Raw genomic sequence first — 235170 nt, forward strand, 5'->3', positions numbered from 1 at the left:
TTCCCTGGGGCAGAGGGCCCTGTGCACAGATGCCCCATTTCCCAAAGCTCTTTCTAACTGCAGAACTAAGACACAGGTGAGGACACACTCTTTATATTTGGGAAAAAACCCTCTACTTTGAAGGCAAGGAAGATGCAGAGTGGGACTTTGGAGACACAAGTCCTATCCTCATCTCTGTCCCTACTTCATTGCAGGGCTTCAGGAGCTGCTTCAGAACTGCCTCAGTTCCCCATCTGTGCAAGGAGTGTGAGCATGTTCTATCTCCATGGAACGCTAAGGAGATAAATACAGTGGTTGCCATCCCATGCCTGGGTGCTGGGATGATGGGGAGTCCAGACACTGCCTCAGATATGTTGACTCACATAATGATGCCACCCAGGTTTTCCAAGTCTGTGGATTGAAGGCACTCCTTCCTAGTTCCCAGATGCAAGAGTCTTTTACTGTCAGCTCTTCAAGGGAGTGTGGCAGGACTGAGACTCTGAGTTGTTTTGTTTATGAAATGTATTGCTGTGTGTATACAGTGTCCTTCCTGTGCTGGTGAAAATCTTGCCATCAGCCAGTGTAACACAGGGGAGAGTATGGAGGACTCTAGCCTTGGAAAGGATTCCTCTGCCCACACAGAGACAACTAAAAGCTAGACATGACCACCTGAGTCTCCTTGTGCAGGCTTTTAGGGTTGTATATTACCTCCTAAATTAGGGGATAAGGCAGAAAAACCACAGAATCATCAAATCAATAAGGTTGGAAAAGACCTCAGAGATCATCAAGTCCAACCTATCACCCAACACCTCAGGACTACTAAACCATGGCTTCAAGTGCCACATCCAATCCCCTCTTGAACACCTCCAGGGACAGGGACTCCACCACCTCCCTGGGCAGCACATTCCAATGGCTAACAACTCTTCTGGTGCTGGTTGCCTGGGAGAAGAGACCAACCTCCTCCTGGCTGCAGCCATCCTTCCATAAAAACACTTATTTCCTTCAGCTGTCTACTAGGAGAGGTTAAACCTGACTTTTTGGTGCCAATGCTTACATAAAGTGAATCCCACTCAGCGTGCTCATCTTCTTCTTGAGTGAACTCACCATCCCTGGAGCTGTTCAAGAGGGGATTGGCCGTGGCACTTGGTGCCATGGTCTAGTCATGAGGTCTGTGGTGACAGGTTGGACTCGATAATCCTCGAGGTCTCTTCCAACCTTTGTGATACTGTGATACTGTGAGTAGGGATATTTGAGTATCTGGTTGCAATTCATCCTAACAGGATGGTTTCAGTTGCACAGTTCCACCTGCAGACATAGCTGTGCAGGTAAAGAGCTCTGCCTGAGACAAGCTTTACAGAATGTTTCTAAAGTTATTGGCAAAGTAATCTGCTAGTGCATGGGAAAGACAAGAAGCACCACTGGGCTGAAAGTGCAGTATGTGTATTCCCCTCCCTGTTGAATTCTCGATTGAAAGGCTTGCTGGGATTGTCTGTATCTGTCAGGCAGGGCATGGGAATTTCTGAACATCTCACAGAACCACAGAATTGCCTAAATTGGAACAAAAACCTTTAAAATCATCCAGTTCAACCATTAGCCTCACACTGACAAGATCTTGACTAAACCATATCACTAAGCGTTAAACCGCATCACTAAGCATTACATGTCTACACAGCTCTTAAATACTTTCAGGGATGGGGACTCCACCACCTCCCTGGGCAAGCTGTTCCAGTGCCTGATAATGCTTTCAGTGAAGAAATGATTCCTAATATCCATCCTAAACTTTCTTTGGTGGAACTATTCTCTTGGTTAACCACTTGTAGTGATAGGACTAGGGGGAATGGAATGAAGCTGGAGGTGGGGAGATTCAGGCTGGAGGTGAGGAGGAAGTTCTTCCCCATGAGAGTGGTGAAGCCCTGGAATGGGTTGTGCAGGGAGGTGGTTGGGGCCCCGTCCCTGGAGGTGTTTAAGGCCAGGCTGGATGAGGCTCTGTCCAGGCTGACCTAGTGTGGGGTGTCCCTGCCCATAGTAGGAGGGTTGGGACTGGATGATCCTTGTGATCCCTTCCAGCCCTGACTGATACTATGATATATGGTACTTGTTACTTGGTTGAACAGACTGACCCCCACCTCACTAAAACCCACTTTCAGGTAGTTGTAGAGAGCAATGAGGTCTCCCCTCAGCCTCCTCTTCTCCAGACTAAACAATCCCAGTTTCTTCAGCCACTCCTCATAAGATTTGCTCTCTAGACCCTTCACCAGCTTCATTGCCCATTTCTGGACACACTTCAGCACCCCAATGTCCTTTTGTAGTGAGCCCTGCTTGAAATGCAGTATAGTTTGCAGAAAGTTTTGATCACACTATGAGATGCATAGAAAGAAAAAGGAGGAAAAACCTTTTCTGTTTAGCTTGGTTCAACATTCACAGCCATGTGTACAAATCACACATCCTCTCAACTCTACAGGCCTTGGGAATTACTGCTATCCATATTGCTGAAAACATTTCTGGCAAGGGACATTTAAACTAAGAGTGCCCCTTTAATTTCAGGATAGCAAAAACTTGTTGAAACAATCCAGGCATCTGGATTTGCTCCAGCAAGGCTGAGATGTTTGTAAGACACTGCATCTTCACCATGTGGATAAACGGCATAGCCATGGAGTGAAGTAATCCCCCAATAACACCTTAAAAAGAAAACATCCACTGCAACTGTGCTCCTGGAGATTCACTGAGGAATTCCCTGGAAAAAATAGGAGTCTCCAGTGGTATGCAAAAGTGGGTCACATTCATCACTGCTGTCTATCTGCTGGGTTTAGATTCAGCTGCAGCATTCGCTGCTGAGTCTGGCGGTGTCAGCCACGTACTCATCTAAGAATAGTGAGCTATAGCACTTTCGAAGCGCTGGATGTGCCTGGGAAGCTACTGTGCAGTTAGAAGGTCACTGGGGGTATTAATAGACTGCTTTTCAGCTCCTCTTGGAGATCATACTCCTCTCACATCCAGCTTGTTTAAAGAGAAGCCCATACAGCACAGTGGAAGGTTCTGCCTGCAGCGAGAGCCCACACTTGCGAAGCAGGTGAGCTGGGCACAGTGTTGGGTCAAACCTTTCACCATCTGCCTGTCAGCCTTTGCAGTGTTTCTTGGCTAATGCTGGGAAGGGCCTTTGCTAGTCCTGTTGTACAGCAGGAGCTGGTAGGGTTTCCAGTATGATGCCTGAGCTCAGACTGAGTTTGATGCTCGGTGATGTTGCACAGAGCATGAAGGCACCCTCGAGTTGGCTGTGTGCCTCATAAATGAGGGAGCACAGTGTATTTCAGACTGTGTTCTACCTATGGTCTGTCTGGCAGTGCAGACAGTCTATGCAGTTAAAAATTCCCTCAGGGAGAGGAAGGGTTGAAGCTGGTATTCTTGGAAAGGTCATCTTGCAATGGATGTAGGCCCTGTGGGGACACCTAAAGCACATGTATCTCTCTACCGTAGGGAGACAAATGAAAAGGAAATCCAGGTAGGGATCAGCTCTACTTCCATGTGCCTTCATTTCTCAGTCAAATAAGCCTTTCCTAGTACAATGTCTCTGAGTCCACAGTGAGCACCTGTGAATCAGTGCTCTTCAAGGGGATGAAGACTGGGGTCCAGGGCACACAGAAGGGGTGTTTGGCCATCACAGCCAGGGAAGGTCTGATAAGGGCTTCTGGTCTGAAACTTGAAGAGGAAGCATATTAGAACCGAAAGAGGTCAGTTATGATTAGCTTGGGAACAAGTAAACAAGAGTAACCTCAGCTAATTTTAGCCATGTAAAAACAACTCCAGTAGCCTGAGGAAGGCCATCTTTAAGTCAGAGGAGAGGAGTCATCTCCTGAGGGCAATCCATCTCACCCATGCTGCAGTTATTATGGAATTAACTGCAGTCTGGAATTATTTTCTCTTGGCCATCAGCAGGGGCAGCCTGGACAGCTCACGTGGAGGTGATTAAGTTATTATAACAAAACCCAACCACCAAACAAAACCAACAAAACAACTGAAACATGGTTAAAGAAAACCTGTACAGTTTATCACAGAATGATCCCAGCAGTCTGCACTTGCAGTGTAGTGCATATGGGGCCCTAAGGAGGAATTATTCCACGTGGCACTGAAGTCTATGGCAAGAGTATAACACAACGAGATAAGACAAGACGTATTTGGGTTAAATGTCACCAGAAAAATGTCTGACTGTGAGAACTGGTTGTGAAATAGTATCCCAAGGGTTTTCCTTCCCCTCTCCAAGGATATATAAACTGTGTGAGGCAAAGCGTTAAGAAAAGGAACAATCCAGAACACCGTGTAGCAGTTTGGGTAACGCAATAGGTCTTTCCCAGTGCTAATTACTGCAATCTGCATTTCAAAGCCTAGAAGATAAGAAAGCCACTTGATGACATGTTTTGCAGAGACACAGCCCATAAGGAATATTTATAGCAAGTCTGGGTTTCTTATAACTTACTTCTGATTCAGTGTGCCTTCAAGTGCGTTCCAAAACTCAAAGCTAAAGGTCCCAAAATAGTGCTGTGCTGCTCCATACTCTGTACCAGGCTCTCACTGGTGGGCTGTACCTATGGCCTCCCTCAAATGTACTCACTGGAAAAGTCTGTTTCTGAAATGTCTCACCTATTTAGAGAACCATAGAATAATGTAGGTGGCCTCTGACAGTAGAATAGAATAGAATAGAATAGAATAGAGTAGAGTAGAGTAGAGTAGAGTAGAATAGAATAGAATAGAATAGAATAGAATAGAATAGAATAGAATAGACCAGACCAGGTTGGAAGAGACCTTCAAGATCATCACGTTCAACCCATCAACCAATCCAACCCACCTAAACAGATAACCCATGGCACCAAGCACCCCATCAAGTCTCCTCCTGAACACCTCCAGTGATGGTGACTCCACCACCTCCTTGGGCAGCCCATTCCAATGGGCAATCACTCTCTCTGTGTAGAACTTCTTCCTAACATCCAACCTAAACCTCCCCTGGCACAGCCTGAGACTGTGTCCTCTTGTTCTGGTGGTCTTCTAGTCCAACCTCTTGCTCCAAGCAGGACCAAGTCCAAGCCTGAACCTTGGATTCACATCTTAAGTCAGACAAAGTCCTTCTCTTGCAGAACATCCATGAAGGATATTTTTCCTTCGAACAAGTTGCAAGCTCTCTACTGGGAGCAGATACAGACTTGCACACAACCTACCCCATACCCTCTGCTCTTTTCTAAACATCTTGTGTATGTGTGGTTGAAGAGAGCAGTGAAGAGCAGGTTTAGTGGTTATGTCCAAGATTGAAAACAAGTGATGCTTTTCCCTCATTTTCTTCCAATTATTGCCAAAAATATTTCCCTGCCCTTTTTCATATGTTGCTGACCAGTGTTTATGCATCCACTTACTGTGTTGAAGCTGGCTTGGCACACCTGTGGCAGATGGCAGGTTAATTTCCTGAGAACATAATCAAGTTCCTTACTTGATCTGAAGACATGGGCTGGATAAAGTGAAACAGGGCTTACAGGATACAGAGTACAGAATTAACAGGTTGGAAAAGACCTTTGAGATCATCGAGTCCAACCTATCACCCAGCACCATCTGATCAGCTAAACCATGGCACCAAGTGCCTCAGCCAGGCTCTTCCTAAACACCTCCAGTGATGGTGACTCCCCCACCTCCCTGGGCAGCACATTCCAATGGCCAATCTCTCTTTCTGGGAAGAACTTCTTCCTAACATCCAACCTAAACCTCCCCTGGCACAGCTTGAGACTGTGTCCTCTTGTTCTGTCACAGGTTGTCTAGGAGAAGATTCCAACCCCCACCTGGCTACAACCTCTCTTCAGGTAGTTGTAGATGGCAATAAGGTCTCGCTGAGCCTCCTCTTCTCCAGGCTAAGCAACCCCAGCTCCCCCAGCCTCTCCTCAGAGGGGTGAAACATGAGAGTTTGTGATATACAGGAGATAGAGAATACTGTGCATCTCTTACTGTATCAAAGTGGAGCAATGAAAGGTGTGTATTATAACACACATGGTGAACTGATACAGAAGGTGCATGACCCCAGGTATGCTAATTCTACTGATCTGGAGACCCACCACTCATGTCATTTAAAATAAATACTTCACAAGCACTTGTTAAGTATTTCCTGCATTGCCAGCATGAAGGAATAAGGACACAATTCCCTATTGTGCTGCACCAGGCACGATCAGACGTGGAAAGGCAGTTTTACAATAACAACTTCTCTGCTATGTTTCATTACAAGCCAGCTGTTTGCCACCAGCAGCGAACACAGAGGGCTCTGTGACAGCGCTGCTCCCAGTCATGCTTTGTCCACGCACACATTGCTGATGGTATTATGCCGATAGCTGCTGGCCTGTTGCGTTACATGACTTTCAAACAAACTCTCTTTTCCCCTTGCTGTAAAGCTAAGCACATATTTTCAGAGTTCTTAGTACATAATTGCCATATCTCCCCTCAAAAACAGAATGGAGCAGGAATTCCTCACCGAGCCTGCGGGGCTGGACAGAACGAGCACGAATGTTTAAATACTGGGTTGGAGAAAAGCCAAATGTGGAATGTCACAGAGAGTGGCCAGTGCCAGTTCTTCTACAGGACCTGAACGTTTGAGCTGCAGCTAATTGTTTACCCAGCCTGTCTGCCTGGGCAAACAAGCTCCTTGAAGCTCATTGCTGTGAGTCTGCCCGGATCCCTGCTCCTCGGCTTTTATGTACTTATTAGGCTTACAACAAATATGGCACCAAGGCAAGCACAGACATTAGCAAAGCCAGGGGAATGCCAAGCTTGGTCAGAATTAAATCAGTGTATTGTGAATGCTCCTGTTCTGAATGTGAATATGGACTTTCTGTTCTGAGGGTTAGCAAGTAGCAGGAGGCAAAAGGGATGGAGCCCCTGGACTGAACTCGGCAGAGAAAGCTGACAGCTGACAGAGCCCTAATTAGGACCTGACGACCTGATCCTGCAGGCAATACTCTCACTGAAATAAATGGGAGCTCTGTCTTATTAAGAACAGTATTGTATTATCTTGCTACAGTTAAGTTTCCTCAGAATCCACAAGTCTAACTCAGTGTGGAGCTGCTATACATTTGAAAAAGGAAAAACAAAAGACTTTGTCACCCTGTTTTGCAATCCAGATAGAAGAATCACTCTATCTGCCAGTGTTTGCATACTGGGTTACTGGCACAACCTGGAGTAAAGCCAACACCCCCTGAATCCCTGTCCAGGAGGCAAAGTTACTCTAATGTAATTAGGTTTCTCATCTATCCCATTCTCATCATCCCCAGCCTTAGTACTTCACTCACTTGCAACTTCATACTTTTAAATATTCCTTATTCCTAGCAGTAGTTTCAGGAGGGTGACAGAGATCATGTAATGCATTCAGTGACATCCCCTGAAGGCCAGAACTTCTAATATGCTTGAGGAGATAGAAATAAATGTGTGGAACTGATTTTCTTTCTTCAGGGAAATGCTTGGAGGACAGAAAGCAAAAGAAATGCAGATGTGAAACAGCAGCTTCTGCGGTTAGACTGATCTCTCTTAGACAGTTGCCTGAGGAGCTGTTTGTTTCCTGATGGTGGTTAACAAATTTCATAGCTTGACAGAGATCATCTGTTGTGGGAATTGAAAAGAGACTCTCAGGTTAAGTAACAAACTGTGATTCCTCTCTGGGCTCAGCAGTGTCCAGTAGCATCAGAGGATCCTCTTGTGCACCAGCAACCTGCTCCTTTAGCATGTCTGTGCTGAGGCAAGAGCACCCTCTGGTCTTCCTCATTTACCCCTTCTCTGGCCTTCCTCATTTACCCCTTCTCTGGCCTTTCTGCTGAGACAACTGATAAATACATCCAAAAGTGCTGCTGTTGGAAGGTTGGACTTAGATCACAAGTTCACATCTCCAAACTGCCAGTAACTCTGGTTGCTGCTGCCTTGGATGTGATTTGAATGCCTGACCAAAGGGAAAAGCTCCAAGTGTCATTGTCTAGCCCTGTCAAAACACTCCTCTGGCTCTTTTCTAACCTACTGGCAAAGATTTTTAAGCAGGTTCTTCTACGGATGGAGCCAAAATCACAGAGGAGACAGGGCACTGAGCAGGGCAGAGGACCTCCTGAGGAGGTCCTGTGCACCATCTGGGAAACAAATAGGAGAAGCTGGAGGTCTGTGCAGCTGCAGAGCTACACCAACAGTGCAGTGACAGAGATGTTGTGGGTTGCTTGCCTGGCTGGAGTGCACAGATGCAGCCGGGTGGGCTGTAATACATGCATGCTCATATTTTGGGAGATAGAAGATGGGAAGAAAACTGTACTAAGGGGAGAGGAGAGTTCCAAAGTTCAGGATGTCTGGATATCCCCAGAGGTCCTTTTAAAAGTAAATTTCTCCACAATACTGCATGAGAAAATTGCTGTGGAGGATTATTCTTCAGGCTCAGAGATCTCCCATCAGGAGACCTACACTGTCCATTTTCCCTTGTCAGAGTTCATTCCCTCTGCATTCTGCTACACTATCCTTTTTTCCCCCCTTCTAGTTATCGGCTAAAAGTAGTGATAAAGCTGGGATTAGAAAGGCTCTGCCAAGAAGACAAGTTCCTGACAGCCTCTGCTGAAAAACTGAGTCAGTACTTAGCTCTTGTTTTGAAAGACTCCCATGCAGTTGTACCTTGCAAGCATTGCATCTATAGCAGAAAACAGGGCAACCTGAGGAACTCTGATGGGTTCAATGATAGCAGCAGAAGCCAGGCAGCTTTTCTGCACTAGAAGTTGGCATTTTACTACTCTGAGGTATTGTAAGCCCAAAAGCCTGCTAAGGAGCAGCAAGAAAACTAAATTAAAGCTGCAGGTCTCATGAAGGGCTGGGCTGGAGGATCCTGAGGCAAGTCACTTTACCCTTCACTGGGCTTTCCCTGAGATGCCTGATGGCATTTCGTCTTCCCTGACCTTCCATCTCTCTCTCCCTCTGGTCTATCCTCTTGGAGCTATCAGAAGGAAGAAGTTTTGTCTGTGCTGCCCAGAAGCCCTTAATCATTTCCATGCCCAGGCAGTATCCTTCTCAAACTGTCACCTGGAATAAAAATGCCCTTTGAAAGCTGCTTTGCAAACCATTATTTGAAGGGATGCTGCTACCAGAGCCATAACAAAGAAATATTTAAGATGCTTCTTAAAACCTGTCAGAAATTCTTCTGATCAATCACTTTGCCTATTCAGTGATGCTGATTTACATCAAGTGAAAACTAATGAGCAGTGATAGAGCTGCAAATTGTTTTGCTAGACTGTGGTTTAGATGCATTGGATAGGAAGTATGTAGCACCATGCTTAACTGCTTTGTGCACTTCCTAGAGCCTCCTCATTATTTGGATGCTAGTCCTGACAGACCATGTCAGAAACAGCCTCCTGGAAGCTAAAGCACAAGTGGGTGTGGGAAGTATTGCCACCTTAATTCATGTTTTCGTGTCCTGCTTTCCAGTGATTTTCAAGGAAGAAGCATTTTGATGCTTGACTAGGATTGACTGCAGAGCAGCAAAGTCTTTCTCACCTGGAGATCCTTCAGTGGCCAAAAAGCTGAACGCAGCCAACTTCATACACTCAGGGGAATACTCAGACCTGCTCCTGTCTTCAGCAGCAGGTCAGCAGCAGCTGCCTCAGTAAGGTTTGTATAGGCAACTGTGCCGATACTTTATTTCTGCCATCTCTGTCTTCCCACTGTAGAATCCAGATCTTTATATGGGGAAAAGAAGCCACACAAAGCAAAAAGGATGCACAACACTGCCATAAGGGCACTAGGACCAAGTTACTTGCAGATAAGAGATGGAATTTGACAGCCTGTAGGAGCGTCCTGCAGCGCAGGGAGCACCTGGCACACAGGGAAGCAAAAAGGAGTTGCTGGGATACAGCAATCAAATCAAAACCACAGGTGAACTTGAACGTCTCAAGGACAAGGAGCCAGTGGCCAGGCTCACGCCAACTGCTCTAAAATGTCAGCTTCTTTTGCTTCATGTCTCAGAGAGATGCTATCTTCCTTGGGTCAGGCTGCCTGAAAATATCCCCTGGTGAGAACAGGTGATTCACGACCTGGCAGCTCAGCTGGTCCCGTGCCCTGTGTCTATACTCCTGTGAGCCCACAGGGCAAGGGTGGAAGCATCTGCAGTGCTAATAGCAAGTGCAAAAACGTAGACACAGCTTGTCTCAGGCAGAGATGAGGAGGAGCTGTGGGCAGTGCTAATGGAGAAAGCAGCTGCCTCTGCAGACACCCCTAGGTACACGCCAAAAGACAGCTTATTCCTCCACATTCTTCTCCTCAAAGCTGGAGACGCTCTGGAAGTCTTCTTGCACTGCTTCTGAAAGCATATCACTGTGAAAAGATTTGGACCACCTCTTTGCTGGACTACACCAAGTACACACATGAGTTAACCACCTGGCTCACTAGATGGTGTTGACTCTGTATAAGAGCAAACTAAAGGGCATTGGGACCTAGTATCTGGATTTTACCAGCAAAAAAGAACCATACATTTGTTTCACCTTTGTTTACCTGCACATTATTGCAGCTGTAATGAAAAGAGGTTCTCCTCCCCCTCTACTCTGCCCTGCTGAGGCTGCATCTGGAATGTTGTGCCCAGTTCTGGGCCCCTCAGTTCAAGAAGGACCTCAGGGAACTGCTTGAAAGAGTCCAGTGCAGAGCCATGAAAATGATGAAGGGAGTGAAACATCTTCCTTATGAGGAGAGACTGAGGGAGCTGAGGGCTCTTCAGCTTGGAGGAGACTGAGAGGTGACCTCATTAATGTCTACAAATATGTCAAGGGTGAGTGCCCAGAGGCTGGAGCCAGGCTCTGCTGGGGGATGCCCAATGCCAGCACAAGGGGCAGTGGTGGAAGCTGAGGCAGAGGAAGTGCCATGGAAACAGGAGGAAAAAACTTTTCCCTGTGAGGGTGACAGAGCCCTGGAGCAGGCTGCCCAGGGGGGTTGTGGAGTCTCCCTCTCTGGAGCTATTCAAAACCCACCTGGATGTGTTCCTGTGTGACCTGGGACAGGTGCTCCTGCTCTGGCAAGAGGGTTGGACTGGATGATCTCTTGAGGTCTCTTCCAGCCCCTAATATTCTGTGATTCTGTGATTTCATTGCAGCATGCAATGAAAACTGCCTGAAAATACTCTGCCTGCATATTTTGCCTGGTTCCTCTACGTCAAAAGCCTCCTCTGTAATGCTGCTGACTTTGATGATATTTTGGTCTGAGTGCTTTGACTGATTCTTCATTTCACAACAACTTCTTGTCTCCAGTCATATTTTGCTCTCTCTTACATTATATTAATACTCCCAAAAGCTAAAGCCAGAATAGCATTCTTTGTTCTTTCCATAACAGAACTGGAATTGAAGTGCTGGCATTTCTTGTGGGACGGAAACTTGAGGTTTCAGCTGGGTCTAATAGCCCTGGTTCCAAAGAAAGTGAGAAGTTCCCCCTGTAGCTATTCCCTGCATTGTTTTAATATAGACTAAAGCTTATAGAGCAGAGTCTCACACCTGTTTTGCAGACTCCAGCTGTACTCTCACAGCAGCAGGAGGACATAGCTGTGCCATAAATTGACCTTAGCTTCCGTGAAGAATGTGGTTGGAAATCAGAAAATATCCTTCCAGCCAAAATCAGTCAAAGGAGATTCTGTCCCTGTTGGCTGCTCCCATTAACTTCAACTTCCATGTCATGGGGAGGAAAATGGAATACATTATCACTGAGGAGCAAGGCTGGCAGGCTGGCTCAGATAGAGCCAGGAATGATATCTGCAGCTCCTCTTTCCACTCCCTTGCTTCACTTCATAATTCCTCCTCATTTTCTGAGGCAGAGTGTTGGAGCAATGATCCTTGCCCAGGCTTTTTTTTCATAGCCATGACAAAGCCAACGTTTTGGAGTTTGTGCATTTGGTAAAATACAAACCATGAGGAAGGCAGAACTACAGCCTTTTGGTAGATAACCACTTGCACAGCCTTGGCCACTTGTGAGCTGGAAAGAAGAGGCAGTTTCCCATGCCAAGGAAAGGTGAGGGAGGCCAGCAGTTCAGCTTGCATCACATATCTTTTCCACAGTCCCAAGCCAAACCACTGCTATAGATTTCCCCACTCCCACCCTCTGGACTTCCTAACATGAGAAATATCTTCCCATGGAAAGCAGTGGTTACAGTCACACGAGATCCTGCCTTACTCATACTGCTGGCTGCTGGCTCCCTTTTGTGAAACCAGGCAGAGATGCCAGAGTCACCCTCAGGCCATTCTCATGTAAGCAGCAGTCAGGAGTGAGTAGACAGGCTCCAAAAGGCTCTCCCCAGTCATCACAGAAAGTGACTTTGATTTGCCTGAGTGGAAGGAACAGGAAATTGTCCTGCTGCATTTCATGGCACACATATGCCAAAAGAGCAGGAGAGAGGAATCTGAAGAGCAATCCACCCATGCTCCCTGAGACAAAGCTCTTCATTTCTGAGTCACAGACAAATTCCCCTCTGAGTACAATGTCCTTATCCCCACTGCACTCACAGTAGCAGTTGGTACTGATCCATCCCTCTCTGACTGTAACAGCTCTACCAGTGCTGCTTGAGTGGCTGTTCTGCTTGGCACTGGGCACCAACCTGGATGAGAGCACGTCAGGGTGAAGCAGAGTGTCCTTTGACTTACACAGTGCCTTGAGAGTGTCACACTGTAAATTGCAAGCTTATTGAAAACCATGACCATATCCACCTAGAACCTGAATGGTGATAAAGAGGGCTCGGGGAGCCCAGAGAGCCCCAGCATCAAGCAGGCAACAAGCAGCGTGCTCACTGCTCTGGAGACTGCCAAGAGGGGAAGCAGAGCTCTGGGCCTTTTGTTCTCCAGTTCATCTAAACAAGGGAGACATGCACCTGCCCCAGAGGGTGGTCAGCAGCCTCTGGCTTTAAGAGCTTGATGTGCAGCATTTAACACTGCCATGGATGTGGATGGGCAGGTAGGGTGTGCTGTGCAGGGCTGAGTAGAGAGGTCTTGAGAGGCCATTCAATGCTAGGAAGGATGGCTGACATTCTACAAAGCTGTAGAGGGAGACAGAAAAGCAAGGTAATACTCTGAGGATAATGTGTGCATCTCTTCTCCACACTCCCAGGCTGCTTTGTCTTTCCCTCATTTCCTTCCAAATAGGTACCAGTGGAAACACAGAAGGAGAGTGAGCTGAAGCATTGCAAGTGAATGGCATCCTCACCTGCAGGAGCAGTGTTAGACAACCTAAAACGACTAGGCAGAAGGTGGCCATCATCATTAGATGTCATTAGTCCCAAATCAAGGATTGCTTGTTGATGAGTGTGCTGAAAATGGAGATTAAATAAACCATTCTTTCTCTAAAAGACTTTCCCATAGGCCAGTATGGCTGGAATGAGCTTTGTAGACAGTTGGAGACACCTTAGCTCCTTTTTCAACTGTCCTGCCATGGCTATGTAACTGCCTGTGGAGCAGGAGACAAGAAGACTATGCAGCTGGGCTACTAAGTGTGCAGGGTGCACAGTGCAAGTGCAAGTACAAGTCTGTACAGTGCTCACAGACACAAACTGGGATCAGAGAAACCATGCAAAGGTTGCATGGAAAACCATCACTCTGGATCAGTCAGAGGAATGGAGGGGCAGTCACATGTCTCTGTGGGTCCAAGCTCTGCTGCCACCAAGGCTGACAACAGTTTTAATCTACATCTGTTGCCTGATAGCTGCAGCTGTTTCTGTTCTCACTGATGACGAGTCCCTTCCAGTGTGAGATATTCTATCATTAGGGAGAGCCATCCAGGACCCTGACAAGATGCCTTGACAAAGTTACACTAGAAAAGGAAAGTGGCAGGCATATGTTGTTCAGGGTATTAGGACTTTAGAAGCCCCTCTTTGAGATCCTGAAGGCAACTCAGGGCAGGAGGAACAGCAGCAATTCTCACCAGCATGTTTCCTGGAAGGGCTGCACAAAGTAGATTCCAACAGAGAAAGTTATGTTACTCTTCATGGAGATAACTCTCCTGGAATCCCTAATGCAGATTTGTCTGTCCCATCCCTACTGGCATCCCTGATGCCCAGGTCATGACTGATGAATTTTAAAGGAGCATATTACAACAGACATTTTGCTTCCTCACAGAACCCCTACTTCCACCACCAAGTTCCCAGCCCCAAAACACTCTCCATCGAGACTTTTCAGTTATAATGTGAAATAAATGAGTTTCAGGCTTCTGTCCCCCCCGAGCCTTGGGTCATTTTGACTCACAAGAGCCCACAGTATTGCCTACAATACCACAGTGGGGCTTTTTTTTGTTTGCTTTCCACTGCATTAAAGCAGCAGTAATAACAGAGTGTCATGGGACCAGCACCGAGCAGAAGAAATCCTGCCAAGTGGAGCCGTGCTCGTGTACAGCCTGAAAGCAGCAAGGAGAGGAACTGTCCAGAGACTAAAACATTTCCATGATAGACTTATGATTTAATACTTGTTTAAATTAAACATTAATATGTGTAAAGCAACTTTCAAAACAGAGCCAGTGCAGAGTTGATCCAAAAGTCAACAGGACAAAAGAATCTGGAGCAAAAATCTGAGCCAAGCCGCTGAAGCTGATAATGTCTGGCAAGAAAATTCACCTCAGAGAAGAGCTGGAGGACAGCAGAACTTCACTGAAACACACAAATCAGACCTCGTCCTTTGCTGACTGTCTCTCTGCCTTTATTCTGACCAGATGTAGAAGATTCCTGGTCTTGGAGGCCTGAGAGATCTTTTGAAAGAAGACTCTGCAGCATCAGGGTTGATTCTGAACTTGGGGAATCAAATCCCAGATTGAGCTCCAGCTGACCCTGCCAAGTGAACACACAAGGACAGAAACCTTTAAGTGACTCCAGCCCAAATTGTATTTACTGACAGAGAGCTGGTCTTGAGCTTTCCAGCTATTAATTGTACTTTGACAAATTAGAAAGGCTTCCTGTCATCCATCAGGGCACCCACTTCCCATTATTCCAGGCTAACAGTCTGTAAAATGAAATGACAAACAGAACTTCATTAAAACAATGTGAAACACTTTCTTAGCTGGCAGATTTGGAAGAGTAGGAGCCCAGCCCCAGGGGCTGCACTTCCAGCATCATCTCTGACTGGCTATATAGAAAGCTAAAGGACAAAAAGTCCTTTCAGCTCTCTGTACCTCAGTTTACACACTCCTCAGGCAGGGACACTGCTGCTCAGAGTCCCCTTGAGGCCACTATGGAAATAGAGCACCGTTTATTAAATATTCTGTGACCCAGGCTGGGTGCAAAGTGTTCAATTCTTACTTAAAAACATCCAGATTAGCTGGCAAAACACTAAGTATTATCACTGCAGTGACTAGAGACCCAGGATGGGAGTATTAAAACCAGTATCAGGCATTTAATTAATGTATCATTATTTATCAAATTAATGAGTACAAGGGAAAATACCTTCCCATACACCTTGGCTACCTTCACTTGCCCAGGTCCAGCTGTCCTGACAGTGAGCCTGCAGCTGCAGCAGCTGCACAGAAAAGTAGTACCTGAGCCTCCCAGTGCACAGACAGACACCTCCAGGACTGATTCAGATCCCAGGTGGGCTGACTTAGATCCCAGGTGGGCTGACTCAGTCTCTGGAAGTGTCTTTATCCTTCTAGATCTCAGCCTTGGTCTGTATGAGTAAGTTTAATATGCCCGAACTCTAGCCCTGAGGCCAGGTGCCATCCAGGTGAGGAGATCTTCCTGCTCTCCTAATCAAGGTGTCCCTGTAGGGACCACCAGCTGGGAGCAGTCTCAGCCTAGTGGGTTCCCAGTTCATGACCAGGGCTGCTGGAACAAGGCACAAGGCACCCTCCACAGACTGATGTTAGCACAGCAGCAGTTCAAGTCCATGCCCTGTAATGTTCCCTGGCCTGTTGAATTTATTAGAGGATGAGTAGCCTGAGATGCATGAGATAAGTGTCTGAAATTAGCTGAGGTGTGCTAGGACAACACAGCTATGTGAAGGACAGGGTTAACTCCTTCCATCCTGCAGCCACGTGATGATCCTACCCATCAGAAAGGAAGGACAGGCCAGCATCTATGTTGACTAAGTCTGCGTGAGCTAAATACTTCAAGGGAACTTAGGAGACCTTCATTTTGGTGCTCAGTGCTCTTGGAAAGCAGCTGTTTGTTTATGGATTTAAGCTCAGTGATTAAGCCCATGCTGTACTTACAGCCCTGTACTTGAGTCCTTCCAGAGCCAAGCAAGGGATCATGTTCTCAGCTGTTACCGGTCACCAGGTCACTGGTCATCATATTCTCCCATCCAGTGTTGCCAGCTCTGATTGCTTCCACAGTATGCTTCCCAGTCACAATTCTGTAGGTCTGCTTAGTCAAATACTTCTCCCTCATCACCCATATGCCAGCAACTTTACATCTATACCCCTTCTCACTGAAGCATCTCCCAGCCTCTGTGTGCATCTGGAGAGCATTGTGTCTACCAAATGCACAGGTAAAAGGAGTCCATGCACCCAGCCCTTGTCCTTTATCTGGCCAGGAGCCAAGGTGAGAAACCTAGAATGCAGGTCAGGATGTCTGAGTTGCAGTGCCCTGCCTGAACCAGGAGACCACAGTGCCTCACAACTATAACCTGAGCTGTTCCAATCCCACTGCTGCAATCACCACCTGCAGAGTCCCAGGCACATCCACCCCCACAGGGAGTCAGGGACTGAGGCAGCGCTCTCTCCTTACTGCTACACAGAGTACTGCCTGAAATTTTTACCAAGCCACTGAACTACAACCTTTGGTTTATATTCCAGCACACAGTTCTTCCAGAGCTTGTTCAGCTGCTCTGTTTTCTGTGACAGCAGTTTTACAGCCCAAATCCACGAGCCTTTCACTATGCAGAAGCATCCTGAGAAGCATCTGACATCCTAGGAGCCCAAAAGCAGCTGCTAGTGGCAGCAGAATAGACACAAAGGGAAATCTGTGCACACAGTCCAAAGTGAGTGTACCTTCAGCATGGTATGTGGACAACTATTTGCATATATGAATATTCCTGTGATGAACCAAGCCTAATACAGCTACTGCAGCTTCTACAGATTAGGAGCTGTCTTCGAAGGCTTGTGATAACAGAGCTCAGGTAGGTCATACAAAGTGAGGCATGTGGGAGTATTGCACATCTGAGCCTACTGTGCTAATCCTCAGGATTCAAAATACTGCTTTTTGCTTGCCTTAATATAGTAACAAAAGGAACTACCACTTTACATGCCAGTTAAGAAAACCTGCTCTAGATTCATCTCTTTGGGTGCTTTGAATGTACCTGTTCGGATGGCATGGACAGCACATGCCTCAGTGTCGGCTGCGATTCCTTTTGGGCAGCCAGCATCTCCTCCATCTAAAGGATTAAAGCAAAACTAAATGAAGAGACATACTACAGAGAAGCCTGGCTGTGTGCTTTTCACTGTGGACAAAGCAATGCTTCTCCCCTCTGGTAAAAATTCACACCAGTGCAGAGCCCCAGCACAAAGCCTAGACACCACTTAACCATCCTGCTGAGGGGCTTAAGTGCTGGCTAGGCTTTGTGCTAAGCCTCAGCCATGGATTGAAGGGCACCCACAAGAAAGAACGGGGGGAAACTGCTTTTAGGAAGCTCAAGTGGAAGTTGTCAGAACTCTCCAACTCATTGCACCGCAGGCATGTTTGGAACAAGGCCCACAGTAGCATCGTAGGGGTAAGAGAAGGGACACAGGAGGCAAGCCAAGGTATGTGTGCATGGGAAAGACTAAATGTCGTTGTTTACGTAGATTTAAGTAAGAAAGCATAAGGAAAGGCTTTAGCTGAGGATCAGTTGAAGAATTCAGTTCAAAACTCAAGACAGGCACAACGTAGCAGTATACTGCCTTCAAGTATACTTCCCCAACCTACACTTTGGGACACCAGGCAGTCAAATTGTCTTACAACCTAAACCCACATTTGTGCCAAGAGATGAAACAGGACAGCTTCATTCAGCACTCAGACCTGCTAACCTGGTTGCAGCACTGGGCAAAAGCCAGCTGTCAGCCTCCAGCTCCAAGCTTCGTCCTGTTTTGGATCAGGGAGCATATCGAGAGGTGTTTTCAAGAGTCTTTCCATACCCTTTACCTAGAGTGTGACACTGCACGGCCCCAGCAGAGTGGGCACAGGGCCATCATGTCCAGCATCCTCTTGTGAAGAGCCTGCAGCAGCAGATGTTGCTCGGGAGGACACCAGAAACCCTGTTAGGAGCAGTTCTGTGTATTCTGCTGCCGGAGGAGCTTAGCACTTTGATCACTGCTGGAGCACCTGATCGGGTTTTTGCTTTCAAACTATTTCTCCTGTTCCTCTAGATACTCCTATTAGCCATGTAGATGCACTGGCCCTTTCAAGAATCCTGCTAAACTCTTGGTATTAATGGCTGTGTCTAGACTGACAGATTAGACTGGGCCACGACAGCAGCTCTAACGCTGCCACAGGCTCGTCGGTGTCTTTTCACGGCCCCTGGACACGGATTAGCATCAGCTAGCAGACAATACCTGAGCACAGCGTGGAGAACAGCACATTCTTGGGACTATTCCCAATAGGCAGCTGGGTGTGGCCACCCTGTTTTTAGGGGGAAAAGGATTTAGTCATGTGGATATGAATCATAACATGCCCTCTGGCTTCTTGCCAGGCCCCAGTCACTGGCCTGTTGTGTTTAGCAGCACAGATGTAGCCAGCGGAATTTTCAATAACAAGTTCCATGGGACAATTAAGCAAACTGTGAGAAGCATCACTGGGCACCTTCTGAAGAAAGGCCAGAATATGTAGACAGCAGCCTGATCCCCTTCAGGGCAGAACAAAGCATTTCCACAAAGGACTTGGTGCCCTGTCAAAGCACAAACTGTGGCATGAGGTTTTTGCCACACTTCCCAAAACTTATCAGCAACCCAGGATTAAACATGCACAAAGAAGGTTTAGCACTGTCCCTCCCAAATACCTTTCTATGCCTGTGGGCATGTTCAAGGCTTGTTCAAGACAGCTTGGCTTGAATTTGATTGGAGATCTTCAAGATAAACACAAATACCTTCTAATCTGAGGTGCTGTTACACGAGCAACCAAGTGGGAGGGTTTGGATTGCCTAGGCCAGCCACTACCCTAAACAGGTCCTCAACAGCTCTTTAGAGTGACAGTACACAGACATCTCCTCAGGGGCAAACACCACCTCTTTGGTCCTGTTTGCCACTAGTGTAGAGAATTTGGATGCTGGAAAGGATCAACTTGAGAACTCTGCTCCTTCCCAGCACTCTTTCTTCCCTCTTGTTTCAGCTGCTGAAGGTCACTGAGCCTGGAAATCTGTGGGCACAGACTGGCAGAAGATATCAAGGGGCCAATCAGTAAACGGTGAAAAGCCAAAGCAGAGTCACTCTGGTTTGTAAAATCAAATATTGACATAAACACATGCGTGGCTGAGTTTGGTAGAAATGGTTTGCTTAACACCACAGGAGGAAGTTCATAAACTTCTTAGAGACAATCCTGTAATATTTCTGGTTTGTTTCAGCTTTGCATGTTTGCCACATCAGTGTCAGTTCTAGATAAGGGAGAAGCAGAAATTACCCCTATTGCATTCCAGGAGGTGTGGGCATTGCCTTTCACCATGAGCAGTTCTGGTAATGCTAAATCATTCCGGGGAGATGAAGACTGGCAGAAAGCTGACTGAGCCATAAGTTCCTGCTCAATCCCAGCTCAGCTACAGCTGAATGGAGAGGGGAGAATCCTTGTAGGAAAAAAGGGAAAGTCTTTATTGTTCAGCTCCCCATACAGGGTAGTAGTGTCCAGTCTGCAGACATGAAAATCTATGTTCACAATGGACTTCAACCACCAAACTAATTATTTAGGTATGGAAGTCCAATATTGGAGTGCCACTGGAAGCTTTGGAGCCATGTCAGCTGCTGCATACCACCACTGGGAAAGTCCTCATTAATGGTTAAGGAGAAAGATTTTGGTGTGTGAATAGAATAGAATAGAATAGAATAGAATAGAATAGAATAGAATAGAATAGAATAGAATAGAATAGAATAGAATAGAATAGCATAGACCAGACCAGGTTGGAAGAGACCTTCAAGATCATCGTGTCCAACCCATCAACCAATCCAACCTGCCTAAACAACTAACCCATGGCACCAAGCACCCCATCAAGTCTCCTCCTGAACACCTCCAGTGATGGTGACTCCACCACCTCCCCAGGCAGCCCATTCCAAAGGGCAATCACTCTCTCTGTGTAGAACTTCTTCCTGACCTCCAGCCTAAAACTCCTCTGGTGCAGCCTGAGACTGTGTCCTCTTGTTCTGGTACTGGCTGCCTGGAAGAAGAGACCAACCTCTGCCTGTCTACAACCTCCCTTCAGGTAGCTGTAGAGAGCAAGAAGGTCTCCCCTGAGTCTCCTCTTCTCCAGGCTAAGCAACCCCAGCACCTCAGCCTCTCCTCATAGGGCTTGTGTTCCAAACCCCTCACCAATACAGCTTCCTCTATCCTGCCACCACCTCATTGCTAGGGGTCTTTATCAAAGATGAAGTCCTGGTAGGCCCCTGAGAATAGGCATTCCTCTCTTTCTTCTTCCCAGGCCTCAGAGTGTATTTACCTGCTTGGTGTGGTAGGATAAACAGCCAGGCCAGCACATCTGGGAAGTGCCTCTGTTTCAAGTGCTGCCCCTTACATTAACACCTTAGCATCACTCTCCTGGGGCAGGAGGGAAAGTCCAGTTTAAACTTGGTCTGAATCCACATTCCAGGTGTGTGGTATCCTCCCCAGGAGCTGCCTTCTGTCACTCCAGCCCTTGGTACCTGCTCCCACTTTGTACAACCTATTGTACTGAAAGATGGTTTAAACAATTCTGTCTGACCTTAACAACATTTATTTATTTAATGAAATGCAGGGGAAGTTGGGGAGCTGAAGAAAGACCAACTCCTTAATAACACAAAGGATGGCACTTGGAGCAGTCACCAAAGTTAACAGGAGCTGGAGAGCAACTCCCTGCTGTGAGAAGGCATCTGAGCAGAGACATCATGGGGGTCAAGGGTGTTCCCCCTAACCACAAATTACCCTTTCATCATAGTATCTTCTTCCTTTTCACAGCCTTAAAATGCTCCCTGTTCAGCAAATGGCCAGCCTAGGTAACCAGCCTGCTGCTACAAAGATGATGAGGGGCAGTTTCCTCAGTGCTGAGCCACAGCCATACATTATCTTCAGTGTGATCTCACTTGTCTTGTATTTCAAGCCCACAGAGTTCCTCTAGTTTCTCTGCCTTTCCTGTTGTTTCTCTTATGAAAAGACAAGAGGCTTCCATGTTGCTTAGCCTGGAGAGGAGGAGACTCAGGGGTCACCTTATTGTTCTCTACAACTACCTGAAGGGAAGTTGTAGACAGGTAGAGGTTGGTCTCTTCTCCCAGGCAGCCAGCACCAGAACAAGAGGACACAGTCTCAGGCTGCGCCAGGGGAGGTTTAGGTTGGATGTTAGGAAGAAGTTCTATGCAGAGAGAGTGATTGCCCATTGGAATGGGCTGCCTGGGGAGGTGGTGGAGTCACCATCACTGGAGGTGTTCAGGAGGAGACTTGCTGGGGTGCTTGGTGCCATGGGTTAGTTGATTAGGTGGTGTTGGATTGGTTGATGGGTTGGACACCATGATCTTGAAGCTCTCTTCCAACCTGGTTTATTATTATTATTGTTATCACTGGTCTTCACTTGCTGGCATTGAGTGAACATGCTTAGATGAGTGTAGGGAGGCCTAGGTCCTTTGTTCAGTAATTTCCTACTCACTCTGATTTATATAGATGAATGCTCCAGACTGGTCCTGCCATCCAGTCTGAACCCAGTTTGAAATGTCTGCATCCTAACCACTCCTGTGTGTACTTTTCTAAGAACAGGAAGAAATTGTCCACAAGGTCTCTGCTGGCCTCTGTAACACAAATATGAAAACACTTCCAGTCAAGTTAAGTAGCAGAAAATGTGTCCAGAACAGTATTGAGTAACCCTGCTTGAGGAGAGAAGTGTCTATAGAGTCAGTGGGAATTGATATTGATGTCTCAAAGGGCTTGGGAATACCAAGGGCAAGGCAAACCATAAAAGGCATAAGTAAATATTTAACAGAAAACTGCAAGAACTTTCCCATTGAGGTAAATCACTCAGCATATCTGAGTTCATCCCAAGGTGAAAAGGACAAAAGGCAACTAAGTGGGCATCAGCTGAGTAATTCTAGAAGCAAATAGTGTTGCTTTTGGGAAAATCATTAACAAAGAGTGAAAAATAAGCAGTCTGACAAATAATTGGATAGTTGATGAGAAGTGGATGTTCTTCTTTTAACCATGTCTGACTTGAAACAGTCTGCCCTCTGCAGAAGGTCCCTCTGCAAGCACTCTCATCAGAGAAGCAGAGAGAAGTACATCTGGAAAAAAGAGTCATGAGATCCATCCACATCATATTCCTAAGGAGGTCACAGTGGATTTTGCCTCCTGAAATCAGTGCGATTCCAAGCACACGCGTGTATTTCCATACATACATGAATTCCATCGTGTTCCTCTGCTGTATTCACATCCAGGCCCTGACAAAGTAACTGCATGTGCCTGGTAGAAGAAATATGAAGCCAGACAGTCTCACAGCATCACCAAGGTTGGGAGAGACCTCGAGGATCATCGAGTTCAACCTGTCACCACAGACCTCATGGTTAGACCATGGCACCAAGTGCCACATCCAATCCCCTCTTGAACACCTCCAGGGATGGTGACTCCACCACCTCCCTGGGCAGCACATTCCAATGATGAATAACTCTCTCAGTGAAGAACTTTCTCCTCACCTCCAGCCTAAACTTCCCCTGGCACAGCTTGAGACTGTGTCCCCTTGTTCTGGTGCTGGTTGCCTGGGAGAAGAGACCAACCCCTTCCTGGCTACAACCACCTTTCAGGTAGTTGTAGAGGGCAATGAGGTCACCCCCTGAGCTTCCTCTTCTCCAGGCTAAACAATCCCAGCTCACGTAGGTCTGTGTCTTGCTCTGATCCAGAGACATGATAGGCAGGTGGTCAATGTCTTCTGTGGCCCTCTGGAAACAAATCAGTTTTTAGTTCCATGAATTGATGAGGATGAGTTAGGGAAAACTCCCAGGGTGTTTTATTAACTTACCCTTGCAGGAGAGTTTGGTCAGTGTGTGGTAGGTACCTAGCTCTTTCCCAAAGAGCAGCTGGTGGGATGGTAATAATTCAAGTCTCCAGGAAGTCAAAAGGTGAAAAAGCTAAAAGCTGTATCTCTGTGTAAAATCAAAGCACCACTGAGATCAATTGAAAGATTAATGTTGCCTTTGATAGGAACTGGAGTTCACCTTCTAGAGACCTAGCTCCTTGTTAAGGCATTTCAGATGGCAGAAGTCTTAATTTATGGCTGCTGGTTTAAAGGCTTCACAAATAATTTTTTTAAGGACTTATTTCACTATAATGAAAAAATTCTTTCACTTCACTTTAATGTTAAGCATTGTGCAAACTCATTCTGGCTGCAAGGGTGGCCATTTTTCATGCTGGATAGCTCTTGTGACAAACAACTGAAATATGCATCTGGATCTCTTGGGCTTCTGGGACCTAAATAATTAAAATATTTGTACAGGGGAATGAAAATAAATAGGAGCACAAACAAAAAACCCAAACTCTACACTTCTGCTCCGAGGGAAAGTTCATTCAAGGGTACACAAAAACAGAACTGCAGCACAGAGATGCCTCAGATGCACTGTTTACATGTACATATGCCAAACATCTGGGTATGTGTTTGTGTGTGAAGTTTACATGTCTTCTGCTGGACTTAGCCACATTCCCTCTGGCATCCAACAAGACTGGGACCCACTGCTGTGTTTTGATTTGTTCTGTTTGTGTGTTTGCTTGTTTGTTTGTTGTAGGCAATAATCACCTTCTGGTGGCCTTCCAGTATCTGAAGGGGGCCTGCAAGAAGGCTGGGGAGGGACTTCTTAGGATATCAGGAAGTGAATGGAATGAAGCTGGAGGTGGGGAGATTCAGGCTGGACATAAGGAGGAAGTTCTTCCCCATGAGAGCGGTGAAGCCCTGGAATGGGTTGTCCAGGGAGGTGGTTGGGGCCCCATCCCTGGAGGTGTTTAAGCCCAGGCTGGATGAGGCTCTGGCCAGGCTGATCTAGTGTGGGGTGTCCCTGCCCCTGGCAGGGGGGTTGGAACTGGCTGATCCTTGTGGTCCCTTCCAACCCTGACTGATACTATGATTCTTACAAGCACAAAACAGAATGGTAGAGCCTTTTCCACACCAGATGATGCTGTGCAAACTCAAGGCTTGATTCAGCCATGAGAAGGATGAGTATGGACAGCTGGGTGTCCTGCACCTTTGGTGTTTCCCTAAGCCCATGGACAGTGCAAGGGTTATTTAAATTACCTCTTCATCATTATTTGAATTAACATGTTAAGAAAGGCCTGGTGACACTTGGCTGCCTGATGTGGAATAAGACTTGGTGTTGAAATGGTTTAATGAAAAAATGTGTGACCTCTGGATAATTTCAGTTGGTGTTGAAAACAGGCTCTATGATCCTCACATGCTAGAGCAACAGGGGAATCTAGCAGAACAATATCACAAGGAAGAGAAAGTAGTTTGCTTAAACCAGGCTGAGCCTCTGAGTCTAGCAGTTTTTCCAACAGAGTGTCGCAAAGGGCTTGAAAACTTCTATCCTCATGGTCAAAATCTCCCTTACTAGCTAAAAACCCTAAGGGATGTGTTTTGGATGGCCTCACAGAGCCACGTGAGATGTAAGCTCATAACGATGTTCCTGGCTCAGTAGGCTCTCCTACACTTTTACTAGTCCTCTCCTGACAGAGCGGGTGAATGATCTGGCAGCAAACCAGCAGTGTCAACGGCAGCTCACTTGGTTATGCAGGCACGGAGGGCATCACACAGGGTACAAGAATGTCTTCTGGGATGGCTTGGCTAAACCCAAAGATCTGCCTGGAGCACAAAAATGAAGAAAAAGAGGGGTGGGTGGAGAGGTTTCTAATCTACTTAGAGCACAAACCATAAAGGGAGAAGTTTTACAGTCCCCAACTCCTCCTCCGCTGGAGGGGTTTATGACTTGTTTGCATGGCATGTTTTACAATGCACGAGGGATACCTTGTGACCTGGGCTTGAACTAAACAAACAAGACTAAAAAAAGAGAGAAGTGTTCCTAAGGCAGTTTTATAATACTCATATTTCTTATCAATACAGGGTCCAAAGGAGGAGGAAGATAAAATGACTTCAGGGAGTTGCTCGGTGTGTGTCATAAGGAAAGCCCATGGAGTATTCAGGGAAATAATTGGCAACAGACTATCAGTGCCAAAACCAAACCTGTGGTGGTTTCCATGACTATCTGAGTTAAAGCAATATGGTTGCTGCCACCACCATCTGTCAGCTAAGCTGCACCTCAGGTCTGGTTTAAGCCGGTCTGAACTGCCTATCAACACTCGTTTGCTGACATGCCTCTCCTGGTGCCTTGGAAATGATCAGAGGAGTGAAGACCTGTCACGTGAGGAAAGGCTGAGAACTGGGTTTGTTCAGCCCTGAGAAGAGAAGGCTTAGGGGAGACCTTATTAATACATACCAGTAGATAAAAGGTGCCTGCCAGGAGGATGGGGACTCCAGTTTTACAAGGGGTCACACGGGAAAGACAAGGGGGAATGGGTACAAGATACTCCTGCAGGTGGAATCCAGAGGAAATGTTTCACAATGACAACAATTAGACATCAGAATAATCTCCCAAGGGATTCCTCTACACTGGACAGTTTTAAGACTCAGCCTGCAAGGTGCTGGGCCATCTCCTTTAAACTACACTATCACCTAGAAAGGTTGGACCAGATGTTCCTTGGGATCCCTTCTGACCTGGCATTCTGCGAGTCCGTGGATGTCCGGGTGCGTTCACACATTTTGTTCTGCAGATAGGACAGGAAGTTGTTTAATGTTGGCCTGTAAAGCAGCTCAGGAGATGGGCAGTGATGCATTCAGCTGGACTGACACAGCCCAGTAACATCCCTGTGCTCTCAGTCACGTGCCTGATACGGCAGCCACTGTTTGTCCCCAAACCCCGAAGCTCAGAGCCTCAGCTCTGTTCTACAACATGAAAGCACACACACTTTGTCCCTCTGCACAGGGATTCCCATATGACAGTGCCCTTAGCAATACCATTATCTTCATCTGTCCTGCCCTTTCTCTGCTCTTTCACTAATATTTGGATGAAGCTGCTAGATGTATCTCAGTTGATTTGTCTTTGCACACCCACTTACCCTGGCTCTCTCTATTAGCTCTTTCTTTCCATATATCCTCTTCTCTTCCAGATGTTTCTGTTGGATTAATCAGGGCAATGTATAGAAACTTACTTTCTATACCTTTACCCTTCTCCTTGCCCTCTCCTTGCCTTCTTCCTGCATCTGTCACCATCCCCTTGCTGCTGTACTCTTCCTCAACACTTTTCTCTGGGCAATAGGCTCAGAGGTAGTGTTTGTTGTTCCATGGTGTATTCAGCTACTTACACTGGTACAGGAAATGGTGGGAAGAAGCAAGTCCTGAAGAAAAGCAGAGGTGAGGAAAACTGGTGACTTCCAGTGCTTCTGTCAAAAGACAGGTCTGTGCTGAGCCAAGTTGGTTTCCTCTGTGAGTTTAAAGCTTGCAATGGACCTTGCTCCTTATAAGTAAGTGGCATACTAACCCAGGAAACCATCTGCTAACATGTGAGCTCAGTACCTCCTGGTTCTTTTATCCTGAAGTCTCTTAGAAGTTTACCTCTTAAACAGCTATTGCCTTCAAGCTATAGTTACTTAAAACTTCACTGCATGAATGAACATGTGGCTCAGAGCTCTGCAGAGCAGAAAAAGCAGACACTGAGCTGAAGGAGAGTCGCTGATAGCTGTTGGTGTGACACAGAGTTTGGGTTCCATCTGCTAGGAGCTGGTGGCCCAGTCCAATGTGTGTAGCTATATATCAAAACATTAATCACTGCTTTACAGTAAGCTCCAGTGTTTGGAAGCAGTGGAGCAATCACTGTTTCAATAAAGACTTTGTTGTTGTTGTTGTTCAGTGGGATTAAAAAAGAAGTCAATAATTTCTTGATTCATATCTAACATTAGGAAAATCTCTGAGGGAGTAAACAAGGAAGTCTTCTTCTTCTGACCAAGGATCTTGCCAAGTCAAACCCCAGCCTGTTGTGTGAATACTGCCATAGAATTTTCTATAGTCTGATGTTTATCTAGCAGTGGGAAAGGGATCCAGATGATATGATTCATTTGCCTCCTAGGAGTATTCCTGATGGATGTGTAGCAGTGCTCAGTCCACTCCAGCTGAAACTCTGACCAGAGATGGAGTTTCTTCTGCTCTACAGGTAACAGTTTCTCAGCCAAGTAATGCTTCCCTTCTGGGAGCCATCGGGTCTGTTTAGCATAGGTGCATTTAATTATTACTTACTTTGTATTATTCACCATTAATCTATTCATCTCTGAGCTGTCTTCCAGTAATACAGTATGCAATATATACAACATCTGGCATTTGGAACTTGCTCTCCCATCCCTTCCCTGTGGGTAAAGAGGAACACACTGCAGCACGCTCCAGAGGGAGCTGGCACTGAGTATGTTCATCTTTGGGGGTTGGTTTTATTTTCTTACAACTGTCCATAATCCTGTGGATTTGTATGAGAGACATTTGTGTTTCTTTTTGCTTCATTATGTGAGATAAAAGCAGTGTAGTGCCTCTGCCTTTCAGAGATTTGCTGCACCCAGGCTTTGTCTGGTAAATGAGAAAAGCCTACCTTCTGAAACCAGGAAACAAGGCTGGCTGGGGGTTGTATCATCTGAAACCAGAAAACAAGGCTGGCTGGGGGTTGTACCATCTGAAACCAGAAAACAAGGCTGGCTGGGGGTTGTACCATCTGAAACCAGAAAACAAGGCTGGCTGGGGGTTGTACCATCTGAAACCAGAAAACAAGGCTGGCTGGGGGTTGTATCATCTGAAACCAGAAAACAAGGCTGGCTGGGGGTTGTACCATCTGAAACCAGAAAACAAGGCTGGCTGGGGGTTGTACCATCTGAAACCAGAAAACAAGGCTGGCTGGGGGTTGTATCACCTACAATCAGAAAACAAGGTTGGCTGGGGGTTAGAGTGGTACTGGGGCTCCAGAGACCCACGTGCAAAGTTCAGCTCTGCTCCAGCTTCCTGGCATGGGTGAATCACTGTGTAACAGGAAGGGAAAGCATCCTTCTCCCACATGCCGTTGTCTCACTTTGTACTCCCCAACATTTCAGAGGAGTCTGCAGCATATTTACAGCATAAAGCTTAAGTGCCAGGTTTGTCTCAGGTATTTGAGCTATGTTATCTTCAAAACAGGACAGCAGCAAGACTTTTTGGTGGCTGAGGATCACTCTTTCAATCTACCTGGGTTCTTCCTCTGTTCTCCCATCATCAGGAGTGTTAGCATGTCCTTTAGCTACTGCTCCTGCACTTGTAAACCTTGCCAGCACTCCTCCCTGATCTGTGTAGAGACCCATTATGAGGATGTGGCTCTGCTTTAAAGAATTATTCCCATGTGAACTTTGTGTCAAAGAAAGCCTCCGGCTCTCCCAGGCGACAGGCACTCCTCCAGCACTCAGGAGCAAGGCAACTCAGTGCACACTGGGCTCACAGAGCCCAGGCCACACAGGTTTGTCTTCAGGTAGGTGAGATAAGAACCTGTTCCAGTGATTAACCCAGACAAAAGGTTGGAGAGGACAAGACAGTATGTACCTACTTCTCAAACAGCTTTGTGACTAAACATAAATACCTTCTCCCATCTTTGTTGTTTCTCACTGTTGGCCTTTTTACACCTATAAAAGGAGGGGTGATCTGTCTTGCTGTGTCTCTGCCAGGACTGCAGGCAACACACAGCCACCATCCAGCGTTGTTTTGCCAGATATAGACTGTCAAAATGGAAGGAATGAGTCAGTGGTGTGCAAGGGAAGAACAACACTATGAATACCTATTTCATGTGTGTTCCTGCCTCCTTGTCTTGCAGACGAGGGTTTGGAATCACGGAGGTTTTCAGCAGGAAGCCTCCCAGGTGTCCTACACACTGTTTTACCTGTGCATTGGTACTGATGGGCTCCATACATGCACATTCAGAGATGCAGCCTTGCCCTGTAGGATAGTTAGGAGTATTTTCCTTGTTGGAACTTCTTCAGAGGCTAGTTCCTAGCTCCAGCTTTGGGAAACTGCTAGAACTGAGCATGGGAGAGAGCCTGTCAGGCCTGCCTGCTGCAGCCTAAGCGTTGTTTCCAGAAGCTGAACGGTGGTGTCCTGCCAAGCTGGGTACCTGGAATGGGAACTGTGATTGTGCCCAGGGGGGTGCTTGTGCACTGCAAAGTGTGTCCTACAGGTGGAGTGATTTGTTTAATGCTTTGGGGTGGCTCTTGGCATTTGCAGGTTAATTGGTAGGTGCAGCATCACTCAGGGCAATCTGACAAACTCATTTCAAAGCAAGTGTTTGACACAGAACAATAAGGCAAAAAAATGTCTTCAGCATTCAGACAGCAGAGGGAAAATTTCCTGTTAAAGGAAGTTACAGAGACAGTGGAATAGCCACAAGACAAAGATTTAAAGCAACAATTAAGCTGGTTTTAATCACTCCTCCTCTCCCTTCAGTATTGCAGACGGGATGGGCAGACTCTCTGCTCACAGCTTTTTTTGCTATTTAAAGGGATAAAGAATTGCAGCACTTCAGGCTTTCTGCACTCCAAGGATTCTCTCTTCTCTTCCTTCACAGTTTGTCTCAAAACCCACTCACTGGCACAGTGAGTGCTCTCACTTTGTTAGCATCCAAAATTTTCCTTACTACAAAAGCAGGCTCTGGGCAGCCTGATCTAGTTGAGGATGCTCCTGCTTACTGCGGAGGGGGTTGGACTGGATGACCTTTGGAGGTCCCTCCCAACACAGACCATTCCATGATTCTCTCTCTGATGCGAAAGAGTTCCTGATACTGTACGTTGCAGCTGTAAATGCCTTGGGCTTAGGCCTGTGAACATGTAGTTGAGGGCTTAGTTGATTCACAGAGCAATGGTCACATCCTGGTGACTGCTGGAGCATACTCCATGGGAAACATGGCCTGATTGCAGGGAACTCATTCCCCGGTGGCTGGGGATGGAGCGTGCAAAGGGCCAGTACCACAAAATAGCTGAAGTGTTAGAAGTTCACTGCTGGTGAACCTCTCAGCCAGTTGTTGATGTGGCCGTATCCTGTTATTGTCTTCCCCAGCATGAATCTCAAATATTCAACTAGGACTTTCATCAGACAAACACAATAACCTTGAAGAATAGTTCAACCAACCCCAAGGCATCTAATCTTCTGGCATCAGCCTTAAAGAGGAATTGCTCGTCATGGACAGGGCTGTATTCTGAAATTAACTTTTGACACAGAGATAGGAGTCTGATGTAATTGTTCTGGGGTTGGATGTAAAATACCAGGCCTGGCTTTGATCCCTCAACCCACTGAGCGTCTACACAAAGCTCCCATGTAATGCCTTTTCTCAGCTCTGATTCATGGTGAGCTAAAAAAAGGTTCCTGGGCAGGTAATCACCAGAACTCTTGGCACGAGGACAGAGTAGGTGAAACGACTGCTAAACCAAACCATAATAAACTCTTCCTGCTGATCAAGGCTCATTAAATGTTTTATTAGTCTTGCCTGCAATTCTCTGTATGTAGGTTTTGCAGATGATCTTCAAGCTGAGCCAAAACACACATGGTGAATTATTCTGACCTTGCTCAGCACAGCTTTACACTGCTGCATGTGTGCCTGTGAGAAGCTTTCTCACGAGCCACATCTGAGGCCTGTCAGGTGCATTTGCCACACGGGAAAATGCAGCACGTCATTCAGCTCTGGGGATGAAAGGCAGCGCTGCTTAATGACAGGGACTGAACGTGCTGCCCTTGATCACAGTGGGCCATGCCCTAGGCAATCTGTTAAAAGGATTTTATACCACCAACAATGGCCCCAGATTAATCCAAACAAAACCAAAATAAAAGATGCACCATCACAAGACTGCACACAGCACAAAGTCTAAACTCTGCAGCGGGAACGTACCTTCCTGCTGCAATCCCTGCAGCAGTCCCTTTGCTGCTGCTGCTTTCTCTGCTGTACTGTTGTGATAGTTTAGAGTCACCTCCTGTGAGTTACTGTGTGCAGCTTCACACCCTCTGGAGCAGTGCCAGGAGGATTATTTCTATTCAAATCTGCTGCACTTGCAGTTCGAAGACTCGTGGCCCTGGGTGTTGTACCAGCTCAAAGGAAAAGATGATTACACCCAAAAACCTATGGAAAATCCAAGTGGGAATGATGGTCTTAGGGAAGGGGGCTTTACAGAAGGGTGTCTAGTGAGAGGACACGAGGATATGGTTTCAAGCTGAGGGAGAGTATGTTCAGACTGGATCTTAGGAAGAAGTTCTTCAGTGTGAGGGTGGTGAGACTCTGGAATAGGCTGCCCAGGGAGGCTCTGGATGCCTCCTCCCTGGGGCTGTTTAAGGCCAGGTTGGATAAGGCCATGAGCAGTGGAGTCCAGTTGAGAGGTGTCCTTGCCCATGTCAGGGGAGCTGGAGCAGATGTTCACTGAAGTCCCTTCCAGCCTAAGCCATTCTGCGAGTCTCATGGAGGAGATCAGCTCCAAATGGTGGGGTGAGAATCCCTAAATGCTGCAGCAAGTGCTGAAATGATGCTGGGGACAGGGAAGAGCACTTGGATGTTGTATATTCTACTGCTGGTTTTGCAGAACATCAGGAGGGGAATGCATCCAATCTGAACACATTCCAATGGAAGCACCTAAGCAGTACCCTGAACTGTACTAAGAATCTATCGTTTAAAGGTTGGAACCCACATGGTCCATGTGATCAAAGGGAAGAGGCAAGTGTCTTTGGAAACCTCCAGAGGCAGACTTCCAGTTGAGCTTCAATGGGCTTTCCCACTGGCAGCCTTCAAGAGCAGCCAGCTCTGCGGTACAGCAAGCCCAGCCTGCACAGGACACGCATCGTTATCCTTGGGCTTGGAAATTTAAGGCACAAATTACTTGCCTGAATTACCCTGATTAAACCCCACTCAGACTCAGGGCCAGTTCTGCCTTGGGTAAGTAGCATTTACAGTTCCTCCCCTCATCTGCATTGTGTCTGTTTTAACTCTGCTGCAGTGCAGATGTTCTGTGCTGTTAATATTTGATGCTCAACACCCGTAAGTTGGCTGCAGATCAGCAGTGGGGTGACTCCCAGCATTTCATTAATGAGGTCTGTTGCAACAATTCAGGATGATTATACACACCATAAGATCTTTATTATTAGCTAGTCTTCATTATTATCCTCTAGTCTTTGTTATTATTATCTCACATCACAGAGCTGCATCTAGCCACACAGATTTTTCTTTCTAGTTAAATAATTGTTTCACATTTCTGCAGGGTATGAAAAATAACCTCCCCAGCTTTAAGTAGGACATGGAAACAGTGATGGATTCGAGGGATTATCAGAACTAGTGGACACAAATCTGGGTTTCTGATGCTACATCATATCAATAGGCAAATTGTCACCAGGGTACTTGACTCTGAATGCCTCATTTTTCTCCTTGAGAACAAGAAAGTCTGTGTCTCTCAGGATGTTGTGAATCTTAATTGACTAATATTTTCAAAGTACTTTGTGCTGCTCAGATGAAAGCCTTTGCTAAATGCTAAGTATTATTACATGTTCAGCTCATGTCTGGAGCAATTTTTTAAAGCAAACCATATGAAAAGCAGAATTAAGAATGGAAATGCTGATCCAGCCATTAATTACTTCACATCAGAGAGCGGGCAGAGGGTCTCCTTTTATGTTGTTTATTTCAAACAAACAGCTCTGGGAATCTCCTGTGGAAGTGCAATGCAAAGCCCAAAGCCCTTTCATGGGTATTTTTGGTTTATCGCCACATGAGTCTCAAATTCATCATGTGGAGAGAATGTGGAGCGCATTTTTTTCTCCTGTACACACTCACTTTCCCACAACGAACAAAATCCATTTTCTTGCACAGTTTGTCTGCTTCTTCACCCAGGGGTAACAAAATAACCCAGAAAGCAGGAACACCCTGTCCCTGAACCCTGGTGGGAAGTAAATAAATAAATAACTAGCTACAAGAGGGCTGATTCGAAGGCTTCCCAGGCAGACCTGCATGGTGTGCAGTGACCACTGACACGCGGTGTCAGAGCTCCCAGAGCTCCTAATTCCTTAGCTATTGCTCAGCAGTGAGTAATAAAGCCTAGCTCAGTGACTCATGCAGGCTCTGAAATGCAGCTGAGTGTGTGTCAATAAGCATCCAGGTTTTAGAGAATGTGAGTGGGAAGAGGAAGATCTCTTGTAGCTGCCTGCACTGGAAGGAGGGAGAAGCCTGGCAGGCTGCGAGGGTGCTTGTGCACTTCAGTTCACAGCTGTTGTTACGCAGGCCGCCGTGCCACAGCTTCCCAGCACATTCAGTACTCAAAGGAATTCTGCTGCTGTATTTTGTCTTCGCTTCCACCCCTCCTTCCAGCACACACACGTAGACTTCACTCTTTTGCAGACTTAATCCCTCAGTTATCAAGATTTCACTGCTAGAGATAGCAACCTTGAGTTAGCTGTCAGCTGAAAGCCTTCTCTGGCTGCAAGAAAAGCTTATCTTTTCCCCAAGAGCAGGGCTGGTGTGAATACACAGTGAGTGAAGGGGGCAGCCAGCTCCAGCAAGAGGAAAACAATCTTTGCTGCATCTCAGTTTCCAAACTCCAGGCACGCACGCCAGGCTTGTCTCAAGTGTTTTCTAAGGATTAATCCTAATCAGTGTTGGCTGTTTAAGCATTAGATGGCAGGTCAGATACACCTCCAAGCTTCAGGACGACAGGTGGCAGGCACTTCCCAGCTGGTGATCAACCACCCTTTGAACTCTTGGCTTAGGATGGGAGAAAGTGCCCTCTGGAGACACCTTTGTTTGCTCAAGATTAGACTCTGTTCACCCAGTCTACACTAGCCATTCTGCTCTCAGTAGTTTAGCAGTACCTAATGTCTTAGGAGCACTTACATGGTTGTGGGCTTCACAAGGTCCTTCATTAATTTCCTTCTGTTACACAGAAGAAGTTTGGAGGATTTGTTCCACCAACACTCCGTTGCTCACTGCTCTGAACCCTTATAGATTCTGCTAATTGAATGTCAAAGGACAGCTGAGTACTCCGAGAGCTGTTCATGACTGTGTTGACATTCACAGCTCCATTTCAGAGAAATATCACAGAATCACTGGATGGCTTGGGTTGGAAGGGACTTTAAAGATCATCTAGTTCCACCTCTCCTGCTATGGGCAGGGATACCTTCCACTAGCCAAGGTTGCTCAAGGCCCCTTGTCCAACCTGGCCTTGAACCCCACCAGGAAGGGGGCATCCACAACATCCCTGAGCAACCTGTTCCAGTGTCTCACCAGCCTCACTGTAAAGAAATTCTTAATACCTGCTCTAAATCTGCTCTCCTCAAGCTTAAAGCTGCAGAGTATGAACAAATCCCCACACTGCTGCTAGCTCCATCATTCATCCTGTGGAAACCCTTTGATCTTAGCAGGTCTTCAGATTCTAGAGGTGATCTGTAATTTCTGTGTGCATTTCAAACTTGGCATAGCTCTCTACCTTCCTCCTCCACTATTCCTTCCACTGCTGTCCATACTGATGTTGGGATACAGACATACAGTTTTACATCAATTTTGACAGCAGTTTAGGACACAAAGTTATTTTTGTATCAAATTGCTTGTTAATATTCTGCAGGAGTGTCTCCACATTTAAGAACAGCTCACTGCAGTCTTTGCTGCTTGCAGACTTCTCTGTATTGGTGATGAACCACCTCCACTCAGCCCCCAAGAATAAACTTACTCATCAGCATTGCACATGCCAACAGGTGTTAAGTCCGAGCTCTCTAGGGATGAACAGCCTTGCTCCAGCCTTCTCTCCTATTCTAGGAGTAACACAAACCAGTTCACTGTTCAAGATTCATCATGGCACAAAGCAGCCATTTCACACACTTCACCATTACAATGTTTTATTTCCCAAGTAGCAGATAGCAATTCATAAAACTTTCACATTGGGAAGCCTCCTAGACATCTGCATGGACCCAGTAGCCTGTATGGATGTGCTGGTGGCCCAGTCCAATGTGCTTCACATCATGGCTACAAGTAGAGACTGTTCTTGTTTTGCATACTAACTCAGTCACTCCCTTTGCAATGTCAAAATCCCCCCCTGTGAGCTAAAGAATGTCTATTTACAAAAAACCCCAAACAACTCTGAAATAAACAAACCCCAGATTAATTTCTGTCTGGTAGTGATATGATTGCTGTCTTCTCTCCCTCCCTCAAAGAAATCTCTCTCTGACACATAGTCCTGGCAACTCATGCTGCAGGATTTTACAGCATCAGCAGGGCCAGCTGTCCACCTCCTTTGCCAGAAGTTAATTTCTCAGAGCAGAGTCAGCAGAAGCGAAGATCTGCCCAGAGCCCAGCAGTTCAGTGCAAAGTCTGGAGCTTCAGCTGGAGCTTGGCAGGCCACAATTTTTACTGATGGGCAGCAGTTCTGATTGGAAACTGAACACATTAGTGTCCCTTCCTGCAGTTGCCTCACACACACAGACTCCCTGACAGAAAGTGTATAACCTAACCTGTGTTGTATATTCACAGCAGAGCCTCTGAGAGAGATTTCTCAGCACACTATCACAAGTTATTAGCTTTCAGCAGTGCCAGCTTCCCTGCATTTCTGTTACATGGCCTGTTAAGGTGCTAATTTCCTATGTCCTTGTCTCTGGTAAGTGTGCATTTGTAATTATAAGCACTCCAGAAAAATGCAGTGTGTTTGGAATGAAGTTATCAAGTCTGCTGAACTTCTGCTCCTGTATAGAAGAGAAAAACTGAGGTCAAAAAAAGCGACAATGATTTATATCAGTCAAAAATCAAGGCCCACTGACTTAAAAATTGTTGCCCTGGCATTGTACTGCAATCACTGTCCCTGGAGGTGTTCAAAAAACATACAGACATGGCACTCTGGGACAGGGTTTAATGGCCAGGGTGGCGGTGGGTAAGGGTTGATGAGCTTAGAGGTCTTTTCCAACTGAAAGAATCTTATGATTCTATGATCTTAAAAGCCACAAGAGACTCAAAGTCTCCTACAATCAGACTCAAAGGCTTTTTGGAAGACTACCTTGGAGATTATAGACTTTATTGAAGACTTGATGGACAGACAAAACTTTTGTATTGCCAAAAAAGAGCACTTAATGCCAAGCCCAGCAAACCTTTCTGCTTTACTTATGTAAACACCATGCTTTTAAGCTGCATGATTTAAGAAGCCTGCCACATTTTTCCTTTCTTCTATCACTGCATAGGACTCTGCAAAACATTTATGCTGACTTCACACACAGTGTTTTCAAATGGCAGGTACGAGAGTGTGCCGGTGGCTGAGTACATCTGCACCTATTCAACAGTACTGCTGACCTCTCAAGCTACTTCTCACTTTCAGCTGTTTACTTTCCTTATCAGCCCACTACCTCATCAATATACCTCTGAAGAGCTCTGTCATGCATAGCTGGATGAACAGCAAAGTTCAGTAGGAGGCTGCTGCCCTCTGTGAACTGGTTGTCGCTTGGAAACTTCACGCTGGTGTTTTCCTTTTGCCAAACAGTTTAAAGAAAGCAGGCTTTTGGATACAGCACTGAGGGGATGATTTTACTAGGAGGCCATGACTGCAATTCACTTGGTAGCTGCTGATTGTTAATTGCAAAGCTAAGACAGTTAAACAGAGGCCAGATGGGTTAGAGTGGATTTCTAAAGGGGCGTTGAACCATACTGACATCAGTTTCCCCAAGGGCCTGCAAAGTCTTCAGCAGATGAATTCCTCCAGTTTTCATTCTTGCTACAGTTCCTGTTGGAGACTTGCCTGCAGAGGAAGATCTCCTTTGGGATAGGAGTCAGTATATAGAATAATCCATGAGTATAGCACTTGGAAAACACTCCACATAACATTAAAAAAGCTTGTCTTCTAGGAAGAGAGATTCAAAAGTTTAAAGGATGACAACTGCCTTGGACTTGATGCTCTCAGGTCTTCTTCAACCTGGTTGATTGTGTGTGTGTGTGTGTGTGTGATTTCTAAGGAAAGATGATCCACATGTTTGTTTTCTTCAAAACCTTGTCTTCAGGAACAGTATCATCATGCTGGCTGTGAAAAATGTACTCTTGCACAGTATAGAGAACCACTTTTTAATTCAAAGTATCATTAAACTTAATAGCTGAACTCTAGCAGTATGAAGTTCCCTTGTAGCCAGCTGTTAAACCTCTGCTGCCTTCTATGGGAGGAAGCTCAAAGCTCCTACCCATGAAAAAAAAATCAGCTGTAAAAATGATCACAGTTCTGTGCATGTGTTTCACTCTACACTGATGCTGTTTAGCAGAAATGAAGATGTCTTTGCTGTTCTGCCAGTTTCTTTTCAGGAATTTGGACACTGAGGTTCATTCATGGACGTGAACTATGGGGTTAATGTCCTGCTCAGGATATCTGCAGTCAGATGGCAGGAAAACAAACCAAAAAAGCCAACATTTATATTAGAGATCATGGAGATAAACAGACTTCAGTCAATAAATCACATAAGGTTATTGAGTGAAGTATGTTTATCTCCACACTCATTTTTTATTCTAAGAGGTGTAAGCATAAACCATGACCATTATTACTTAACACTAGCCAATGCCAGGAAAGAGGTCCAAAGGTCTGATTAAGACCTTACGAGCACAGCCGCAGATGGTTTGTGTCCGGCCGATAGCAAAGTCTCTCACTGCTGAGCAACAACCTCCTGAGAATATATTTCAAGGAAGCAAGCTGTGACAAAGAGAATCTAATGACAGATGACAAAATGAGCAAGAAACTGATAGGATGTATGGATCCTGTTCCCAGCATCATGTGTGTGTGAGTATGTGACCAGGAACAAGAACCCTCTGCACACCCCTCCATCTGTAATGTGTAAGAGACAGCAGAGAGCTAGCACAGTGGCATTGACCAGGCTCATATGTAAAACAAACAAACAATGACCCCAAACTGACTTCAAACTCTGCTGCATGAGAAAGGCTGCAACAACAAAAAATATTTTTAAGACCAAAGAGGATTGTTATCCCATTGCAGGGACTTGATGCCTTATGGTGGAATGCAATCATCTGTGGTGCTTTGTCTGTACCTTTAGGTCAGGTGTTTGTTAAGAGGAGAACAGAAGGGTTCTGGGGCTGCTGCATCTGTCGCAGGCTTTTGTGAATCATTGTGGATTAAATATCAAATATACAATTGCTTGCATTTGGGAAAGGCTGGCACGGTGATCCCTGTGGTGCCTTCAAATCTCATGGTCTGACCCAGTCTGATACCCTGTATATGTCATATACATGGAGTCTGTAACTTCTAACTGAGCTAAAGAGCACCTTTATCTATCACACAGATTTCACTACACGTACATTATTCCTTAAGATCATCAAATCCAACCATTATCTAACTCTCCCAAGTCTGGTGCTAAACTATCTCCCTTAGCACATATGTATATACATTCTATACCACAATATGACAAAGTAGCCTAAATGATACAGCAGATGGAAACGTATGTGGAGAGCTCACCATAGCTATCCATGATTCATCTATACCACTGACACTTCTTCTTGCCACTGTCTGTTGCATAGAGGCCTCCCAGCCAAAACTCAGAGCCCCTGTTGTGTTAGGTTTCTGGTGTCGTGATGAACTTCAACAGTCAGCATGAATGGATAGTATAAAGTCTCTGCAAAGTTTAGTAAGCCAGGAGACACAAGGCTGCACAATGCCAAGAATTCTCCAGGCATGTGGCTTGAAAACCAAACCAATTTAAGTTTATAACTTCAGATCAATTAATTTCCTGAGAGGAAAGATAATTCTATAGGAGAATAGACACCATAAGGTCCCTCCTTTATGTGTCAGAGCTTCATAGTCTTGTAAGTTTAAAGAGTACTTCATTGGCATTCTATTAGATACCAAACTGTTAAAAGCAAGGCCACAGCACAAAAATGTTTCTTAAATTACTAAAGGGATAAATTAGCTTTTATATTAGCTCTGTCCAGAGGTGGATGAGGGGTGAGTTGAGAGTCTGAGGTATGTGAATTAAGTGACAGGCTACAATGGGTGATAATGCTGTGGCTGTTTATAAAAGGACACCCAATCAGGATGACAAAGGTGATGAGGCCTTCTACAGGCAGCCGATAGCACCCTCACAATTATAGGCCCTGGCTCTAATGAGGGATTTTTAACTACCCAGATATTTGCTGGAAGGCCTAATCAGCCAGCCATCCACTTCACAGAAGGTTCCTCCAGTGCATCAATGATAACTTTTTGAGGCAAATGGTGGGCAAGTAAAGTAGAAGAGGAGCAGTGCTGGATCTTACACTCAAGAACAAGGAGGGTATGGTTGAAGTGGTGAGGGTTGAGGGCAGCCTTAGCTGCAGTGACCATGCAATAGCGGAGTTCAGGATCTTATACTGCAGGAAGAGCATAACAAGCAGGACCACAATCCTGAAATTCAGCAGGGACAAATTTGGCCTTTTAAAACAATTACTAACAAAAACCCATGGAACAAGGAACTAGAAAGGATTTCATGAAAGTTGGTTAGCATTCAACACACCACTTCATGCAACCTCAGGATAGAGCATACAAATGGGTAGGAAGAAAACAAGAGGAGCCAGGCAAATGAGGGGAAAATGAGGGAACTACTGGGCAAACACAAGTGGAAAAAAGGAGCTTCCAGATGACAAAAGGAGGGACTAGAAGCTTAGGAGGAGGAAAATACCATACTCAGACAACGGAGGGAGGCAGCTAGGAAAGTTAAGGCCACAGACACCCTAGAGGCACCAGAGAAAGTATGGAAAAAGCAGGAGTTCCTTAAGCTAGAACAGGACAGGGAAGAGAACTACTACAAAATATGAACATCCATAAATGTGGGGGTAGTAAAAAGATGGTATCACGGGTACAGAAGGACAGTATTAGTCATTGATAGACCACTCTAATAGGGAAGAGATGACATGACTGAGGATTACAGTAAACTAAAACTTGCTCCAATATTAAACACGAAACAGAGAAATGAAAGGGAATCATGACCCAACGAGGTCAGCCACCGTGTCCCACACAGCCATTGGCTCTGCAAAGCGAAGGAGAACCAGGGCACTGCCTGTGTGCACCAACTCGCAAGCCTCCACATCATGCCCCTTGTCACCACCATCCCCAGCCCCACACACGGAGACTACCCTCCCCCAGATGACCTCACGGTCTCACCCACCACCTCGCTCTGTAAGAGCTCTTGCTCCCCTCAATGTCCCAATCCCTTCTACCTTCAGTCACGAGCCATCATGAAGAGGGCCAGATGAAACACGGGCAACTGGACCAACGCTCTTGTCTCCAAAACGGATCCCTCCGGGAATGGTCTCAAAGGAGCCGAGGCTGGGAATCTGGATGCCCTAGAAAAGAAGGAGAAGAAGAGGAGGAAGGGGGAAGAAGAAGAAGTGCATCCACTTCTTCTTCTTCCCCCTCTTCCTCCTAAAGGACGTCCACTTCCTCGTCTTCCTCCTCTTCCTCCTCACGACCAACCCGGAGGAGAACGCACAAGAGGGCAAAAATGAGCACGCAACACAAGAAGGAAACAAAGGGGCAGAAGAAGAGGACAACCCATTAAGAGGACAACCACGACAATGCAAGAGAAGGAAAATAGAGACCGTGCTCTCCCCAAAGCCACCAGCTTGACCTCTCATCCAGCATGTCTTCCCTAACCCACCATGCCTTCCCAGGCCCCATCAACTTCTGCCTCAAAGAAGCAAAAGGGAAACAATCACAAGAAGGGAGCCACGCAAGACTCTGCCATGCAGAACAAGAAGGGTACGACGCAGAGGAAAACCCATTAAGAGGACAACAAGGACAATGCAAGAGAAGGAAAGGACAACCGTGGTCTCCCCAAAGCCACCACCTTGACCTCTCATGCAGCATGTTTTCCTCAAGGCACCACACCCTCCCTGACACCACCACCTTCTCCCTCAAAGAAGCAAAAGGGAAACAATCACAAAAGGCAGCCACGCAAGACAGTGCCATGCAGAATAAGAAGGGTACGACGCAGAAGAAGAAGAAGAAGAGGACAACAAGGACAATGCAAGAGAAGGAAAAGGGCAACCGTGGTCTCCCCAAAGCCACCAGCTTGACGTCTCCTCCAGCATGTCTTCCCTAAGCCACCACGCCCTCCCCAACCCGACCACCTTCTGCCTCAATGCAGCAAAAGGGAAACAATCACAAGAAGGGAGCCACGCAAGACTCTGCCATGCAGAATAAGAAGGGTACGACGCAAAGGAAAACCCATTAAGAGGACAACAAGGAAAATGCAAGAGAAGGAAAGGACAACAGTGGTCTCCCCAAAGCCACCAGCTTCACCTCTCATCCAGCATGTCTTCCCTAAGCAACCACGCCCTCCCCGACAGCACCACCTTCTCCCTCAAAGAAGCAAAAGGGAAACAATCACAAGAAGGGAGCCACGCAAGACTCTGCCATGCAGAATAAGAAGGGTACGACGCAGAGGAAAACCCATTAAGAGGACAAGGACAATGCAAGAGAAGGAAAGGACAACCATGGTCTCCCCAAAGCCACCAGCTTGACGTCTCATCCAGCATGTCTTCCCTAAGCAACCACGCCCTCCCCAACACCACCACCTTCTCCCTCAATGAAGCAAAAGGGAAACAATCACAAGAAGGGAGCCACGCAAGACTCTGCCATGCAGAATAAGAAGGGTACGATGCAGAGGAAAACCCATTAAGAGGACAACAAGGAAAATGCAAGAGAAGGAAAGGACAACAGTGGTCTCCCCAAAGCCACCAGCTTCACCTCTCATCCAGCATGTCTTCCCTAAGCAACCACGCCCTCCCCGACAGCACCACCTTCTCCCTCAAAGAAGCAAAAGGGAAACAATCACAAGAAGGGAGCCACGCAAGACTCTGCCATGCAGAATAAGAAGGGTACGACGCAGAGGAAAACCCATTAAGAGGACAACAACGATAATGCAAGAGAAGGAAAAGGGCAACCGTGGTCTCCCCAAAGCCACCAGCTTGAAGCCTCATCCAGCATGTCTTCCCTAAGCCACCACGCCCTCCCCAACCTCACCACCTTCTGCCTCAATGCAGCGAAAGGGAAAGCATCACAAGAAGGGCGCCACCCAAGGCAGCGCCACGCAGAATAGGAAGGCCACGACGCAGAAGAGGAAGAAGAGGACGACGCAGAAGCAGGGAATCCTTAAAATCATTCGGGTTGGAAAAGACCTTGAAGGTCATTGACTCCAACTGTAACCCAACCAACTCTAAAATAGATCCTGAAGCGCCACATCTACACGCTTCTGGAACACCTCCAGGGATGCTGACTCCACCGCCTCCCTGGGCAGCCTCTTCCCATGACTTCTGCTTCATCTCCCTCTTCCTCTTCTCTGCCGTTCCCATGTTTTCACCATCCCCACCCAAGCCCACCATGTGCGCTCTCCAACAGGACCAAGGAAAACAAGGGCACCAGGCAGCACACCTGATGGGAAAGGGGACAACACACAACAAGAGCAAGAGGATGATGACAAACGACAAGTAGAAAAGAAAGGCGATGTCGTCAGCTGTGCCCGTGACGACCACGATGATCATGATGACTGCTGCTGCTGCTGCTATTGCTGCTGCTGCTGCTGCTATTGCTGCTGCTGCTATTGCTGCTGCTGCTGCTACTGCTGCTACTGCTACTGCTGCTACTGCTACTGCTGCTACGTAGGGCGGAGAGTGTAGAACAAGATGAAGAAGAGAAAGAGAGGAGGAGGAAGAGGAAGAGAGGAAGAGGAACCTACCTTGCGCAGCAGAAGCTGTTGTCCAACGTGGTCAGCCACCGTGTCCCACACAGCCATTGGCTCTGCAAAGCGAAGGAGAACCAGGGCACTGCCTGTGTGCACCAACTCGCAAGCCTCCACATCATGCCCCTTGTCACCACCATCCCCAGCCCCACACACGGAGACTACCCTCCCCCAGATGACCTCACGGTCTCACCCACCACCTCGCTCTGCAAGAGCTCTTGCTCCCCTCAATGTCCCAATCCCTTCTACCTTCAGTCACGAGCCATCATGAAGAGGGCCAGATGAAACACGGGCAACTGGACCAACGCTCTTGTCTCCAAAACGGATCCCTCCGGGAATGGTCTCAAAGGAGCCGAGGCTGGGAATCTGGATGCCCTAGAAAAGAAGGAGAAGAAGAGGAGGAAGGGGGAAGAAGAAGAAGTGCATCCACTTCTTCTTCTTCCCCCTCTTCCTCCTAAAGGACGTCCACTTCCTCGTCTTCCTCCTCTTCCTCCTCACGACCAACCCGGAGGAGAACGCACAAGAGGGCAAAAATGAGCACGCAACACAAGAAGGAAACAAAGGGGCAGAAGAAGAGGACAACCCATTAAGAGGACAACCACGACAATGCAAGAGAAGGAAAATAGAGACCGTGCTCTCCCCAAAGCCACCAGCTTGACCTCTCATCCAGCATGTCTTCCCTAACCCACCATGCCTTCCCAGGCCCCATCAACTTCTGCCTCAAAGAAGCAAAAGGGAAACAATCACAAGAAGGGAGCCACGCAAGACTCTGCCATGCAGAACAAGAAGGGTACGACGCAGAGGAAAACCCATTAAGAGGACAACAAGGACAATGCAAGAGAAGGAAAGGACAACCGTGGTCTCCCCAAAGCCACTACCTTGACCTCTCATGCAGCATGTCTTCCCTAAGCGACCATGCCCTCCCCAACACCACTACCTTCTCCCTCAAAGAAGCAAAAGGGAAACAGTCACAAGAAGGGAGCCACGCAAGACTCTGCCATGCAGAATAAGAAGGGTATGACGCAGAGAAAACCCATTAAGAGGACAACAAGGATAACGCAAGAGAAGGAAAAGGACAACCGTGCTCTCCCCAAAGCCACCAGCTTGACCTCTCATCCAGCATGTCTTCCTCAAGGCACCACACCCTCCCTGACACCACCACCTTCTCCCTCAAAGAAGCAAAAGGGAAACAATCACAAAAGGCAGCCACGCAAGACAGTGCCATGCAGAATAAGAAGGGTACGACGCAGAAGAAGAAGAGGACAACAAGGACAATGCAAGAGAAGGAAAAGGGCAACCGTGGTCTCCCCAAAGCCACCAGCTTGACGTCTCATCCAGCATGTCTTCCCTAAGCCACCACGCCCTCCCCAACCCGACCACCTTCTGCCTCAATGCAGCAAAAGGGAAAGAATCACAAGAAGGGAGCCACGCAAGACTCTACCATGCAGAATAAGAAGGGTACGACGCAAAGGAAAACCCATTAAGAGGACAACAAGGAAAATGCAAGAGAAGGAAAGGACAACCGTGCTCTCCCCAAAGCCACCAGCTTGACCTCTCATCCAGCATGTCTTCCTCAAGGCACCACACCCTCCCTGACACCACCACCTTCTCCCTCAAAGAAGCAAAAGGGAAACAATCACAAAAGGCAGCCACGCAAGACAGTGCCATGCAGAATAAGAAGGGTACGACGCAGAAGAAGAAGAAGAAGAGGACAACAAGGACAATGCAAGAGAAGGAAAAGGGCAACCGTGGTCTCCCCAAAGCCACCAGCTTGACGTCTCCTCCAGCATGTCTTCCCTAAGCCACCACGCCCTCCCCAACCCGACCACCTTCTGCCTCAATGCAGCAAAAGGGAAACAATCACAAGAAGGGAGCCACGCAAGACTCTGCCATGCAGAATAAGAAGGGTACGACGCAAAGGAAAACCCATTAAGAGGACAACAAGGAAAATGCAAGAGAAGGAAAGGACAACAGTGGTCTCCCCAAAGCCACCAGCTTCACCTCTCATCCAGCATGTCTTCCCTAAGCAACCACGCCCTCCCCGACAGCACCACCTTCTCCCTCAAAGAAGCAAAAGGGAAACAATCACAAGAAGGGAGCCACGCAAGACTCTGCCATGCAGAATAAGAAGGGTACGACGCAGAGGAAAACCCATTAAGAGGACAACAACGATAATGCAAGAGAAGGAAAAGGGCAACCGTGGTCTCCCCAAAGCCACCAGCTTGAAGCCTCATCCAGCATGTATTCCCTAAGCCACCACGCCCTCCCCAACCTCACCACCTTCTGCCTCAATGCAGCGAAAGGGAAAGCATCACAAGAAGGGCGCCACCCAAGGCAGCGCCACGCAGAATAGGAAGGCCACGACGCAGAAGAGGAAGAAGAGGACGACGCAGAAGCAGGGAATCCTTAAAATCATTCGGGTTGGAAAAGACCTTGAAGGTCATTGACTCCAACTGTAACCCAACCAACTCTAAAATAGATCCTGAAGCGCCACATCTACACGCTTCTGGAACACCTCCAGGGATGCTGACTCCACCGCCTCCCTGGGCAGCCTCTTCCCATGACTTCTGCTTCATCTCCCTCTTCCTCTTCTCTGCCGTTCCCATGTTTTCACCATCCCCACCCAAGCCCACCATGTGCGCTCTCCAACAGGACCAAGGAAAACAAGGGCACCAGGCAGCACACCTGATGGGAAAGGGGACAACACACAACAAGAGCAAGAGGATGATGACAAACGACAAGTAGAAAAGAAAGGCGATGTCGTCAGCTGTGCCCGTGACGACCACGATGATCATGATGACTGCTGCTGCTGCTGCTATTGCTGCTGCTGCTGCTGCTATTGCTGCTGCTGCTATTGCTGCTGCTGCTGCTACTGCTGCTACTGCTACTGCTGCTACTGCTACTGCTGCTACGTAGGGCGGAGAGTGTAGAACAAGATGAAGAAGAGAAAGAGAGGAGGAGGAAGAGGAAGAGAGGAAGAGGAACCTACCTTGCGCAGCAGAAGCTGTTGTCCAACGTGGTCAGCCACCGTGTCCCACACAGCCATTGGCTCTGCAAAGCGAAGGAGAACCAGGGCACTGCCTGTGTGCACCAACTCGCAAGCCTCCACATCATGCCCCTTGTCACCACCATCCCCAGCCCCACACACGGAGACTACCCTCCCCCAGATGACCTCACGGTCTCACCCACCACCTCGCTCTGCAAGAGCTCTTGCTCCCCTCAATGTCCCAATCCCTTCTACCTTCAGTCACGAGCCATCATGAAGAGGGCCAGATGAAACACGGGCAACTGGACCAACGCTCTTGTCTCCAAAACGGATCCCTCCGGGAATGGTCTCAAAGGAGCCGAGGCTGGGAATCTGGATGCCCTAGAAAAGAAGGAGAAGAAGAGGAGGAAGAGGGGGAAGAAGAAGAAGTGCATCCACTTCTTCTTCTTCCCCCTCTTCCTCCTAAAGGACGTCCACTTCCTCGTCTTCCTCCTCTTCCTCCTCACGACCAACCCGGAGGAGAACGCACAAGAGGGCAAAAATGAGCACGCAACACAAGAAGGAAACAAAGGGGCAGAGGAAGAGGACAACCCATTAAGAGGACAACCACGACAATGCAAGAGAAGGAAAATAGAGACCGTGCTCTCCCCAAAGCCACCAGCTTGACCTCTCATCCAGCATGTCTTCCCTAACCCACCATGCCTTCCCAGGCCCCATCAACTTCTGCCTCAAAGAAGCAAAAGGGAAACAATCACAAGAAGGGAGCCACGCAAGACTCTGCCATGCAGAACAAGAAGGGTACGACGCAGAGGAAAACCCATTAAGAGGACAACAAGGACAATGCAAGAGAAGGAAAGGACAACCGTGGTCTCCCCAAAGCCACCACCTTGACCTCTCATGCAGCATTTCTTCCCTAAGGGACCATGCCCTCCCCGACACCACTACCTTCTCCCTCAAAGAAGCAAAAGGGAAACAGTCACAAGAAGGGAGCCACGCAAGACTCTGCCATGCAGAATAAGAAGGGTACGACGCAGAGAAAACCCATTAAGAGGACAACAAGGACAACGCAAGAGAAGGAAAAGGACAACCGTGCTCTCCCCAAAGCCACCAGCTTGACCTCTCATCCAGCATGTCTTCCTCAAGCCACCACACCCTCCCTGACACCACCACCTTCTCCCTCAAAGAAGCAAAAGGGAAACAATCACAAAAGGCAGCCACGCAAGACAGTGCCATGCAGAATAAGAAGGGTACGACGCAGAAGAAGAAGAAGAAGAGGACAACAAGGACAATGCAAGAGAAGGAAAAGGGCAACCGTGGTCTCCCCAAAGCCACCAGCTTGACGTCTCCTCCAGCATGTCTTCCCTAAGCCACCACGCCCTCCCCAACCCGACCACCTTCTGCCTCAATGCAGCAAAAGGGAAAGAATCACAAGAAGGGAGCCACGCAAGACTCTGCCATGCAGAATAAGAAGGGTACGACGCAAAGGAAAACCCATTAAGAGGACAACAAGGAAAATGCAAGAGAAGGAAAGGACAACAGTGGTCTCCCCAAAGCCACCAGCTTCACCTCTCATCCAGCATGTCTTCCCTAAGCAACCACGCCCTCCCCGACAGCACCACCTTCTCCCTCAAAGAAGCAAAAGGGAAACAATCACAAGAAGGGAGCCACGCAAGACTCTGCCATGCAGAATAAGAAGGGTACGACGCAGAGGAAAACCCATTAAGAGGACAACAACGATAATGCAAGAGAAGGAAAAGGGCAACCGTGGTCTCCCCAAAGCCACCAGCTTGAAGCCTCATCCAGCATGTCTTCCCTAAGCCACCACGCCCTCCCCAACCTCACCACCTTCTGCCTCAATGCAGCGAAAGGGAAAGCATCACAAGAAGGGCGCCACCCAAGGCAGCGCCACGCAGAATAGGAAGGCCACGACGCAGAAGAGGAAGAAGAGGACGACGCAGAAGCAGGGAATCCTTAAAATCATTCGGGTTGGAAAAGACCTTGAAGGTCATTGACTCCAACTGTAACCCAACCAACTCTAAAATAGATCCTGAAGCGCCACATCTACACGCTTCTGGAACACCTCCAGGGATGCTGACTCCACCGCCTCCCTGGGCAGCCTCTTCCCATGACTTCTGCTTCATCTCCCTCTTCCTCTTCTCTGCCGTTCCCATGTTTTCACCATCCCCACCCAAGCCCACCATGTGCGCTCTCCAACAGGACCAAGGAAAACAAGGGCACCAGGCAGCACACCAGATGGGAAAGGGGACAACACACAACAAGAGCAAGAGGATGATGACAAACGACAAGTAGAAAAGAAAGGCGATGTCGTCAGCTGTGCCCGTGACGACCACGATGATCATGATGACTGCTGCTGCTGCTGCTATTGCTGCTGCTGCTGCTGCTATTGCTGCTGCTGCTATTGCTGCTGCTGCTGCTACTGCTGCTACTGCTACTGCTGCTACTGCTACTGCTGCTACGTAGGGCGGAGAGTGTAGAACAAGATGAAGAAGAGAAAGAGAGGAGGAGGAAGAGGAAGAGAGGAAGAGGAACCTACCTTGCGCAGCAGAAGCTGCTGTCCAACGTGGTCAGCCACCGTGTCCCACACAGCCATTGGCTCTGCAAAGCGAAGGAGAACCAGGGCACTGCCTGTGTGCACCAACTCGCAAGCCTCCACATCATGCCCCTTGTCACCACCATCCCCAGCCCCACACACGGAGACTACCCTCCCCCAGATGACCTCACGGTCTCACCCACCACCTCGCTCTGCAAGAGCTCTTGCTCCCCTCAATGTCCCAATCCCTTCTACCTTCAGTCACGAGCCATCATGAAGAGGGCCAGATGAAACACGGGCAACTGGACCAACGCTCTTGTCTCCAAAACGGATCCCTCCGGGAATGGTCTCAAAGGAGCCGAGGCTGGGAATCTGGATGCCCTAGAAAAGAAGGAGAAGAAGAGGAGGAAGAGGGGGAAGAAGAAGAAGTGCATCCACTTCTTCTTCTTCCCCCTCTTCCTCCTAAAGGACGTCCACTTCCTCGTCTTCCTCCTCTTCCTCCTCACGACCAACCCGGAGGAGAACGCACAAGAGGGCAAAAATGAGCACGCAACACAAGAAGGAAACAAAGGGGCAGAAGAAGAGGACAACCCATTAAGAGGACAACCACGACAATGCAAGAGAAGGAAAATAGAGACCGTGCTCTCCCCAAAGCCACCAGCTTGACCTCTCATCCAGCATGTCTTCCCTAACCCACCATGCCTTCCCAGGCCCCATCAACTTCTGCCTCAAAGAAGCAAAAGGGAAACAATCACAAGAAGGGAGCCACGCAAGACTCTGCCATGCAGAACAAGAAGGGTACGACGCAGAGGAAAACCCATTAAGAGGACAACAAGGACAATGCAAGAGAAGGAAAGGACAACCGTGGTCTCCCCAAAGCCACCACCTTGACCTCTCATGCAGCATGTCTTCCCTAAGGGACCATGCCCTCCCCGACACCACTACCTTCTCCCTCAAAGAAGCAAATGGGAAACAGTCACAAGAAGGGAGCCACGCAAGACTCTGCCATGCAGAATAAGAAGGGTACGACGCAGAGAAAACCCATTAAGAGGACAACAAGGACAACGCAAGAGAAGGAAAAGGACAATCGTGCTCTCCCCAAAGCCACCAGCTTGACCTCTCATCCAGCATGTCTTCCTCAAGGCACCACACCCTCCCTGACACCACCACCTTCTCCCTCAAAGAAGCAAAAGGGAAACAATCACAAAAGGCAGCCACGCAAGACAGTGCCATGCAGAATAAGAAGGGTACGACGCAGAAGAAGAAGAGGACAACAAGGACAATGCAAGAGAAGGAAAAGGGCAACCGTGGTCTCCCCAAAGCCACCAGCTTGACGTCTCCTCCAGCATGTCTTCCCTAAGCCACCACGCCCTCCCCAACCCGACCACCTTCTGCCTCAATGCAGCAAAAGGGAAAGAATCACAAGAAGGGAGCCACGCAAGACTCTGCCATGCAGAATAAGAAGGGTACGACGCAAAGGAAAACCCATTAAGAGGACAACAAGGAAAATGCAAGAGAAGGAAAGGACAACAGTGGTCTCCCCAAAGCCACCAGCTTCACCTCTCATCCAGCATGTCTTCCCTAAGCAACCACGCCCTCCCCGACAGCACCACCTTCTCCCTCAAAGAAGCAAAAGGGAAACAATCACAAGAAGGGAGCCACGCAAGACTCTGCCATGCAGAATAAGAAGGGTACGACGCAGAGGAAAACCCATTAAGAGGACAACAACGATAATGCAAGAGAAGGAAAAGGGCAACCGTGGTCTCCCCAAAGCCACCAGCTTGAAGCCTCATCCAGCATGTCTTCCCTAAGCCACCACGCCCTCCCCAACCTCACCACCTTCTGCCTCAATGCAGCGAAAGGGAAAGCATCACAAGAAGGGCGCCACCCAAGGCAGCGCCACGCAGAATAGGAAGGCCACGACGCAGAAGAGGAAGAAGAGGACGACGCAGAAGCAGGGAATCCTTAAAATCATTCGGGTTGGAAAAGACCTTGAAGGTCATTGACTCCAACTGTAACCCAACCAACTCTAAAATAGATCCTGAAGCGCCACATCTACACGCTTCTGGAACACCTCCAGGGATGCTGACTCCACCGCCTCCCTGGGCAGCCTCTTCCCATGACTTCTGCTTCATCTCCCTCTTCCTCTTCTCTGCCGTTCCCATGTTTTCACCATCCCCACCCAAGCCCACCATGTGCGCTCTCCAACAGGACCAAGGAAAACAAGGGCACCAGGCAGCACACCTGATGGGAAAGGGGACAACACACAACAAGAGCAAGAGGATGATGACAAACGACAAGTAGAAAAGAAAGGCGATGTCGTCAGCTGTGCCCGTGACGACCACGATGATCATGATGACTGCTGCTGCTGCTGCTATTGCTGCTGCTGCTGCTGCTATTGCTGCTGCTGCTATTGCTGCTGCTGCTGCTACTGCTGCTACTGCTACTGCTGCTACTGCTACTGCTGCTACGTAGGGCGGAGAGTGTAGAACAAGATGAAGAAGAGAAAGAGAGGAGGAGGAAGAGGAAGAGAGGAAGAGGAACCTACCTTGCGCAGCAGAAGCTGTTGTCCAACGTGGTCAGCCACCGTGTCCCACACAGCCATTGGCTCTGCAAAGCGAAGGAGAACCAGGGCACTGCCTGTGTGCACCAACTCGCAAGCCTCCACATCATGCCCCTTGTCACCACCATCCCCAGCCCCACACACGGAGACTACCCTCCCCCAGATGACCTCACGGTCTCACCCACCACCTCGCTCTGCAAGAGCTCTTGCTCCCCTCAATGTCCCAATCCCTTCTACCTTCAGTCACGAGCCATCATGAAGAGGGCCAGATGAAACACGGGCAACTGGACCAACGCTCTTGTCTCCAAAACGGATCCCTCCGGGAATGGTCTCAAAGGAGCCGAGGCTGGGAATCTGGATGCCCTAGAAAAGAAGGAGAAGAAGAGGAGGAAGAGGGGGAAGAAGAAGAAGTGCATCCACTTCTTCTTCTTCCCCCTCTTCCTCCTAAAGGACGTCCACTTCCTCGTCTTCCTCCTCTTCCTCCTCACGACCAACCCGGAGGAGAACGCACAAGAGGGCAAAAATGAGCACGCAACACAAGAAGGAAACAAAGGGGCAGAAGAAGAGGACAACCCATTAAGAGGACAACCACGACAATGCAAGAGAAGGAAAATAGAGACCGTGCTCTCCCCAAAGCCACCAGCTTGACCTCTCATCCAGCATGTCTTCCCTAACCCACCATGCCTTCCCAGGCCCCATCAACTTCTGCCTCAAAGAAGCAAAAGGGAAACAATCACAAGAAGGGAGCCACGCAAGACTCTGCCATGCAGAACAAGAAGGGTACGACGCAGAGGAAAACCCATTAAGAGGACAACAAGGACAATGCAAGAGAAGGAAAGGACAACCGTGGTCTCCCCAAAGCCACCACCTTGACCTCTCATGCAGCATGTCTTCCCTAAGGGACCATGCCCTCCCCGACACCACTACCTTCTCCCTCAAAGAAGCAAATGGGAAACAGTCACAAGAAGGGAGCCACGCAAGACTCTGCCATGCAGAATAAGAAGGGTACGACGCAGAGAAAACCCATTAAGAGGACAACAAGGACAACGCAAGAGAAGGAAAAGGACAATCGTGCTCTCCCCAAAGCCACCAGCTTGACCTCTCATCCAGCATGTCTTCCTCAAGGCACCACACCCTCCCTGACACCACCACCTTCTCCCTCAAAGAAGCAAAAGGGAAACAATCACAAAAGGCAGCCACGCAAGACAGTGCCATGCAGAATAAGAAGGGTACGACGCAGAAGAAGAAGAGGACAACAAGGACAATGCAAGAGAAGGAAAAGGGCAACCGTGGTCTCCCCAAAGCCACCAGCTTGACGTCTCCTCCAGCATGTCTTCCCTAAGCCACCACGCCCTCCCCAACCCGACCACCTTCTGCCTCAATGCAGCAAAAGGGAAAGAATCACAAGAAGGGAGCCACGCAAGACTCTGCCATGCAGAATAAGAAGGGTACGACGCAAAGGAAAACCCATTAAGAGGACAACAAGGAAAATGCAAGAGAAGGAAAGGACAACAGTGGTCTCCCCAAAGCCACCAGCTTCACCTCTCATCCAGCATGTCTTCCCTAAGCAACCACGCCCTCCCCGACAGCACCACCTTCTCCCTCAAAGAAGCAAAAGGGAAACAATCACAAGAAGGGAGCCACGCAAGACTCTGCCATGCAGAATAAGAAGGGTACGACGCAGAGGAAAACCCATTAAGAGGACAACAACGATAATGCAAGAGAAGGAAAAGGGCAACCGTGGTCTCCCCAAAGCCACCAGCTTGAAGCCTCATCCAGCATGTCTTCCCTAAGCCACCACGCCCTCCCCAACCTCACCACCTTCTGCCTCAATGCAGCGAAAGGGAAAGCATCACAAGAAGGGCGCCACCCAAGGCAGCGCCACGCAGAATAGGAAGGCCACGACGCAGAAGAGGAAGAAGAGGACGACGCAGAAGCAGGGAATCCTTAAAATCATTCGGGTTGGGAAAGACCTTGAAGGTCATTGACTCCAACTGTAACCCAACCAACTCTAAAATAGATCCTGAAGCGCCACATCTACACGCTTCTGGAACACCTCCAGGGATGCTGACTCCACCGCCTCCCTGGGCAGCCTCTTCCCATGACTTCTGCTTCATCTCCCTCTTCCTCTTCTCTGCCGTTCCCATGTTTTCACCATCCCCACCCAAGCCCACCATGTGCGCTCTCCAACAGGACCAAGGAAAACAAGGGCACCAGGCAGCACACCTGATGGGAAAGGGGACAACACACAACAAGAGCAAGAGGATGATGACAAACGACAAGTAGAAAAGAAAGGCGATGTCGTCAGCTGTGCCCGTGACGACCACGATGATCATGATGACTGCTGCTGCTGCTGCTATTGCTGCTGCTGCTGCTGCTATTGCTGCTGCTGCTATTGCTGCTGCTGCTGCTACTGCTGCTGCTGCTACTCCTGCTGCTACTGCTGCTGCTGCTACTGCTGCTGCTGCTGCTGCTACTGCTGCTACTGCTACTGCTGCTACGTAGGGCGGAGAGTGTAGAACAAGATGAAGAAGAGAAAGAGAGGAGGAGGAAGAGGAAGAGAGGAAGAGGAACCTACCTTGCGCAGCAGAAGCTGCTGTCCAACGTGGTCAGCCACCGTGTCCCACACAGCCATTGGCTCTGCAAAGCGAAGGAGAACCAGGGCACTGCCTGTGTGCACCAACTCGCAAGCCTCCACATCATGCCCCTTGTCACCACCATCCCCAGCCCCACACACGGAGACTACCCTCCCCCAGATGACCTCACGGTCTCACCCACCACCTCGCTCTGCAAGAGCTCTTGCTCCCCTCAATGTCCCAATCCCTTCTACCTTCAGTCACGAGCCATCATGAAGAGGGCCAGATGAAACACGGGCAACTGGACCAACGCTCTTGTCTCCAAAACGGATCCCTCCGGGAATGGTCTCAAAGGAGCCGAGGCTGGGAATCTGGATGCCCTAGAAAAGAAGGAGAAGAAGAGGAGGAAGAGGGGGAAGAAGAAGAAGTGCATCCACTTCTTCTTCTTCCCCCTCTTCCTCCTAAAGGACGTCCACTTCCTCGTCTTCCTCCTCTTCCTCCTCACGACCAACCCGGAGGAGAACGCACAAGAGGGCAAAAATGAGCACGCAACACAAGAAGGAAACAAAGGGGCAGAAGAAGAGGACAACCCATTAAGAGGACAACCACGACAATGCAAGAGAAGGAAAATAGAGACCGTGCTCTCCCCAAAGCCACCAGCTTGACCTCTCATCCAGCATGTCTTCCCTAACCCACCATGCCTTCCCAGGCCCCATCAACTTCTGCCTCAAAGAAGCAAAAGGGAAACAATCACAAGAAGGGAGCCACGCAAGACTCTGCCATGCAGAACAAGAAGGGTACAACGCAGAGGAAAACCCATTAAGAGGACAACAAGGACAATGCAAGAGAAGGAAAGGACAACCGTGGTCTCCCCAAAGCCACCACCTTGACCTCTCATGCTGCATGTCTTCCCTAAGCGACCATGCCCTCCCCAACACCACTACCTTCTCCCTCAAAGAAGCAAAAGGGAAACAGTCACAAGAAGGGAGCCACGCAAGACTCTGCCATGCAGAATAAGAAGGGTACGACGCAGAGAAAACCCATTAAGAGGACAAGGACAACGCAAGAGAAGGAAAAGGACAACCGTGCTCTCCCCAAAGCCACCAGCTTGACCTCTCATCCAGCATGTCTTCCTCAAGGCACCACACCCTCCCTGACACCACCACCTTCTCCCTCAAAGAAGCAAAAGGGAAACAATCACAAAAGGCAGCCACGCAAGACAGTGCCATGCAGAATAAGAAGGGTACGACGCAGAAGAAGAAGAAGAAGAGGACAACCACGACAATGCAAGAGAAGGAAAATAGAGACCGTGCTCTCCCCAAAGCCACCAGCTTGACGTCTCATCCAGCATGTCTTCCCTAAGCCACCACGCCCTCCCCAACCCGACCACCTTCTGCCTCAATGCAGCAAAAGGGAAAGAATCACAAGAAGGGAGCCACGCAAGACTCTGCCATGCAGAATAAGAAGGGTACGACGCAAAGGAAAACCCATTAAGAGGACAACAAGGAAAATGCAAGAGAAGGAAAGGACAACAGTGGTCTCCCCAAAGCCACCAGCTTCACCTCTCATCCAGCATGTCTTCCCTAAGCAACCACGCCCTCCCCGACAGCACCACCTTCTCCCTCAAAGAAGCAAAAGGGAAACAATCACAAGAAGGGAGCCACGCAAGACTCTGCCATGCAGAATAAGAAGGGTACGACGCAGAGGAAAACCCATTAAGAGGACAACAACGATAATGCAAGAGAAGGAAAAGGGCAACCGTGGTCTCCCCAAAGCCACCAGCTTGAAGCCTCATCCAGCATGTCTTCCCTAAGCCACCACGCCCTCCCCAACCTCACCACCTTCTGCCTCAATGCAGCGAAAGGGAAAGCATCACAAGAAGGGCGCCACCCAAGGCAGCGCCACGCAGAATAGGAAGGCCACGACGCAGAAGAGGAAGAAGAGGACGACGCAGAAGCAGGGAATCCTTAAAATCATTCGGGTTGGGAAAGACCTTGAAGGTCATTGACTCCAACTGTAACCCAACCAACTCTAAAATAGATCCTGAAGCGCCACATCTACACGCTTCTGGAACACCTCCAGGGATGCTGACTCCACCGCCTCCCTGGGCAGCCTCTTCCCATGACTTCTGCTTCATCTCCCTCTTCCTCTTCTCTGCCGTTCCCATGTTTTCACCATCCCCACCCAAGCCCACCATGTGCGCTCTCCAACAGGACCAAGGAAAACAAGGGCACCAGGCAGCACACCTGATGGGAAAGGGGACAACACACAACAAGAGCAAGAGGATGATGACAAACGACAAGTAGAAAAGAAAGGCGATGTCGTCAGCTGTGCCCGTGACGACCACGATGATCATGATGACTGCTGCTGCTGCTGCTATTGCTGCTGCTGCTGCTGCTATTGCTGCTGCTGCTATTGCTGCTGCTGCTGCTACTGCTGCTACTGCTACTGCTGCTACTGCTGCTACTGCTACTGCTGCTACTGCTACTGCTGCTACGTAGGGCGGAGAGTGTAGAACAAGATGAAGAAGAGAAAGAGAGGAGGAGGAAGAGGAAGAGAGGAAGAGGAACCTACCTTGCGCAGCAGAAGCTGTTGTCCAACGTGGTCAGCCACCGTGTCCCACACAGCCATTGGCTCTGCAAAGCGAAGGAGAACCAGGGCACTGCCTGTGTGCACCAACTCGCAAGCCTCCACATCATGCCCCTTGTCACCACCATCCCCAGCCCCACACACGGAGACTACCCTCCCCCAGATGACCTCACGGTCTCACCCACCACCTCGCTCTGCAAGAGCTCTTGCTCCCCTCAATGTCCCAATCCCTTCTACCTTCAGTCACGAGCCATCATGAAGAGGGCCAGATGAAACACGGGCAACTGGACCAACGCTCTTGTCTCCAAAACGGATCCCTCCGGGAATGGTCTCAAAGGAGCCGAGGCTGGGAATCTGGATGCCCTAGAAAAGAAGGAGAAGAAGAGGAGGAAGAGGGGGAAGAAGAAGAAGTGCATCCACTTCTTCTTCTTCCCCCTCTTCCTCCTAAAGGACGTCCACTTCCTCGTCTTCCTCCTCTTCCTCCTCACGACCAACCCGGAGGAGAACGCACAAGAGGGCAAAAATGAGCACGCAACACAAGAAGGAAACAAAGGGGCAGAAGAAGAGGACAACCCATTAAGAGGACAACCACGACAATGCAAGAGAAGGAAAATAGAGACCGTGCTCTCCCCAAAGCCACCAGCTTGACCTCTCATCCAGCATGTCTTCCCTAACCCACCATGCCTTCCCAGGCCCCATCAACTTCTGCCTCAAAGAAGCAAAAGGGAAACAATCACAAGAAGGGAGCCACGCAAGACTCTGCCATGCAGAACAAGAAGGGTACGACGCAGAGGAAAACCCATTAAGAGGACAACAAGGACAATGCAAGAGAAGGAAAGGACAACCGTGGTCTCCCCAAAGCCACCACCTTGACCTCTCATGCAGCATTTCTTCCCTAAGGGACCATGCCCTCCCCGACACCACTACCTTCTCCCTCAAAGAAGCAAAAGGGAAACAGTCACAAGAAGGGAGCCACGCAAGACTCTGCCATGCAGAATAAGAAGGGTACGACGCAGAGAAAAACCATTAAGAGAACAACAAGGACAACGCAAGAGAAGGAAAAGGACAATCGTGCTCTCCCCAAAGCCACCAGCTTGACCTCTCATCCAGCATGTCTTCCTCAAGGCACCACACCCTCCCTGACACCACCACCTTCTCCCTCAAAGAAGCAAAAGGGAAACAATCACAAAAGGCAGCCACGCAAGACAGTGCCATGCAGAATAAGAAGGGTACGACGCAGAAGAAGAAGAAGAAGAGGACAACAAGGACAATGCAAGAGAAGGAAAAGGGCAACCGTGGTCTCCCCAAAGCCACCAGCTTGACGTCTCATCCAGCATGTCTTCCCTAAGCCACCACGCCCTCCCCAACCCGACCACCTTCTGCCTCAATGCAGCAAAAGGGAAAGAATCACAAGAAGGGAGCCACGCAAGACTCTGCCATGCAGAATAAGAAGGGTACGACGCAAAGGAAAACCCATTAAGAGGACAACAAGGAAAATGCAAGAGAAGGAAAGGACAACAGTGGTCTCCCCAAAGCCACCAGCTTCACCTCTCATCCAGCATGTCTTCCCTAAGCAACCACGCCCTCCCCGACAGCACCACCTTCTCCCTCAAAGAAGCAAAAGGGAAACAATCACAAGAAGGGAGCCACGCAAGACTCTGCCATGCAGAATAAGAAGGGTACGACGCAGAGGAAAACCCATTAAGAGGACAACAACGATAATGCAAGAGAAGGAAAAGGGCAACCGTGGTCTCCCCAAAGCCACCAGCTTGAAGCCTCATCCAGCATGTCTTCCCTAAGCCACCACGCCCTCCCCAACCTCACCACCTTCTGCCTCAATGCAGCGAAAGGGAAAGCATCACAAGAAGGGCGCCACCCAAGGCAGCGCCACGCAGAATAGGAAGGCCACGACGCAGAAGAGGAAGAAGAGGACGACGCAGAAGCAGGGAATCCTTAAAATCATTCGGGTTGGAAAAGACCTTGAAGGTCATTGACTCCAACTGTAACCCAACCAACTCTAAAATAGATCCTGAAGCGCCACATCTACACGCTTCTGGAACACCTCCAGGGATGCTGACTCCACCGCCTCCCTGGGCAGCCTCTTCCCATGACTTCTGCTTCATCTCCCTCTTCCTCTTCTCTGCCGTTCCCATGTTTTCACCATCCCCACCCAAGCCCACCATGTGCGCTCTCCAACAGGACCAAGGAAAACAAGGGCACCAGGCAGCACACCTGATGGGAAAGGGGACAACACACAACAAGAGCAAGAGGATGATGACAAACGACAAGTAGAAAAGAAAGGCGATGTCGTCAGCTGTGCCCGTGACGACCACGATGATCATGATGACTGCTGCTGCTGCTGCTATTGCTGCTGCTGCTGCTGCTATTGCTGCTGCTGCTATTGCTGCTGCTGCTGCTACTGCTGCTACTGCTACTGCTGCTACTGCTACTGCTGCTACGTAGGGCGGAGAGTGTAGAACAAGATGAAGAAGAGAAAGAGAGGAGGAGGAAGAGGAAGAGAGGAAGAGGAACCTACCTTGCGCAGCAGAAGCTGTTGTCCGACGTGGTCAGCCACCGTGTCCCACACAGCCATTGGCTCTGCAAAGCGAAGGAGAACCAGGGCACTGCCTGTGTGCACCAACTCGCAAGCCTCCACATCATGCCCCTTGTCACCACCATCCCCAGCCCCACACACGGAGACTACCCTCCCCCAGATGACCTCACGGTCTCACCCACCACCTCGCTCTGCAAGAGCTCTTGCTCCCCTCAATGTCCCAATCCCTTCTACCTTCAGTCACGAGCCATCATGAAGAGGGCCAGATGAAACACGGGCAACTGGACCAACGCTCTTGTCTCCAAAACGGATCCCTCCGGGAATGGTCTCAAAGGAGCCGAGGCTGGGAATCTGGATGCCCTAGAAAAGAAGGAGAAGAAGAGGAGGAAGAGGGGGAAGAAGAAGAAGTGCATCCACTTCTTCTTCTTCCCCCTCTTCCTCCTAAAGGACGTCCACTTCCTCGTCTTCCTCCTCTTCCTCCTCACGACCAACCCGGAGGAGAACGCACAAGAGGGCAAAAATGAGCACGCAACACAAGAAGGAAACAAAGGGGCAGAAGAAGAGGACAACCCATTAAGAGGACAACCACGACAATGCAAGAGAAGGAAAATAGAGACCGTGCTCTCCCCAAAGCCACCAGCTTGACCTCTCATCCAGCATGTCTTCCCTAACCCACCATGCCTTCCCAGGCCCCATCAACTTCTGCCTCAAAGAAGCAAAAGGGAAACAATCACAAGAAGGGAGCCACGCAAGACTCTGCCATGCAGAACAAGAAGGGTACAACGCAGAGGAAAACCCATTAAGAGGACAACAAGGACAATGCAAGAGAAGGAAAGGACAACCGTGGTCTCCCCAAAGCCACCACCTTGACCTCTCATGCAGCATGTCTTCCCTAAGCGACCATGCCCTCCCCAACACCACTACCTTCTCCCTCAAAGAAGCAAAAGAGAAACAGTCACAAGAAGGGAGCCACGCAAGACTCTGCCATGCAGAATAAGAAGGGTACGACGCAGAGAAAACCCATTAAGAGGACAACAAGGACAACGCAAGAGAAGGAAAAGGACAGCCGTGCTCTCCCCAAAGCCACCAGCTTGACCTCTCATCCAGCATGTCTTCCTCAAGGCACCACACCCTCCCTGACACCACCACCTTCTCCCTCAAAGAAGCAAAAGGGAAACAATCACAAAAGGCAGCCACGCAAGACAGTGCCATGCAGAATAAGAAGGGTACGACGCAGAAGAAGAAGAAGAAGAGGACAACAAGGACAATGCAAGAGAAGGAAAAGGGCAACCGTGGTCTCCCCAAAGCCACCAGCTTGACGTCTCCTCCAGCATGTCTTCCCTAAGCCACCACGCCCTCCCCAACCCGACCACCTTCTGCCTCAATGCAGCAAAAGGGAAAGAATCACAAGAAGGGAGCCACGCAAGACTCTGCCATGCAGAATAAGAAGGGTACGACGCAAAGGAAAACCCATTAAGAGGACAACAAGGAAAATGCAAGAGAAGGAAAGGACAACAGTGGTCTCCCCAAAGCCACCAGCTTCACCTCTCATCCAGCATGTCTTCCCTAAGCAACCACGCCCTCCCCGACAGCACCACCTTCTCCCTCAAAGAAGCAAAAGGGAAACAATCACAAGAAGGGAGCCACGCAAGACTCTGCCATGCAGAATAAGAAGGGTACGACGCAGAGGAAAACCCATTAAGAGGACAACAACGATAATGCAAGAGAAGGAAAAGGGCAACCGTGGTCTCCCCAAAGCCACCAGCTTGAAGCCTCATCCAGCATGTCTTCCCTAAGCCACCACGCCCTCCCCAACCTCACCACCTTCTGCCTCAATGCAGCGAAAGGGAAAGCATCACAAGAAGGGCGCCACCCAAGGCAGCGCCACGCAGAATAGGAAGGCCACGACGCAGAAGAGGAAGAAGAGGACGACGCAGAAGCAGGGAATCCTTAAAATCATTCGGGTTGGAAAAGACCTTGAAGGTCATTGACTCCAACTGTAACCCAACCAACTCTAAAATAGATCCTGAAGCGCCACATCTACACGCTTCTGGAACACCTCCAGGGATGCTGACTCCACTGCCTCCCTGGGCAGCCTCTTCCCATGACTTCTGCTTCATCTCCCTCTTCCTCTTCTCTGCCGTTCCCATGTTTTCACCATCCCCACCCAAGCCCACCATGTGCGCTCTCCAACAGGACCAAGGAAAACAAGGGCACCAGGCAGCACACCTGATGGGAAAGGGGACAACACACAACAAGAGCAAGAGGATGATGACAAACGACAAGTAGAAAAGAAAGGCGATGTCGTCAGCTGTGCCCGTGACGACCACGATGATCATGATGACTGCTGCTGCTGCTGCTATTGCTGCTGCTGCTGCTGCTATTGCTGCTGCTGCTATTGCTGCTGCTGCTGCTACTGCTGCTACTGCTACTGCTGCTACTGCTGCTACTGCTACTGCTGCTACTGCTACTGCTGCTACGTAGGGCGGAGAGTGTAGAACAAGATGAAGAAGAGAAAGAGAGGAGGAGGAAGAGGAAGAGAGGAAGAGGAACCTACCTTGCGCAGCAGAAGCTGTTGTCCAACGTGGTCAGCCACCGTGTCCCACACAGCCATTGGCTCTGCAAAGCGAAGGAGAACCAGGGCACTGCCTGTGTGCACCAACTCGCAAGCCTCCACATCATGCCCCTTGTCACCACCATCCCCAGCCCCACACACGGAGACTACCCTCCCCCAGATGACCTCACGGTCTCACCCACCACCTCGCTCTGCAAGAGCTCTTGCTCCCCTCAATGTCCCAATCCCTTCTACCTTCAGTCACGAGCCATCATGAAGAGGGCCAGATGAAACACGGGCAACTGGACCAACGCTCTTGTCTCCAAAACGGATCCCTCCGGGAATGGTCTCAAAGGAGCCGAGGCTGGGAATCTGGATGCCCTAGAAAAGAAGGAGAAGAAGAGGAGGAAGAGGGGGAAGAAGAAGAAGTGCATCCACTTCTTCTTCTTCCCCCTCTTCCTCCTAAAGGACGTCCACTTCCTCGTCTTCCTCCTCTTCCTCCTCACGACCAACCCGGAGGAGAACGCACAAGAGGGCAAAAATGAGCACGCAACACAAGAAGGAAACAAAGGGGCAGAAGAAGAGGACAACCCATTAAGAGGACAACCACGACAATGCAAGAGAAGGAAAATAGAGACCGTGCTCTCCCCAAAGCCACCAGCTTGACCTCTCATCCAGCATGTCTTCCCTAACCCACCATGCCTTCCCAGGCCCCATCAACTTCTGCCTCAAAGAAGCAAAAGGGAAACAATCACAAGAAGGGAGCCACGCAAGACTCTGCCATGCAGAACAAGAAGGGTACAACGCAGAGGAAAACCCATTAAGAGGACAACAAGGACAATGCAAGAGAAGGAAAGGACAACCGTGGTCTCCCCAAAGCCACCACCTTGACCTCTCATGCAGCATGTCTTCCCTAAGCGACCATGCCCTCCCCAACACCACTACCTTCTCCCTCAAAGAAGCAAAAGGGAAACAGTCACAAGAAGGGAGCCACGCAAGACTCTGCCATGCAGAATAAGAAGGGTACGACGCAGAGAAAACCCATTAAGAGGACAAGGACAACGCAAGAGAAGGAAAAGGACAACCGTGCTCTCCCCAAAGCCACCAGCTTGACCTCTCATCCAGCATGTCTTCCTCAAGGCACCACACCCTCCCTGACACCACCACCTTCTCCCTCAAAGAAGCAAAAGGGAAACAATCACAAAAGGCAGCCACGCAAGACAGTGCCATGCAGAATAAGAAGGGTACGACGCAGAAGAAGAAGAAGAAGAGGACAACAAGGACAATGCAAGAGAAGGAAAAGGGCAACCGTGGTCTCCCCAAAGCCACCAGCTTGACGTCTCCTCCAGCATGTCTTCCCTAAGCCACCACGCCCTCCCCAACCCGACCACCTTCTGCCTCAATGCAGCAAAAGGGAAAGAATCACAAGAAGGGAGCCACGCAAGACTCTGCCATGCAGAATAAGAAGGGTACGACGCAAAGGAAAACCCATTAAGAGGACAACAAGGAAAATGCAAGAGAAGGAAAGGACAACAGTGGTCTCCCCAAAGCCACCAGCTTCACCTCTCATCCAGCATGTCTTCCCTAAGCAACCACGCCCTCCCCGACAGCACCACCTTCTCCCTCAAAGAAGCAAAAGGGAAACAATCACAAGAAGGGAGCCACGCAAGACTCTGCCATGCAGAATAAGAAGGGTACGACGCAGAGGAAAACCCATTAAGAGGACAACAACGATAATGCAAGAGAAGGAAAAGGGCAACCGTGGTCTCCCCAAAGCCACCAGCTTGAAGCCTCATCCAGCATGTCTTCCCTAAGCCACCACGCCCTCCCCAACCTCACCACCTTCTGCCTCAATGCAGCGAAAGGGAAAGCATCACAAGAAGGGCGCCACCCAAGGCAGCGCCACGCAGAATAGGAAGGCCACGACGCAGAAGAGGAAGAAGAGGACGACGCAGAAGCAGGGAATCCTTAAAATCATTCGGGTTGGAAAAGACCTTGAAGGTCATTGACTCCAACTGTAACCCAACCAACTCTAAAATAGATCCTGAAGCGCCACATCTACACGCTTCTGGAACACCTCCAGGGATGCTGACTCCACCGCCTCCCTGGGCAGCCTCTTCCCATGACTTCTGCTTCATCTCCCTCTTCCTCTTCTCTGCCGTTCCCATGTTTTCACCATCCCCACCCAAGCCCACCATGTGCGCTCTCCAACAGGACCAAGGAAAACAAGGGCACCAGGCAGCACACCTGATGGGAAAGGGGACAACACACAACAAGAGCAAGAGGATGATGACAAACGACAAGTAGAAAAGAAAGGCGATGTCGTCAGCTGTGCCCGTGACGACCACGATGATCATGATGACTGCTGCTGCTGCTGCTATTGCTGCTGCTGCTGCTGCTATTGCTGCTGCTGCTATTGCTGCTGCTGCTGCTACTGCTGCTACTGCTACTGCTGCTACGTAGGGCGGAGAGTGTAGAACAAGATGAAGAAGAGAAAGAGAGGAGGAGGAAGAGGAAGAGAGGAAGAGGAACCTACCTTGCGCAGCAGAAGCTGTTGTCCAACGTGGTCAGCCACCGTGTCCCACACAGCCATTGGCTCTGCAAAGCGAAGGAGAACCAGGGCACTGCCTGTGTGCACCAACTCGCAAGCCTCCACATCATGCCCCTTGTCACCACCATCCCCAGCCCCACACACGGAGACTACCCTCCCCCAGATGACCTCACGGTCTCACCCACCACCTCGCTCTGCAAGAGCTCTTGCTCCCCTCAATGTCCCAATCCCTTCTACCTTCAGTCACGAGCCATCATGAAGAGGGCCAGATGAAACACGGGCAACTGGACCAACGCTCTTGTCTCCAAAACGGATCCCTCCGGGAATGGTCTCAAAGGAGCCGAGGCTGGGAATCTGGATGCCCTAGAAAAGAAGGAGAAGAAGAGGAGGAAGAGGGGGAAGAAGAAGAAGTGCATCCACTTCTTCTTCTTCCCCCTCTTCCTCCTAAAGGACGTCCACTTCCTCGTCTTCCTCCTCTTCCTCCTCACGACCAACCCGGAGGAGAACGCACAAGAGGGCAAAAATGAGCACGCAACACAAGAAGGAAACAAAGGGGCAGAAGAAGAGGACAACCCATTAAGAGGACAACCACGACAATGCAAGAGAAGGAAAATAGAGACCGTGCTCTCCCCAAAGCCACCAGCTTGACCTCTCATCCAGCATGTCTTCCCTAACCCACCATGCCTTCCCAGGCCCCATCAACTTCTGCCTCAAAGAAGCAAAAGGGAAACAATCACAAGAAGGGAGCCACGCAAGACTCTGCCATGCAGAACAAGAAGGGTACAACGCAGAGGAAAACCCATTAAGAGGACAACAAGGACAATGCAAGAGAAGGAAAGGACAACCGTGGTCTCCCCAAAGCCACCACCTTGACCTCTCATGCAGCATGTCTTCCCTAAGGGACCATGCCCTCCCCAACACCACTACCTTCTCCCTCAAAGAAGCAAATGGGAAACAGTCACAAGAAGGGAGCCACGCAAGACTCTGCCATGCAGAATAAGAAGGGTACGACGCAGAGAAAACCCATTAAGAGGACAACAAGGACAATGCAAGAGAAGGAAAAGGACAATCGTGCTCTCCCCAAAGCCACCAGCTTGACCTCTCATCCAGCATGTCTTCCTCAAGGCACCACACCCTCCCTGACACCACCACCTTCTCCCTCAAAGAAGCAAAAGGGAAACAATCACAAAAGGCAGCCACGCAAGACAGTGCCATGCAGAATAAGAAGGGTACGACGCAGAAGAAGAAGAGGACAACAAGGACAATGCAAGAGAAGGAAAAGGGCAACCGTGGTCTCCCCAAAGCCACCAGCTTGACGTCTCCTCCAGCATGTCTTCCCTAAGCCACCACGCCCTCCCCAACCCGACCACCTTCTGCCTCAATGCAGCAAAAGGGAAACAATCACAAGAAGGGAGCCACGCAAGACTCTGCCATGCAGAATAAGAAGGGTACGACGCAAAGGAAAACCCATTGAGAGGACAACAAGGAAAATGCAAGAGAAGGAAAGGACAACAGTGGTCTCCCCAAAGCCACCAGCTTCACCTCTCATCCAGCATGTCTTCCCTAAGCCACCACGCCCTCCCCAACACCACCACCTTCTCCCTCAATGAAGCAAAAGGGAAACAATCACAAGAAGGGAGCCACGCAAGACTCTGCCATGCAGAATAAGAAGGGTACGACGCAGAGGAAAACCCATTAAGAGGACAACAACGATAATGCAAGAGAAGGAAAAGGGCAACCGTGGTCTCCCCAAAGCCACCAGCTTGAAGCCTCATCCAGCATGTCTTCCCTAAGCCACCACGCCCTCCCCAACCTCACCACCTTCTGCCTCAATGCAGCGAAAGGGAAAGCATCACAAGAAGGGCGCCACCCAAGGCAGCGCCACGCAGAATAGGAAGGCCATGACGCAGAAGAGGAAGAAGAGGACGACGCAGAAGCAGAGAATCCTTAAAATCATTCGGGTTGGAAAAGACCTTGAAGGTCATTGACTCCAACCGTAACCCAACCAACTCTAAAATAGATCCTGAAGCGCCACATCTACACGCTTCTGGAACACCTCCAGGGATGCTGACTCCACCGCCTCCCTGGGCAGCCTCTTCCCATGACTTCTGCTTCATCTCCCTCTTCCTCTTCTCTGCCGTTCCCATGTTTTCACCATCCCCACCCAAGCCCACCATGTGCGCTCTCCAACAGGACCAAGGAAAACAAGGGCACCAGGCAGCACACCTGATGGGAAAGGGGACAACACACAACAAGAGCAAGAGGATGATGACAAACGACAAGTAGAAAAGAAAGGCGATGTCGTCAGCTGTGCCCGTGACGACCACGATGATCATGATGACTGCTGCTGCTGCTGCTATTGCTGCTGCTGCTGCTGCTATTGCTGCTGCTGCTGCTACTGCTGCTACTGCTACTGCTGCTACTGCTACTGCTGCTATGTAGGGCGGAGGGTGTAGAACAAGATGAAGAAGAGAAAGAGAGGAGGAGGAAGAGGAAGAGAGGAAGAGGAACCTACCTTGCGCAGCAGAAGCTGTTGTCCAACGTGGTCAGCCACCGTGTCCCACACAGCCATTGGCTCTGCAAAGCGAAGGAGAACCAGGGCACTGCCTGTGTGCACCAACTCGCAAGCCTCCACATCATGCCTCTTGTCACCACCATCCCCAGCCCCACTCACGGAGACTACCCTCCCCCAGATGACCTCACGGTCTCACCCACCGCCTCGCTCTGCAGGAGCTCGTGCTCCCCTCAATGTCCCAATCCTTTCTGCCTTCCCAATGGTTAGCGTCTATCTGACTCTTATTGTCCCGGGCAAATCATTGTACATTCTTGGTCCTCTGCTTCATCCCCATCCTCTTACTCTGTATCTTTCCCATGTTCTCACTGCAACTACCAATGCCCATCATGTCCTGCCCTATCCCACATTGTTCACTATCAAAGAAGAAAAAGGAAAAGGAGGGCACAATGTAGAATAACAGGACTGTAACTGACGAAGTATGAAAAGAAGAAGATGATGGTAAAGAAGAAATAGGAGAGGGTACGTCACCAGCCATGCCAAAGATGACAATGATCAAGCTCCTGTGGATGCTGAGCCTGTAAATGGATGTGCCCCCAGCACTCAAACTTATATATCGTTGGCTCCAAGGTGATGTCATAGAGCTGTTGATGTCATAGAGCTGCTGCTGATGTCAGGCCCTGGCCTTAGTGGTGGCTTCTGGGAGTTGGAGGCGTAACATAGAATCATGGAACCATGTAGTGGTTTTGGTGAGAAGAGTCCACTAAATGTGATCTTCTCTAACCCCCTGCAGACAGCAGGAACATCCCCAACTACAGCAGGTTGCTCAAAATGCCATCAAGACCTTGAATGTCTCAAGGAATGGGACCTCCAACACATTTTTGGGACACCTGTTCCAGTGCTGCACTACCCTCAACAAGTTTACAGACACCACCAAGCTGAGCAGTGCAGTTGGTATGTCAGAGGAAGAGGATGTCATCCCGAGGCACCTGGACAAGATGGAGAAGTGGGCCCAGGTGAACCTCATCAACAAGGACAAGTGCAAGTTGTTGCAACTGGATTGGGACAACCCTTATTGTCAGTATAGGCGGGTTTGAGAGCAGCATTGTCAAGATGGACTTCTGGGTGCCGCTGGAAGAAAAGCTGGACATGAGGCTATAATGCGCACTTGCAGCCCAGAAAGTGGAACATGACAATGCAAAAGATGGGGATGATGACACAGAAGAAATGGACATTGCAGAAGAGGGAGGAGAGGACAATGCAAAAGAATGGGATGATGTAGAACAATAGAGAAGACAACTCTGCCCAGTCAGAAGTGGATGGCTAAGAAGGGCATGACAAGGAGGAGCGTGACACATAAGAGGAGGAGGATGACGCTGCAACATAAGGGGAGGACACAAAAGAATGTGATGACACACAACAATACACAATGAGATTATCCTGAGTCAGAAAAGGATGACTCAGAAGAAGGACATGACCCCAAAAACATGACACAGAAGAAGAAAAAGGAAACACAGAATCAGGAAGTCATCAAAATCATTTGGGTTGGAAAAGACCTTGAATGTCATTGATTCCAATCGTAACCCAGTCACCACTAAATTAGATCCTGAAGCGCCACATCTACACGCTTCTGGAACACCTCCAGGGATGGTGACTCCACCACCACAAGGGCAACCTCTCCCCAGGCTGAACTGCTCTCTCACCCCTGTTCTCCCCAGCCCCAGCCTTGTACACTCTTGGTCTTCTGCTTCATCCCCATCCTCTTCCTCTGTGTCCTTCCCATGTTCTCACTGCAACTACCAATGCCCATCATGTCCTCCCCTATCCCACATTGTTCACTATCAAAGAAGAAAAAGGAAAAGGAGGGCACAATGCAGAAGAAAAAGAGGATAACTGAGGAAGTAGGAGAGGAAGAAGATGATGCTAAAGAAGAAATAGAAAAGAAAGGGTACGTCACCAGCCATGCCAAAGAAGATGATGATGATGATGATGATGATCAAGCTCCTGTGGATGCTGAGCCTGTAAATGGATGTGCCCCCAGGACTCACACTTATATATCCTTAGCTCCAAGGTGATGTCATAGAGCTGCTGCTGATGTCAGGTGCTGGCCTTAGTGGTGGCTTCTGGGAGTTGGAGGCGTAACATAGAATCATGGAACCATGTTGTGGTTTTGGTGAGAAGGGACCACTAAATGTGATATTCTCTAATCCCCTGCAGACAGCAAGGTCTTGCAACTGGATTGGGACAACCCTCATTGTCAATACAGGCTGGGGGATGATGGGTTTGAGAGCAGCACTGTCAAGAAGGACTTCCGGGTACTGTTGGATGAAAAGCTGGACATGTAGCAATAATGAGCACTTGCAGCCCAGAAAGCCAACTGTTTCTTGGGCTGCATCAAAATAAGTGTGGCCAGTAGGTCAAAGGAGGCGATTCTGCCACTCTACTGCACTCTGGTGAGACCTGTAGTACTGTATCCAGGTCTGGAGTCCTGAGCATAAGAAATACATGGACCATTTGGAGTGGTTCCAGAGGAGGGCCATGAAAATGATGAGAGGGATGGAACACCTCCCCTACATGGAGAAGGCTCCAGAGTGACCTTATTGTGGGCTTTTAGTATTCAAAGGGCCTTTAAAGATAGGGACAGTTTTTAAACTAAAAGAGGGGAGATTAGATATAACAGATATTTTTTACACACATCTGCAAATCAGCCTTATTATGCAGGCTCTCAGCTTGGCATTTGTCCTCCACCACATAAATCTCCTCAACTTAATGGTGCACTTTTGGAAAGCAATCAGAGAAGTTTCTCCTCTTTTTTACCTGTGCTCTCTAGAGTGGCTCAAGAATTCAGAGATTTAGTGTTATGGACTCTCCTGCAAACAGCTGTTTGCTGCACACATGGCCACAACCATCTCCCACACACAAGGACATTGCAAAATTTACAGCAAATCCGTAGTGGGATGGAGAGTAGCTCACTCCCATTCTGTCTGGCTTGTGCACAATGTGCTGCTGGCTCCAGGTGGGAGCAGCAAAGCTTTGACAAGCTGACAAAACCTTGATTTTTTAAATTTCTTTTTAGTGGAAATTGATCTTCATGAGACCAAAGTCTCAAGATTTTTCCAATTTATAGCTAAACAACAAAAGCAGTAACAGTGGCAAATTCCTTCTTGTGTCTTCCATGCCCTAAGAATCTCCCTGGTTATGATCCAGCCTCAGAGATGCACGTATTCCTCATCTACACTGTCCTGGTCTCTCCAATAGCATATCTCCATTTATGGCCAATTCCTGGTATTTGAAAGCAAAGGGGGGAAAAAAAGAGACCAGACAACCTCACCCTCAGAATATATATGACCAGTAAGAGAGGAAGTTTTCTTCTCCATGGTTCTAGTAGTTACTAAGTGGCCATAGTCCTCAAGTCTGAGGTTGGAATGTAATTGTTTTACAGCAGAGGCACTCTGAGGGCAATGCACAAAGCCATATGCTTTTTAGAGAGAAATACTAAAGCCCAGTCTAATTTAGTCTGTGGGGCTTCTGTAACATACCATGGCAAGAAAACCGTTTCTATCTAATCTTTCACTCTGCAGTCCGTTCTTTTCTGAACAGACTGTATGATTTAACCCCCAACATATTACAACATATTAAAAAATGTCTGCCTGCAACCACACAAACACAGGGAGAAGCTGGAGAGCATCCCTCGAGCAGAGCAGACCTGAGCTTTGTGATGAGAGCACAGCCGTGGAAGCAGCGCTGATCTGTAGGTGGAACTGACTCTTAATCTTCCACTCTAGTATCATAGTAGTAGGATCAGTATCACTCTCTTGGGGAGTGATCTGCTTGCTGGATCTGACATGAGAAATGTGGCATTTGTGACGATGTCACCATTTCTGAGGAAAAAAGGGCTCACTTCTTTGAAAAAAAGGAAGTGATGCAGGGACCTGCCTGTTTCATGCATGGCCTACTGAGACTCCGGTACGTGAAAAACATGTCTCACAAGCTGCCACGTGGAGAACCTGAAGGGTGCTGGGTACAAGCTGCTAGTAGGAAAATTCCAGTTGGATACAAGGGAAAAAAAATTCACAGTGGGAACAATCAGGTATCAGAATAATCTCCCCAGGAGAGTTGTGGGTTCCCCAACACCGGACACTTGGGAGATTCAGCTGGACCAGACTGTTTAGGGCATGCTTTTGACAAGAAGGTTTGACCTTGAAGTCCCTTGCAAGCCAGTGCTCTGCGCTGTATGTCACACACATAGCAGACAGTGTGTGCTGTACATGCTGAGTGGACAGGCTGGGTACCGAGCCTATACAGACCATAGGTAGCCTGATGTGCCGAACTACCTCACTGCCGAAAAGGAAGACTTACAAATCCTTTCAAAGTGCTTCCTAAGGACTAGCAGCTCCTCCAAGCAGCCTTATTCCTCCACCACCCCAGGCAGCTGGGGCCCTTGTTCTTGCCCTAGAGACCGGGCACCTCCCGGCACCGAGGCCGCTCCCCGCAGCACAGACCCAGGTCCCTCTGTCGCGATGCCCTCTACTATGGCTAATAACGGAGAAATGACAAACCCGCGGCGGCGGAGCGAGGGCCTCCCTAGGGCCCCACGGCCGCGGGCAGGCGAGGCCCCGGCCGTGCCAAGCCCCTCCGCTCGGGCGGCGGTTGGGCGGGCGGCGGTTGGGCGGGCGGCGGAGGCGGAGCACCAACGGACAGCGCCCTCCCCTCAGCCGGCGGGGGAGCCTTAACAGGTAACGGAGGACGCGCGGCCGCCGCGGGGTCGAGGCGGGATCTGCTTCCTGGGTTTCCTTTCGCTTCGGCTCGGCAGGGACCGCCGCGCCGGGAGCACCTGGGCTGGGCTGGGCTGGGCTGGGCTGGGCTGGGCTGGGCTGGGCTGGGCTGGGCTGGGCTGGGCTGGGCTGGGCTGGGCTGGGCCGGGCCGGGCCGGGCCGGGCCGGGCTGGGCAGGGCTGGGCTGGGCTGGGCTGGGCCGGGCTGGGCTGGGCAGGGCTGGGCTGGGCCGGGCCGGGCCCGCCCCCTCACCGCGCCCTTGCCGCCCCGTGTCCGCTAACGCCGTCTGTGCCCGCAGAAGCCGCGGCCGGGCCATGGTGGCAGTGTGCTGGGGGGCGGCCGGCCCCCTGCTGCGGATGGCGGGGGCCAGCTGCAGACCGCTTCTCGTCAGCGTCACCCGGAGCCGCAGTTGCCAGGCGGGGGGCGGCGCGGCCCTGGCTGTCAAACAGCGCGGCTATGACGTCACCAGGAACCCCCACCTCAACAAGGTCGGTGCGGGCGGGGGGGGGGTGGTCTCCCGGGGCGTGAGCGGCCGAGCTGAGAGAAAGGGCAAAGCAGTTCGGTGGTGGGTGGTGGGGTGGGTGGCTGGAGGAAGGTGTTTGACTTTCCCAGGTGAGAATCCTGGTGCCTGAGCATTGGTAGTGGGGCTGTGACCATCCCCGGGCTGCAGCCGCATTCTGAAAGGGGTGAAATGCAGCGGGGAGGTGGGGGAAGCAGTTACAAAGCAACCTGAACAGAGCACAGGATGAGTTCTGTAGGTGTGCACCAGCTGGTTTCTCCAGAGCTGATGATGAGGCTTCCCTCTGCCAGCTGCAGGGGTGGCACTGGGAGAGCTGATGTACGGCAGGCGTGCCTTGGCTAGGACCTGGAATCACGAGTGTACCTGGGGTACTTTCATGTGTGCTGTGCTGAGTGTGGTAGTGGAACTGATGGTTTGCACCTTGGTGTTCAAACAAGGACATGCAGGGGTGCTTCTTGTAAAACTTCTTTTCGTAGCAATGCATTTCCTGCTCCTGAGGCAGCATGTTTTGCTGGACACTCAATACAGCAGAAACCCCTCCGCTGGCTAAACAAACAAAAGCTTTAGGAGGAAGAGGTTGGACAGGCTGGAAGGTGTGTAAAACGAAGCCCTGTAGGTTGCTCCCACAATACTTAGCAATCATTTTCTGTACCTTTCCGGAATTTGAAGGGACAACAAAATAAAAATCTGGCTACAAATGTTGGGATCAAGTATGCCAGACTCAGTAATGCTGGGCTCCAGGGCTGTGTATAAAGATGGCTAAAGATACCTACAAATGCATTCATTACCTTGAAAGTAAGCAGGTATTAAACATGATATTGACAATCGATGGGTCTGTGACTATTTATACTCTTTTTGGTATATGAGACCCCTGTGTCTTCTTCTGGATAGGAGAGTCTTTGGGTGCCAACCTTTACTTTGTGCAGTCCGCAGCATGCTGGACTTGTATCTCATGGTACCATTTCAGTATTCATGGAGGTGCTCCCCAAAGGACCAAAGCATCTGATGACACAGGCTGTTACTGAGTACACAACAATTCTGTAGGCAATGTGATTTGAGTTGTTGTGCTGGTAAGACGGGAGAGGAATTGCCAACTCTCTCTTAAGCAACAGTAGTTCATCAGCATTAGGTGGTTTTGATAGGTTTTTCTTCAACATCTGACTTGTTCTTTTTGGTGGCAGTTATAAAGAGCAACCTAGCTCATAATGTTTGTAGTAATCTTTCACTTATCATTTTGAACTGAAAAATTAATCCCTTGACCTTTGCTTAGTGTAATGCAATAATAGCACAGAAATGATTGTATGTCCCAGCTGATCATTTTCAGGAGTGAGGCTTTTCCTAGCATGTTTCCTTCCCCCAGTGAAATGCTTTTCTTTAAGTCTAGATGGAATGAGGCAAGAAGTGAAGAAAACTACTTCTGTTAGAGGTAAAATATATTGCAGCATGCTGTGTTTAATTGGCCATGAGAAATCTCCCAGCTGGTCTCCAGCCTGGATATTTGCTGTCTATGTTGTTGTGTTCCTCTGTCAGTACAGGCCTTACATTGATTGATAGCCATCTACAGAACATCCAAGTAAGGACAGAAGTGGCTGATGTGTGGTAAGAGATAAAGACCACCTGTTTATGTGATCCATCTAGGTAACTAGTCATTAGTAAATGCTCAGGCCTTCATTCCAGACTTTTCTAAACAGGCTTCTGTTTCTCTGTTGCTCTTAACAGTTCATTGTAGTGTCTAAGGAATTAGCTGCATTCAACTGAAATGGGATATTTCAGACAGTTCATGCTTTGTCAGCATAGGATTGATGGCCCTTTGGTCTGCTGTGCTTCAGTGCTGTAGGTCAAAATCTTGATAGCTTTTCAGGTATGCCCTCATCACATAGCAGTTTTTCTTGCTCTCTTTGGTAGTTAAATGTAGGCATGAGGTCATTGCTATTTTTCTGCAGTGGATCTTACTTCAATCTAAACTTTTGTCTGATCAGAAGTTGTTTTGCAGGGGATCTGTTCTTGCATCTCTCCACAAAGATTTTGTGAAGTGAGGCTTTGGGCAGCCAGTGTTTTGCTGCTTTACTCCATGCTCTAGCTGTTTTACAGCTTTTGGGTTAAGTGTCAGTCTAAAGCTATGAAGTGTGTGGTATTTATTCAGTGAAGATTATGTACCTCCAGCAGAATCACAGACAGATTTACGATCTGAGGTTATTGATCCAAGTCTTTCCTCGCTTACTAGGTTGAAGGTGCTTTGAGGAAGCAGACCCAGCAGTCTCTGCTGCCCAGTTGCCTCTAATACCCTAAATATTAGTCAAAGCAGGCTCTCCTCTGAGAACTGTTTCCCAAATCTGCTCTAGAAGAAAAACAGAAATAGAAAGCCTGGTGATGGATGCAGTTGTTTCTTTCCCTTGGCCATTGTTTACTCTGTGAAGCTGGTTTGGTTTTCTGCTGTCAAGGAATACCTAAATGTTGATGTATTAAGCACAGATCATAAATGAGTTCTCTTCAGTCACTAAATTATTTGGCCAGTCTATGCACTGTGTATAAGAAATTGCTTGATTGGGCATCTGGGGCAAAATTCAGAAGAAAAAAAAGTTGTCTTGCAGTTAAGTAAGACTGCATTTCATCTCTGAGAGTGGTTTGACTTCCTGTGTGACATTGGGGAAATCGTGTGCAAGGAAATCTTGTAGCTTGGACAGTAGGAGGAACTTTGAAGGCAGAACAAGTTATGCTGCTAAGGCTTTAAGTGTACTGCATGTTTCTGTACTTCTCATATACTGCTCTGCCTTCTGTAGCAATATATGCCCATGTCTGATCAGCATTCTTCTGAAGGATATTTATGGTCTTACAATGCAGAAGCAGTTGTTTGCAGCTGACAGAGCAACCTCAGAAATAATAGGAGGATGAGGACAAGCTGGTTGCATGTTTTTGTGATGTGCCTCATGATGTATTTCTTTTCCTGCCTTTGAATGCTACAAAAGTAGAAAACCTAAAAAAGTTAACAGTGTCAGATAGCCTCAACAAATTGGTGAGAGCATTTTGTGGTGATCCATGTCCAGGGTGGATTCCACGAGGATTTGTTAGAAGCTGTGGCTGTGTGTAAGTTAGTGACTTGTTGACAGGGCAGCAGCAGTGCCGAGAGACAAATCTGTTCTACTGTGGGGCCTCAGCCTTGTGAGAAGCTAATTCAGTGCTCAGACCCTGGGAGGAAAGATGGAGCATCTCTTACCTACTGTCTTATTTATCAAAGCTGCCTTGTGTTTGGTGTGCTCAAGGCCGTGTTGTGTCCTTTCTGGCACTGCTGTCAGTTCTGGAGACTGTGCAGTTCTGCTCACCTAAGATGTGTTCTTCTCGACTTCCCAGTTCTTTCATGAGCTCCATTGTATCCACATGCCCTCTCCTTGGTTTTTTAACAAGCAGACTGAGCTGGACAGTTCCCAGTTTGGCCATATACCAGTAGGAACTCAAGAGTCTTGTCTGCTCCAAGATCTCCTGTGCTGTTGTACGGGACACCGGGGCGCGCTGTTCGGCGGGAAGGTTGATGGCGCTTCACACGTTTTGCTGGAATCCCTAATTCTGAGATAAGCCACACTGAGATCTGCCATTACAAGGAGATGCAGAATTAGAGGTCACAGTTTGTTTTCAGAGTGTCAGGATATTGCTGTGTTTGAAGGGCTGAGATAATACACTAAACATTTCCACAAGATGCAGTGCAGAGAGGAGAGTTTGAGATCTGATCTGGACCCTCCCCTGGACTCTTCTGCTGTGCATGCACACCCTCCATTGATTTTCAAGGAATGTGTCATGATGAATTGCAAAACCAAACAAAAAACCCCAATAACTCAGGCCCAACAAGATTATGAGCCTGGATCTGTAGGAATGAAGCTTTAAAGAACTGCTGTACGTTTCTGCAGGGGTTTTGGAATGTGCTGCTGTACACATCATTGAAATGCAGACAGACTGTTTGTCCTTCAGCTTTGAGAGGATCAGGGTTGAGCTAACTGAGGGTTCTTTGAACCTTGTGTCAGTAATTTGCCACTGCAGCTGAGGGGAAATGATGCAGGCTTCCACATGGCTGTAGTCAGCAACTGGGGTAAAACAGGCCTAAAATTAGCTAGATTTGTGAAATGGTTGCATTTAAACGGCCTTGGCCATGAGCACAAGAAAGCTGCATGTGAAATGCCAGCTAGCCAGATAAAATCAAGGCAAGGTTATGTTTTCAAATTAGTTTAGTAAACACCCAAATCCACAAGGTTTTGTCCTTGCATCTGGAGGTTGCAGCTTACTAGGTTTAGTTGTCTATGGGCAGTTAAGCACTGAGGAGGGCACAGGGCTTTAAGCGGCTGTGTGACTCCCAGCATTTGTTAGTTTCCCATCTGTTCCATGTGTTGCAAAGAGGGAGTTTAGCAATTCATCTCTTTATTTTTCAGGAGCCTGTAGCTGTTTGGCTAAGTTTTAGGGGACAAGTTTTAGACTGACAAGTTAATTTAGAAAACAAAACAAAAAATCCACCATGGCTTTATAAATACACTAAAACCACACCTGGCTTTGAACATCCTCAAACTGACAATGAAAGGATGGGAGCGTGCAGGGGAAGAGTATCCTATTTACCTGGGCTGTTTGCTCTTCCTGAAGTTTGTGACTGCTGCTGGAGACAGGATGCTTGTGTTAGATGAACTGACCTGGTGGAACTGTCCTGTTACTAGAGGTATTGAGCAAGACACCTTAGTGGCCAAACTCTGCACCGCATGGGACACTGCAAAACTGAGCCAAACCATAACTGAGAGCTATTTGGCAAATCATGGTCTAACTCTTCTAGAGTTGAAACACGACTGAGCTGAGGCACTGTGCAGCATGATGAGTCTTCAGTGGTGTCCAGAGTAGAGAGGCTGTTTCAGTGTTTTGACTTGTTCTTCATTTCATCAGTCAAGCCTGGGTGAATCATCACTGCCTTCAGTGGAAGCAAGCTCAGGGGATGAGCTTTGGCCTAGTATTTTGGTCCTTGTGGTGATATCCTGCTAACACGATTGCTCAGTTAGAATTGTTTTGGCCTTTATCCTGGCATGTGAAGTTCCATTAACATCATTCATGTTAATGTTAAGCATAGCATTGTTTGAGTCCAAAGTATCTTTTGGTAAAGGCATTTCCTCATGTTTTGGTATCAAAGAACATTATGTTACATCATGGTCAGCAAACTAAGCCCAAACTAAATCTGTTGGTGCTTCTGGTATTGGCAGCAGTCTGTAGAAGTCCCTTTGCTTCCCCAGTTTGGATTCCAGTGCCTCTTCCTTATCATAGCCAAACCAAGAGACCATCTGCCTTCCTGTCTGTCTGCATAATCTCTTGCCAACGCTCTCACTCTGCCCTTTGGGATACCCCTAATGCTTTAGGCAGAGGTCTTGTGGCACAGCATGGAAGTGCAGGGGAAGACTGCTGCTGCCAAGGTGAGAGTGGTGCTCATGCACGCTCTGCCTCTGTGTTGTGTTCATCTTGTTAGTGGCCCTTGTTTTGGTTTTTGCCCTTGTATATTCATTGAGAGGTCTTGGAAGTATCAGTTGAGGAGCTTTTGTAAGTACTGAGTGTAAATAAATGGTGTTAGGACCAAAATGCTTGTTTCTGTTTTCTGAGCAGTTTATGCTATAAAAATACCTTAAAATTGCCTTTCGGTTGTGGACATTCAACACTTGGCAGCTGCCTATGTTGCTTTTGCTTTAATGTTCCCTTTCTTTGGAGAGGCCTTAATCCTTACACCAGGTATGTTTTGGATGGGCAGAGCCAAAAATGAATGTAGCTCGTGTTTCATAGGGTGGACGATAGTTTTTTGGCACTTGAGTAAGAATTGCACTTAAGTAGCACAAACTGTTTGATAAGTAGTGTGAAAATTGATATTGTTGTAGTTAGAATGGATCTAGGGCTGAATGTTGCAACTTGTTCAGCATTCCTGTTCATTGCATCTAGTCAAAGGTGTGGCAAACAACCAGCTGAGTACTTTGGAAGCACTCTGGATGCTGGAGGGAAGACTGAGCTTATTATGTGAAGGGCTGGTCCTGTAAAAACTCTTTGTTCCACTGACCTCACCAGGCCTTGCTCCATGTAAGCAGCATGGCACAAAATGTCACGGATGTTAGGAACTGTGCTGCTCTGTGTTCTTGCTCCTCATCAGAAGTAGTGATGATTTAACTGAGGTGCTGAAAGGCAGTGCTAATTCACAAGATGAAGTGAAGAGCAGTAGTTTGTGCATTGGGTTTTGTTTCAGATAGTTTTGACCTGCTACAGATGGGTCTGGCAGCTTTATAGTTTCATGTGCCAGAGTCTGACCCCAGAATCTTGGGGTTTGGTCTGTCAGATATGACACTCCCTGAACAAACCTGAACCTCAAGCAAATTCCATTTGACTGTATTTTGAATTGAATGTAAATGGAATTCCTCTGTAGCTTCTGTAGCAGCCACCCTCAGAAGAACACTGGCAGCTGTTACTGGCATTCATTGAGAGCTGAGAGAGGAAAGCTGGGTCTTTAAGCTGCACTCTATTGATACCTCTTGCTGAAGGGAGAAGTTATGATTGTTTATAATATTTGGGGTCCTTCAGGGATTGGGATACTCTTCTTTCTCTGACTCACTCTAAATGATGCTGATTTACCTTCTTGCCCCTCCAGCTTGCCTGACTGATGCGAGGTACTGTGCGAACGTCTGCTTCTGGCAGCACTGTGGTCTCAGTGTTTTACTCTTTCTTCACTTCAAGGAGTACCACTGCTGGCAGGTGCCCACATGCAGACAGCACCCAGGCACTTCTGGCACCCAGACCCTTGCAGAGGTATGGCCTGGAGTTTGACATTGGAGCTGCCAATGCCCGTGCCAGCTGTAGCTGAAGGGCAGCTGCTGGCCTGCAGAGGAGAAGCCTCGCCTGTCCCTAATCGCATCGGTATCTGATTAAATGCTGTGCAGAAGTACAGACTGTCCTCTCGTCTTCTTGCTTGGTTTGGGGTTTGGATGGTTGGTTGTTCCAGTTGTTTGGGTTGTTTTTTTACCAAGGGGGCAGGGAACTAAAAGGCCAATGGTTATGTTAATTATCCTTGGGGTACTGGATCCAGAAATACTCTTACCCTGGCAAAACCTAGGAGACAAGTCAGGCTGAAGAACAATGTTTTGCTTTGTCTCACTCTTCTATTCTTCTGACTCTTAGTTATTTTTCTGTCTTTTTCTCACTGACTTATCAGACCTGCTACCAAACATTCAATAGCCTATTGTAGCTTTTATCCAAATAAATTCTTTTGGGACAGAGGTAGCTTTAGAGCTGTTGTGAGCAGGTCAGACAGGCCTTGATGCTGGGGGAAGAATAAACACTGTGCTGTAATTCCCTCTCTTTCAATGGAAGGTTTGGCACGACAGCAGACTTGATTACTTTCAGTTTATAATGTGCTCTAGTAGAGATGACAAGCATGGATTTCATTTTTAACCTCCTCTTTGAGGCCCAGGAGTGACACTTGCTATCTGTCTCCCCAAACACCATGACAGTTTGATGAATGACTTCTGTATTGTCAGTCTAATACAGTACCTTTTAAAACTGTTTTAAATGGCAAAGCTTTTTATAGCTCTACAGCTGCCAAACACAAAACTCAGACATGAACTGAGCAGGCTGTCATTCTGACAAAGAAAGCAACACCAACACAGAAGTTTTCTGCACATCAACCTTTTCTGCTTCACAGCCCTCTGTTGCATGTGTGTCCTTTTTTCAGTATGTCCATGGCACCAAAGCAGATTTCCAGCAGATCTCTGGGGTGTGTGTGTGTATATACCAGCTCCACATTGCAGAGCAAGTTTTTTCTGTTGAGCTTATAAAGTGCTAAGTCTATTTTGTAGTGTGTCCATAGGGATTGGTTTTGCTCAGCCTCTTAAAATGTGCAGTTAGTGCTTTTTCTGTCTTCCTCAACATAGGAAGGATTTAGTTGTTTCAGTTACAGCAGCACTGTGTTCTCCTGGACAGGACATCTTTGAACTCTTTGGCTTGGCTAATAGATTGGCCACTTTGCTCAGTGGTTAAATTCTTTATGGAAAGTATTAAATTGTGTTTAATCTTCATTTTAAGGGTTTGTTGTTCAACCTGCAGATAATTGTAGTTGTGATCATTTGCCAATGAGAATACCAAATGCATGCCAAATCCTGTCATGTTGTGAAGTGTCCAGGTTATTTGGAGTTTCTGTAGGCAGGATGGTCTAAGGTGGGCAGAGCTGGAAGGAGAGAGAATGGATTTTATTAGGCCACCTGGGGGGGGGGAAGTAAACCAAGAGATGTTCATGTTCATATTCTTTCTAGTAACTCAATAAAAGTCCAATAAAAAAATCCCCACCAACAAACAACAAAACTAACAAACAAGCAACCCCCAACCAAAACAAACAAAATCCCCCAAACAAACCCAACAACTAGAAAACAAACAAGCAAACCCAAAACAATGCAGACAGCCTCCCACCTGTGACCAAAACCTCTCATCACACCCCTGATCACAATATCAAAGGGACAAGACCCTTTTCTCTCCTAATACTGTATGAAGGGGTTTAAATCTAGCAATAAAATGAGGCAACTAACAAGAATTCCTTGCAAAAGTGCCAACTTCTGGGGGGAAGTATCATCTGAAAATAGCTTTGTATCTCCATTGGTTTGGATTTTTGGTTTGTTTGGGTTTTTAACAGACACTCTTTCAAATCCAAAAGCCTCTGGAGAGCAAACCCTTTGCACCAGCGCAAGGTGCACAAAGGCTAACTTCCAGCAGGCGCTGCTGTAGGGAAGAGGTCTGTGCAGCACTTGGAAGAGCATGAAAGGCACTTGGAGTTGTGCAAGAATAGTTTGGCAGTTCAGGTGCTTTCTGGGTGAGAGCTGCAGTTTGTACAAGGGGGTCTCAAAGTTTTGGAAGTGATGAGGATGCTGGGAAGAATTGAAAAGTCTTCTCTTCCCCCAGTGCCTAGCAGATGGCTTGGCTTGCTGGGTGAAATCAATGGAAAGCAGAGATGAGTGTAGGTGTGTCAGCAGAAAGCTTTCCCAGCAGCAGTTAGTGCTGGCTGCAATGCAGGATGGCTTCTGTGGTGTCTGCTACTTTATCCTCAGCACTGAATGTGAGAGCATGGATGTCTTACAAGCTTGTCAAGTAAATCACATTCAAACACAAGCATGGTTGCTCCAAAGTAATAAAAGAATTGTTTTCCCTCTCAAGTTTGGAGGACTTTCAGTGCACAACCACTGGGACTTGTTTTTCATTGCACACACGCAACAGATTCCTCTTAGGTTTGGTAAATTGCCCAGGCTGTGATGTGCTGCAGTATTTATTAGGAGGAGACATGTGTGACATGCCTTTCACTCCATGTGCTGATGCCAGCAGCTTTTACTGGCTCATGTCTAGAGGCAAAAAACAAAAGCTTGCAACATCCTAGAGCCCTCCCTGGGTATTGCTTTTGGTTTCTGAGAGGCTTTGGTTACTGGGAGGCTTTCCCTTGATTTCTGTCAACTTTGCATTGAGCCTTTTTTGCACTGAGTAAGCAGCTGCACTATTCAAGATGTAAGAGCATTTGATCACAAAGCTGTAAGATTAAAGACAGTACAGTGTGAAATTTCACCATCTTGCTCTTCTAGTAGATAGCAATGGAAATGGACACATGTGCAAAACAGTGCCTATTAGTTGTCTGAACCAAAACCTCACAGCAAAAAGGGGATTTGCCAACATCACCAGTTTCTACTCATAGAGGACCACATGAAGGCTCCACCTGCTTCCACAGTTGTGCATCCTGACAATCAAAGGTGGTTTGTCCAAGCTCATTCATATTCCTTGTCAGCTTCGGAGCACCCAGCTCAGTGATGCCTTTCCAGTGCCATGAGCTGACCTCCGGCACGCAGGCAGGAGGAGCTGGAGCTGCTGGAAGGGCACAAAGTAGGATACCACAGAGAGCTTCAAGCTGCCCTGGAGAGTTCTGGTAGCTTTGTAAAACTTAGATAAGTACCTTTGCATTGTGACCTTCCCAACGGCCAGCAGTCATGCGTAGCTGGGATTATGAAAGCCAAGTGGATGCGTGCCGGATACGTGCTGAAACTGGGCCACTTTCCCTGAAGGCAAGTCCTTGCTCTGAATTTGTTAACTGCATTTGAAGTTTCAGCACAACAAAGTTGCTTCTCATGCAAATAGAAATGATGCAGAGGTACTGGAAAGCAGCAGCAAAACTCTGGCTGCTGCTGGAAAATGGGCTTGGTGTGGGCCAGTTTTTAAATGTTAATTGCATTTTAAAGATAAGCTTGGATGGATTTGGCAGGGAGAGCACAACTGTAACTAGATCTTCTTGTTTTGTACAAGGGCCTTTCAGGTTTCTCTGCAAGGTCAAATGTCCTGTTGACTGGCAGCTGGGCTGCTTTGCTTCTAGGAATGCAACTGGTGTGTGGTGGAGTTGCAAACTCAGCTTCCCCCTGAAGCCAGCTATGAAAGAGAGCAGGCGGGTTACTTCCTGCAAAGCTGGAGCCCCTTGTAGCATGTATTAGGATTTCCTGCTGGGAAAGAGGGATAGAAATCTTGTTTGACTTACAGAATCATAATATTTGCATTGCAATTTGTAATACAGAGCAAGAAGTTTTCAATTAGTGTTTCCTGAGGAACAGCAAGCTCAGTAGAGTGGGTGCTTTTAACTTCATCTCTTTGGTCAGAGATTAAACAAAGCAGCCCGCAGATCTTTAACGCTCTGAAGGGTTGGTGTAAAGAAGAGCAGTGGACATGGCTACAGATCTGGTAGGAAGCAGCAGCTGAAACCATTCTCAAGCCTTTCTCAATGTCTGTGCATCATCATCATGTAATCTCTGAACTCGAGTACTGTACCAAGTGTGCTTGTAGGAGGTGTAACCTTCAGTCTCCTTGCTGAAACATTCACTTGGTCAGTTCCCCACTGGCTTCAGTTTTCCCAGTGTTGCAATATTTTTCTTCTCAAATTGAGAGCTGATTGCAGTGAGTCCTTATTGGGGGCCCAAACCAAACTTGTTTGAAGCACTCTGACCCTCTTCAGGGTTCATACTCATTTTAGGTTCACAGTCATTTCATACTATGGAAAATGCTTTGTGTCTCCCAAGAGAAACTTCAGTTTTAACTTTGAGGCAGTATTGCTTCTTTCCTGTCCAGGCAGAAGAATGCTGCCAGGAGAGAGGATGTCTTTGGGCTCAGGAGCCTTTAGTATGCTCGAGGTTGCAGACCTGTGGTGCACACAGTGGTGGGATCATCTGAATGCATGCCCCTTTGTGCATTGCAGATAGTCCAGAGGGGATGGGCCATATATCTGGGACTTCTGGGCATCCAGCAGCTGCTTTTCATGCAGGCTGCACATGTGCTGAGGCTCATCATCTTTGGATGCACTGCATTTATTGGGCACCTGCAGATTAACTCTGAGCCAGCTTCTGGACCTTCAGAAATCCTGGGGTAAAGGCTGAAGTCCTTACATTTTTCCACCATAGAAGATCCAGGTGGAAACAGAGGTCATGCCTTGAGATGCCAGTATGTGATAGAGTAGAGGCCAGAGCTCAGCCTTTAGAGAGAACATCTGTGTACATCTTTGGTTATTCACCTGGCCATGAGGTGAAGAAAGTACCTTTACAATTTACTGCTCTGCAAATGAAGAAGCTTATTCTTTATTTAGAATTCACTGCTTAGGCTTAGAATTTATTCCAAGAATCTATTCCTGAGTCTGAAGTGAAGACACATTGCTTTTGCAGTCCAGTGAGACTGTGGTTAGCCACATCAGCTCTGGCTGTGGTTGCCAGACTGGGGAAAAATGCAGGAGCTATGGAGTTTGAACACTGGTACTGGAGCAAAAGAAAAGGAAAGAGTGTGACTGAGAGAAATGCTTGGGGTTTATTGTTTCTTATTCCTAACTCTTGGAGGCATTGACTTTCAAGGCATGTATTATTCAGCTTCTGGTTTTCTTTAATGAGATTCATTCAGGCAGGAAGTTCAAGCTATTGGAGTCTTAACACACTTGCTGCACTGCAGCTAATACTTTTGAGTTGTGTTGTATTTCTTATCACATAGTTATGGAGGGCAGTTTCTGAATCACTGGTAGGCATTTGAGAAAGAATCAGATGGTGGCAGGCATCATGTTGGCTTATTCTATTGCACATTGGATTTTGGAGCATTCTTCCAAAAGAGGGAAATAGACAGAGCTGCTCTCACTTCAGTGGAGAGCTGCATTTAGCTTGCCCAAGGTGATATGGGACTTTTGAGGCCAGCATACATGTTTGCTTGGAGGTCATTCTGCCCCTGTACACTGCACTGGATAGCCACACCTCGAGTCCTGTGTCCAGTTCTGGGCCCCTCAGGTTAGGAAGGAGATTGACTTGCTGGAACAAGTCCAGAGAAGAGCAACAAAGTTGGTGAGGGGCTTGGAACACAGCCCTGTGAGGAGAGGCTGAGGGAGCTGGGGTTGCTCAGCCTGGAGGAGACTCAGGGGTGACCTTATTGCTCTCTACAACTACCTGAAGGGAGGTTGTAGACAGGCAGAGGTTGGTCTCTTCTCCCAGGCAGCCAGCACCAGAACAAGAGGACACAGTCTCAGGCTGCACCAGGGGAGGTTTAGGTTGGATGTTAGGAAGAAGTTCTATACAGAGAGAGTGATTGCCCATTGGAATGGGCTGCCTGGGGAGGCACTGGAGTCACCATCACTGGAGGTGTTCAGGAGGAGACTTGATGGGGTGCTTGGTGCCATGGGTTAGCTGTTTGGGTGGGTTGGATTGGTTGATAGGTTGGACATGATGATCTTGAAGGTCTCTTCCAACCTGGTTTGGTTTATTCTAAATAAAGGTTTATTCTAAACACGTGCTCAACTGCTGCATGCCATCCATGCCCTCACATCTGCATTGTTCTGTCAAATGAAGAGCATGTAGTGCAGTCCTTCCCCAAAGCTGTGTGCAAGAGAAGCAAAGCCCTGATAGGCAGCTGTTCTAGGAAGGTTTGTGTAATTCTGCTTACCAGAGCTCACTTAATTTTTTCCATGACTATGCTTAGTTAATCACTTCAGATTTCTGGGTTTATTACATAACAGTTCAAAACTTCCAGCCACTCTGTGTACAAGTTACAGATGGCAATATCTGTAAACTTGAGGTAACCACCTTGTCTACATCATTAAAGCAATCATTCAAAGAGAGAACCAAAACAGGGTAGATGCACAGATCTGGGTGTGATGCATGGTCCTCCTGTGGCTGTGCTTAAGCATCTGATGAGACAGATGCTACAACCAGTGATTTCTTAGAGACCAAGGGATTATTGGCCTGACTTTCCTCTCATTTTGTTTAATGACACCTTCCAGCAAATGTCAGGATTAGATCCAAAGCAGATTGAATTTGATGGGAAACAAATGAGTAATTACAGGCCTATGCAGCCCAGTATTGGCTTCACATAGTTTAAGAAAGTCTTTTGCTGAACTAGGGCAGAGGGTTTTGATTTACTATCCCACTGCTCTAGGGCTGTGAGCATCCTCTGGCCAAAGCCTATCTGAGGAGTGCCTTTGTGGGAGCACAGCTGGGCTGTGAACAGTGGTGATGCACTTCTGCTCTGTGTTCAGGGGGAAGAGAAGCAAATCCCTTCTAAAAGCCCAGCAATGATAGATCTGTGTTATTGACAGGCCAGGAGAACATCAACTGCAAAATGAAATGAGCTTGCAGGATAAGGTTCAGACAGGTGATAATGTCTTCAGCTGACATTTGCCAGGAGAAGGCAGGCAAGAAATAACTACCCCATGAAGTGAGAGAGTCACTTCAGGTCTTAAAACTCTGCAATGTATAAATTTGCTCTGAGCTTTGCACTGCTGAGGTCACCTGGATTTTTTTCATTGAATCACTTGCTTTCTGTAATTTAAAAAGAGGAACAGAAGAGCAGCAGGTGAAAAGAAAGCACAGTTCTGAGGCAACATGAGAGGCCCTTGGATTAGTGGGTTTAGGTCCTACACAGAATCATAGAGGTTGGAAGGGACTTCTGGAGATCACTGAGTCCAACCCCCCTGCCAAAGCAGGACCACCTAGGGGTAGGCCACACAGGAACACATCCAGATGGGCCTTGAAAGCCTCTGGAGGAGATTCCACAGCCTCTCTGGGCAGCCTGCTCCAGGGCTCCGTCACCCTTTCCTCCTGTTCAGGTGGAACATCCTGTGTTCCAAATTGTGCCCATTGCCCTTCATTCTACCACAGGACAGCACTGAAAAGAGACTGGCCCCTTCTTGACACACCCCCTTCAGGTATGTATAGACATCTGTGCTCTCTAGAGGCCAGGACCTTGCGAGGTGCACTGCCTGCAGGGCTGAAGCCTGACTTGGCAGGTTTAGGCTAGAACTCTTACAAACATTAATTGGTGTCAGTTAATGAAGCCCAAGCCCAGTAAAACCCATGAGCATCACAGGCTTGTTGTCAACAGGGAAGTTTGAGACCTGCAGTCCCTCTGGCTTCCTTGTAGGTGACTTTCCACCAGCTAGTTATTGATGTGGGGCTGAAATGATGCCTCCTGTTCCTGGTGATGCTGGCACAGAGGGAAGTGGATGATGAAGCAGTGGAGTTTCTGTGCTGCTCTCTGAGACTCTCCCTTGCAGACACACAGGCACTGGCACTCAGTCAGGTCCATCAGCTCCCTGCTCATCAGTCCTTATGTTCTTTAATAGCAGTGTGAGAGTTTGAGCTGTCCTTCCCATGTACTACACAGTAACTGAGCAGTTTCAATAAAATACAATTGATGAGACATGTTAAGGGTGTTTGGAACCAGAATCTGCCTCCTAGGCATAGAGAAAAACCTTTTCTCCTCCCCAGATATTGAAATGTGAAATTTTGCTTCCCCTAATCCTGGTGCAGAAGTGCACATGCTGATACACTTGCTAATCTGGTTCACAGTTTCTCTCACCCAGCTCTCTTGTTCCTAAACTTGGGAAGTTAAGGGAAACAAGCTAAGTGTAGCAGTAGCAAAGAGCATAGTGAGGACTGTCTGTAAGGCATGACAAATGGAGCAAAACCACCCAACCACATGGTCAACTTGGTGACTCTTCTGTGCCAGACACCTCTGCAAACACAAGGTGCAATCCTCAGAAAGCAAACTGAAATCAGCAGCATTATGTAAATGAGCTTTGATCCCATGGGACCTTAGGCAGAGTGCTTATAGTGTCAGTGGAATACATCTCCTGGATCTCTATGGAAAGACTTGTACCTCACAGCAGGTCAGGATGATGCACAAGAAAGAAGTCAGACTGCTGGAGTGGGTCCCCGGGAGGCTCATCAGTATGATCAGAGGGCTGAAGCACCTCCCCTGTGGTGACAGCTGAAAGAGTTTGGGCTGTTGAGCCTAGAGAAAAGAAGGCTCTGGGAAGACCCTAGAGCAGCCTTCCAGTACCTGCAGGGGGCCTAAAGAAAACTGGGAAGAGACTTTTTACAAGGTCTTGCTGTGATAGAAGAGGGAATGGATTTAAGCTTGAGGAGGGTAGGTTTAGACTGGGTAGTAGTAGAAATGTTTTGCAGTGAGGGTGGTTAGATGCTGGAACAGGTTGCCCAGGGAGGTTGTTAATGTCTCCTGCCTGGTAGTGCTCAAAGCCAGGTTGGATGAGACCTTGAGTGGAAGGTGTCCCTGCCCATGATGGGGGGGGAGGTTGGAACTAGATGATCTTTAAAGCCCCTTCCAACCCAAACCATTCTGTGAATCTATGAAAGGCTGAGAGAATTGGGGTTTAGCTTGGGCAAGGCTTCAGGGAGACCTTATTGCAGCCTTTCATTACTTCCAGCCTTTCTCATAAGCCCACTTTTAATGGGCTTTTAAGAAAGATGGGGACAATCTTTTTAGCAGGGCCTTTAGTGATAGGACAAGGGGTAATGGTTTTAAACTGAAAGGGGAGAGATTTAGACTACATAGAAGGAAGAAATCTTTTATGCTGTGGATGCTGAAACGCTGGCACAGGTTGCCCAGAGAGGTGGTAGAAGCCCCATCCCTGCAAACACTCAAGGTCAGGTTAGCCAGAGCAGCCAGATCTGTTTGAAGATGATCCTGCTCACTGCAGGGGAGTTGGACTAGGTGGCCTTTAAAGATCCTTCCCTACCCTACCCAATCCTGTGATTCTAAGGCAAATGCTGGGCTCTGGTGGGAAAATTCAGTGGTGGAAGTAGTTGTGAATAATGTGAATGTGGAGCACCAGAGCTGTGTGGGAAAAACATCCATTTCCAAGGCATGGATTTCCAGTGAGGACAAAAATAACCCCTGAATGTTTGCTTCCTGCTGAGCCTTAGCAATGCTGTTCCAACATAAATACAGTTTAGAACTTCTCCACTCTGTTTTATTAAGGTAGTTTTTAATGTCTCCTTTTTTTTTTCCATGTGTTTTTAAATTACTCAGGTAGCCTCAAGCTTTGCAGACCTGCTTTCTTTTGTCTTGAGGGGGGGAAAAAAGGCCTGGAGAAGCAGAAGGGTAACTCGTATGCAGCAATGTAATTGAGAGCAGGGTAATGGACTAGGGAGGTGCCTGATTCTAGGAACTTCGATGTCATAGGAAGCTAACTGAAAACGTGCAACTGCAGGGGCCAGCCCTCTGTGTTTATCACATTCTCATCTCAAGTAAGAGTCCTTTTTTCTCCTAAGTGAGCACATGCATGTTCCTAGACCAGGATTTCTGGCAGAATCTGGCCTCTTTATTCTGAGTCCTAATTCACCCCTGGTGTTCTCTGGAATGAAAACCTCCTGCTTCTCCTGCAGGAAGAGGCATTGCTGGTGCCATCTGCAGAACACCAGCATCTTCTACATTAGGCTAAAATCACTCTGACCTCTCAGCATAGGATGGCTTTAGGGAATGTTCAGAGGCACATCTTCATCTTCCGTTAAACACTGAAACAAAGAGACTGAGCATGTCTTGTCATGTAGCCCAGCTGTGAAGTTGGGCATCAGTTAGCACTGCTTCTTGTCCCTGCTTGGGTTTGTGTACTCCAGTGCAATATGGAAACACAGACTTTGTTGTAACCATTATTTTGTGCACCTCAGCATCTCTGTGAAGCAGTGAGAAGTGCTGAGCTTTGGACAGAACACTCTGGGTTTATTTGCAGAAGCCACCTCTTGGAGTTCTCCTTTCATGAGCAGTGTATGTGGATCATGAATGGAAATGCTTGGGCAGTGCATTCATGGCTTCAAGCCTGAGGCTGCTTTTTATGGATGATCTATAAAACCTTTGAGAAGTGGGAAACATTTCATGCTATTAATAAAACCTTGTTTTGAATATGACACACGTCTCAGAGAGGGGTTTTAATGAAACAGCAAGAGGGCTTTTGCCATCGGGACAAGAAGCTAAGGAGGCGAGAAGCAAAATCTCTGTCAGAGAATAAAGTGAAGAGTGATGATAGAAGCAATTTGTTCTCTTGCCTCTATCTGTACTGTACTTGGACTGGCTTGGAGGAAGGCAGGTCCTGGTGCCCTCTGTCCATTTATCCTGGTAAGCTGCCCAATTTTGGCTGGTTTGTGACAGACCCTTGTGCAGACCCTTTCAGGATGAAGTGTGTGGTGGTGTTTGCTGGGGTTCAGGTCACTGAAGAAAAGACGACACACAGAGGCATCTGAACCTCACTGTCATCTGCTGCCCCCACAGCAGCAGTGGGGGCAGTGTACTGGAAAGCATGGTCTGTGCACAGGATCTTCCCTTAGTTATAGCCACCCAGTCATCCTGGTAATGCTCTCTAGAGGACTTTCAGGGTGAGCAGGGTGGACAAGTGGTGAAACAGGCCTGAATCTGGGTTTTTAGAAGTAGGGGGTATTTCTGCTTCTAAAATCTTGTATAAACTATTCTTGTTTCCAGTTAGTTTACTCTTCTGCATCTTTAAGCAAAAATATGAAATGAGTAAAAGAAAAACTGATCCTGCACAGTGAGGAAGGAGGTGAAGTCTGCATGATGCAGTTTAGAGCTGTAAAATCCTCTACAGCCACAGTGCAGTGTGCTCCACCTCTCCTTTCGGAGGCAGTAGCTTTTTGAGTTTGCAGCACACTAGTACAGACACAGGTGGCTTGTGCCACCCTGAAGTCAAGGACAGGATCATTCTTTTAAACCTTTACCTCTCTGGAAAGCAAAGACAGAATAAATGTGTGCCTCTCTCTTGCCCTCTGAGAACTTGGTAGTGAGACTTTGCAGCCAAGTTCAAGATGTGCAGGATTTTCTGTTCATACAGCAACCTTTTCATCTACTAAGGGAAGAAGAGAGAAGGCAGTTTTAGTCCAGATGGGGGTTTTGCCACAGATAAATTCATGTACTGGAGGTGAAGGTATCGCTGCTCTCATTGCCCCCAGTTTACTGAGCTTTACACCTACCAACACCTTAGGGAAACAGCTGATTTGGGTTTGAAGGGAGGGCTTTCCATTGGGAATACCTGTTTGTCTTCACTGTGCTTCATCAGACACCAGGCTGTGTTGCTGTGGGGGTGGTAAAAGAAGTGTTTGTAACCCTGTAACAGTTCTAAGGGATAGGTGTTGTATGGCCATCACTTCCCCAGAAACCTTTTCAAGGTGGGTAGAGGTTTCTCTGTGTGCCTGACATTCAGGAAGGCTGGAGCTTGACCTCTGTAATCAGCACCATGTATTATGTATTACTCATCCAGGCAATTTGCTAAAGCTCAACTGTTTCCTGGTCACTAGCAGCCTTCCTTGCACTCTTGACAAGTACATTCTGCTGGTCATTTAAACAGCTAATGAGCTGCTTTGCCATGTGAGCTGCTCTCCATGACATAATTAAATGCTTACTGATAATCTGGTTACATTCTCTTAATACAGGCTTTGCAGCTCAAGTTCCTCCCTGCCTCATGAGAACACTTCAGTCAGTGTTTCCTGTGAATGGAGCTGCTTTGACTGCCATGGTGTGCTGCATTCCTGCTGCTGTAGGAACTCAAGAAACCCCAAATGATGTACATCAGACACAGGCAGTATCTGTGCTAACAAACTGAACATGCCCAAGGCCATTCTTGGCCACCAAGGCCAGCTGCAAGGTCTCCATGCAGGCTACTAACCTCTTACCCTTCAAACCAATGGGTCTGCATGCTGGGAATGGTCTGGGACCCAGCCTAGCAGTCCAGCAATGACCAGGCCTATAAACAGAGCTGACTGCTGCAGGAGCTTTGAATCTAACTTACTGGAAGACATCATGGGTTTTCAGGTGAAATACAGTATTGGCAATTGCAGCTTCTGCTAATCAGCAGTTGTTCATTTAATTACCCACCTACAGTTGTTTTTAATGTCATTTGGCAGGAACCTGCAGATCTGCTTTCAATATTAACAGAAGTACAAGTTAGCTTTTGTTAGCAGAGCTTTGCTTAAATCTCAAACTGCAGGCTAGGGTTTAGTTTTGCAGCAGATTGACAGCTCACCTGTAGTCCTTGAGCCACAAAGCAAGGTTAAGAGAGTGGAGCATCTTCCTTACAAGGAGAACAGGAGGCTGAGAGGTGACCTCATTCATGTTTATAGATATGTCAAGGGTGAGTGCCCAGAGGCTGGAGCCAGGCTCTGCTGGGGGATGCCCAATGCCAGCACCAGGGGCAGTGGTGGAAGCTGAGGCAGAGGAAGTGCCATGGAAACAGGAGGAAGAATTATTTCCCTGTGAGGGTGACAGAACACTGGAAGAGGCTGCCCAGGGGGGCTGTGGAGTCTCCCTCTCTGGAGATGCTAAAAACCTGCCTGGATGTGTTCCTGTGTGACCTGGTACTGGTGCTCCTGCTCTGGCAGGGGGGTTGGACTGGATGATGTTTTGAGGTCATACATCCAGGGCTCTGGTTTGTTTCCAGGGCTGTGTGTTACTGGGGTTTGTTTGCTTTGTTTGTGTGGTGGTTGTTTGCTCTGAATCGGTGACTCCAGGGATCTCATTTCCTTTGCTTTCTACTTAGAGACTATTGTATGAATCTCCCTTGAGCCACCTCTGGGTAGAAGTAGAATTCCTTTTTGGAGCAGAGTATATATCTAATGTTAAAATAAAATATAGGCACATTACTACTCTTGACAAGGTAACTTAGCTGTGCTGGTATGGCCATTTTTGTTACTTTGGTATAGGATGTGCAAATGATGGATTATTCTTTTGGGTTTCCTTCTTTGTGTGACAGCATCCTGCTTTAGTAAGACCTTAAAAGTGGTGGCTAGAAGCTTAGGGTATGGTAAAGTATGCTAACTCCTTGAAGTGTCAGTACAGGTGATGGAGTCACCATCACTGGAGGTGTTTAAGAGGAGACTGGATGAGGAACTTGGTGCCATGGTTTAGTTGATCAGATGGTGCTGGGTGATAGGTTGGACACAATGATCTCAAAGGTCTCTTCCAACCTGGTTTGTTCTGTTCTGTTCTGCTCTACTCTGCTCTATCACAGAATCACCAAGGTTGGAAGAGACCTCAAAGATCATCAAGTCCAACCTGTCACCACAGACCTCATGACTAGACCATGGCACCAAGTGCCACATCCAATCCCCTCTTGAACAGCTCCAGGGATGGGGACTCCACCACCTCCCTGGGCAGCACATTCCAATGGGCAATTACTCACTCAGTGAAGAACTTTCTCCTCACCTCCAGTCTAAACTTCCCCTGGTGCAGCTTGAGACTGTGTTCTACTCCACTTCCCCAGCCCTCCATGCCTGCATCTTGTCAGTCTCGTGTGTTGTGTGTGGTGGCTGTTTGCTGATGCATTTCTTTGCCAGCAGTCCCCAGCAGCTTCTTGTGCAGCACCCAGGGATTTCCCACCCGCATTCTTAAGGAAATCACTGGAAATTACATTTCTTGTGGGCTGCCTCAATGCTGGTGAATCATGCAGCACCAAACCTACAAATGATAGCTTGGGTGAGTGGTCTAGAGTAAACAAAATTTTCCAGTATTTGAAGAAGAATTTGTGACCCTGAAATTTGTCCTTCCCCCCCCCCCCCTTTTCCTCCCCCTGACTGCATTGATTGGCATAGCCAAGCTCAGTGGGGATGGTTGATGAATGCCAGGAGCTCCTACTTCTGATGCTGAGAATGGCAATGCATATGCTTAATCCAGAAATTCTTCATGTGTTTGCTGAGTGTTTCCAAGTGGAACGTTGTTCATTGCCCCAGGACAGCGCTTTTCCTGTGGACGAGTCTTCTGTAATGATCATTAGCGTGCAAGCTGAGGGGCTAACTGCAGACAATGTTGTACAATCCTTTCATTTTCAAATGTCACTATTTTAAATATTTCATTCCATAATAATGTCTTTTTAATCTTGGGTTCCTAATTGGCTAGCACCAACTAATTATGGTTTAGGGTATGTTGCTTGCTGCTTCTCATCTGAAGCGGGCGACTTGTTCAGAGAGGAAGGAAGACTTAGAGCCTCTTTATGAGGTCTGTTCTCAGGAGCAGGGTCACTTAGACTGCCATGGCTCTGGGGACTGCCATGGCTCTGGGGACTGCCATGGCTCTGGGGACTGCCAGTACTATGAGGAGAGGCTGAGGGAGCTGGGGTTGCTTAGCCTGGAGAAGAGGACACTCAGGGGTGACCTTATTGCTCTCTACAACTACCTGAAGGGAGGCTGTAGACAGGCAGAGGTTGGTCTCTTCTCCCAGGCAACCAGCACCAAAACAAGAGGACACAGTCTCAGGCTGTGCCAGGGGAGGTTCAGGCTGGAGGTCAGGAGGAAGTTTTACACAGAGAGTGATTGCCCATTGGAATGGGCTGCCTGGGGAGGTGGTGGAGTCACCATCGCTGGAGGTGTTCAGGAGGAGACTTGATGGGGTGCTTGGTGCCATGGTTTAGTTGGTTGGGTGGTGTTGGGTGATGGGTTGGACTCGATGATCTTGAAGGTCTCTTCTAACCTGGTTTATTCTATTTCTATTTCTGCTGATGGACCTATGAAAAGCAGTACTTCATCAGCCCCCGAAAAAGTCATGAGGTGTGTTTCAAAGAGTAGTTCATCACCCTTACAAGAAAAGATCCCTGTCAAGGGAAGTATCCTGAATGGTGCTCAGTGATCAGGTAGTTAGTGTGTGAGAGAATGTCTGGGTTTATGTATTTTGTCATTGACTGTCTTGGGTGGTGGTACCTTCAAACACTGCTGTAACTTATTTACAAAGTATGTTTAGAGGTTCAGTTATTCAGTTGTGGATAGCACATGCCACATACCCAGAGAGCCAATGACTCAAGCACAGCTCTAACCTTTCCAGTGCAGCAATTCACACTGCAAATACAGGCTCCCCACAAATGGGTTCTGGGACAGATTAGCCAGGGACGTGCTCCTGTCTGGTATCTTCCCAGATGCTGTGACTAGAATTTGAGTTGCCCTTGGCTTGGAGGGGGCTAGGGGGCCTCTCTCTCTTGTGTGCTCCATCACTGGGCTGTAGTCTTTCCATGCCTCTTCTGGGATTCAGCTCTCTTGGAGCTTTCCCCTTCCTCCCTTGGTCCGGGTGCACGGCCCCGGTCTAGCTGCTCTGTTAAGGCAGGCCCTTCAGCTGCTCTGGCAGCATTTGGCTCTTGTTGCTGTCTGGCTGAGAACAAGGCAAGCTGCCTGCCTTCTTGGCTGGTTTAAATACTGTCCCAAGACACTTAATGTCGTTTGGTAATGCAGAGCCCTGATAGCTGGGCCTATGGGATGGGGCACATCCAAACCTGGCCAGGGGCACACACAGTTCACAGCTGTGTCACAAAGGTAATTACATGTGGTACATGTGTATCTGGACCCCAGGAAGTGTCCAGGTGAGCACAGTCACAGGTGCTTAGCCATTGTCTGGGCTGGGGCATGTTTGGGGGTTTGACCCTTCAGGGCATAGTGTTCTGGAGTTACCAAGCCAAGTTCCCAGGGAGTTTGGAGGTGAGATCTATCTTGCTTCACTCTTGTCCCTTCCTCAGTGGTTTAAGCTCATTGCTTTATGCTTTGTGAACACAGTAGACTTCTGCTCACCTTACAGCAAAGGCAATCAACTCCAGCAAGGCTGGACAATCAGATTGGAGCATCAGAGACTGTAAGATACTCAACTGCTGCAGCGCTTATTTGCAGGGCAAATGTGCATGCTTGGACAGAAACCTTTACTAGCAGAGCAGTTCACAGACCCTCACTTGTGCTGTGCCCTTCTATGTGGGCACTTGGATTGTGAAAGGGTTTGCTGCCTCTGTGAGCCCTGCAGGACCCCTGCTCGTTTGTTGTGGAGTCTGCTTTCTACAGCTTCTTCCCTCCTGTGTAGAAAGGGTAAGGATGATGCAGGGTGGGCTTCTTGCAGGCAGAGCTCCTGTGTGTGACACGGAGCAAAGCCTTCTGCCTCTGTGCTTGGCAGGACTCGCTTCAGCAGCGTTGCCAGGTGCTGGTGTGAGGTTTCAGACAGACTGGGCACAGGGATGGGAATCTAGTTTCACAAACTTGCAAGGCATCAGAATGGTCTTGACTGCTGCTCTGAGGGAAACACGCTGCTGCTGGCTGCGTGTAAACATGGCAGGAGCAGAGAGTGTGGTAGGTTTGATGCTGTTGTTCCAGAGGGTGCTTCCTGCCTAGCCAATCATTTCAGTGAGAGTTCACATAGAATCAATAAGGTTAGAAAAGACCTCAGAGATCATCCAACCTATCACCCAACACCTCATGACTAACTAAACCTTGGCACCAAGTGCCACATCCAATCCCCTCTTGAACACCTCCAGGGATGGTGACTCCACCACCTCCCTGGGCAGCACATTCCAACAGCTAACAACTCTCTCTGTGAAGAGCTTTCTCCTCACCTCCAGCCTAAACTTCCCCTGCTGCAGCTTGAGACTGTGTCCTCTTGTTCTGCCATAGTCAGCCTCTTTTCTGTGAAGACCTTTCAGTCAGAGAGTTCCCCACAAGCAGAAGCTGGAGAGATGTCCTGATACATTTAGGAGTTCTCTCTGTGTACATAGATAGGAAAAAACTTCTGGACAATGTAGTTGCTTTTTAATCCTGTGTCCTACAGACTACAATGTCCTTCTGGATAGCCTGACATTAACAGTGGTGTTACAGCCAAACAGTTTCAAATTCCAAAGGCACTCCTTCATCTGTTACTTTGCAGCCTGTCCATCTAAAGTCATTTAAATGTTGTTCTGTGCAGGGGTGCTGTTTCCCAGCAGTACCTATACCATGTGTGAGCTGATTTCAGCACTTTCCCCTGGCTGCTCTGGCTGGGACTGTGTGTAGCTCGGTTACAGAGCACACTGGAGCCCGCAGAGGGCTTTTTGGCCAATAAGTGGTGCTAGATGATATTTGGCTCTGTCAGCAGGCTTTGGCTGGTCAAGCTGACTCTATTCTGTCCTCCCTCCGCCCACCCTCTGATTTGTTTTCCCCTGTTCTACAGCTTGGAAGGGAAAAATATGAAAGTGAAGAAATCTCAGAGATTCCACTACTTCATTCCCAGACCTCTGCCATGAGGAAATCCAGTCCCCCTGTGAATAACAACCACCTCAGTGCGGAGGTTACTGCAGAGAAAGTGCAATCAAGTGTCGGTGTTAAGAATCGATCCCATGATGTGCAGCTACTTGAGTCATTCCTGATGCTGTTTCAGTGCTTTCTAAACTATTAAAACATATTTTTGCCTTTTTAGGGTATCTTATTACAAGCCATTACTTGGTAGCTGCAGGATTTTGGTTTCTGTGTGGTAAGATCTCTTGGCACACTCCTCAGCTCCGTGATGAACTGGCCTTGGAGCGCTGATGCCAAAGATGCCTGTGGAGAGCACCACGGCAAGAGACAGTAAGAAAGCATATGAGAAACTTGAATAAATGTGGTGTTTATTTGTGCTCTGCCAAACAAATGGCTCTTCATATCCTGCTTTCTCTTGTATCTCAAGTAGCTTGATAATGTTACTGCTTGGATCTGTCTACGTGGCTTTAATTGGATCCAAGCAGTTAGCCTAGTACCCTGTTCTCACAGTGGCCAACGAGGATAGGCAAGGAGTCAGTGAGAGTTCCTCCTGCTGCCAACAGTTTGCAGCTCAGGGACCTACTAGCTTAAATTACTGCATTTAAAACAGCCTTCAAGATATTCATCTCCCCCCAGTTTGTTAAATGCTTTTAAACTCTACATTCAAAGAAGTGGCATTAAAGGCAATGAGCTCTTTGGGATGAGAGTGTCTGGTGTATAGAAATACTTTATTTTGAGCTGGCAGCTTGGTGGTATTGTTTGATGCCTTCTTGCTCCTCTGTTAAAAGAGACTCTGAGTAACCCCAGATTGTTTTGTCCCACCAGGAGAAATACGATTTCCAGGAACTTAAGAGAGACTTCTAGAGAATCTCTGGTCCTGAGGTGGTGGTGAGATGAAGGTGTTACTGATTCATGTGACTTGGAGAAGGCTGAGGTTCTCAATTACTTCTTTACCTCAGCCTTCACTGGCAAGGCCTCCCAGAATAATGGGAGGTAATGGCAGGGACTGGAAGAAGGAACTGCCCATGGTGAGTGAAGATCAGGTTTGTGACCATCTGAAGAACCTGAAAGTGTTCAAGTCCATGGGACCCGATGGGATACACCCAGGGGTGCTGAGGGAGCTGGGGAGGAGGTTGCTAAACCACTCTCCATCATATTCCAAAAGTCCTGGCAGTCCAAGGAGGTCCCCCCTGACTGGGAAAGGGGAAACATAACTCCATTTTCAAGAAGGGAAGGAGAGATGACCCAGGGAACTACAGGCCAGTCAGTCTCACCTCTGTGCCCAGTAAGATCTTGGAGCAGATCCTCCTGGAGGCACTGCTCAGGCAGAAGAATAACAAAGAGGTGATTTGGCACAATCAGCACAGCTTCACCAAGGGCAAATCCTGCCTGACAAACCGGGTGGCCTTCTATGATGAGGTCACAACATCAATAGATGAAGGCTGAGCAGCTGACATCATTGACCTGGACCTGAGCAAAGCCTTTGACACTGTCTTGCACGACATCCTGGTCTCCAGGCTGGTGCAGGATGGGTTCCATGGGTGGACCATGCAGTGGGTACAGAACTGGCTTGATGGCTGCACCCAAAGAGTGGCTGTCAATGGGTCCATGTCCCAGTGGAGGCCAGGGAGAAGCAGAGTCCCTCAGGGATCAGTCCTGGGACCAGGCTTGATTAACATCCTTGTTGGTGCCATGGACAGAGGCACTGAGTGCACCCTCAGCAAGTTTGCTGATGACACCAAGCTGTGTGGTGCAGCAGACAGCTGGAGGGAAGGGATCCATCCAGAGGGACCTGGACAGGCTGCAGAGCTGGGCCCATGACAACCTCATGAGGTTCAACAAGACCAAGTGCAAGGTCCTGCATCTGGGTCAGGGCAATCCCAAGCACTGACATAGGCTGGGCAGGGACTGGCTTGAGAGCAGACCTGAAGAAAAGGACCTGGGAGTGCTGGTGGATGAGAAGCTCAACAGGAGCCAGCAGTGAGCATGTGCAGCCCAGAAAGCCAACCAGAGCCTGGGCTGCAGCAAGAGAAGCACAGCCAGCAGGGCCAGGGAGGTGATGCTCCCCCTCTGCTCCCCTCTGGTGAGACCCCACCTGCAGCAGGACATGTTCTAGCTTAAATCAATTCCTCAGCTTTAGGGACCAGTTACTGGGGGTAATTAGATACAGTGGAAATCTCTTCTTTATTATCAAGCTTTCTGCTTCATGTAATACATGAGTAACACTTAGGTGGTCATGACCCCCTGAATCTCAGCACCATTCTTCCAGTAAGTGTGGGGAGGAGAGTGATACTGAGATTCAGGAAATGTGGATTCTGCTTCATGGATTAGTTTTGAGTTGCACCAAGGTTAAATACCAGAAACAAACAGCCCATACAAGATCATCACCAAGAGTTAGCACATCTAAAATCCCTGAATAGTTTTTTAAGTCATGGGTTCTCAGCCAGTTGCTCAAACTCTCATGGGAAATGAGTGACAAGTGTGAAAAGAGACCAGGGGCTTGCTGGAGAAGAGCTGCAGTGTGATGGAGGAGAGCTGGAAAATGAATATGAAAGTGGTTACATGAAGTTGATGCTCTCATTTCATGAGAAAATAAGAGCTCTAAAGCAATGTGTGGAATATAGCTCTGCACTGGAAATCACTTCCATAAACTGAAGCTGTAACTAGAAGTGTATCAGCTCAGCTCAGATTCCACAGCCTCAGAGCATAGCTAATAAACTGATGTGATAGAATTGCAATGCAAATAGCTCTGTGGAAGAGTAATCAACACCACGGTGGCAAAGCTGGAGAGGGAAGCCTGAAGAGTCTTCACAGCAGTTTTTAGATGTTGGGTTTGTTTCAAAAGAGAATAGAGACGAAAGCAAGCTCCTACAAACTGTCTCACACCTTGTGTGTGAGGGAGAGGAGCCTTGTCTGGTTTATGGAATGATCCACTGTCAGCCTGGCTTTAATTTAGAAGAAATAAATAGCTGTGATTCTACAGGCTGGCCTCGAAGTTTGCACTGGTTTGAAGTCATCTGCTGCACAGCAGGCTCTGAGGATTTGTTGCTAGCTGCTAAAGGAATGAATGCAAAGCCAGCAGGTTCATCCTCGCAGCCTCAGCAGAAACTCCCTAGGAGGTCCTGCGGCGTTGCAGGAGCAGACCCTAAAGCTCATTTGTGCTCCCAACCCATCTGCTTTATCTCACTGGGCACTCATCTGCTTCACTGAGCAGTATCTCTGAGCTGGGCTGAGCACCTCACAGCGGGCTTCGGTTCTGCAGGGAATGTGAGGGAAAACAGAACCTGAGCTGTAGAACCATGGGGGGGGATTGCTAAGTGAGGAGATGTGGAGATGGCAAGCCCTATCCCTTCATTCAGATTTGTGGGGAGGCTTTTGCCTTTGTACTGCTAGAGGTGACACAGGAGGATGACTTGAGGGCAGGAGGGGAGTCGAAGAACCTGTGTACTTAGCCCTTAATATTGCCCTCAGAGTGACAGCGTGCCCACAAGCATGGCCAGTATGACCAGCAGGGTTCATCTGCTGTGTGTGGGGAGATGCAGCTCTGGTAGAGCATTCTCCAGCTCTGGCTCTACAGTATCTTTATTTCCTGACTGCATCATTTGACATTTTGACCTGTCAGGTTTTGCACTCCAGCTGCCTAAAGGGTGCCCTATGGAAGCACAAGCATCCTGGCATGTACTTCTAAGTTTCTTCTGCAGGAAGCCCTGTGGCTCTGTACAGTTTCCTGTGTCTTAGCTTCTTGCCCTCACCATGGTTGGTTTCTCTGGTTTGGATGTTTTGGTGTGTTTGGGTGTTTGGTTTTGTTTTCCTCTTCAGACTGTAATGGGGGTCTGCATTATGGCTGTCTTGTAGGTTAAGGGCTAACTGCTAAACCCTGGGGTGAAAAGCCCATCCCAAGAGGGAGGCACTGGATAGTGTAATGTGTTATTCCCTTCCCTTTCCTGCATAATCTCTGTTTAAGAGGCAGGACTTCTGGAGTTCTCTCTCTTGGCTCCTGCTTTTGCAGGTCAGGAGGGAGGCTTTTTGCTGGCTGGGGGCTGGGGGCCATGTGGTGGGGCCTAGTCCATTGCCAGTTCTGGCTTGGTATATATTCCTTTTCCCTTAATACCATTTGTACTTTGTTTGCTTTTGTTACTATTACTTTTCTTAACTTCCAGTTCTGAGTGTGTCTGGTTTTGTGTACCCATCTTACCTTCCCCTGTATGGTTTTTCCCTATGGGAGGAGGGAGGAGGGGTAGGAGGGTAGATCCACGTTCTGTCAAACCAGCACAGGTTGTCATTCACCTGACCTGCAGCCAGGGAATTTGACCTGGAATTCTCTTTGTGGGTTTCTGGTTATTTGTGATAGAGTGCCAAGAAGTGAGCTGAGGGGCTTGGAACACAGCCCTGTGAGGAGAGGCTGAGGGAGCTGGGGTTGCTTAGCCTGGAGAGGAGGAGGCTCAGGGGAGACCTTCTTGCTCTCTACAGCTACCTTAAGGGGGGTTGTAGACAGGCAGAGGTTGGTCTCTTCTCCCAGGCAACCAGCACCAGAACAAGAGGACACAGTCTCAGGCTGCACCAGGGGAGGTTTAGGCTGGATGTTAGGAGGAAGTTTTACACACAGAGAGTGATTGCCCATTGGAATGGGCTGCCTGGGGAGGTGGTGGAGTCACCATCACTGGAGGTGTTCAGGAGGAGACTTGATGGGGTGCTTGGTGCCATGGGTTAGTTGATTAGGTGGTGTTGGATGATAGATTGGACATGATGAACTTGAAGGTCTCTTCCAACCTGGTCCATTCCATTCCATTCCATTCCATTTATTCTTTTGTCCTGAAGCCTACCTAGAAGTTGAGAATCAGGTAAAGACTGTTAGTCAACTTTTCCAGTAGGACTTAGAGTGCAGGGCAAGTGGTCAACCCAATGTCTCTTTGAGTGGGAGCAGCTGGAAGCAGCCCCTCAGTTCACACAATCATAGAACCATGGATTGGAAGGGACCTTTAAAGGCCATCTAGTCCAACCCCCCTGCAAAAAGCAGGGACATCTTCAGCTAGATCAGGTGGTTCAGAGCACTGTCCAGCCTGACCTGCAATGTTTCCAGGGATGTGGCCCCTACCACCTCTCTGTACAACTTGTGCCAGTGTTTCACCACCTCATTGCAGAAAATGGCTTCCCTGTATCTAGCCTAAACCTCCTCTCAGTTGAAAACCACTGCACCTTGCCCTGTTGCTACAGCCCCTGCTACACAGCCTGTCCCCAGGGTTCTAAGCTGGGGGTTCACTTATTTGCTGCTTCAAACTTTTTCCTTTACAAAAGTATCCTTCAGTGGAAAACTTTTTGGTTTTCATCCTTTGCTCAAAATGAAATTCTAGAACTTTCTGGGAGTTGTTTTCATTTACTCTTTTTTTTGGGGGGGGTTTGTTTGTTTGTTTGTTTTCACAAAGTAAAATAAAAGGCTGCCTGCTGGTCTTTGCTCTTCTTCCTGTTAGGGCATTGCAGGGTTTACTTTAACAGGTCAAACTTAAGCTGTAATGATGAAAATGGAGTTGAAATGTGGGGAGGAGGGAACTGAGATATTGAGAGATACACACACACATACTTTTAGAAAGACAGAACAAGAGAGGGAGAAATAAGCTTTAAATAAAATCCAACTTCCTCCAAGTGTCCTGCAGGCAGAGATAAACTCACTGAGAAAAAATGAGGCAAAAGGAGACTGTGCAAATGGGGAAATTGTTACAATAAATGTATTCCTGCAATGATGTTGTCTGGAGCTGTGGTGAATATGTGACCTGGGCAGCCTCATCGTGCTAATCATGATGAGCTCAAAGAGAGAGAGAGACTATTTTGCTCTCCTCTGCCACGTGAGAGAAGCAGAGATGGAAGAGGGAGAGGTCAAAAATCAAGAGGCACTTGGCTTAGGATCCTTCAGGCAGATGAACAGAGCTGCAGACCCTTGGTCAGTGAGTGTCAGTGCAGAGCTTCAGCAGGATGGGAGGCCAGTCTGGCAGGCCAGTCTGGCATGCCAGGTGAGGTCACCTTGCTCAGCATGCCAGGTCTTGGCAGCAATAAATATTTTGCTTGTCTCTGTTCCTGGTCATTTTGGTATTTCAAAGCACAAGAGAGTTTGTTTTACCATGACTTTTCAAAAGCATGTTCATTTTTGTACTCTTTTCATCCCTTATAGTCTAAATTAGGAGATCAGTGTTGTGAGGTCTGTGTTGATAGGTTGGACTTGATGATCCTCGAGGTCTCTTCCAACCTTGGTTGTACTGTGATACTGTGTTCCAGCTACATTATTCCCTTTGCTCTATCAAACCCACCTGCTTTTCACAAACTCCTAAGGAGGCAGGATCCTGAGCAAGCTGACTCACTTTGAGCAAGGGCAGTACTGATGACCTCTGCAGGTTCCTGTCTACCTAAATCAATCTGTGGCTGTGTGACACACTGATGTAACTGAGGGAGATTCTCTACCTCAGTGACCTGCATTATAATATTAGGGGTTTTGCCTCCACAGCAGCCTGGGAGAGCTAGAAGAGCAGCTCTGTCCACGTGGTTGAAGGCAGGAGCTCAGGCAGTTGAAGGCTCTTAATTTCTAGCTCTTAATTTCCAGCTATTAAAAAAGCATCTGGTTTGTTTCTTGTTATTTCTCTTGACATTAATTGATACTTTCCTGCTGCTTAAGGGATATAAAATGTAGGATTTTAATGTTCTGTAATGTTTATTTTTAAAGTGAGACCAAACTTAAACTACAACTTCTGGCAGAGGGCTTGTTTTTTTTCATCTGTGCCAAGGAGAACTGTTGCATCATTTTCCCCTCCCTGTTTCTTAGCACAGAGCTCTCAAAATTAAAACCCTCAAAATTAAAACACCTATGCAGCATCACTGAGGCAGTGAGGAGCAAGGACCTTGCTCTTGCTAGCTAGGTCTTCACAGATAAGTTAAACCTGCTTTGGGATGACAAGAAGTAATGTGACAACTTGGTTGTGTGCAGGAAAGTCTCTGGTTCATTTCAAACTGGAAGCCAGGGCTTGACCTGTTTCTTCCTAGACATTTTTGCACCATTGCTCAAGATGAGAGTCCCTGTGGTCAGCACAGTTCTTTGGGGATGTGAAGAATTAATTCTGAGCATAGAATTTCCTGGAAGTGCTTTCTGCATGTGAAAGGCAAGCAGACAGTTAGCTGCTGCCATGTCATCTTGCAGGCACAGAGTGAAAATGGTTGCAAACAGCACTTTCACACAGAAGTGAATCCATTCTTTCACACAGGAGTTTTTCATAGGTCATTTCCTTGTTTCTCTGAAGGCCATCAGGTAGAACTGCCAGAGGCTTATTTTAGAGCTATGAGAGAGCAGAACAGCTGTACTTCCAACACTTAGATATCTCCTGCCACTTGGAAAGGTGTAATCACAGTAAGGGGCAAGTCTGGATGTGAACTTCAATAGAACCAATAGCTCAGTCCCTGAATTGCTGTGTGGCTTTAATTTGATTGGTTTCATTCTCTCTGTTTTCATTTTCTCTCTGCAATTCTGGCCACAGAAATGGAGAGGTCTGGAACCCCTTGCCTATGAGGAAAGGCTGAGAGTGTTGATGTTTTTCAGCCTGGAGAAAAGAAGGCTCCGGGGGTAGATCTTGTTGCAGCCTTTCAGTAAAGGATGGGGAAGATCTTTTCAGCAGGGCTTGTTGTGATAGGCCAAGGACCAATCATTTTGAACTAAAAGAGGGGAGGTTGAGACTACATATAAGGAAGACAATTCTTTCACAGTGAGGATCTTGAAACACTGGCATACATTTCTTACAAAGGTGGCAGTAGAAGCCCCATCCCTGCAAACATTCAAGTCAGGTTGGACGGGGCTCTGAGCAAACTGATCTAGGTGAGGATGTCCTCGCTCCCTGCAGGGGAGGTGGACTAGATGACCTTTAAAGGTCACTTCAAACCCAAACCATTCTGTGATCTCCAAAACTAGATGGAGTTATGTCTGCCCTATTACCTGGAAGTCAGCTACGAAGTGTTTTAAGACAAGACCTCCAAATTAGTGACAAATTTCAAGTCAGTAAGTATTGCTCAGGGCTTTTTAAAACAAGCACATCTAAGAGAGTGTGTCTAGAGAGAACTGAGTTTACTTTCTTGCACGAGAAATGAGGCCACTCCAGGAGCCTGCAGCCACATTAGGCACTGATGAGGTGGCCTGCTGCTTTGCCTCTGGACTGGAGCAGCTCTGGGTTGGTTTGGACTGGAATGTGAGAACAGCAGGTTCGTGCTCTTTTATTATTTGTACCATATAGCCTGTGGATGGTTTCTGGTCATCTGATGGATGTTAAGGACCTGCCAGAATAGAAGGAAGAGAGGAAAGGTGTTTCAAAGTTTATCTGCATTGAGGGGAAAAGTATCATTTAAAGCAATTTGCATTCATTAGATAAATAAGAGATGGGATTAGAAGCAGCCAGAAATATTTCAGTGGGCCCTGCTTCAAGGTTATTTGGTGCCTCTCATGCATTGTACATACTTGTTTTTCATGAGTGCACATGAGAGTTATACCATCCAGGCCAAGGAAAGGATCTGATAGAAACAGACACAACTTTTATTGTCTGTGGTTGTGGGTCTGTGTTTTCACTTAGCCTGATCTTACCCCGTGGTTAGGTTATTAACATCAGCCAAGTCGCCCCAGGTATTGCTGATAAGCGATATCAAAATCAGACTCTTAATGAGAACTAGGTTTACTATTTCAAGGGAAAATGATTCCCTTAAGTGTTGCCAGAAGGAGAGCAGCACAACCAGCCCTAACCAGCCCAACTGCTGCTGACATTTATTTGCCATGAGAGTTGTTGCAGAAGCATTGGGGTTTATGCTGATCAGTGAAGGGGCTCCCGTAAGCCAAAGTATTAAAGCTGTTAACTTTTCCTCTGTGGATCGCTCAAAAGACTTTGTTAAAGCAGAGTGGACATTAAATCACTGCCATGAACATAAAATCCTGTTGTGTTCACATGCAATACAATTAAGTGTTTCAGGCATTCCAGTAAGGATCAGCCCACGCTGATCCGAATCACTGAACAGGAAATGCTGCTAGGCAAGACACTGAGCTGAGCTAATTCATTCTCATTTATGTATTAAAGTGTTGATCTAGATAATGCAGTAATTACAAATGCTTGTGTTTGAAGACCATGAAAATTGCTGCAAGATGAAATGTTGCAATCATCAGGATGCAAAGGTTGGTCACATTTGGCATAGCAATGTTTGTCTTGTCCCAGGGCGATGCGTTTGTAGTTCGGATGCAAGTACAGGCTGTTGAGTAGACCTGGGGCTCTGAAGCACCTACCAGCTTTCAGACATGGCAGTGCTCTACCTCTGTTGCATGGGCAGTCACAGAAATTACAAGATGCTCAGCAAGTCATTTCCAAAACCATCCCAAAGTCCTGAATGCCCAAACTACCCTCTTAGCACTGTGTCACTCACACGACTCATTTCTTCCCAGGACATTTAGTTTAACCATCTCCATTTCTGAGTGATGGAATGAGACAGTGTTTTCAGGGTCAGCAGCTGACTGCACACTGCTGTTCTTTGCCTGCAGGCAATGGTTCCTCACTCACTAAAGACACCTGAAGAAGTTTGTCTGTTGTCCCACCAGTCCCTCAATCAGTTGCTTCCTGGTGAAGCATATCTCCACCTTTAGGGCACTAGTTATCAGAGAGTGTTTGTCCCATCTACAGAAGGCCAAGTCTCATCCTGAGTGACCTAGGGGTACCACAAAGAAGAGAGTCAGCTCCTTGGCAAACCAGCCTCAGGTGGCTGGAAGAGAAGTCAGCTACAGCAAACCAGGAAACTGTCCCTGCAAAGGAAGGAGATTTGCCTAATCCCCTATTCTTTTATGCTTTAGTTTTGTAGCTGTTCAGAGCAGTACAATCCTAATCCCTACCTTTAGATCTTGGTTGGTAATAAAACAATTTCTCTGTGATCCAACAGTTGTGGGGAACCTTTGGGAGAAGCAACCCATGAAACAGGAACAGTGGCAATGTTTCCTCCTTTCCCTGTCCTTTTAGGCTTCTCACTTCAGGCTTTTTCAAGAGGAGGTCTGTGACAGGACTTGCATTACCTGTCTGTTCAAATGTCTGTCTTTTCTTCCCTTTGCATCTGGTCTCTCAGAAGGTGTACACTGATCTTCCAGGCTGGTTCTAAACTGGACTTCTCTCTGGTGACCTGTGCTCTTCAGCCATCATATCTTGTCAGGCTTTAAGGTGATTTTTCCTCTCTGCAGCCTTCAGAAAGCCTGGAATGTTTAAATGCACACATACCTCATTGGGTTTGCCTGTGGAGCTTGCTGCTAGCATTTCATACTTCACACTCAGTACAGGCATCTGTGTGCCAGACTTGGCATTGAGGCCTGCCCTCAGCTTACTTTCTTCACCTGCCTACCCTCACTCTGTGTTAGTTGAAAGAGTTTGCTTTCACAGCATCCCTGGATTGTTTTGCTGCATCTGAGCATGCTTTCCTGAAGGAAGAAGAAGATCATGTTCTGCCAGTTCCAGGGTTTGCTTCCTTATGAAGATGAAGATACAGGTGCTCAACACACACTGAATGTCACATTGATGTTAGAGTTGGGTTCAAAATACCAAGAAAGGCAGTTCCTGCAGGGACCTTGGAACCTACAAGAGTCATAGTGGCACTATAAGGCCTGTACTGTATTCATCTTGCCTGTGGTTTGCTGTCTCTTCCCTTGTCTTGTACATTTGGTATGAAAAGGTAGGAGTTCTCTCTTGTATAGGGCACAGAAAGTTCAACTCCTTTAACAAATGCTCTGAAGGGAGATCTCTCTAATGTCTTCTAATTCTGGTGTTCATTTAAAGCCTGTGTGTGTACCTTGCTAAAGTGCCTGTGTACAATTATGGAAGAAGAACTACTTGCAGTCAGAACAAGAGCAAGACATAAACTGTAGCCTCATGTCAGTGTAGCTTCAGTCCTGCTGAAGTTAACAGGGAGTTAGAGCAAGCTTCCACAGGCGTTTTCCGACTCTTGGGCCACCCAACAGATTGGACCTCTTGCATCTTCCATGATCCTAATGCAGCCAGGGAGACTTAACACAGAGCAGCACATGCCATGAACAGGGACAGCACTGCCCAGAGATTTAAAATGTGTTTGTTGTCTCCTTTCATCAGCTTTTCCCTCAGACTGTTTACTTAAGAGCTGCTCAGCTATTGCCAGGAATGCAGTTACCCTATTTTAGGCTATATGTACTCACTAAAGCTCTAAGCTGTTCCCACAGTGGGTGAGAGGCTTTGAGCTGGTGGTGTGGTGCTCCAGCCCTGTGGTCCATCAAACTCTGCAAGTATGTAGGAGAAACCTTTCTGCTCCAAGGTGCTCACTCTCTCTGAAGCAATGAGCAAACACTTAACATGTAGCTTTGTTGTTTGGTCATTTTTCCTCTTGCTTGTATAAACTGAGCCTCCTAGAAGTACAAAAAGTCAATACCAAAATCAGATGCTGAGGGAGAGGAGCCCTTTGGGAGCAGAGCGGGTAGGCAATAGACACGGGAGGCTATAGGGCAGATGGAAGAGAGGAGCTGATCCAAAGAGCCTCATTTTGTGTGTGTTGCCTCTCACCCATGCTTCTGCTGAGTCCTTGGGTCTTGTGTTTCTCACTGGTAATGTGTGTGAAAATACAGCAGATAGAGTGAAAATACAGGAAAGGAGGATTTTATACTTCTATAATCTGCTGCAGAAAGCTGTGGGCATCATAATGCCTTCACTGCTCTATCTTGTGTGGCCCCTTTTCTGCATCTAAGCCAACCAACCTAACAGTCCTGTGAGGGAACTTCATTCAGCCTCCCTGCCAGGAGGCAAAGCCTCTCTCACTAGCAATTTCAGATGCAGCAACTTTCTGTTTGTCTGGTCTATGTTCTTTGTACTTGGTCTTTTTTAAGGATAGGCTAAAAGGTGTAAATATAGCAGTTTAAGGGTGTGGAGGGGGGAACTGAAGCACTTGTCTGTGAACTGTGCTCGGATTCAGCCTAGCAGCAGAAGTCCAGCTCCAGGCAAGGCTGAATTTAGCCTTGTCAGACACAGCTCCACCAGCGATGGGGCTGGGTTTGCCCTGCCTGGAATTTGAGAAACAGGCTGTTTCTTGTGCTTGCTTCACTCTGCTGCTTATTAAGAATTTGACCTTTTGGGAGGTCAATGTCTTGGTGCACCCTAGAGTCCTGTAGGTGAGTGGGTGAGTTTGAGCTAAAGCTTCAAATACAAGTCAGCCCTGGAGCTATCATCTTAAGGAGCAACATCTCATCTGCTTATGGCTGAGTTGCTGCCACTCCCCAGTGGCTTTCTGTGTTGCACCCTCTCTGGTTCCTGTGAAGGCTTTTTCTTGGGACCCAAAAGCTTCTGTCTGATTTCAGCTCTCAGTTCTACATTCAGCTTATGTGGAAATCTTGAGCTGCTTTGCCTCACTTCATTCAAGTGCTCACCTAAGAGTTACTTGCATTTTCCCCTTGCTGAGGGTCAGCTGTGTATAGCCACCAGCTCCTCCACTCAGGCAGTCCTCTCAAACAAGCAGGTTTCTACTCTGAGCTGTCAGCTCACAAGCTGAGGTTTCAAGACCTGTTGTGGCTGGCGTGGCAGGCAGGCCGGCTGGCTGTGCACATGCCTAAACCCAGCCCCTGCTGGGGGTCCGGAAGGGAATTCCCTCACCAGGAGCAGCACACAAAGAGCCAGGAGCGTTTCTGAGTGAGGGGAGAGCTCACATTCCTCCAGGGCATCAGCTACCTGCGGCTTCGAGAGGGACGTGCAGCACGGAGCCTGCCAGCCCTTTGCTCCGGGGGACCAGCTTGGCTCCGGCATCTCCTTGGCCCTGTTTAGGCAGCGTTTGCTATGCGTCCTTCAGGAGGAAAGCCTGACATCCAGTTCTTGCCTGCTGCATCAAAGCTTCCACATCTTGGGTCTGTGTTAAGGGCTCTGTGGTCTGTAGCTCCCCACAGTGGGGGCTCTGTGATAGTGCTTCAGGCTTCAGGGAGTTCGCAGGGGCGAGGCGGGGGATGGCTGAGTTCAGGGGATTTTTCTCTCTCTCTGCACTGGCCTGTTTCACTCTTTGCAGGAGGTCAAATATGTCCCAAGTAATGAGATTTTTTGCGTGTGTCAGTCTGTCTGCAAGGTTCAAAGGAGTAGAACTGCTTGGTAGTATTTGTCTCCCCTTTGGGAAAGAAAAACCCACCAAGCCTGACATTCCTGCTGTGCTGCTGGTGAGTGAAATCTGTTCTGAACTGTGTCCATACATCGCTAGGGGCAGGCGGGGGAACAGCTCATCTAGGCAGAATACAAGCATGCAGGCATCTGCAAGCCAAAAATCTTCTAGCCAGGAGAAATCTCTGTGAAGAAAAGGAGATCTCTGGATAATTGGATACCTAGTGCACTGGTTTAGCTTTATAGAATCATAGATCAAGGTTGGAAAAGACCTCAGAGATCACCATGTCCAACCTATCACCCAGCACCTCCTGACAACTAAAGCATGGCTCCAAGTGGCACATCCAATCCTTTTTTGAACCCCTCAAGGGGTGGTGACTCCACCACCTCCCTGGGCAGCACATCCCAATGGCCAATTACTTTTTCTGGGAAGAACATTCTTCTCACCTCTAGCCTAAACCTCCCCTGGCACAGCTTGAGACTGTGTCCTCTTGTTCTGGTGCTGGTTGCCTAGGAGAAGAGACCAACCTCTGCCTGGCTACAACCTCCTTTCAGGTAATTGTAGAGAGCAATAAGGTCTCCCCTGAGCCTCCTCTTCTCCAGGCTAAGCAATATTTGAACTGTTCACACAGCAGGAAAACAGAGTAGTCTGAAAACACTTAAACTTTTTGGACCTGTCTTTTGCATGGATACTGGGAATCATCTCCTAGAATCTTGCCTTCAGATCAGCCCTGACCTGAAGTAGCCTAAGCAGTTTCTGGAATGCATTCCATAGTATTTAATTCAGCTCTGATTTCTACCTCATGGTTCCAGGGTTTTTTTCCACAAAAGCTATAAACTGTACAGCACAGCATGTCCTTATTTTCAATGACCAAAAAATGATTAGAACCAGCTAGAAAAATTGTTGGGTTATATTATATGGCAATTTGTGAAATCATAGAATTGTTGGGGTTGGAAGGGACCTCAGGGATCAGCCAGTTCCAACCCCCCTGCCATGGCCAGGGACACCTCACACTACAGCAGGTTGCACACAGCCACATCCAGCCTGGCTGCAAACACCTCCAGGGATGAAGCTTCCACCACCTCCCTGAGCAACCTGTTCCTCACCACCCTCATGGGGAAGAACTTCCTAACATCCAAACTAAATCTACCAAATTCTATCTTTACTTCTAGCCCTATCACTCCCTGACACCCTAAAAAGTCCCTCCCCAGCTTTCTTGCAGCCCCCTTAAGATACTGGAAGGCCACAATTAGGTCTCCTCAGAGCCTTCTCCCCTTTAGACTGAATAGCCCCAACTGTCTCAGTGTGTCTCCATAGGAGAGGTGCTCAAGCAGATATGAAGAGCTCTAGAAGAAGGTCTGAAACATTTATTTCCAGACATTCTATCCAGCTTGTTTCACTATCATCACATCCAAGTACCATCAAGAGGAGCAGCTGATGAGCTTCAGCAAGGACTGTGCAACAGACACTTGGGTTTCCCTAGGTTCAGTGCTGCACTGAGTGATTTCAAGAAGCAGTATCATTTATAGCCATAACCAGAGCATGCCAAGGTTTATTGTTTTAAGTTCACTCTCCGTGCATCTGTGCATGTCAGCAGCACCCCTCTGCACTGAGCCAGGAGTGGGCCCTCAGGCTCTGAAACCCCAATCATTTCCAGGCAGGCTGTGACACAGGCCTGTGTGTCCCAGCTCCGATTACTGCCACAACTTTCCACAGCGGTAAAAGTCCAAACCCAGTGTGCTGCAAGCTCTGGCTCACAATGGCTGCAGGTTCACAAGGCCTTGTCCAGGGGAGAGAGTTCACGAAGCACCGCGTGTCCAACCATTCCTGCCTCATGAACTCAGTGCTGTGGTGGAGGGCTGCAATAACAGCTTTGCTGCAGGCAGATTTACACAGATACACCCAGAGCAAACATTTCCTGTCATTTTTTATCTGCTTTGTTAGATACAAACACAAATGTCTCCAAGGACAATCGAATGGGAACACTTTGAAATGAACCCAAGCAATGAGCAAGTGCATTAACATGCAGCCTCCTATTTTACTTTCCTAATTAAACTCCATTGTGTTCTCTGACCTGCATTTTAAATCCTGAATATTTAGTGGGATCCATACTTTTTTCCCCCCTAGCCTGGCTCCTTTCAGGCTTTGTTCAGCATGTGAATAGCTCCATTAGGGAAATGTGAAAGCACTGGGCTATGCATTGAGTTGCTATTTTGACATTCCAGAGGGAGATGCTGCAAAGCTGTATGTTACAGAACTGGACATCATTGGTTTGAATTCAGATCAGTTTGCTCTGAAAAGCTGGGTTTAGCTGTTTGACCTGCCCTGACCCACTTCTGTGCTTTGTTCAGTAAGGTATCTGAGTTGCTTGCAGATTTCTTCCTATCCTGCTGTGTACAGGAATCTGAACTGTTTGAGTGCTTTAGCCCCTGCCTCTTGCTTTGGTGGCAGAAAAATCAGTTTGTGTCTCATCATGCTGTGAGATTTTTTTGAACACCATTGTTGCTGTCCTGTCCTTTAGTTTATTTTTTCCAGCATGCCCCAGTTTCAGAAGTGTAGCTGCAAAAAAAGCTCTGCTTAGAAACCCTGTGAAACTCTGCACACTGTTGAAGCTAACATTTGTTGCAGTGATTAAAGCCAGGATTTGCAGTTACCTGAAAGGAGATTGGGAAAGGTGCTGGGCTGCAAACCTTGACTCCAGGAGGAATTACAATACTCTCCTTGAGCCACAGCCTCGTGCAGAGCTTTCCTTGCATGTTGGAGAGACAGAGCTGGGGCAGCAAGACCAGCACTGCTGGCTGAACTCGAGATGGCTGCTGAAGAGGCAGCAGCAGCGGCCCTGAGATAAAGGGAGAAGTGAAAAGAAGCAGTCAAGTGAGGAGCATCACACATTTTCTGAAGTGAGGTTTGGTTGCAGAAAGGTTGGGATTTAAGAGGCCTGGAGTTGCTCCCTGGATTCTGCTGTCCCTTACTGGCTAAACTTGAAGGTTCAGAGCATTGCTAAATCACAATAAAAGTGCAGGTTTGCTGCTTCCAAAAGCCTTGAGCTGATTGCATGAATGCTTCGGCTGGTAGGTAAGTAGGTGCAGACAGACTGTGGAGGCATGAACTCCAGCCCTTCAAAAGGAATTCCCCTGGCAAAGCAAACTCCCATTTCTACCCTTGCAAGCCATTTCCCGTTTTGCACAGCTGGGGCTGGCCATTGTCTAAGCTCAGAGAGCAGGTTGCTTGGGTCACTGATTTGTCACCAGTGCTGTTCTGGCCGTGCTGCTGCATCTACTTGGCTGCCAGCTGCGTTGTGTCCTGCCTGCACTTCCTGTCTTTTCTCCAGCTCTGGTAGGAGACAGTTCCCAGGTCATCAGACATAGAGAAGCCCAACTTAGCTGCACCCTGGAAGGTGCTGGGGCAGAGAGGAGAACACTCCAAGGCCCTCTGCCACTGCTGTTTGGCACCCTTCCTGTGGGTAAATGCCTCTCAAGACAATGTGCTCTTACCTCAGCTCACTGATGGAGGCTTGGACAGAAGTAATACATCAGGATCACTTCTGGGATCTGTTTCTCATTCTCTTTTCAATTTGATCTTTGGAGAGTCTAGGAGAAATGGAAAGACATAGCTTGATGTTGTTACTTACTCAGGTCTCATAGGCAGGCAGGAGACACCTGCTTCATTAGTGCTGTTTTCCCTTGTCCAGCACTAAGTTATTGGCCAAGTCTGGAAGAAGAGACCTTCTGAAGCATGAATTATGGCATTTATCATTCCTGTCTGTAGGTCAGGACATGGGGAAAGGTTTGTTCTCACACCCCCAGCACAAGTCATGAGTGCAATGATGCTGTGCCCAACATTTGTTTTGTAGGTGGGCTGAAGCAGGTGGCAGAAGGCCTGTGAAGCAGGCAGGTGAAGCTCAGAGAAAAGGCTTGTCTTAGTGGGGAGAGGAGCTGGTACCCAAGCCCCATGCATCTCTTTCCCTTTTTGTTTCAGTGCAGGGGAACTGTAAAAGTCATGGACTGTGGCTAGCACTGCTGGGACTTTGCAGTGAGAAACAAGTCCTTTAGCTGACTTGAAGCAGCCATCAGCTGGCTCCTAATGTGAGCTGGCAGGCACTTCTGCCTGCAGCCTTGAGCTGTCCTGGCTGGTTGCAGCCACAGCTGAGAAGTGTGACTAGAGATGGAAGGTAATGCCTGACAGCAGTGAACTGCCTGACTGCTGTGTGCAGGGCTGTGATACAGACCATGGTAGTGTGAAGAAATGATGATGAAAGTGTGCTCATTGCTGCAGCATGGTAACAGCTCTGCCTCAGCTTAAAGGAACAGGAGGGAGAAGAGTGTCAACAAGTCAGAGATGTGCAAGACAGAGAAAAATGTGTATAGGCTGCATTCTGTTAGCCATGTTTGTTTTGTTTTGTGCTTTCCAAGACATATTTCCACCTCATTTTTATACTTCTGTAAGAACAAGCTGAGCAAGTTGCTCATTCCATTTTGCCTTTCCCAAGCCTGCAGCGTTCTGCTGAGAAGCACAGTGCAGAGGTCCTCTGCCAATAGCTGTTGAGTAACTCATCCTGATGGGAACCTGCTGCCCTTGGAAATATCCAGTCTGGGACGTTTTCTCCTGAGGTGTGGGGGGTAGCCAACATTTCCAGTGTGGCAGCTTACTTTTTGTCCACATGAACAGCATCTGCTTTGCATGTTTTGGATGCAATGCATAGAGTGGTACCATAAAATGACTCCACTGGCACATTTCCTCCCCATTCACTCTACTTACTCCTCCCTTTTAGTCCTCATGGACTGGGGAGGTTTGAGTAATCTGTGTTTCTCGGATGCTGATGGTTGCTGCTGCTTGAGATCATTTGAATGCTGTTGGCGTGGAGAGCAAGGCTTCCCCCCTCCTGAGTGTAATGGAACTAAAGGAACCTCCCATTGTGCTTTGCCATGGCAGAAGGCTGAATCTGAGAAATCTGTGCTGGCTGATAGGAATTGAAGTGCCAGCAGTGTGTGTGTTTCTGTTCTGTGCTCTGAGTTAGCAGAGATTCTGAAGGAAACGTCAGCAGCACAGCGTGATTACCGCTGCCAGCCACTGCGTTTGCTGCTGACAGCAGGCTCGGGAGGGCCTGCAAGCACAGCCAAGGGCAGAGTTAGAATCTCAGATTGTGTGCACAAACTGCAGGCATTTGGGGGAAAAAAAGCATGCTTGTGAGGGTGATCTGAGGAGAAAGCCAGGCAGAGAGCTGTGCTGCTGAAAAGGATCTTGTGGGGTTGTGGTGGATCTCAAACCAAAACAGGAGACAAGAGTGTCCTGCTGCTGTGAAAAACACCAAAGAGTAAAAGCAGTTGTCTGACTGAGATGCAGAGTGGAGTGTCGATTGCAAGGTAGACTAGACTGGACTAGACTATAGACTAGACTAGACTAGAATAGAATAGAATTGAATAGACCAGGTTGGAAAAGGCCCTCGAGATCATCAAGTGTTTAGTAAACCTGCTCCTCTCTTTGACCTATCATGTTGTGTTGGGTGCTGTGCCCCAGAGGGGCACCAGTGCTTCCACAAAGATGTGGCCCACTTGGCCAGAGGGTGGCCACTCAATGAAGGAGTGAGAAGGACATGACAGTAGTCTTCAGATACATAAAGTAGAGCAGTGACACAAAGGCTTTGATTGACATCTGTAGCTGTGAGAGACATGGTGGAAAGTACTGAGCTTCACTGCAGTGAGGGTTGAGCAAGGTGATCTCTCTGGAGTGAACTGAATGAGCAATGTGGAGCTTGTCATGTGGGACACACTTAGGATTAAGGCAAAGGTCTGTCTGGAGGGGCAGAGGTGTAGCTCATCCAGCTGTAGGGTGACACAATTAGTGAGGTGAGCCTCTCACACTCCTTCCAACCCTCTTCTTTTGTCTCGATGCTGGCACTGAAGGCCAGTAACTTTGCAGCCAAGTAGTCCTTACAGCCAGTGTGTATGTTGCCAGGGAGATATTTCCATGAAGGCTTGGGGGAATGGGAAGGAAATGAATCCTATCCCAAGACCACTTGATGGGGAATGTAACCTCTTCAGGTGGATCAATAATAGATTTTCCTCTCTCCGCCCCAGGAGAACTAATAGGGACAAACAACTTTAGGCAGGAAAATACTGGCTTGTGGCTGCAAAACTGTGCATAGATCTCCCTCCTGATTTATCTCCTAGCCTGTGCCAACATGTGATGATGTTGTATGGGCTCTGCTAGCAGGGCAGTAGCAAGGAGAGAGGAGATGGATTATTCCCTTGCAGCATTCAGCAGAGATAACACCCTGCAAAGGGAATTCACTTTCACTAAGTAGTAAGTTCAGCTGGAAGCACAAAACTTGCAGAGGCTGCTGTTATCTGTGGGTTTATGTTGGCACTGAGAGCACAGTCTGGGAGCAGAGTGATGGAAGAGCAGCACCCAGAGCAGCAGATTCCTCTTCACTGGTTTTCATAACCCTTCCTGTTAAGTCTGTACTGCGTAAGCAGCGCTCAGCGCTTGCTTCCTCCCTCCTTCCATGCAACAACCAGCCACCCTTTAAACCAAGGAGAAAATTGGAATGGGGTCAGAGTTTACTTTAGCAAACAAAATTACTATTTGTGAAGAGTGTGAAGCAATTTGGGCTTTGCACAGCAGGCAGCAAGAAGGTAACTGCAGCTTCCAAAACAGAGCGGAGCGAGATGGATTGGGATTGATGTGACAGGTTTGACACCTGTGCTTACTTCCTAGGGTTGCAGGGGAGGAAGCAAGTTGGAAAGTTCCATCTCAGACAGAAACAAAAGGTATAGAGAATAAGCAAGTGCAAAGCTAAGAATCCCAATGCTGTGCCATCATGGTGTTGCAGGCTGAAAGCACGATCCAAGGAGCTTTAAACTCCTGAATGCTAAGTCAGACGTGTTCATATCAAGCGGAGAGTGTGCCTTAACCAGGAATACAAGGGATGAGGGAAGGGTCCTGAGGGTAATTTTGGGGCCAGACTTCTTTTAATGAAGCCTCTTAAAGTTCTGCCACTAGCTTCAGTGAGGTCAGGTTTCACCCTTTGGAAATGGTCCTCCCTGGGAGGAGAAGCAGGCCAAGCTTTTTGCGTAGGTGGGTCAGGTTGGTCTCCAGTTTCTGTGAATTTTCCGAGGCAGCTCTGGGAGTTAAGTTATGCAAATAAATGAAAAGCAGGGGGGAGAAGCGTGCAAGTGTGTGCCTGCATGTGGCTGTGGAAAAACATGCTGAATATATTAACCCTGGATGAGAGCAGAGGGAATTCATGAAATGCTTTGCATTCTACTGATTCCTGAGCTGCTCGGCAGATGCAAGAGCAAACCGAGTGGCACTGGTGGAAACAACTTCTGGCAGAGTTCAGGGGACATCTGGCTACAGTTAAGGGATGCTTTTTTATTACAGGATGAATACCCTGTTAGAATATGCAGCCTATAGGTTCTGAACTGGGAGGGGCCTGCAGTAGTCGAGGGGACCATAAGCCTCTAGAGACACAGGCTGCTGGGGGGAAGCGTCCAACACCTTGCATGTTGTGAGGGTTCTGGTTGCTTTAGCCCCAGATCTAACAATCACACTGATGAGCTGTTCAGGATTCTGAGGGAGTTAAAAGAGAAAAAAAGAGAGACAGACCTCACAGTGCAGGGAATCTCCTCTTCTGAGGGCTGCATGCTGCTGTGCTGTTAGCTGCAGGAGCTTGCTGGCTGTGTTTAAGACCTTGCTCCAGATCCTACTGAGGTAGCCCAGTACTGCTGCTGGCAGTGGTGCTGCCTCCTCTGTGGGGTCCATGCAGAGGGTGATGCAGACACCTGCAGCTTTTGGACCTGGTAGATTCCTCAGCAGGTTTTTTGAAAGCTAGGAGTTTATTCTTAAGGAGCACAAATCTTCATACCCGATGGCTGCATTAAGGCTGACAGAAGCTTTTCACCCCTCAGATTTATACAGTGATCAGATCCCCTCTCAGTCTACTCTTCTCCAGACTAAACAGCCCCAGGGCTCTCAGTCTCTCTTCACAGGGGAGATGCTCAAGTCCCCTAAGCATACTCCTGGCTCTCTGTTGGATTCTCTCCAGCAGTTCTCTGTCTCTCTTGAGCTGGGGAGCCCAAAACTGGATGCAGTTTTCCAGGTGTGGTCTCAACGGGGCAGAGTAGAGGTAGAAAAACTTCCCTAGCCCTGCTGGCCACACTTTTCTTGATGCACCCCAGGATCCCATTGGCTCTGTTGGCCACAAGGGCACATTGTTGTCCCATGGAGAACTTGCTGTCCACTAGGGCACCAAGGTCTTTCTCCATAGAGCTGCTTTCCAGCAGGGCAGCTCCTGACCTGTACTGGTGCATGTTGTTATTCCTCCCCAGAAGCAGGACCCTGCACTTGTCCTTATTGAACTTCATGAGGTTTGCCTGCACCCAGCTCTCAGCCTGTCCAGCTCACACTGGATGGCTGCACAGCCTGACAGGTGTCAGCCAACCCCCCCAGTTTTGTATCATCAGCAAACTTGCTGAGGGCACTCTCAATCCCCTCAGCCAGGTTGTTGATAAAGATACTGAACAAAACTGGGCTCAGTACTGATCCCTGGGGAGCACCACTGGCCACAGGCCCCCAAGTTGACTCTGTGCCACTGATGATGACCCTCTGAGCTCTGTTGTGGAGCCAGTTTGCAATCCACCTCACTGATCAGCTGTCTGTGCCCCCTCTCCTGAGCTTTTCTATGAGGATGGGATGGGAGACAGCATCAAAAGCTTTACTGAAGTCAAGATACGACATCCACAAAGCTGCTGCTACACCTTCTAGCTTTTCAAAACCAGACTACCATGCCAGCTTAGGCTACTGATGCATCAAAATCATTGCTTGTTGCAGGTACATATTTGTGTTCTGCTGCGTGCCTCTAGCAGCTGGACCTTCCCATGCTTTATAACCTATGTGGGGCAGGATTTTGTCCTGTGAGTCCCACCTCCAGGACAGACTACTCTGGGTGTCACTAGCTGAGACAACCTCACCAAGGTGCCATGACAATCCAAGAGGAGAATGAAATTGGCAGAATATTTGGTAGGCTCCATCTGCTTTCCTTGGAGCTTTCCTGGTGTCCAAGAGCCTTCCTTTAACCTTGTGGCCAGGATGGAACCAATGAATTCATTCCTTTCTGGGTTTAGGGAAAGTGCTCTGAATCTTCAGGCTGTCACCTCCCTGAAGGGCTGTGCTGGCAGGGGTGGCCTTTGCATGAGCTTCTCAGCCCCTCCTGCAAGGCTGAAACTAAACATCCATGCTTGGCTGCAGTTCTTCTGCAGTCTGGAAAAACTTCCCTTTGGTGCAGTAAAACTGGAAACTCATTCTGCACACTTCAGCCACAGACCATGAAATTCATCTTGTGAACTTGGCCTGGCAGCAGTGCTGGAAAGCTGGAGTGTCTGCTCTGCAAACACAGCAAAATGGATGTGGAAAGTCAGCTATTGGGGAAGTTGAGATCATATTTAACTTCCTCTTTACTCCATGTCAGATTTGTAGGCTCAATGCTGCAGTCACAAAGTATGTGAAGGAATGGAAGAGGACTGAAGTACAGCCTCTGGTGGTGGGATATTATGAGGAGCCATCTGTATACCTTTGGGCAGAGTGCCATCCCAAAACTCCACACAGCCTCCTGCCCTCTGTGCTTCTCAGACTGCTTTTGACACACACAGGGTGTAGCCAGCTACACCAGAGGTAGTTCCCTGGTCTTCCCTTATAACCAGTTGGAAGAAGTAGGCACCTGGAGGGTACGATCACCCCAGCTGAGAAGTCTGCCTGCAGATGAGGTACAGCACTGCTGCCTCTGCCAGGCTTTGTTTTGTCCCCTGCAAGAAGTGATGTTGCTTTATCCAAGCCTTAACTTGCCTTAGATACTTGTGCCCTGCCAGGAGTTCCCTGGTGAGGCAGGAGACCCCCAGCATTCCCAATGATGAGGCATTCCCAGTGTGAGGTGGGTGCCATTAATCCAGGCTGGACAGAGCCACGAGCAAGAGAATCCGGGGAAGAACTCTCTCTTATGGAGACTGTCTTTATATGTATATATATAAACCTATATAGAGCTTACAGAGCACAGGAGGAATTTGAGTTTCTTTGAGATCTGCTGAGAGTCAACACATAACAATCCACATGGGGCTAATTTAGTTCTTTTTTAACTGGGGAAATGAATGAGTGCTAAAAATGTCTTGAGGGACTCAGCTCTCAGGTTGCTGAGCATTCCAATACACCCTGCTTAGAGCATTAACTGTCTTGCCACATTTGTTTAGGTTGTTGGGGGGTGTTTGTCTTTGGTTTTGTTGCCTGATAGAGTAAACAGATGAATCATACCATACCATAGGTACTGCTATAACTGGCTAAGTCTGGGCAGCAAAAATACATACAGCAATGCTCTGTGGACATGTGCCTGCTCCAGGGAAATGCCATGACACTGCTCTCCAGGCACATGATCATTTCTCCACCAAAGAAACAGAAGCTCTTTAGGCACAGATTCCCCCTATGGTCTTCCACAGATACACCAATTGTGTAATTCCACTTTTGGGGCTCTTAATTCTGGGCCCCTCAGTTTAGGAAGGAGGTTGACTTGCTGGAGCATGTCCAGAGAAGGGCAACGAAGCTGGTGAGGGGCTTGGAACACAGCCCTGTGAGGAGAGGCTGAGGGAGCTGGGGTTGCTTAGCCTGGAGAAGAGGAGGCTCAGGGCAGACCTTATTGCTCTCTACGAGTACCTGAAGGGAGGTTGTAGACAGGCAGAGGTTGGTCTCTTCTCCCAGGCAGCCAGTACCAGAACAAGAGGACACAGTCTCAGGCTGCGCCAGGGGAGGTTTAGGCTGGAGGTTAGGAGGAAGTTCTACACAGAGAGTGATTGCCCATTGGAATGGGCTGCCTGGGGAGGTGGTGGAGTCACCATCACTGGAGGTGTTCAGGAGGAGACTTGACAGGGTGCTTGGTGCCATGGGTTAGTTGGTTGGGTGGTGTTGGATGATGGGTTGGATGTGATGATCTTGAAGGCCTCTTCCAACCTCATCTATTCTATTCTATTCCATTCTATTCTAGTGTAGTGTAGTGTAGTGTAGTGTAGAGAATCATTGGCACCACATTACCAGGGGCATCACAGGCTCATGGGCATCACAGGCTCATGGGCATCACACCATTATGCTTTTCCAGCCTTTTTTCGTTTGAGTGTTTCCAGGAAACTTCTGGTTACAGTTGTGGGAGAAGCAGTTTGAACTTGTCTGTTGCTGCTCCTGAGAGGCACCGGCAGGAGAAATCTCCCATGGTGTCATTGTCTGCTTTTATTCTGTGCTCCCTGTTCTTCCAATTAATTCTGAGGGCTACTGTTGCATATTAGGTAGCAATTTAAAGTAATTTATGCTGGTTACATGCCTCCTGTGGCTGGCAGTGCATCCCAATTGCATGAAGCAAAGCAGAAACTGCTCGGTGTTTCTTGCTCCCACAAAGAGCCAGGCGCTCTCTTGCCCACTCTAGTGTATAGATCCATACTGTCTGTCCCATGGATACACAGTGCCCCTGAGGAAGCATTCCTTGGCACTCTGTGACCTGTAGCATGATTTGCCCGTTCAGGCAGCTCTTTGCCACAGGCCTGGCTCTTGCCAGAGCTGGCACGGTGAGCTGCTCCTTTGCCCGGCGGGCTCGGCCGGGTGTCGCGCGGCTGGCTGGGCGCAGCCTGGTTGCCTCTGCAGGCGTTTCAGTGGGGCCATGGGTGAGAAATCCCCGGCCTGTGGCGAGGGCCTTCTCTCCCTGTCACTCACAAGAATTCAGCCAAAGGTCCTCTGTGTTTTACCTCTGAGATGAACGTCATCCCAGAGCAAGATGGGATGCAGAGCAGGCTTACTTTAACATTACAGATGTTTCTGAGCTGCCTTACGGGCTCCACTGCCGGGCTTGGGCTGGGGTGAAGCTCGTCATGCTAATCACTACTGCTCTTGTCTCCTGCCTCTCTTTGCCAGATATCCCTTTGGGACAGAGGTTATTTTTTCATTGCTTTGTTTTGATCTCCTTTTTCTTTCTTTTTTTCCCTTTTTGTTTGCAGTGTGCTTTGGCCCCAAGGCAGTGATGCCAGAGGAGAGCTGGTTTAATACAAAGGCTTGTGAGGGTTTGTTTACAGTCCAGAACAAGACTTAAACATTGCTTGAAAGGAAATACATTACCATTCTTGCAGTCTGACTGAAACTTGCACTCCTCTTCTCATACCTGGAGTGCACTGAGCTTGTTTGTGCTGCTCTTAAGCCATGCTCCTAGGTGTAGTCATCTACACTAAATGCTGCCAGGCTGTTTCTGTGAAGGGCTATGTCTCACTGCTGGGGTTGTTTAATAAGAGAGTTTGTGATCACCAGTTACTTAAACCAAGAACAATGTTCTAAACATTACAAATCATAGTGCTTCCTCCTTGTTTTCAAAGGAATGAGTAATACAACACCCCCAAGAGTTAGGTAATAATGGCAGTGGAGGTAAGAGGTAAGCAAGCAAGCCTAGGACTCCCACTTTCTGAAGAGCTCTGTGGACACGAGATACTGCATATCAAAGGAAGTGAAAAAGCATCTCTCAAAGCCTTTGTAAAATCAGGGGGTCTTCATTTCTGGTATCTGGAAAAGAATGGAAACAGAGGCAGAAGGATGTGCAGGGAACTTTGCCATGAGAGAGGCAAAATAACCCTTGGAAGATTCAAACCTGCAGTGATGAACACAATGAAAAAACCTTTCTCCTTACTCATGGAAAAGACCCCAAAGAATCTGGGTTAGTAATGTAGTGTGAAATGGCAGTAGAGACACTAAGGTCACTTGGATACCCAGTCCCCATCAACTACCAAACTTCTCCAGTTATGCCTTTGCAGTAATCTTCCCTGTAGCATTCCCACTGTCAGTGCTGCACCACTCAACAAGCTTTAAAGCAGGGGGGGTGTGCCCTGTGTGTATATAGTGCCTGGCATCTGTGGGCATCAGGCTTTACTGGAGGCTGTAGATGCCACTCACTCCCGGGTGGGAACAGTCTGTTCTGAGCCTGTGAGAGGGGAGAGAGCCAAATCCAGAACTGGCCAGTCCTCATGTGATGAATTAACTGTGCCTTTTCTTTCCACTGTGATGGGAGCACCCACCCTGATCTCAGCTGGAACTTAGGGGCTTTCCCCCATACTTAATAGCACAGGGCAGGGGGGTTGGAACTAGATGATCCTTGTGGTCCCTTCCAACCCTGACTGATACTGTGATACTATGATACTATGACATGCTACAGAGGAAACCTGTCCTGCCAGAGCCATGCTCTGTGCAAAGATGGCTGCAAGTGGCAGCCCGTAGTGAAAGTCTGGTAAAGCCTTCTGAGCCCCCTGCCACGTGTGACAGCAGTAATCAGGCAATGTGCCTCTGGGAGCTTGGGCACCTCAGTATCTTGGACATCTGCAGAAGTCCCTGTCCTCCTTCACCTGAAGCATTTCTCCTCCTGGGCCTGGGTCTGGCCTGAGGAAGGAGCAAAGGACAAGCAATAGAGTAGTGACAGGGGTGTTTATATTGCCTCTGGCATGGGCATGTCTGGATGAACTCCTGGTTTGACCTGAAGACTTCCTTTTCTTTTTTTCCTTTTCCCCTTCTTTTTTTAACCAGCATTAGGGAATTCCTGACCAGCTTGTTCTTGCAGTAGCCAGGCCAACAATGACAGGAATGTGGAAATCAACTAAGCAATTATATTCACAGTGGTGGTTAACAGCATCCCTTCATCTGAAACAAATCAGTTACAGTCCAGTGAAACCTGCTGTACCTACTGCTCAGACATAATAGAGCCCTTGTTGTGCGTTCCCAGAGTGTGCCAGATCACTTAAACAGGGTCGAGGAAAAGCAACAGGAGAGAAATTGGATGTTTTATTAACCAGAGATGCAGAAACCTGGCTATTATCTTACTTAAGCCCCTGCCACCCAGAGAAACCTGCCATTGTATTTACACAAGTATTTCTCCAGGTACTGCAGAGTGTTGCAGGAATGAAGTGTGGGAGTCTGAGTTAGGATTGGCTGTGAAGGAGAGTGAGGAACAGTTGCCAAGGTAGGGGAAGTCAACTAACAGAATGAATAGAAGTTACTCCAACCTTGGTCACCTCTGAAAATCTGCTGTGTTTTCTATACCACTGGTGTTTAATCTGTGAGCCCCAGGATTCTGTGGGCTGCTTGTAAGCATGTCTGTGAAGGGTGCTTAGGGACACAAGGGCAGGGCTGCTAAACAGCAGGCAGTGTATGGGTGTTTCTGAAAGGATCATTTGCTTCTCACTGGAAGACTTTTAGTCACCTACCACTCAAACAAGAGTACAAAAGTGCAATATGTAGTAATAAACAGAAGCTTGTAGCAGTCAGCCAGGATATGCACGTGGCAAGTTGGAAGGCCTGCCCCAAGGTATGCTGCCATTAATGTGAGCCCTGGTGTGTATCTGGAACAGAATTGGATCCTTGCTGTTGCTGGACCTAAAGAGCCAGCTCCTTCTTTTGGAAGTGAAAGGCATTGCTGGTCCCAAACTGTGCACCATAGAAAGTCTTGAGTTTATGAGGCTTTAGTTGTCTTTTAGTTGAAATGAAGGAGAGGATGCTTCTTCATTGGCTCCGTGACTGTTAGCAGGTCTGGGCAGATTCTGCAGCTGGGTTTGGCAGTGTCCAGCCAGCAGCCCTAGAGTTAATGCAGCTAACACCTGCTGTTGCTGAGTTTGTTGTTTGAATGACTCTCTAGTCCCTGCAATTCTCTTGAAAGTGCAAACAAGCTAGTTGAGAGTGAATTGAACAACAGGGTCCTAAATGGGAGTGCAGTGTGAACTACAGCAGCAATTTTTCATGGATTAATGGCCAAATTGTTGTCTCATTAAAGTCTGATGGCAAAATTCCCGCAGGCTACAATAGGGACAGGATTTGACCTAAGAAAAGATTCCATTTGAAGCATTTGAGTGTCTCCCAAAAGCCAATTATTGAATCAGAGGCGCCATAATAACTCCACTCAAATTTATTTCAGGCCAAGGAAACCCAGTTGGGAGGTCAGTGAATGCTCCCCATGGCATTTCTGTGCTGACTTCACTGCAGAACTCAGCACCAGCCCGTGCACCACGTTGACAATAAGGCTGAGATGAGAAAGAGCCTGAAAGAATCTCATTGTAAGCCCTGAAAAGAAGCTGTTTCCATCAGCCACCTCGTCAAGCAGCTTGGCAAAGTGGCAGCAGAAAGGTCTCTTCTGGTGACTGACCTCCACTGCATTTCCCTGCTTTCAGTGCCGTCAGTAGGCACCACCTGGCTCTGCTCCAGGGTCTAAAGAAAGCTCCAAGTAATCAAAACAGTTGCTGACAAAACCACGTTAGCAGAATGTGTCTGTCTCCATGGCACAGCTTAATACCTGTGCATCATCATTAGTTCTTCTTCCTCTGAGCACCACCACCAAAAGCAACAGGACAAATCGATTGGCGTGGCTCTGTGGGACCAATGTGTCATGGCTTTGCTTTTGCTCTTTGAAACCTTCTTTTCTCTTACTTTGTTCCTGGGCTAAATAGCAGAAATCAGCTGATAGAGCCTTTCCCAAAATGCCAGCTTGTCTTAAGCACTTCTGCTAGGGACACCAACCTCCTCATTAGCGATTCTGGACTCTCCTCATTAGCAGAATAATAAATGCCAAGCACATGCACATCCCCTCAGTGTGCTGGGAAGCTTTGAGCCCCAGACATTGCAGAGGAGGTCTCAGAATAGAAGGTGAGGAACTTGATTGTCCAACAAACCTTACATCTAGAGCACTCCCCCAGCCCTCTGAAAGAAGTGAAAGCCTGTAGAGGAGAGAGCTCACCAGGCACGACATAGTGGTGCAGATAGCATGCAGTGGGATAAATGATCTGGAGAGAAATGCTGTCTCACTGAGGTGTGGTGGTCTGACCTGTAGCAAGGAAACCTGATTTTGTCTCCTCTTTCTTTTCCAAGAGGTTCTTCCTCCTTGGCTGGCAATGCCTATGCCTGTGTTTGTCTTGAAGCAAGTTCATGTTGTTAGAGGGCAGCCCCCAAGCTCTTTTCACTGAAGCTGACAGGCAGCTTGTCTTGGTCCAGCCATAGGTGCCCTTCTTTTTTCCTTTTCCAGATGCTTTTACTCTGATTTGATGCTAGGGCTATTTGGCTAGGGATTAGATCGCTCTGTGAGAGCTGGTTTTAACAGCTTTCCTTTGTGTGTGTGTAGCCACTTAGGTTTATTTTATACTACTGAGAAGAGCAAATGTGTAAGATAAATAAAATGCTGAGAGCCCCTGGAGAAGCTGCATTTTCTTGTTACCTTTCCAGTCAGAGTTGTGGAGGCATTTAGACAGTGCTGGCTTGGATCTCTGGAGTTTGAACACCTTCCTAATTACACATCTATCCTACTAATATATCTTTGATAGTCCCAGTAGATATCCTTCTGCATCTCTCAGTGCCTAAATACCCCAAGAAAATGTGGCTTTGCTTTCTTCAAGTAAATCAAAAGCTCATTTTCATTTTGGCTAGATAGAATTGATCAAAAGAAGCTTGGCCAGCAGGTCAAGAGAGGTGATTCTGCCACTTTGCTCTGGTAAAACCTCACCTGAAGTAATGTGTCCAGCTCTGGAGCTCTCCACACAAGAAGGACGTGGACCTGATAGATCAGGTCCAGAGGAGGGCCATGAAAATGGACTGGAGCATCTCTGCTATGAGGACAGGCTGAGGGATGGGGTTGTTCAGCCTGGAGAAGAGAAGACTGGGGAGAGCTAATAGTGACCTTCCAGTATCTGAAGGGGGCCTACGAGAAGGCTGGAGAGGGACTGTTTGTGAAGGCCTGCAGTGATAGGACAAGGGGCAGTGGTTGGGAGTTAGAGAAGGGCAGATTTAGATTGCATATTAGGAAGAAGTTCTTTACCATAAGGGTAGTGCAACACTGGAACAGGTTGCACAGGAATGTGGTTGAGGCCTCATTCTTGGAGATATTTACGGCAAGGCTCTGGGCACTGGGCAGCCTGATCATGGAGGATGTCCATGTCACTGCAGGGGGCTTGGACTAGAGGACCTTTGGAGGTTCCTTGCAACTCAAACCATTCTGTGATTGTTGGTTTGATTTTGGCAATAGAATGGAGAAGGAAAGCAAGTTCTCCTTTATCAGTTATGAGCTGCTTTTCCAACTTTGTGCCTAGCCCCAGTGGGAAAAACACTGCATGTGCCAGCTAAACTCAGATCTAAAGACATTAAGCTGGGACATTCCAAAGTAACAGAAGTGAAAGGATTTATGTTTGGATGAGGCATTTGTGGCATTTATTTGGCACTGGTTACCTACAGTACCTGATCCTGGGGCTTGAATACTGCTTGTCTGTAAAATAAAAAGCATGAGTTCTCCTTCCAAGAAAGGAAACGTTTCTCTTGCTACAGAAGTTACATTGGTTTGAAAAAGGTTAAGGCTATAATATCATAAAGTCATAGGATATCTCAAATCACAGTCACACAGTATCACCAAGGTTGGAAGAGACCCCAAAGACCATCGAGTCCAAGCTGTCACCACAGACCTCATGACCAGACCATGGTACCCTCTTTTAACCTAAATCCATCACCACTTGTGCTATGGAAGCAGACCATACTAAAAAAGTCTGTCTCCATCGTTCTCGTATTTGCCCTTCCTATTTTGAAAGGTCACAGTAAGGTCTCCATCTGGCTTTCCAGCTCTGAGAACCCAGGGCCTCAGTTATTTCAAACACTGAGCAAGTTCCAAATCGTTTTATGTTGGCTTTACTCTGATGTTGCTGCATGGCTGTGGTACCAGACAGAGGGACAATCAAAACCCTGCACTGAATCACAGAATTGTCAGGGTTGGGAGGGACCTCAAGGATCATCTAGTTCCAAACCCCCTGCCAGGGGCAAGGATGCTTTCCATTAGTTCAGGTTGCCCAGAGCCCCATCCAGCCTGGCCCTAAAAACCTCCAGGGATGGGGCTTCCACCACATCCCTGGGCAGCCTGTTATGGTGAAGAGCTTCTTCCTAACATCTAATCTAAATGTTGGATCCATCCCCTCAGTCCTAGCACTACCTGACACCCTAAAAGTCTCACCAGCTTTCTTGCAGACCCCCTTCAGATACTGGAAGGCCTGAGGTCAAGGGGTCTGTTCCCAAAGATGTGCCCAGTGTCATCAGCTGGCTTTGAAGAAAACAGAATTCTGGTGTCCTGTGCAGGACAGGCAGGTTGTAAAGTGAAGTCACTTAATCCTCCCTAATCTTTGCAGAGAGAGTGGCTCTGTGCTCCCCACACTGCACCCCGCTCTTTCAACAGGGCAGGTCTTACCAAGATGGACCCCAGCTTTCAATGGCAGGTTTGAAGCATCACCTGGTGTCTCCTAGCAAACAGAGAGGCTGCACGAGTGAAACCAAAGCTCTAGCTGTTGCCTTCTCCAGGTAGCCCACACAGCAAATCCTTCTGGGATAATGCTTGTGCAGACTGGGAGCCTGGGGTGTGTTTGTCACCCTCGCTGCCGTCATGCTTCACCTCTGTGTCGTTTAGCCAAGTTGTTTCAGTTCAGAAGAGCAGATTGTGCCTCAGAGGAAGGAAGGAAGCTGCTGCACTGGCCTTGGACAGTGCTTGTCTGAGCGAGGAGAAGCTGGAGGTGGGCAGGCAGCAGCCAGGCCAAGAGCAATATTATTTGCATTTTAAGTTATAGCCTCGAGTGGAATCACGAACAGAACCAGGTTATCTTCCCAGCTCGTGGGAAGGTTTGCCAAAGGGACAATTGGCAGCTGCCTAGCAGCAATGAACAGGTCAGCTGCCTTGCCCAGCCTGTGGCCATGTGTGCTACAGGCTGACAGAAACCTGCTGTAATAGCTTGCTGCAGTTCCTGTGCCGCAGAAGTGTTTGTCCAGCAGCTCACGGAGCCCAAAGGGGTTAGTTTAGGGGGCCTACAAGAAGGCTGGGGAGGGACTGCTCAGGACCTCAGGTAGTGACAGGACTAGGGGGAATGGAATGAAGCTGGAGGTGGGGAGATTCAGGCTGGATGTGAGGAGGAAGTTCTTCCCCATGAGAGTGGTGAAGCCCTGGAATGGGTTGTCCAGGGAGGTGGTCGAGGCCCTGTCCCTGGAGGTGTTTAAGCCCAGGCTGGATGAGGCTCTGTCCAGCCTGATCTAGTGTGGGGTGTCCCTGCCCATGGCAGGGGGGTTTGGAACTGGATGATCCTTATGGTCCCTTACAACCCTGACTGATACTATGATACTAGTATGATAGCCTTTACATTTCATCTCAGACACACACACACACACATTCTGAGCTTGGATAACTTGTTTCAGGCTGCCCTTGATTAAAAACAGTTGGAAGAGGAGAATGGCAGTCTTCATTTTTTTAACTTCTTTGGACCAATCTCAGGAACTTTATTAGCTATGTGATTTATAGTCTGGTGTAAGTGTTCTTTCCTAGTGCAGCGGGTGCCTTGTGTGACTGCAGGTTCCCAAGCTCAGTCTTGAGAAACTGATAAAAATTAAAGCAGTTGTATGACATGAGTCTCATTTTATCACCTGCAGGACTGGGACAGAGTCCTACTCATACCATATGGGGAAAAGAGAGCTGAACTTCTGAGGAGCAGAGTGGAAAATGAAAGGACTGTATCATTGGAAGAATATTTAGAGGTCCTGGGGGGGAAGTTTGATAGAAAGGATGTGTCCTTGTGTATTTGTGTTATTGTACAAAGTGCAGTCCAGATGCTCTGGCACTGGGGCCAAGCACACTGAGTGCTGTGCATTCAACTGAGTGTAATCTAGGGACAGCTCAGCTCAAGCTGACAATAGACCAAGATATCAGGGAGGGAGCATGCAAAGGTGATGAGAGCTGTGGGCAGGAAAGGTCAGGTCACGTGTCTGTGAGCGCTTCGTGCATCTGCTTCCATCCTCTCTGCAGTAAAGAGCAAGAAAAGGTTTGCAGTAAAATATTCAGACAAGGAGGAGGAGGACAAGGGGCTGGGTCAGAGGCTAGTTACGGTAGGCTAGCTACTCTCCTGGTGATGCCAGAAGTAGTTTGGACAGTTGGATGACTGATCTCAGCAGTTCAGCAAAACATGTGCTGGGCCAAACAGCCCCTGAGGTCAGCATGGAGACCATCTTGGGGCTGGCTGGAGGTTGAACTGGAAAAGGACTTGCATTTGTGCTGCAAATAACTAAATGTGTGTGTGTGTGTGTGTGTGTGTGTGTGTGTGTGTGTGTGTGTGTGTGTCTGTGTGCACAGAGCTGTAGCTACCTCTCAGTGTTCAAAGCTGTAGCTACCTGTCAGTGTTTAAAGCTGTAGCTACCTCTCAGTGTTCAAAGCTGTAGCTACCTCTCAGTGTTCAAAGCTGTAGCTACCTGTCAGTGTTCAAAGCTGTAGCTACCTGTCAGTGTTTAAAGCTGTAGCTACCTGTCAGTGTTCAAAGCTGTAGCTACCTCTCAGTGTTTAAAGCTGTAGCTACCTGTCAGTGTTCAAAGCTGTAGCTACCTGTCAGTGTTTAAAGCTGTAGCTACCTGTCAGTGTTCAAAGCTGTAGCTACCTGTCAGTGTTCAAAGCTGTAGCTACCTGTCAGTGTTCAAAGCTGTAGCTACCTCTCAGTGTTCAAAGCTGTAGCTACCTCTCAGTGTTCAAAGCTGTAGCTACCTGTCAGTGTTTAAAGCTGTAGCTACCTCTCAGTGTTCAAAGCTGTAGCTACCTCTCAGTGTTCAAAGCTGTAGCTACCTGTCAGTGTTCAAAGCTGTAGCTACCTCTCAGTGTTCAAAGCTGTAGCTACCTCTCAGTGTTCAAAGCTGTAGCTACCTGTCAGTGTTCAAAGCTGTAGCTACCTCTCAGTGTTCAAAGCTGTAGCTACCTCTCAGTGTTCAAAGCTGTAGCTACCTGTCAGTGTTTAAAGCTGTAGCTACCTGTCAGTGTTCAAAGCTGTAGCTACCTCTCAGTGTTCAAAGCTGTAGCTACCTCTCAGTGTTCAAAGCTGTAGCTACCTCTCAGTGTTCAAAGCTGTAGCTACCTCTCAGTGTTCAAAGCTGTAGCTACCTGTCAGTGTTTAAAGCTGTAGCTACCTGTCAGTGTTTCAAAAGGGACTTGGTGAAATGTGGCTGTGGAGATGCTGGAGTAAAGGGAAGGAAGCAAGATACTTAATGCCTTGAGAGACAATATAAGCCCATGGGAGGGCTGAGCCTGTGGAAGGCTGAGAAGTGGGAAGAGAAATACTATTGTGGTGCAAAGCACAGAGGAGCTCTAAGGTGAGTGGCCAAATGAGGGCAGCACAAAGATCTCTTCCTGCTTTCCAGAGGGAAGCTGGGCACTCTCTAGAGTGCTGCATGGCTCTCAGCTGGTGCATTGCAGTACTGCTGGCAGCACAATGGGTGACTGTCCCTTGGCCCCATGCACACCATGACAGCTACAGTTTCTCTGTTGAGCCTGAGAATAAACTGCCTGGGTGGAAGTTCATCAATGACCTTGAATTGCAGAAGTGCTGAGGAAAAAACAAAAGCAGCATGAGTTTCTGAAGTGGGAGCTAGAGGCTCACACAGGTCCTGTGTTCCCCTGCATCCTTAGTTGTCATCAAGTGGTGGTTGTGTAATTGGAGGGGAGCTGAGTCAGGTTTCCTCTAGTGTGTCTGTTTTACTGAGATGACAGGTTACTTGTTCAGAGCCTTCTTAGTTCCTGATATTCCTAATGCTTAAAGGAAAGCATTGACTTTCCCTGGAAGCTTTTGTCTGAGGGGGTACCTGGATGTTTTGTAAGCATCTCAAGTGCAAGCATATGTTGCATCTCATAAAATAGCTATCAAAGTCACAGCTCAGAAGCCAAGTCTGCTTGTCCTGGATGAGATGGGGATGAGCAGAGAGCATCTGGTACTGCTCAGGAAGGTTCTGCTGATGGCTTCTTTCTACAGAGCTTTGGTAGGAGAGTCATGCACAGACGTATGAATAGCACTGGGAAAATATCTCTGATGAAGTCAGGAACAAAACCACTCTTGATTTCATTCAGATTAAGCTTCCACCCAAGCAATCTTCTTGTATAGCAGCTAGTTCTATGGCTTGGGCCGTGCTTTTCAGTGGTGTTCAACCAAATACAGTCATCAGCAATCATCCATGAACTGCAGTCCAGCTCCAGCCTACATTTGGAGCAGCCTCATTTGCTGAGTGGCCAGTGTGACACAAGCAGTGGAGAGGCTCCCATCCTCCCAGCCCACAGCGTGATGCACTTTGTGTGTGAGCAGTAAGAGACAAGCCTCAGGCTGTGTGATTTGCCAGAACCTCAAAGGCAAGCTTCTGCTCTCTATAGCAAGCAGCCCAAATTACATGCAAGCACAATTCCCATGACCAGCTGCCTGTACAATGGGAGAAGTGTTCCAATGCTGTCAAACTGGCTTCTGAAACTGTGTTCTCTTCATGTCCTCTTAGTGTGCCTTGTCCTCTCTTCTCAGACATACCTGCTTGGCCAAGTCAAGGAGGAGTGCTGGTTTCCATAGCCTTAGGCATGCAAGCATTGCAATTGATGCTGAATCCTGCTTTCCTGTCTAAGGAAAATGTGTTTGGGAGAAATGTGTCTCTGCAGGGTCAGGGAAGCAGACCCATTCTGACTGAAATACTGGGGTTGTGCTTGCAAACCTGCTGCAGAAGCTGCTCTGACTCTGCTCCTTCTCTCCAGTGGTGAAAGAATAGCATCCCTCCATGTGAGAGAGATGGCAATGGAGCCTATGATCTTCTGATTTCTATCCTGGACTAGTTCATGTCACTCTGTAAAGAGGTGTGACAGTGGTCAGTGTAAAGCAGGTGTGGAATTACACAGGGTGCCTGGGAATCACGTAGAGGAGAACACACCAGGGTGTCTTGGGTTTTCTGGGAGTCAAGAGGGCCAGTCAGCTGGGATCTGTGTGCCAAGATCAGATGGGACAATTGTCATAGGGGGCTGAGAATTTGGGGTTCACCTCAGGCATCACACTCACACACTTGGCTGTAGCATGAACCCTAAAGTTTTCATTACTCCTTGCTCCACCAGGCCTCCCTCTTCTGACAAGTGTTTTACTACACATTAAGAGGAAACCAGTGAGTGCTTCATGTTTGAAGGTCATCCAGGCAGGAACAGTCATTTACTGTGCTCTATGCATGCTCCATCTGTTTGGGACTCTGTGCTGCTCTATGGCTCCTAACAATTCCTCAGGATTTCTGTTTCTTTTCTCCTGTCACATCAAGGTGACAATCCTGTTCTCCATGGAGAGAATGGCTTAGGTTGGAAGGGACCTCAGAGACCATCTACTCTAAGCTCCCTGTCATGGGCAGGGACACCTCACAACTAGACTCAGTGGCTCAAGGCTTCATCCAACCTGGCCTTAAACACCCTCACAGAGGAGGAATCCACAACCTTCCTGGGCAGCCTATTCCAGAGCCCCACCACCCTCATGATGAATAACTTCTTCCAAAGATCCAGTCTAAACCTACTCTCCCTCGACTTAAAACCATTCCTTCTTGTCCTATACTAGACACCTTTATGAAAAGTCCCTCTCCTGCCCTCCTGTAGGATCCCTTCAGGTACTGGAAGACAGCTGTAAGGTCACCACCAGAGTCTTCTCTTTTCTAGGCTTGAACCACCCCAGTGCCCTCAGCTTATCCTCATAGCAGAGATGTTCCAGCCCATGGATCATCTTTGTGACCCTCCTCCCTACTCACTCCAATAGCTGTGTGTCCTTCTTACAATGGGGACACCAGAACTGGATGCAGTGTTTGAGGTGGGGTTTCAAAAGAGCAGAGTGAAGGGAACAAATCACCCCCCTCCATGGGCTGGCCACACTGCCCTTGATGCAGCCTAGAGGATGCTTTGCCTTCTGGGCTGCATGCAGTGACTTTACTCTTCTCCTTTACTGCAAGAAGACAAGCTTGTATTCAGACTCTTCTTACATGTAAAGGTGTTTGTGAATGTAATCAAAATTACAAGACTTGACAGCCTAATCTCTTCCTCACTAAAGCCAGAGAAGTATTCCCCGTGTCTTGGCTAAGGATCTTAATGCTGCTTTTGTGGAAAGAAGGAGAACACTCAACTTGACCCAGAATTTTCACTTCTTAGACAAGTCAGCTGTACCTGCCATTGTCTGTCCCCACCTTTCCTATCAGCAGGGCAATGATGCTGTTTTCAGCCATCTGCAAAGCCCACAGATCCTTCACAAAGCCAGCCTCCCAAAGCAGCTGCTCTTTGAGGAAGCTTCTCCAGCTCACTTTTAGAAACCTGCTTTTCTCAGTGCTCCAGAGTCTTGTTTGCAAACACAACATGTATGATTTCTAGCATATGGATTTCTTTCCTATTCCCTTTTTGTTTTCCTTTCCCATTCATTCTCCTGTGGAGGAAAAATTGCTGCTCTGGAGCTGACAAACTGTGAGACACAGTAATGAGTTCTCTGCTAAATGTGCTATAGAACTGTACCCCTGCAGCCTGAAGTTGCAGCACAGGGCTTGAGGAGCTTTGCACTGGAGTTCTTCCTGTGGATTAAGGAATCAAACCCTGAAGACATGTGGCTTATGACTTTTGTTTGTTAAGCTAAACCTCCATGTGGGAACAGCATGGCCTTGCCTGTGACTGTGGAATTTGGCATAGCGCGTGCCCGTCAGGGATCTCCTCATCAGGAAAGCCTTTACTTCTCTGAGAGAAACTCTGCAGGGTCAGGCTCCTGCTCAGCATGTGTTTAACAGAATTTAGTAGAATAGAATTTAATAGAATAGACCAGGTTGGAAGGGACCTTCAAGATCATTACATCCAACCCATCAACCAATCCAACCCACCTAAACAGCTAACCCATGGCACCAAGCACCCCATCAAGTCTCCTCCTGAACACCTCCAGTGATGGTGACTCCACCACCTCCCCAGGCGGCACATTCCAATGGGCAATCACTCTCTCTGTGTAGAACTTCTTCCTAACATCCAGCCTAAACCTCCCCTGGCGCAGCCTGAGACTGTGTCCTCTTGTTCTGGTGCTGGCTGCCTGGGAGAAGAGACCAACATCCGCCTGGCTACAACCTCCCTTCAGGTAGTTGTAGAGAGCAATAAGGTCACCCCTGAGTCTCCTTCTCTGCAGGCTAAGCAGCCCCAGCTCCCTCAGCCTCTCCTCACAGGGCTGTGCTCCAAACCCCTCACCAACTTTGTTGCCCTTCTCTGGACTCGCTCCAGCAAGTCAACCTCCTTCCTAAACTGAGGGGCCCAGAACTGGACACAGGACTCGAGGTGTGGCCTAACCAGTGCAGTGTACAGGGGCAGAATGACCTCCCTGCTCCTGCTCCTGTTCTAGCACAAGGAATTTGTGATCTTCCAGTTCTACTCACTCTTTGTGCAAACCAAAAGTCACTGTTGTAAGAGGAGGTAAAAATGAGAGTAGTGAAAATACATGCCTCTAATCCAGGGGAAGGAAGTTACTTGCACAAAGCAGTTCCTGGTAATGCATCCTTGATCACAGGGACAACTTCATTTTGTAATTGAATTAGTGGGCCTCATTGAAGATGGCTCCCCAGGAACTGGAACAAGCATGACGTTGAGTTGCTTAATTATCTTTGTCTTGGAGGATTTTTGTAGCGTTCCCAGGCTCTGTGGGAGAGGAAGGAACAATGATATGAAAGGATTAGAAATCCACAATTTTATCACTTTGTAACAAAGGGGATGGCTGAGAGTGAGGGATTTCCAGCTCCTGACTTTGAACCCAGAAAGAGGCAGAGACCCTGAGAAGGGTTTGTAAATCATGGTTAACAAAAGGCTTGCCCAGCCATCACTGCTGAGAAAGCACAGTAGGGAATCTTCTTTCCAGGTTTTGGGGAAGACATGCTGAATGATGATTTCCCCAGACCCCACAGCATCACAGGTTTGGGTTTTTTCCAAGCTTGAGAGCACAAACAGATACAAATTCAAGGTAATAAGAGGCAACAAGACATCTGAAATGAGACATTCAAGGTTATCCCTCCGGTGTGCCTCTTTCTGTCCTTCTATGCAAGCAATCTCTTCGATGCAGTTTTTCCAGGGTGGGATACAGTGCAGGACAGGCCCTGTGATGGTCCACCAGAGACACCAGAGAAGCTCAAGCAGCTGAGAAGGAGTACTGCAAAGAGGGTCACGAAGGATCTGACCTCGGTAGAAACATCTTTCACAGTGGATAAAATCAATGTTTTCTGATGTTGCTCGCTGCTCCCCAGCCCCTGTGTGCAGTCTCGGTGGGAGTTGGTTTAGCTTTTGGCACTGACTGCTTGTGGGAAGAACTTTGGCTTACAGAGTACATCCCAGCTGTAACAGCTGTGACAGGTGCAAATGTCTATGGAAAGCACATTACAGGAAAAACCTGTACAGAGTAAGCTTGTTAAGTTCCCTGAGTATTAGGACTTCCCTAGCATGGCTTTTAACTTAGCAGTAATGAAGGAGAAGCAGAGTAGCTGTGCCTGCTCCTGCAGTGATGATCCTTGCATGCCTGGATTCCTCTGTGTTCCCTTTCAACACCCTGCTCTTATCAATCTAGGAAGTCCCTGTTCCAGTGACTGTTTCCAAAGGGTTGAGAGGTGTTCACAGATCCTTGTTTACTCAGCTCAGAGACTGCCAGGCCAGCTTTCAACTGCAGCCTAGGGACTATGGTCCCAGAAGGCAGGCTGATAACCATGGCTTGAGTCCCAACAGCATGAAGGGCAATGGCCTGGGACTGCACAAACTGCATAAACCCCTCGGTCTGGCCATGCAAGCTGCCCCTCAGCTCTCCCTGTGCTGTGGCTGCTTGTTGCACTCTACAGCACAAGGGTGTGGAAAGATGCAGCAGGCCAAGACTTTGCTCCAAAAAGGTGCTGAACAGCTGGAGGTGGTCTGAGCTGCAGTGGCCTTTGCGTGTTCTGCACTAGGTAAGGCCTGATTCAGCCTTTGATTGAGCACCCACTGTCCTGAGGACACTTTCCTGATAGCCAGCAACTGCTACTTTGTGTTTTGTTCCCAGCAACAAACCGTTCCTTTCTAATGAGTAAATTACCCGGCTGAGCCATGCTTGCATGCCTCCTGCTTGTGCTCACCTCCAAGTGAAACCCTCTCTTCTCACTGCTGGAGAGCACAGGCAATAATAAAACCAACAGTCACCTGTGGAGTGTTTTCACCCTTCAGCTTCTGAGCTCAATGGCTTTTATGGGCTGGAGCAGTAAGAAGGGAGCTGCCACGTAACAGTCTTGGTGCTGTCAACAAGAAGTAAGCAAGCATTTGAGGTTCTTTGCAGAAACCTGGGGGTTTTCAGCACAAACCCTTCACTTAGCTCCTGCATGCTGTGAAGCCTAGTGGGCTGCTGACATTTCTGCCTTTGGTTTTGGGTACTGACATAGTGTCTGCCCTCTCCATGCCAACCCATTTCCCACACATGTAAAAATGAGCTGGAGCACCTGGCTTTATCTCTGCAGGGCTTTGTCTCTGCAGCTCACCACCTAATCATTAGGCCTTTCAAGACCAGAGAAAGAGTGGTACAATGTGGCTTTCAGGCAGTCTTTAAAAGGAAAAACATCCAACCCTATAAGCTTTAATCTTAACCAGCAACACCTCAGTGCATTCAAGCTTTTGATCTGGGGCAGAGTGTTTCCCAATTCATTTCACGCTGTGCTGTTTCAGTGAATGTAAGCACTTCACCCCTGGCTCCTGCTCCTGGACCTTCTGAGAAACTTTAGAAAGCAGCCTGAAAAGTTAGGACAGGCAATTTGTGCTCCTCTCCCAACCCTGCCACCCAGCCACTGTGTGCTGGACCAGCTCTGTACTTAAGAAGTGCTACAGAGATGTAACTGGCTGTAAAGACAGCGACTTCCTCATCACGTGTGGCTGCAGCTGCCCCAGGATGAAGATGCTTTACTGGTGTAGCTCCCTGAAATGCAGCAAGTGCAGAAGTGCAGTGAGCTAAAAGTGCTGTGTGTGGGTATGGCCAGGCTTCCCCTGGGCTGTAACAGCACAACAGCTTGACCTGCTCTCTCGAGCCAAGCACCGTGCTTTCATGCACTCGGGTCTCCAAATGGCTTAAAACTGGAGTTCAGAGTCTTGCATTTCCTGTGTCTTGAAATAGTGAGGTGGCACTGGAGACTGGAACCCTGATGCCATGCAGACCAAAAAGCTAGCCAGAAATTAAGCACCAAGCAGATCTGTGCCCAGGGCAGGCACCAGTGTCCCTCCCAGCCCAAGCTACACAGACTGCTCTGCAGCTGCATGCTTGCTTTCCACCCTGTTCAATCTTATTATCACATTAACTCCTAACACCACCTGGAGGCTTCCCACCACACTGCTAAACGCTTTTCAGCCTGGTGAGTTCCCCTCAAAAAGGCAAAAGGGGAGACTGAAAGTGCTTCACCTTCCCAGCAGCTGCAGTTCCATCACAGCTCTCTGGATAAAGGGAAGCTGGCTGCTCCTGGCCACGCTGGGCTGCTGGAGATGTCATTCAGGCAGAGCCCAACCTGCTGGCAGATAAAGAAGGCATGACTGGTGGCCATGCAGGCTGCTGTTTGGGTTCCTTTGGAATAGAAATTAGCTTTCTCTTCCTGTATTGGATGTGTGATCATTTGATGAAGTATTAAAACTTTTCTCTGTGTCTGGAAAATAACTGAAAGGCTATTGAAAGAAAATACCACAAGCAGCTTCTTGGTGTTTGGGGCAGCAATACCTGGGATACTGTGTTTCTGCCTCTGGTTTACTTCTTTTGCTGGGCTTTATTTCTGTCCCAGGGCATGAGCAGGGGTCAGATCTATGGCCCCGGTCAACCAACCGGTGATCTGACTCTCTAGACAAGCAAGCAGAGCGTTTAGTGCCAAGTGTTTCTGTCTCCCATTACCTATTCTCCATGTTCAAAGGGCAGAGGAAATAAATAGAATAGAATAGAATAGAATAGAATAGAATAGAATAGAATAGAATAGAATAGAATAGACCAGACCAGACCAGACCAGACCAGGTTGGAAGAGACCTTCAAGATCATCGCGTCCAACCTATCATCCAACACCACCCAAACAGCTAACCCATGGCACCAAGCACCCCATCAAGTCTCCTCCTGAACACCTCCAGTGATGGTGACTCCACCACCTCCCCGGGCAGTACATTCCAATGGGCAATCACTCTCTCTGTGTAGAACTTCCTCCTAACCTCCAGCCTAAAGCTCCCCTGGCGCAGCCTGAGACTGTGTGCTCTTGTTCTGGTACTTTTCCTGGTCAAATCTTACCTTCTTTTTTCCATTCATTGCAGACAGACTTAGGGATTCACAGCAGGTGCATTTTCCATGCTGGGATACGATGTTGTCAGTGTGAAGGCAAACACTGCTGGAGGCCTTTCGTCCAGCCTTGCTCTGAGCCCAGCGCTGCTGCAGTGCCCGCTCCGGAGCACAGCCGGCTGCAAGTTTCTGCTGTGAGTGTGCTGGTTTGCTTCTGAATTCACAAATGATGACTCACAAGAACTTGAACTTTATCTTGGGGGAATGTACCAGTTCTGCTATGAAACTCATGCAGGGGAAGGTTTCTCAAGTCAGAAAAGGAAATTTGGGTCAGAAAGGTCAGCAGAACCAGTCATGTACTGGGTACAGCTTTCAATTTCAGAGACCCCAGTGCTGTTTCTGGTTTAGCAGCAGAATCTTCACCTCCTACCTACCTTCTGGGCAACGGCTGACTCCTCACCTGATGGCTGGAAGAGGAATTCTTTCTCTCTGCCATGCTCTTAGAGCAAAGACTATGAAAATACTTGGCTTCACTGATGCACAGCAGAAAAAAACTATGATAATGCTTGTGGGATGAAGATGATTTTCTTCTTGGGTGTCCTGGAGGCTGAATGTCTTGTCTGGAATAGATGAAAACTTTCTTTGAAAGAGGTTGCAGCAGTGCACAATTCACTAATGAAACGAGTGTCACACTCTGTGTCACTGGCAGACAGGAGAATCACTTGCAGTGCTTTCCTCTGTCCTGTCCCAGGTTACTTGGCATTGCTGATACTTTGACAGCCTTTTCCACCAGCACCTGCAGCGGTTACAGTTGACTGGCTGCCGCGGCTGCACATCACCAGAGTCTGTGCCCAGGTTTCCAGGCTCTGTGAAGCTGTCTGCGGTGTCTCATCAGGCAGGGGAGCTGCTCTCAGCTCAGATGCCCTGGTAGTCATTTTTAATCCAGGTACTTCCTCTCGCTCATTAGCCATATGACTGCGCACATGCTTGTGCTGGCACGGCCCCTGGGATGGCACGGGGATGGGAACAGGCAACAGGAGGTAAGGGAAGGTTGCCAAAACCAAGTTCATCAAGATCTGTCCTCGGTTTTTCTTGTGCAATAATAATAGCAACAGTAATTCACCACAGAGGAATACTAAACCCGTGGAGGAAAACAGCAGTTTAGCAACTCTGTAGTCATGAAGCTGCTCATTAAGCTACTTTCAATCACTTGTCTGTGTGCTTGAGTAAACACAGTCCAATAATTACAGGTCTTTAATATTTTACTGCTAGCTATTTATCCAGATAGGAATCAGTTGGTTCATTGTGGGTGAAGTTTTCATTAGGATTTAAGCTCCCCAGACACTTCTGAAGATGCTTCATTCTTTCCTGCTGTCTCATCTGTTACCATGATAGAGAAATACCATTAGTTAAGGACTAAGACCTTGTGTAATCATCTTCCCAGGCTGCAGAGCAGAGTGCCTTTGCTGTTCATCTACCTCACTGCAGCACAGGGAACTGCTGGCTGAACCATCAGCCCTCTGCATGCACAGGAGAGAGACATGCTCAGGCTCAAGGATGCTCAAGGATGAGCTGTCCCATAAGAGCAGGGTTATCCCATGTAACCTAGCATTCCATCTTCAGCTCTGGGCCAGCATCAGCTTCTTCATCAGGCTTGTGGTACTCAGCACCAAGAAGGCATTATATATGTCAAGTCTGTCTTTGGCACTTCTAACGTGCCATAAATACACATTGTGTCTGCTGGAAAACCAGGTGGTGACTGAAGTTGGTAAGCTGGGTGTGCTGTGATGAGTTGCTGAGTATCCAAACTGAGATCTTTGCTAACAGGAGGTTAGCAAATGTGACACTCACCTGCCAGAAGGGCTGGGAGGAGAATCCAGGAAACTACAGGCCTGTCAGCCTGACCTTGGTGCCAGGCAAGGTCATGGAGGAGATCATTGCAAGTGCCATCACATGGCACATAGAGGACAACCAGCTGATCAGGCCCAGCCTGCATGGGTTTGTGACAGGTGAATCCTGCCTGACTAGCCTGATTTTCCAAGGCAAGGTGACCATCTTAGGAGATGAGGCTGTGGATGTTGTTTACCTGAGTTTACTACCTTTGGCACTGTTTCCCACACTGCAGACACTGGCTGCTCGTGGCTCAGGCAGATGTACTCTGCACTGGGTAGAAACCAGCTGGATGACTGGGCCCAGAGGTTTGTGGTAAATGGAGTTAAATCCAGTTGATGGCCAGTCACAAGTGGTGTTCCCCAGGGCTCAGTACTGGGGCCAGTCCTGTGTAATGTCTTTGTCAGTAATTTGAGCCAGGGCATCAAGGGCACCCTCAATAATTATGCATAAGACACAAAGGTGGGCAGGAAAAGTTGCTATTCTTGCTGTAGCAAGGTGGGTGTCTGTCTGTTCTCCCAAGTAACAAGCAATAGGACAAGAGGTAGTGGCCTCAGGATGGGCCAGGGGAGGTTTGTATTGTATATTGGGAAAGCTTTCTTCCCTGAAAGAGTTGCCAAGCCTTGGAACAGTCTGTCAGGGAAGTGGTTGAGTCACCGTCCCTGGGCATATGTAAAAGACTTGTGGATGTGGCACTTAGGGACATGGATTAGCAGTGGACTAAACTAAATGTCAGTTTAGCATTTGGACTCGTTGATTTTAAGGGTCTTTTCCAGCCTAAATGATTCTATGGTTCCAAACTTGTTATGTCATGTCTCAAGGACTGTGAGACCTGGGCTTTCAGGAAGGCCGCTGGAACTAGTGGGTGAGAGCTAATTACAGAGCATAGGAGGAGTGTAAAATGACAGAACACATAAGAATGGATGCACTACAAAGCTGCATACACTAGAGAGACCAAATGTGGAGGGCACAAAAGCCCTGTGGATGCTGGGACTGCTGATCCAGGAGCTGTGCAGCCTGGATGATCCAACCCCCACAGTCCCTCCAGGGCAGGACTGCCTCCAGGGCCTCGGGGACTGCATGCTGTTGCTTGCTTTCCTCTTTTAGAACATGCCTTCCTCTTTTCCTCCCAGGGAATGGCTTTCACACTTCAAGAGAGGCTGCAGCTGGGAATTCATGGCCTTCTTCCTCCTTGCTTCTTAAGCCAAGATGTTCAAGTCCTCCGTGTGATGAAGACCTACGAGAACAAATCGAACGACCTAGACAAGTATGTCAAAGCCAACTCATTTCCTCCCCCCTCCCTGTTTTCAGTCCTTTAAAGCCCCCAGGAAGCCTGAAGGATGCTGCTTCAAGGCACACAGGTCTCCCTCAGAGTCACTTTTTTCCGTCTGTCCATGCTCTCCAGCCCCAGGAGCTTTCATTACAGCCTGCCCCCCTTCCCCTCGTTAAGTCCTGTCCTAGAATGGCAGTGGTACCAACTCTTCCTACCACCCATCGCTGGGGAGCCCTAGCAGCAGGTCACTGTACTTTGGGTGCAGATGCACAGTGACAGCACAGTCCCTGCCCCAGAGCCCTGGAGGCAGAGTGAACAGAAGTGCTGCCCATCCCTGTCTGTATGCACATCAGTGCATTCAGTAAAATGCTGGATGGAAGAGTTGGCAGGGAATGAATTCAAACCCCCAAACAGATCAAATGGTGTGCACTGACTAGTCTTTGTGCTCCTGAGCTCCCATTGCATGCAGTCTTGTTCATCAGGGTTAATGATGGAAGATGGCCTTTGCCTCCTGTTTGTGATGGAGGGTGGGATTTGCATCTCCACCTGTTCAGCTGCCATTGATGTGGGGACTGAGGCAGCAGGGCTCTGCTGCAGAGCAGTTCATTGACTTTTCTGTGCTACAAGAGCCTGTGTTAGCCTTGCAGGTGATACGTTGCTGGCAGGGTGTGATGCCTTTTTGAAGCCCCACTGCAAGGCTGGGTGCTGATCACAGAGGCAGTTTGTCACTATGGCCACAGAAGTTTCTCAGGCAGAAAAATCATTTGCAGTTTCTCTTGACTTTTCTGAGGTTTTCATCTTGCTGGCTGCAATTTGACAAATTCCATCTTAGCCAGGAAGGCTTTTCAAGACAGAGAAATGTGACATGCTCTGTGTCACCAAGTGGTCCCATGAGTCCAGTGATGCATGCAGTGAGTCTGGGCAACACTAAGAAACACTAACAAAACTCATTTCACTTTTTTATTTCCTAAATGCATGATTTTGGCTTTTTTTTTCCCCCCAACAATGGAATTTGGCTGTCCTCCTGGTTGCAGTGACTGAGTGAGAGTGCAGGGTAGTAGAGAGGGAGGTGGTGGGGAACTATTTTAGGAGCGGTGGTGCTTTGAAATGAGCAATATGCATGTATGCTTATTTCATCTGCTTGACTGCATAATACATTTTGATGGTAAAGAGGATCTCCTGCTCTGTCCCAGGTAGTCCTGAAGTCTACTTTTGACATTTGTTTTTAATTGTGAAATTCTGCATGGTTGATTCTATTCTATTCTATTCTATTCTATTCTATTCTATTCTATTCTATTCTATTCTATTCTATTCTATTCTATTCTATTCTGTTCTGTTCTGTTCTACTCTATTCTATTCTATTCTACTCTACTCTATTCTACTCTACTCTACTCCTATTCTATTCTATTCTACTCTATTCTATTCTATTCTATTCTATTCTATTCTATTTTATTCTTGGTGTGACTTGCAGCTCTGCTGAGTCCTTCTGAGCTCTTGGTGAGGATGGTGGAGCTGGTGAGGCCCTCTGGGAAATTTTGTTCCAAGTACCTGATCCTGGTATAGCTCTGCAGAGTGTCAGGGCTTGGGAGAACTGAGTAGACACAGAGTGAGCCAACTACTGCATTTTGTGAACCAACCATAAATACTGAAACACTTCTATTTCATATTTTACTTGTAAGGTATATTGTCCTCATGACCTTGCAAGACAGGAATGAGAAGCTCTTTTACCGAGTGCTGACCTCCGACATCGAGAGGTTCATGCCCATCGTTTACACCCCGACGGTTGGCCTGGCTTGTCAGCAGTACGGTTTGGCTTTCAGGAGACCACGGTGAGTGAAGAGACTCTTCTTGACCCTTCATTTAATCATAGAATCATGGAATCAATAAGGTTGGAAAAGTCCTCAGAGATCATCAAGTCCAACCTGTCACCCAACACCTCAGGACTAACTAAACCATGGCTCCAAGTGCCACACTCAGTCCCCTCTTGAACACCTCCAGGGATGGTGACTCCACCACCTCCCTGGGCAGCACATCCCAATGGCCAATTACCTCCTCAGCTCAAGCCTAAACTTCCCCTGGTGAAGCCTGGGACTTTGTCCTCTTGTTCTGGTGCTGGTTGCCTGGGAGAAGAGACCAACCCCCACCTGGCTACAACCTCCTTTTGGATAGTTGTAGAGAGCAATGAGGTCTCCTCCTAGCCTCCTCATCTCCAGGCTAAACAACCCCAGCTCCCTCAGCCTCTCCTCACAGGGTTGTGCTCAAGGCCTCTCCCCAGCCTCGATGCCCTTCTCTGGACATGTTCAAGTTTCTCAGTGTCCTTAAACTGAGGAGCCCAGAACTGGACACAGGGCTCAAGGTGTGGCCTAATCAGTGCTGAGTACATTGGCAGAATGACTTCCCTGCTCCTGCTGGCCACGCTATTCCTGGTGCAGACTGTGAATGTTCCTTTTGTCTCAACAGCTCATGTTCATGTGTGTGGCCCAAAACAGTAAAACTCAATCTCTCATCAAAAGATGGACCAGCAAGCAGTTTTGTGTCTGCACATTTGATGATGAGCTGGGGAGTTGAGAATAGCTCTGCCTCCTTCCTATAAACAGTGAACAGAGTGGTTTTGTTCTCAAACAGTACTGTACAGTCTGTGTACAGTCTGTGTACAGTCTGTGCAGCCTAGCTCCAAACAGCTCTCTCAGCTTATGTCTGCAGCCCTCCCCATCTGCCGTCTCAGGAGCCCTCAGTGCCTGCTGCAGTGCTGGCCTTTGAGTAATTGCTGGATTTTGGATACATTGTGCTGATTTGGAGCTTTTGTCTGCACTGCCACAAACCTCCCCCCAAGAATCATCTTCATAAGGGATGCTGCTCTGCATCGGTGCCTTCCTCGCTGCTCAGAGCAGCTACCATCTAAGTTCATGCAATGCTGAACACTGTGCCGTGGTGGAAGGCCCTGGCCTGCTTCACTCTTCTTAATGATTAATGCTTAAAGAAAGCCCTCATTAGCATTCTGAAATACAGTTCAGTCCTAGCATGAAAATTCAGTGGTTAAGCTTCAGTTTTCTCTGCATGCTTTTTCTTCTTTTGTCCTCGAAATGTAGCGGTGAGCAGAGAAAGAGTTTAGCTTTTGCTGCAGAAAGAGGCAAAGGAGAGGAGAGGAATAATAGCAGGTTAAATAATAGCAGGTTAAAAGCATTGCACCAGCATGACATGTGACTGCAGTTTCAACTGAGGGCATCCAGTTTTGGGCACCTCAATACAGGGGAGAGGTGCTGGAGCCAGTGCAGAGGAGGGCAAGGAAGCTGGGAGAGAGCCTGGAGAATAAATCTGATGAAGAGTGGCTGAAGGAGCTGGGGATGGTTAGTTTGGACTGAGGAGGCTGAGGGGAGACCTCATTGCTCTCTACAACTACCTGAAATGATGTTGTAGAGAGGCTGGTGCTGGTCTCTTCTCACAGGTGATTAGTGACAGAACAAGAGGACTGGCCTCAGGCTGTGACTGGGTAGGATTAGACTGGACATTAGGAAAAACAATGTCCCAGCAAGAGTGGTCAGGGGTTGGAATGTGCTGCCCAGGGAGGTGGTGGAGCCACCAGCCCTGGGTGTGTTGGGGATATGGCTAAGGGGTGAACTTTGCAGAGTAGGGTTATCAGTAGGACTTGGTGAGGGCCTTCCCCAACCTGAATGGTTCTGTGAGTCTGTGATTTCTGTGGTACTGTGCAAAAGCTGCTGTAGAGAGGACAAAGAACATTAGGTTAGATTTAGGTTATATAGGGGAAAACACTTTCTACTTATATGAGTTAAGCTCTGGAATGGGCTACACAGGGCAGCTTTACTGCAGCTTTAAAATAAAGCCTGATCAATTGTTGAGCAGGGTTATATGATAAGGCTTCCTATGACAGCAGAGCAAAACTGAATGGCTTGTCCTCTCCAGCTCTAGGTGCTGTGTTCATCCTAAAACATCAGTAAAATCCATCTGCATGGGTGTCCCTTTGCTTTAAAGACCTTCCAGTACAAGTACAATTAGAAGAATCAGCTTTTCAGAGTGCCAGTGCAGCCTAGGCTGACAAACACAAGAAGAGGTAGAAATCCAAACTTAAATCCTAACTCCTGAGCTCCCCAAACCTGCAGGTCCCAATGATTTTAACAGGAAGTGCTGGTATCCCACCCGAGCTAAGTGTCTTGCAGGCCAGCTCCTGATAGACGTAATATGGTCCAAGAGAGAAAATGTACACTGCAAGGGAGTAAGAGGCAGGTTGGCAAGAAAAGCACATATGAATGCTTCTTGTCACTTTACATGCTGTAATAGCTCTTCCTTTCTTGCAACAACAGCAGCCTTTTGCTAAGAGAACAACTTGCTTGACACCACATCTAGGGCTAGGCTGACATTCCCTCTACCTCTTGGGAAAACACACTCCCTGCCACTGGCAATTCAGAGTCCAAAGGGCACAGTAGTTTGCCCTTTCCTGTGGAAGCCATGGGCTGGAATCCAGAACAGCTCCAAACCCAAGTTCAGCAGTCAAACTATCAGACTATGAGAACAGATGTCCTTACCACACTGGGAAAATGCTGGGGGGGTTACAACATGAGAGGGAAGTGAGTTCCTGGAAGTGGAATTCTCCAACAGCAGCAACTGCCGAGAGAGTCTAGGACATGGAACGGCAGCCCTGCTTTCCTCTGCATGGCATTAGGGGTGGAAAGGAAGCACAGCTCCCAAATAGTGTTTTAACTTCTTGCACAGTAAAGGCAGACTGCAGGCAAAGACACAGTGGCTGCATGTTCAGGAACTGCAGCTGTGAATTTTGAGTAGCTGAGAAGCAGCAGTGTGCCGTTCCCTGCTTGACACTGCTCCTGACCCACAAAGCCCCCAGAGTCTAGGTAGACAATACCCACAGCCTTTCCCTCATCCAGCTGTCATAGAAGGAGATCAGGTTGGTCAGGCAGGATCTGCCCTTCATAAACCCCTGCTGACTAGGCCTGATCCCCTGGTTGCTCTCTATATGGTGTGTAATGGCACTTGAGATGATCTGTTCCATGACCTTCCCTGGCACTGAGCTCAGACTGAGAGGTCTGTAGCTTCCCGGAGATCCCAGCAGCAGACTGGGATCACATTCAGCCTGAAGGTTTCCTTGCCTGTAGTCTGTGCTGTTCTGTCCAGTTTGTCCCAGTCTTGAGTCTCCTGCTTGACTACATCTCTTCTGAACTGCACCATGGAAGGCTGAGCACCGCTTTGCCACGGGGGACTGGCAGTGTGGAGGAGCCTGGAGCAGCTAGCTGTGAACTTTTGCTAGCATGTCCTAGCCTGCCCTCACTTTTTTTTTGGCACTGTCTGAATGGTCTGGTAACTGTAAATCATTTTGTCTTCTCCCTGTGAATCTTTGACACAATTATCCACCAAATATGTGCCACTCCATAATTGTGCTTAGTGCTTCTCCTCACTACATGTCCTGCTGTGAACTCTGTCCTGCTGGGTTTGGGTCATCCCTCCACTGAATCAAATTCTTTCTAAATTTGTCCTTCAGAGTGCCATGCTCCCAGCCCAGCTCTTTGGGCAGCAGGGAGCTGATCTGAATGTTCACTGCAGCAATTACCTTTTAATCCAAACTGTCATATTTAATGTAGTTGGGCAGGCAGGAGAGACATCTCAGCTTTTAAATACCATATGGTGATGCAGCATGGATGGACATGCACTTACAGCACAGCATATGCTGAGGAGGGAGGTCTGCAGAATACTATGCAGTCTTTCTGTGGCCACAGCAGCAGCAATTAGTGACCTATGGACACAATAACCTTCTTCCCTATACTGAGGTCTTCCTCAGCCCTATTAGTGCTTGTCTTTATATTTGAAGGTTGAGCCTGGAAAGATTAAAGCACAAGTAATTTGCTTACAAAGCAACTCTTGTACAAGAGCATCTGAAAATAGTCCTCGGAGGTCCAGCAGGGATTTTCTCATCAGAATACATTTATCAGTGTTCACATGGCTGCAGATTTTGTTTGCCAGATACTGCTGTCAGAATGGCAGGGCTCAATGCCTCTTTTCACAGAACCACAGAAACATTCAGGTTGGAAGAGACCTCAGGATCACCAAGCCCAACCCTACTCTACAAGGTTCACCCCTAAACCTTATCCCCAAGCACCCCATCCAAACAACCTTTAAGCACATCCAGGGTAGGTGACTCAACCCCCTCCCTGGGCAGCACATTCCAGTGCCTGGCCACTCTTGCTGGGAAAAAAATTTTCCTGATGTCCAGCCTAACCCTACTCAGTGCAGCTGGCCTTCCCCCTGGCTCTTACCCATAAGGACTCAAGCCTGTCATCACCTTCATTGATGTGCATGGTTTCACACGTCTCCCTAACACAGAGGCCACTCCACCACCTCCTCTTCCTTGCTTGTCCCTTCTGAAAAGCTGGAACCCATCAGTTGCAGCACTCCAGGTGTGGGAGTCATCCCACCCAGGTTTCTGTGATGGCTGCTAGATCATACATTGTCTTTTACCTTTCCTGGTCTCTATATACGAAGCCTTAGGGGTGGACCTTTAACCTGCACTTTTACAAGGCAGGTGCCTGAAGGTCAAGCCTCCTTCCAGGTGCAGGTCTCCAGCACCCTCTCTGCCAGCAGGCTTCTCTGCTCCCAAAGGGATCAGAGACCTGCTGTTCTTTCCTTTCAAAAAGCCACCAAAGCAGCAATCTAAAACCATAGGCTTTCTCTGCTTCTCAGCAGAAAAATAACCACTAGGAAAGCCCCCTTGCAGACACCCAGCTCTTGGCATGCTTATCTGTGATGCCCACAGGCTCCTCACCACTTCTGATGGGCCAGGCAGAGTGCCTGATACCTCATCAGGTTCCTGTCTCTGCCTTCCCCAAACTGCTACTGCCATTCTCTTCTGGAGTCACCTTCTTCAAGCAGCTTTGTTGGAGGTTTTTTTGCTCTGTGTCCTCAGACTTTTTCCTATGTGATGAAGAAGACTCCGGGGTTTAGCATGACCATAAGGGAGCTGGAACCATCAGATTCTTAAAAGGCTGGAAAGAGGTCTGGAGCACAGCCCTGTGTGGAGAGGCTGAGGGAGCTGGGGTTGCTTAGCCTGGAGAAGAGGAGGCTCAGGGGAGACCTCATTGCTCTCTACAACTACCTGAAGGGAGGTTGTAGCCAGGTGGGGGTTGGTCTCTTCTCCCAGGCAACCAGCACCAGAACAAGAGGACACAGTCTCAAGCTGTGCCAGGGGAGGTTTAGGCTGGAGATGAGGAGAAAGTTCTTCACAGAAAGAGTAGTTGGCCATTGGGATGTGCTGCCCAGGGAGGTGGTGGAGTCCCTGTCGCTGGAGGTGTTGAAGAGGGGACTGGATGTGGCACTTGGAGCCATGGTTTAGTTAGTCATGAGGTGCTGGTGACAGGTTGGACTTGATGATCTCTGAGGTCTTTTCCAACCTTACTGATTCTGTGACTCCATGATAAAGAGGGAGGAAGGATGAAACTTTGTTCTTTGATCCCATTAGCAGGGAGAGTCCCCAGTACCTTAGGAAATGTTTCTAGCAGCCATAGGAGCTGGTCAAGAGTCATTTTTGGTTTGAAGTGATGATAAAATATTCTCTACAGAGGAAGAAAGGAAGGAGGGAGGGAAGGAAGGAGGGAAGGAAGGAAGGTTGGGAGGTGCATAGCAGCATTGTGACCTTTTTCTTTTTTTTTTCATCCTTCTCTGGGTTTTGGGCTTTTTTGATGTAAAAATGTGCTTAATGCAGCACAGGACTGCAGTGCTACTTGAAAGGTGTTTTTTAAGCTGGAGGATCTCTTCTCATGGTGGCAGTGTCTTTGGAAGATACCTTATACTTTGTCACAGGGAGAAAGCACAGAGGGAACTTATCTCAGGGCCTGGAATGAGGGCTTCATTTCTTCTGTGATAATGAGGGGTAGTTATTACAGTGACATAAGAACACAGTCTCCTTAGACCCTGGCTAATTCATGAGCACACTGGTATTTGAAAGCATAAAGTCATCAGCTGCTCCTCAATAGCTTTTGGCATCCCCTAAGAGCAGGACTGGAACAGGTTGGAGCATTGCTTGTGGAGGAAAGCAGCAGGGACAGGAGACAAAAAGCCATGCAGAAGTTCACCCTTCTGGAGATGTAAATATCCTTGACAACTGACTGCAGAACAATGCAAAACATGTTTGGGTGAAGCTGAACCTGGAGAATGAGAGCTAACAGGATGCAGATGGTGTGAAAATTAAGTCTGACAGAATAATGATCTGTGTCTCTGATGAAAAATGAGCAAGTGAAACAGCAGTCAAGCTACAGAATCGTCAGCAGACCTCACTCTGCTGAGGGGCCTTTCTTTAATGGTGTAGCACAGTCTGAGCAGCAGGAGAGAAAGCCACCTGGCCTTTCTGAAGGCTTTAAACCCAAACTAAATGGCAGTTAAGGCAAAGGTGTGAGCCCCGTAGATGTGTCTCTAACCACAGAAGTGTCAGCACTTCCTCTCCTTTGAAACAGTGGAGCCCAAAAGGGAGTGGGAAGACTGGATTTTTTTATTGCTGTCCTGAAAATTGTGCTTTGGAATCCCTCTAGGCCATCTCTCCTTCATGTGAAAGCACTGGTTGTCATAACTCCTCTTGTCGCCACCAGCCTGCTTCAACCTTCTTGCAGAAGCAGCTGAAGTCAGCATGAGAGGAGATTGATGTGTTTATTCATCTGCATCCAGATAACATCAGCACAGGCAGACTGATCCTGCAATGCACTGAAGGGGGCTAAACTCTGGAAAGTACATGAAGGTAGTGTAGAGTCAGGAAGCCCTGAAGAGGCTGGCAGGATGTATAGGTGGGAAGCAGTCCTTGGATGCGTTCCACTGTGATCTGCTATAGGTCATCCTGCTCTGGCAGCGGGGTTGGGCTAGGTGATCCTTCAAGGTCCCTTCCAACCCCTAACATTCTGTGATTGTGTGATTCTGTATGGGACCAGGTAATGGAATGAGGAGGAGGAAGCCATGACTGGAGTAGGTGAACAGGAACCAGTAAGCACAGAGGGAGCCCAAGGCTGCTGAGAACAGCTCAGCCTGCTGGAAACCTCTCCTGAGAGGTAGCAAAGTAGTTCAGGGGTTTCCAGTGCTCCTCCTGAGTTGACTCCACTGTTCCCAGACAAGTCTTTTCATCATCCTTGTCCCTTCTCACTTTCCCCTTCAGGTAAGTGGTTCTCAAAAGGGGTTGAAGGGCACAGACTGACTTCTGGGTGAGCAGGGAGAAGAGCTGAGATATCAGCCATGATCTCAGGTACCTTGGAGACTGGGATAATAGGATGGACACTTGGTGTGTACCTCAGGCATGCAGTGGGAGTGAAAAGAGACTTACATCCTTTTTCTCATTAGAAAAACAATCAGTGCTGCTCCTTCCAGATCTCCAGTCTTCTCTCTTCCTCTCCCTTACCTTTCCTGCACAAAACAGACAAGGCTGTAGCAGCCAAGAGCAACTTCCATGGACATGAAGTTAACAGCAGTGTCTCATATTAATTTATGAAGGTCAGGCTTTCCTTTGCTGTCAGAGGTGATTTAGATTGAAGTCTGTTGAAACTCCCTGACTTACCAGGAGAGGCTCATAGGAAGAGGTGGAGTTGGCCCAAAGAAAGACATTGACTTGGTGAAGGAAATTCAAGAGGATGTGTTTGTCTTTAATCTGGCATAAATCTGTGCTGCTGCCACGAGAATCAACCCCACCTTAAACAGAAAATGCCAAAGACAGGGAGGAGGGAAGAGGATTATTTAGACATTTGAATACCAGGATGTAAAATGGAGAGGAAATAGCCCCAGCTATCATGACAGCCTCAGACAGCAACATCCATTGGGTTGTAGCACAGCATCCCCTGGCCTGTGCATCATGACCTGGGGGACAACTTTTATGAGGAGCAATCCTCTCCTTTTTAAGTGTTGATTTTATGCAGTATTTATAGGATCATAAGTCACTGCAGTTGGAAAGGACCTTTAAGATCATCAAGCCAGACCATTTTCTAACTCCACCAAGTCTGGTGATAAGCTCTGTCCCTTAGCACCACATCTCTGCATTTATTAAAGACCTCCAGGGGTGGTGATTCAGCCATCTCTCTTGGGAGCCTGTCCTAGAGCCTGAGAACCCTTTGAGTGAAAAAGCTTCTTCTACCATATATCTATTTATGTATATGGTGGGGTCTCCCTCTCTGGAGATACTCAGAACCCACCTGCATGCATTCCAGTGTGATCTGGTGTAGGTGATCCTGAGCGGGGTTGGGCTGGGTGATCTTTTGGGGTCATTTCCAACCCCTAACATTCTATGATTCTGTAATTCTGTGATACATTAATTTATACTCTAACACATTCATAAATTATGCATGGTTATGAGGCAGTCTGTGCTGGCATTTGGCTGGCACTGCAAGGCCCTGTGAGCTGCAGTCTCACAGCCTCGCTACGCAGGAGCTGTCAGAGCTACCCTCTCCTCTCACAGCAGGGCAGCCACTTCTGAAGCAAAGAAACAGTCAGCAGGCTGCATGAAGAAGTGGTCTGCATTTGCCAGAAACTTCCCCAGAGAGGCTTCATGGAGTGAGGCCTTCTGTGCTCTGAGGCTGTCATCTGTAGCTTGCCTGGGGTTTGCTGTGCTTGGGGGTTTGGCACTTTGGTAATGCAAACCACACACCTCTTCTGTGCCTGCTTCTGGGGGAGCTGCTGGGGAAGCTGCTGCTATTTGCTGCAGTCTGTGGCAAAAGTGATTTATTTTTGATTAGGTGGATTCCCTCAGAATATCCCAGGGGAGATTGTACTGATCTGAAAGCTGATTCTCTGACACTGCCAGAAAGAAGGTTTCTTTCCTTTGTCAAACCTTGTCCTAATTCTGTGTTCGTTCTTGGGGCTTCCTGCAGTGCACTTTCAAAGTGAAGGTGTGGGTCTTGGAAGATTTTGCACAGCACAGGAAGGAAATATCATTAGAGCAGGACTTAATTTAACTTCCCAGGGCTTTTTGATCCCACCTTAACCTCTGTATTATCAACTAGAACACAACACAGTATGTGCTTAGCAGTGAAAACAGATAAGGGCTTCTTGGTCAACATCACTGAGCACTGGTTGCCTATCTCAACAGGTTTCTCTGTGCAGCCCTGTAATCTTCCTCTTACTGAGGTACCACCAGGATCCAACACACAGGCCAGCTGGGGACTGAGCCTCCAAAAAGGGAGAGAAATTCAGGGGCAGAATCAGACTATCCTACAATTAGTGTTGTTTATGAATGGAGGACTTCAAGCCCCTTGAGCATGATGAGCTTAACTGCAGCAAAGGATGCTGAATGTCCATTCCTGCTGGTTGGTGAAATCCCTTGGGTGGTAGGATCCTGTGTCTTCCCTCAAAGCCTGTTCTTCATCCATGTGCATCTGTAAATTCAGGCATGGGTGGCAGAGTAGCTATGAACAGCCAGGTTTGCTCCCTCTCCCTCCTGCATACCAGCAAGAAGGGAGCTCTGGTTGTTGAGGGTAAGCAAGAGCTTGGATCTTAGCCAGCCTTTGGCTCCAGGGCCTGCTCAGAGGTTCTCTCAAACATGACTGTGGAACCACCCCTGCTGAAAAGGACACTGGACTAAGCTGGTTTCTGAAGTCTGCAAATACAAGCAGGATTTAAGCACTGAATTTTGCTGTGGCACAGCAGTTCTCTGGTTCAACCAGAAAAGCCAATCCTGAGAATCTGGAAGGTTCAAACAGCTCAGGGAAAGCCAAGAGCAACATGGATGTGCTTGCCTCCTGCCTTCATCTTATGCTGTAGATAGCAGACACTCACTGGGGATCTGTCATCACTGATGCATAGTGAGCAAACCCAGGAGTTCCCCAGTTGGTCTTTCTCCATTGGCTTATGCCTGGGGAGGAAGAAAAGACTACTTAATCTTTAGACTATTTCCTGACCAGCAGAACCAATGAGTCCAGGATTCCTCTTGGTTTCTGTCCACTGTCCCCTGACGCTTCACATTTGTGATACTATCTGTTCCCTTCCACATCCTCTTCATCCATTGCCCACACCCACCTGTGCTCCACCATAGCACCCACACCAGTTTGTGCTTCTCCCCTTGCCTCACCTCCTCTTTAGGAAGCAGCAGGCACAGCTTTGGGCACTCTGCTTGCTGTCCCCTCTGGTTTTCTGTCTGTAGGTTTTGAATCCTGCCTGAAACCATTCCCTTTTCCCATTTTGTTTCCTGCACAGTCAGTGTTTTCCTCCTTTTCTCTGCCTTCTGCTCAGTCCTGCAGCCCAGGGAGGGTTCTAAGGTTTTGCTAGGGCTGGGCAAGTGAGGGCTCAGTAGGACTTAGGCATGAAGCAGTGCATGTTATGTCTAGCTGCAAGCTATCTTTTTGGCCAACTATCAGAATAATCATTAGAGGAAGGTTTGTGTTCCCCTCCCCAGAGTGGTGGGGCCATGAATCCCACTAACTTGTCCCTTTCTTTCGACAGTGACTGCCATGGAAGGGCAGAGGGACAAACACCTTTGAGACCTTTGGCTTTCTGATGAATTTAGTTGAAAGGAGCTAGCAGATGAGAGAGGAGACAAAATGATTGCACAAACTCCCCTTTTCAGGGGGAAAAGAACCCCAAACCCACCCCTGCTAAAAACAGTGTTGGGTGGTGATAACTTGGGAGATTAGCAGATGGACCCAAGAGCTTTGCTTGAGGCTCTGATCTGGACCTTCTTGCCTGTGGCAGGGGTTGGACTGCACCAAAGCACTGTGAGGGCTGCAGCCCGCAGCCTGCCCGCACCGCTCTCTGCACCTGGGAGCAAGCACTCCTGTGTGCTCCTGCAGATCTCTCTGCTCTGGTCAGTTCCTCCTGCAGCTTAGCTGCTTGCTGTCCTCAGGATCGTGGAGATTCCCCTGGGTGGGTTTGGTGTGTTCTCATTATTGTACCTTGGAGCCTGCACCCTCTGGCTCCCACAACAGTGTTCCTGCCTGAAGCCCCTGGTTACAGCTGTAATGACAGGCATAATATTAATGCAGTCACTCACACTGCAGACTATTTGAAATGGAGGCTCTCACCATACTGAACTTACAGGATATTGCTTTATAGAGCTCTGTATAGCTTTCATTAATAGTTTTTTGTGCTGGGTTCCTATTCTGTTTTCAGCAGTGCCTCAGGACACTGTTCAGCATCATACAAGCTACAAATAAACTGATCTAAACCAGCAGAAAGTTCTTGGCTCCCATTACAAACAAGCCTGCAAAAAGATGTGATGAATCACCCCAGAGCTCTTGTCCAACCTGATGATTAATTGTACTGTATTTAGACAAATCAGTGCATGCTAGCACATACTTTCTCTCCAAACCTGTGGCCCACAGGCATTTGTAATCTCAAGCTCCCTGACAGAGCCAAGCAGTTTCAAAGTTTATTTTGTTATTCTGAAGCCTCTTATCCTGTTCTGGCAGAGACCTGAACCAAAAAAGCCCCAGCACCAGGGGTGCAGCTGGTGGGGATGTCTCTAGAGGCTCTTATTGCTCAACCTGTCAATTTTGTGTGAGGCTTCAAAGTGTAAATAAATAAAACCAACTGGAGGGGGTTATTGTAACCACATTTGACTGCATCCCTAGCACAGCCTGGCCTTTAATCAGCAGCAGATCCTCCAGCCTGTTCTTCTGGCACATCAGTGACAGTTTTCTGTTGGTAGCATGCCACCAAAGCCAAGGCCATCCGCTGATCCCTGCTTTGCCTTGTTCCCATGCACAGCCAAAATACCTGCCAGGGCCTGGGGCATCAGCCAGCAACTCCAAAGAGCACAGAGTGGCTTGCAGCAGTTAGCAGCATCCTGCCACAGTGACAGGTCAACTGCTCTCTGTCTTTACTGAGTGTGAAGGCAACTTTGCCATCTGAAGCTGAGGAGCCTTGCCCAAAGCTTCCCAAGAGTACCATGCCTTTATGTATGGCAATGGCTGTGATGCCCTTGTGTCAGAGCCCTTCCCTGGGCAGCCTCAGACCTCACTGTTGGTTTCTGACTGCTGTCCCACAACCTTTCCATCGCTGCTCAACAGCAGCTTTGTGCACACTTGGGTTTGGGCAAAATTCTGAGTAACTTCCTTGGTCTGTTGCTTTTTTAGAGCAATGGGCTCCCGTGGACTTCCTCTCTGTTCTGAGGGAAGTCCAGGCCCTACGAAGCCGAAAGACTAAAGGGCTTGTGTATGGGCAGAAGCTCATCACCTTCAGGCTGTGCACAGGGATGCTCTTGACCTTTGCTGTGAGTGCTTCCCTTCTGAGAGTGAGTGTTTCCTGTGTGAATGAAAGCACTGAATCATGATGCCTGTCTGTCTGACACACACACTGTGAGTGTGTTCACTTTCTTAACACTGTCCCATCCTCTCCTTGCTTGTGGAACAAGTTCCCCTCACATAGCACCCAGACTAGAAGTTATAAATGGGGGGAGGGAAGAAACAAAAGCTTGAGTTCTGTTGCCATGTTTGTGGTTTAGTCTTGCAATTCATTTCCCACTGTCTTTAAGAAGGACATTGAGACACTTGAATGTGTCCAGAGAAGGGCAACAAGGCTGGGGAGAGTCCTTGAGCACAGCCCTGTGAGGAGAGGCTGAGGGAGCTGGGGTTGTTTAGCCTGGAGAAGAGGAGGCTCAGGGCAGACCTCATTGCTCTCTACAACTACCTGAAGGGAGGTTGTAGCCAGGTGGGGGTTGGTCTCTTCTCCCAGGCAACCAGCAGCAGAACAAGAGGACACAGGCTCAAGCTGTGCCAGGGGAACTTTAGTCTGGAGGTGAGGAGAAAGTTCTTCCCAGAGAGAGTCATTGGTCATTGGGATGTGCTGCCCAGGGAGGTGGTGGAGTCCCCATCCCTGGAGCTGTTCAAGAGGGGATTGGATGTGGCACTTGGTGCCATGGTCTGGTCATGAGGTCTGTGGTGACAGGTTGGACTCAGTGATCCTCGAGGTCTCTTCCAGCCTTGGTGATACTGTGATACTGTGATACTGTGTTGTGTTGGTTGACAGGCAGTGTGTGAGTATCTGAAGAATCAGGGACCTTAGCTACTCTTTCAATCCCTCAGCTCAGGAACCATTAGTATATAGAGCAAAGACTGGTAGCCTCTGATGCCTCTGATGTTTCTTTTCTGAGATGCCATAGATAAGACTGATGAATTGATTGCTGTGTGGAAGGCATGTGGAACTTGCACTGAGGTTATTGTGTTCTTTATGCTGTATACCAAGCCCTGAGCAAGCCTGACCATTGCAGTGCCTGTAAACATTTGCTAATGCTGGGCAAAGAGACTTCTCCCTTATTGAGCAAGTATCTTTTTCTTCAGAGCCTAGTCCTTCTGGAGGAGTGAGGGAGGAAAAAGAGAAGTCAGGGGGGTTGGGGTTTTCTGCTCTTGTCAACTTAGGAGCTTTTGAGATCTTTCCAACAATGTCACTATTCCTCCACAGGGACATACAAATATGGTCCTGTCCAAAGAGTAGGATCCTTTTGCTTCACACAAGCACACAAGTCAGCAATCCAGTGCCATTATCTGCTTTGGTCCTCTGTGGCTTGTAACCAAGGTGGTAAAGTGGGCAGAAGGATTTGCTGACTGCTATGTCAAGTGCACAGAGCCTATTAATTGTATAGATGCAAAGAGGGAGCTGAAGTTGTAGCAGCAGTTCCTGAAACCACAGGACAAGGCTGTAAGAAGAGCACAGCACTGGGCCAAAGAAGTTCTGTGTGGATTTTGATACAGAAAATGCATTGATTGTATTGCAGGGCATTAGATTTGGTTTGATTGCATGTCAGAGGCAGCAGTAGGCCAGAAAAGTGGCTCAAGACAGCAGCAGGAGGGTTGCAAACACAGCCACAGAACCACTGCTAAGTGCCAAGGTAAAGCTATTAGGGAGAGGGTGGGAAACTTGAGCAGAAGAGCAGTGAGGAGAGATTTGGAGCTATTAGGAAAGAAGTGGCATCACCTTTTTCACTCCTCTGTGTTTGGGGAAATGAAGCTCTCTGTAAATACACAGTAGTGCTATAGAGATGGCCCTGCTGGCTCCATCACACACTGTTTGTGCTGATAGGGCACTGCTCACAAGGCAGCACTGCTGACCACAACGATCAGACAGGGGAACACTGCTTTGCCTTTCTGAAGCAGTAACTGCTCACTGCATGGAAGCATTAAAGAGTATTTTTGTTCCCTAGTACCTGAGACATGTTAGAATGTGCTCCTTCCCACATGTCTACAAGAAATCAATGAATCTTGTTCTAAAAAGCCATCACTGCTCTCTGGCACTGCTTCCTCTGAGCACCAGATGTGTTCTCTTGTCCCTGGGCTTCTACAATGAGCCCTGCAATTCTGGGATTGTCTTCACTGTGAGTCCTTCACAATGCCATCAGAATCACTGGTACTGAGCACCACATCAGGGCCATTCCCATGGTTCACATGATACAGAATCATAGAATCACTAAGGTTGGAAAAGACCTCAAAGATCATCAAGTCCAACCTGTCAGCCAGCTTTCTGATTCCTGGAGCACATCCAGGAACTCAGCCTGGACAAAATCATAGTAGTATCATAGTATCAGTCAGGGTTGGAAGGGACCACAAGGATCATCTAGTTACAACCCCCCTGCCATGGGCAGGGACACCCCACACTAGATCAGGCTGACCAGAGCCTCATCCAGCCTGGGCTTAAACACCTCCAGGGACAGGGCCCCAACCACCTCCCTGGACAACCCATTCCAGGGCTTCACCACTCTCATGGGGAAGAACTTCCTCCTCACCTCCAGCCTGAATCTCCCCACCTCCAGCTTCATTCCATTCCCCCTAGTCCTATCACTACCTGAGATCCTGAGCAGTCGTGAATATATCCAATCCCTTTGACAGATTCTGCAGTGATCAGCTGCAGTCTGCCAGGCCCTGCACCCCAGCTTGGGAAGCTTGACTTGACTTGCTGGAATCCAGACAGAAATCCTGCCTCTGACAAATTAAGGAGTTGCAACCCTACCTGAAACCTTACAGGTGTGCTCAGGGGCACAATAACATCTGCTCTGACTTCCACCTTAACTAAAGGCAGCTACACTGAAACCTGTGATGTCAATGGACTGGATAGGAGACTGGAGCTCTGCAACCCTAATGAAAGCCAGTTGAAGGACTCCCCAGTCTGAAATTACCCCCACAAAGGTAACAGCTCTGAAGGTTGCTGCTAGCCAGAAATAGTGGTACACTGTGGACACTCTGCCTTGCCATTGCTGAGGCAGTTAATTTTCACCAAGCTCTGTTGCTTGTATTTCACCCCCATGCATGTGTGTTTGGCTTCCAGCTAACTGTGTTCATAGCTTCTGCTCTGCAAGGGATAAAGATGCACAATGGCCTGGAGAATGGCCGGACCCTGGGCACAGGGGAGCCTTCTGGCCCAGCAAGCCAGGATGGGTGCCTGCTCCACACAGCTGTGTGCTCTGTGACCTGATAAAAGGTACTTATTTTTGCAGTGGTTTGTTTGAGCTAAATCATTTTGATTGAGTCCCAGGAGGGGTTAAGGTAGAACTGCCTCATTGTCTTTTTGTTTCTCTGAAGTAATGTATCAAACACAAGCCCAAGAGAGCTGCAGAGGGCATGCTGATAAAGGCAGCATCTGTTGCGTTGCATTCCCTCTTCAGAATGCTTAGGCTGCATCTTTTCCCCAGGAAGAGCAAGTTAATTGCTTTTATTGATGCTTGGATGTTTCTTCTTTACTACTGGTCCACACAGACCAGCCTGTCCTTTTCAGTATTCAGAGCTCTGCCTTCTTGTCCTCAAAGGCACACAATGAGCTTTTGCTCCTATTAACTCTCTTACAAGCCGTGTGCCCTGGAGAGCAACCTGGCTGCTGCTCTTCCCTGTTCAGTCAGCAGCAAACCTTTCCCTGAGTTCAGTGTGAGGAGCTTGCCTGTTCCTTCTGCCTGCCTTGCAGAAAGGATTTTAGGGAAGATAACCCTCTGTGGACCTCTTACTTCAAGAGCCTAGCCATCTTAGCTCTGTGGGTAACTTTGTCATCAGGGGGCAGAGCCTGACACTCCTGGTGACCAGAAAAAAGTCACAGTTTAATCTGGGAATCTGAATCTGACTTACCCTGAATCTAAAGTCTGCTCTGTGTCTGTTTCCCTTTGCATACTCTTACAAACACAGTGAATTTGATGCACTGCCTGTCAGAGTTAGTTGTTTCACACTTGGCCCAAAAGTGGGCTCCTAGCTCACCACTACCAGGATGCCTTTCTGAATGTTTGAACACCTGGTGGAGTCCACAGAGCCTGGAGCCCCTTCAGGAGTATTGCCCAGCTGGATGCCTAAAGGCACTGGAAACTTGTGGTTTATTGAAACCAGGTGCTTGGCTCTTGGGTTCAAGGCTTGCCCTCCTTCTGACGTGTTTTCTGCAGTAAGAGAGGTGACTTGCCATAGATTTTGCCTAGAGTAAAGTCCAGAGCAGCTCTTGTAAACTGTTGAGACTGCTTGCAAAGGCCTGAGGTGCTAGGATGAGGGGCAATGGCTTCAGAGTAGAAAAGAGCAGGTTTACATTGGATGTTAGGAACAGGTTCTTTGCTGTGAGGGTGGCACTGGTTGCCCAGGGAAGTGGTTGAGGCCCCATCCCTGGAGATATTCAAAGTTAGGCTGGACAGGGCTCTGGGCAGCGTGACTGCAGGGGGGGTTGGACTAGATGACTTTCAGAGGTCCCTTCCAACCCAGACCATTCTAGGATCCTGTGACACATCTGATTTACTCCATGGGGTGAGAGTGGAGATAAGCAGCTACGACTAAGGATATGTTTGGAAAGGAGAGTGAATGTGTGTCATAGCCACTTTGTTTTCAGCAAATTATCCACAGAAGCCAGTACACACTGATTAACAACAACCAAACATGATACTGAGGAAGGGAACACAAATGCTGAGAGAGCTGCCTCTGCATGCTTGGTTCTCAGTCACCTACCTAGCTAGCTAAGCCAAGCCAGTTCTTCAGCCAAAACATGCTGTGGTGATGATAGGTGTGAGAGCCCTTCTCCCAGGTAACATGGGGAGAGCCATCAGATTTTGGAAGACCCAGGCTGAACTCTTTCTACTGCTATAAACCAACCCACTGCCCTCCCAAGACAACAGTCAGAGTCAGAAGCTCTTCAGAGGCAGTGTGTATCTGCCCTTTCCACTGGGTGTGAAACAACTAGCAGTTCATCAGGCCACAGGGCTGATGGGCTGTAGGTAGCCTGGTTTCAGTGTCTCCTGTGAGCCCTGGATGTCTTTCAAAGGATAAATGAATAGCTGGTGGAGTCCTTTCAACACTCTCAGGTTAGAAAGTACTTACAAGGTGCACTGTGATTCTCCTACACCTGTTGATGACAATGCCATATGTAAGCATGCCTCTGATGTGCTGCAGTCTTCTTGGTCCTGCATGAAACTGACTTCTGTCTCAAGCTGCACCAGGGGAGGTTTAGACTGAATATTAGGAAGAAGTTCTTCCCAGAAAGAGAGATTGGCCATTGGGATGTGCTGCCCAGGGAGGTGGTGGAGTCACCATCACTAGAGGTGTTTAGGAAGAGACTGCATGTGGCACTTGGTGCCATGGTTTAGTTGGTGACAGATGGTGTTGGGTGATAGGTTGGACTCAATGATCTCAAAGGCCTTTTCCAACCTGGTTAATTCTGCATTCTGATTGTATGAGACACACAACTAGACGCTTCAGCCATAGGTGCCTTTAGTATGGCTGGAAAATTAAAGCAGTTACATTAAAACAGTAGGATTCTTTTGTAAAGCATGTGGCATCTGGATGTGTCTGCAGTGATGTTACTGATTGGTGCTGTTAAGCCATGGTTGGTAAGTATCCTCTAAAGAGAGCTGGCAGCAGTGGGGTGTCCCCTTCTGAGGAAGAGCAACATCTTGTGAGTCCTGCCTCCGACAGGCCACGTGTAGCCTGTTGGCTCCTGGGCAGAGTTGTGAGGAATTATGCTGAATGAGTGAAACTTTTGGGGTTTGGTTTGGGGTTTTTTCTGCATTTCTGATCCTTCTGTGTGATTGCAACTTGACCAGTGCTGAAGTCAGGGCTTTCTCCTTAGGACTCCCACAGTTAACTGTGGGAATAGACCTGGCCCCCAGCAGAGTCAGGTAAGAAAAGTCCTTGCTGTAGGGAGTGGCTCAGTTATGTTTTGTTATTCAGCACTCAAGTGTGCTTACAACAGAGGTTGTTTTAAAGCTTTCTCTACCCAGTGTTTCACATCAGAACCTCAAACCATGATCAGATCCAAACTTACCTGGGCTGAGTGATAGGAGAGAGATGTGACCAGCAAAAATGCATTGCTCTGTTGTTCCAGCTGGTGCTAATCACTGGCTCAACTCCACTTTTAGTGAGCAGGAAAATGGGGGTCTCCACCTGCCAAGAGCAGTCCTTGCATGAGAGCCCTTGGTGTCTGCAATCAGAGAGAGCATTGTGAGCAACATAAACAATTTCCCCTGAGACAGATAGGGAGGAGGTTGTTTCTTTGAGGCTACAACTCCCTGGAAGGAGAGATCAGTTCCTGGGAATAACATTCTGCTGGGTATTGGAAGGATCTCTGCTAAGGAGACTGCTTTTATTGCTAACAGCAAAGAGGAGAAGTGTAGGCCACAGGTCTAAAACATGCCTCAAGAATTCTGTCTTCCAGTTCCTAATTCTACTAAATAGAAGGCATTGTCATTTAAAACTTGAAGACCTTTGTGCTGAGAAGTGATGAGTTGAGAAGTGACCAGCCTTAGTGCAATCAGGTAATGCTACTGTCCATGCAAATACTCCAAACTGAGTTTTCTTCCAAACAGTTAATTTTCTGTTGCACTTCTCATGCTTTTTGCTATTTTTCATGTGGTGACTGGGTCAGAAAAACAGTACTGCAAGGTCAGGTTTGGCTTGGTCACAGCAAATGCCATGGCAAGTGCTGATCTAATTGCATCCAGTTGGAGCTCTGTTGACTTGAGGTGGGAGCTGAAATGTGTCACTCTGCAATGGCCATAGACACTGCTGGGCAAGAAGGATCATGCTCTCAGTGACCTGCCAGCAGTAAGCTTCCCAGGAAAGAAGGTGTAACAAGGTGTAAGGTAAAACATCACACACTCCCCCCTGCATTTATCAGGATCATTTTAACTAGGAGGCCTTTCTGCACTGAAGCAGAGTTTGCTCCCTGAAGCAAAGTTGTTGTACAAGGGTGAAATGTGCAACACCAGTTGAAGTTGCCTGAATTGCTATTAAAGCTCTTGAGCCTTGGGGTTCTGAAAGGAGACCTAAACTTGTTATTAGCAGCCCCCTGAGGTCTCCTCTGCATGGCAGTGAAGAGCCTGGCTTTGTGCACAATAGCTCCCTTCCCTGCAGTGTCAGGTTTCACCTGGTTTCCTTTATCTTGGAGTTACTGATTTTATGACAAGGCTTCTTTTTCCTCTGTTTTTGTTTCTTTCCTGTTCTTAGGGGGTTGTTTATCAGCATCCATGACAAAGGCCATATTGCAACAATGCTAAACTCTTGGCCTGAAGAAAATATTAAGGTATGTGGCATGTATGTGGACTGGGAAATTTCAGAGAGATGGATGGAAGATGGGATATGGATGGACCTGCTTGGCATTATTTACAGAACTGTCTGTTTTAAAGGATAAGAAAGAAATGCTGCCTTCCTCAGAGAGCCTCCTGGCTAGTGGCTGGACATCAGAGACTCTGTCATCTGTGTATGGCCTCAAGAACATCTCTTTCAAAGGTAGCAGGACCTTGGGCAATAAAAAGAGGGTGAACTATAATGACTATGTACTGAGTAGAGGCCCTGGCAAAGAAGGAAGAAATATGTGTGGGGGAGAATTCTGTGTCTAGCCTGAAACTTGTTAGATGTACCAAAGCTCTTTAAGATACCTCTGTAACTGACTTGGTTGTAGAACCTCTTCCCAAATGCAGTGAGTCATGCAGCATCCAGCTCACTGGCAGCTCAGCAAATGATGTTTGATATCCAGCAGCTGAAAATATGACTGAAGCTCCACCCAAAAAGTGATCTTGTGAAGTGTTTCTCACTAAGGCTCGGGGCTGGGTGAGTCCCTGGCATGACATAAAGTCAACATTTGAGACAGGAGTTGCCAGTCACCTCCGCCTGTCAGTCTGAAAGAGCATGTGCTGGCACTTCCCTGCCTATTGACAGAGCTTGGTCCTCTGTCAGTGAGCTCCTTCTTCCAGGAACAAAGGTTTGGCAGCTGAGAAAATCTTGCAAGCATTTTCCATTTCTAAATGAAACAAAAAAGGGAATTTAACATGTTTCCAGAAAAAGTAATCCTAGTGCTGTGGCCTTGTCTCTGGAACCATGCAGAACAGATGTAAACTGGATAGTTTGTCCTTGCTCTGTCCAAAGAATCCAGTGTTCCCACTGGTTTCTGAGTTAGGACTGGGAGCAGAGCTCATTATGGCAAATCAAGATGCTTTTGCAGATGGGGAAACTGGCACAGAAAGATTAGAGACTGCTGTTGAACAGCCCCCTCTGGCATCCAAAGAGCCCACAGGGGGGGCAGCAGTCCGTGGAAGAGATTCAGACTATCTGCTTTCCGTGGCTGCCAGACTGCAAAGGCATCTCATTTCATCAGTATCACTGTTCTGTACCATAGGGTTCCCTCTGTGTTTGTACTCAGACTTCTCCATGCCTCAACTGGCAGACACTGGAACACTTGAGGTTTTGAGATGAGTAAGGAGGCACCCGGGCTGCACCTAAGTCCCTGGAGGGACCTCGTTGTTTGAAGTCTGGGGTCACAAGGAACACCAACAAGAGTGAGCCCCATTAAAGACAGTGAGAAAAATACCTGGAGCTGCTGCCCCACCTTGTGCTTTGTGGTTTCTAATGCTTTGTGGCAGCAGCATTTCCTATGGAAATGGGAGAGCTGTGTGGTAGGCCTGGATGCTCTGTCTGGAGGGGCTGGAAGGGTTCTCTGCTAAGCTTAGCAGAGCTTCAGCCAAGCTCTAATATGCCCCACCTTTCAGAGCTGGGCTGCTCTGAAAGAATCAGAGTGCTGGGAGAAGAAAGTGAGAAGAAGCTGCTTCTGAGTGTACTTACATGAGTGTGTGTCTGTGCCCCACTTTCAGGGTTGCTAATGAATTCTGCCATGAAGAAACACTGAACAGGTGTTGCCAGCCCTCATGGCTGCCTCCCCTTGCTGATTTCCTCTCTGGTTCCTTAATCTTGTGCTCCTTTCTGTGTGAAGGCCCAGTTAGAGCAGGGGGAACGACAGCACTCATACAGGGTGTGTCCTGCTAGGGTGTCATTCTGGGCAGTGACAGGTAAGGGTTCAAACCATCTTTCAGTGAAAGTAATGTAGAAGGCATCTCTCCCATTCCTAGACAAGTCTGCTGTCCTGCAAGCTCCTGGGCTGGCCTTCCTACATTCCTGTCCTCCCTCCCTCCTTCCATAGGTTGTGCACCCTGAGGAGTGCCCTCAGCAACTTGAATCCCTGTCAGGATTTCTGCTCTGCAAGGCTGTGCAGGCTCACCCTCCCAGGGAGCATTTGCTGGTGGTGCACTCGGGGCCCAGTTTCAGTTCATCCTAGAAAGGCTGACCTCATGCAGTCAGTGCAGAGAGCTGGGAACACCAGCAGCAGGCACTTGCCTCTGTGTTGTCTCATACTTAGGAGCTGCAAAACTGAACCAGTTACATACAGCCTGTATCCAGAATCGTCTCAGTTAGTCTCAGCTGCCTGAAGACTTGGTGCCTGATCTCAGCTTGTGAGTACGTCTGAAGTGATCAATGAAGAGGGAGATGAGCATCTTCAAAGAGAAGTGGCCTTTTCATCCCTTCCCAAAACAGCTGTTGGAAGCAGGAGTTGCACTCTGGATGTTTCTGTCTCTCACCACCAGCTAACAAAGATGTGTTAGAAACCAGTGAGAGGAGGTCAGCTTGAGCTGCACACCTCTCTTTTAGCCACAGACTTGCCTGGAGTCATCAGGAAAATGTGTAGCCCAGCTGGCAGTGAAAAGCAGGGCCCTAGCTGTTAGAGCAGTGCTTCAGAGTGAGGGATCTGGCCTGCTCAGCCAGAGATTAATGGACTGTTTGTTGAGTTCTGATCACATGAGTGTGAGCAATTAAAGCATAATTGTCATGTACATCAGGTACCCACTGAAACTTCCTGCTTTTCCTTTGCCCCTTTGCTTTTTACATCCAAAGAGCTACAAACAAATGTGAGTCCACTTTCTGCTCTCTGGTGCAGACAGGAATGGGTCTCTCTTGTGCTGGATTTTCTGTTCTCCTGTATTTTTCAGTGTTACCTTGGGTAGCTTTGGTACCTGTGGAATTCAACACATTTAAGCTGAAGAAATTTCCTCTCTGGCTTCCCTGAAAACTCTTAGTTGTTTGGATTTAAGGGGATCTGTGCTCCAGACAAATTCTTGCTTCATTAGAACTTCATTTAAAAACTGAACCATTCTCTGCACAGTTGGGATTTTAACTCTTCTTCAGATCATTGGCATCAGTTTCAGGATGAACCTGCAGCAGTGCATGTGCTTGCTGCTTTCCCTGTTCCCAGTACTGCCTTCCAGTCCCAACTGCATCCTCTGGGTGTGGTAAAGAAGTGAGCTCACCCCCAGAAACAGATGGAGCCCACCCAAAAGGAGACTTTCCCATCACTGACACTGCACATTGACTCAGAAGGAAACACAAAGAGGAAAATGTCCAAAACCAGCGGTGGATAAGTGTGTCACAACCATGGCTGCATTTCCTACAGTGGAGATTGTCCAGCCTGTGGCTTAAGGAGAGATGTGCAGTCCTTTTAGTTCAACAGACCTTCACCTGGAGCATCACTTTTAGGAATTTTAACTCCTAGTGACAAAAAAAATAAAGGCAGCAGCACCACCCCAAATATCCTACCTGTAGGAGAACCATTCAGAACCAATCCCTCTTACATGCTGCTTGTCACTGTCATGTGCATTACACTCCTGGAATGTGCCATGCCTCAAACCACTAGAGAGGTGTTTGGGCCAAGTAGTTGTAAAGGCAAACCAGATAATGCATCCTCTGTATCTGTAGTTTCTCCTCAGGCTTATTCCTGAGCAATGCAGTGTAATGGAATTCTGCTGTGCCCTTACAAGCAGTGGCTTAGGTTGAGGGAGAAAATAATCTTGGGATCTGTAAATAGTTTATGCTGAATAAGAAAATACACTGAAACAGATCAGTAGGATTCTTCCTGAAATGGGAAAATGCTGTAAGAGGTTTATTCCATTCCTAGGCAACTAAATCCTTCTTCATCACAGCAATCAACCAATTCCCCTCCTCAAGGAAGTCCCTTTATTGAGTTAGCTTCTAATCTCCCAGTCTTGTTTCTCACTAAAGCACATCCATGTGCATGTCTTGTGTCCTAAGTTTGACCTTAACTTTGCAGATCAGCCAATAGAGAACTTCTCTGCAGTCTTCTCCTTTGAAATCCAATCTAGACTGTGCACTTCTGTTCCCCCCCAGTCTGATGAACCATCTGATGTGAGCCCACTGTACTCTGAAGTGCTGGCACAGTGCTAGAAGTTGAAGTTGAGTATTGTATTTACAGCTTTTCTCCCACAGTGGGACTAGAGTCCAGTATATTCCTGCCCCAACTGCCTGACAACTGCCCCAAAAAGTGCCTGGCCTTGGGGACAAAACCAGCAGACAGAGTGAGCTCAGATCGGAGAGGTTCAGTCAGACCTGCTTGGCCGTTTGCCTTCTAAGGTCTCAGTGATATGCTCTGTGGGTTGAAGAGCTCAGCTTCAGGCTTCCAGTTTGGACAGGAGTAAGCAGGCTTTTATTTTCTTTCTTGTCACAAAGAAATGGGAAAAACCTCAAATTATGGAGCAGAGATTCCAGTGAGGGTAGCACATGACAGTACTGCTGGAATGCAAGAGGCCAGCTGCACAGTTGAACTGCAATTGCTTAACTCCCAAGTGGGTGGAGTCAAAGGTCTGATATTAAACACAGAGTGTGTGAGCCATGCCACAGGCCATGCTGTTCCCCTTGGGGATGGCTTCTGCCTACCTGCCTTGGCAGTCAGTGGGCAGTCAGAGGCAAAGGCACCCAGTTATAATGAGCTTTGTTTTGTTTCCTTCCATTGGCTACTCTGCAGCAATATGAAGACATGAGCTTGCTGCTCCCACAGGGGCAATTCCTTCCCTTCTTTACAAAGCTTTATTCCCAGAAAAAGATGCACAGAACACTGTGCTGCTTGGGCTCTGCTACAAGTGCACTGAAGTGTCGGCAAGTGGAGCTGCTGGTCTCTCACACTGTGAGCATCTGCCCATCAACCAATCTACCCCCCAATGCTGACATCTCTCTGTCACCAACAGCTGGCTACCATGGCCTCACAATGCAACTGCAGAATTAGACTGGTGTGAAGACAGTGGAGCTGGTTTTGACTGGAGGCCTTTGGGCAACACCATGTAACAGTCTCTTCTGCTCCTCCTAGGCTATCGTGGTGACAGACGGAGAGAGGATTCTCGGCTTAGGAGATCTGGGAAGTTATGGCATGGGTATCCCGGTGGGGAAGCTTGCCTTGTACACAGCTTGTGGTGGAGTTCACCCACAACAGTGTCTCCCTGTCCTGCTGGATGTTGGCACAGACAATGAGGTAAGACTTATGTTTTCCCATAAGACTGTCAGAGGGCAGAAGGGATTGAGCTAAATGCTTATCTGAGCCAGGTCCCTAAAGGTGGATGCAAAGCCAGGGACATCCAAGATGAGAGGATGGCTAGACAGCACTGCAGGGATGTGGGCAAGTTTCAGTCCTATTTGATGCTCAAGAAACTTTTGCTCTTACGGGGTGACTGAAATAAACACTGAATAGCTGCACGGTCCCCTGGTGAGAAGCCTCAAAGTGTTGCCAGTTGGAGCTGAAGGTTCAGCTCCACCCTTTGGCGTAGCAAGGTGAGCTGGAAGAGTTTGTGCAGGAAATCCCAGATTTATTCTTCCTCTGGTAACTAGGAGAAAGCAGGCAGAGAGTCTGCAGAGACCTGACTTTGTTCTAGAAAATGGAGAATCCCTGGTGGGTGGTTTGGGAATGATTCATTTCAGTGTATTGCCAATGGCACACTTCACTGCTCATGATAAGCAGACAAGAGGGCTCCATCTGTTTGCAGATTGTTGCCTTATGACTCTGGCACAGAAAAGCTGAAGTGCAACATTCTAGCAGTGCCAGAATGGACATCTGTGAGGAAGTCCTTTTTAACATGAACATCTATAGCAGTTTGTGATGGCCTGGCCTTGTACACTTCTGGAAGATGTACTTGTGCCTCACTTGACCCCAGGCACACCAAACACGTCTTTCTTGAGAGAAGTAACAGACCTGGGGCAGAAGGGCTTTGAGTTTGTGTCTGAAGACAGAATTGCACTGACATTTTCAGACATCCCTGTGCTCACTGGAAAGCTGGATTTTTGTGTTCCATTCCTATTCCAGCTCCAAGTGTTTCACACATGGAACACTTGAGGAGAATGAAAGCAAAATCAGTGGCCACAGGTGACACCTGGGGTGATATTCCCAATTACCTCTTGTGTCCCTGGTCCCAGGATTATTGTATCCCTTTAGTACAGAGGTCTCTCATGGACTGATGGAATATAGGGTGTGCTCTGCCTGATCTGTGGTCTTGCCTGAAAAGTGGGAACTGTTGGGTCTGGACCCTCTGAGGCTAAGGCAGGACATAAGACTCAGTCTGACGCTTCTTGGAATTTCCAATCAATGGAGCATTGTACTTGGAGTCTTTCATCTCTTCCTTCACCTTCAGCTCTTCCTACTCCTCCATGCTGGTCTGCCTGCCACTGAGTGTGTGCATGCTCTGAGCCCTCCAGCTGAAGCTCCCCTCCAGGGGGACCTGGATGTAAGCACTTCCCTTGCCACGAGCAGCTCCTGACCATGCATGATCATTCTTATCTCAGCATCCAGGGGACATTAAAATCCAAAGTAGCACCAATGATCTTCAGGCATCTCCAAGGGTCAGATGGTGTCAGGGAAAGGGACTCACAGAGTCACTTGGCCACTTTGCTTCTGCCCAAGTTCAAGTGTAACTAGCTTATGTGTCCAGGAACTTCTCTGTGGAGGCAATTTCCACATCTGGGATTAAGATACAGCAGTTGCCTTTTTCCAGCAACATGAACAACATATTTCCTCACAACATAAAGCATTGGTTTGAGTGGCTTTCTTATCTGCATAAACACAGCTCAACTGAACCCTGGTGCCAAGGGTTAGGGCTGGGCTGAGCACTGAATGAGTGAGAAGTGCTCTCTGTTAACCCCTCTCCCTTCCCAAAGGGAAGAGAAAGAGAATAGGGAGAAAAAGTTAGGAACTGGGAGCTAAAACTAAGGAAAATAATAACAATAAAATGAAATCATTAAGATCTATACAAACCCAAGATCAAGCCTAAGCCTCTTGATGGCAGTGAGTCACCATCCCCACTGATGCTGTGGCAGGCACTGGGGAAGTCACAGACTCAGTAGCAGATAGAAACTGGATCCAGGAACTCAGGGGTCAGGATCAAAGGCAGAATGAAAAGAGTCCTCCTTGCATGCCAGCCACTGAAGAAGAGCCTTGACCCTTGTGATTGCTCAGCTTATACCAAACACAACATCCATGGAATGGAGTACCTCATTGGTCAGTTCAGGGTGACTTGTCCTGTCCACTCCTCCCAAACCAGTACACAAGGTCTGCACACCAATCCTTGGTGTAACTCTAACCATGGAGCATTGTCACTACTAGCAGCAGATGCTGTGTGAAAACAAGCCATGAGCTTCATCAGGTGCAGCTATTTAGAAGAGACAGACCTGAAACATAGTCACCAAAGAGAACTTCTTCTGTTCTAAGTCAAAGCAGGACACCTAAGCATGTCCTAGGAGCATTCTGCCACTTGAGTAAACTCACTTGTCAGTACATAAAGAAGACACCTCTTTTAGGCACTGCTCCTGTTCATCCCAGGCTGCCAGCCTATGGTGAGCCTGGAGTGACTGTGGCTGACAGAGGAGCCCCAGGTACAGTGGGGTAAAGGGATCAGCTGAGCTACATTCTGAGCATTGGTGCCCAGCCTTTCTGACAGCTCAGAATACTCTGTGTACTCTTTCAACAAATTAGTCTTCTCTGAGCTTATAATCTCTCAGCTTGCCTGTGAGAGAGCTTCATGCTCCATGACCCAGCCTCAGAGCACAAGGTGCTATAGGAGCAACCAGGCAAGTCCTGCAGATGGGTTTGCTCTGTGCTTCATGGCCCTGAGCAGTTCATGTATCACACTCAGAGGAAAGCCTCTTTCATCTTTCTACAGGAAAACAGCTGTGGCTGTAAAAAGAGATGTGGCTGTGGCATACCTGACAACATGCAGGGCCCATGTGGCAGCAGGAGAATAGGCTGGAGAAGGCTCATCCCCTTCTCATGTGAGTGATTCAGTTCCTGAAACTGGAAGGGAAGCAGAGTTGCTTTGCAGTGACTGACAGAGGTGCTGGCCCACCTGTCTCCTGCCACTGTTTGTCCTGTGATTTCCCCCCAAATATGTCCTATTTCCATGCTGACACAGGCCTTTTGAGGTGGCTTAGGGCTCCTGACTGATGGAACCAGCCTGGGACTGGTTCTGTTTTCCTAACAGGAGGCAGAAAAGAAACTATCCTGTTGTATGAGAATAGCTTCTCTTGACACCTGCACATAACTGAGGGGAGTGCTAGGTAGCTGCAGGGCTTGGGAACCTCTTGGAATCTGATCACTGGTTCTGGTCAACTCAGGGCTGTCACTTAAAGGCCTAATGACCCCTGGCAAGTTACTTCAGGCGATCTTCATTGCTCAAAGTGATGTTTATGGTCAAGAGCTTTCCTGGTAACCTTAGTGCTGAGCAAACAGTAAACACTCCCCATGTAAGATAAGTTCTATCCAGTAGGCATGAGGCACTGTCTCAGGAAGTCTTGGTAGAGCTGTTTCAGTGCCTGAAGGGGGCCTGCAAGAAGGATGGGGTAGAGTCTGTTCACAAAGGCCTGCAGTGACAGGACAAGGGGCAATGGCTTTAAGATGAAGAAGAGCAGATTTAGGTTGGATATTAGGAACAGGTTTTTTACTGTGAGGGTGGTAGAACACTGGAACAGGTTGCCCAGGGAGGTGGTTGAGATATTCAAGGTGAAGCTCAACGGGGCCCTGGGCAACCTGATCTAATTGGGGATGTCCCTGCTGGCTGCGGGGAGGTCAGACTGCATGACCTTTGGAGGTCCCTTCTGGCCTGGACCATTCTATGAGTCTATGATTCTGGGGATATAGAGCTCCATGTCCTGTGGCAGTCAAGAAGCATGACATCCCTGTGACTTTATCTACATGAAAAGATAGTCCATAGATCCTTATGGAAGCACTCATCTCAGGAAGAGCTGCAGAGTAAGTGCAATTACTCCAACCACAACAGACAAACTTTTTGGGTAGGCTGGGACATAAGTCTCTGTCCATCCATGGAAGAGAAGCTGTCAACAAAATTGCTTTGTGTCCTAGGCTCTCCTGAGTGATCCACTCTATATTGGACTGAAACACAAGCGGGTTCGCGGGCAGCAGTACGACGAGCTGATTGATGAGTTCATGCAGGCAGTTACCAACAAGTAAGTGGATGTGAGCATGGCTCCTCTGGGCTGCTTCCCTTGGAGAACAAACTGCAACTCCTGAAATAGACATCAGTGTAACTGATCACCCAAGCAAAGAAAGGGCATTGAAATGCAAGTCTCCTGGGTGGGCCACAAATTACTCTTTGTGCTTAAGCACAAATGTTTGTCTTCAGAGAACTGAAATGGGACTGATTATTTATAAGCATTTCCTGTCCATGTAGGCCAGAGGTGTCAAATGTATGCCCTGTGGGCCGTGTCTGGCCTCCATCACACATTTCTGAGCCTCATTCAGCAGGGGCAGAATCTAAACTTCGGGCTGTTTGTATTTTGTAGAGGAAGTTCCTGTCTTGCAGCCCTGCGAAGGGGATCACCTGAGTGGAAATGGCACGTTACTCCGCACGGCGGTGTCTGTGCGACGCTGCAGACTGCCTGCTGTTGCTGTGTAAAGAGTAGGAGCTTCCTTGCTGGCATTTAAGTCTGCAGAGTGAGAAGGCCAGGGCTATAAGCACTGTGTTGGTAATGGTGAGACAGACCAAGGGCACATTTACATTCTTACCCACAGCTGGGAGTGAGTAAGGAGGTCTCTGATGCAGCAGAGGAGCAGAGCGACAACCTCAGCGCTACGAGGTGCAGCTCTTGTGCTGCATTGAGTTCCTCTTTCTGGAAAAGAAAAAAAGGAAGTATATTAATATCTCCATGAGTGTCTGGAGAGGTTACCATGAGAATGAAAGTCAGAACAGCTGTTAAAGAAAAAAAGGAAGACTATGAAAGCCCCAGGCTCCTGCCTTGGTTTTGTCTTTGCTAAAGCAGCAGATGATACTGATAGAGTAGCAGAGCTGCAGCCTGCACGTGATTTACAGGCTGCTACCCATCTTTTGTTCACAGCTGAAGGGGTTATGGTAGATCTTCCCTCTTTCTGTGTCTCCAGCTGGCTGCATGTGTGTGTGTGTTCCTCCATAAATGGAAGGGAGTGGCTGGTACGTTTGTCCTCAGCTCACAGTTCATCCTGTACCCTTGAGGGAGGAGCTGTCCCATCCAGTGTCTAAGGACAGCACCTACCCATCCACCCAGAAGCAAGTCTTCACAGATGGTCTGTCTGCCCAGATGGCTAGGAAACAGGGACTGAAATGATGAAGATCCAGCACGTCATTCAGTCACAGCTGATGAGCCAAGTCTTGAGAGAAATCAGTGTGTCATGGAGAGTTTCAGCAGCTGTTGATGTGGTGACTGTGCAGCAATGCTGCTGATGCAGGAGTGTCTCCTGTGCTGTTCAGCAGCATGTCCTGTACCACGGCCAGCCAGCACATCAACCCCCCCAGCTGCCTACTTACTGTGTGAAGACTTGCTAGTGCTATAGCTCCTGTGTCTGTGGGTATGAGCACAGTAACACTGCCTTGCCTGATGGATCAAAGATACCCAAGGAGGAGTGCAGAGAAGATAATTTTTTGTCTGGGCTCTGGTTTGTCCTTTGTGTTTGACAGGAAAGCCTGACTGAAGTGGAAGTCAGTGACAGTGTAGTAGTATGTTAGAAACTTGTGAGTTTTCATGGGGGGGGGAATTTTGTGGAAGCTAGAAACTGGGTAAGAAACAGCTAGGAATCACAAGAAGCTCTACAAGTAGAAAAGATTTAAGAGCTGTCAGAGCTGATTTGCAGGGCTTTGATTGTTTTGATTGTAGTCACTCACTAATACCTCGAGGAAACAGTCCTGCTTCCTTCTGGCCAGGACACCACAGGGATATTGCAGTGTTGGTGTTGATGACAGAATGGGAACAATAGAATGAGAACCCAGATGATGGCTTCAGCCACCACAAATTTGTCTCTGAGATTTATGCTTGTGGTGTTGAAGCCAAAGCTCATAGCACCCCACTGGTCCTGCGAGGTCAGTGACGGCGCCAGGGAGACAATTTGCCTCTTCTGTGCTTGGTGCTGCAGAGGAAGGCTTGGCTGCTTTTTCTTGTGTTTAGTTTACATGAGCTAATCTCTGTATTGAAGGGAGAAGACATTCAGCCATGAAACAATGAACTCTTATCTTGTGAGGAGGTGATGTCATGTCTAATGTTTTCATCCAAGTAGTGGGAATCGAGTTCCTGAGGCCCCTGCCCCGGCCTTTGTATTTCCCTTAGCCATGATGAATTGTTCAACATAGATAGCCCCCAAAAAACTGTTTTTACAAAGTGGGGCTGGGAAATTCCACTTTGCACTTCTCTGTTCACATCTGTAAAGTATTTGGAGATCCTTGAGTGAAAGGAGCTATTACCATATAGTATCACCTTGACCACCAGCATGCTTTGAAGCGTTGTTGGAGTGTGCTCCTCTGTGAGCTCTGGGCTGGTGAATAGTGCTGCTACCAGCCTGGGCTTGGCAAACTTGCATGAGAGAGGGTCATTTACTCTCAAATTTCCACTGGAATGACTGGATGCAGCCCACTAGGAGCTCCCACTTCTGTTAAGGAAGGAAGCAGAAATTGCTCAGAAGGTCAAGAACATGCTGCTTTATTGTAGCCTGCTTCCCTGTGTGAGTACAACCTGCTGTGATCCTCACTTTGCTGTGGTTTCTTGTGCAAGACCATGATGCCACATCCACATTCAGTTATTTGGTGAAGATTTTTTGGGGTTGACACAGATGTGTTGCAGTTTGACATCCATGCAGAGAGTCTGTCTGCTTCCTGAGGGTGCTTCAACTTTTCATGGAAGCCATTTGTCAGTTTCACTGCAGGAGTGCCTCCCACCCTGTCAAATCACTGCTTGCTCAAGGGACCTTTGTCATTGAAGTGGAATGTGTCAGAGCCCACAAGAAAGCCAGGGGAGTGGAGATTTACTTTTCTAATGCAATACTAATATCAAACAGATGTCCAATTTCTGCAGTTGGAGACCCCTACAGTCAGCAGAAAGGGCTGCTGGTCTCATAACAGCCATCTAGTAATGAAATGAGCAGTGTGGCAGAGGCTCCAGAGTTAGCACTTTCAGTATTTTGAAACAAAGTCAACTGCTGGGCAATTTTAGACAGAAAAGCCCTTTTCTGCAAGGGCTGGATAAGTGCCTGTGTTTGCCTGCTCTCTAGATTGCCATTCATTGCTCTTTCACCTAAAACACATAAAATGACTGAGCTCTTTGAGAAGGGCTCAAGGCTGTGTGTTTTGCTCCTCTTGGGAGGCAACTATGTGCAAAATTTGGCCCACTGAGCCTAGCCTATGACTGAATGAAGCAGCCTGACAAATTGCTGTGCTCTCACAATGAGTAATATGTTTTGTGTGCAAAAGTACACTGCTTCAGTTTTCCCTCTCCTCTGTTACCATGGCAAAGGGCAAGTCAGCCTCACTCTGGAACTGGTACATTTTTGTAGGCTGCACCTAAAGTGTCCAAGGATGATAATGAGAGCCTAGCCTAGCCTACCCTATCCTACCCTATCCTATCCTATCCTATCCTATCCTATCCTATCCTATCCTATCCTATCCTGTCCTATCCTATCCTATCCTATACTACCCTAGCCTAGCCTAGCCTATCCTATCCTGTCCTACCCTGTCCTACCCTACCCTACCCTACCCTACCCTACCCTACCCTACCCTACCCTATCCTATCCTATCCTATCCTAACCCACGGAATTTCTGGAGCTTGCCTTTAGGACCAAATTGAGGTAGAAATCAAAAGGTCCTGGGAGATGTACTGTGCTGGACACATGCTCTGGGTTCTGAAGGGCTTCAGCCCAGCATCTGCAGTAACAACATGCACTAATGCTCAGACTCTCTTTCAAAGCTCACTGCTGTAGGGTCCGTGACCCGGCTCTCTGGCATGGACTTTCTAAACCCAGGGCCCAGAGTTCCAGATTGTGCACTGGCTACAGTGCAAAAAGCCACAGGTTGTGGCAAAGCTCCATTCTGTTGGCTCAAAGCACACTCTCCAGCATAAGAGGAACATCATTTTTGTCTCAGTCATGGTAACCATCACAACTGCTACATCTGCTGGAACAGTCACAGCCTCTGATGTGGATCCTTGGGCCCAGCTTTTCACTGTGCTGTGTTCAACTGGGCTCTCAATGAAGCTTACCACATTGCCACTTCAAAACAAAGTAAGGTGTGATCATGTTTTCTGACTGACCTCTTCACCTCTCCTTTTAACACCACTAAAACTATTTAGTGAGTGATACAAATACTGCCATTGTCACATCCTGGTAGTGAGTGAGAGTTGGAAGGGGTTTTCAGTGGATTCAGAACCAGAAGGTTAACTTTTATTTTTAATGACTAGAATTTTGTGTCCATTGTCATTTTTTGAAGGGAAAACTTGCCTTCCACTTAGCTCTGTGGAAGTCTTAAAAGTGAAAGGCTTCTTCCAGTGTTAAGGGTAACATCTGTCTGCAGCCTGTAAGCACACAAGTGTTGCAAGCTCTCCCTGTAAGCAACGGTGACTTGCCCGGCCCCATGCCTCCAAGGAGTTAACTTGTCTTCTTGTTGTCTCTTTACCTGTTTGGGTTTCTTCTTCTTGGCCACAAACACATAAAAATATACCAACAGTGCAGTCCTGCATGAAGATTTCCCATACAAGAATGACAGTAGAAAAGCCCCAGCCTTCAGGAAGCAGTTGTGCCTGTGTGTAACCTGCCTGCTGCAAAGAGCCCAACAGCACAGCTGCCACTTGGGCTGTCAGCAGACTCAGGGGTGGGAAGGAACTGATCTGCAGTAGCAGAACTGAGCCTTGCATCTCTTTTCCATGGGATGAACAAAGGGAATTTTCCCCCTCTAAGTCCCCTCTTAGCTTGGCACCAGTGTTTGCTTATTTAAGATGGCTGGTTCTGTCTCTCTGTCTCATGTAGATGAAAGCACACCTTGTTTGTTGCCCTGAGCCAGCCTTGGTATCAGATGGGACAACAGCCTAGTTATCTCCCTCTCTTGCTTGTGAAAACTCAGTTTGCAAAGACCTCAGGGAAACAACTTGCCTTTTCTCTCTCTGAATGCCTCAGCTGGCCTCTTGAGGAGGTGCCTGACCAAATTTGCCTCTACATTGTGTCCAGGAATTGTGTGGCAAAGTAGAGTAGAGTAGAGTAGAGTAGAGTAGAGTAGAGTAGAGTAGAGTAGAGTAGAGTAGAGTAGAATAGATTAGAATAGAATAGAATAGAATAGACCAGACCAGGTTGGAAGAGACCTTCAAGATCATTGTGTCCAAGCTATCATCCAACACCACCTAAACAGCTAACCCATGGCACCAAGCACCCCATCAAGCCTCCTCCTGAACACCTCCAGTGATGGTGACTCCACTATCCCCTCGGGCAGCCCATTCCAATGGGCAATCACTCTCTCTGTGTAGAAGTACTGCTGGGTCTGACCAAGAGCCTGCCAAGGATCAGTCTAACGGTGAGAATGGCCTTGGGACGCTGGCCAGATTCAGATTCTGGTGTTGTTTAACATCCTGGAGTGGTTTTCCAACCCCAAATGCAATCATTTGCCAAGCATGACTCTTTTTCTGAGGATGGACTCCTCTGTGGAAAATGAGCTTTGCTTGCTGGTGCATCAAGCAACAGTATCACAGTATCAGTCAGGGTTGGAAGGGACCACAAGGATCAGCCAGTTCCAACCCCCCTGCCATGGGCAGGGACACCCCACACTAGATCAGCCTGGCCACAGCCTCAGCCAGCCTGGGCTTAAACACCTCCAGGGACAGGGCCCCAACCACCTGCCTGGACAACCCATTCCAGGGCTTCACCACTCTCATGGGGAAGAACTTCCTCCTCACCTCCAGCCTGAATCTCCCCACCTCCAGCTTCATTCCATTCCCCCTAGTCCTATCACTACCTGAGATCCTGAGCAGTCCCTCCCCAGCCTTCCTGTAGGCCCCCTTCAGATACTGGAAGGCCACAATTAGGTCTTCTCCAGACTGAACAGCCCTAACTCCTTCAGTCTGTCCTTGTAGGAGAGGTCCTCCAGCCCTCTGCTCATCCTTGTGGCCCTTCTCTGGACACCTTCCAGCACCTCCAGATCCCTCCTGTAATAGGGGCTCCAGAGCTGGACACAGTACTCCAGGTGGGGTCTCCCCAGAGCTGAGCAGAGGGGGAGAATCACCTCCCTTGCCCTGCTGGCCACACTTCTCCTGCTGCAGCCCAGGATCTGATTGGCTTTGCAGGCTGCAAGTGCACACTGAGAGCTCCTGGTGAGCTTCTCCTCCACCAGCACCCCCAAGTCTCTCTCCTCAGGGCTGCTTTCCAGCCAGTCCCTGCCCAGCCTGGATTTGTGCCTGGGATTGCCTCGACCCAGATGCAGGACTCTGCACTTGGTCTTGTATGAAGATCCCAAGGACAAGGGCAGGAACAATTTGGTTCTTCTATGCCTGGTGTTTTATTTCAGTAGGAGCTGTAGTGCATCACAGCAGATTCTTTATATCATGAATGACTGAAAGCTGAGCCATAAATTGCTAAATTCAGAGAAGGGCTGGAGCCTCCTGCCTGTGGTTCTTCCCATAAAGAAACTAGGTCTTCTAGAAGGTTTGGGCTTTTTTTCATACATGTAGGAGTGTTCTATACTTCCTGCTCATGGTGAACAAAAATCCCCTTTAGAAACTGGTTAGCAAAAGCACTGCACAGGTCCTCAGGCCACCCTAGAAGTTCTGACTTGTGCAGTTTTGGTCAGATGCTTCTCAAATGGTAAATGCTGCCTCATGAATTTTTTCCTCACTGATCTCATTGCTTCTAATGAGGCTGGATGAATTCAGAGGTACACACAATGAGGACAGAAGAGCCAAGTTGCATAATGAGATTGTTCAGGCAGTTGAAAAGTCTCTTCTATGAAAAAGCTGAAAGTAATGTCATCATCCCTCCCTCCTCTGGGCTTCAGGCTCTTTTGTTCCACACTTGGTGCTCATCCGAGAGAGTTCATCCTCTGCGTGGGGAAACCGACTTTCCTAGCAGCATCTTTCCTGTCAGCACAGCCCAGGGACTCCACGGAGCTGGAACTTAGGCTCTACCAACCCAGGCTGACAGCAACAGTACCAGAACAGCACTCCAGTGGTGAACAACATGTGAATCCTCTGCTCCTGTGTTTTCCAGGCAACAGAATCGGTTCTTAATGAAGATTTTGGGGCGGTAGTGTTGTACAACAGGCCTGTAATACTGTACATGTTTAGCCCCCAGAGTCATCCTTCATTAGGCTGGCAGTTTTAGTTGGCTAGGCAAGATCTGAAGACCAGATTAAAATGAGTGATGGTACCATTGTGCAAAGCAGTTCCCAGCGAGGCTATTTTACAGGAAGGCCTTTGCCAGGTATGGGAGGGAAATTCAGCTCATTATTGTTGATGGCACAGAACCCCCAAACATGCAAATAATGAGGCAGAAAGGTAAGCTTCACCAGGGAGCACTAGTGGGGTTCTCTCTTTTCTTTCTTATGAGGAAGAACTGACAAAGTTCATTTTTCTGTCTCCAGCTCTAGAGAAGGGCTAAATTAATTCCAGAGGTGTAAAGAACAGGCTCCTCAGGTGGTGCTCTGGCAGCCAGCAACCAACCAGAGATAGGGAGATGGTGTTAAATAATTACTCTTGTAGTGTCACCAACTCCAAGAAAGAAGAGAGGAACTGCTTGTAGAGAGGAATGAGAGTCAGTCTTTTACCTGAAAAAAGTGGAGCCTGCTGATATACAGCCTGCAGCAAAGGCTATCAGAGTTTGTACCTGACATTAACCTGCCATGGAAGAAACCAGGACTGCAGAGCTGGGCTTGTAGCTCCAAAAGGTTTCATTTTGTGCTGAGAAGTGTGAGTATCTTGCAGTGGGGATGGGTGGCTGTTAAGACATTTTTCTGGCTGACCCTAAGAGGCTTTCCCCCTTTCTATTCAGGATGTCAGCATTATTTCAAAACTGCCTCTGGGAGAGAGGTACAGAAATGGAGTGTCCCAAGATCATTTCCCACAGCCTGCAAAGATAAGCATTACTTGTGCTAAGGGGAAAGTTCCAGTTCCACCAGGCAGTGAAGGGCTGCCAGAGAAACCCACACTGCATTGTACCCAAGAACAGGAACAGATTGGAATCAGGTCAAAAGCCAAGACCTTTCTGTTACAAAAGGGGTTCAGGGAAGGCTGGGGAATGGGGGAAACCAAGCTGGATTCTTTGGATATGCTCTTTCAAAGGACCTTGTCAGTCTGAAATCCTGATAGCCTCCATCTGAGCTTTCCTTTCAGATAAAGACAGTTAGATCCCAGGTGATCCACAGCTAATGTCCTAGGTGCCAGGATGATAGAAGGCTCTAGAGAAGGAGAGTCATTGACAGTCAGGAGACAACCTTAGCTGGCCATGCCTTTCCTGGACTGGAAAACATTCGGTCCTGATGTGACCTGCTGCTCTTGGCTTCAGATTCTTCTTCATGCTCTGAGCTGAAAGTTAGGAGACAAGTCACAGGGATTGGTAGAAGCATGGAAGAATCTGTGAGAACTGGCAACAAGCCAAGCAAGCTGACCTCAAGCCTCTTCCTACCACAGCAGTTTGCAAGATCTCTCTGCAGGGCCACTCTCAGTTACAGCCACACATAAGGATATTTAAGTGTGGCAGGAATCTCCAGGAAGCCCTGTTCAAATGTTCATGCGTTCTTAAAAGAGGCACATTGGACCTACAGACAGCAAACACCTGTACTGACAGGGACTGCACAAGAGCAGATGTCACAAGCCAAACAGCAGTCTCTCAGCTGGTTAAACAGAAGTATTCCTCAGTAAAAATTACTCCTCCAACAAGAACTCCTTCCTTCTGATTTCTTAGCAGAAATGGCAGTGTTTCCAATGAAGCACAGTAATTGCACAAAACCAGCTGTGTCTGAGCCCACTTTTCATTTTAAGACAGTTCAGATGGGGGGAGCTTGGACTGTACATTTCATTCCACCCTGAAGTATTTCCATGTACCCTGCTCAGGGACCACTTGGATACCTAATGCACAAGGGATGTAGCAAGGGAATTCCTGCAGAGAAGGTCTACACAGAAACTGCAGACTTTGGTGGGCAGCAGAGCATTGCAGTTGAAAGGGTGATAAGGTAGTGACCTAGGGGGCATGATATATAGTTAAGATATGCTTAACCAGCTGTGATAATTAGATAACATTAGGTTATCTCTCCAATTTGGGTGTCCAAAGTTAGACAGGTAGGTTTAAGTTTGTCACCTTAGACCATCTTCACAGAGATTGTGGAGAACAAGGCATCTCCAGAGGATTTCTCTGCTTCCATTTTATATTTAGAGTAGTTCAAAGAAGTTACTCTTGGTCATGCCTCTCCTCCCCATGGCCTGAGGAAGCAGCCAGAGTTGTGTCCCTCAGCATTACTGTCTCAGTCTGGAAGCTGGGAAGGAGATGTGGCTCTTCTGAATGTTCCCATGAGTGAAATTAAGGCACAAACAAGGTCATATATCAAGGTGAGACTATTTATTAAAGAGAGAGAGAATGGAGCAAACAAAACAGAGAAAGAAATAAAAGGGAGAGAGAGGGGGAGAGAGAATGGAGAAAGAGAGAGCAGGAGAGATAGTTACCAGCCCATGGTCCTTCTTTGGGGAAGGGCTGGGGAGGGGGTCAGTGAGAGATGTCCTGGGCTGCTGCCTCCAGTCTGAGATGTCCCCTGTGATGTTCCCCCCCAGTAAGCTGGAGTAGCCCAGGTTCCTGGTTCATTCATGGTAGCTCCACCTGGCTCACAGCCTTGTCACATTCCAGGGGATCTTTCCATGTGCCTCTGGGAGCCAGCGCTGAGCGGCCTCTGCCTCTCTTTGCTGTCCACTCTCCACCACCCCCCTGGGCAGTTGCTGTGTCTGTGGGCAGAGATGACAGGTCCGGTGGATCTCAGTTCTCCATGTAATCTCCATGATCAAAAGGTGATTTGCATGTCCAAGAGAGGGTTCCCTCAATTACAGCCAGCTTTGAGATATGTAAAGGTACTGGAAGAAATCCAGGCTGTGCTGTGTTTTCTTGGTTGAATTCCAGTACAAGGAGCAGCTCTTTGACCACCCTTTCCCTCTGCAGTACCAAGTATCCTCCACCTTCTCTCCTAAACTGGGGAGTTCTCAGCAGTGTAGCACACTAAAGCCCTTCTGTGCTCCAGACCCAAGCTGGCCACGTTTTGCTTTTGGATGCTACCCAAATACTTTGTGGAGTGCTCTGAATTCCTTTGGGATGAAACAGGTTACACAAATCTTGAGTTGCTGTGCTGTGGAGGAAGGACAGTAGATCTGACTCATCATGTTGATACTCACAAGGGTGTCACTGCCCCAGCAGTTGTATTGTTCACATTCCTCTCGAAGTGTAACCTCTGGCCACTCACATCATTGTAGAATGGAGCATTGCAGGCAGCCACCAAAGTACTGTTAGGAAGGAGCAGCAGGCATTCACTGCTGGGTTTCTGAGGTAGCTCAGTATATCCACTACCTAATTTGTGCTCCATTTCACTGACTTGGAGCAGCACAAGCTCTTTAAAGTCCTCTCAATACACCAGTAAGGTGGGTGGTCTTTGAGGACTAGGATTTGAACATCATCCAGAGATTTCTATCTTAATTGTGACTCTGAAATGTTTTTCCTTTCATTTAAAGCATCAGGTCTCAGGGGCTTGCCATGATCACTTTAGAGCTTTACTGCTCATGTTATGCAGACTTGTGCAGGCTTCAGAATGTGGTTTACACTTGAGGAGCCCCATGAACATACTGCAGATAAAAAGACAATCATTCTTCATAAAACACCTCAGTGTGAAGATTTTACATCCCAGCTTGAGACTGTGTCCTCTTGTTCTGCTGCTGGTTGCCTGGGAGAAGAGACCAACCCCTTCTTGGCTACAAGCTTCCTTCAGGTAGTTGTAGAGAGCAATGAGGTCACCCCTGAGCCTCCTCTTCTCCAGGCTAAGCAACCCCAGCTCCCTCAGCCTCTCCTTGTAGGGCTTGTGCTCCAGACCCCTCTCTCCCCATTTCTCTCTCTCCCTATCTTCATCTTTGGAGTGTTGGTATATGAAATTTTCAGTGGTGCATTTACTAAGGAGCTTCTCAAAGTGGAGGAGATGCTCTTTGCATGGAATATTTCAGCTGTCATGGTGCAATGCAGAATATCTGACTGCCAAGGAAGCATGCATTACAGAGACATCTCCAAGTGCTCATTTCAACTGTAGGAGACGAGAAATAAACCCCTGCTTGTGTGATCCCAGGGACTGAGTGCTCTAAGGTGTGATTTCAGAGAGAACATTTTTGTGCTTCAGAAATATTCCTCTCTGCTGAGTTGCTTTGCAGGAAACCAGCACACAGTGTCAGCTAGAGACCCCTAGAGTCAAATGGCAGGAAATAATTGCAAGCTTTATATAATGACCCACTAACATCAGGGCAAGCATGTCGTCCCTAAATACCAGGCAATAGTCAGACTGCTCTGTATCTGTACAGCTTCAGCCCTTGGTATGACTCTAGGCTGCACTGAAGCTTTGTGATTAATATCTAAAAAGGCTGTAAGTAATCCTTTCTCTCACATAGATGTGATAGGGAGGTGGGAGAAGCTCGGGGAATGAATAATTCAGCTATTAGCAACCACTGGGCTGCAGGCAGCTGAGAAGGTTCTAAAGAGGTGCACTGTGTGAGAGACCTGAGCCTCTTCTGGGACTGTAAGCTATGCAGAGGCAGCATCACCTTACATGCCTCCTGTTCAGATTTCCTGCTTTTGCCACTGAAATTTGAGGCTGGGGGCATCCCTGCTTTAAACTAGGAACTGATACAGGATAAAACTTGCTCCATTTGAGAAGCGTGGCTCCTGTCCTGCAAAGCTCTTTGCTTGGCACTCACTCTGTGCAGTCAGGCCCTGAGGTTTTTATCATCATTATTTCCCATTTCTAGTATGTCTGTCAGCAAAGAGACAATGAGAACCCCATGCATGGTGCTCCTTTATTTGTCCATCAGGAGAAACTCTCACTTCATAAACCCTCTGCTCTCAAACAGGCAAGAGGGTTGGAGCTTACACTTGATTCACGTTCTGTGTGCTTGCTGCTAGAGAAGCATCATGATGGGGAGAGGTGTTTTAGCAGGGCCTGTTGCTACAGTACAAGGGACAGTGATTTTAAACTGAGAGGGGACATTCAAACTACATATAAAGAAGAATTTTTTTACAGTGAAGGTAGTGAAACACTGGAACAGATTGCCAGAGGTGCCCCATCCCTGGAAATATTCCAGGTGAGGTTGGATGGGGCTCTGAGCAGTTAAAGCTGACACTCCTCACTGCAGGGGCCTTGGACCAGATGATCTTTAAAGATGCCTTTCACCCCCAAACATTCCATTGTTCTGTGAATGATTTTAGAGATATGTATAACTCTCTTAAACACAACAAGCTCAGATTCAACTCAATGCCTCACTCCAGCTAAGTCTCCCAACATCCTGTGCTTAAGATTTGAAAACATTTCAATGAACAAGGGGATGAGTGGAGTCTTACATTCTCATGGGGCCTGCAATACAGTGTCATCCCCAGAGAGAAGGGCCACTGCTCCTGTCACCAAGGAGCAGAGAAACAGGGCATGTCCACCTTACTCCCCACTCTGCAGTGGCTAGTGAGCCCTCTCTGGGTAGGCAGATGTAGGCAGCATGACTGGTCTGTTGGCAGCAATGTCTTGTCTTGTTCCTTGTGCTGAGAGGAGTAATGAAAGAGCCCTGTGCCATATCCCTGTTGTAGCTGCACCACTGTTCTCACCCTGGGTATGGAGCTTTAAGCATGGATTTTCCAGGGGACCAACAGGCTTTGAAATTCATCAGGAGCTAGATGCTCCAGGTGGCAAAGTTCCAGCTTGCCTTACTTCAAGGGGAAAGAAGCCCTGGACAATGGCCTGGACAGCTGCTCCCAATGCTTCTGTGACTTTCCTGCACCCTATATGACAGCCACATTGCATGGTTCAGTGGCCCCTGATGTCTACTGCAATTTGGTGTTTCCTGTTATAAGATGCTTTTAAGTTGTCCCCAGTGTGCTGGGAACTACCAGCTCCACTGAGGAGGGATAGACTGCTCATGCACTCTATGTCTCCCCACAGCAGACTCTGGCAGCTATCAAGGAAACATCTAGTATCAACATTTCTTCTGAAATGCTGAGTTACACTCTGAAAACCAACAGATTAAGATTCCCAAGTCTCTCTCTGTAAAGTCTTGGAGGTCACAAGTCAACACTTTGTATTTCCAAGAAATTTGTGCAAAGACTCCAGACAAAAAGGGAAGGTCAGCTGTCTGATGGGTGAGCCTCTTGCCCACTGGATGTGTAAGGAAAACATGGCTGAGAGAGGGCACACCATCCAGAACATCTGCTAGATCTCACAGCAAAGAACTAGCAAAGCTTTAAGCAGCCTCTGTTGCTGCAGAAAACTTTCCCTGACAGCAGTGGTGCTTGGTGCCATGGTTTAGTTCATTGGGTGGTGCTGGGTGATAGGTTGGACTCGATGATCTTGAAGGTCTCTTCCAACCTGGTCTGGCCTATTCTATTCTATTCTATTCTATTCTATTCTATTCTATTCTATTCTATTCTGTTCTGTTCTGTTCTGTTCCGTTCCGTTCCGTTCCATTCCATTTCATTCCATTTTCTATTCTATTCTATTCCATTCTATTCTGTTCTGTTCTGTTCTATTCTATTGATAAATGCACATATTCCTTGAGTCTCTTGAATTATGAATACAATTTATTCTTTAGATACTCCACATTTCACAGTCTCACAGTGTATCAGAGGTTGGAAGGGAGGTCAAGAGATCCTGGGGTCTGAGTGTGTGGACCTTGGGAAGGGTGTGCTCCTCTCAGCTGTTACTCTGAGATGATCCTCGAGGTCTCTTCCAACCTTAGTTATACTGTGACACTGTGATACTGTGATGCACTTCTCTTAGGACATGCACTGGAATTCTAGCTCCATTGTCCTGGTGAAAGATGTACCTAACACCCAGAGTTGTGGGAAGGCTTGCCCCCATTTTGATGTGCAGGTGTGTTTGTCTGCAGGTACGGCATGAATTGCCTGATCCAGTTTGAAGACTTCGGCAATGCCAACGCTTTCCGGCTCCTCCACAAGTACCGCCACAGATACTGCACCTTCAATGACGACATTCAAGGTGAGCACTGCCACCTTGGCAGGCTTCACCCTCACCTTCTCACGAGGAAAGATGATTAAGATCAGGAGGTTATTTATTATACAATACTCAGATGCCTGATGAACTGTGGAGTTTACACACAGGCACTTTTAAATGTAAACAAAAGCGCAGCCACCGAAGCTGAAAACTGAGTCCCCATTGTTTGCAGGGATTTAGCTGTTCACGACAGAAATGCTGCTCAAGGCAGAAAATCCATCATATGCTTTAGATGATTAAGATAATCTAGAGAGTTCCATTCATGTTCTGTAATTTAGCTAAAACAATGATGACATCTTAGCAGTTGTGCAAGACTCTGCATTTCCAGGAGCCAGGTGGTCATTAGCTGATCCTGAAAACGTTATCCTTACTGCATGCACACATGAAAAGCTAAACGGCTTCTTTCTTCTCCGTGGATGCTAACGCCACTCCAGTCTGAGAACAGATATGCTCTCCCCTAGAGTGGTTAATGGAACTCTTCCAGTGCCAAAGAGAAATGATGGCAGCAAAGCTGGAGTTATTTACCAGCATGTCTTCCAGGCCCTGTGAGGCTCAGCAGTCAGCAGAACTGCTCAAATGAGCAGAGGGATGCAAGCTGCATCCTGGTAGCATTCTGGTCTTATGATGGCTCTGCTATAAAGCATTGGAAGGGCTGCTTGGCTAGTCAAGAGGGGCAGGATCTTCCCAAGTGATTACAAATAACCAGTTCTTCTCCTGTGAGTCTCTTCATCTTTCCTTCTTTTGTCTCGTCCTGCTTGCAACATGCAGAATTGTCCAAGGTTTGTTGATTTAATCATTTGCAGTCTCAAAAGAGACTGAGAGAAATGCCAGTCCCATTTTTCACACAGTCCTGGCTCTTTGGGGAGCAAACTACCCAGCACTACTTCTGCATCAGCTGCCATACTAGCAGTACTAGGCAGTGTGTGTAAAGAGCTTGTTCCTATGTGCCATGGCACAACTTGTGGGAACATGGTTGGTGTGACAGGATGCACTGTCCTGCTCAAAGGCAGAAGGGTTTAAAAGCAGAGGGGCTGAAGGTGTTTCAGAGGTGAGACAGGTTCTTCTGTACAAGAAGACTCATTAGGGGTCCTTGCCACCTGCAGAAGCTTTCAGTGGGGAGAGGAACACTGGAATATGAGACACATTTTTGAATGGAAGTATGGAATGGAGGAACTCAAAGTATTCTGGAGGTGGAGAGGTGAAGCCTATGCTAAGAAGCCAATGAGGTGAAAGTTTATTTCAGATAAGTTGCTCTCTCTGCAAGTGGAAGAAGACTCATCAGTTGAAAGGAGAAGAGGCCAGGTGATGTGTGGGCCTGGGGGTGTTTCTCAAGGGAACCTGAGTGGATCAGAAGGGTTTCTTGGTGAATTGCAATGGTTTCTAAGACAGAGAGAAGAAAAGAGGATATTAAAGCAAAATTCAAGAGGCTGAGTGGGAGGCAGGAGACTATTTTACAGTGTCTTTTTGGCCTAGTTGAATGCCTCAGATGGTTCCTGGAAATTACTTCCCTGGAGAGGCAAACCACATCTAGGAGGAAGCTGTAAAACAGCATTACCATAAAATGGACCTTGTATGCTTTCCCCCAGTCAGATGTCTCTCACAGGGCATGGGAGATGTCAAGTCCTCTGCAAATTGCACAAAGTTCCACCTGTGAAAACAACAGGATTTTACCTCTTACTGAACTCCATTCTCAGATCAAGCATCTAGCTAGCCCTGGTTCACAGTCATAGATGAGGAAAGAAATCCTGCTGATCTTTTGCACAGGCAAGGGATGAGGCAAGGGAAGCAAGTCACCATTTCAGGCTCTTTTATGTAACTGTTAGAAAGAAAAAGGGATTTCAAGCCAGGGCCATAGTCAGGAATGAGTTTTGGAGACCTTTGGAAAGCTGATGGGACTTGTATCTATTCAGTTAACTCTGTCTTAGAGTCATGTCAGACATTCACGGAGTTGAAGCTGGGATGAGCAGTCCGATTTACCACCCCTCTCTATCCCAGATGACATGAGAGAGGTAGAAAGTGCCATTTTCTCACTTACATTCTCCTGTTCTTGTGGTCTGCCTCAGGGTTTCTCTTTTCTAACATGCTGGTGTTTCATGCTTCACCTACTTTGTAGAAGTGGGAGAGAGTTCAATGCAAATTGACTTGTAAATGCTCGAAGAGGATCTCACGCTCCTGTCTAAGGAACCCCAGTTTGTTTTACTCCAACCAGGCAGCCACAGGCCTCCTGAAGCCTGAAGTATCCCAGCTCCTGAGCCAGTGTTGTTTTAAGTGTATTGATTTAAAAACACATCTGAGGCACAAACAGTGCAGGTTAGGCCAGGCCTGAGCCGCTGCTGAAAACTCCTTGTCCATGGGCTAGTGAGCCCCTGAACGCCGTGTGCCTACACACACGGATGTGGAAGAAAGGGTAAATCACTCCACTTAATCTCCCTTGGGCCTCACTCTTGCTGCCTCAGGGCCTGCAGGAACTGAAAGCAGGCTAACATATTAATGCCTGCCTTTGGGGTTTTTTTGTCATACAAATTACAGTATTGCCAAATCCATCCTAACCCCTCAGAATTAAAGTGACTCAGACTCCTTCCAGTTGGAGCCAGCCTGGTGACGCGGAGTGGGACGCCTGCCAGGTACCACAAACTGGGATGAGGTGATTGCTCTTAGTCTGAAAGCCATTAGCCTGGGAGCTAGCAGGAGCTGGCTCGAAGTGCTCACCCCATAGGAGCTCCCCATTAAGGGAGTGCTTCTCCCTCCTCTATGGGGGTGATGACATCAGTCCTTTCCCAGCTCTGTCTGAGTTCATGCAAGGGGCAGCAGCTTCAGTTTCAGCTCTAGGGGAGAAAATTGATTGTCACTTCTTCCTTTTTCCCAGTAAAGTACCAGGGCAGGCGGTGAAGCAGGCATGTGAAATTGGAGGGACCTGAGAAAGCTTTAGGTCCTGCTCTTTCTCTTCCTTCTGTAACTTTGCTCCACGTAATTGTGCACAGTGACAAAGTCAGACAACTGAAGGCCTTACAGAGGTGTCCAGGCCTGTGAACCCCTCAGAAAGGCATCTCTGGCTTCCTACAAGAAAATGTGCAAAATCACTGAGGAGGTTAGTTTGGGAGGGACCTCTGAACATCACCCACCCCCATGTGAATCAAAGGTGATTTCAAACATAGATCTGACTCTGACATTTTGGTGACAAGTGGTGGCCCTCAGGGGTCCACACAGGAGCAATGATGTTGAATTTCTTCATCAGTGGCATAGACAATGGAATCAAGTGAACCCTCTGCAATCTTGCAGCAGCACCAAGCTGAGCAGTGTGGCTGACAACACCAGTCCTGGATGTGTGTAAAGGTTGTTTGGATGTGGTGCTTGGGGATATGGTTTAGGGGTGAACCTTGTAGAGTAGGGTTATTGGTTGAGCTTGATGATCCCAAGGGTCTTTTCCAACCTGAATGTTTCTGTGATGCTGTGAAGCAGCAGAAGTTGTTCTGCAATGTTTGTCAGAGTTGCAGAAAACTGAGACATCTCTACCACGTTCTTTAATGAACTGTATTTGATCAAGTCATTCAAAAGCCTTTCACACACATGGGCAAGGCAGAAAGAACAGTGCACAGGAGCACAAGTCTACTGTCTGCTGGCCCTGGGCATCTTTAACAGTCCTTCAAAACTGGACTTGCTATGACACCAAAGAGCCACCAATGACTGGTTCAGATTCATCTGTAACCAGTTCAAGATGCTCTAAGCAGATGGAATTTCTAAAACCCTGAACACCTACACCCTGCACATGAGACTTTTTCAAGGCACTTCAGGAAGGGAAGCCCCAAATCACTACCCACATTAAAATCACCCACCCTCTTCTATTTCCACAGTCCCTCCACATCTCAAGTAGCACACAGGCAGCACACAGGGGGTCCTCACTTTTGCAGAACTTCTCTTTTCCCAGCTGCCAGAGCAATGATTCCATTTTGGTGTTGGATGTCTGACTTCTGATGAGCCTCAAAATATCTCATGACCCACCTTTTCTCCTTAGCCTAGCAGATAACCTTTCCAGTCAGCTTTCCAGGGCACTTCAGGAGGCAGTGTTTCAGCCTGGAGGAACACTGCTCCCAGACCTCAGCTGAGGCTGGGAAGGAGCTGACTGCAGCGCCACAAATCGGAGCGGCCTCAAACAGTTGACCAAGTTAGACATCACTCCTGTGCAGACTGGCCTGCTGAGCAGGCACGTTGCCCTGTGCTGTGAGAAGCAGGCACAGCTCACTCTTGGCTCAGCAGTAACTAATTTCAGCAGATGAAAATGGTACAGCATCTTGCTCTGTTGTTTCAGCTGGCGTGGAAAATGCATCAGTAATTATCAGAGGAAACTCAGCGGAGGGGGGAGCACAACAGGAAGGGAGCTCTGGACGTACCCTGCTGCAGAGCAGAGCAGGCTGTGTCCTGCCAGGCAGCTCCTGAGCAGCACGCCTTCCCTGTGGGGATTTACCCAGCCTGAGGAGAGCTGTGGGGATGGGCTCAGTTCTCTACCAGTTACCATTACCAGGCAACCTGCTGTGCCTGCAGCAGCAGAGGCTCCTGCATTTTCCCTTGGCACAACTACATATAGCTGTTCAAGGCCTGGCTTCTAGGCTTGTGCCTCAATCACACACTGACTGCTAGACAAGCCAGGTCACAACAGTGTGGACTCCTGGGTGTAGATGACCCTTAGTGTCTTGGGCTTAGTGGTGCAGGGACCTGAAGGTGTGTCCTGTACCTTCTGTCATTTGGGGGATTGTAACATTTGGTCTGCTTTTCTTGCTGTTTCTCTTGGTCACTGGCCATTGCCATTGCAGCATACATCACCTCTGGTTTAAGCTCTCTGTGGTCTGCAAGGCCAGGCTAAGCAGGCAAAATGAACAGAGAAATGGGGCTGTGCACTGACCTGGTTTAGCTTGTTGGTATAAAACCACATCCACAGGGTCTCCACTGCTGCAGTGGGGACAAGGATGCTCTCCTGCAAAGTGCTGGCAGTGCCTGGTAGCCTCTGTCTTCATGAACCAGATCAGTCAGTCTGCCTGGGGGTACAGCCTGTGTCCTGGCCGGCACTCTGCACAGGAGGAGTGTGGGCAGTGCTGCAGGTCAGCACTGCACTGTGTAGTCCAAGCACTTTACAGTGGACACCTAGGAATGACCTGCAGTTAGGCACCTGGTTTAAGACACGTTCTGCATGTTCATTATCTGGCAGCTTTTCTCCTCTCTGCCCCTTCATGGGAGCCTGCAGCTAGGGAGGTGAAAACCTTGAGCTGCTCCAGCAGCTTCAGCTGTGCTGTGTTTGACTTTTGGTTATGTATTTGGAGTGGATCTGGACAAGCTCCACTCTGCTCCCCAGTAACAGGTGGGACTGTTGCAGGGAGTTAGTGTGAGCCAGTGCTTGGGGAAGCCCTATGCTTCCTCTGCATCCATAAATGTAGAGGTGTTTCCTTGGCTGCCCTCTGCTCCAGCTGTCAAACTGGTGTTTGCTGCTCCCTGGGCCTTCATCTTGGCACATTGTGATGGGGTGAAGGGTAAGCAGGTGGGACAAGGGTGAAAAATAAGCAGGGAGGCTGAATTCAGCCATCTCCTCCAGCGGTGTGCAGTGGCCAAGGGAGAATCACTGACGTGGCTGCTTGTGAAGAAATGGGCAGTGGTGTGGCTGTGTGCTCACACTGCTGCTGCTGTCAGAGGGGTGCAGCATGGTGCTTATGCTCTGCACCACTCAGCCAGAGCCTGGAGCTGGGTGACAGGGCACTGGCAGCCCTCAGCATGGGGGAACTCTTGTTCCCAGGCACTTGCAGGGTCCTTTCTTGCCCCTGTGTTCCCTGCTTGGCCAGCGGCTGATGTCACACATGGGACAGCCCTGGCATTGACACTGGGCAGCACCTTCCCTGTCACACTCATGCCAGCACTGCCTGTAACTCTGTGTGCAAGGCTTCTTCACCCCTCTGCCTTTGCTTTCCACTCTGAAGGCACAATAGGGTCCCTGAGTGTGGATACCTCTGGGCTGCAGCCTTTCCCATCTTGAAGGGTCTCGAAACTGTGGAGCTGTTTCTGTCCCCAGCTCCTGCTCCAGCGTAGCTCCACTGACATCTGCTGGGGTTTGTTCTTAGTGTAGTGCAAGTGGAGCACCAACCTCAGAGGGGTTTTCTGTAGTGTGTTACAGAATTCTGCATGTTCCTGAGTGCCAGAGATTAATTCCTAAGGGGATGGTCATTTCTGAGTGTACCTTTGCTTTCTTACTAGTTCTGTTGCTCTGGGGTGCCTCTGGGTGCTCCCGAGGTGTGCTTGCTGTTGTGTGGCACTTTGTTGGGGGTTCACTTGGAGTTTGGGACAGATGGGATGGTTTGTGAGCATTTCCCTTTCTTGTCTTTGTGCCTCTCCATGTCTCACCTCAGATACAGACCAGCCAAGCTGCTCTTGCTAATTACTGAAGGAAGTAGTTAGCTGCCACAGCACTGTGCAACCTCTTTGGAAAGAGACAGACCAATGTGTTGAAGGGTGGTTGGCTCTTTTGTGCCACAGCTCATGGTGAGGAGTGTCCTCTCCCCTCTCATCTCATGCTGTGGGGCTTTTCAGAACTGAAGCACAATGGTGAGCCAGCTCCTCACATGGACCAGTTGTGAGCTCTCCTCCATGGAGATGCTCTATGGCTGCATGCTCAGGAATTGGAATTACCAAAGAAGAACATGGAGAGGAGGCCAGGGTAGAGTAACTTTGGTACTTGAGTAATGAGGGTGAGATGCAGCAGGGAAGACATGGAACCATTACAGAGTCCCTAGAGAGGGAGGAGGAGGGCTGGGAATGGCAGAGCTGAACAGAGTCCTGCTGTTAGTCAGAGCTGCAGTGCAAGTGCAGGGGGATGAGTAATGGCACACCCAGTCCCACAGGTCTCCACTCTGCAGAATGCAGACTGAAGCCATGCACCCTTTCTTCTCACACTCCCCACCTCTCAAATTCCTGCTAGTGACATCTTTTAAAAGACCTCAGGCCCCTCTGGATGTCCCACCAGCACTGTCCTTTTGCATGGGCTTGCAGCATTTGCCCCATCAGACGTCTTGACAATCGCAGGGTATGAAGCAATCTTACCTGAGTCGGGGCCAAGAGAAACAAGAGACTTCCCAACTACATCTTTCTCCTAAATACTTTCCAGGCATCTGTTGCTGCTGCTGCTGTGACCTGACACTCACACTGTTGCACTGTAGTTGTTCCACTTGGGGACTTTTTTCCTCTGATCACTTCCCCACTCCCACCCACACAGGGGCTTGGGGATTTCCCTGCACAGTGAGTCTGGGCTGTAGTGTGTGAGCCTGTGTGAGCCTGTGTGTAGGCATTCATTGTCTGCTGCATGTCACAGGAGTTCAAACTGCCAGGCTGGGGTCCCTTCCTCCACAGCTTAGGTGTCTGCAGTAGAAGTACCAACATGCACTCCAGTTGTCTTGCCTCCCTTACAGAACTCTGCTGGGAGTAGCAGTCTTAGGGCACATTTCATTTGACCCAGTCCAAGTGTCTGCCTTAGCAAGGCAGGACTATACAGGTTTGGGGCACCACAGTGTAAGAGAGACACTGAGGTGCTGGAATGGGTCTAGAGAAGGGCAGCAAAGCTGGTGAAGGGTCTTGAGAGCAAGCAGCTGAGGGAACTGGGGGGAGACCTTATCCCTCTCTACAGCTACCTGAAGAGAGGCTGCAGAGAGGTGGATGTTGGTCTCTTCTCACAAGTCACAACTTACAGGGCAAGAGGAAATGGCACCAAGATACACCAGGGGAGATTTAGGTTAGACATTAGGAGAAACTTCTATAGCAAAAGGGTTCTCAAAAGACTGAAACAGGCTGCCCAGGGAAGTGGTTGAATCACCATCCCTGGGTGGATCTAAAAGCCATCTAGATATGGTGCTCAAAGATATGCTGCAGCTGTGGCCCTGGGAGACTTAGGTAGTGTTTGGACTTCATGATCTTACAGGTCTTTTGCAACCACAGTGATTCTGTGTGATGTTTGTTTAGAGGAGTCCCTTCCTAGCACCTGGCATGGTAGCAAGCCAAGCAGTCCCACTCATTAGAAACTCACCAAAACCCAGAGGAAGAGCATGAGCTGGCTGTGTGACACCCAGAAAAAGCAGCAGAAGCTGAACCCTAGGCAGTTCTCTGGTGCTCCTTTAAGTTCCTTGGCTGTTGTCTTCCTCTGGAATTTTTCTAGTCCCATGGCATGGCATTTCCCTAGGTAAGTACAGCTTTAAAAGGCAGAGATGTAGTGCAGGAGAAACAGGAAGAGCTCCTTCATGTATGCTGTGGAGTTGTCTGAGCTGGTGTGGTGGTACTGCAGCAGCAGAGCACTCAGTGGCTGGGGTGTTCTCCATCAGCTCCCTTAAACTGTTCTCTGATCTGATGAAGGGAATTCATCCTTGGTGCTGAAGTGAGCACCTTGGGTGATTCACTGTGAGAAGGAAGCTTATGAAGCTACCAACCATCAGTCCAGTGCCCTTTGTTGGGTGCATGCAGTGCCCTCATGAGCAAGAGCTGCTGCTGCTGCCATTGCCCTACCAGTGTGTGTGTGCTAACCTCTGCTGCAGGACTCTGGCCACTGCCACCTCTGCTTAGCCAGAATCACTTCTGAGTGGTGCTGATTAATCCTGGTTTTGAGAATTAAACTCTCCCTAGTTGTAAGAGCAAAATGTTGGTGAGCTAATGACAGTGATAAACTCTTCTGCTCTGACCAATAAAGATTTCTTTGCCAGAGTCTCTTATGTAGGTTCCCTGAGCAAAGTAAACCCTGTCGCTAGAAGGGAGTTCTCTGCCCGCCCAGCTGTGCTCTCAGTAGGTTTCCTGCTTGCGTGGAAGTAACGGGAGACAGGATCTTCACTGGGTGCCGCGACAGGGCAGTAGATGCCTGGTTTAGCTGCGGCTTTTGCGCAGGGAAAAGGAGCAGGTGAGGATGAGTTTGTCGTCTCGGCCCTCGAGAGATGAGGCAGCACCATCTGCTGGTCTCGCTGCTCCTGGTCGTGCTTTGCTCCCCAGCTGCTCTGCCTCCCACCAGGGCTGGTCACTGATGCCTGGCAGCACCCCAGCCCCTAAGGACCTTGCAGGTGGTCTCACTGATTATAGACTCATAGAATCCATAAGGCTGGGAAAGACCTTTAGGATCATCAAGTGCAACCTACCATGACCACTAAGATCCTGAAGCACCACATCTGCACACTGCTTGAACACCTCAGGGGTGATGCACTGGCTGGTCAAAACTGATGCACTGCTGATTAAATGGGCAGGCAAATAACAAATGCAGGCAGTCTGCTAAAAGCAGGTTTATAAGCCTCAAAGGCTTCACTGTCTGTCCAACCCAGGACCACCCACACAAGGCTTCTTACTTGTGACCTCCCTGGTCTTTCACAAAGCTTGTGGAGATGACATTGGAGAGACCAGACTTAGAGCTGGGGATGGCACCAGAGTTGGAGCACCTGTGATCCAGTGTCCTTTAAACTGCTGAGCAATAAAACTTGGGCTTGGTGATCCTTCAGGGTCTCTTTCAGTTTGGAATACTCTGTGATAAAGCTGCCTCCTTCACTCCTAGCTCACCTCCAGCACTTGTGTCCAGCTTGCCCTGGTGACCAGAGACACCGTCAGTGCCTGAATCCTCATTAACCTGTACCTTAATTGATTTCTTCCCATCTTGTTCCTTCACTTGGAATAGGACATTAAGTGAACACTGGATGTGATTGATGTGGGGTGAGGGCAGACACCAGCCTCCCTTGATGGCTCAGGGTGTCTGTAACAGCAGGAGTCTGCTCTCCATATGCTGGATTCACTCTCACCAATCTGGGACCAACTCATGTTGTTGGTGGCTCCTTAAGGCCAGTGAGGTGTGATGGCTCTGAGTCAGCACATCACAGTATCAAGGAAGTCCAAAAAGAGAAGGTGTTGCTAGACTGGGAAGGGAAATGAGAAGAAAAGGAAGGTGATTCCATGATCACAGAGGATTTTGTGATGAGTGCCCAACTCTGCTACAGATGTTTTGTGTGACCTTAAACAAGTCACACACATCTTGAACTCTGGAGGGGCAGATATTAAATCCTGCTGAAGGTCATTCAGAGACCTTTTTATTCTGTATAGAGGGCAGCAGGGGCACTCTGCCCTGATGTCTACTGAGGATCAGTATTTCAGGGAAGGCAGCCTGATTGTTCAGTGACAGGATCTAAGAGAAGGGTTTGTGACAGTGCATCAGTAGGGCCCACAGGATGTCCATCTCATGAGGCTTCTCCTTCCAGGCACTGCGTCCGTTGCGGTCGCCGGCATCTTTGCAGCCTTGAGGATCACAAAGAACAAACTCTCTGACCACAAGTTTGTTTTCCAGGGAGCAGGAGAGGTAGGAATGCTCTTGGGTTTTGTTGTGGTTTGTTGGGTTTCTCCCTAAATATGAACTAAATTGGAATGTAGAGAAAGAAAAGCCAACTGTGCCACTTCCTGCTTGGCTTGGCTTCATGAGAGCAGAGCACAGAAAGAGGTTCCTTGTCCCTGGGCAAGAGCAGGCCCAGCAGGTGGGTTCTGCTGCACAGAAGTTGCCAATAATCTTTTGGGGACCCTTAACACATGAATCCCAGGCAGACTTCCTGAATGCCGTGAGGCTGCCCGTGTGCAGGGGGGTTTAGGCACCTTGAGGGCTGCAGGAACATTAAGGAGGTTGGTTTGAGTCCTCAGGGCTGATATTCAGGGTAAACCAGAGCCTCTTTACAGCACAGTCACATGGACTCAGACTCAAAGGACCATAAGAACATAACCTCACTTCTTGGAGTCAGTCATATTGCCCCTATGGCAGAAGCCAAACAGTCTGCATGATGCCTTCCTCAAAGGGAGAGGAAGCAGAAAAAGCATCAAAAGCCTGGGCTGTGGACTGAAGGTGCTGGTCCAGATTCTGGCTCAGCTGTTGCCCACTTGTGGGACTGGGAAGGTCTGCTGCTCACTGTTTGTCTGCCCCTCTGTGACATAATGACTGCTTGTTCTCTTTCTCTACCTCTTCTGGCAGACATGTCTGTGCTGGTCCCCATCTCTGGCCTTGTTTGTTCTCAGCCAGGCAGGGGGCCCAGGCAGAGCTGTAGGACCACTAGCACATACAGCAAATCCAGGGCTGCTTCCTCAAGCAGGAATGGGAGAAGAGGACTTTAATCTTGGCAGTATTTCAGCTGCAGCAATCCCTCATAGCTTCTGTACTGGCATCACCAGCACCATTTGTTCAGTGTCTGCCCCTTTCCTCTCCTGCAGCAGCTGGCTTAAGGACAGACATAGCCAGTGCCCCTCAGGGTAGCACCTCCACTGCCCCAGGCTTGCAGGCAGCCTGCTCTGCTGGGTGACTGATTTAGGTTCTTTCTGTATTTATGGCACCACCTGAAATCAGGCCCATGCCATGGCACTGCCCAGCCACGGGACAGCAAGCTTGCCTGCTCTGCAGAGTGCTGAGGGGTGAGCCCAACACATCTCTTGTTTCAAATCTTGCCCCTCAGCAGATGATGCTGCCCCTATGAAATGTTTACACCCTGTGTTCCAGGCTGCAATGGGCATAGCTCACCTCATCATCATGGCCATGGAAAAGGAAGGGACTTCACGAGAAGATGCCATCAAAAAGATTTGGATGGTGGACTCCAAGGGGCTGATTGTGAAGGTAACTGAGAAGCTTCATTTCCTTGCCTCCTCCTGCAAGCTAGAGAGAGGCCAGAGCAGCAAATACCTTGGACTCCTGCTCAGCCCCAGAGTAAGGGCTGCAGTTTCATTGGTGTCAGCAGAGCTCTTCTTCTTCAGAGGACTAGGTCTCCTGGTGACAGCTTTGTACCAGCTGTCCTAAAGTCAGTGCCCAGACTGGGCCTCTGAAGTGGTAGGCTGCACTGCTGGGCATGGTCTCAAGCAGTGCTAGAGATCTTGCATGTCACAAAGAGCATGACAACAACAACATTGTGCCTTGCTTCGTGATCCAACCTGGCCCAGCTCTGCTTTGCACTAACTGAGTCCTCAGGGCCTCTGTTCTTGCCTCTCCTCAGACTAGAGGGGACTTGTGATACATGTACACCTTCTCTGCCCTGGCAGACAAATCCTTCCTCCACACAATCAGTGTATGGGAGGAGCAGAGACCAGCCCCACATGACATTACACCAACACAGCTCAGTGCCTGACTGGCTGATGCTGAGGTTCTGCTCTGTGGAATCTGGTTTAGATAGAGGGCCATGAGATGAAATGAACCAAGGGGTTACTATGCTATATCTCCAACTTTTGCCAACAGAACAAAGCTTGACTCCTCCTTTTTCCTCACAGGGCAGGAGCCACTTGAACCACGAGAAAGAAATGTTTGCCCAGGACCACCCCAGTGTGAGCACGCTGGAAGAGGTGGTGCAGAAAGTGAAGCCTACAGCACTTATAGGTGGAGTTCCCTTAGCATAACCTTTTCACATCAGTTCAGTTCTTAGGAGAGATTCCTTCTTCCAGGTCCTCATTTCATTCTCCCAGTCACAATGAAAGGAGCATCTTTCACCCTCACTTTGTCAGTTGAGTTCTCCACATCCTTTCCCCTTCAACCATGGAGCACAGGCTTCCTCTCTTTTGGAGCTGTAGGAGCCTTCCCAGACAGGCCCCCAGGAGGTGCTGGGGGCGTCAGGATCTGGGGCTCTTGGCAGAAAACATGGCTCTGGGGGGCTGGGCAGGGTCAGGGTAACAACAAGCCATTCAGGCACGTCTTTTGGAGGCAAAGTGTTGCAGCCAGACTGGCCTAAACACTGATCCCCTCTCTGCCCAGAGGAGCAGAGGGCTTCATTTTGATGATGGGCTTTTAATGCTGCCATATAGTATCATAGTGTCAGTCAGGGTTGGAAGGGACCACAAGGATCAGCTAGTTCCAACCCCCCTGCCATGGGCAGGGACACCCCACACTAGATCAGCCTGGCCAGAGCCTCAGCCAGCCTGGGCTTAAACACCTCCAGGGACAGCGTCCCAACCACCTCCCTGGACAACCCATTCCAGGGCTTCACCACTCTCATGGGGAAGAACTTCCTCCTCACCTCCAGCCTGAATCTTAGGAGAAACCTGAATCTTAGGAGAAACCTTCCCGCCTGCAGCTCCTGGGACGGAGCCTGCTCACAGGTTATTGACCAGCAGGGGCACTGGAGCGGGGTCTGTCCCACGTGCTGCAGGCAGGCCTTTGGAAAGCACCATCTCACTCTGCTGCTGTTTCAGGTGTAGCAGCCGTTGCAGGAGCTTTCACTGAGAAGATTCTGAAGGACATGGCAGCCTTCAATGAGAGGCCAATCGTGTTTGCCCTCAGCAACCCCACGAGCAAAGCGGAGTGCACGGCGGAGCAGTGCTACCGCCTCACCCAGGTACTGCACGGGGCAGCTGGCTGTGCTGCGGCATGGCTGCACCAGGGAGACCACAGTGCTGCATGCTGAGTGCACAAGTAACACTGGGCATAAGCTGAAGTAAAAGAGCTTCAAGCTGGGCATAAAAAGAAGTTTGCACACTGTGAGTAGAGTCAGGAGGTGGGACAGGGGCCCAGACTGCCTGCACAGTCTCTGTCCTTGCCAATTGTCAAGACCAGGCTAGATAAAGCCCTAAGCAACCTGGCCTGGCTGCATAGCTAATCTTGCTGTGAGCAGGAGTTTGGATCCCTACCAGCCTGAGTTACTTTGTGACCCTCTAAAGTCAGCACTTGCTTCCTTCACCCATAGCTGTCTGAGATGTCTCATCCTTCCAGGTTACTGTCCCTTCTGTTTTGGCAGCCTGGTTGTCTATGTAACAGCTCCATCACCCAGCTTGGACCCAGTGTCTCTGAAGAATTATTGTCATGTGGCTGACTTAGTGTGAGAGGAGGCCTTGTCCCTCGCTCCTCTTTGCCCTTTCCACCACCTGCTGCTGGCTAAAGCAATCACACAGTCCCCAGAGCTTTCTCTCACCTGCATCTCTCTTCACACTTTAGAGGTGATTGATAGAGAGGAAGAGAGACTCCTTCTCAGCAAGTTCAGAGCACTGGCAGTTCAAACAGACACTCAGTGGCTCACAGTGCTGGGGACCAGGCCCTCCAGCACTGTCAGCTAGAGGTGCTGTGGTGGGGATGCCTCTCCCTGACCAGCTGGAGATTTGCCCACTCGTTTGCTAGAGTCCGCTGGCACAGGTCCTGGCAAGCAGCAGGAAGGTTAAGACTTCTCTTCTGAGTCTGGATGCCTCTTTCTCTCCTTTGCCCAGGGCCGGGGAATATTTGCAAGCGGGAGCCCCTTCCCAAGGGTCACCCTGCCCGGCGGACAGACCTTCTTCCCTGGCCAGGGCAACAACGCCTACGTCTTCCCGGGAGTGGCGCTGGGAGTGATTGCTTGCGGGGTCCGGCACATCTCCGATGACATCTTCCTCCTCACAGCACAGGTCTCCCGCTGGCACTGAGCTCGTGTTCTCAAAGGATAGTGAGGGGCAGACACATCTGCTCCAGCTGCTCTCAGGAACCTGGCCTGAGTGCAAATGGCACAGCCTCAGCAAAAAGAACCCACCGCCTTTCCCAGGCTCAGGGGCTTCCACTGCACCTACAGAGGTGCAGGAGTTAGGACAGGGCTTTTCCTCACCCTGCACAGCACTTCCACCCTTCTGGCACCAGTGTAAGGCCTGTAATGAAATGTATGCACACATGTCTTGAATAGCTCAGCACTCCCCACTGAGAGCTCGTGCCAGCCCCAGCGCTGCTGAGGGTTCAGCCACAGGTGGTGTAACGCCAGCGAGTGTGGGATGATCCTGAGGCGATCTTTACAAGTGACATTTCTCTTCTTCCTAGTCCATTGCTGCTCAGGTGACAGAGCAGAATCTTGCAGAAGGAAGACTCTATCCCCCCTTGAACAGCATCAGGGAGGTGTCTCTCAAGATCGCTGTGAGAGTGAGTGTTTCCGCTTTCACTGCCCCTCTCCGTGCTGGGGAGGGCAAGAATTGCCAGGGGATCGTTTTGGCTTTCTGGGGGTTTAGTTCAACTTCCTCTGTGGCCTGAAGCAATGATTCCCAGGAGTCCTTTCAGCCAGAATTGCTGCAATGATTTCTCCCATCGTTAAAGTGAAAATACCTTCTGTTCCTGGGTTCCTCACAGCTTACAAAGCTCTGTTTGACTGCTTGCTGCTGTGACTGCTCAGCACTTCAGATTCAGGGTCACATTCAAACATGATGCAAGTTGCCAAAAGTCTTAAGGTTCCAGCTGCTCTTCTGGGACCTCTCCTCCCGTGTGTGATAGAGGGGCCTAAGCACCTAAACACTATTCCAGACTTAGGCTTGTTGCCTAATTGTGTGTTGTTGCCCTGTGTACATCGAATGAGTAATTACTGTCCAGGGGACACCCACTGGGAATCATCCCACTGACCTGCTAGGAGTTACTGATGGATGCACAGTGTAGCTGAGGAGCTTAAGGGTGTGAGCAGAGGGCTGCTCTCCTTTAATTGCACACTTCCAACCATTTTGACAGGGCAAGGGTGTCCATTTCCAAGCAGCCAGTAGCTGCAGGCAGCTTGCACTCCCTCCCCAAGGGATGAAGCGTAGCTGACTCAGGGAATTGCACAAAGAGTCAACAAAGGGGAAGAGGCCACAATTTTGAGGGGAGGAAAGAGGGAAGATAGAGCCAGGCACAAGCTGGAGGTGGTTTCAACTTTGTAACCTTCCAAGATTATTTCTTCAGTTCAGTTCAGTGTGCTTCTCTTTTTGCAGGTTGTTGACTGGGCCTACAAGCATGGTCTTGCCTCGTGGTACCCTGAGCCAGCAGACAAGGAAGCCTTTGTGAAGCAGTTCATATACAGTCCTGACTATGATTCCTTTGTTGTTGATGATTACAAGTGGCCCTCTGCAGCCATGCAAATGCAGAATGTCTAAGTTTTTGTGAGAGCTGTTTTCCACTCTGCCATCAGTTCCCATGGTTCATGGCATTGCTGATATCAGTGCCCCTCCAGGCTTGCAGGATGATCAAAGTAAATGAATACAAGTATTTTTTTCACTGCTGCTGCTTTTTCTCTGTGGGAGTGCATCAGGAGGGAATAAAAGAGTCCAGCCTGAGCAGTCTGTGCTCCAAGGACAGGCTGTGGCTGCAGCCTGGCCCATTCATTCAGCACTGCATATTGCTGCCTGCTTAGCACACTGCCCAGCTCCCAGCTCCACTGCCTCTGGAGAAGCTACCTGGGCAACCTCAGAAGCAGACAGTCCCATTGCTAGGGGGAGTGCCTGCAGGAAGTTCAGAGCACCACTTCCATGGTGGCAGCTGTATGCATGACCATCCCTCACACACAGCAGCCACACTTTGCTAGTGGCCCTCTGGATGTGGTGGGAGAGCTGCACACTTGAGCAGTACCCCCCTTTGCTGCTTCAAAAGTCCCCAGTGTCTGGGGAGTCTCACCCAACCTCAGCTGGTGCATGGGCCACACAGCCTGGCATGGTCCTGGTTCCACCTCCTTGGAAACAAACCCAAAACCCCCCCATGCCCCATGGGGACAACAGGCTCTCTCCTCTCTGCAGGTCACAGTGCTCTCCAAGGGAACAGGAGCCAAGGGATGCACAGGGGGAGCCTGGAGACCAGGGTACTCCCAGACCCACACATAGATGCATCACTGTGTCTTCTGCTGGGCACTGCTAAGGAAGCCAGAGGACCTCCTGGGGTTCTCTCCATGTTGCAAAGTCCCAGGGATGCATCCATTAGCCCTGCAGAATTGTCACACCCCTGCCAAATACTATCCCAGTGAGATGAAAGGTGTTCCTGGTCATAACTACAAAGGAACAGAGGGCCTTGCTGGTAGCTCTTCCCTTCCCAGTTCTCACTGCTCAAACACAGCAAGGCCAAGGCTGATTACCACAGTGGCTTTTAGCACCAGGAGATGCACCTCATCCCTTTGCTGGTGAACCACAGTCTCTCACAGTGCCCACATGCTGTGCAATGCCAGCACCTTTCATGCTCCTTGCATAGGCAGTTGTCACCTAGGCTGAAGAAGGGGGACAAAAGCCATCAAGTTTCAGGTTCAGGAAGAGACACAGCAGAGACACAGCTTGGATGCTCATGCAGTGTGGAAACCATGTTAGTGATGCTCATAAAGTCATGGCTCTGCCTATGACTGTCACTGTCACAACTAGCACTGTCACAACAGCTATAGATAAGAGCAGGTATAGCAAGGACAATAACTGTAACAACCATAGCTATATAACTATGTATCTATAACTAGATAATGATAGCTCTATAACAGAACAGCAGGTGTAACCAGAATAGGAGCTGTGACAACTGTAATGGTAACAACAACGACAAGTATGACGAGAACAATATAACCACAACCGTGCCTGCAACAGCCAGGAGAGTAACAACCATAACTAACTGTAACAACTCTACAGTAAAATCAGTTTGCACACGAGGGTGCAGTGGGGGTTCGTGTGACAGAGAGGCTGGGGGCTCAGAAGGGCAGTGTGATGAGCCACCATGCTGTACATAAAGCAGACATTTCTTCAGGAATCTCTCCCAGCTGCCTCGAGAAGAAGGGGAGACAAATGGACAGGAACTGGGGACAAAGGTAAGGGCAGGACAAGCAGCTCATGCCCTGACGTGAAACCCAGTCCCCACTGTGGCTCACGGAGCTGGGAAGCAAGGGGAAGGCTGGGGAGGGCACAGCAGGTTGGTAAATACCTTTTGTGGCAGGGATGACCGTGCCCAGCCTGGGAGCTCTCTGGGCGAGGCTGAGGCGTTGCTGCCAGCCTGTAGGATTCAAAGGGACCACTTGAGGGCTGTAGAGCACTGCTCGCTGAAGCTGCTGCGCGGCTCGGAGCGCCCCGGCGCTGGTGGCGCAGTGTACCAAGGACTTAAAGGGTGGCAATTAATATTCTTTTCTTGTCTTGTGCGAGAATCACAGAATCCTAAAATTGTCAGGGATGGAAGGGTCCTCAAGGCTCAGCCAGTTCCAACCTCCCTGCCATGGGCAGGGACACCTCACACTGCAGCAGGCTGCTCACAGCCACATCCAGCCTGGCTGCAAACACCTCCAGGGATGAGGCTTCCATCACCTCCCTGGGCAACCTGTGCCAGGCTCTCACCACCCTGATGGGGAACAACTTCTTCCTAACATCCAATTTGGATCTACCTACTTCTAGTTTTGCTCCATCCCCCACAGTCCTATCACTCCTGACACCCTAAAGTCCCTCCCCAGCCTTCCTGTAGCCCCCTTCAAATACTGGAAGGCCACAATGAGGTCACCTTGGAGCCTTCTCTTCTCCAGACTGAACAGCCCCAACTCCCTCAGTCTGTCCTCACAGGAGAGGTGCTCCAGCCCTCTGATCATCCTCCTGGCCCTTCTCTGGACACCTTCCAGCACCTCCTGATCCTTCCTGGAATAGGGGCTCCAGAACTGGACACAGTGCTCTAGGTGGGGTCTCACCAGGGCAGAGTGGAGGGGGAGAATCACCTCCCTTGACCTGCTGGCTATGTTTCTCTTGCTGCAGCCCAGGATGTGAAGACAAATATCCTATAGAGGAACACCTCACAGACACCAGAAGCGGCTGCATGGCTGCTTTACAAGACACACTAGCTGGTAGAGGAGATGAAGTCTGTGTAAGAAAACCACCAGCTGAATATTGTGGGAAATTTTTGCTGCTGTGTTTTGTTTTCTAATTTGAAGCAAGAATATTTATAGCTGATCATTTTGGATTACTCTGCCTCTACTTTTAATCCCAGCAGTAGCACAAATCCTCTACCCCTAAGTTACTCTTTTTCTCTTCCTTTGAAAAATGAGGTGATTTGAAACCAGTGATAAAACCAGCACAAACACAAGAGAAATATACCAATGCAGGTGATAATCTTAACAGCCATTGGCTGACATCTGAGTTATCCCTGCCAGGAAGAACTCTTCACTTCTCTTTGCCTACTCAGTCATCTCTCTCCTTTCACTTAACAAAGTTGCATCTTGTTCATAACCTCATCTGGCCTGGATTATTCAGGTAGCATTCTTCTCATAGCAAAACACGTTCTTCTTTCCTCAGCACAGCCAGGCCAGCACACTGCTCAGGGCACGGTGCCACAGGCTGCTGCACTGGCCCCTCATCCCCAGCACCCAGGAGCCAGTGTGTAGCTTTGGCAACCAAAGGCTTTCTGAACAGCAAAACAAGAATAAATGGCATCAAAGGCAGAGCCATGCTCCTCTGCCCTAAATTTACTTCAGCCCTTCTGCCTGGTGTTTCTGTCAGCTGGCTCTAGCCTTGGAAGATCATCTAATCTATTAAGACAAAATATCAATCAGATATTTGTGGGTAGAGTTCAGGCTATCTGGTCACCACAGTGGTGCTCAGCACACCAGGCCTGTTCTCACGAGCAGCCACCTCGAATTAAACCTCTACACTTTAAGTCATTTTCTGAAGCTTCTTCCTCACAAGCTTTGACTTGATGTGCAAAGCAGAGACATTTGTTTTGCTAGCTCTTCAAGGGTGTGCTGACCTTTCAGTCCTGAAAGGAAAATCTTGATAAAATCCCTAATTAATGACTGAGCTTGAATCATTTCTCCCAGATATGTGGATAAACAAAGAAGCTAAAGGTCTCACTATTAAACAGGGAAGAAAGGTTTTTCTTCACAGAGCAAGCTTGGCTGTTTAAATACCTAAAATGCTGGTAATTGATCTATATTCAATTACTTGAGTGCACAGAAGCAATTACAGCTATTCTTTAAAGCCAAGTGCTACTGTGAAACGTTACTACACAAAACATTATTCCTCACTCATTATCCACTGATGAAAAACAGTGGCAGAAGGATGGAATGTTCCTCCTATTTAGAATTCACACCCAATTTCTACCTGTCTGGCCTCTGCTTTCTCTGTACTGAGAACAACAAGGCTGTTTACTCCAGACCTAACAAATCTAGCTAGCAAACCACTGACAGGGAAGAGATTGCTGGAACTGGGAGGAGTTGATGCAGAACTGTGACACTGGCTGGTATGACTCACACAAGGTCTGTCAGAGTCCAGCTCAACTCACAGTCATGCAGGCTGTAGTCACATAGTCAGAACAGTGAATGATAGTTTAATCTGTACCTCCTGGGGACAGGTTCAGAACATCACTGAGATTTTCTCACAAATTCACTATGGACCTCATTTGAGACTGCTGGAAGGGAAAAGCCCTTTTCCAGGTGCTCAGCCTCAGCACCCAAAGAAGCACTCCCACTAGTTTGGAGCAGAACACAACAAAGAGAAGGAAATACGATGTACAGCATCCAAAGGCAGAGTCCAGGGCAGCCCTCACAGCTGCCCTGGAGCATTGTCTGAGCCCACAGGCTCGAGGTCTTCACAGTGAGGTCTGAAGCACTGCCTGCATAAATGGCCATGTCTGCAACAGGTCACCAAAACACGTCATGGAGTTCAGTCTCTGCAAACTTGCTCTTCGCCTTGCAGTGTAGAAGCCCCTGCATGACAGCCTGCAATTTAGAGCATGGAAAGAGACAAAATCTGGGCCACTGCCTCTCCTGTGCCACCACCCCTGGTCCAGCAGCCTGTCTCAGGCTGGATTCTTTACATTTGAAGTGTCTTGGCAACATGATTAAAAACCATTCCCTGAGTTCTCCCCACTGCTGAGGCACACAGAGGTTCAAGCAGGGGCCTGTATCTTTCATAAGGCTAAACACCACCAAAACAATAACAGTCAGAAATTATTATGCCCAGCTGCTTCTCAAAGAGAAAGATGTTTGTGTTCCCTACCTATAGCTACCAGTAAAGTAATATTCTTACCCAGTATCTCAGGCTTAACTCACTCCCCATCTGCCAGCAGATTAGTTTAGCTGAGCTGTGGCACCAATGGCTGAGCTGAACTCCAGCCACTCCTGGGCTAATTGGTACAAGCCCAGCTCACTTCAAACCATCCTGGAAGATGGGCTCGGGTACTGCTCACAGCCTGGAGTAACTGAGGCACAGGTACAGCTCCCTTCAGCACACACAGCTATGGGATGGGCTCTATGTCAAAGAGGCAGGGCAGGAAATGGGGACAGTCACCTCTTCATCCAGCACAGCAGGATTTGCCAGAATTCCTTCAGCAGAGCCTGCAGGCTGAATAACAATTAGCTGCTAAGACTGAGGCTGTCTAAAATGCCCACCAGGAGACATCCTAATACACTGAACATGTGCTACTGTCCTACCTCCCTTATTGTGGCTCACTCCACGTTTGCTTGGACGTCCAACATTGCCAAGAAGTACCTGGAGGCAGCACAGGGTAAAGGGTGCAGCTTTAGCTGCCTCTGGGAGGGTGACATATTTGATAAACAAGATGCAGCTCCTGCATCTCAGAGGAGAGGCAAAGGATCCTTTGAGAAATGCTGCATGTTCCTCAACCCAATTCAAGCAACTAAAAATATTTCCCATGTACAGCAGCAGCAGGATCACACAGAACCACAGCCACACAGAGCGGCAGGGGTGGAAGGGACCTCTGGAGGTCATCTACCCAACCGCCCTGCCAAAGCAGGATCACCTAGGGCAGGTAATAGAGCTTAGACTCAGTAGCAGAGGGTGGCTGAGTTTGTAATCTCTGGGCAGCTGTGGGTCTGTGGTCTAAATCAGCACCAAAAAACCCAGGCTTTGCCAGCACATTCATGTTTGATATGGAGGGGGGTCCACAAAGGCCAAAGCCTTCCAGTCTAGTGCAGCAGTTCTCTGCCAGTGAGGGAGTGCCATCAGCAGGGGTAAGCAAGGCTGCAGCGAGGTACAGGGAAAATGCTCCAAAGTGCAGAGAATAGATGCTGGCCTCTCACTCTTCATAACCTCTCTCAGCAATTCTCTGCCAATCTTTACCCACACAGATTCAGGGAGAGGGAGTCAGCCTGGCACACTCTATTGTCACTCTGTATGTGGCTGTGCTACAAAAGCTGTTGGGTTTTAAACGAGTGTTTACCCATCTTGAAAATGAAAGCTGAGTTTAGGGCAGAGAAGGCAGGCTGCAGTCTCTTCAGCTGACACAGAACCATCACAAAAGCACTTCCCAGCTCACAGTCAGGTTTGTAGAGCAGTTCCATCCTAATTTCTTGCATCTCACTTTGAAATTGCTCCACCACCTTTCCCTCCTGTTGCCAATAACTGCAGAATGACCTTCAGATTTTGCACTGCTGCCAAAAGCAGTTTATTCGAAATGGCAGAAAAGAAAGAGAGTTTACAGCAAGCTGCTGTGTCTTTTTAACCAACATTGTTTGGACAACTATGTAAGCTCACAGATGACTCACCATGGAGGCTCAGGCTGCATCAGAGCAATCCCAAGCTCTGGTCACTAAATAGTTGGGAGTCTGTTTCAAAAGCCCATCCAAGAAAATAAAGGAATCTTTCTGCTTTCTTGAAGTGGCCTTGGAAGAGGCCCAGGCTGTTTAAGTCACAACATACTGAGGCACAGTGATAACTTTTCCTGGTGAACCCTTCGTTATTCATCAGTGAATCACCATAGAGGAAAGGTGAGATTCCCTCTTTTCAAAAGAGAAGAAAGGGTTCTGAGCGTTCTCCTTTACCATCTTTGACTGGATGTAAGGAATCCCTAAGGTGTGTGTGCTGTCCTACCAAAACCCCCACTCGAATCAGGTAATATGTGTAGAATACACCAGTAGCAAAATGGAATTGAGTGTATCTGAGGAGCTCCATGCAGGCTTTCTAAAGCAAAAGAGTTTGGTAGTCTGCCCTTGATCCAACCAAACAGAACCTGCTTTCATTCAAAGAGACACACTTCTTTTGAGCCAGGAAAGCTAAAAAGAATCAGTTCCAGTCTCAGAGACTTGTTAAAGTGCACCAAATAAACCAAAATACCTTGCTCCATTACAAAAGGTTTGATTCTTAGAGATGCTGAAGTTGATGCTCTTCAGTGTTTCAGATGAGAGAGCAATTTCCCGAGGGTGTTTCTTAGGGAACCTCTTACGTGACACTTTCAGTGCCTGCACCACTTTAGCTGAGGGGAAAAAACCACAACAAAAAGAGCCCACACATGCACAAAGAGGATAAAGACGCAGCTCCGCTAGGTGGCAACCCCTGGCCTGATAGCGGTGCCCTCTCCTCCTCTGCAGCCCGGAGAGGAGCTCCAGCCCTCCTCTGGAGCTGCACAGAAGTCCTTTGTCTGGCCTGTGTTGTGGGAAAAGCAGCCGGGATCGACCCAGCCATTGTTAGTTCCTTTCCAGCCTTATCAGACTTCCCATACCAGTTGCTTCTCAAACACATCCTCTGGCAGAAATGCAGGGACACTTGGAAGAATACTCAGACCTTTTTCTTCCCTTTTTTTTCCTCCAATCCCCCCCCTTTCCCTCTTCCCCTTCCCCCCTCTCCCCCCCATGTAAGCTCCTATAAACTGGAAATCTCCCTTTAAGAAGTTACTGCAGAACAGAAGCTAAGCTGGATCAACATCTGCAGCTGCTGCTCAGTCAAGCTGACTCTAGAGCCTAACCAAACTCCTTGCAGGCCCACAAATAAGTCTCCCAACCTGGCAGGATCTGGAGTAGGCTGCCACACCAATTTTATACCAGTCCAGCTCTGATGACACCCATAGAGTTGTTTCTCTCACTGATTTGAGACAAGATCTCACCCAAGAAGGTTGCTGATGCTGACCTGAGCATTGACAGGGAAGCAAAGTGCCAAATGAGTGAAAAGCAGCAGCAGGGCAGATTGTGCCATCTCACAGCTACTTGCAATAAAAACGTGAGGCCTGTGGGCACCCAAACCATCCAGGTTTGCAATGTTCACATAGCATACCCCACAGTCTGCTCCTGAAGACCTCTTGCAGATGTTTTTAAAGTCTGTAAGACAACTGACGAGATAAACTGCAAGGTCTTCTCAGGATTAGACACTTGGTTAAGAGCCATTTCTTCACTGAGGCTTCTCAGTGAAATCACAAGTGAAAAGAGGTGGTTTGTTTCCTTAGCAGAGACCATTGCAGTAGCAGCTTCCCTTTCATTTGCTTGGCCTGCTGAAAGCCCAGCTCTTGCACCCACAGCTCAGGTGAGGAAGCTGAGCAGGAAGATATAATACCACAGCACCATCACACCGAAATGTTTCAAGCAGCTGCCAATGTGTGCCACAAACTCACATGCTTGAGGCAGTTGCTTAACAAACAAACAAAAACCCCCACCTCTCCAACTGAAGTAAGCCCTTGGCTGGTCTAGACTAGACAATCTCCAACATAGTTACACACAAGCTCTGCTTAGACCTGGCAGAGCACTCCTTGCAAATGCAAACTTGCACTCTCTTCACTGGGAGGTTTGCCAAAGTGAAGGCAGCAAGACTGAGTTCACAAAGTAGGACATTGTCCCATCATCAAAACCAGCAGCGGGGCAGGATTAACCCAATTTGTAGCTACCTTGCCTGGACCAGCTGCCCATTGTTCCTCTGGTGAAACCCAGTTAAATAAACTACCACAAAACTAGGCTTGAAAGGTGCATTTCCTTGAGAGTGTTCAGCTGCTGAGCACTGGAGTGCTGTGGACATTCATCCATGGTGGCTTCTTCCCATACAGCCTTTGGTGATCTTGTGCAGCGTTTCAGGAGCAAAGCAGCTGCATAGCCACAGCTCTGGCTGCTTAGAAGGAAAAATAAGCTATTTTCTAAACCAAACTCTCTCGTGGTTTATTTCCAAAAGAGCTTGCTTCACCTCTCCACACATCCCAACATCCTGGCCCTAAGTCTCTGCAAAGTTTTACCTGGGTTGATGAAAGAGGGAAACTGCTCTGCCTTTCCCGTTATCTTTTAGAAGACAGAAGGCACAAGGGCTTGCTACCAGCGAGGGTAAATCCTCAGGCTGCTCCGTATGTGGATCCCGTTTCAAAAACAAACAACCCGCCCGGGACTGGCAGGGAGCCAGCCTTGCCTTTTAAGACTCGCATCTCAATAGGAAACCTCAAGAGTATTTTGATCTGTTTTCATAACTGTAGCAATTTTCATCCCCTGGCTTTGTAGCACATTGTCATTCTCTTCTTTCTACTACGTTAGGGAACAGCCGCTGCAAATGAAGGCAAAACAAGCACGGGGCGCTGTGGGTAAAATACAGCGTTTCAAAAGATTTGGGAAAGACAAAAAACTACTGCCTGTCTTAACTCCTGCCAAGAAACCATTACAGAGGATGGAGGCACGGTGAAAGCCCCCTCAATGCTTCATTTCAACGGCAGCAACAACCACAGATCTTAGAACTATTGTGCAGCTTTATTTTCATAGGACCTATCATAGACTTTTACATAACTTAAATGATTATCAAATAATCTCCTGTACACAACGAGACCGAGCCGCGCTGCTTTCCGAGCTTCGACACATTCCTGGAAGAAATCCAACGGTCTGTAGGAATCACATCGCTGCGGCGGCTGCAGTACGTTTCTGTCCTGAACTTACGCCGTCGATTAGCTTAGGTATCGCTGTAAATTGCCCTTCGCAAGATCCCGCCAGACACTCTCACACTTCAGGAGGCTAAGTTTTGGTAGCAGCATTTTAAATTTTGCTTCCCTTGACACTTTCATCTCGCCTTTGTGTCCTCGGCTGCACGCCCGCCAACGCCTGCGATGCACAGAGCCTGGGAAGGATGGCAAAAGCACCGCGAGCCTGGGCAGAACGTTACTTTTAGACTGGAATAACTGACAAGTGGCCATGGCTGCCCGCGGGAGCAGCCCCCTGCAACGACAGGCACGCCAAGCCGCGTCTGCCTACAGTAAGACAACGTCTGACCCCTAAGGAAGGCTAAGGAAAGGTAGTCACCGGCCGCTAGAAAAACACCTGAAGTAACCCAGAATTTCACATTTTATTTGTAGCGTCTCCCAAACCGCAGGAGGAGGCAACTCGTGGAGCACAAGGGTGAATCCTGCGGGAGCCGTGGCTGCGGTTTCGGGTGGGACAGACATACACACAGACACTTCTGGCGGGGCGAGCGGAGCCTGCTGCCCGCTCTCCTCCGAGCGTCCGTCAGGTCCCCGAGGGTGGGCTGGCCCGCTCCCCCTTCCCCCCATTTCATCGTCCCGGGCGGAGCGGATCAGGGCGAGGGCCGAGACCCTCGGCGCGGCCCTACATGCCAGAGAAGGCGGAGCGGTGGTAGCCGGCGCTGTAGTCGTAGGACACCTGCGGCGGCGGCAGCGAGCATTCGGGGAAGAAGGGGGCGAACCCCGCCGAGAGGTGCCCGGCCGCCTCCTCGCCGCCGCCGCTGGGGGCTGGATCCCCGCCGCCAGGGTAGAGCGGGCGCAGCGCCTCCGCCGGCGCCTTCTTGGGCGGGCTGCAGGGCCCGGCCGGGCTCCAGGGCGGCTCGGGATAGAGCAGCCCGCCCAGCAGCGGGTGGTGGGCGGCGGGCAGCGGCAGCGGCGACTCGTAGAGGCCGTGCTCCAGGCCCAGCTCGGCGGGCAGGCGGGCGCTGCCGCCGCCAGGGAAGGCGTCCGGCGGAGCGGCGTGCTCGGGCAGCAGCGCACCGTACTCGGGGCCCAGCAGCTCGAAGAACTCGGTCGCCTCCGCGCCGCTTCCACCGGCGCTGCCCTTCTCCAGCTCCTTGGCTGGCGGCGGCGGTCCGCGGGCAGCGGGAGGCAACGCCGGCTCGGTAAAGAAGGAGGGCGGCAGGTTACGGTCCCGCAGCGGCACCTTCCGCGGGCCGCCCGCCGCCCCGACGCCGCCCGCCGCTCCGCCGCCCGCCGCTTCTCCGCCGCTGCCCGCCGGCCCCCGGCCCTGCTGCAGCGAGCCGAAGAGGGCCGCCAGGCTCTTGCTCTGGAGGCTGCTGGCCGCCTGCGAGGCCTCCCGGCGCGGCGGGGGCTTGGCGGGGCAGACGGCGGGAGGGGAGGAGGCGGCGGCGGTCGGCGGGAGCGGAGCGGGTGGCGGCGGCGGGGCGGCGGCGATGATGCCGGTGCAGCGCTTGATCTGTTTCTGCAGGTACTTCCTGTGGTTCACCTTCCGCTTGGACTTCACCGGCTTGTCCAGCGCCAGCTTGATGTTGCTGGAGGCCGAGTCGATGAAGCTCAGCAGGTCCCTGGTAGCTTCTTTGAAGTCCTCCGCATCGCCGCCGCCGCCCTCATAGCCCTTCTCCAGGTCCGCATAGCCCAGGAGGCCGCCCGCGGCGGGGAAGCAGAAAGAGAGGAGGTGGTGAGGGCTGAGCAGCGCGGCTGGCACGGCCATGGCCGGCGCCGGGGCGCCGCCGCCCCGAGCTCCGCAGGGCTGCCTCGGACGAGCGGGCGGCGGAGGTGGCGGGGAAAAGGCGGCGGGCGGGGGAGGAGGAGGGCTCAGGAGCGGGGCTGGTCCCGGGCCTCCCCGCCTCCCCGCCGGGCGACCAGGGGCTGGGCCGCTCCGGCTGCACCCACTGCCTCCACCCCCACCCACCCCCCGCGCCGGGGACACCGGCAGCGGCCGAGGGAGGCGATGGACGGCATCCCCGGGACCGGTACTCAGCCCTAGCACAGGTACACGCACACCCGGGACAGGAAGGCAGCCCGGGAAGGTACACAGCTACCGGCACACACCCGGGACAGGTATATAATCCCTGGCACAAGAACACAGCTGTCCTGGGCCAGACACACACGCGCTCCAGAGACGGTACACAGAGCCGTCCCCTCACCAGATGCACAAACTGCCCACAGCCAGTCTTCTCCCATGTACCGAGTGATAGAACAAAAGGAAACAGCCTTAAATTGTGCCAGCAGAGGTTTAGAGTGGATATTAGGGGGGAAATCTTCACCCAACAGCTTGTTAAGCATTAGAACAGGCTGCTCAGGGAAGTGGTGGAGTCACCATGCCTGGAGGTATTTAAATAGGTGAAGGTGTGAAGTTTAGGGACATGGTTTAGTGGTGGACTTGATGTAAGGTTAATAGATGAACTCAATAATCTCAACCTGAACGATTCTGTGATCCCCATCACTAGCATGCAGCCACCCTCAGCACTGTCCCCCACCTCCTGCAGCTGCTCAGGTGGCACGAAACATATTCCCCTGCCTGAGGTCTGCGCCGGTGGTGCTGGATCGCCGGTATGGCTCTAGGTGCAAGGGCACAGAGGCACACGTTGCCCTGACGCTTGCCGTGATGCACAAGCCTTAGGTACAAAGGGTTGTTTTCGTTTTTCCCAGCTCATTGCTATGCAATTGTCCAGCATGTTGCACTCTCCTAGTCGAGTCAAGTCCTGAGAAAGTCCAGCACTGTGATCCAGGGGGTGCATTCAGTTGCAATGGAAGGTTTGGTGAGGCAGAGGTGTAAATCTTCCATATGAGTGTAGAAACGTTAGTGAAGTGCCTACCGACAGCACTGACACCTCCTGAAGGACCTGCCTTGTCTTTGCTGTGGGAAAAAGGTGCTTGGTTGATTTTCCATTGGAAAACATCTGCAGTGATGCAGAACAACCTTGACCCTTTGGGCTCCAGATAGTGTGTGTGAGGTTTTGTATGTCCAGGTATGACTAAAGATGTCCATCTCATTTGGACTGAAATAAAGGGAGTTTTCTCGGTCTGCATCGATTCCTTAGAAATGCAGCAGCTTTGTGTGGGAAGGGGAAATCAGAAAGCAGAACTCTGCAGAAGAAAAGGGCAACTTGCTCCTAAGGTTGTACTTAGCAGTATAAAAAAGGGCAAATTCACCTCCGTGTGGTTTCAAACCCTTGTTGAATGTAAAGGGGGGGGGAAGCAGAAAGCACTTAATGAGAGGTGAGAAAAAAAGGCTCAAAATCTTCTACTGACCCAAAATGCTGCTATTTTTTGGTCTTTCTCCTCCATCTCAGCAGGGTCCCAGTGGCAGGCAGAGCCTCATGGTGCCTTAACTTTGCTGCTGGCAGGTTTGGACTGTGTGTCCTTGCAAAGTCTGCTCCGTTTGGAGCCTCTTGGAGTCTTTCACTCCAGACTTGCTGTGAGTGCAACTGTGTAACTGAAGCCAAAAAGCCTTGGTAGGCAGAGGGCTGTGGGACATCAGCGTATCTCTCTGTGTGATTAAGTACCTCTACATAGAAAGTGGGTTTAAACTGCTTAGTTTGAATGCAACTGACATGGATTAGCTACCCAAGCTTTTACTCTTGGGTCCCACCAAGCCCTGTCAAGCTTTTTAGCCTGCTCCAAGCTCCCTTCCTAATGGGGAAATGTGAAAAACAATATGTGTATCCCCTCTGTGCTCCAAGTGATTGTTTTGCATCCACTTTGAAGCTGCTTCACAATGCACATGAGTCTAGAAAATGAGGATCACTGTCTCCTGCTGGATGTGCAGCCAGTTTGGGACCAGCTCTTATCTGAGCAATGTGGAATATCTCTAACAGAGCAGCAACTAAGTTGTTCTCCAGTTAGTATCTGCTTCAGTATCATAACCGCAATATTTCACAGCCAATCCAAGGGGCTCCTTAATGAGTCTGGGTGGCATTATATGCAGGGTGTCTAAATATCCGGTGGCTTAGAGGAAAAAAAGGCTGAAAGCCCTGGCTTCTCTTCTGTGTAAGGCTGAATTCATTCAATTAAACAGCTTTGAGAGCTCAGCTACGCTTTAGTGGGAGACTTGATTGCCTCCTAAAAACTGGAGAGTATTAAAACAATTGTCAGGCATGCAAAGGGAGGTTTGCATTCAGCAAATGTTTGGATTAGATGTCTTGGTGCCTCTACTCTCCCCTCATCAGAACGAGGTGAGTGAACAGGCTGCAGAAGTGCCTCCCCCCACCCCAGGGCTCACTGAGTGTTCACGGTGCTCTATTTCCCACTTCTGTGCAGGAGATTTATCTAGTTTCATGTATGTTCTTACTCCTTATAGGGAGCAGCATCTCAGCTAGCTCTGGCGATTAAGACAAGGCTTTGCAGAGTGGTGCCCTTGGCATCAAACTTGGCTTTTTTAGAGGGAATTGCAGTGCGGTCACCCCATGAGTCAGAGAGACCAGGGCCACACCGTGCTCGCTAATACTTTGCACAGGCCACAACGTGAGCTCATAGCCACATGATCAAGGGGTTTTTGAGAAGAACAATTTGTTATCCTTACAGACCAAGTGGGCCAGAAAGGAGAGAACATCTTACACAAGCAAGAAAGCCTTGCACAGCCGAGGACTGCGTTATGGCACCAGCACTTCCGTGGAGCATCTCCTCACCAGAGGCATTGCAGAATCTGAATCTGCCCTTGTGATGCTCATGAGGCCACCTGTGAGGGTGCCCAACACCAGAGTAAGTGCTCTGTGACACAGGGACAGGATCCCACTAGGATCCAGCATTAAGGAAACACCCCATCTACACCCCATCACTAAAAGAGAGTATGATATAAGGAAGAAGTATTTTATAGTGGCAGTGGTGAAACACTGGAGCAGGTTGCTCAGAGAGGTGGCAGATGCCCAGTCCCTGGAAACGTTCAAGGCCAGGCTGAATGGGGCTCTCAGCAGCCTTGTCTAATTGAAGATGTCTCTGCACATTGCAGGGGGTTGGGCTAGGTGACCTTTGAAGGTTCTTTCCAACACAAACCTTTCCATGCTGATCACTAGAAGGACCTTCCCTTGAGGAAGACAAACCAAACGCAGCCCTGAGCCCAACCCCTGCGATTCACAACAGCCATTTTCCTTTCACCGCAGCATTGGGAAGGCAGCGTGAAAGTAAGAAAGTCTCTGCAACAGGGGAGGGAGGACTCTTTTTCCCCCTGCCCAGTTGTATGGCCCATATGGTTATCAAGGTCTGGGAAAATCTGGCTGCCCAAACAGGTGTCACCACTTGCAACCTACAGTCTCATTTCCTGATCGCATCTTAATCGGCGAGTTGGTTGTGAAAGTTGATTTCTTGCACATTCTTATATCAGTGGGAATTTCTGCCCTTCCCTGACAAGTATTATAGGCAGCCTTTGACATACAGCCCTACAGGACCTAAATAGGCTGCTATTCTTTCCCTAGGCTGAAAGGGAGCTTTGTGCCAGGGATTCATTAAACTGCACTGCACAGCCCTTCATAAATGGGCTCAATAATGAACAGTCGATTTAACTGGAAAAGCTGCTGGAGCTGTTAAATTAAAGGGAAATAAAGTGCACTTCAGGCTCAGTCTGCCAGAAGAAAATGTTGACCTAAAATCTTCGTTTTACTGAATCTCTTGCAAACAGGCTGAAATCTTTGGGAAGTTTAGACACACAACAGGGGGAGAAATTTTAAAACCTACTGGTTTGCTTCTCCCCTGAAAGAGGGGGGGAAAATCTCAATAAAAGGTCCAAGAAAATCAGAAGGAGAGATGAAAGGCATGTTCTGTTTAAGCCAAACTTAAGCCACTTCACCTAAATATGTGTGTAGCTATAAGATCGTGTGGCTTATGTGCATCCAGTCCTCACCTGCCTGGATTTTGTACAGACCCCTCAAACACTCCACACTCCACAGGCACAGTTCCTTCCGTTACAGTCTTGGCTTTGAGATGTGCTGTGTTATTCAGATGAAATTACTAGTGGACACAAGACTGCAGACTTGGCACCCTACAAACAAAGGCCTATTTTCCTCTTGCAGGCTCTGGATGCCATTGTCTCAGTTTCCCTTCTCCTCTTTTAATCTTGGTGTGCATTTCATGTTCTCTTGGAACACACTCCCTCCAGAGGAAAGGGCAAAGCCATTCTGCTGGCACTGCTAAGTGGGTGATGTGTGTCTGTCAGCACTGCATCACACTGGGAAGAGATGTTTAAGGATAAAGTACAAAGCTGTGCTGTCTGTGTTCAGGGGACAATCACTCCCTCAGGAGATCCTATATAGGTTCTCTTGGTCCTTGCCCAGGCCAGGCTGAGCTCTGAGATGCTGCTGGAGACTTCTGGTTGCATCAAAGTATGGCTGAGCTAGACACAAGTGCCTGAACTGGGCCTTAAACATCTAACCTGAGACTTTTTTATAGGATTATTTTATGCAAGAAAGAAAGAACAAACAAGCAAGCAAACAAAAATCCCCATCCCAATATATACTCTTAAGGAGTGGGGGAAAAAATTGGGAGTCACTTCAAGCCCTCGTCCAGTCAGCTCTGTACTTCCAATTTGCCAGCATTTGCTGACATCCTGGGGACCTACAGCCCAGGCCTAAAGCATTCTGGTTCTTGGGATAGAGTGGCATATAAGGCAAAGGGGAGACCTCATAGCAGCCTTCCAGTACCTGAAAGGGGCCTACAAGAAAGCCAGGAAGGGGACTTTCTACAAGGGCTTGCAGCGATAGGAGAGGGAACGGATTGAAGCTTGAGGAGGGCAGGTTTGGACTGGATGTTAGGAAGAAATTCTGTACAGTGAGGGTAGTGAGACACTGGAATGGGTTGTACAGGGGGACTGTGGATGCCTCTTCCCTGGAGGTGTTCAAGGCCAAGCTGGACACAGTCTTGAGCAGCTTGGGCTAGTGGAAGGTATCTCTGCCCATGGAGGGAGAGTTGGATCTAGATGATCTTTAAGGTCTCTTCCAACCCAAACCATTCTATGACTCTATGAATGGCCAAGAAGTGCAGAACTCAGATGAAATATGGATCATACATGGAGCATGACTATGCTTTAATCTTCTAGATGCATTGGAAAGTCCATCATTCAGCTGAGCCTGGCCCAACTCTCGGGTTTAGAAGAGTGGAATTCTTTCTTTCACTGAGGTTACTTCGGTATAAAATTGTATCACAGTATCACTAAGGTTGGAAGAGACCTCGAGGGTCATCGAGTCCAACCTGGGGTTGCTTAGTGGTGAATCAGCTCTTCCTTCATAGCCATCTCATTCTCCTGCACCTGAAATGCTGTCAATACTGTTATGCAGTTTATATATGGTATATGGCAAAGGAAATCAATCTATGGGAAGATGGACTAGAACCTTAAGGACAACAAAATCAGAAGTAGCATGCAAGAAGAAAAGGCTCATGTCCAAATCTGCTTCCTGGGGCAGCTCATCTCAAAACAAACCTCAGCACCAGCTTAAAAAACCTGATGTTGCTTTCACTGTTGGAGACTGTAGCTGGCTTTCCACTGTATAAAATTCCTGGTTGGAGCAAATCACATCTTCCTCAGACTCCTGTGACTTTTGGTGACCTGGTCTATGTAATTTTGAAGGTGATGACAGCAACCTTTTAGCTGTTCACTGGAATTGTCTTCAGTGGGCAGGCTTGGTAGAGTTAGACAATGGTCAGACTCAATGATCCTAGAGGTCTTTTCCAGCTGAAAGCACTTTCTGGTTCTATATTTCCATATTCTCTGAAACCATGAGCATTTAGGAAGTGAGTTAGCATTGAGGAAACATTTGCAGGTACCTGAGAAGAGTAAGAAAGTAAATTACTTTTCATATTATTGAGAAATACTTTTTCCTATTTTTCCCCCTCAGTATTTCTGTATTCCTTGAAACTTGAAGTTTTCTCTTCTTCACTCAGCGATATTTCTGCAGGTAAATGCATGGGGGTTGAGATCAAAAGCAGTCCTTCAGTTTTACTAGTGCAGAGCATTGCTTGGAAGAGTTTTGCTGGGTGGAAATGAAATGCTAAATGCAAACAAATAACAACTAACACCAAGCACAGGCTTGTGTGCTGCACACTACCCAAACAAATAACAACTAACACCAAGCACAGGCTTGTGTGCTGCACACTACCCAAACAAATAACTAACACCAAGCACAGGCTTGTGTGCTGCACACTACCCAAACAAATAACTAACACCAAGCACAGGCTTGTGTGCTGCACACTACCCAAACAAATAACAACTAACACCAAGCACAGGCTTGTGTGCTGCACACTACCCAAACAAATAACAGCTAACACCAAGCACAGACTTGTGTGCTGCACACTACCCAAACAAATAACAGCTAACACCAAGCACAGGCTTGTGTGCTGCACACTACCCAAACAAATAACAGCTAACACCAAGCACAGGCTTGTGTGCTGCACACTACCCAAACAAATAACAACTAACACCAAGCACAGGCTTGTGTGCTGCACACTACCCAAACAAATAACAACTAACACCAAGCACAGGTTTGTGTGCTGCACACTACCCAAACAAATAACAACTAACACCAAGCACAGGCTTGTGTGCTGCACACTACCCAAACAAATAACAACTAACACCAAGCACAGGCTTGTGTGCTGCACACTCTCCTTCCACCAATCTCTGTTTGCTTGGCAGGAACCAATTTATTTCACCTCACAGTTCCTGACTAGGAAGGAACTGCATGGGAAGGAAGGTTGCTGGGAGGTGTTTCATGGCTTTGGGGAGAACAAGAGCTCATCAAATCTTACCTGGTGCAAACAGTGAGGATTTAGCAAATGCATCTCAAAAGGGCCACTGAAACCAAGGGGCCTGAAGTGCTGTGTGCCATCCACAACAGAGGGAAGAGCATAGGAGGGCTGTGTGCTGTTTGATGTGTTTCAAGAGGGGATAGGACATGGCTCTTGGTGCCATGGTCTAGCCATGAGGCCTGTGGTGACAGGTTGGACTTGATGATCTTTGAGGTCTCTTCCAGCCGTAGTGATACTGTGATACTGTGCAGTCTGTGTTCATGCACAGCTCAGCATGAATGTTTCATTAAGAAGTCTTCTAATTCATAGTTTGTGCCCTGAAGTAAGGATCTGGTGCAGCTCCTGGTGAAGCCATTGCCACTGGCTTCCACTGAGGGATGAATAACCCCAGTTAATGGACCTGCTTTTCAGAGTTGCTGAGCATCAGTGACTCCCATGGCTCTGGTGAGCCAGCTCCAGTCTCTGTGCACTCCATTTGGGAACAACAAATTTTCTTGAGACAGGAAACTCCATGTCAAAGTCTTGATGCAATGTGTGGCATCTTCTCTTCATGTAGGAATGAGATAAACTCTGCTTGGCCTCCCAGTCCTGTCTCCTGTTCTGGGTAACTCCCAAATATTGCTTCTACCATGCTGAAGAGTCTCTGACTCCAAGGTGAGCTGGGATCTGTCATCCTAGCAATACCATCATAACTCTTTTTATGCCTTTTTGTCTCTTAAACCTGGTGCAGCTTAGCTAATGCCTGACCCTGGCAATAAGGTGGCCTCTGCCTATGGAAGCTGCTCTGGCACCATCTCATCTGTGTCCATGCCAGGGAGACAGTTCAGCTGCCAAAATGATGGGAGTTGTGTTGACTCCATGGCAGACAACAAGAGAGCCCAGATCTCACAGGTATTATCTAAAGGCTTCTTTCTTTCTTTTTATCTTTCTCTTTCTTGGTTTTTGTTGTTGTTGTTTTGGGGTTTTTGTGTTTCCTGGTGTGTTAAGTTTTTCTTGAGGTGTTTATAGCACAGGGTCATCTCTAGCAATGCTGTTCAGCACCATGCCCCAGTAGTTTCATTCCAAGATTTGGTTTTTTTCCATAAAAAAGCAACTTGTGGAATTCTGCATGGCTGTTTTTGACTGAAGAGGACGTCAAATCTGTGCCCAGCTCTGCCTACTGAAAGTCATCCACTGGAAAGGCTTGGACAGTTTTAAGTAAGCTTAACTGAACAGGCAAATATGGTTTGCTGCTCTGGCCTCACCACACATCCACCCCAGACCTGGGCTGCTCTGAGGGGGCCTCCTAGACCTGTTGCTGAATGTGGAATATGTTTTTGCCAGGGTCACATGAAGATACATGTCAAAAAGTGTTGGGTGTAGGACAGCTGATGCCCCTTGCTGAGCTGCCATGGGGAAATCCAAATCTCAAGTGCATTCCATGGGCTTCTCATAACAGAACCAATTGTATTAAACCCCTTTGGTTTTTTTCCCACCATTAATTTTCTCCCCTGCTGAGATATGTCTGCAGGGAGTCTAATCCCATCAGGAGTAGGGATTGATCCCAAGGCTCCTTTCTTACAGTAAAAATAACCTTGTCAGGGGTGTAGCAGAGTGTCTGGGCTGGGCTGGCTACTAGTCTGCAGGCCTTGTGGATGGCAAGTCCTTGCTCCTGCACAAAGCACTTCTCTGGCCCACTCTTGGCCACAGCATGTTCTCACATGGAAAGCCCCAAGCCCTAAATCAGGACAACACAAGGGTCAACCGGCCAGGACAACCTCTGGACTTCAAGAGGTTTACTCTCGTGCTTAGGTCTGGGCATATCTTGATGAACAGAGGACTTCATTCACAGTATGAGGGGTTCAAAACCACTCTGGGGGGCACAGCTACCTTTTAAATGTCCATAGGGTGCACCAGGAGTTTAAATTGTAATAGCTCACTTGTCTATAAATTATCTAAACACAGAGTAAGTCACTGCATACACACATGTACCCAGAGTGAGAGCATGCTGTGGTGAGGAGCTTTGCATACATCAAATGCATACAGGCTGAAAATCTTCCAAAATCAGAAAAATACTATATTTTTTTAAATAACTTAAAAATAAAGACATTTTTTGAGGGGAGCCATAGCTGACCAAAACCCATTGGATTTTTGGTTGACAGAAATGTGTTCTTAACCAGATGTTTTCAGTCCTTTCTTACCAGAGCCACCGGCAGATTGTTCCCTGAATTATTTCATGTTTAGACATAGTGTGGTGTTAAAAGAGAGAGGGAGACAGGGGGAAAGAGTGGCACAAACTGCCATTATCATGCAAATGGCCCCAGAGGAAAAAGGACAGTGAAAATGATAGCACTGATCTAATTATCTGCAGGCCAATATAGCTAAGTCACTGAAAGAGGCCCACAGAAAGGCTGCCACAGAAACACAAAACACAGCCAGAAAACAATAAGGAACTTAGCAACAGTATAAAACCAGACTTCTCTCTGTGCACAAAGAGTAGTTTTATGAGCATTTTTCTTGCTTTCAGTTTGCAGAAAAGGTTAGAGCACATTTTGAATTCCATGCCAGGATTCCCCCCCCCGCCCCAGCCCCCGGCGCTCCTCTGGCACGCCGTCATATCGCCGCGCAGCCCCTGCCTACGTGTCCCAGCCACCACGCCTGCTGCTTCGGGCACTGCCCTTCTCAGGGGCCTGGGTTTCAGTCAAGACAGTCCAGCTTTGCCCTTTTTGTGCTAGCTGCAGATTCACTGATACCAAGTTGGAAGGGACCTCAGGGATCATCTGGCCCAATCTTTCTTGCCAAAACACTCCTGTTAGAATAGAATCAACCAGGTTGGGAGAGACCTTCAAGATCATCGAGTCCAACCCATCAACCAACACCACCTAATCAACCAGACCATGCAACCAAGCACCCTATCAAGTCTCCTCCTGAACACCTCCAGTGATGGTGACTCCACCACCTTCCTGGGCAGCACATCCCAATGACCAATCTCTCTTTCTGGGAAGAACTTTCTCCTCACCTCCAGCCTAAACCTCCCCTGGCACAGCTTGAGACTGTGTCCTCTTGTTCTGGTGCTGCTTGCCTGGGAGAAGAGACCAACCTCCACCTGTCCACAACCTCCATTCAGGTAATTGTAGAGAGCAATAAGGTCTCCCCTGAGCCTCCTCTTCTCCAGGCTAAGCAGCCCCAGCTCCCTCAGCCTCTCCTCACAGGGCTTGTGTTCCAAACACCTCACCAACATCATTGCCCTCCTCTGGACACGTTCAGGCAAGTCAACCTCTTTCCTAAACTCTTCTCATTTTGGTTCTCCCAGGGGGGTTCCAGAGTGGGGACAGAGTTTTGTACTCTAGCCATCTTCCTTCAGGTGACCTGTGCAAGGGTTTCAGTGCTTCCTCTGTGGAATGCCACAGGAGGAGCCCACCTACTGCAGCCTGAATCCAAGCACAGCCATCCCCACAGCCAAAAGTCACCTTGGTAAGGGCCTAAGCACCACAAGGTGATGTACACCAGATCGGTAAATACAGACCCTGACAAGCAATTAGAAGAGAGCCAAGAGCCACTGATCATGGCTGTTGGAAAGGACCCCACAGGAGCATCTTGCCCACAGCTCCTCTTCTGTGGATTGTGCTTACAGACATGGTTTAGTGATGGCCTTGGTGCTGTCTGGTTAATGGCTGGACTCGATCATCCTCAGGGTCTTTTTTCCAACCTAAACAGTGCTATGATTCTTGTGTGTCAAGAGAAACCAGCAGCTCCAGAGTCATTTTGATGCCCTCTTCCAGTGGTTCTGCCTCGCAATGGCCTGTGCTCCTACTGACCTGGAAGGGAACCTCCCTGATCAACCTAATCAAACTAGTTCTACCCAGACCTTGAAAACTCAGGGCATTTGGCTACTTGGCCCAATGTCAGTGTGACAAACCAGGACAGGACAGTGGCAAAAACTGTCCTGAAAATGCTTTCTAGCTACTCAGAATTCACTCTCCTTTTTGAGGAGGAAAACTCACAGAGTAACTTTTCCTGTTCACTGCAGGTTTAAAGGGGCCTAGGATCAACACTTGAAAGATGCAAAAGGCAGACCATCTCTCTCTCCAGCTTCTCCAGCTCAGCTAACCCATACTACTCCCATTTTTAAGCTTGACAAGTTTAAATACCCACAATTAGCCTGATGTAAGAGTGTACAGCTGCTAGCACAATGAGTTGCCAGATGTGGTAAGCCATGCCCATATGGCTGGATGCTCTAGAGAAATGAGAGTGAAGAAGGGCAGTAGGGCTTGGAATTAGTTCTTTTGGGACTAGGAAAGGGACTTTTAAGAAGGACCTGAATCACAGGACAGCAGGGATTGGAAGGGACCTCTGGAGGTCATCTAGTCCAAACCTCCCTACTATGGAAAACTCATTCAGCTTGGGTGGAAAGGGTCATGAATAAAGGCAAAAGTCAGTCTTATGATGATGGTACAATGAAGAAGCAGAGAAACTGACAGGTGAGGAGATTCAGGCTAGCTCCTCAGGGGCAGACAGAGTGGACATTTGTGTCAATAACTTGAGTCAGATCTGATCTTGGCAGCCCTGGCAAGCAGCCAGACATGCAAGATAAGGAAATACAAATGCTGTGTGCTCAGCTTTGACCAGAGGCAATTTATGTAGAGCTGCTTGGAGGATGGCTGGTGACTTTTCACAAGGGCTCCTCTTTAAGCCATCCCTTTGCAGTCTGATGCCTCAGCTCTGACATTCAGGCGAGGACCATGATGTCTGGACCTCTGCTTGGTGAGCATGTGGCCTAGACGTGGATTTTCTTTAGAAGCATGGTATGGGCTCATGGGACACTGTAAGCTTCATGGAGGAAAATCAAAAGGGAAAAGAGAGCAAAAGGACCCAGAGAAAATACAAACAACAACAGACTTGGGGAAGGAATGGACAGAGACACTTCAAGAATTGGGTTCTTATGAAAGATTAATTTATTCAGTGCTTAAAAACTCCTTGTGCTTAAAACATCCCCACATGCAGCCAGCAGGTGCTCCTTGCCCTCCTGTCCAGTCTCTGTGCCAGGAGGATAAAGGGGGAATTCACAATGCAGACAATGACATGGGTCACTCAAGGGAAGTGTCTGGGCAGAAAAACCTTCTTAGACTAGAAATCTGCTAGCAAGCCCCAGGCAGACCTGTGTGCAGCTGCCCTCAGCTTTCCTTCCCTCCTGTCTCAGCTGCACCTCCTAACACTGTCTGGCTCCAGCCATGATGAAGAGGCCAAGAAGCTGCTTAAAGTTAGACCACTCCTTTTTCTACCTTGCCAAGTTCTTCTGAACCCTGATCAAGTTCCCAGTGACCTTCGTTGCATTACCAAACACCTGAACCCAGCTACCTCAGGAACAGTGTGGCCAGCAGGAGCAGGGAGGTCATTCTGCCCCTGTACACTGCACTGGATAGCCACACCTCGAGTCCTGTGTCCAGTTCTGGGCCCCTCAGTTTAGGAAGGAGGTTGACTTGCTGGAACGAGTCCAGAGAAGGGCAACAAAGTTGGTGAGGGGTTTGGAACACAGCCCTGTGAGGAGAGGCTGAGGGAGCTGGGGTTGCTCAGCCTGGAGAAGAGGAGACTCAGGGGTGACCTTATCACTCTCTACAACTACCTGAAGGGAGGTTGTAGACAGGCAGAGGTTGGTCTCTTCTTCCAGGCAGCCAGCACCAGAACAAGAGGACACAGTCTCAGGCTGTGCCAGGGGAGGTTCAGGTTGGATGTTAGGAAGAAGTTCTATACAGAGAGAGTGATTGTGCTATGGAATGTGCTGCCCGGGGAGGTGGTGGAGTCACCATCACTGGAGGTGCTCAGGAGGAGACTTGATGGGGTGCTTGGTGCCATGGGTTAGCTGTTTGGGTGGGTTGGATTGGTTGATGGGTTGGACACGATGATCTTGAAGGTCTCTTCCAACCTGGTTTGGTTTATTCTAATAAAGGTTTATTCTAATACCTCACAGACCTCTTGAAACTATGGACTAGAAAACATCAGAGAAAGAAAGAGCAGAAGTCAAGCTGGCATGGAGAGTGTGGCAGGCAGCCTTCTCCATCGTGGCCATCCAGCTGCACAGAGCCTGCCTCTGAAGCTGCAACACACAACAGCAAAAGAAATAATCAGATGAAGAAAACTAGCACCAATACTAAGCCAGATAAATAAAAGGCACTCAAGACCTCTCCATCCAGCTCTCTGGAGCACTCCTTGCATCTTGTTTAGGCTTTATGAAGGGTCCACAAGACTCCTGCCTTTCCTAGGAGAGTGTTCTTAGCACCTACACTGCTGTGGGTGGCTGTCCTTCCTTTGACCAGCCAGTCAAGGTCGGAAAACAAATTGGAGCAGCAGAACTGGCTGGGTCAGGTAGACGTTGGTCATGGTGATTGTCTGCCAGGGAACAGGAGCAGGCTGCACAGTGATAAGAGGAGCTGCTGGCACTAGAGAGCCTGTTTAATTTTTCCTCCCTGTTCATGGAATTTAATTTATGCAGGCTTTGCACACCACATCTGACTGCTGTCATGTGGCTCAGCACCGGATCAGCCGCTGCCAAACTCACCTTCTCATCTGCTGCCCCAGAGAGACAGAACGGGTCTGAGCCTTCCTCCTCTCCATTTTTGTACATTTTTAGGTCTCCCATGTAACTAGCCTCTCCTCATCTGATCTTTTCTGTGACAGTAGCAGCTCAATACACATTCTTCCCTCCCCACTTGTTTTTGGTTTTGTGTTTAACTTCACAGAATATCCAACCCCCCTGCCAGCGCAGGGTCATCCATGCCAGGCCACACAGGAACACATCCAGGCAGGTCTTGAATAATCTCCAGAGAGGGAGACTCCACAGCCCCCCTGGGCAGCCTGTTCCAGTGTTTCATCACCCTCACAGGGAAAAAAAAGTCTCATGTTTCCATGGCACTTCCTCTGCCTCAGCTTCCACCACTGCCCCTGGTGCTGGCGTTGGGCATCCCCCAGCAGAGCCTGGCTCCAGCCTCTGGGCACTCAGCCTTGACATACCTATAAACATGAATGAGGTCACCTCTCAGTCTCCTCTTCTCCAAACTAAGTAGCCCCAGCTCCCTCAGTCTCTCCTCATATGGAAAATGTTCCACTCCCTTAATCACCTTTGTGGCTCCGTGCTGGACTCTTTCAAGCAGTTCCCTGAGGTCTTTCTTGAACTGAGGTGCCTAGAACTGGACACAATATTCCAGATGCAGCCTCAGCAGGGCAGGGTAGAGGGGGAGGAGAACCTCTCTTGCTGCTCTCCAGGCCACTCTGTTGGAAAAAAATGACAGAGGAATCTCTGACATGTCAGCTGATGTGAATTCAAAGTACACAGGAGTACTGAATAGCATGGCACAGCACACACAGCTGACAGGCAGGCCACAGCATCCAGCTCGGGGAGGTACTAGATCCAGCACTGCTTTGGTTAACAAGGACCATGAAGAGAAGGCTTAATTGGCAGTATGTAAAACACACTCCCATCATTTTGGTATACAACAGGTTTATTTCCTTTCTTCATCTCTCAGCTGCAAAATACACACCAGGATGGTGTGTGATGGAGACATGGAAATGAGCCTCACAGTGATAGCCACAGTCCATGACTTGCACCATGACATTAAGGGCCATGAAGAGAGGTCCAGTAATAAGCCAGTGGGGTAATGCTTCTTTAGGATGCTCCTGGATTATGGGAAGAAGGGCGCTGAGACTGGAGGTGGCATTGTGACAATGTCCTGGGCCAGGCACCATCAGCTGCCTATCATAGAATCAATGAGGTTGGAAAAGACCTCAGAGATCATCAAGTCCAACCTGTCACCCAACACCTCCTGACTAACTAAACCATGGCTTCAAGTGCCACATCCAATCCTCCTTTGAACACCCCCAGGGACAGTCTGGGGGAGTGTTGCTCTGTGCTTATCCCATTCCTATAGCTCTTCCCAAAGGAAGTGCCTCTTTCATGGCTACATTAAGCTGCTGTAGCAGACATAGTCCAGAAGGGTCCTTTCCACTTGCCACTGTGCACCCTGGGCCATAGGAAGTAAGTGCCAGCAAAAGACCATATCAGGAACTGTAATGTGCCTCTGGAAGAGAGGACCTGCAATGTCAGTGTCTGGGTTTCTACACCAGCAGGAACTCATGGACTAAAGTCTCACATGATACTGTGAAGTGCCCCAAGCTCCAGTCTAAAGGAGGAGGAAAATGAAATGCTGATTTAAGAACACAGTACAGACAACACTGACTTGCACTTCTCACCTTGATGTCTGATAATTCAGGATCCATTGGAACATAGAGAAGTGTCCTGCAGCTCCATGCCAGCAGCACCTGCATGGGAAAGGAAGCCCTGGGTTCAGGTATCTGCTCCCAGAACGCGAGCCCCCATCACTTCCATCCTCTCCATCTCCTCCTCCATCAGCAGCGACTGCAAGACCTTCTTGTGTCCCCAGGATATTCTCTGATGTCCCCTTCAACTTGGAGGATGAGCCTCAGATGAGGATGTTCTATCCTTTGGGTGTTCAGCTGGAGCTGCCGGCCCAGAGGGACATTTTCTGTTGGGCTGAGCCTTGGGGGCACACCCTAAAGACACCTAATCCACAGCAGGTTCCAGTGTGACTCAGGGAATATTGCCTAGATTCAGGGATCTGTGGTCATGGCAGCTGCAAGGCTGCAAGGCGAGTATGTCCTGCCCTGGCAGGGGGTTGGACTAGATGATCTCTGGAGGTCCCTTCCAGATCCTCTGGTGTCACTCTTGCTCTGGTACTACCCCCTTCAACAACAGCAAATCAAATACTTTAATAACCTAAACTCCCCAAACACCTCAGAGAATGAGTAGTTTTATCCACAATTTCGGGTTTTTCTAGTCACCACAGAGTGTTGTGCTTCTGCTCTTGCAAAAGAGAGGGAAAAAAGGCGAGAAAAATGAAGCAGCAGGAAAAAGTGAAACAAGTCATTTCCTCCCTTGTCAGGGAGACAGCCTCCCCGTTCAAACAGAGGAGAGAAAGAGTCAGATTTATTAGGATTATTTTGAGAGAATCATTTGGGGAAAGCAATCTGATTTAGAAACCTCAGCCAGCCTGTGGCAAGAAGGTGCCCTAAGAGCAGCACCACGTCCCTGCACCCACTGCTGCAGCAGTTGCCTTTCCTCCAGCAGCAACTCACCTCCCACTGCTGCCTCCCTCCGCTGGTCTCCACGTTCCCTGGTGTCAGTCAGGGTCCTCCTTGGCTGCATGCTCTGTGCCTGGGTGGCTGCACGTCCGTGCGGGTGCAAGCTCCCCTGACAGGCAAAGGGCTGCTCTAGTCTGACTTGCTCCCAAAAGCATAACTCCCTCCTGTTACTGTTCTCTTTTTCAATGCAAAGACTTTCTACAATTGCTTTTGGGCAAGATGTAATCAGCTAATTACATGCACCAGAAGTAACCTGGAAGGACAGAGGCTGGAGGACTAATAATGTGGGATCCTTACCCACATTGAGGAGGCAGCCTGATTAGGGGCACCAATGCAGCCAGCACATTTTCAGGGGCCAACCATTTCCTGGCTGGGGTTACCTAAGGGTAAGAGCACTGCACTGAAGTCTTGTTCTTCACTCTGGGTTTGAGCCTACCATCACCACGATGAGAGCAGAGAGATCTTGTGATGGCACTGAGCTGTAGGTCCCAACCCTGGAGCAGCCCTGCACAGACATCAGCAAAGCCACCGTGACATGGCTCATGCCACCCTCCCAGGCTCTCAGGGCTGCTTCTCCAGGAGCCACTCACTGACTTGCTTCAATGGAAAACAACAACATCAGTCATCATTCCTCCTCCTGGCTCAGCCCCCCCCAGGAGTAAGGAAAAGCATGGAATAATCCTCCTCCGTGCGGTGTGTGGTCTGGTGTGCCGTGTCATCATGCAGACAGTACAGAGACAGGGGGTCAGGAAGGTCATCAGAATGCTAATAAGAAATCTGATTGATGAGCCAGTGCCTTGGGATGAATGGGATACTTAATTAATGACTTCTGCTCTGTTTAAGAAGAAGTTTCCCTTAACTCCCATCCCTCTTCTTCCTAGGAAGGGAGGAAAAATATAATGGAGAAAGGCTGAGAAAACAAGGGAAAAACCCCACCAAACCTTTACAATCCGGAGTTTTCCAAACAGCATAAAGGGGACTTCAAAGCCAGACATGGTCAGTTTTTATGTGTTGGGTTGGTTCAGTGATTCTTCCCTTCCTTTGTTTACAAGAGCAGCCAGGCTTGATTCCAAGGCTGCAAATAAAAGGCCACATTGTTCAACCAGATTCTGGATTTTTACAAGAAATTTCCTCCTCCCCAGCAGGGCAATTAACTGCTTCACTTCTGGGTCCCCAAGCACCGGACCACGGCCCCGTGAAACTCGGCAGCAGCCAAGCCCTGCCAGAGCGCAGCTCTGCTTCGGAAACAAGGCGCACCGTGGAGAGGCCATTGTCCCCTTAACAGCTAGCCAGGCAGCCAGCACTGCCTGGTTGGGGTGGGTTTAACAGGATAACGAAAGCTTGTTGGGGAAAATACCTGGTAGGCACTTAGCTGAGGAGCATCTGACTGTGTATTCAGAGGCATTCGAATGGGATTTCAGACCAGCAATTAGCAATGGGGAAAGAGCAACAGTTTCAAACGATCTCTTCCGGATTGATTTGGAAGGTTATTTCATGCTAAATGAATAGCAGCAGGAAAGAAGATGAAAAGGGACTGGGCGGGGGTGGGGGGGGAGAGAGGAGGCAGAAAAAGGGAACACACACAAATGAATTTTTTAACTCTGAGGTCTTTTTTTCAGGATCTAGCTCAGCTGTGGCATTCAGGGCAGAACAAGCTGCTCACTATCAGCACCAGGCAGATGGGAGCTGGTACGGAGTGATGCAGGTGATGGATTGGGCTCTTTGTGTTTCCCACCCAAATTTGGTCACTCCCTGCAGACAGCACAGCACACAGCCAGGCCCGTGAGCTCAGCAGATTCATAGGGACTCAAGCCCCTTAGTCAACCCAAGCAGGAAAGAAAGCAGCTTGCCCCAGCCCCACACTGGCTTCAAGAACCCTTCACCAGGCTACGCAACATCCTAAATGCTAAGCCAAATGCAAGCACACTTTGGTAAGCAGGAGCTGTATGTGCACTTCAGGTGAAGCATGTGTGTGTTTGGCTGATCTGAAATCCATGGGAGGAAGAGGTGATCCTGACCAAGCCAGTGGCTGTCCCTAGCAGCGATGCTCAGTGGAAAGCTGATCTCACAGGACCTGGGCACATTTGGCAGAAGAGGCAGATCAGCTTAGCTGCAGCTTCAAATGCAGTTGGTGATCATTTCTTTCAAAGCAGTTAAGAGGTGCTGAAGGCACAGACAGTCTGCCTCAGTCTGAGATTTGGGCATGTAAGGAAAAAGTGCTAAGTCCAGAAGCAGCAGCAGCAGGCATGGCTTCGACCCAACAGCCTTGTCTGCTGACTACTGCACTTTAGAAACAATTGTGCATTAATTCTCTAAGCAAGCAGACACTTGCTTCGGCCTCAGGGTTCAGAGTACCAGTCACTCTCATCAGCCTTGCTTGCTCAAATCCCACTCGTGGAGGATTTAGGAGTCTCTCCTTTAGGTGTTTTATTACCTAAGAATCCCTGACCTATTTAAAGTGATGGGGAAGTTCAGCATCACCTTCCTCCCTTTGACCTTGACTCCCTGCAGCTGTCATGTCCTGCATGGGTTTGTCCAAGAGATGAATCCTGTGGAGGGGAAGCAAGTTGGGAATGTAAAGGACACATATTATCACCTGGGACCAGTGTGGGCCACCCAGCCCTTGAGTTAGGGAAATTGAGCAAGTATTGGTTTAGTTTTAGCCCTTCTGCTGGAGGGGTTAAGAAACAAACAGGGTTTTAACAAGCTGACCAAAACAACAAGGAGGGGGAGGAGAAGTGCAGAGGTGTGGGAATGGAGCAGGGCTCTGACCCTCATGGGGATCTCACTTCGGGCACAGCAGCTAAAGGAAAGTGAGGAAGAGAAACAAGCGAGAGAAGCCCTGCTAAGGGATGCTCGGCAGCCAGGAGAGGAAAAACAACAGCACAGCATTTACCGGCTGGAGCTGATTTGCATTTGTATTGGGCACTCAGGGAACAGGGATAAAACACTCTCTTTTTCAGGAGAACTCAGGGAGTATCAGCAGCTACACCCATGTACGAGCACAAAAGGGGAAAGAGAAGTGTGTTGGTGATTCTAGTCTCAGACAGCAGCAATGATAACAGCAGGGTAACAACTCTCACCTCTTTTTCCTGGGTCTCATCAACAAAAGCACAGGCACAAACTTGCAGTCACTTTTGGCAGTGACGTGTGTGGAAGTCAAGGAGGGAGATCCGATGGGGAGGGGATGCCACCAGGGATTTATTGATGAACTGTGAACAAGAGGAAGGGCCCAGATTCTAAAGCTAACATCAGAGCCCTCCACACCTTCCATCATCCCTGCCCCAAGTGTTTTGTGGCCCTTCTCTCTGCCCATTGGGTACTGGCAGGCCAGGATGCCATTGGCCCTCCTGGCTGCCTGGGCACACTGCAGGCTCATGTTCAGCCTACCATCAACCAGCACCCCCAGGTCCCTCTCTGCCTGCCTGCTCTCCAGCCACGCTGACCCCAGCCTGTAGCACTGCATGAGATTGCTGTGGCCAATGTGCAGAACCTGGCACTTGGATATGTTCAGTCTCCTGCCCTTGGACTCTGCCCATCTGTCCAGCCTGCCCAGGTCCCTCTGCAGAGCCTCTCTACCCTCCAGCAGATCAACTCCTGCCCCCAGCTTGGTGTCATCAGCAAATTTACTGCTGATGGACTCAGTGCCCTCATCCAGATCATCAATAAAGATGTTAAAGAGCACAGGGCCCAGCACTGATCCCTGGGGCACACCACTGGTGCCTGGCTGCCAGCTGGATGTGGCACCATTCACCACCACTCTCTGGGCTCAGCCTCCAGCCAGTTCCTAACCCAGCTCAGAGTGCTGCTGTCCAAGCCATGGGCTGACAGCTTGGCCAGGAGTTTGCTATGGGGGACGGTGTCAAAGGCCTTGCTGAGGTCCAGGTAGACTACATCCACAGCCTGCCCCACATCCACCACAGGGGGTTACCTGATCATAGAAGGAGATCAGGTTGGTCAGGCTGTGTCCTGGAACTCATTTTGGAACCTTCTGTGTTTTTATCTAGTCATGTAAAGGGACAAAAGAATGGAGAGCCCTCTGCACTCTGAGTCCCGAGGCAGGAAGTTCCCCTCAAGAGCTGCCCTTTCATGTGAGCTTGTGCAGGTTGCCCAGCACAAAGGTGGGCTTCTGCACAGGTTGCCCAGAGGTGCTGGAGATACCTCATCCCTGAAAGCGGCCAGGGCCAGGCTGGATGGGGCTTTGAACAACCTGACCTAGTGGAAGGCAGCCCTGCACCGGGGGGCGGTGGGGTGTAAAACCAGATGATCTTTAAGGTCCCCTCCAAACCAAGCCACTCTGTGGTTTTGGCAACAGCTGCAGCAAGGGGTACATTAAAAATTATAAAAGCTAAGAGGCAAGGGTGTGGGGGAGGGAAGGTGCTGGAGGTCTGTACCACCTTCTCTTGCTGGAGAGCCCATTTAATCCTCTTCCTACCTAACCGGGGGGCCACCAGGCCCCCCGGCCTTTTGTCACCACCACCATCACCCAGTGTGCACCAGGGGCACTGACCTGAGATGAGAGGAGGATCCTCAGCCCAGATGGGCTCAGCTTAGGGCTTCTGCCTCTCCTGGGGGGATTAAATAGGGGAGTGGGAAGGGCCAAGTGGCTGCACCTGGGGTGGGAGGAGTCTCCAACAGAGCCCAGGTGCTGTGGGTTTGGGGGGAAAAGGGAGGAAAATGGGGTGGAAAAGGGGCAGAGATGGTAGGAAAGGGGAGGGGGTGGTGAAAAAAAGGGGATTTTCAAATAACTTTATTTTCCCCAAATCTTCCATGATGCACAGCTGCAGTTCCTGGTTTGCTTTGCCTCCATGCCCTAAGAACAAACCCATCAGTACTTCATCAAACCAAGCACGGGGGTGGCTATTGCAAGGAAACCTTTCCACCAGTATCATTTTGCTTGGTGGGAAAATCTGTGCTTTCCACATCAAAATAACATGTTTTAACAACACCAAAGTTCTCCAAGAGAGAATTTTCTCCCTGGATACCAGCAGAAAACACCTGGATGCTGAAGGGACTGGAGCATGTGCCCTGTGAGGAGAGGCTGAGGGCCCTGGAGAAGACTGAGAGGGGATTTAATAACTGTTTATAGGTGTCTGAGGGTTGGGGGTCAAAGAGGGAGAGGACAGCCTCTGCACAGTTGCACCCTGGGATAGGACAAGGGGCAGTGGATATAAACTCCAGCACAGGAGGTTCCAGCTCAACACAAGGAGGAACTTCTTCAGTGTGAGGGTCCCAGAGCCCTGGAGCAGGCTGCCCAGAGAGGTTGTGGAGTCTCCTCCTCTGGAGACTTTCAAGACCCATCAGGATGTGTTCCTGTGTGACCTGTGCTGGATTCTATGGTCCTGCTCTGGCAGGGGGGTTGGACTGGATGATCTTTGAAGGTCCCTTCCAACCCCTGACACCCTGTGAGCTGTGATCTCCTGGTCACATGTGCCAGGGTCCATACACCTCGTAGAAGACATTGCCCTCTACATCTGCTCTGGGGTTTTACATACATGCTCTTCACCCACACACACCACACACACCACACACACCACACCACACCACACCACACCACACCACACCACACACACACACCCACACCCACACCCACACCCACACCCACCCACACCCACACCCACACACACACACACACACACACACGATGTTTCTGCTGTCATTTATAGGTGTTTTGGAGGATGAGGGCTGGGAGGAGAAGGGAGGGACCAAGATAGCAGAGGTGGAGCCCCTGGCTTCCTCCGCTGATCCAGTCCTGGGGCTGTGCATTACCTTCCCTTCCAGCTGAGCCAGCTCGAGGGCTGTGAGTGCCTATTCCCACGCCACGGCAAAGAGAAGGTTTACATTGTTCACTGGATATTAATTGAAATTATTCTGGGGTGCTTGGAAACCACCTCCCCCCCCCCCCCCCCCCCCCCAGTCTCCATGGGGACTATCGCAGAGGCCGGGAGGTATAAATGAGCAGCGCTGACACACCGATCCTCCTGCCCTGCTGCTGCAGGCTGCTGGGAGAGACCTTCACTGCCGCAGGGGATACAGTCATGGTTTGCTTAACTACTTTCTGGGACAAGATAG

General features: G+C 48.5%; 2 protein-coding genes and 4 long non-coding RNA genes across 9 annotated transcripts; 1 reads left to right on the plus strand and 5 right to left on the minus strand.

The window, feature by feature from the left end:
• Positions 1–35018: 35018 nt before the first annotated feature.
• Positions 35019–46234, minus strand: LOC137444855 (uncharacterized). Of its 2 annotated transcripts, none has more exons than XR_010988287.1 (6): positions 46114–46234; positions 45862–45923; positions 43122–43247; positions 42870–42931; positions 40351–40476; positions 35019–35867 (listed from the first exon to the last, which is right to left on the minus strand). It is a non-coding gene; the product is annotated as an uncharacterized lncRNA (long non-coding RNA). The 2 variants fall into 2 exon arrangements; XR_010988288.1 differs by lacking the exon at positions 35019–35867 and adding an exon at positions 40079–40160.
• A 2198-nt stretch (positions 46235–48432) lies between these two features.
• Positions 48433–51330, minus strand: LOC137444868 (uncharacterized). The gene is made up of 4 exons (XR_010988293.1): positions 51210–51330; positions 50958–51019; positions 48665–48790; positions 48433–48474 (listed from the first exon to the last, which is right to left on the minus strand). It is a non-coding gene; the product is annotated as an uncharacterized lncRNA (long non-coding RNA).
• A 2240-nt stretch (positions 51331–53570) lies between these two features.
• LOC137444861 (uncharacterized) lies at positions 53571–56495 on the minus strand. The gene is made up of 4 exons (XR_010988289.1): positions 56375–56495; positions 56123–56184; positions 53803–53928; positions 53571–53612 (listed from the first exon to the last, which is right to left on the minus strand). It is a non-coding gene; the product is annotated as an uncharacterized lncRNA (long non-coding RNA).
• A 2216-nt stretch (positions 56496–58711) lies between these two features.
• LOC137444849 (uncharacterized) lies at positions 58712–66372 on the minus strand. Its single transcript, XR_010988286.1, has 6 exons — positions 66312–66372; positions 64034–64159; positions 63782–63843; positions 61501–61626; positions 61249–61310; positions 58712–59051 (listed from the first exon to the last, which is right to left on the minus strand). It is a non-coding gene; the product is annotated as an uncharacterized lncRNA (long non-coding RNA).
• A 4652-nt stretch (positions 66373–71024) lies between these two features.
• On the plus strand, positions 71025–201846 carry ME3 (malic enzyme 3). Of its 3 annotated transcripts, none has more exons than XM_068145903.1 (15): positions 71025–71044; positions 71382–71571; positions 141216–141349; positions 143035–143184; positions 162724–162799; positions 167699–167860; positions 171731–171834; positions 185758–185867; positions 196127–196224; positions 197401–197514; positions 198159–198264; positions 199074–199216; positions 200079–200252; positions 200653–200751; positions 201564–201846. In XM_068145903.1, the coding sequence occupies exons 2-15, from the start codon at positions 71398–71400 to the stop codon at positions 201723–201725; spliced, it is 1806 nt and encodes a 601-aa protein (XP_068002004.1). In that variant the 5' UTR covers positions 71025–71044; positions 71382–71397; the 3' UTR covers positions 201726–201846. The 3 variants fall into 3 exon arrangements, with proteins under 3 accessions (XP_068002004.1, XP_068002020.1, XP_068002012.1); XM_068145911.1 differs by lacking the exon at positions 71025–71044 and adding an exon at positions 71060–71096; XM_068145919.1 differs by lacking the exon at positions 200079–200252.
• A 9730-nt stretch (positions 201847–211576) lies between these two features.
• Positions 211577–213005, minus strand: FAM181B (family with sequence similarity 181 member B). Its single transcript, XM_068145958.1, has one exon. The coding sequence runs from the start codon at positions 212942–212944 to the stop codon at positions 211856–211858; it is 1089 nt and encodes a 362-aa protein (XP_068002059.1). The 5' UTR covers positions 212945–213005; the 3' UTR covers positions 211577–211855.
• Positions 213006–235170: the final 22165 nt, after the last annotated feature.

The sequence above is a fragment of the Melanerpes formicivorus genome, unplaced genomic scaffold (assembly GCF_026170545.1).
Source record: "Melanerpes formicivorus ecotype bairdi unplaced genomic scaffold, bMelFor1.0.p_v2 SCAF_1, whole genome shotgun sequence".
NCBI lineage: Eukaryota > Metazoa > Chordata > Aves > Piciformes > Picidae > Melanerpes > Melanerpes formicivorus.

Coding starts and splice junctions, on each gene's coding strand:
- ME3 (XM_068145903.1), top strand. CDS start 71,398: ATGGTGGCAGTGTGCTGGGGGGCGGCCGGCCCCCTGCTGCGGATGGCG. Junction 141,350..143,034: donor AAATCGAACGACCTAGACAA/GTATGTCAAAGC, acceptor TTTACTTGTAAG/GTATATTGTCCTCATGACCT. Junction 143,185..162,723: donor TTGGCTTTCAGGAGACCACG/GTGAGTGAAGAG, acceptor TCCTGTTCTTAG/GGGGTTGTTTATCAGCATCC.
- FAM181B (XM_068145958.1), bottom strand. CDS start 212,944: ATGGCCGTGCCAGCCGCGCTGCTCAGCCCTCACCACCTCCTCTCTTTC.